Source organism: Hemicordylus capensis, chromosome 4 (assembly GCF_027244095.1).
Source record: "Hemicordylus capensis ecotype Gifberg chromosome 4, rHemCap1.1.pri, whole genome shotgun sequence".
In the NCBI taxonomy this organism is placed as follows: Eukaryota; Metazoa; Chordata; class Lepidosauria; order Squamata; family Cordylidae; genus Hemicordylus; species Hemicordylus capensis.
The window spans coordinates 47014713-47254254 of NC_069660.1; the positions used below are offsets into that span (position 1 = coordinate 47014713).

The following is a 239542-nucleotide window of genomic DNA, read 5'->3' on the forward strand; positions in this document are numbered from 1 at the left end:
AGCTGAGGCGTTTTGTTTTTTGTTTTTGTTACGGCATGGTGTCCATATTTCGGAGCATTCCACATTTTGGATGTCCGGATAAGGGATACTCAACCTGTATTGTGAAGTAGTTACAGTATTGTCATTTTTAACAACAATCCCCCCTCCCCATGTTGAAAATTAAAATATTGTAAAACCTTGCTAATATATCAAACAATTTTTTTACTGGAATTTAGGGGCTTGAGATAGGAAATATACCGCTCTGCATGCTTACAAATATACACATGCGGGCATTAAACACAGATTGTATCTGGTCTGAACAAAATGTCTGAATAAGGCTAGATTGTTTATTTGTATGCATGTACAGTTATTCACACATTATGTTCACTGCATGTACAGCAGTGCCCAACCTGTACTTTGCACTGGAGGAGACCAATGCCCAGGTTCACTTTTAAATGAATGCATGTACAGTCTTGCACACAAAATCAGGCACCCGCTCACATGTACAATGCAATGTATGAATAGTCAACGATGAATGGCCATCCGATGACTGAGATATTCAAATGCTCTCTCAATCACATGGGTGCTGTTCACAGATAAGCAGCTGGGAGAACATCTGAAGGCCATTTGCATTTATTGGCCTCTTAGTAGAAAAGCATTCTTTTGCTGGGATGGAGGTGGGGGAAAGAAGGTGACCTTGGCTTGGAAGGTCTGTTTGACCAGCAGAAAGGTGGAGTTGTAGCAAGAAATTTCTGTGCGGCATGTTGAGCACCAGGCCGGAGGAATGGGCTGCATTTATGATGAGGTGGTTACCATGGAGTTTTGAAGTGGTTAATGAAGCGAAGCATAATAAGACCCTGAAAGAAGCCACTGAAACGCTCCTAACAGATGGATTTTTAAAACACACCCTATAATATTCCACAGAAGTAAGCTCTACAATATCTAGCAGCCAATTGACAGGCAGTGGATTCAGGACAGACAAAAGAAAATACTTCTTCACACTCCACATAATTAATTCATGGAATTTACTGGCACATGTACTGAAGGTTATGGGTTTGACTACCTTTAAAGGGGGAATTGACAAATTCATGGAGGATAGATATGTGGATTCCTATTGGTCCTGATGGCTATATAGAACCTCCAAACTCCGAGGAAGTATACCTGAATACCACTTTCTAAGGAGCAACATAGGGAGGGAAATAAAGCCTTCATGCTTTCATTGCTGGCTTCCCATAAACCTGGCTGGTCACTATGGGAAATAGGATGCTGAATTAGATGGGCCTTTTGTCTGATGTAGATGTAATTTGTCTTATATTTTTATACTGACTAAAAGTATGTGTGTCTAGTATCTCTCCTGTAGAATATATGACATCGCCTTACTTCCTGAATCTGCTAGTGGGAGAGATCCACTCCTGGGATCATCACTCCTGCAACTTTAGTGACTGCATACATGGGAGAATCTCAGCAGATACTATTTCCCCCCAAAATTCAACACTATGACAAGAGAAACTGCACCTACCAAATGTTCCTCTTCCCTCTACTAGTTCTTCTTCAAGAGAAAATGCACAGGTTCCTTGTCTTCCAAGGAATTTGGCAACTCTGCAGTGTGATTGAAACTCCCAGGCCAAAGGACTTTTATGAACATATGCACCTGCCCTATCCTGAGTCAGGCCGGAGTCCATTTAGCTGAGGATTCTCCACACGGACTGGCAGCAGTCTTTGTTCCTTGTCACATCTCACAGCAGCTTCAGACTCTCTGACATCTCAAGATAGAGGCGCTCAGACTGTGGGAAGGCACCGCCAGGTAGACAATAGTAGAAGACAATGCTGGGCTAGGAAGACTGAGAGTCTGAGTAAAGGTAAACCAGCTTCATATGTTTCCTTCTAAAAATACAAAATTAAGGCATAGAGCATACAGTAAATTGGGAAGGGGTTTGCAGAATCCCGATTTGAAATATTAAAGGCAGCACAGTAGACATATAGTGCTACCTAGTATCAATCTGTCCCTGAGGTAAAATAACTTGTGCCATCAAGTCGGTGTTGACTCCTGACACCCACAGAGCCCTGTGGTTGTCTTTGGTAGAATACAGGAGGGATTTACCGTTGCCTCCTCCCACGCAGTATGAGCTGATGCCTTTCAGCATCTTCCTATATCACTGCTGCCCGATATAGGTGTTTCCCATAGTCTGGGAAACATATCAGCGGGAATTTGAACCGGCAACCTCTGGCTTGGTAGTCAAACCATTTCCCACTGAGCCATTAGGTGGCCCTGTCAGCTAGGTATTTTTGGAGCCTGGACCTAATGGGTCATTGGGCCCCTCCCTTGCAAAATAAGCATCCTAAACACCACACATGCACACACACACACCATGCTTTCACACAGCTTCCCATTGGCAAGGGCAGGCAGGAACAGGGAGACAGGCACAGACTGAGGCAGCAGCACACAGAGCGCTCTGCCTCAGCCAACTCCTCCCACCTGCCGAACAGCTGAAGGATCCACAGAACTTCTTGATCATTCATCACCTGGATGGCTTTAAGAGGGGTTTGGATAACTTCATGGAGGAGAGGTCCAAATGGCTACTAGTCAGGGGGCTGTGGGCCACCTCCAGTCTCAAAAGGCAGGATGGCTCTGAGAACCAGTTGCAGGGGAGTAATGGCAGGAGAGAGGGCATGCCCTCAACTCCTGCCTGTGGCTCCAGCAGCATCTGGTGGGCCACTGTGAGAAACAGGATGTTGGACTAGATGGGCCTTGGGCCTGATCCAGCAGGGCTGTTCTTATGTTCTTGTGTTCTCTTATGTTCTTATAACAAACCCACAGGTGTGGGCTAGAGTGCATTTGCAGGAGGGGGAAGACTACCCCCCAAGAAACCATACACCCTCTTTATCATTCACAACAAATCCACAGGTCTGGGCCAGACTACATATGGGGTTGTTTTTTTAAAAAAGACAACACAACCACCAATAGATTTTTGACCATTCACAAACCAACTGCAATACCTCAGCCAACTCCACAGGTGTGGGCTGGAGTGCAATGGGGTGGGGATACACAACCCCGCAAAGAATCCACACATCTTCTTGATCATTAATTTACCACAAATCCACACAACAGAAGTCCCTTGCTCCACAGTTCAAACACACACCTGGATCACAAACCAGCTTGGACATATTTGTATATTTGGTGCATTTGTAAGGAAATATTTTGAAGGCACAACACATGCCCTTTGCTTCACAGTTCTCATACAGACCTTCTGGACTACAAACCAACTTGAGTGTAGAGCATTTATTAAAAAATATTGGGTGTTTATTTGGATGTTTACAGTTAGCTCCATTTTCACTAAGTATGAAGTGCTCTATGGACAGAGAGAAATCTTTCTGGCAGCTTTACAGCAGTAGGAAAAAAATATTAAAAATAATCTAATTGACCAGTCTGATTCAAATTAAGAACACAAAGCTATCCCACCCTGCCCTACATTGTGCTCAGTATCAAAGTCCAATTCCAAGCCATTCCAGGAGACCTAAAGGGTGGGGCAAAAGTGGGTGTGTGCTTTACTCTTTTTTTATGAAGCCAGATTCCTCCACATGGGGTGGAATGATGGTACAAGGGGAGACTTTCGTTCCAGAAATATTTGTAATTTTCTGCCATGAAACAAGCCACTTTTAGGACTTTTTCGTTTTTCTAAAATTAAAAAAGAAATCTAATATCCACAAATGGAGTGATCTGCTTCAAATTAAATATACAAAGCCCACCCACCCTAACTTACATCTGTATCTGATATCAAAGCCCTATAGGAATTTGTTGATTCCATAAATACACAAGAGGGGGGAATAACCACAAAAAGGAAATCCCATACTTTCCATGGCTGGCTCTAAGGAGGCAGGCACAGGCTCAGGACACCAGGAGGGGGTGGTTGCAGGGTTGCGGGCAGGGCAGAGAGTGTGCACAGTACTCTCGTGGGCAGCTACCACTGGCCACTCTACCTCCTTTCTTCACTGCTACCTGCAGGCAGCCTGCCAGTCCACAGTGGAGAGCTTCAAGGAGGCTGGCAGAGAGGCCTCCAGAAGTCCCGCCTACCCACCAAAGAGCTGAAAGGTGGGGCGAACTGTAGCCAGCAGCCTACCCCAGCACATGGGGAGCCTTCAAATAGCAGGCAAACCTCCCAATGCTGCTGGCCTGCCCTATGCTGCCAGCATGCAGGGTGCAGAGGAAGCATCACAGAGCCCAAACCGGCTGCAGGGCAGGGAGGCAGGTGCACTGGGACCCTCCAGGAAAGAGAGGCCACGGATCTGTGCCCCAAGGTCCAGGCCTAATGGTGCCTCTGACCTGCCCCATGTTTGTCCAATAAGTATTGTGCTCTTAAGACTGCATAGTGATTAGCATTTACTGATGACGATGAGCATTACTATTCAAGTGCCTCATGTCTAGTTGTTCATAAAGTATTTCCCTCCGGCCCGAGCCCATTGTGGCTGGGGATGGTGGAAGCTGTAGTCCAACAACATCTGGGGACTCAAAGTGGGGACCCCTGGCACAGATGAACCTCAGCCCCCAAGCAGAGAATTCAGTGTGGTATATATACAGACATAACACTTAACTTAAACTTGAAGTAGAAACTTAAGTATGTAGTACACCGCTCTGGGCTCCTTGGAGGAAGAGCGGGATAGAAATGTAAAAATAACAACAACAACAACAACAACACCAAGAAGGGCTTTATATGACAGTATACAATGGATGGATTGGCTGGTATTTCCAGAAAACAAAAACGCCTCATCAGCATAAAGTGGATCACTCCATCATTGCTCTGCTTCTAGAATACCATGCTGTTGAAGCATCCAATACTGGGCCACTACAAAGATAGGCTAAATCATGAGTAACTAAAAATTGCAATTCAATTTCCTTTCTTTTTGGTGTTTAAGCATCTGCAACTGTAATCCAATGTACAGCTCTCTTTTGTGGCCTCCAGGTCTTAAAGGGGTTCTAGTAATTAAGAGCAACAATGAATATTCTGCAAGTGCACCCTCAGCACATAAACATTCAAGGACATCAGCATTGTTTTGAGGGAATGACACTCGCAGTTTGATAGTCCTCTGTGTTTATTACCAAGCAAGTTTCCTGAAAAATCTCAAATTGCAGCAAGGGCTTTTAAAAATGATAATGTATGCATCAAAGCTGATATCCTGCTTGGTGCTTTAATTAGGCTGTCTGATTTATATGGCAAAAGCCCTGGGATTTTTTTATTTTTAATTTTTTTTGTAAGCAACAATTTTTAATGCAGCAGCATTTTAATTTTTTGAAAACACCAATCTATCAGTCATATATAGTACCATTGTTTAAAGTCCTTCTCAGCATTATGTCTCTCTGAGTGGGTACACGTGTGTGTGTGTGTGTGTACACACATGTGTGCATGTGCGTATAAACACACACACACACACACACCACAGAATCTTCCACTCAGGTGCTTAAGTTCATCTATGCCAGGGCTCCCTTCCAGATGTTTTTGTACTACAACTCCCATCATGCCATATCACACAGGCCAATAGTCAGGGGTGATGGAGTTGTAGTCCGACATCTGCAGGAGGGCCAAAGGTGTGCAGCCCTGATCTATGCCCTCTCTAGAAACCCAGCTGTTACATAGGCTCCAAGTGTCCCTATTTACCAGGGACAGTTCTTAATTTCTAGAATCTGTCCCTGGTAAATCACTTCCCTAATTTGACCCTATTTTTGGCCCTAATTCCATCTCCCCACCAATGAGTTGCTAGAGTTGTCATTCTTCAGCTCCCTCCTCAGAGTTTCTAGAACAGGCCTGCTCAACTTAGGCCCCCAGCTGTTTTTGGACTACAATTCCCATAATCCCCAGCCCCAGTGGCCAACAGCTAGGGATTATGGGAGTTATAGGCCAACATCTGCAGGAAGGCTGAAGTTGGGTGGATGCATCATGTCTCTAGTGCCCGCCTGCATGTAAATGGATGTGTAACAGTACACAGCCTATAGTAGATGGTATGCAGTCTTCAGCAACGTGTAATAGTGGTTGGGGGGCTTGGGCAGATCCTTATTCCTGTATAAGAATTGCTTGTTCCGAAAATATGCCCTATTTTCATGTGTGAAATGTTGGAGGGAATAAATTTGGCTTGTCGGATTTGGTAACCTAGAAGTGTAAAAAAGTGCATGCAGAACACATTGTTACCTGCTTTGTGGCATGCTTATAGTCAGAACTGAACACCAGACATTCACAGGTATGTCCCTGTTTTCATAGGTGACATGTTGGAGGGTATGGTTTTAATGGGGCTACCTTGCAGGGCTGTAGCAAGGGGAGAGTGGGCCCATGTTCACATAGTGAACATGGGTGGTCTCCCCATTTGTGGTGGCAGTGTCATTGTGCAGTGTGCACACTCATACACATCCTCCACTCATTCCTCCCCCAGGCTGGGGCTCCCACTACCGGCCATCTGATGCCACCGCAGCCACCAGTCATCTCCTTCAGCTGCTTGCCCACTTCTGCCGATCCTCCTTCCATTGGCCAGGAGTACAGCCGGTGATAGGAGGATGGGCGAGGCAAGTGGCTGAAGGAGGCAACCAGTGGTGTGCAACGAGGTTCAATGTCAGATGTGTTTGATGTCAAACCGGTTCGGTTTGACCGTTTGGGGGTCGAACCAAACGCCACTGGGGGTTTGCGATTCTCCCCCCCCCCGTGAAAAATTTTTTTAAAAAAATCACTTACCCCCTCTGGGGGACTTCCTCGGGGGGGGGGGGTCCACGGGGGTTCCCCCTCCCCCTGGTAGCCTCCTTGCCACCCTAACCAGCTGTTTGGCCAGCTCTTTGGCACATTGGGCCTTCCCCCTCTGGCACGGCAGCCATTTTGGAAGTCGCTGGGCCTGCCCAATGGCCTGAGACCCATTGTGCAGGCGCAGCAGCCTCCAAAATGGCTGCCGTGCTGGAGGGGGAAGGCCCAAAAGGGCCGAAGAACTGGCCAAATGCCCAGTTAGGGTGGCAAGGAGGCAGGCAAAAGGAGGGGGAACCCCCGCAGACCCTACCACCACCTAGAGGAAGTCCCCCTGAGGGGATAAGTGATTTAAAAAGATTGGGGGGGTTCGTGAACCCCCCCCAGACTGAACCAAATGGGGTGGGGGGTTCTGAGGGGGTGCTGAACCGAACTGGCCCGGTCCAGTTCGGGTCTGGTTCAGACTCAAACCGAAACAGGCCAACTGGTTCCGTGCACACCCCTAGAGACAACTGTTGGTAGTGGCTCCAGGCGGCTGGCAGCGGCAGGAGCCCAGCCAGGGGGAGGGGGGAGCTTGGCAGCTCCGGACACAGAGTGTGATGAGGTCTTTGAACCCGTCCGCCCTATTACAACTCCGCCTGTGCGAACTTGGGCTCCATTGACTTGGGCTGCAAAACTAAACACACTTACTAGAAAGTAAATTCTAGTAAAGTCAAAGAGACTTAGTTCAGAGTAAGCATGATTGCACAGAAACCTTTGGCCATTGAGCAGGGTCAATTCCCTGTTTGAGCCAGTCCTATCGAATTCAGTGGAGCTTACTCCCAGATATGTGAGTATAGAATTGAACCCTCCCTGCCTCCCCCAGAAAAAGTCTTGCAGACACCCATGCTGGAGATGATGGCAGTTGTAGACCAACAACATCTGGGAGGCTGGATTTCAGGGTGGAAGTTGTGTGCAAAATTTAATGTCTACTTTGGTGTGAATCATCCACAGGGGCGTGTGTGTGTGTGTGTGTGTGTGTGTGTGTGTGTGTGTGTAATGTCTTTTGAAAATAAAGTATTTTATGCAGCTCAGCAAAAGCCTATGGTTCTAGATGGACCACAGATGCCACACTGTGGTACAAGTGAGTATGGTGCTTTTGATATCAGATAATCGCTTCAGGGTGTATCATTCTGTTGTTGAAGTTGCCTTTTAAAGTTTTATTCTCTTGTTGCTCTTAGTCTTTTTATTGTTGTTGCTTTAATGGGGTTTATTATATTTTGAATTCATGGTATGTTGCTATTTACTGTATCAAGGACTGCTAAGGTAACATCAGTCATCACCTGTTGTATTTGACCAAGCTTGCTACATCAACATGCACCTATACAATCATTCATCATGGGACATGGGACACTGGACAGGCCAATTGAGCTCCTCTGCTGCTCCATGTGAACTTAAAATGTACCTCATAATGCAATCCGACACATTGCTGGAGAAGGTAGGTGAACTGTCTTTCAGGGAAGTGTGTTATTAGTCTCTCTACTGAGAAACAGGGAGCTGCCTAATGGTGCAGTGGGGAGATGACTTGACTAGCAAGCCAGAGGTTGCCTGTTTGAATCCCCACTGGTATGGTTACCATATTATTTCTTGTTTGCACAGTCAGACAGGTGTTATTGACTGGTTTGTTTTATCCAGACATCGAGTCCTTCCCAAGGACCTGGGATGGCTGAATTTTATTGTCAATTGTTATAGATATTGTCGCAGAATACAGGCTGTTCCCAGTAAAGCTGCTTTTTGTAATTGGCTGATGGTGATTTCTGTCGCCCCTATGGTGTTGAGGTGCTCTTCAAGGTCTTTTGGAACTGCACCCAGGGCGCCAATGGCCACTGGGATTATTTTGGCCTTTTTCTGCCACAGCCTTTCAATTTCAATTTGTAGATCTTTGTATTTGGTGATTTTTTCCATTTCTTTTTCTTCTATTCTGCTATCCTCTGGTATTGCTATGTCGATTATTTTCACTTGTTTTTCTTTCTTCTCGACTACAGTTATATCTGGTATATTATTTATTATTATTATTATTATTATTATTATTATTATTATTATTATTATTAATCAAATTTGTATACCGCCCCAAACTTTCATCTCTGGGAGGTTTACAATACATAAAACCAGTTAAAAACATATACAAAAACTTTAAAACACTTTAACAATTTAAAAATAACCAGAGATTAATACCCCCAAATATTAGGAAGCTCGGGGGTCGCATTATGGGAAACACCTACTGTATATTGGGCAGCAGCAATATAGAAAGATGCTGAAAGGCATCATCTCATACCGCGCGGGAGGCGGCAATGGTAAACCCCTCCTGTATTCTACCAAAGACAACCCACAGGGCTCTGTGGTGGCCAGGAATCGACACCGACTCGACAGCACACGTTACCTTTACTGAGAAACTCCTGAGTTCCCCAGAATACCCTTTGAAAGCTGCTGTTCCAGAACCTTTCCTTTTCTACAATGGTGTTGTGACTTTTTTCTTGCATCTGAATGTTATCAGTCAGACTGCTTCCTGATCTAGTGCTTTAGCCATCTCCCTCCGAACCTGGAGAAGTATCCCTCCCTCCCTTGTGACACTCTTGGCTTGACATCTGCATAAATCGACACATCCTCCTTGTGTTTTTGAACCTCAGTTTCCCTGACACAGAGCAGGAGGTTCAGTCAAGACAGCACAGGTGCACTGCACAGCTGGGAGAGTGCGACTCTGAGTCAGAGACAAGGAAGTCACTGGAGCAAAAGCCCTGGGGTTCCTCCCTGCTGTGCACTTGACACTCGTATCTCCAGCAGAAGGTCCTGTTACGTCTCCTGAATAATGGATGAACCAGACCTTCCATCTGGGAGTGGCAGGAAGCAGTCTCCTTTTCCCCCATCTGTGTACCATAAGGGCAAAATGTCAACACAGGAGCTGTGGGGAAGGTTCCTGGCATACTTAATGCTGAAAGCAAGCTACTGTGCTCCAATCACTCTGGATGACTTGCTAAAGGATCATCAGTGGGACTGTGCAGAATTTCAGAGCTCAGGCCCAGCTGTAATTATGAATGCAGAATTTCAGTGTTTAGGCCCAGCTGGGTTAGGGAGGAAGAGGTGTTCACCCCTGGGCAAATCCAGTCACTGGATGGATCAGGGATGCAGATCCACCCATAAGCACTTGAGGAGTTATCCCCTCAGCAAACTTAATAACCCATCTCCCTCTCCTGCACACAAAAAAGGTGTCCTTTCTCTCTCCTCCAAACTAAATGACTTTCTCCTCAAACTTTCCTTCTATCTGCACCCCTGAGATGGGGGACAGTCTGACTTTCTAGTAGCCAAGGCAGAAATTCTTCTTCTTATTATTATTTTACATATTATACCCCGCTCTACCTCCAAGGAGCCCAGAGCGGTGTACTACATACTTAGGTTTCTTCTCACAACAACCCAGTGAAGTAGTTCAGGCTGATAGAGAAGTGACTGGCCCAGAGTCACCCAGCTAGTATCATGGCTGAATGGGGATTTGAACTCAGGTCTCCCCGGTCCTAGTCCAGCATTCTAGCCACTACACCACGCTGGCTCGAAGAGAAGTGTGGTGTGAAGGCTATCACAATAGGCCACTCATATTAACAGGAAGCAAAGAGGTGGGCCTTGTTCTGCTACAATCAACACCTCTATAGGTACAAAGAAAGGATAGTGCACAGAACATCCCAACCACAAGAAACTGCTTTCCATTGATGTGCAGAATAGTTGCAATTCAGCGAACAGCCCAAACAACCTTTGAACAGCCTCACCACAACCTTTCCTGTCTATGGATGTGTATGTATGTTGTGGGGGAGTTAGAAAAGCATTTTTTAAAAAAATTAGCAGAGTCCAACGAATATTTATGAGTACAGCAAGTTTATACGTCCGGTTAAGTGGACTGAGTAGATTCAGAATATGCTCAAGCAGCCATGCCCTTGTTTCAGCACACAACTGACTTGCAGTTCAGTCCATATGTGACATGCCATCGCAAAGCCACTGGCAGTGGGAGAGGCAGATCCAATGCTAAAAAACCCCCCATGTAAATCAAGAAATGTTCACTAAAGTGCCAAGAAGCCACGGCTTGCAATGCTTGTGTTTATTAAGCACAACACATTTCAGCCAATGACCTTCCTCAGGGGCAACTATTTACTTGAAATAGTTTACTTGAACTATTTACTATTTCTTTAAGCCTTAAGAGAGCTTAAATCCAGTGGCTTTAAGATACTGAACAACATTGTCAGCAGAGATCTCTTGTAAGGTTTTCAGATAAATAGATGCCCCTGAGGAAGCCTGTTGGCTGAAATGCATTGGGCTTAATAAACATTCACAAGCATTGTGAGACATTGCTTTTTGGCACATTCAGTGCTATACCTGTCGGATCACATTTGCTCATATGAACCTGCTGGGACCCTCCGTTCAGTATCTCAGGTTCTGCTCATGTCCCCACCACTAAAAGAGATTCCGTTGGCAGGGACTAGAGACAGGGTCTTTTCGGTTGTGGCCCCTCAGCTTTGGAATGTCCTCCCGGAGGAGCTTCATCATGCTCCTTCCCTCTTTGTTTAAAACAAACAAACAAACAATTAAAGGCACATTTTTAGAGATACTTTTAAATGTTTTATCTTCTGCTTATATGTGGTAGGTTTTTTTAGTTCTTAGCTTTTAGCTTTTAACATAACTTACTTTGAGATGTTTAAAATTTGCAACTTTTAGATGTGGTTTTACCTTGGTCTTTTGTTTGATTTCATTAATGTTTATTGTTTTATATTGTATCTATTTTATTGATGTTGTGAGCCTCTCCAAACAGTAGCATGCAGGGATGTGTGTGTCTGGGTATACGTATTTTAAATAAATAAATATAATACACCACACCAGTTTAAATCTGGTTGTGTAAATTGACCTCAGATTCAGCATGTGGTTCCATAGACTTCCTCTCTGGCTTCAAGACAAGTATCATGAAAGTCTCTGACACAAGATGACCTATTGACTGAGACAAACTTGCAAAACTTCCACTGGGAAAGAAAAGGGGACAGAGCACAACATAACTGCCTGCTTCTTCAAGACTCTTCTGCTGAAGTTCCTGATACTAGGCTATCCTAGAGCCAGACTAAATCACGATTCACATCATGCAGTTCAATTTTATTGTTCTTTATTTTTTTTAAAAAAAATCCACTATCTTTTATCCTGCAGCGAATTCCTGTAGAGCCTTGATCTTTTTTGTGGCCTCCAGGTTCTACAGGAATTCTAGTAATTAAGAGCAATCATGAATATTTAATAACCAGCAAAATTATCCCAAGCAAGTACTTGGGATAATTAAATTATTTATATTAAAGGATGTTGTGTTGAAGGAATGAGGCTAGCAGTTGATGATCCTCTGTATTTATTACCAAATTTCTTGAAAAATCACAAATTGCAACAAGGGCTTTGAAAGAATGTATTCAAACTGACATCCTGCTTGTTGCTTTAATTAGGCTGCATGTTTTGTTTAGTAAAAGCCCTGATGAGTTTTTAAAAATGCAATACTTTATGCTGATGGAATGCTTTAAGTTTTTGAAAATACCAGTTAAGGGACTTTTGAGCATTAGTTCATGCCCACAGCTAGTTCGTTTTAGAAAAGCAAACTAATTTTTATGGTTTTGCATGCTCAATATTTTAAAAGTATATCTCACACACACCCCTCTATTTGTAAGAAATAGAGTAGGTTGGCCATTTAAAAAATATACAATCTGAACTTTTCATTCTTGGTATATATCAGATTGGCCCTGCATCTCTCCCTCTCCCTCTCTCCCCCCCCCCCCACAAAATTTGTAATATATTAAAATATTTAATTGTTAAAATCTTGTTCTAATTAGAGGTGAAATAATAGGTAGGGAAGGACAAAATAGTCACAATTTAAGTTGAATGTGGAAATCTACATCTTATAATACAATCTTGACATTTTGAACATTTGCTGGGTTTCAGATTTTTCAAAATTTTATCTCTCTTGATGATTCGCACTAGAGCAGATATATAGCAATTAAAAACAAACAAAACATATTCTCAGGCAGCCCAGCAAACGAATACAATTCTACTAAAATAGCTCACAGATGCCACACTGTGGTACCAGTGGGGTATAGAAATTTATGATGAAAAATTCCAGTGGAACACATCACAAATGATAGGCCTGTGCAAAGTTGGATTGGGATTGGTCTTGGAATCGGAGGGGTTTGGAGAAAGTCCAAACCTAATCTTGCATGGCGAAGTTTGCATCAGACTTTTCTGACCCCCTTTGGGAAAAAAATCTGATCTTTCCAGAGCTCCAAGCAACGTCAAGAGTCTTCTCCTTCTCCTTCTCCTTCTCCTTCTCCTTCTCCTTCTCCTCCTCCTCCTCCTCCTCCTCCTCCTCCTCCTCCTCCTCTTCTTCTTCTTCACCATCTCCTGTCTTCTATCTGCCCACCTGCCTGTGTGACCCCCCCCCCCGCTTTTTAAAGAGTTTTGTAAAGGTTTTTGCCCATTGTGATTCCCAAGTGGTCAATTTTCAGGTTTCTCCTGTGATTCTCTGATGTTACATCACTTCCCCTTGGATTCTCTGATGTTATACGACTTCCCTTACGACTCTCTGGTGTTATGTTATTTTTCTAGATTCTATTTTTCTAGATTCTAGAAATCTTAGTCGCCCCCTCCTTAACTTGCTGAAAACTCAGCATGACCCACAGAGGTGCACCTAGGTAATTTTGGAGCCTTTTCGGACCTAAAGGCCTTTGGGTGGCCCCCTCGACAAGTTAAGCATCATTTTTTAACACATAGGTTCTTGAAGGCACAAACCACACCACTCAGGACAGTCTAAAGATTTGGGGCACTCCAGGGGGTGTGGAGGCCCTGGACTTTGGCCCCAAAATCCAAGGGTAAGAGCATCTCTTATGGCCCACATATGTTCAAGCATATATTTGCAGCCAGCAGATCCAGAGATGAGCCTTTAAAAAATAAATTCAGCATTGAGTTTGTTCTTCCAGTAGCTCTCCAGCCCTGGTTGCTCGGCTGAAGATCCTGAGTCCTGTAACCCATTCTTTGACAAGTGCCCAGGGACTCTAGCACTCAACGCAGCCCTTGTTGACCCGGGCAATTACCCATCTAAGAACATAAGAACAGCCCTGCTGGATCAGGTCCAAGGCCCATCTAGTCCAGCATCCTGTTTCGCACAGTGGCCCACCAGATGCCGCTGGAAGCCACAGACAGGAGTTGAGAGCGTGCCCTCTCACCTGCCATTTCTCCCCTGCAACTGGTACTCAGAGGCATCCTGCCTTTGAGGCTGGAGGTGGTCCACAGCCCTCCGACTAGTAGCTACTGATAGACCTATTATCTGGTATATAATTTGTTTTTCTGGTTCTTACCATGGTTGTGGGATTAGGCACATTTAGCCTGGCTTCTCAGCAGAGGCCTGTCTGGTTTGGGTGACCCTCCAGCATAGCCCTCTGCATCCTCGAAGCTCACAAGCCCCTCCACCTCATCAAGGTAGTGTGATGACTCCCATGGGGGTTGTGGAGGATTCTTCTGATGAAGACCCAGAGCAGGGGGAGCAGGCTGAAACTCTGGTTGACTCAACAGAGCCAGAGTTGACAGTTTTGCAGGCCCCTCTGCCTCCTTTCCTCCCTCCTCCTGAAGCCTCCGAGGCTGCTGAAGTCGAGGTGCATGGCCCAGATCCCCGACAGCGACACTTGGCCAGAGTACAGGCTCAGAGGGAGGAACGCCATAGGTCGGAGAGGCTGGTCAGAAGGAACAGGTGTCCCATCTATGACCCGGCTACATCTCCCTGACAAGGCCCAGCTGCAGTGATGGGTGGGGCACTCGGCACACTGCCTATTTAGAGCAGCCTGAAAGCTGGGTCTGTGCTGGAAACAACGTGCATGGTGACCAGCCCTACCGTGAGCAACCTTGGCCTAGAAATCTGGACCTGTTTGTTATTGTCTGACCCCATTCCATGTTTACCCCTGATCCCGTGGAATTCCTGTGTAGACTTCTGGCAAAGTTTATGACTCTCCGTTAATCCGTTCTCTGGTGTTGACTTCTGGCTACGTCTGACTTTCCGTCCCTGTCTGTTGGTTCTCCTTTCCTCTCTGGTGAAAAGAGTGGTTTCTGCAGCTGCTTGGCAGTCGGCCAAGGCAGGTCATTATAGGTAGTGCCCATCGGGAACTACCTTGGAAAGGGCCCGATAATTAAAGTATCAAATCCACTCAATAACATCTAGTAAACTGTGTGTAAATAGCATCATAAATAATAATAATAAGAAGAAGCAGAGAATCTCAGGAATCTGAATTTGCATCCAGTATCATACTCTACTTTTCCTGCAACCAATCATACCAGTAGTACTGCTCCATGCATACATTTTCTTGTTATTTTTGTCGTCTTTGTTGGAGATGTGACTCCATAGGCATAGACTCTCAACCCCCAATAACTCCTATTGTCTACTAGCGACATTAGGAGTACAGGCAGAGAGTGTAGTTTATTCAAATTCTCCTCTACAGAAATGTGCAGTTCCACTTCGTACCATGGATCCATTTTGGGCCCTTTGAATGTTGTAAAACAGAGGTAGGCGACCTAGGCTCTCCAGTTGTCGCTGAACTACAACTCTCATCATCCCCAGCCACATTGTGGCTGGGGATGATGAGAGTTGTGGTTCAGCGACAACTGGAGAGCCTAGGTCACCTACCCGTTCCAGAAAATTATGACATGTGTTATGGTGTCTCGGTTCTGATTTGGGAATATTCTTTCACTTTACTAAAATTCCAATTGCCACAAACACTTTTTGCATTGTTTAAACCAGGCTTCCCCAAACTGCGGCCCTCCAGATGTTGCTGAACTACAACTCCCAGCATCCCTACACACAATTTTATGTGGCTGGGTATGCTGGGAGTTGTAGTTCAGCAACATCTGGAGGGCCGCAGTTTGAGGAAGCCTGGTTTAAACTGAAGTGTATTCTGCAACACCACATAAAAACAGGCGCTGTAAGGTGAATATAGTCTTTTTATTGACTACTGTGAGTAGAACAAACTAAATACATCTGTAACAGTTTGGGTTCCTTTATACAGTACATTAAATAAGTTATGCACATAAAATAGGTAACAAAAATTCCTAGTATAGAATCAAATGACAAAAAAAGAAAAGGAAAGAAAACTGAATCCAAAAAGTCTTCCCATAGTAGAATTTCACATCTTTCAATTCCCTTTTTCAAAATCATTCAAAATCATGATGAGTGGTAGTATTTCAATTATGTACATTAGAGTTAATGTATTTTTCTCGTAATACACAGCAAGCCACTGTAGTTGCATGGAAAGTTATGGAAGACTGTATTTACACACAATTTAGCAAACTGCTGTCTCTCTCACACACAGTATTCTTTGGAGTTGATCATGTAGCGTTATCATTCTCTTCAAAGATTTAAGTGGCAATTGGGATTTGGAAGCTAGTGAATAGTTTCAGCTTTAATTAGCATCTCCCATATTTTCTGCAACACTGGGAATTTTGTGAACAGAGACCGATCTTGGTTGTTCCCTACAGCTCTAGACAATTAGCAATTCTGTTACGAACTCCTCTGTATGCCAGGTAAAGTTCTGCATTTGACACAGGTGGCCATTCAATCAGGATATTCTGATGAACTTCAAGATCTTGATCTTCTTCATCACTACTCAATACAAATTTAAGACTTTCCTCTTTGACAGTACATCACAATGGGATGGGTTTTGCATGCAATATTTCTGTTTCATTTTTTTTCTCCTCCATGCAGTCACATGAACACATAGAGACATGTAACATGTGGACTGGCAGTGGCAATATCAAAGGAACTCCAAGGATCTCTAAAGGACTGGGTATGACCCAAAAATGATTTGACTGCAATGGATTGGCTCAAATGTAATGCCAAATCATGGCATAGCGTGATGTGAACGAGCGTTGTGCTCAGGTATTCCTTCCTCTTTCGCCCAACTTGTGCTTGGATTTCCACTCACTCTTCCAATTTAGTAGCAAAACAGAATTTGCCATTTGCATCTGAACAAGGGAAACTATAGTTTTGCTGTTAAATCTAAAGTCAGAGAGAACATCAGAGCACAAGCCAAGGGCTCATTCACATGGTATGTCTAAACTGATTCAGTGTCCCTTTCTCAAATGTAAAGACTTGTTGGGTAGATGCAAAATTGGAAAGTGTGAACACATCTCTCATTGTCCTTTTTGGCAGGGCGGGGTCGGCCAAAAGCAACTGTGAAAAGTTGGTGTCTGCTTGTGTTCCTCTTTGCAGCTAATAGCAACTGTGAGCGAGGGGAGATTTGCAGCAGAGAATCACTGTGAGGGGAAAGGGTTCAGTACTTGTAGAGTTATGCTGTGGCTGGTATAGTTGATTTTAGCCTCTTTCTTAAGTTGTGGAAGTGCCCTTGATAAAGGGATTTTTATCCAAAATGTGTCTTGCCTATTAAAGATAGCAGCTGAGGGTCCTCTCCTGCTTTTTACTTGCTGATCCCTCTACCCTTCTTTTGCTTTAGCCCTCCACCATGGCACCATTCCAAGTCATAACTTTGAAGATAGCCTCCATCCCCCCACAACACCCCCCAACAACACCCCCCACCGACATTCGGAGCTGAATTCATGCCTCTCTGATATCACACTAAATTTGGGATGCCAAGTGAACTGGCATTCCAAAGCAAACAAATCCTGAAATGTTTTTGCATTACACTGTAACAACCCCCCTGAGGACTTGCACAATAATGCCATCCCTGCTAAGTTGCTCTATGTGGCTTTCCATAACTGTGATCTGATCATACTATTGTCTTTACATCCAACCCTGACATTAAATGGGAAGCTTGGCATACTCAAGATGGAGATGGAATATCACAACATGGTGGATTTAAAGTCTTTTAATGATTCCTTCTAGGGATACATTTTAAAATTCTGCAAAGGTAAAAGAGTTTGGTGGTTAAATATTCAACAGTACCCAGAAGTGTGGCCAAATGTTTCACTAAGGGGCCACACTGCTTCATTTTACTGAATGGATCCCTTAGCTAGAGACAGTTTCAAGTCATACACTGCTTAGAGAACCATTAGCTTTAGAAGTTTGCTAACATTAAATATTAAATATGAATGGATTTTTGTTTAGTTTAGCCAACGTGCTGTGAGAGAATAGGCTATAAATGACGTGTTGGAGTAATGCATGTGTGTATGTTAATTTATACATTGATAAACCTCAAACCACGTATTTAAAGCTAACAACTCCTATAGGGCATGGAAGTTTCTTTGGGATAGCAAAATAAATCAATTTGCTCAGTGAAAGGTGCAGCAGGTTGTTCTGCAAAATCTCTGCATGAAACATTTTAATCTGTTAAGACTCAAAGATCTCCTCCATAACTACATGGGTCACGTAAGATGATTGGCATTCATTGTAGGACATCATTTTAGATCCACCTTTTAGCAAACAGAAAATAGCATCCTTCTCCTTTGGCGTCTCCTTCCCCAAATGGATCCAGCTTGAGGGGAGGGAAAGAAAAATCAATAAATAGTCCTAGATGGAGGAAGAGGGGGAGGTGAAAAGACGCAGAGCAAATAGCCAAGCATCTACTTATATCTCATTTCACTTGATGCAGTTTTGCCTGGAAAAGGCAGTTTCTAATAATGGCCCACCTGCTCCATTCCTACAGCATGCAAAGCCCAGAGCAATTTAAAAAACCCCAGTTGTCCAGATTACACAGAGAAAGATTCAGAATACCAAGTTGAGAGAAGAGGCTGCCCAGACAGTTCTGCTATGAAGTACCTTTTAAGAAGCTCACCTAACTGTCCTGGATTCTCAACATGATATAACATGAGAGCATCCCCTTCAGAAACGTCAGACAGAAACAGACAGAGCACAGTCCTCAGGATTCCAGGGAACCTGCCGCTCCCAAACTCCAGGGAGACCATTCTGAGATCCCAATGCAGAAGGCTGACACAAGACTCCTAAAAATGATATATGATATGATGATATGGAAAATGCCCCATAAACATTAGCTGAGCGCCAACGTGCTGGAGTACAAACTTCCCACAATGTTTTGAGGCGTCCGATTTTCAATGTAGAAAACTAGGAAACTACGAAAATGTGCTGGGTGCAATTTCCCCTCTTAGAGTCCATTAGTGTCTATTGCTGTCACAGATGCCGGAGTGGAGGATCGTGAGGTGGTGGCTGACGTTTTCTCTAGAGCTGGACTTGGAATCCCGTCAGCAGCTTTGAGAGCGGCTGCTGCGGATCGCCCTGCTGGTAAGGAGACTGGCTTGACCTGGCTGTGTAGACCTTGCCCGCAGATTCGATGGTGTCTCTCCCAATCTTTGTGTTGGCAAAAGGAGCCGCAGTAGCGAGCAATGTTGCATCCACTGCACGTCTCGCTGGCTTTGCGACCACAGTTCCAGCAACTCTGGGAGAAGGAAAAGAAAAAGGAAGGAAGACTTTCTCTTAAATACAATCCCAGATGGACAGTTTTGCTATTGTCTATTGAAAGAGTACACAAGATATTGGCTGACATCCAGAGCTACGGTTCGAGGACACAAGGAGGATACTTTTAATGTATCTGGAGGCTTCCTCACTGCCGCTGTGCGGGGATGTGGCGGGGGAGTGATTTGGGGCCATCTTCTCTGCCTCCAGAAAGTCCTGGTGCCCTCCAGAACTATGCCCCAGAGGGCTGAGCAACCCTCAAGGACAAGAGGGTAAGGATGCTGGTGGCAGCCCATGTGTGGCCGCTGCCGTGGCCCCCTGGCTCCGCCACGCCCCTGGCTAGCCACGTGGCCCCCGTGGCCCCCTGGCTAGCCACGCCCCTGCATCTGACATCAGATGTGGGGGATGTGGTCTCCCACCCAAACGGGGCCATGCGGCCCCGTTTGGAAGGGAGATAGGGCCCCACTGTGTTGGGCAGCATGGGCTGCAGCGACTCTCCCTGCCTTAAAGGCAGGGAGAGCCATTCTGGCCGTACTGACAATGTAGCGTGGGATGATCTCTTCCCTAAATGAGGCCACGCAGCCCCGTTTGGGAGGGAGATCAATCCACCCCACTGCGTTGGCAGCGAGACCAAGAGCAGCTCTCCCTCCCTTTAAGGCAGGGAGAGTCACTCTGGCTGCACTGCACAATGCAGTGTGGGCCAATTTTAGCTCCAAATGGGGCCGCGTGGCCCCATTTGGGACCGAAATAATGCCCCCGCGTCTGACGTCAGATGGGTGTGTGTGTCTGGGGCCACTCTCACGGCCCCTGATTGGTGGCAGCCTGGGTTCTTTGAACCCATTTGCCCAATGGTGGCTCTGCCCCTGCTCAGGGACACATTTTCAGAAGGTACAGGACTTTCCCCAAAGGCAGAGGAGATGGCCCAAAACTGCTCTCCTTCCCATGTGCAGAGGGGAAGCCTCTGGCTGTGAGGACGCATTTCCCCCTGAATACTTGTGCTGTTGCCCTCGATGACAGCCACTGTTTAGATTTTCAGGGGCTGGTGATGAGGCCATTAAATCTTTACTTCAGGAACTGAATTTGCTGTATAATGAAGCAGAATGGCTTGCCAGACTCTACCAAATGGCAGCCTGCTTACAAGCCATTCCAGCTGAAACCATCACTGCAGAATGTCAAATGACACCACAACATTGTCAGCTGATATTTCTATAGGAAGAGCTTCCTAGCATTCCATGGAAGTCCTTTCTATCAAATGCCAGCAAGATTTCATAAGAAAGCAAATAGCCATACTGAAGGTTTGAATGGGCTACTTTGGAAAAGTGAAGATTTTATTTATTATTTACGTATTTATTTATAATAAGCCTATGTAGCATGTGAAAGCCTTTCAAGAGCATGGGTTCCAACTTGGAAATCAAACAGAACCACGACTTAGAGCATGTGACCGATTTGCAATGGCAAGAGGCCAAGGCTGGGTGGCAATGGTCCCTCTAATAGGGATTCCCATATGTTGTTGACTACAGCTCCCAGAATTCCCAGCTGCAATGGCTTTTGCTTGAGGATTATGGGAGTTGTAGTCAACAACATCTGGGAGTCCCTGTTGGAAGAAACACTGCTGGGTGGCTCCAGTGGCAGCTGGTCATTGATGCAGGGAAGAAGAATTAGCTTGCTACAGCTAAGTGTAGAAAAGTATGGGAGGGGTGGAGAAGAAGCGTTCTTCTGCAGTAAAGCTTCTCCTAAGCTTGCTTTCATCCTGCTGAATTTCACTGACTCTCAATGTGTCTGCAAATCCAACAGAGCAGAGGTGGGAATCTCTCTTTCAATGTCATTGCTGACGTCCCTTATGTAACTGTTTCCATGTAATGGAGGTCAGCCAGGGGCACAAAAATGGCAGTTCTCAAAGGCTGATGTGACGTCGCCGACAATAATTTACTTCCAGCAGGTTAGAGTGGTATCAAACTACCTGAATTAGTTCCAACTGGTCAAAGTAAATAGCAACTGGCGTTGGTTTAACCAGGACAAAACAATAAGTCCTGAAGAACTATGCAAGTGCTCTTCAAGACCTTTCCTTGGGAGATTTTTTCCACGCTCTCCCAAGACTTCCCATTCTCTTGACTCCTTACCTCTGTAGACTCCTCCTGCTCATTAATCACTAAAAAAGCATCCTCAGTAGCCTGGCGCTTTGCATCTGCGATGGTCTGCTCCATTCGGGCCCTCTCCGAGGCAATCATTTCAAATGCCTTTTGCTCTGCCTCTGCTACAGCTTTCTGGACCTCGGACATGGCCTGGCGTTTTACTTCATTCACAGCTTCTTCTGAAGGGAAACAAAAGCCTCATCAAACAGCTTCACATGGAGAGCAAAGTACAGCATGGAATAAAAGTCACCTGCAGCCCTGGGAGTAAAAATGTGTGGACTTTGCATATGTTTCAGCTTTGCATATGTTTCATTTTGTAAGAGTACTGAAAGGGAATGATGGATGATCAAACTCTACAGATGGTTTAACTCCCAGAGCCTCTGCTGCATACCTTATGAAAGGTCAACTGCACATTATTCTCCCATCACTGCAAGGATTCTCATACTTGGGTTCCCAGAAGTTGTTGGACTACAACTCCAACACATCCCCAGCTACAATGCCCCAAAGTAATTCAAGTTTGACTCGTCTGAAACCCCCTGCATGACTGTATCACTATATCCAAAGCTTCCTACAAGAAACTTGAAACAGTAGACATATACTTCTCTTGAGACTCTGGGGCTGAGCTTTAGCGGCAGCTCAAAAATTTCTTTGCATCTGATAAAGGTAAAGTGTGCCCTTGAGTTGGTGTCGAATCCTGGCGACCACAGAGCCCCGTGGTTGTTTTTGGTAGAATACAGGAGGGGTTTACCATTGCCATCTCCCATGCAGTGTGAGATGATGCCTTTCAGCACCTTCCTATGTCGCTGCTGCCCAATACAGGTGTTTCCCATAGTCTGGGAAACAAACCAGCGGGGATTCGAACCAGAAACCTCTTGCTCGCTAGGCAATACATTTCCCCACTGCGTCATTAACTGCCTTATTTGCATCTGATAGTAAGTGTCAAATGCTGCCCCCTCTTCCCCGCCCATTGGAACCCCGCAAGTGGCAGAAGTTGCCTTGGCTGCAGTTTGATTTTATGTTTGTATGCACGCACGCGCACACACATACACACACACCTCTGCCGTCTCCTATCCTGTGGCAGTGATAGCCACATACAGAGCATCTCCAGTACTCTACAGCCCTTTCCTCATTTCTTCTTCATCTCCCTTCTCATTATCAGTCCGGCAGCAAACAACAAAGGACGTAGAGGAGGACATGCATGTGCCTGGCAGTGGCAACAAGGATAGGGAGTAAAGAGGGAGACAGGCAAAGCAGCAGGTGACATCTTGGTGCCCCATTTACACTTCAATAACCTGCCACCTCACCTCATGGAAGGATCGCCCTTGCGTTGGCTATCCATCTAATTAAACTTATTTTGAGAGTTTTATCCTTTTAATGGCCTAGGCTGTCCATACAGACAAACCATGAATCCTATCTTGGGAGATCAAGCAAGATAGGCAGGATTCTCTAACATCAGTAGATGCCTGTAGTGTTACAAAATACCACTATTTATAGGTATAGGGATATTTATATATCGCTTTCCAACAAAAGCTCTCAGGGTGCTTTACACAGAAAAATAAATAACATGGTTCCTGGTCCCCAAAGGGCTTACAATACAAAACACAATCTTTCTACATATAGCCAGAAGGCTTAAAGCTACCAAATGTGCACTAGTTTCAAGTCACTTAGCAGCTGGAGTTAGAAGATATGCGCAAGACATGAACTGCTTGAAGGGGCTGGTTTAATTTTTCAAAAGAAGCCTGAGAGGGAGGAAGTAGACAGAATTATAAGTATGCAAGATCTCACCTTATCCTTACATCGGTCTTGTCAAGTCAGTAAGACTACCCAGAAAACATCACGTCTGGGTTTCTTACAACCAAACCAAAGAATCTAGTCATTATGCCATGTTGCAGATTAGAGTTAATGTTTATATTCACTTTAAAAGCACTATAGGTGACATTTTTAAAAAATTATTTTAATTTTTTCACATTTATATTCTGCTCTTCCTCCAAGGAGCCCAGAGCAGTATACTACATACTTAAGTTTCTTGTCACAACAACCCTGTGAAGTAGGTTAGGTTAGAGTCACCCAGCAAGTATCATGGCTGAACGGGAATTTGAACTCGGGTCTCCCCGGTCCTAGTCCAGCACTCTACCCACTACACCACTCTGGCTCACAAATTACCTACGTTTTATAAATCTACACACACACATTGTGGGCCCATATGCATCACCTTGATTTCTATAGAGCTGTCTTGTAGGGGTGTGCAATTCAATTTGCCATCAAATCTATTTGGGTCGAATTGGAGGGATTTGCAAACTTGTCCCTGAATCAAATCACCCTCAAAACAGAGGGCCTGATTCGGGGTCAAAGAGAATCACCTCCAATTTGACCCGAACTGATTTGCACCATTTGGATACCATTTCGAGGCCCATTTTGCTGGGGAAATGGGCCTCAAAATGGCACCTTTTCCTGGGGAGAGCTGGTCTACCAATTGGGGTTGGAAGCCCTCCATTCCAGACTTAGTGCATCAGCCTGCCTCAGAGGGCTGATCTACCCACTGATCCCAATGGGTAGACCAGGTCTTCCCAGGGAGAAAGTGCCATTTTGAGGTTCATTTTTCCAGCAAAACAGGCCTCAAAATGGTGCACAAATTACCCAAATCAATTTGGGTTATTCGGGGCTGATTCATTGAGGCAGCCAGTCAAGCCACTTGCTTGCAACAAATCAGTTCGGTGGGGTCTGCGATTCAATTCAGCCTTGAATCGAATCACAGATTTTGATTCATGCACACCCCTACTGGTTGGGAGTAACGTTTTATGAATGATAGCAACTTTAGCTATTTCCCTCCCTGAGGGAAAGGAAGTGGGGGGGAAAGATTGCCTACTCCAGAAGTAAAATGGTACATCGACTGCATGAATGTAGCTTCCTTATTGTTTGTTTGTTTGTTTATTTAATAAATTGGTATACCACCCACTATTGAAGACTCTAGGTGGTTTACAGCATAAAACAAACCACGAATTTAACAATTAAAACATAAAACATCTAATTAAAATATCTATAAAAGTACAGCTTATTTGACCTTGAAGCCTACTGCTAACTTAAATAAATTAGAAAAAAACATTACTTTAACACAATGGGTGGCTTTTAATAATACATGTACTCATAGGGAACTGCCTTATACCGAGTCAGACCATTGGTCCATCTTGCTCAGTATTGTCTACACAGACTGGCAGCGGCTTCTCCAAGGTTGCAGGCAGGAGTCTCCTTCTGCATGCAGATGCTCTTCCCAGAGCGGCTCGATCCCCTGAGGGGAATATCTTACAGTGCTCACATTTCTCCCATTCAAATGCAAACCAGAGCAGATTCTGCTTAGCGAAGGGGTCAATTCATGCTTGCTACCACAAGACCAGATCTCCTTCCTTATTCTTTAGGAAACTGTTCCAAACTACTGCTGCAACATTTGTCAGTAGCCAGATATCTTGCTGTAGCATATAACAGACAAAAAGGCGTAAAAATAACAAGGGCAATAAAAATATTATTCCTTATCATTACACAATAAGTGGGAACATCTGAAAGCTGTGGAGGAGGCTGGGGAGTGAGAGGGAAGGAGGTTCCATCCGTCTTGCCTCTTCCCCCATTCCTCAAAAAGGGTAGGTCAGAATCTCCTCCCTTCTCTTTGTCCCACTGCATCCTTCTGCTATGACTTGCCACCACTTGCCTAGGGGACCCCTAGGCTGAACATCTTTGTTATGAACCCCACCACTCACTGAGATCATCTGGAGAGGTCCGTCTGCATTTGCCACTGGCTCGTCTGGTGGCCACTCAGGGACGGGCCTTCTCCGTTGCTGCTCTGAGGCTTTGGAATGTGCTCTCTAGTGCAATAAGAGCCTCCCCATCTCTGACAATTTTTAAAAAGTTTTTAAAGATGCATCTGTTCACCTAGGCTTTTAACGGATTAATGTTGTTTTAGAATATTGTTTTTAAAAATTTATTTATTTATTTATTTATTTATATGCCGCCTTTCATTAAAAACAATCACAAGGCGGTTTACAAAAGTTAAAAAGTTTATATTGTTGTGTTTTAAATTTCTGGTTTTTGATTTTAACTAATGTTTTAATGTTGTTTTTATCTTGCTGTAAACCGCCCAGAGACGTAATTTTTGGGCGGTATAAAAATATGTTAAATAAATAAATAAATAAATAAATACATACATACATACATACATACATACATACATACATGCAGAATGTGGCAGTACCTGTAGGACCCTCTGCCACCCCTGTCTGTATGCAAGTGGCTCGTAGGAGATCCACTGGATGGAAAGATGCCAATGTTATCTGTCAGTCTGGCTCAGAAACTCCTAGGCCGAATGAGCAGGCAGTGATGGTTCTTGCTGGGTTCACGTGCCTGAAGCCCCTAGCTGGCTCTGGCAGCTATCACTCTCCAGGCAAGGCAATAAGAGCATATTTAGGAGTCTTTCCCACAACAACTTGTTGTGGACAAAGCTTTCCTTATGGCAAGAATTCCATGCATTTGCCTGGCAGTCCACTGAGCAGGGCCTCCCACACTTACCAGCTTTTTTCCATATCTCTTCAGTGACATAACCAGCTGCTCCTGACCGGCTACTGAACTCCCGCTGAGGATCTGTAGAAGGAAGGTTTGCAGCAGAAGTATTAGACACAGAAATATTCCTCCTCCCAAATGATGAGAACTGATATGCAGCATCTGTTCAGAAAGAGGTAGTACCACAAGAACAGAACAGAGTTAATTGTGAAAACCAAGCCAAGAGATTTCTGCTGTTAAGAGTGTTCACCAAATGGCAAGATGATAAATGGCCGCTTTTAATTTAGTGCCCTGCATAATTTATTGCACCACGTAACCCATTTCCAGCTTTTAATACTCCATCATCACAGGCTGCACACTTATAAATATCCTGTCAAGCATCTGTTTTGTCCTGCGGTCATGAACATTAATCCTTGCTGATGGCATTTCACATTTTACACATGGCCTTGTATTTCCAAGAATTTCAGACAACTGAAGTTCAAGCTGTACGTTAGGAAGGCAGTCATTTGAGAACTCAAAAATGGGAGCTTACACATGCAGATATACAATGACATGAAAGATGCAGCAAGAGGATTGTTGATTGATGCTGCTGCCTGCCAAATATGATGTTCTAACTGTGTTCAGTGGTCAGATGAGATGAATGCATACCTTCAGGATAAAAGTGATGAATTTCTGCCACCTAGACATACATTTACTTTATCCACTAATTTGGGGGATAAAGCATCTGTCAACGGGGTTGATAAAAATGGATGTTTTTAAAAAAATAAATAAAGATTGGAATTTTAAAATTTAATTGGATTTTTATTTAAATGGATATTTTAAAAATAAAAAACATAGTCAAAGATATCATCATGAATATTAATCATAATTATATTCTATGAGCATGTTAACAGCAGTATATGGGGATGAGAGATAACAGACCTGATCAGTCCTATTCTGCAGGTGGTGTACATGCAGTGTGCTCACGCGTGCACACACACACACACACTCACTCAAGTCCTTGCTCCCCACTCCCCCTCAAAAATGCAAAGACAAAGAAAATCAATGAATGAATAGAGGATGGGGGGTGAGAGATGGAGTAGATCTGAGCAAGGAGGAGGAGTCTGGATATAAATGCACAGGATGGGGAGGGGCAGGGAATAGAAAGTGAAACCAAAAGTGAATAAGAACACATTAAGTCAGTCCTGAGGAAATTTTTCTGAGTGTATCTTACATTGTAGAAGGGAAATACCTAACATGGCAGCAGGCCGTAAAGAGACCTGATACGGGAATATTTTAATGAAATTCCTGGACCTATAGGTAAGACAGGCACGCATGAACAATTGAAAACCTGCAACAACAAAATGCAAGGCCTGGTTGCCCGAATAAAGCAGCATTATGAGAAGTGTGTACCTATTATAGTGTGTACCTACCTTCTAAATATGAAACCTACATCTATCTCTAAATATGTATTAAGGTTATACTAGACAACAAGAATGTACTTTTAGAGAAAAAGATGATTAAACAGAATCTTCCTGACTAGTAATTTAAATCGTGATAGAAATCATTAAAATTGTGTCCTCCTATGAAGTGATTTAAATCATGAGTCATTTAAATAAGATCAACCCTGTCTATCAAGGCATCTCCTCACGAATAAATGACTAGTTCTTCCCCCGCATAAAGTGAGGCCAAAAGATCAAGCAATGGGAGAGGCAGCAGTGGCTGTGCCACAGTACTACACAGAGCACAAATGAGCACAGGATGCAATCAAAGGAATACAGTATCTACTCAGCCCAGGCGTGACCCATGGTGATGAGATTGTCTCTTCTTCAGACTCAGGTATGTATATCTGCCGCCTTAAAGGTAAAGTGTGCCCTCAAGTCGATTTTGACTCCTGGCGACCACAGAGCCCTGTGGTTTTCTTTGGTAGAATACAGGAGGGGTTGACCATTGCCTCCTCCCGTGCAGTATGAGATGATGCCTTTCAGCATCTTCCTATATTGCTGCTGCCCAATATAGGTGTTTCCCATAGTCTGGGAAACATACCAGCAGGGATTCGAACCGGCAGCCTCTGGCTTGCCAGTCAAGTCATTTCCCCCCTGCACCACAGGGGACAGTTTTTATGCACCTGTTCTGCACAAGTCCATGAGACCTGGCTTCCCTCCCCCATTGTTACGTACTCAAGAGTTCTCCTCCTTGCTTGGAAGCTTCTTTCTGTCTGAATGGCTTCCCTCTAGCAACTTTGATGAGGAATGAGAGGAACATAATAGAAGATTAAAGAATTACTAGTAAATAAAAACTTTAATTCTTCAAGCAACGATGCATGTTCCTGGCTGCTACTGCCTCCCTCAAATACATCTGATTTGTGTGTGAAGAAGCAAAAGAATTTCCCAGCCCAACCTTCTGTCCCATGTGTGGCTTTGCTTCCAATGTACTGCAGTATTTCTTGCTCACAGGAGGTAAAATTATGGCCTCTCGCCCTTCTGAAGGACAGGTGAAATGTCCTGGGTCCCACAGCCTACCACTGCTGATGGAGTCCGAGCTCCCAGGGCTAGTTTGTCTCACAATTAAGTCACTCCCTCCTTTCCGGGGCTCTGTGGTTTCACTGCACCGCCTCTTCCAGTAGTTGAGCTCCTCCCGATCAGCCTCCTGACAGCGACGGAGAACAGCCATCGAACGCCTGGTCTTCTCTACCATTTCCATGATGCAATTCAATGCCTGTGGAAGCGGGGGAGGAGTGTAAATGGGGGGGGGGGAAGACATTTGAAGATGCAGTCATAAACAGCTTCCCTGAACAGAAACTCAGAGCCAAATGACACTATCATCAAAACAACATGGGGTAGATTTTGCTAGATGGAGTCAATTCAAACTGCATGGGTAACAACTCAGTGCTCCCCTCTGAAAAAAATCCCAGCACTAAGGTGTTTGAGTGTCATTTGGTAACATTCTTAATGCTTTAACTCCCTTATATCTCTATTGTTTTTTGTTGTTGTTGTTGAGGATGGATGATATTGTGGCTTGGGTTTTATATATATTCTAGCCGACCCCACACAGAGCATCTGTGCGCTCTTTGGGGCCGGCAGTTACCTCTCCCCCCCCCCTTCTGCCCCAGTCTCCACTTCCAGGCCCAGCCGCCTCTGCTCCCCACCGCCACTTCTGCCCCCCCTTTCTCCCCCCCACTGGGCCATGCCTCCATGGCTGGGCTGGGCCCGCCGCTGCCTCTGTGGCCAGGCCTGCTGCTGCCGTGGCAAACAGTCCTCCTGGGTGAGCCTCAGTCAATCAGGCCAATCCACTGCCCAGCCAATCAGCTGGGCGCTGGGACGCACATTCAAAGGCAGACCAAGGAGAATTATTTTATACAAGCCGACCCCTGCACAGAGCATCTGTGCACTCTTTGGGGCCGGCTACCTCTCTCTTCACCGCCCCAGTCTCTGGCCGGGCCAAGTTCTGCAGCTCGGCCCGCCGCCGCCTCGCCTCCGCGGCTGGGCCAGACCCGCCGCCTCTCCTCCCCACCCCAGTCTCCGGCGGCATGCCGCCATGGGCGGGCCCACCGCCGGGCTGAGAGCCACCACCACCGCCACTGAGAGCCGCCGCCGCCATCTGTGGTGCCTGCCAACCCCCACCCCAGTATTGGGGCCCGCCGCGCTGCCGCCTCCTCACCCCTCAGCCTGTCCTCCCTGTCGCTGCCAGGCCGGCCCGCCAGCGGCCATGGCCACCGCCGTTCTCCTGGGTGCGCCTTACCCAATCAGGCGCCCCCGCAGCCCAGCCAATCAGCTGGGCTGCTGGGACGCACGTTCGAAATGCACACCCAGGAGAATTTTATTTTGATAGATAGATAGATAGATAGATAGATAGATAGATAGATAGATATAGATATAGATATAGATATAGATATAGATATAAACAAACTAGGAAGTCAAGAAAAAGAACTCTAGCTTAGCCTTCTCCCTAACATGCTATTTTTCTACGGGGTTGAGAAAAAAACAAAACAAAAACAGGGGAACACTGAAACATTCAGTCGATCACTTGAAGAGGTGCAGTCCAGCAAAAGCTGCTTTGTGAAAGTGATCATGAAGTTTGCCTCTCAATGGTGTGCTTCAAGACAGCTTCAAATTGTGTAGCAAAACATATCAGCTTCAGAGAAGACAGGATACATATTTTTCCTACACAAATATCTTATATAGAACAGGGGTTCTCAAACTTGGGCATCCAGATACCGTTGGACTTCAACTCCCATAATACCCAGGCACAACTGGCAATTACAGCTGGGTGCTTTCCAGATTATCCGCTCAACATCAGTAAAATGCTTTGGCGTGGGCAGAGCACATTGAAACCATAAATAAAGGCAGTTGTGTAAAGCCACCAGAAGGGGGCATAGTCTTGCGAAAATGCCACAACGGGGAAATACAGCTATTTATCTGTGCCACACATGCAATGTTATAGGACTATCGCGCAGCAATAAAATCCGAAGTAGGGCATCGGAAATGTGAACGGCACCTTGCTGTCAGTGCAGGGACTGCAGAATCACAACACGGGAAGTACGGAAGCACACATTGCAGATCCATAGTTACACTATTGTAAGGGTTAATCTGGAAAGCACCCTGGGGATTATGGGAGTTTATTTTATTTATCTGCTTTCTATACCACCTTTCATTAAAATAATCCCAAAGTGGTTGACAAAGTAATTAAAATAATGCACAATTAAAATACAAAAAAACCCACACAGATATTAAATATAAAAACAATATGTCTCTATTTAAAAGCTTAAAAACCTATATAAATCAGTAACATACAAAGCACAAAGCAGCAAAAACTGTACTCTCATATTAAAGCCTGGGTGAAGAGCCATGAGTTGAAGTCCAACATCTGGGGACTCAAGTTTGAGAACCCCTGATATAGCAAACGTCATATGTGAAGTGGGTCTGTTGATTTCAATGGGGCGCAATGCTTTTCTTTCTCTGGGTAGAATTATTGCATGGAAATAAGTTGCAGAATACATGCTGGGACATTTCATTGGCATGTGTTTTAAGATCAAGATATAAGTAAGTGATGCAAAAAACATCATTGACTTCTATCAGTTACTTTCTGTTTGTGCAAGGTACAGAATAAAGAGTATAATATATGGGACAAAGCTATCTAAAAATGGACACTGTCAGGTTTAAAATCTGACCACTCTGAATAATGTGAAATGCAGTTTAACTCAGTGTAATTTTTTTTAAAAACACATGGCAATTTTGCTGGTATTGTTTTGCCCTACCATAGCCATTTCATGTTCCCTTACTCGGTCTTGTGGTAGCAAGCATGACTTGTTCCCTTAGCTAAGCAGGGTCCACCCTGGTTGCATATGAATGGGGGACTTCATGTGTGAGCACTGTAAGATAATCCTCTTAGGGGATGGAGCCACTCTGGGAAGAGCAGAAGGTTTCAAGTTCCCTCCCTGGCTTCTACAAAATAGGGCTGAGAGAGATTCCTGCCTGCAACCTTGGAGAAGCCACTGCCAGTCTGTGAAGACAATTCTGAGCTAGAAAGACCAAAGGTCTGACTCAGTATATGGCAGCTTCCTATGTTCCTATCTAGTCTATTATATTAATTCTGATAGACATGCCTCTGTGAGGATGTGTCCCGGCAACCCAGCGGATTGGCTGGGCAGCGGAGGCGCCGGATAGGCTGGGCAGCTGTTGGCTGCGTAGGGAAGTAGCCGCTTGAGGAGGAAAGGAAAGGAAGGAAAGCGGGCAAGCAGAGAGGAGAACTGAACAGACTGGGGCAGAAGGGAGGAGGGAAGCTGCAGGGAGAGAAAGCAGCGGAGCCTGGCCGGGCAGAGACACAGAAACGGCTGGCTGCTTCAGAAGATGCTCGCTAGAGGGAGGGCCATGCAGGAAGGAGCCAGCTGAATGCTTGGCCACCTGACACTAGGGACTCAAGTAAGGAGAAGGCGGAAACGGCCAGAGAGGAAAACACAAGCAGCCTAGAAAGCGGCGGGGTGGGGGGGAAGCACGAATGAGAGAGAGAAAATGAGAGAGAAAGAGGGGGAAACGGAGGAGGGAGCAAGCTGGGGCAGAAGGCTTGGCGGGGAGGGGACTGGGGCAGAAGGCTGGGGGGAGAGGGGACTGGGGCTAAATGCTGGGGGGAGGGGACTGGGGCAGAAGATGGGGGGAGTGTACTGCGGAGGCAAGTGGCGGGCTGCGGAGCTGGTACTTGGCCCAGCGGCGGGCCTGCCAGGCGGCGGGCCCGGCCCGACCACGGGCCAGGCGGCAGCAGGCCCGTCCCGTCCACAGAAGCCAGGCGGCAGGCCATGGAGGCTAGAAAGCAGTGGTGGGCCCGGCTCGCCCGTGGAGGCAAGGTGCCCATGGGAGGCTGGGGCAGGAGGGAACCGGGCGGCGAAACTTCCCTGTTCGCTGCCCAGGAGGAGAAGCAGTGCGAGCGGGGCCCTTTTCGGCCACCCGCCACCTGGTAAGGCCTGTGGCAGCAGAGGTAAAGAACTCAGTGAGGGGAGGGGGAGGGCAAGAGAGAGTGGGGGAGGAGGGAGCGCAGGAGAGAGTGGGGCAGGAGGGGGAAGGAGGGCAGGAGAGAGTGGGGCAGGAGGGGGGGAAGCCAGCCCCAAAGAGCGCACAGATGCTCTCTGAGGGTCGGCTAGTATGTTTTGAATTCACATTAGTTAGTATTTTGAAGAATTATTCCAGGTGATTTTTTAAAAAACTGAATATCTGGGAATTCTAACATCACAGGTTGATCCAAAAAAGCATAAGAGCAGCAAAGGTTACACATGCATTGCTACACCTATGAGCAATGTCCACAAGGGTTATACAGGTATTGATCCACTCCTGGGTGCAATGTTTGCCTTCATGCACCAAGATCCATTAGCAAAAGGCTGTTTCTGCCTGTTTCTGTTTGCTGAATCAGGCATGCACACAGTGCTTTCCAGCCATTTAAAAATCAATAGTGTAGCACTGGGGACTTGGAGGACTGGTTTGAGCTTGCAGTTTTTTACCCAATATCACTATTCAGAAGCAAGCCATTTTCAAAGAGATTGCTGGGCAAAACCTTGCCCATTTCAGCTCTTGGGACTCACTTCCCTTGCAACTCATGCCAAGTGCCAGAGTGAAATCACACTCTCTGTAGGGAAGAGAAATGCAAACTTAGTAGGGAGCCTGCCAGAAGCACTTTGCCTGCTGAAATCCTGGCTGAATCCTACGGCTGTTACCAGATTCTTTAAAAGCAAATTATACAAGGTGATATAGAACGTGTCCATTTTTCAAAGTTTTTCTTGGGCATGTGGGGGGGGGGGGTGGACGGCAAACTGCGTGCAAAGAACCACTGATGAAGTGTCTTATTCCCAGTCAGACCATTGGTCCTTCTAGCCTTGTATTGCCTATTCTGATTGCAGAAACTCTCCAGGGTCTCACACAAAGTTCTTTCTTCAGCCCTTGAATCCTGAGTTTAAATGGCAGAAAATGAGCCTGAGATCTTGTGCATGCAAAGCATGTGTTCTACTTCTGAGCTACAGCCCCTTTCATGCTAGATGGTCAGACATGCATCTCTTTTAGGAAGCATAGGAACATAGGAAGCTGCCATATGCTGAGTCAGACCATTAGTCTATCTTGCTCAGTATTATCTTCATAGACTGGCAGCGGCTTCTCCAAGGTTGCAGGCAGGAATCTCTCTCAGCCCTATCTTGGAGAAGCCAGAGAGGGGACTTGAAACCTTCTGCTCTTCCCAGAGCAGCTTCATCCCCTGAGGGGAATCTCTTACAGTGCTCACACTTCTAGTCTCCCTTTCATATGCAACCAGGAAGGACCCTGCTTAGCTAAGGGGTCAAGTCATGCTTGCTACCACAAGACCAGCTCTCTTGCTATATGTTCATACATTGTCAGTATTGATCTGATCGTGTGGGGGTGCATAATGGGCTCTCAACACAGAAAGGCCTTTTTTAGCTGTACCCTTTTCATGCCAGTTCCTTACGTGATCCAGATGCTTCCATTCATCGGCCCATTCTCTCTCTGTTAAGCGATGGTCCACAAGCTCATCCTGATATCCTCCATTTAACCCTGTCACACATGGTGAGAAAAATGCTATGTTCAGACAAGAGTCTCGTGAAAGTCTGATGCAATACGAAAAAGGGTGTGTGTGTGTGTGTGTGTGTGTGTGTGTGTGTGTGTGTGTGTGTGTAAGTAAATGTTATTACTTGATAAACATATACTGGACTTTAGTGTGTTAAAAGGGTAGAAAATCCATGAGGCAGCTTTGCATGCATGCATGCTTCATTTTGAAGCTGATTATTATTTTATTATTTATTTGATTTCTATACAGCTGAGCTTCTGGCTGCCACCAGCAGTGAGATAGATCACCTCAGTGGGAAGGGAGAGAGGGAGGATGGGAAAGGGAGGAGGTACACGGGCTATTGTGAGATCAAGAGGCAGCCTCCCAGGAAACAGGAAGCAGCCTTGCAGGGTGTGGGGAATCCACAGGGTTGTTTAAGGATGGTAGCACCAAAGACGCTGTGGCTAGGCATGGCAAGGCTGATGACCTTGACTCTCAGTGAGGAGCCAAATTAAGGTGATGGCCCATCCTAGGAAGAGGATAAGGGTGCTTACAAACCCTTCTCCTACACACAAAGGCATGGGAACTGGGGTGATATGAGACACTCTGGGCGTGTCATTGTGATATATTCCTATTCAGTGTAAGCCGCTTTGGAAAGTTAGTTTGAAAAGCAAGGCATCAATCGCTTAAGTCAATACAGACTTGGGGTAACATGGCATCCTACTCAGCCTTCATCCCGAAGTGGCAGGTTCTGGCTTTTATAGCTAAGGGGATCCCTTTGAAAACACATGGGCGGTGTCTGAGTGTTGCTGAGGAGTGACGCTTCCTTACCTATGCTGTGTCTTTCCCGCAATTCCCTATGCTCCAGCATCTTGCTCGGGTCTCTGTACAGGTGGGATGTTGCAATGTCCTCCAGGGTGTAATGCTGGAGCGGGGGTGGCGTGGGGTGGAATTGCCCGGCTGGATTGATGAGGGGCAGCATGAGAGCTGGACTGTGTCGGGGCGCTGGGCTGATGGTGCACACCCTCTTGGCAGGAGGCTCCGGTGGGAGCGGGTCTCTCTCAAAGCTGTTTTCTTCCCTCCTGTAAGCAAGACAAGGAAGGAGAGCTCCCATTAGCAGTACGAAAGCAAATCCAGGAAGGCACCTGCATTAGCCTACCCCACTGAGAGGAGCACAGGCATTGTTCAAGCAGGGCAACAAGGAGCATTAGATGGAAAAGATCAGATGAACTCACTGAAAGGAGAGTAGAGCCAAACTAGACGCAACTTTAAACACAGTCATCTGGCCTGGATCAGGACAGAGGAACACAGGAAGCTGCCATGCACTGAACCAGACCACCAGTCCACCTAGCTAAGCATTGTCTACACCAGGCCTGCTCATCTTAGGCCACCCCAATTGTTTTTGAACTACGTCCCATAATCCCCAACCACAGTGGCCACTCGCCAGAGATTATGGGAGTTGTAGGCCAACATCTGCAGGAGGGACAAAGTTGAGCAGCCCTGGTCTGCCCTGACTGCCAGTGGCTTGCCAAGGTTTCGGGCAGGAGCCCATTCCAGCCCTACCTGGAGATGCCGAGGAGTGAACCAGGAGCCTTCTGCATGCAAGCAGGTGTTTTGCCACTGAGCTACAGCCCCATCCCCTAAGGGGAATATCTTACAGCAGACAGTGCTCACATGGAGTCAGCCACCCAAATGCAAACCAGGGCAGACCTTGCTTCGAACAATTGACGCTTGCTACCGCAAGACCAACTCTCCTCCCCAATGATGGGGATAAAGGATTAAGTCTCTCCCCACCCCCCAGCTGCTATTGACCAAAATCAAAAACCACACAAAAAGCCAAGCCACATCTATTTTGGCCCAAGCAGAGAGCAGATTGGCACATCCAGGTGGCACACTGACCCAAAGCGTGATAGCTCCAGCCCACCCAGCACTTCCTTTTCTAGTGCCTTTTAAATAGCTGCTCATGGCTCCAGTAAGGGTCTAGGCAAGCCCTAGATTCTAGATGAAACAGATATACTCAGTAATCGGCAACTCTTCCACAGACTTTGCATATACATTCAAACCGCCTTAGGGCAACTGTGCAATGTTGAATGGAGCTCTTTCAATTCAGCCACTGCCAGCCAATTGCAAGTCTCCTGCTCCTTTCGACAATTCCACTTTTTCTCCCTTGCTGTCCCATTTACATGGAACTCCTGCCCTTAACGTGTACTGTATGTGGTGCAGGGGCATAGGGACCACTGAGGGAGGGAGGACGGCCGTCCCTCAGCTGCCATGGTCAGAGTGTGTGTGCCAAGGAACCCCGTTGCCCTCTGCCAGGGCACCCCCTTGCCCCCTCCCGCACCCAGCCAGCAAACATAGTGCTCGCCAGCAGGGAGCACGAGGGCACCTCTCTCCTTTTCAGCTGTTCTTTCACTGAAACACTGGGTGGGGTGGGGAGGAAAGCCCAGCCAGCCAGCGCTTCAGTGCAACGCTGACTGGGGAGGATAGGTCTGAACGGACCCTCTTCTAGGCAGTGGCCACACCCCCTGCATCTGACATCAGACACAGGGGGCGTGGCCAGTACCGGCGATGGAGCCAGTGGAATCGCTGACTGCGGAAGCTCCGCAGGGGCCAACTGGCCCCATCCCTGGTACTGGCCACGCCCCCTGTGTCTGATATCAGATGTAGGGGGCGTGGCTTTGGGCATGCACGCTTTGTGTGCACACTTGACAGTTACAGGGGGCCGGGGAGCTGCCAGGAGGACTATGTCCTCTGGCCACCCAAGTGCTCCCTACGCCTTTGATGTGGTGCTACCTCTCCCCCCTCCTACAAGCAATGTGTTTCCAAGGGCTTCTAGAGTGCGAGCATACGACTTAAAGTACTGGTACTCTTGTGCAAAAGCCCCCGCAGCACAGAAAGATCCAGACTGACCACTGCAGATGTGGGCCAACACTAATAAAAAATTTCACAAACAACATCTTATGCTTTCTGGAAATATTTTACATGTCGGAGTAGCTTCCGAAATTCTTTCCTTCCAAATATCTCCCCAGACCTTTAGGTTCTGAATTACCAGATTTTGTTTGCAGAGCAACACTGCTGAGAAGTCAGCCACATGATTCTGTTTTTGATGCTGCCCATTGCTGCAGATGTGCAGCTTGCTGAGCTTACAGTTCACTTCCCCCCTCGACTGTTTACAGGTTACCAGTGTGCAGGAGCAGCTCTATGCACTGATTAAAACAATGTGCAAAAAGGAATTTCGCTGCAACTACACAAGCACATCAAGATCGCCTTGTTGCTTTGGGATTCAAAATCACTGCACAGATGTGTGCATGCATACTGGTCATCTATAAAGGGCGGGGGGTGGGGGGGGAGATGTGAGCTGAAAACAGTGCATGGGCCATAAATGTGAGAAATTCTCCAAGTTAAACTAGAAGACAGGTGGGGTGGAACATGGGGCAGAGCTAGCCCACAGAGCCACTGGAAGGAATGGAGGATGTCTGCTAACCCTTGTGGCAGAGATATGTGAGAAGGAAGTGTGGCACAGGCAAGTCACAAGCTCCCAGTAAGTGTCGGGAGGGGCTACCTACCCTGCAAGAAGACACGGAACAAGCTTCCATGAGAAGGCCTAAGGCCTGCCACAGATTGCTGTGCTCCAGTCATTGTCATGGTTACCTGTCGGGGCTCTGCCTCTTCCCGTTCCCGTTGACTTCCATCAAGAGCTCAGAGGAGTCTGCTGGGGATGCAGTGTTCGTATTCAACAGGATGTGCTCATGCTGGGCCAGGTATTGGGAAGGGGTTTGCTTGGCTGCCCGAGCGCAATGCAGCAGCTCCCTCTGCAGAAGTGGAAGGTTGGCCTGCAAAAACATAGGAACATAGGAAGCTGCCTTATACCAAATCAGACCATTGGTCTATCTAGCTCAGTACTGTCTACACAGACTGGCAGCGGCTTTTCCAAGGTTGTAGGCAGAAATCTCTCTCAGCCCTACCCTGGAGATGCTGCCAGGGAGGGAACTTGGAACCATCTGCTCTTCGCAGAGCGGCTCCATCCCCTGAGGGGGATATCTTACAGTGCTCAGACATCAAGTCTCCCTTTTATATGCAACCAGGGTGGACCCTGCTTAGCTAAGGGGACAAGTCATGCTTGCTACCACAAGACCAGCTCTCCTCTCTCAAAAAGCATGGGTGCCATTTTGATTCAGAAATGGCGGGGGATCCTATTGCTGCTGTCCATCTGATGATCCACAGCAGCAGCCTTTGTCAAAGCAGGAGTTCTCTTATGACAGAGACTCCACCCCACACCAAGGATTAAAAGAACAGGAGCCTCCTGAGGAGCAATGAGTCAACATTAATTGGAACCAGCTGATAGAGCCCACCCTTGTCCTAGGCTGAATCTGCTGTGATGCAAACAGGACTGCAGCTCCGGGCATACCATGTCTGGGAAGCAGGGGGTGCACTCTTCTGCAGGTCTACCGCAATATACAGAGGACCCCCCAGAGTGAACAGATAGCTAGGGGAGCAGGGGCCTGGTGTTCAATCTTGTCAGGTCCTCTGGAGACAGGAAATCTGCTTGGCTCCTACTCCTGCTTTCCTTCACAGCAGTTGGGGGAGAATGTATTTCTCCACCCCAAAACAGTATCTAAGATCTAGCTAAATGAGCAGAGAGACACCTTTTAAAGTGGTGATTCTCTTATATTTAGCAGGGGGAGAGCAACTGGCCCTATCCAACCCCAGCACAGCATCCCTCTAGTGGCTGTTGCTGGTATCTGTTTTATGTTTCTTTTTAGATTGTGAGCCCTTTGGGGACAGGGGACCATCTTATGTATTATTTATTTTTCTATGTAAACCACTTGGTTGAAGGGCAGTCTATAAATATTAGTAGTAGTAGTAGTAGCAGCAGCAGCAGCAGCAGCAGCTGTGGTCCCACATTAGAAACTAGCTGGATCAATAGACAAAGGAAAGGAGAGCCTATGTTGCAAAGTCCCCTACAAGAGCAGTGTTCCCTGTAACAGGGATTTCCAGATGTTGTTGACTACAACCTTCATTATCTCCAGCTGCAGTGGCCTTTGGCTGAGGATTATGGGAGTTGTACTCAATGAAATCTGGGAATCCCTGATACAGGGAACACAGTACAGTAGGCACACCAGGCTAAATAAGTACTGGGGGGGGGGGGGAGATTAGCCTCCCAACATTGTGATCAATCTAAATAGAGAAGCTGTGACTCTTACATGAGCTGAAATACTGCAGGAAAGAAGAAAGTATAGCAATCTACCTACTGGTCCAAGGGTTCTTGAGCTTTCCTTCACAAGGAAGGCTTGTCTTCATACTTTCAAAACCTCCCTAAAACGTCAGAGTCTTAAAGATAAAAGCCAAGCATAGCCCAAACCTAGATTTGCCACTCTTAAGAGGGTTGGGGGTGGGGTGGGGTTGTTTTGGTAAAATCGAGTTCTCAGTACCCAGGTGGGCACCTTGACCCTCCACTGCTGTTGCACATTATTCTCTCAGCCTACTTAAAAGGCTCCACAACTCCTAATCTTATGGAACAAAAAATTATGCCTTCATATTAGAGCACTGGAAAGAATGATCTTCCAGGCCAGACTGCAGGTCTTGAATATTTTTCATGTCCTCTGCAGCAGATGACTGTTCTGCTCCACAAAATTTTGGGTCAGAAAATGTTCAAGTGCCCTAAACCTACTATGTCTTTATTTAGCATGTTTATTTTGCTTATATTTAACAAACAAACAGCAACAACAAAAAAGGATGCCATATTAATTTTACATGCTGTATACTTGTAAAAGGTTTTTCCAATACCCCAAAGTGTTTTAATTGAAATATATGGTTGGGGGAAACCCCATTCAGAGCATCACACTGAAGCTCTGTTCATATGATCCAAACAAATCATGATTTGTTGGATCATGAACAAGAAAGGAATGAGCTCCCAAACTCCATGATATCTCTTCACCTCCAGCACAAAGTTGTGTTGGCAAAATCCTTGTTAGTTAAACCACAGCTCATGTGTTCTCTGAATGAGGGAGCCAGGGCTTAACTGTGCTTACAAACCAGAGAATTAAGACAATTTTAGGCTCAACCCTAATATCGGGGAAAATGTTTCAGCTCATAATGAAGTAAACCTGAAGGAGGATATGTATCAAGTACTAGGATATAGTTTTGCATATATCCTATGTTTTGCATAGAATATATGCAAAACATGTGCACTGTGATTCAGACATTAATGACTGCATTTATTCTAATAGATCTCTTTCTTTCCTGTGCTAAACAGATTTCAGGAAAAAGCTGGAAGAGTGTTTATACACTGAGTGTGGAAAAATGTGGAGGAGATCCCCAAGCATAGCAGAGGGTATGCAGTCTACTGCTGTTCTCACAGATCTTCGGTTTGGAGGAGAATTGCCTGCACAAATGGGGCTGCTGTGTATTCTGAAGGCAATATGATTGTGCATGCATCCTAGGGGAGCTCTTATAAAAATGATCCAATGTGGCATCCAGAGCACCCTCCTTACTGGGTCACAAGTTACTAGTCCCCACAAACATTAACCAATCACCTTCAAGAATGGAATCACAAATGGACGAAGAGGAAAATTAGTGGCCTCCTGAAGCTTGCAATGGAACTCCTCTATTGTCACCGTAGAATTCTGCATGGAGAGAAGAAATTCTCAGTAGCCTTCTTGGGATTAAACAGCCAGGATTAAATGCACACGCATCCCAGATATTCTATCAAGCAAAATACAATTAAGCTGAACTTCACAGAAGTCAAGGGAAAATTCATTCAAGGGTGAGACTTTCTCAAGCAATACATGCGGCAAAGAAGCTATTCTTTTCTGCCCGCATTGCAACCACAAGCTCATGTTCAGCAGAGTTGTTTAGGATTGTGAGAGGGCTAGTACATGCCCCTCCTTCCTTGAATCAGAATTTGGAACCACCAGTTACCTGCTGAGACATTTTAAATGTGTTTTTTGTGGATAAAATATCTAGTATTCAGGCTGACAGACTCAGACACCACGATTATTGCAGAATCTAATGAGGAAATGTCCGGCAACTCCTCTTATATGCTTATGCTGGATCGGTTTCAGTTTGTGACTCCTGATGATATGGATGAGTTGCTTGGAGTGGTGCAGCCTACCACCTGTTCTCTTGACCCTTGTCCGTCATGGCTTATACTATCTGGCAGGGGGTTGTTCTAGAGGACCTAGTAGATATTCTAATGCTTCTTGAAAGGAGGTCAGGATGCCTTCCTGTCATATGGAGGCAATTATTAGACCTCTTCCAAAGAAGCCTGCATTGGATCCCTCAGAGTTAAGCAACTTATAGGTCTGTCTCCAACTTTCCATGGCTGGGCAAGGTAACTGAGAGGGTGGTGGCCTCCAAGCTCCAGACAGTCTTGGAGGAAACTGATTATCTACACCCATTTCAAACCGCTTTTCATACGGTTCTGGATGGGGTCACACTTCCCCAGAAGGAACAGGTATGCAGCTTTTGGACCCAAACCTCTCCCTGGTGTCTCAGGTTGGTGCAGTGGCCAGGGGTGCTTTCTATCAGCTTTGGCTGATACGCCAGCTGTGTCTGTTTCTTGAGATGAACGACCTCAGTATAGTAGTACATATGCTGGTAACCTCCGGACTTGACTACTGCAATGCGCCTTATGTGAGGCTGCCTTTGTACTTAGTCTGGAAACTGCTGTTGGTACAAAATGCAGCAGCCAGGTTGGTCTCTGGGTTATCTCGGAAGACCATATAACTCATATTCATCACTGGTTGGAAAACTGTGTTCAAAGAATTTTCATAAATGGCTCTTCATCAAACTGGATAGAGATTTTGAGTGGTGTGCTGCAAGGCTCGTGTTGGGCCAAGTATTCTTCAGCATTTTTATCAATGAGTTAGATAAAGAGGTAGAGGGGATGTTTATAAAATTTGCAATGAAACAAAACTGGGAGGGAAAGAGAACATCTTAGAAGACAGAAATAAAATTCAAAACGAACTTGATAGAACAAAAAACTGGGTCAAAACTATTAAAATGAAATTCAACAGAGACAGCTGCACAGTCCTGTACTTAGAAATGAACAATGAACAAACAAATGCATAGGTATAAGAAAGGGGAAACATGGTTTGGCAACAGTAAGTGTGATTAGTATGAAATATTCTATCTGGATACTGTGTCTGGTTTTGGGTGCTGCACTGTAATGAGGATGTAGGCAAATGGGATTTTTTTTTAAAGGAGGGCAACAAAAATAGTCAGGTGTCCGGAAAACAACCCTATAAGAAAGAGGACCTGGATAAGAGAGACTGGGTCCCGACAGCATTCTTCAAGACCTGAAGGGCCATCACACAGAAGAGGGCAAAGACAATTGTTCTCAACTGCCTCAAAGGGCAGGGCCAGATACATTAGAAGACATTTCTTAATGGTGAGAGCAGTCTGACAATGGAACCAGTTATTTAGGGAGGTGGTGGGTTCTCCCTCCCTGGAGGCCTTCAGACAGAAGTTGGACGGTAAGGATGAGCACCAGCCTGTTTGGCGCTTCCTTTTTCAAGCATCAAACAGGCTCAAATGCTGGTGTTTGAGCTGGCTCAACAGGCAGTGAGGGGTACCTTTAAGATACAGGTAAGGAACTCCTTACCTGCTCGCCCCCTCCCTGCCACTTTCCCCCCGCTGGCACTTGTTTTAGAAGACTGGTCATATGTGCGCTGGCCATTTGCGTGCTCAGCATTGTGTTGCTGACTACACAAATGGCTGGCGCATGTACAGAGCTCCTTACCTGCATCTTAAAGGTATCCCTGCCTGCCCCGCAAGGGAGGGCACGAAAGTTCGTGTACATCCCTACTGGACAGCCACCTCTTGAGGATGCTATGCTCTAAATTTCTTGCCTCAAACAAGGCATTAGACCAGATGGCCTACAAGGCCAACTCTATGATTCTAGAGTTCATAGAATCATAGTTCTATGATCCAACTCTATGATTCTAGAAAATTATTAATTCATCATGCTCCAAACAAGCATCCCAGTTCTCGGAAAGAAGATAAGCTACAGAGATCCAGAAAAAACTAAAAATCAGGATGTTCAGAAGATCAAACATTATAAAGAGCTTGGGCATATCATTAGCTCCTTTAGAAGACATCAAACAATACTCTTCTGCTGACAAAACCATGGCATAAGAAGAAAAGAGTCATAACCAACTGCAGGAGCTTCCACTTCTCAATTATTTGATGTATTTATTCTGTTTATTAATACTCACCACTAATGCTAAAACAAGGGTTCGAACCTTCTCCCCAATTTCTGGTGAAATGTCATTGCCAAACTGCTGGAGGGTGGTAAGGAAGCGTTTCAGCTTGCTGAGCTGACGAGCCCCACAGGTAGCTGGGAGCTGCTGATTGGTCAAGGAAGACGAAGATGATGAGGCAGGCCCATTGCTGAATCTCTGAGGAGGTGATGGTGCTCCATTCAGCGTTGGAGGAGAATGGTTCATTCCATTGGGTACTGCATTGCCAAAGAAATGCAAAAAAAACAATGAATAGGTAAGCTTTATACTGTCAAAACACAGCTGTGTTACTACTGTTGGGAAGAGAATGAAGGAGTCTGCATGTCTACTTTTACCGCATAGGAAAATTTTAAAAAACAGTTATGTTTTAAAACTCTCCCTTTTCATTCTCTTCAGGATATCTGTACTACAGGCTGGAAGACCACAGTAAATTTATAGGACGGGGGTGGGGGGTGCCAGAGGTGGGGAGCAGGTCAACTACACAGCTCACACACACACACACACGGCAGCCACCCCTCGGCTGTGTGGCAGCTTTGATTTAAAAAAATACAGCACGTAGGTCAGCCGCGGCGGGCAGGAGGCCCCCTAGCCATTTGGAGGCCATGGACCAGGGCCCCAAGATCAGGTGGCTAGAGCGCCTCCAGTGAGGAGTAGCAGAACTTCCCTCTCCACATCAGTGTCTCTACCATGGGTACATCTTGGATCTTCACACTTGCTGCAGTTGGGTGAGTTGGCACAGAAGGCCAACAATTATTTTAAAAGAGGCTGAAGAAGAGGTTCCACTGGGCAAAAAATGCCTTTATAGACACAATAGAGCTCTTCTCACAATGAGTGAGTTCGCAGGCAGACAGCAGGGAAGGCGGGTTTAACTTACCTTCCCTGCAGACCATCTCCTCTGAGCAACAGCTCCCGGGGCCGGGGTGCTGGGATGTGCCTCTGTGTGCCGCCCTCCCCCCAGAGCTCCAATAATTGACTGCGCGAGTGCGTAGTGCATTATTGGGATCCCTAATAATGGGGAGCTGCAGCTGCTGACACACGATTTTAAAAATGAGGTTAAGGGAGCTCTCACTTCCCTTAACCTCATTTTAGAGGTAAGCTATTTAGGCAGGTTGGCCGCTGTGTAGCTGCCGTGATAGGGCCCGATCCTGGTGGTTCACACGAGCATGCAAATCCGTGCTGGGCTCCTTCAGCCCGGTTTTGCATGCTTGTGTGATTAGCCTCAGTGGATCCATTAAAAACATTTTAGGAGGTTCTTCCCAACCTACCCACCAAGCTAATTGGTAAGTAATTGCTGACTAAGCTAATGAAAATGTCAGGTTGATTTAATTAGGTAACACACTTTACATTCACCCCTCCTGGCTTGGAAAAATAGCCCCTCGTTTCTATACTGTCCAATTCAGAATGAAAGAGCTTGGGAAGAATTCTTCAGAATTAAGTTTCTTTTCCTTATACCCAAAGTAGAGAGGCTCATTAGGGGAACCAATGAAATGAAAGAGTTACAGTAACAAGTTGGATTCAAACATGCCATAGCCTTACATGCAGCAGGGGTAAATGAGACAGGTCGGGGTCCGCCGGAGTTGACAGGTGGCAGTGGCGGCATACTGGATGGAGAAGATCTCGACTGTATCTTGACTTCCACAGGGGATCCTGGCATCACTGGCACCCTCTTCTCACTAGCAACTGAAATGGAAAGCAGAAGAAAACATTTTAAGTATTATTTATTCATGCATATGTACCCCAGCATTCAGCCAAGACTGCCTCCCAAAGGGGCTTACAAAAACAAAATCCACACAAAAGTACATATGTTGGCGGAAGAAAGCAGTCTCTTCTGGCCCCTGACAGTACACTCTGGGTTCCAGGCTCATCCCTGCAGAGGGAGGGAGAGGAAGGAGTTCTGAGTGTACTCAGAGGCCAGCTTTGATGGCAAAGATTCCAATTGACAGAAGCAACCCTTCTGGGCCGGTTCAAACAACATGAACAGGAAAGAGCATGTATGCAGTCCACATTTAAAGACCATACAGATAAACAGCCCCCGCATGCAATTAAGGGACACACAAGGGCACCAGGATGTCTGTTGAGGATGTCATTACAGGTGTGCTCTCAGCACATCCCTTCTTGTTCACATGTATCATATCATTCTTATCATTTGACCCCCACCCCCCAAGTTGATCTACATAAATATAGATTATTAGTTCTACTTAAAATTGCTATACCGAAGACACCGAGGTCAACGATATGAAACAAAAGGAAGAACACATTCTGGATAGCGATGACACTTCACTGTTCAAAGCATTTCACATTCATACCAGTGAACCTTACAATCACCCTATAAAGGAGGTCAGTATCACCTCCATATTGCAGATGGAGAGGCGGTGCAGTTTGGCCTAAGGCCCTCCAGGTGAGTTCATGGTAGAGGTGGTGAGATCTGAACTGAGGACTTCCTGGGTCACAGTCACTTCACAACATTCGCTCTTTAGATCTTCATTGCATACATACCCTTGATATTCATATGTGGAGATCAAAACAATGACAAACTAGTTTTGGACATTCATTGTATAGAAGAGCTACATCCTTTATTTCTGCATTAACACCTGAATTTTCTACAGCCTGCCAGAGGAAAGCAGGCCGCTATCAACTTTATATAGCTACATGGCACTTGGAAACGAGGAGCTTCAGACATATGAGATGCAGGGGGAACAGGAAGCACAGGAGATGTGCCCTTTCAGTTCTCCCACATGGAGTCTGCAAACAAACAAGGACTTCTGCATCCTGCCACATGGTCAAAGGTGCCTGCTGTCTGTGCATTGGACGCTTCTGTATCTTACTGCAGAAGGAGATAAAGTAGTTGCCCATTGAATAGTACAAACAATTGCACAGAATACAAAGTTGCAGTTACTCGTGCTTCCATTTCTCCCTGCATCTGGAGCTCTTCTAAATAAAGCAACTGAAATTATAGCTGGAATTTCCTGGGAGACCGGAAGAGTCTACCTCAGATTTCTTCATATTGCCCAACTCTTGTTTAATGCCTGTTTTCAAAGAATGGGCCCTTTGGCACATATCAACTGCCAAAAGGCATTACAAAAGGCAAGTGATGTCACATGTGACATTAGTGGATATTCCACAAAGAGCACCTTCTCAAGGTACTCTTTGCAATTGCCTAGTATAACATAGCAGGTGTGTGGCTATATAGCATACATGTAAGAGCAGCTTGAAGTGTATGTAACATGCCCCAGTGTTGCCTTCAACATATAGCAAAAAAGGCAATCCACTGCATAGCAAACACACAACTGGAATCATGTCATGTCCTTCATGGTACAGCTGATGCTTAGGTCCAGTAATAGAGTTAGAAAAGGTAAAGATAAAGTGTGCCATCGAGTCGGTGTCGACTCCTGGCGACCACAGAGCCCTGCGGTTGTCTTTGGTAGAATACAGGAGGAGTTTACCAATGCCATCTCCTACGCAGTATGAGATGATGCCTTTCAGCATCTTCCTGTATCGCTGCTGCCCAATATAGGTGTTCCCCATAGTCTGGGAAACATACCAATAGGTGAAAAGACAGAGCTGCCAACAGAGTTTGATTCCTTGATGATGATGCTTCCTTGATGAGCTATCTGTAAGCATCATTTTCCAGGAACCATCGTAGGCCACTGTACAAATAAAAGATACCGGGATGGGGCTACAGGGCAGAAGTACAGAATCTGCTTTGCATGCAGAATGTCCCAGGTTCAATCACTGGCATAAGGTTTCCTATTTTTCTATGCAAAACAACATTTTCTTGCAAGTTTTCATACCTGCTACTGCATCTTAGACGTTAAAACAAACAACAGAAAGACAGATTCCTGCAGCATAAATAAAAGGAACAAACATACGCTTCCCATCCACAGGGTTTACGGTTTTAAAACTGGTTTCTTTGAACTGCCTCGTGAACCTGTTACCATGTGACGCCGATAACTGAATGCAGCAACTTTAATGGACAGTAGCCCTCAAGTGCATCTGGGGACCTAGGCTGAGAACACCCCATGCGCTAATGCACTGAAAAGGGGCGCTCCTTCCTTTGCGGCTTTGCAAATAATGGGTTTTGGTGTCTGTTATATGACAACACCTTAATGAGAGACGGTTGTCACCGATACCGTCACTGGAGAGAACCCAAAACAAGTTCTCTCTTGCCTTGCTATCCCTTCTGTTTTTCTATATGGAAATTAAGTGAGCCAATTGTGGCACAGTGCATGACTGGAAGAAACAGGTGCTTGAGATTTCCGCAGGGGCTTTCAGGTGAAGGACGGCAGAGCTCAGTACTGTGGGTGGAAGGGCTGTGTGCTAGTTCAATTCCTCACATGTTTTTGCACACTAGCACTTTTTCCTTCCCCGGGGTGAACAGACTGCCAACGGAAGTTGCAAAGCAGCATTTTTTTAATCATTGTAATTCAGTGAAAACCTGTAGCTCCCATTTTGATTGTCTGGGAGCATTTTGTTCTGCACACCTACTAACTCTGATCAGATCAGAGCCATTTACCTCATGTAGCACCCAAAGTGTGATAGTCTTGATAAATGCCATGTTAACTTTACTACAAGGAAGAATGCTCCAGCTACATCACCTATTTGTTCATGTTGCTAGTTCAAAGATCCTCAGGTGAGGTCATGCTCTGGATATCCTGGCCTTCTGATGCTAGGCTGATAATTGCAAAGATCACACCCTTCCTTTGGAATTCCCTATAAGGCCAATTCTATAGGAGACTTTTGAAGACATGGCAAGCTTCTTTTTCTATCAGGCCTTTGAATTCAAAAATGATTTTTCTACCCCAAAAGAGGTATAGACAGGGTGCACATTTTGGGTCAAGAATCCAGATCTCTGTTTAAGATGACAGAGAAAAGATTTATTTTGCCCTCATAGATAACTCACTTAATTCTATGTTCCCCTCCCCAAACATGAACTAAGAATGCAATTCTGTCTCTGTGTTCACTGTTTTATAGATGTCTTAGGTATAATTATAAATTCTACTATATTAATAAGCAGTACAGAATTTGAGATGTTTCTTGTCTTGTCTCTGAAATTCATCATGCTTCTTAAATCCTTCATTCTAATTACTGCTGCATAAGAACAGCATTGTTAGAGCAAACTAAATTCCATCTAGTCCCACATTCTGTCTCCTATGGAGCCAACCAGATGCTTTGGGAAGTTTGCAAACAGGGTACTGTGCAGCATCATGCACACAGTGGAATGTAACATTTGCCCAGTCACACAAGAGCGCTGTTGCACTAACTGCAAGACTTGTGTAAACACAGTTGCACAATTAACGGTACAGTATTGTTTCCAATGGCCATCAATTGTACAACAGCATTTGTGCAACTCTTGCATTTAGCACAACAGCTCAAATGTTATGTTCCCTCACATACATAACGCTGCGCTGTATGTCAGCCACCATCTCTGATCGAGGCTCCATTTAGCCACTGATAGACTTCTTCCTCATGAATTTATTGATTTTTAATTTGTAATAATTTGTAACGTTTATATACGGCTGCTTTTCAAAAAGATTGCTCTCCAAGTGGTTTATATAGTAAAACCGGGCTACAAACAAAACATCTGAATGCCAATGTTTTCACGGCATTTCCATCCGAACTCTTCCTTGAGTTTCATCAGGCAGATAATATCACATTGGCCTGCACCCATATCTTGCAGTACTGATGTCTATAAGTTAATTATGGCACAGTGGAGTTACACTATGACTCTTACGGATGTTGCAATTAGCATCATCAATACAGATTCCAAGTCTGAATTTCAGCAGCTGCGAAGCAACAGCAAAGTGCCAATCTGCTGGATGGGGTGGGGGTGGGAGCAAAAGAGACATGGGAAATCTTTCTCTGAATGCTTACTGAGTATGCAACAGCTTCTTTGTACTGAAGCTGTAATTTCTACTACAAGAAAAATGTAATCAGATATTTTGTTCCTCTTCTTTTCCCCATAGCCCCATACTGCTCTCTTAGCTACCATGTATTTCTTGCATGAAAGAGGATTTCAGAGGTTACGGAAAGAGAAGCAGCTTATTCTTGACAGGAGAGAGAATCTGGAGTCGTCTTCCATCTAACTTTTGAGCAGGCATTTCCACATGCCTGCTGGTGGGCTGTACTGAATTCCAGCATTATGCCAAGCGCTGAAGGTTGCAACATGTCTAACTGCTAAGATCTCCGCCGGGCCTTTTGGCACCCATCACTGGAAAAGCAGGTGGTCTAAGAGGAGGGCTCCCTTTGGGGTTTCACACTCTGTGCACAACATGCAGAAGTGAAAGACAACTGTCAGTTCCTTCCATTCCTAGTTGTCTCCCCCTTTAACAAAAGGAGGGGGGGAGATAAGATAGGACCCAGATGGATGTGTTAGAAACCTGTCAATATGTTTATGAAGGGCATGCTAGAGCACAGTCACAGATTGCTTGTGAAATAAACGAGACAGGCCTTCATTCTTTTTATTTATCTTATTTTTAGTTAACAAGTGGTCAGTGTGCTACTGAAAGAGATGTGGACCATATATTTTGGGCCACAACATTATAAAAAGGTGTGCCCACAACAGAGACTTGCAACAGGTTTGTCAGCACTACGGATCAGAGCTCTCCTCTTTTCTGTGCTGTTGCAGTGAAAAGTTGGACCTTTTTATATTGGCAGGTGCTGTTCCTTTATCTTGCAATTACCTTTACTTGTAGGCCAGCTCCCCCCACTCCCCCAGCTCACCTTTCCTGGGTAAGGTTCAGGTTGCATTGCCTAAAGCAGCCCTGCACAACATCAGACCCAGGGGCCAGATCTGGACCGCGGGGACATTTGTGAAGGCCCAGGCAGCCAGCAAGAGCGGGAGCCCCAAAATGAGGCATTTGTGCGGGGCTAGCACAGTCAGGTGCGCACTGTCTGAGCAAGGACAGGGCTTATTTTCTTGTCACTATCCTTGGTTCAGATTGTGGGTCCGTGGCAGGAGGGAAGGAGCCACAACAATCTAGTAATTACTTTAATATTTATAATTAATTTTACTCCAATAATCAATGCACTGAAAATTGACTTCGGCCCCCACATACATCGTCATGGTTGTTTCTGGCCCACTGGGACGTTTGAGTTGTGCACCCCTGGCCTAAAGCAATCTGGCAAAATAAGCCCATGTGAGTTTTTGGCCCAGGGGAGAGAGAGAGAGAGAGATCCTGATCACATGTACCCACATAAGTCACTTACAACTTACATGAAGGAATAATTTTTGATCAGCTTTTCTACCTGGTCACCTGGAAGCAACTCTTACTCACCAGAGGCATCCAGGCAAGTGGCTCTTTAGCAGTCCAGCCTAAAGTGAGCTGGCACAGATCCAGCAAAAAGCTGATCTTAGACCTTCGCTTGAGGATACTTTCAGCACGTGATCATCTGCTCCTGTGCTTGCTTTTAATTTAGAAAGCAGCCATGGAGGAGTGTCTCATACTGACAGGGATTGTGTGGTGTGGGGAGGAGGGAATGTTAACCTTTTGGCTCCATCATGAGCTTGATCTGGATCAAGCGATACCTCAGCTTTCATTTCCTCTGAGAGGAAAGTGCCCATTGGCACCAATGAAACTTTCCCTTCTGGAATAGCAACCACGGGGGTTGGGTGTAACCTGACTTGAATGAGGAAGGCCTGGCATACCTTATGGTCACTCTTGGCTTCTAGATAAAAAACCAGCCCCCCCCCCGCCCAAAACCAGCTCACGTTAGGTCCATCAAAAACGATGACTGGAATGACAGGTAACGGTTCTGTAGGTCACCTTTCTCCCTCTCCAGTTATGTTTATCTCCTTTCCCTCCCACCTTTATTTCTCTTTTTATAATGTAAGGAAGGTCCTGCTGGATTGGTCCAAAGGTTTCATGGCATGGCAAACTAGGGTGTACCTGGGAAGCCTGCAACTATCCCCTCCTGTTGGTGTCCCCCAGCACTTGGTGTTCAAGGGCATGCCCCCTCTGATCCTGATGGAAATATACAGCTATCAATTCTGGTTTTATTATCTGTAAACCGCATTGAGACATTTGTATGAGGTAGTATATAAATGTAATAAATAAATAAATAACCAAGGCTAGAGCCATTACTTAACTTACTTACTTATTTGATTTCTATACTGCCCTTCCAAAAATGGCTGAGGGCGGATTACACAGAGATAGCCCAATCACCCATGAACGTTTAAAAACCATCTAGATTAGTGACCATCACCACATCCAGTGAGTGCGAATTCCATGGTTTAACTGTACGTTGTGTTCCTGTCTTTGGGCCACTTCTGTTCCTCCTCTACACTTGTTTTGAAAACGGTGGTTTGGAGTGTTAGTGATAGAGTTTCTTATATGACTAGCATATATTAGTGGTCAACATGAACATTGTGAAAAGGAAAGCAGGTACAGTAGTACAGGTGGACCTTGCTATACACATTACCGCTATTCATGATTCCATATATCCACGGTCCAAAAACAGGCACCTGACCTCTGCATACACAGGTACAGAAAGGGTTAATACCTGCAGATCCGCAGTTCCTAGATGGGCAGAAGTGTCCACGGAGGGCATTTCTGGCCATCATTTTGTTTAAAGGAGACATTGTGTGCCCCTTCTGTTGGAAAAGGGGGGATTTCCCCCCCTGCAATTTTCCACAGAAGATTGGCCAAATTGATGTTGGGGGGGGGGCATTGCTAGACAGATGGAGACCTGTTGAAAATCATATGGAACTTTATTTCCATTATTTTCACTGTTTTCCAGATTTTTCCCCCCAGCGCAGGAACCTAATTCTGATTAAACCCCTGATTCCCATTGCCCCAATGCCTTGCTATCCATCCTTTCATTACCCAAACTGAGGGAACAGAACCTCCATGGATAACTGAATACACCTGTAGTGTAAAACACAGAAAACGAAATGTTGCTGGCTGCTTCCCATTCCAGCAACATGACCCTCTATTTAAAACAATAGCTCACAGTCAGCGCAGTGAAATGCAGGCAGTTCAGCAGACCCTGCACTGCTGTGGGTGTCTCTAACATTGCTAGTCTCACTGGGCAGCGATCACTGTGCCTTTAAACTGCACAAGCCCACTTCTTTGGAAACAACCAAGGTCAGAAACTGTGATCCAACACAGTTGAAGCCTTTATGAGGCTCAAGTGGCCTCTGTGGCTCAGAGCACCTTTTATCAGCTTCGGCTGATACGCCAACTGCGATCTTACGTGGACAGAGATAGCTCGGCCACAGTTACTCACACTCTGGTAACCTCACGCTTGGATTACTGCAATGCATTGTATGTGGGGCTGCCTTTGAAAACAGTCTGGAAACCACAGCTGGTACAAAATAGGGCTGCAGACATTTTGATCTCATTATGCCAGCGCTTCATCAGCTGCACAGGCTCCCAGTCCATTTCCAGGTCCAATTCAAAGTGCTAGTTTTAACCTTTATAGCCCTAAATGGCTTGGGACTTGGTTACCTGAGAGAGTGTGCCTTGCCCCATATGTCCCTACCGGTACCTTAAGATCTTCTTTGGAGGCCCCCCTCTGAGTCTCCCTGCCAAAAAAAGGTGAGGTGGGTGGCTACCAGGGAGAGGGTCTTTTCGGTGGTTGCACCCTGTTTATGGAATAGCCTCCTCAGTGAGGTTTGCCTGGCTACAACACTTGGTTCTTTTAGACGCCAAGTAAAGACCTTTTTGTTCACTCAGACCTTTTAAATTCAGGTTTTTAAATTAGGGTTTTCAGATTTGTTCTGATTTTTAACTAATTTTAAAATGAGTTTTTAAGCTGTTTTGTATTGTATTTTGTATTTTCTTTTTACCTTTTCTTTTCTCTTCTTTGGTCTGTTATGATTTAACATGTTATGTGTTTTTATTGCATGCTTTAATCCTCTGTGGTGAGCCACCCAGATAACAATTTGTTATGGGGCAGCTAAATAATAATAATAATAATATAATTTGTTTGTATGAACAAAGTGCAGAAATACAATCCAGTTCAGAAACAGTAGTTTTAACAATGGAGGTTCTTGTACTTAATGCCAAAACTGAATCTTGTTCTTTCTGGAAGTTCTCTAAGAGCAGTAGTATAATGGAGGGGTGGGGTATAAACATTTTAAACAAATAAATCAATACTTGAAAGTGGAATCCCCAAACTGACTAACAGCACTTCCCAGAAATTAAGGATTTAGAAATTTAAAGAGTCAATTGTTTCCCATTTGGATGTATAATATATTCATATCATATTTAGGGTTCCAGTGCTGTAGGATATGGTGATAACTTTTGCAGGATGTATATGCACACGTACTTTCATCTTAACAATAAATTTCTTGCCTTCAAAGAAAGTAGACACCTATAAAAGCTCATAGCTTAATACATTTTTGTTGCTGCTACTGGATTCATAGGAACATAGGAAACTGCCATATACTGAGTCAGACCATTGGTCTATCTAGCTCAGTATTATCTTCACAGACTGGCAGTGGCTTCTCCAGCGTTGCAGGCAGGAATCTCTCTCAGCCCTATCTTGGAGAAGCCAGGGAGGGAACTTGAAACCTTCTGCTCTTCCCAGAGTGGCTTCATCCCCTGAGGGGAATATCTTGCAGTGCTCACACATCAAGTCTCCCATTCATATGCAACCAGGGCAGACCCTGCTTAGCTAAGGGGACAAGTCATGCTTGCTACCACAAGACCAGCTCTCCTCTAGACTGCTCTAGTCCATATTCTGTGGACTGCTACACATCTAACTAGGGTCCATACAACCCTGGACATCTTCTGAGAAGACTGCAAGACCTATTTATGGGCAAACCTTGAACAGCAAGAGGTGTGTAAGAGTTTTGTGAAAGGACAGTCTTGTTTTTAAAATACTGTATTGACCTGAATCAAAGACTAGTTTTTCAAAGTTCTTTAATGTTAGAAATCAGGGCAGCATCTTACATTCAGAGTCCTCTTCCTTTCATGTAAATACAATAAACTTGTAATTTGGGGCGGGGGGGAGTCATCTTAGATTCAGAGTAATCTTCTATTCAGGTAAATATGGGCATATGTCATTATATATTCCAGGATCACCATTTTAAGTGACAGCTTCTGTGAGCTTTTGAGAAGAGAGAATTAAATCACATTTGCAAAGTATCCTTTGATAAGTTTCATAAGCAATGACATATAAAATAGCCCCCTTTCCAAAATGAAGATATTCTTGCAATCACCTTCCCAGTATATCTCCTTCAAGTGTCATATTTGTATCACTTCCTACATTAAGGACGGGTAAGCCTTTGAAACAAGCAGGTTTTAGAATTTCATCAAAGTACACTGCTAACCCCTAGTTTCCTGGAACATAATCAAATCAGAGGCTTCGTTTCTCATCATTGGCTAGTACAGACTGGTCCAATGTTGCTGATTAAATCCTTTTCAGAAACATAGATGCTGGTGCCATTTCCCAAGCAATGCCTGCTGGGCACAGACTGAGCAGCATGTTTATAGCATGCAGCTTTTGCCACCAAACTGCCAAATCGCAACATCTGATTACATGTGCTAGCTCTGCTCCCAAGTTTACCCTGCTGACTATTCACTTCAGTGCCTTTATGAAGAAGTACATGGGAATATAAGTCCACCACATGGTTGGGATGAAAGCAGTAAATTCTTGAACCCAGGACATGACTGGAAAGAAATCCATACCCAAAACTGAGTCTCGTTGGCAACACCATCCATGGCCCCTTGCTCCTCATTGCCATGTTACAATGCTGCAGTGACAGTAGAAGCCGGAATTCCTGTTGGGATTGAGGTTCTAGACAGTGACCCCTTGGGTTTACTCCCCTGCCTGTCAACAGCCTCTTGTTTCGAGTCAAGGCCTATGTCTATTTCTGCCCCATCCCCCCTTAGAACTTCCCTTCCAGTGTTCCCTCTAACAGATATCCCCAAATGTTGTTTACAACTCCCAGAATCCTCAGCTGCAATGGCTTTTGCTTGAGGATTATGGGAGTTGTAGTCAACATCTGGAAATCCCTGTTAGAGGGAACACTGTTCCCTTCCCTAGTTCCATGTACTGACTACCCATCGTTTCCTCTGGTTCCTGCTTTTCAGGTCTGTTTTGTCTCCCTTCAGCCATCCTAGCTCCATGTTTTCACACCCCTACTGTGGAAAAGGCCTGAGATAGGCATATGGGTGCTAAGTTTCTCTTATGGTGTCCAGTGACTAACCATGTGCTGGTTTGGAAGAAAAGGCAAACTTGCGCTCACTGGAACAACCATTTTGACAGGCACTGTAATCTGAATTTGAAGGAGGCATTCCTGTGCTTGCCAGACACCCACAGTTTCCCTGCACCAAGTCACCCTACACCAGACGGACTTTCCCCTGCAGGATTTCAAACAGGTGTTTGCAAACATGTGCCACAGGGAGGAGATTCACTGGAGGAGGAGAGGTGGAGTAGTGGAAATGTCAAGCAAGCAAAGAGTTAGGCACCCTTTTCACCACATTTCTCCACTCCCAATTGGTCTCATCCCAAAGCAGCTTTTCTTGCACACACAAAAGCATTTGTGTGCAACATGTAATTTGACTCCCATTCTAAATATAGTACAACAAAAAGGTTTGGATCTGTACATTAGGGGTACCTTGAATGTTTTGTTTTTAAATCAGAAATTTCTTGAGGGTTAAGAAATGCAGTGGATGCACAGACCAGCAAGTCCAGAACAAAAGAATGATGAATATTTAACTGTTCTCAGCAAAAGGTCTGGGAGCCACTGCAGTGGAAGAGAAGCAATTTAAAAATAGGTCAAGAAAAATCCTCTTCCTAATGATCAGTCACACTAAACAAATCGTGGTTTAGGGTCATGAAAATGATTGCCCCGAAGCACAGGAAGGACAGTCTAGATTACTTACTTGATCTCCCTTGGGACCCAGCTGATTCCACCATAAAGAGGACTCCTTACAATCTGCTTGTGCTTCCCAGGTACCCCGTGTACTGTTTGTTTTAATACAGCTAAAAGCAGCATCACAGTAGCTGGATGAGATAATGTAAATATGATTTGTCACCTCCACAGCCTGGGTAAACGCTTATTTTGAACAACATGCTTATCTGCTTCATCTGCTCACCATCTGTTTTCAGTCTCTATCAAGCTAATATTTTTCACATTGGAAACCAAGAAGAAAAGGGAGGGAGAAAATCCTCTTGTTTGTTTTCTGATTCTTTCTAGTTGAGAACATCCTATCTCATCCTCTCTCTAGCTCATAGGTTTTGCTTCTGCCCATTTATCAGACACCTTTACCTCTGCCCAAGTGCATGGAGAGCTTCAGCTGAAAGGGATGCTTACATGGTATCAATACCAAGGCTTCCTCTAGGGCAGTGTTCCCTGTAGCAGGGATTCCCACATCATGTTGCTGACTACAACTCCTATTATACACAGCTGCCACTGCCTTTGGCGGGGGATTATGTAAGTTGTAGACCACAACATCTGAGAATCCCTGTTACAGGCAACACTGCTCTAGGGTGGGTCTATCCTCCGGAAACTCTTTCCACATCAACCTGCCTCTGGAGGAAACTGCACATTATAAAAAGGTTCTGGGACACACAATCCTAGGGCACATGCTCAGGCCACACAGGACACTGGCCAAGCCTGCTGGTTCTCCCAGTTGCCCTATGCAAACACAGAAATGCAGGCAGCACGCTCAACGCTTTTGAGGCTTGCAAATGGCAGGGAAAGATCAGCTGTAGTCACACTGGAGCTCTTCTCACGGTTGGTAAGAAGAGCTCCGGTGCAGTCTGCAGGGAGAGCGGATTACACTCACACGCCCTGCAGACGATCCTCTCTTCTTTTTCTGAAGCTCCGAGGGTCGAGGTACAGGGAAGCACTGCCACGTCCCTCCGCGCCCCCCCCCCCGAGCTTATTAATGTACCGTGTGAGTGCACGGTGTATTATTGGGACCCCACCCACACCCCAAGCGTGCCAGCTGTGATTGCAAGCAGCCACGGCTGACACACGAGCAGAAAAATGAGGTTAAGGGAGCGCTCACTGCCTTAACCTCATTTTTAAGGGAGGCTACTTGGGCGAGTTTTCTGCCGTGATCGGGCTGGATCCCGGTGGTTCACACGTGCATGCAAAACTGACCCGGGCTCTCTTAGCCCAGTTTTGCACGCATGAGTGCATAGCCGCGCTGTCTTTCATGGAAGGCTGGCCACCACTGAGGAAACCCCAAGACTTTGCTACAGACCTGCAACGTTCCTTGGACCACATATTCTATGGAACAGTTTGTTGCAACCTGCTTGGTTCAGAAAGTCCTTTCACGTATAAGTTTACTGTACGATCAGCAGAAAATAGTTCAGCTAGAAGAGGAGAGGAGAGCTGGTCTTGTGGGAGCAAGCATGACTTGTCCCCTTAGCTAAGCAGGGTCCGCCCTGGTTGCATATGAAAGGGAGACTAGAAGTGTGAGCACTGTAAGATATTCCCCTGAGGGGATGGAGCCGCTCTGGGAAGAGCAGAAGGTTTCAAGTTCCCTCCCTGGCTTCTCCAAGATAAGGCTGAGAGAGATTCCTGCCTGCAATCTTGGAGAAGCTGCTGCCAGTCTGTGAAGACAATACTGAGCTAGATAGACCAATGGTCTGACCCAGTATATGGCAGTTTCCTATGTTCCTAAAAGAACTGCTCTTCAAGCACATGGAGACAAAGCTACCACAAGGGGGCAAAAGAACAAGGAAAATGCAGGAGTAGCCAAAGTAGAAAAGGGTAGGGAGATTATAGCCAGCCGCCGCCACCACCCCAGTAAGCTAACGTGAATACGCCATCCAGGGCCAATTCAGGGTGGAAGAAACAAGCTCTCTGTAAAATAATAATAATGCAGTATACATGGTGACTTAATGACGATGACTGAATCTGCCAAAAGAATATATTTGTGAGGAACAATGATCCACAGGCCGCAGCCCATCCAGGGATTCAAGGAACCTTTCATGAGAACTATTTTCATTGCTCCCATCACTTCCTCAGTGTAGCCTGCTCCTGCTTCCCCTCTTCAGCTGCAGCCTCATAGTAATCTAGAAGCCTCTCCTAATAAGGGGATGGGGGGGATCACAGCAAGCACCCCCTCACCCTTAAGTTCACAAATCATGGCCATTTTCCCACCCTTCCACAGCACACATATAATGTGAGAGAGAGAGAGAGAGAGAGAGAGAGAGAGAGAGAGAGAGAGAGAGAGAGAGAGAGAGAGAGAACACAATTATATTATATACCTTACATACATGATTATAACTTCTGGTCGTTTTGGAACCTTTGCCCCTAAAGAACTGTAGCTCTGGATACCATGCAACAGCTACAAGTTGTTCTGCCTCTATTCTTGGATTCCCGCCCCCCCCCCCCCACTTTAAAATGGTTAACCAAATGGTTAATGCAGAAAACCTTCAGTCCACAAACGGTCTCAAAATAGCTCTCTTCACAAATAATGGTTACTCACATCTTCCAAATAAGGATCATATAAAACACATTCAAGAGCCACTGTCCTATTTCCTTGAGTGCTGTGAATGTGTATACAAAACACTCAAGGAAAGAAATGAGTGACCTAAACATTTAGAGAAGTGGACGCCAGAGCACAGATAGAAATCTATCTCTTGGAGTTTTGATTCTGCAGGATGCCGTGGGAGTGGAAGGGATTTAACACCTCTTGTGAGCTCTCAGCAGCTTGCAGGATTGGACTCCTGAAGCATAGGCCAGATACTAGATAATTCAAAAATAAATACATGCTTCTCCCACACACAGCTGTTTCATTTCATGTTCCGTTCAATTCAGAAGTGAAACTTAAGTATAAAAGATTGATACAGCAGAGTATTACACAAACAGTTTAGAAAACATGCAATATGCACAACACATGTGCTGTACTGATTTTTCTTGCAGGATGCACAGTTTTGATTGCCTTATCTTACATGCAGCTGATTTTAAGCTTAGCACTACACCTATTGTTAAAAGGCTATCAGGTTAATGGCCTAAAAATTATGGATTCTCTTCTCCCATTGCCGTCACACATTTCATTTAAATAATTACATCAGCTTCTGCTGGCTTCCCGCGTGCACAGAGCAGGGTGCAGTGGAAGCAGACCCCAGGGGGCTAGCCCAGAGTGTGTGTTCAGTCTCAACACAAACCCTGGTCCCTGGTGCACAAGTTTAGCATTCAACAACTTCCATGGTTTAAGATTTCCAGCACACTGGATTGATCCCTCAAGCAGATCAATGCTATGGTGGTTAAAACTATTCTACGCATTCTAGTGGGCTTACTGATTGATAGAGGGGAACAAAAATGTGGCTAGAATTCTCACATGAATATTGGATCCAGGAGATCTAGACAAGGTTATAGCTCCAGAAGGGATGCATGGAGAACTTCTACACATGCTTTCAAGGCCCACTCTCTCCCTGTATCAATGTAAAACCAAACCTCCACCAACGCGCACGTACACACACACAAATCCGAGATTTTCAAACTTCCAGTGCACCACAATTAGCTGTGATCTGAGGAAAAGACAGTTAAAGCCCCCACAAACCCTTACAAATAATCTGCATGCACCTAGGAGGGGCTCTTTGAATTTTGGCCCATCCACTTTTCAGGTTGGGAAAATACTACAAAATGTTGACCTCTGCCAAGTCTTCCTGTCATCAGCCATTTCTCTTTGAACCTGAAATTAATTTCATTAAGCTCAGCAATTTCTGATTAAGCAAGTCAGGGTATAACAAGTACAGGCATACCTCGATACCCACAAATCCAGCATCCATGGTTTCATGTATCCATGGTCATGCAGCTGACACTTGAACACGGAATATGGCAGGTGGGGGGGAGCTGGAGGTCAAATTCATGTATCCGTGGGCTGGGGGGTGGCTGGAAATGACCTCGGAGGTTATTTCCACCTGACATTTTGAGCACAGGTGCCATTTTATGGCTCATTCTGGTTTTTTTAAGAACACATTTCCCCCACAAATAAACCCAGAATAATAGCAAAATTTGGACTTCTCTGAGGCATTGCTGGCGGCCCATGGAGCACGGTAGGGCATTTTACTTCAAGGTTTTTGTCTGTTTTTCTAAAGATTTTCAGGCCTCCGGGAACCTAACCCCTGCAATCCCATAGACCTTGGTATCTGAGGTATTCTCATGGAATGGAACCCCTGCGGATAATGAGGTCCACCTGTAACTTGTTAAGGCCCCGTGCTTGGGATTCAACAGGATCTAGCAAAATGACCTTGGCGATTACACAGCACAAATAGTGGTGCGCACGGAACCATGCGGCGCAGTCCGGCACTGAGGGGGGGGTCTACCTTTAAGGGCGGGGGGGTAGAACATACCCCTCCCGCCGCTCTTCCCCCTCCCGTGCTGCATTTTAGATTGAAGTCCTCCCTGCCGCCCCTGCCCCCGTCGTTGCCCAGAAGTCGCAGTAATATGAGCACGCATGCATGCGTTGTGGTGCGCGCGCGCCAGCGATAAACACGCGCACGTCGCAACACACGCATGCATGCTCGTATTACTGCAACTTCCAGGCAACGACGGGGGCAGGGGTGGCAAGGAGGAATGCTGCTGCCCCAAAAACTTCAATCTAAAATGCAGCGCCGGAGGAGGAAGAGCGGCGGGAGGGGTACGTTCTACCCCCCCCCCCGCCCTTAAAGGTAGACCCCCCCCTCAGTGCAGGACCGGTTCAGAGACCTCCAACATGGCCTCCGAACCGGTTCGTGCACATCCCTAAGCACAAAGGGCTGAGACTTGAGGATGGAGAATTACCTCTGGTGGTACCAACCATATTCCATCAAGAACATTAACAGGATGCTCACTGTTTACATATCGCTATCCAAACTAGTTGGGAGGGCAGTCTTGAGAGTTGTTTCTCCTGCCTTATGCGGACTTCTAAACAGCCATTTACATGATCATCCGTGACAAGCAGAGTCCCATCACAACAGGGCCCGCAAGTTTTTGAAAACAAAGAGAATTGGCCTTTTCCTCCTTTCAGGCTGTCAACATCCCTCAATTTTTCAGCATGATTCTGGGTAGGTAGCATAGCAAGAATGGGTATGGGGTGCCTAGTAAAAGGTGTGGACTTGTTTTGGAAGGCTGTTCTTAAATCACAGTTCATGAGAACTGCAGAGGTTTTAAAGCAGAACAAGAAATCCCTTCTCCAACTGAGCATTATTTTCTAAGTGTCCTTTTTCAAGTAGTCTTTCCTGTCTGCCTAGCCCAGGGGTAGCCAATCTGAGGTTCTCCATCTGCTGTTGGACAGCAACTCCCATCATCCCCTGCCACAATCAACTGCAGCAAGAGTGGATGGGAGTTAAAATCCCACACCAGTGGAAAGCCTTAGGTTGAATACCCCTGGGCTAGCAGATGGCATCAGTGGCTGACTAGAACAGTCTGGGATATAAATGCTAAACATAAATAAAACACTATGAGGTCATTCACACAATCGAAAACTGTGTTCTACCCAGGTTTGGGATCGGTGTTTACTCCCAATTTTTGATTATGTGGAAGCAAGGTTAGAGGAAAACCTGGGTAGCTTTTTCTCCTACCTTGCTTCCACATAATCACTTTTAACCAGGTTTTCCTCTAACCTTGCTTCCACACAATCAAAAATTGGGAGTACACACAGATCCCAAACCTGGGTAGAACACAGTTTTCAATTGTGTGAATGACCTCTATGGCTATTCTCATGATCAGCAGAAACCAGGCTAAGGGAGCCCAGCCTGGTTTCTTCTGGTTGTGAGAAACGCGTTGCAGCAAGCCTGCTTACAGAGCCATCCCTTTAAATGAGGTTAATGGAGCGAAAGCTCTGTTAACCTCATTCAGTTGACTGTGCAGGTACACGGGGGGGGGGTGTCCCAGGAATTCACCGTGCACTTGTGCGGTGCATCACGGGGGGGGGGGCAATTCCTGGAGCTGCCGAGCGAGCAGCAAGTGGGTGTGGGAGCACTGGAGCCAAGCCGCCACTCGTCTGGGCGGGTGATCCACCCGCCTGAGGGGTAAGTGATTGTCTGCGGGGAGAGCGGGTTGATATAGCTTGCCACAATATAGCTTGCCTTTTTATTATTATAATTATTATTTTAATTAATTATTGGTTTTGTTGTTCACCACCTAGAGTCTTTGGAGGAGGTGCTATATAAGAAGATATAAATAAATTAAATAAATAAATAAGGTTAAACAAACCAAGATTTGGTGATCACCTGTAGCACCAATGCAGGTTTGTTAAATAAGCATTAATTGAAATAAACCATGGTTCCGTATGGTGTCTGAACCTGCCCAATGAAAGTGGCATAACAATGTGTGAAGAATGCCTAGTTGTCTCTTATTTGGGGAGAAAAGTTTTTTTAAAGGTTTTTTAAAAAAACTTATTGCCTCACAATCCTATCTTTCCTTTTTTCATAAGGATAGCAGTCTCCATCTGCAATGTTCTCAGATGCTGAAAGCAGTCAGTAAACAAACCAGCCTCTTGGTTATTACACTGGGATTTCTGCAGTGACAGAAAGATGGAACATCTCCGAGACCTTTCACACTCTAGAAGAGCATATTTCAACTTCCCACTAAGAATAATTTTTTTTTAAAAAGTCATCCAAAAAGTTAAATTTTGACAAGATCCCACAGAAGACACATAGTCTAATGGTCTCTTTCCCCTAACCATATGGCCCTATTGTCTGTTAACTGCACATTTATTACCACAAATTCTACAAAACATTAACATATGTTGAAAGAGAGCCTGCAAATTATTTTTCCATAAATATTGAGCTTAATCATTTATTCTGGAGTATGGACTAAGAGTTCTCTTGGTTCTGAATTTGGGAGTCTTTGGTGCGGAACATTTCTGTGCTCCAAAGCATCAATTCAAAATAGAGTTATGCCTCCTCAGCTCTTAAGTTTTAAAGGCCATGTATGTACAATGAAATATTTTACACTCATATCAATAAAAGATGACTTTAAAATTCCTGTAAATTCTGAATATCTATGAGGAGCAAAATAATGTTCAAATTACACACTTTTTAAAAGAAGAACACTCTTTGCTTAGTTATCATAGCATTCATACAGCGCTTTCCCAAAGTTCATGTTGTTTTATGTAAGTTCTTGGTAACTTTTACAACAGCCCTGCAAGTTATGCAAGTGCTATCCCCCTACTGAAGATGGCAGTGGGAGGGGAGCTGAGAAAATCATGACTGACGTGCATTTCCTAGCTCCAACCGCCTTTTCACAATGGCTGTGCAGGAGCACGTGGGGTGGTGCATGAGCATCATGAGGAGCTTTTGGAGTCCTTCTGGAGCGCTTGCTGTGCAGGCGCATCACCCATCAGTGTGAATACCCTGGATCACATCAAGGATCAGGCATTTCCTAGCTCTCTGTTCAGTATCATAGCCACTACACCACATGCAACTAACTCTTATAGTGAACAACAGGACATACCAAGGTCATTTCCATGACCACTCGTGCTGGGGCAAGCTGGTGGGGGTGTCACTATTTACCTTCCCCCACACAGTCCTCGCCACTCCTGGGCTCTGCCAGGCTACATGCCACATGTCCAGAACTTGAGCGATCCCAGAGCGGACCGGGGGGGGTGGGCGCAGCAGGCTGTGTCCTCCCATAAGAATGCCAAAAAAGACCAGGAAAGAAAGCTTATACAGTAATAAAGTAAAGTTGTGCCGTCGAGTCGGTGTCGACTCCTGCCGACCAGAGAGCCCTGCAGTTATCTTTGGTAGAATACAGGAGGGTTTTACCATTGCCTCCTCCTGCACAGTATGAGATGATGGCTTTCAGCATCTTCCTATCTCGCTGCTGCCCGATATAGGTGTTTCCCATAGTCTGGGGAACATATACCAGTGGGGATTCGAACCAGCAACCTCTTGCTCCCTTGGCAAGTCACTTCCAAAAACTAGACCCTGGAGGGATTCCCCACTGCCGGGCTGCTCCTTCCGCCACACAACCCACAATTCACTTGTGGCATATAAAGAGTTTGCAACTGACCAAACTGTCAGCCATCTCAGTCCTAAGCATGTTTATTGTGGACCAAGTGCCACAGCATTCAGCGAAACTAATGTGGAAGTAGGCACAGTTAGGGCTGTAGTTTCAGACTGTTAACTCTACAAAACAAGATTTTAAACACATTTTGAACATGGCAGAAGGCTTGTTAATATTAACCAACCACACTTAAAAGTGTTTACTGGAGTTAAAAGAAGACAGGAGTTTACAATACAGGCACAAAGGTTCCATACACAGAGGAAAACATTCGTTCAAGCAATGTCTCTTGCTTTGCCACTCTCTAAATATTCCTGCAACAATTTAAACTATTTCACAGCAGCAATGGAGCCTAGAACTAACTTTCCAGATGTGAACATCTGTTTCTCATTTGCCTCCACCAAGAAAACATGAGGAAGATTAACGACTCCAAGTCCAGCACTGCCCAGACATAACAAGTAAACCTAAGAATACTCTGGAGCGACAGTTGCTATTACTGAGTCTCTTACAAACTTTATAAACACAGTGACTTTCCTGCCATCTTCCCAAGTTCAGATGCAACATCTACACAAGTGTGCACATAAACAGACAAACATACATGCATATGCATGTACAGAAGGAAAAAACTCACAAATCTTCACATGGATACACTTGTCTATTTATTACCTAACAAATGCTTAGGATTCATGGAGAGCAGGGTAGCAAGTGTACTACCATACCACCTAGAAACCCGAAATTTGGTACAGTCCAAGATGCATGATTGTTTTATTGCTGCTTCTGTGTGTTTTTATCCATGTAGTTTTCTGTATTTGTATATTATATATTTTAATATCAGATTGTTTTTATATTTTTAGCTAAATACTTTGAATTCATTTTTATTATGTGTTTTAACTTTTGTAAACTGCCTTGTGATTGTTTTGATTGAAGGCGGTATATAAATCTAACAATAAATAAATAAAATAAGATGCCTTGAATTGCTAGAAGCATCTGTATAGGGAAGGGGGCACATGAAATGAAGCTCATATAGATATGTTCTGACTCCCTATAAAGCAACTTCTATGTCCATAAGCTCCGGCACCCGAACCTGTGATCGCCATACTGGCACAGCAGTGCATATGACTGGGAAGAGAAACAAGGGAGGAGAGCTGGTCTTGTGGTACTGAGCATGAATTGTCCTCTTTGCTAATCAAGGTCTACCTTGGTTTACATTTGGATGGGTGACTACATGTCAGCACTGTAAGATATCCCCTTTAGGGCAGGGCTGCTCAACTTGGGCCTCCCAGCTGTTTTTGAACTATAACTCCCATAATCCCCAGCCACAATGGCCAATAGCCAGGGATTATGAGAGCTGAAGGCTAATATCTGCTGGAGGACTGAAGTTGACCAGCCCAACCTTAGGGGATGAGCCCATAGCTCAGTGGAACAGCATCTCTATGCTTGATGCAGAAGGTCCCAGGTTGACTTCCTGGAATCTCTAGTTAGAGGTTAGAGAGACTCCTGCCTATAACCTTGGAGAACTGCGGCTAATCAGTGCAGACAATACTGAACTAGATGGACCAATAGTATGATTTGTTATAAGGCAGTTTCCTATGGCCCTATGTTCCTGAATGACCATTTTCCATACAATGGAAACAGTGCGTCATTATACCAACCATCTCATATTGCACAAGATGAGATTCCACCAGGACATTCAGTACAGAGAGAATACACTGTCTGACATACTGTGCAGTGTCCTGTGGGCATTGTTAGCACTGCAGGAGCTGCTGTGTGCTCATTACAGAAACGTTCACAAAGTTGCACGACTGACAGAGTGGTGCGGCCATTATTTCCAGTTAAAAAATGGCACCACTCTGGTCTCACAATTCCGACTTTTGTGCAACTGCACAAACACTGCTGTTATGAGCACACCGTGCTGATAAACACCTGCGAGACACTGCACAGCATATCAGCCACTGTACTGAAGGGACAAATAGTTTTACGGTACGTGCTAATTTAATGCAGTGTGTGGGAAGTGCCTATATGTTAAAAATAATGTCATAAGCAGTCAGTCACCATCAAAATGGTCCAGGATTATTAAGTACAGAGAAAGATATGTTTTTACCAATTGCAGAGGATAAAAATAAATGCTTACTCCTATAAACTTCTGTAGAGATTACAGTAAATGAACAAAGAACGCTTTGTATATATTTACAGCTGAACTCCATGCACAGACTGACTGACTTACATATTTCATGCAAAGCACATGTTGTTCTTGATAACTTCATGCCATGCATAGGTATGTTTCTTTTAAAACACAATTCATGTCTTTTCTGCTTCAAATGCTTCTTTCAGAACTATTATGTTCTCATGTAGCAGAAGTGTTTCCAAAATGAAACATTATACAGATCTCACAATATGTTTTTCCTTCAATGTTCTTTTCACTTTATTATCTGAAGTTGCTGCCTGACATCCAGAGTAACTCTGCATGTGTACTACAACAGTGTGTCCATTTTCGCCCATCTGCCCATCCCTCTGAAACCTCACAAAAACATGTCCCTAAAGTTCACACGATCTTCAAGGTCATATTTTCAGGAGGCACAGTGGGCTGCAGAGGGAAGGGGAGATCAGAAAAATCTCTCCTGTTTTGTAGCGCACACATAGCATTACTCTGGATGTCACCCATTGGTTTCAAAAACAAAATTGAGAAAGAATACTAGGCAGATGACAAAGCAGCTTTTGCTTTTATGAAGTAATTGGGGTCGGATGATGCCTGTGTTTCCCTCTCGATTGTTCTGCTAAATTTAACAGCCCCAGGTCTAGGGAAGCAGACATCCAATTCGTCTCAGCTATCCTTAGAGTCTCTCTGAAACTATTATCAGCCCCCAAATTGCCACCACTCCTTCAGTTTTGACAGCTACTTTGTCTTCAAGTAAGCAACCTTGCTTAATGTTGTTATACATACTCAGGTACAGCTAAACAGAAATCTCTTAATTTCACAATTACCATATTTATCTGAATCAAAGACTAGTCCTCCTCCCAAGTTCTTTGATATTAGAAATCGGGGCGTGGGGGCTTAAATTCAGAGTCCTGCTAATTTGGGTAAATACAGGTGTAGCTCATATTTAACCTCTGTTTTTAAGCAGGTTGTCTTAAATTCAGAGTCATCTTCTATTCAGGTATCCACCCCTCACCCCCACTTCCAAACTGATATTATCATGGGGGTATGTGTAATCTACAAGACTACAGGTTGGGACTGTGCTTTTACATAGCAAGGCTCTATTCTGCTTACCAATCAGATGTGTTTTAATTGTTATAGCAACTACATTCACACTTGTTCAGGAAATCTATGGGTTACAAAATGGGGAAGTTCTTCCCTCAGTAATTTAAGCTGTTATTTAAATCAGCTATTTTAATCACCCTGGTCCTGATCCAGAAGAAGATTAGCATGCTAACATCACATTGAAATCATTAGCAGGGCTCAGGAAATCTACTAGTTTACTAGTGAAAAATGATGCCTGGCGAGTAATGTACCAACCAACTTGAGTAAAATACTTTGTCTGGCTGGTGAACTGAACTGACATTTCTTGACAATTATTAGGACAAATTGGTTGTATATTGATTTGACTTCCATTTCAACCAATCTTCTCTGGATTGGGCTCACTGTCTAGGGCTTCATACTGCCTTCCTGCTTTATCACTTTAACCTGACACAGTTGTGCTTCCTTAACATTTTGTTGCTTTCCTCCAAAAGGACTGAATCAGCACCAAACACAGATCCCAAAGCAGCATCAGTGTCTGTGTAGTGAAATTCCCTATAGTCTCAATTATGGCAGCCAAATTTCACATTCAAAAAGCTACTTTCATCCCCCAAGGAGTAGTAGCCTTTTAAGAAAATTCGACACTTTGTTTCTCCAGTGTATAAAAATCTGACTGGATCTACTAATCATAAAAAGTAACAGCAAGTTTTTAGAAAGCATGATATGGGGCATGAAAAAAGTCTTTCAAATCACAATACAGACGAATCTCTTTTAAAGCATGTTTGATTTTGCTCACTTAGGATTACGTTTATGGTTGTGATGCTCGAAGAACTGGCCCTCCAAACTGATTAACGCCAGCTTTGCTGAACACAGTCTCAAGTAAAGGAAGCCATGAAAAATGAAAACCATTTCTGCAGACAGTGTCCAGATCTACCTTTGGTTCTCTTGGGCAAATACATTTCTTAGCCCAACGTATCCCCTGCCCTCTGCCAAGGCTATTACAATGACAAAATGTGGGGAAGGGGGGGCTGAATTATGTGCATGCAGGAAGGGTAGGATAAAAAAGTAGTTAATAAATAATACAACTGATAATAAGCGACTTTGATATATTGCTTCACAGTTCAATGATGCTATTATTCCTATTTTACAGACATAGTAGGAGGAACCTAAGAGACAGAAACTTCCAAGTTTAGTAAGATCAGTCCAAGATTTGGGAGGTATCCTTGTCCATCACCCAATACACTGCTTAATTCATTTCACATCCCTCTCCAGATACTGCCTTAGTCTCAGCAACTGAGGACTTGTAAAGCAATTGCCCTTCTGGGTGCCGCCTGCCATCTGCAGCCAAAATCTGGGCAGGCAGAAGAAGGATTGGAGAAGTAGCTACATATGGATGTAAAGTTTCAAATAGGTTTCCATGGCTTTCTCCAAGCACAGGCCATGGGAGGGGTCAAAACTATTTCATCATCTGTAAGCAGAGCTTAATAAAGCTCTTGCCTCACATGTATGTAGCAAGCATGCCCAAGAGGCTTAATTAAAACATACTTATAAAAAGTATTTTATAACCTTTTCCCAGATATGTAGGTGGTCCTCCCCTAGGCAAGGTCATGTCTCTAGCCACAGATAGTCACTCTAATCCAGCAATCCTTTCCATGTGTGAAAACTTGGAAATTTAGAACACTCCCACATCCAGTACTGTTTCTCCATTCACTTCAAAAGGTGGGAGCAAAATGTGCAAAGGAACATACATGTGTGGATTGACTTTCTCCACTGAAATGATCACAAGAGGTCCATGTCCACATCTGAGACTGCATAGTTCACTGGATTAGACAGTAGACATTATTAAAACCCAATGCTCCAGACATTGATGTATTGAGCCCAGAATACATTACTGTATTCTGTATACACACAGAATATTGTATACACAGAGATACTGTATACACACAGATACAGTATCACCTGGCAGCCAGGATCCAATTAGATCAGTCAGCACAAAAAGAACATTATAGAGGGACAAAAAGAACCTATCTATCTATTCTTTCTCTCTCTCTCTCGCTCTCTCTCTCTCTCTCTCACACACACACACACACACACACACACAGACACACAGGAACATAGGAAACTGCCATATACTGAGTCAGACCATTGGTCTGTCTAGCTCAGTATTGTCTTCACAGACTGGCAGAGGCTTCTCCAAGGTTGCAGGCAGGAATCTCTCTCAGCCCTGTCTTAGAGAAGCCAGGGAGGGAACTTCTGCTCTTCCCAGAGCGGCTTCATCCCCTGAGGGGAATATCTTGCAGTGCTCACACATCAAGTCTCCCATTCATATGCAACCAGGGCAGACCCTGCTTAGCTAAGGGGACAAGTCATGCTTGCTACCACAAGACCAGCTCTCCTCTCCTCTGGGTGGGGGGAGCAACCAAAACAATCCAGACTGGGAATCGAGCATCTTCCCTTTGAGAAAAGAACCGGGGGTTTTAGTTTAGAAAGGAGACAAGGAGAAGCATGACAGAGGTTTATAAAATCATGTACAGTGCAGAGAAAGTTATGTCTTTCCTCTTTCTCCCATAACATTAGAACTCAGAGCAGTGTTCCCTGTAACAGGGATTCCCAGATCTTGATTACAATTCCCATAAACCTCAGTCAAAGGCCACTGTAGATGAGGATGCTGGGAGTTGTAGCCAACAACATCTGGAAACCCTTGTTTCAGGGAACACTGACCCAGGGCAACCCAATGAAAAAGAGTGGATTACTCCATGCAGGGGAGCAACAACAGGAGAGGGGGCAAGTCCTCACCTCTTGCCTGTAGGCTCCCCAGAGGCATCTGATGGGCCACGGTGTGGAACAGGATACTGGACTAAATAGGCTTTGGGCCTGATCCAGCAGAGCTGTTCTTATTCGCAGAAGGTTCAAGACAGTCAAAGGGAAGTACTTCTTCACATAGTGGAGCTAACTGGGCAAAGAGACACTTTCAAAAGTGTCATCTTATACAGCAGGAGGATAGCAACTGTCCCTATTCAAAGGGTCCTTTGAGGCATTATCTTATGCAGCAGAAGGATAGCAATTGTCCTTATTCATAATGTCCCTCTAGTGGTCACTGTGGATATCTCCCTTGTGTCTCATTTCAGACCGTGAGCCCTTTTGATATGGGGAACATTTTCCTACCCATTTTGCTTTGTAAACTGCTTTGTAAACCTTTTGGTTACATATATAAATATCCTAAACTACTATCATCATCACGACCACCACCACCATCATCATTACTGTATGTATTCACTGCCACAAAATGTGGTTATGGCCAGTAGCCTAGATAGTTTTAAAATGGAATTAGGTAAATAGATCTTCTAAACATTCTATCAATGGTCACTAGTCACAATGGTTCTGTGCTACCTCCAGGTTCAGAGACATTTGAATACCAGTTGCTGGAAAGCAACAGTGGGAAAGGAATATTTGCTTACATGTTCTGCTTCCAGGTTTTCCAGAAACACCTGGTTGGCCAGTATGGGAGACAGGATACTGGAGTAGACAGACTTTTGGTCTGATCCAGCAGGACTCTTCTTATCTTCTCATGTTAAAGACAGAGGAGAAGGGGGAGGGGGAGGAAAGATGTGAGTGCTTGGTGGAAGTACACCAGTTCATAAAAATGAAATATAGGAGACCCTTGAATAGTGCGTGGGCAACATTCCACAGAAGTACCACTGAAGTTAAAACCATGATATTCAAGGCTTAATCCTAACCTGGAAAATTGAGTTATGTTCTTGGGAGTTCCTGAGAACAGGATGGGCTACTTATTTGCTTGAACTTTTAAATCCCCAACTCTGTGAATGAGCAGCCTTCACTGCTTCACAAGTGAGAAGGGGTTGGGAACAGAGTTCTTTCTAATTTTCTTGATCTGTGTGTGGAATGAGTTTTGTTCTGGGTGGCAGTATCAAGGTAGTGTGTGCGCACATGAATTCAGAGTCAGGCTTTCCTGATTCAACCCAAGCAGGATCTAAAATTAACTGAGCGGACATTAAAAAAAACTTGTTAGCGTATGAACGTGCGCACGCCTTAGAGGGAACACTGGTTGGGAATAAGCAGTCCATGCCACTTTTCAGCTGAGAAGCAGTGCAGGCTGCTTATATATGGTACACAAATTTATTCATGGGGATAGTTTTGGACATTTGTAGGCTTGGGGGGATTAAAAGTTAAAGGGGTTTCCCTTTAAATTTTTAATCCCATCCAGAAAACCCTATGAAAGACCAAAACTACCCCTGCAGTAATTAAAATCTGTGTACCAGAAAGTTGCCTAAGATTAAAATTAAAGAAGCTAAACACAAAATATTCAAGGGTCTCCTGTTCAAACCAGTGTAGAAAGCCTGCTACCCTAGGCCAACAGTAAGTGAGCTCTTAAAGTACAGACACACAGGGACGATGAGACAAGTGCCTCCATTAGATACAGGGACTAAGAAGTGTATAGTTCTTTTTGGGGGGTGCTACCCAAAGCCTCAGAGGTGTTCTCAGAACAAACACATAGGAACATAGGAAGCTGCCATATACTGAGTCAGACCCTTGGTCTATCTAGCTCAGTATTGTCTTCACAGACTGGCAGCGGCTTCTCCAAGGTTGCAGGCAGGAATCTCTCTCAGCCCTATCTTGGAGAAGCCAGAGAGGAAACTTGGTCCTTCTGCTCTTCCCAGAGCAGCTCCATCCCCTAAGGGGAATATCTTACAGTGCTCACACTTCTAGTCTCCCTTTCATATGCAACCAGGGCAGACCCTGCTTAGCTAAGGGGACAAGTCATGCTTGCTACCACAAGACCAGCTCTCCTCACACATACACACGAAAACAAAAGCACAACACAATTATACAATGCACAACCGTTGAGCAAGTCAGTTTTAATTAACCAGAGAATGTGCAGTGCAGAAACTGACAGGTACAACTGCTGACCTGGGATGAGAAATAAGCTGCCCCGCAAGGTCAGGTTTCCCTGACAAGAACCAGCAGAGAGTCACTAAACATAAAGGAAAGTTAATGCTCTTTGAAACAATCTCAGATGTAAAGCAGAGTCCTTCAGGCAATCCTGTCTCCAGGATACTGACTGAGCCACCAGGGAGAACTCCTTAACTGAGAGTTATTTTCAATGGGGGTGGGGGGGTGGGAAGGGGAGGGTAATTGTCCAAAGTGAGATGGAAGACACTCCACAGAAAATAATATGCACCCAGAAAAGGCTCTAGGGCAGAGATTCTTTCTGAAAAAGCATCTCAGATCCCAAACCATCCCAAGTTAAATGAATAAAAGTCGATTTTTGCCAGTCACCCTAACCTCACAACTGGGAGCAGATATTTGCATCCAGTAAAGTTGCAGCCCATCATTATTGACCTTTTCTGACCAGTCAAGATACTTGTACTGAGCCAAAGTCATCTTAATGAGAGCTGCTTCTCTGAAGAATATTTAGAATATCTTTGGAAAGCGAGAGACAGTTTCAACATTGATTTGATAATAAGCGAGAGTAGGTGTTATCAGTTCACCAACATAAGCAACACCTTACAAGCCATCTACAATATGAATACAAAATATGACAAAAATTAACATATTTCCAAATCTCTGACTATACACTGACCCTTGCCAACAGTATACATCTCATCACATGTGTCATTTTGGCTTTCACCTTTTAAAGGTGTCCCACTTCCCTGTAGGGATGTGCAGATTCATGGTTAAAGCGATTCGATTCGGGTTGATCAGAGTGATTCAACCTCAAATCAAATCGCCATTGATTTCAATGATGCTTTTAAAGTTGAATCAAATCCACCCTGATTCGAATTGAATTGATGGTTTGCATCGCCATGTTGTTTGCCTCTCTGTGCCTATCTGTCTCTCCCACCCCCCACCCTTTAGCAATACCAACTGCTATTTTATTTAAAATAGTACCAGGACTAACTGACTTAACTAGGTGCTGTGGAACCCCCCCCCCCTTTCTTTCCCTTACCCGCTGGCTCCCCTCCCGCCCCCCAGCTTTTTGTTTTCCAGTTGTTTGGGGTGGTTGGGTGCCCACCCTATACTGCCCAGCTACCATCCCTCCAGCTGTTGAGTGCCAGTGAGTGCAGCTTGGCCCGACTGCCTATAGCTGTAGGTCAGAGACTCCAGTTGAAGACAAGCAAAAGGAGAAGACCTCGGACTGGCGAGCCCTCCCAACTCCCCCCACCACACACACACACACACACGAAGACTGGCAAAAAGGAGAAGACTTCAGACTGGTGAGGCCTCTCAATTCTCTAACTCTCTCTCTACACACACACACCCTTAGTTTGGGGTAGAGAATCTTGGGTAGGTACTAAGACCGTCAGGAGAGTTGGGAGGGTGACTTAAGAGAGGCCACATCCTAATCCCCTTCCCCCCTCCCCTTAGACTCATCCTATTGTTGCTGGTTGCTCTCCCCCCACCCCAAATAAAACCTGCTCTTAATTTAGGGGGATTTAATTGTTCCAGCTGGGGTGTGTGTGTAAGAGAGAGAGAGAGAGAGAAAGCGCGCACGCATTTCAGTACTATAGCACTGGGCGTGTGTCTCACAGCATAAATATAGACCACCCCCTGACCCCACACCCCTTTCTTAGAGAAATCACTCCCACCCCCAACATTAGAGTTAGTGCTTCAATTAAAACATCCCAAAGATGTCTGGGAGGGTGTGAGGAAGATCCAGGAGCAGACTGCCAGGGAGATGGGAGGATGATGCTTGTAGCAGTGAGAGGCAGCAACAGGGGCCCACTCCTCACGTCACCCCACCCCTGCTTCTTCGGCTGTGAGCAAGCTCACCTATTTGGATGAAACTGCAGTGCAGCTGGTGGCTTTGGTCAAGCAGGAGGGAGGGAGGGCACTGTCAGTGAAGATGCTCTTCCCATGGCAGCTGTGGAGAAAGTGCAGACTGCTTCAGCTGCTAGCCCAGCCAGATTGGTCTCGCCATCCTCTCCAGTTCCCCTTAGCAGCGTGAGCCCCAAGCCTGAGACTGAGGAGGAGCAGGAGGAAATCATCACGCTTCCTGTTCCTGTACCTTCTAAGCCTCGGAATGAGGGTGGTGGTGGTGTCCCCGAGAAGGATCCAGCAGCCCGACCACCACTAGCAGTCATGGGCTGACAAGAATGGTGTGGGATCACTTTGAGCTCTGCCTTAGTGACCCTACACATGCTGTCTGCACCCACTGCAGGGCTCAACAAGCATTCACATGCTAGCCCAACACTAGGATGTGTCACAGTCTGCCCGTTATTGCTGCTGACACACTCAGAAATGCATACACCCATCCCACTGCAAGGTATGGGTCAGCAGGGACAAGGACCCCAAGCACCTTGGGAAGATGGTGATGCTGTTGGACCTGCGACAGCGTCACCCAGGGGTCCTGCTCCTGCTGGCAGCAATAGGCCTGGTGGACCCCTCAGCTAGCAGCAGCAAGGCAGCTGCTCCTGCTCCCAAGCAGGAGATGTTGATTGCGCATGTGGGTGCAGTTGCTGGGCGAGTGGTCCGATCGCCCAAAATCACATCTCACTACCATTAGGGAGATGATGGCCTTGGGCAATCTGCCATTCCACATGGTAGAGAATGTTGGCTTCTTCCGACTGCTCCAGTTGCTTGACCCCGACTACAAGATCCCCTCATGCACCACCCCTCATGGTGCCCTCCCTGTACCAGGCATGTTGGGGCTGCTGTGTGCAGCAGGGCCCATCACAGTGTGCACTTCACTGTGGATCTGTGGACCAGATGTAGTGGGCTGCACACTGGTGGGGGCAGGAGAGAGTAGGGGGGCTCTGCTGGTGGGCTGTGCTATGGATACAGACCACACATCAGATGAGCTGTCAGCCATGGAACTGCAGGTGGATGCTCAACTGGAGGTGGATAGGATGGCCCTATCCATCCCCAGCATAGCATTCTTCCAGTGGCTGTTACTGGTGTCCATCTAATGTTTCTTTTATAGATTATGAGCGCTTTGGGGACAAGGGACCATTTATTTATATCTATTTAAACCACTTTGGGAACTTTGTTGAAAAGCAGTATATAAATATCCATTGCATTTGTATTTGGCTTTCCGGGGAGCCAGCGTGGTGTAGTGGTTAGAGTGCTGGACTAGGACCAGGGAGACCCGAGTTCAAATCCCCATTCAGCCATGATACTTGCTGGATGACTCAAGGCAGTCACTTCTCTCTCAGCCTAACCTACTTCACAGGGTGAAACCTAAGTATGTAGTACACTGCTCTGGGCTCCTTAAAGAAAGAGAGGGATATAAATGTAAAATAAATAAATAAATAAACCCTTCAGGAATCCTTCAGAAGTCCAAGGCTGCTGACAGCTCATCTGATGTGTGGTCTGTATCCATAGCACAGCCCACTAGCAGAGCCCCCCCACCACTAGCAGGTAGTGCCTGTTCTTGTGCAGCCAGTATTAAACCCTCTGTTTCTTTCTTCAAGTAACCTTTCTTAAGCCATTGCCAGGTCTTGGTGATGTCTGATTTTCCACTTATATTGTGCAAATATTGACCATGCAGGGGCTTATTTTTCCATTTTTCTGCTCGGTTCTTGACTTGTTCTTTCTTGTAGGCCTGCTTTCTTTCATTGGTGTTGAATAGTTTCGTGTTATTGACCATTTTAAGTGCATCTTCTTCACTGTCCTTGATATATTCTTCAAGACCTCTTTTCTCCTCCTCTACTGTTGGATGGACTTGCAGCATTCCTCTTCCACCTGAGCTGCGAGGGAGGTATAGCCTATTGACATCACTGTGGGGGTGCAGAGCATGATTGATGGTCATGATTTTCCTGGTCTTACGATCCAGCATCTCTAGCTCTGCCTGGGTCCAGTCTATTATTCCTGCAGTGTACCTGATAACAGGTATAGCCCAGGTGTTTATGGCTTGTATGGTGTTCCCGCCATTGAGTTTGGACTTGAGGATTTTTCTTACTACTACTACTACTACTACTACTACTACTTATTATTATTATTATTATTATTATTAAAGTTTTCCCACTAGAAGCACAGACACACATGCACCCCACACAACCCCAACCATGACTGATGATGAGGTGGACTGGTGCCCTGACATGTCAGCCAGGCAGCCTGTCAGTCAGGGTCCAGACAATCTAAGGCTAGGGTACACTGTTATCCAGATACACACAGCATACATGGATACACGCCACTGGAGTTCTTCTCTAAGAAGGTTTGGTGTGTCCCCCCCCCCCACTCTCCCTGCTGTGCTTAGTGCTGTTCCTAACCATCAGGAGAGGCAAGGAGGTTTGATTTTGTGCTTTTCTTTTTCTCAGTGTTACATGTTTTGTTGCACAATTTCTATATTGATCCATAATAACAATAGTTATCAATATAAATAAGCTTATACTGAAAACTTAGCACTGCTTTGGTCAAGGTTTGAGAACTAAACAGAATCAAGCAGGCCAGAAATGCTTCTGGAAACTGTTTTTCACTTTGTGCTTGGTACTAGGAAGTGTGGTATAGGGCTAGAGTTAAGCAACCAGTCGTGTGCCATTGAAATGAGGTACTTGTGGGAGAAAAAGCTGATGATGACAACAACACAAAAAGGACAAGGGATGGAAAAACAGGAGTCCATAATATTCTGTGGGCAGGGGTACCAGTCAATGGTGCCAGTAAACAAGCACATATATGGGCATGATTCTGCGAAGTTGAAAAAAATGTCAGTCATGTGAAGACTTAATACTCTATGAGATGTGTAAGTGCAGGGTGGCACTACTTACTATGTTTGGGCGTGGAGGAGGGGGGGACCCTGTTTTCAGCAAATTGGAGAACATATAAAGTGATTGTATTACATTGGTTCTAGGTCTGACTAGATCTCCCAGTTAGTCCTCACCAGCTGGTCGAGCTACCTTGCTTCTATGAGCAAGATGGTAGCAAGATCAAATAAAGCCTTGTAGAACTTTCTTACTTGAGGAGGGGTTCCTTGGAACAGCTTGCCAAGGCCTCAATCACTACCTGAGATCCATCAGGAGTAGAACACCTAGACAAACCCAACTTTTCGAAGTATTCCATTCAAATAGACAAGGCCAAGTCTATCTGAACTGTTCCTCACAAGTAATTGGATTAAATTCCTTTCACTGGCAACTCCTGAACCCTAACATAAGCACTGAGGATAATGCTGTGCTATTGCTTGCTGCAATACCGATCTGCTTTTGGTGGATTTCAAATTGACAAAGGCAGAACATGGGTGCCTGCCTTCCTTGAGCTGTGGTTTGGTGGTCTGTTTGTGAGATGGTGTTCTGGCAAGAAATGGACCGTGGCAGCTTAGCTCTGTGTGTCTATTTCTTGGTGAGTGCTGTGATGAGCCCCATATCTGGACTTAAGAGTAACTTGTGCTTCACTTACTGCTCTGCAATCTGCAAGGTGAACTCACTCAGTCAAAATGTGGCTAAAGAGGTTGCTGTAGTTGAGCTTATGGCTATGCTTGCTGGCTGCTAAGGGTGCTGCTGTTCTGTACAGTTGCTGCAAGTAAGGAGAGTCATAATTGTCTGTGAGAGAGCAAATTATGCCAATGATGTTACTGCAGTGTAGGCACTGTGGCTGGCAGTGGATTCTGGGTCAGTGTGATTCTTTTGGGGGCATTTTGGACTGTCTTTGAAATGCAGGTTCTCATTCTGTGTTGGGAGGGACACCTTGTGAGTATGCTGTGCAGCAGCTTGTTTCGCCCTTAATGAATAATGAGGACCCAAAACACCACACTATCCCCCATGGGTGGCTGCTAGGAGCACCACAGCATGTTGGGTGATGGGGCATGATGGGTGCTACTAGGGGTGTGCACAAAACCAGTTTTGCCGGTTCGGCTCGAATCCAGAGTGAATTGGAATTGAGCTGACCCAGTCTGGTTTTGCTCCCAGTCAAACCAGACCCAGTTCAAGTGCGAACCGAGCCGGTCTGACTGGCTCAGAGCTCTGCTGGTAAAGGAGATCCTGGTGAGGATTCCCCTTTATCAGGTAAGGGGTAGGGGGCTGTCCTAAGGGTAGAGGGGCTGGAGGAAAGTATATAGGTACTTACAAGTGCTGCCGCCAGAAGCCAGGGCGAGGGATGGACCACACCCCAGCCAGCCTCCCCCAGAGTAGGCAGGGCTGCCAGTGGCCTGGTTTGTGCTTCCATGCATACGCAGAGTTAATGAAATAACCTCCATGATGCATGGAGGCTTAAACCAGCCTACGCCTGCCCTGCCTACTCTGAGGGAGGCCAAAGGGGGTGGGAGGGAACCACCATCATGCCCCACTCGGCAGCCACTGGCAGCACTTGTAAGTACCTATTTATTTCCCTCGCACCCCCCTTAGAGAACGCCTTCTTTCACATGATCCTCACCGCACGTTAAGGTCATCTGGGGAGGTCCATCTCCAGTTACCACCAGTTCGTTTGGTGGCGACTCAGAGGCGGGCCTTCTCTGTAGCTGCTCCTGGGCTGTGGAATGCACTCCCAGCAGAAATTCGTAATCTTAATTCTTTACTGTCCTTCAAGAGAGCCCTTAAAACCCATCTGTTTGGCCTGGCCTTTCAGGGTTCTTAATTAGTTTTAATTGTTTTAATGTTAACCTGGTTTTCAGGGTTTTAATTGTTTTGATAGTATAATTGTTTTTTAAGATGTTTTTAAATTGGTGTTTATATTTGTATTTCTGTTTTAAGTGTTTTTAATGATTTCTGTTTTTTAATTGTAAACCGCCCTGAGCCAGCTCGGAAGGGCGGTATAAAAATCTAATCAAATCAAATCAATCAATCAATAATACCCTTAGGACAGACACTAGATTCCCCTTTACCAGTAGAGTTCCAAAACAGCCTAGTTCACACACCCGTAGATGCTGCCCACCACGGAATCCACAGAGCAAATAGGGCAATCAGGTGACTTTTTATGATTTTTTGAATTTTATCTGGGTCATTTCAGGTCATTGCCCAATTCACCCAGAAAAAATTCAATGTGGGGAAAGCTGGTTTTCTATTGGTTTTCTCATAGGACTGGTCTATGGTAGACCAGCTCTCTGTAGAAAAGCAGTGCAATTTCGAGGACTGTTTCCCCCGAGGCGAGCTGGTCTACCTGTTGGGTTTAATGGGTAGACCAGTTCTCTGTGGTAAATGTGAATCAATGCGATGATTTGCAAATCTGATAGTCGAATCAGCTGGCCAACGCTGGCTGCATTAACAATTCTATTTGTTTTGAGATCAAATTGAATTGCAAAATCCAATTCATGCACATCTCTATTTCCCTCCACTGGATTTGCAACACCTTGTCTATGTTTCAAAATCAAGAGAGATGACACTTTATGCAGAATTTTCCTCACAATAAGGAAAACCCGGAAAGACAGGATGTACAGTTCCACAAATCAATTTAAAATATCAGGGTCAGAAAATATATTTTAAAAGCTGCAGCCACAGGTGTTACGTTATAAAAAGACTCATTTTTCAACATGTTGTCAATGATAGAGACAGTAAATCCTTCATGAGGCAGAGTCGTATCTGTGCTTGAGCACAGGTGAACCTTCACACAATTACTTAGGACTAAAAGTCTTTCAATTACATTCACTAAGCCATTAAGCAAATTGGGTCTGCCCAGGAGAAGATGTAACTGGCAAGACAAGAAAGAGACCCTTTAGAGATAGATCATATAATACATCCATGAATTATGCAGGGCAGATGTTGAAAACTATTTTCCTGTTCAAAGCTTGACTGTGTTCAATAGTAACAGACATTATAAAACTATTTTAAACAAGAGGGACCTCACTACAGCCATCTCCAATTTATCCAGTGTCTTCTGCACTGCAGAATTATGAGCATCAGACCGCCAACCCACCTCCAGGAAACAGGGGTATCTTTGTAATTTACCACACACACCCCAGAATATTTGATACTAGATTCAAACACTTTGCAAAGGCAATCTGAAAGAAAAATATACACCATAATATAATCAACGCCTCTTCTCAAATATACAGAATAGGCAAGTGGAGCAGAGATGAGCGGTTAAAATTATTATATGTTTAACAAACAGAGCATTCAACACCATTCTGAGAACTTTGAAATATAAGGCTGAGCAGGAAAGATATAGTGAGTCTACTCAACAAGCCTGTGAGCAAATGCAACTACACATACAATTGAGCCCAATCCTATGTAGTGTTGAGCTGGGAGATAAGCATGCTGGATTGAGGGCAAGGGCAACTAATCCTAGTATGTCACAGTTGTGTGACAGTGGGCTGGTAAAACCAGCAGACTCCAGATGCTGCATCTATGACACAGTGTGTGCCAATGCTACTGCATTAGCAAATCCCAGATGTGGTATAGCAGTAGCACACAAAACCATCATGTGGCAAACAAATACACAAGGTGGCCAGAAAAACAAACTGATTAAATTACAGGGATCCACAGATTTCGTTCACTAGCCAGCCAACATTTGTGGTTGCCACCAGTCCCTTCTCTTCCACTAAAAATCCTTTTCTGGCACACAGGCAGATCCACTTAGGAGAGAAGTGGGTCTTCTGTCATTTCTACTGGGATATGAAGATGGTAAGGAACAGTGGGAACATCTCCTACTGCTCAGAAAGGATTCCAGTTGTTTCTTACCTTCTCAAAAATGGCAGTAGAAATGAGACCTCTGATAAGGAGATCTGTGCGGTGCTGGGTGTCCTGCTTGCCAAAGGGATGGAGAAACTTGCCACCGGTGACTGGATTTGAAGATGCTTGCTCAGCTATACAATATCAAGTAGGTTTCTTGGCCATCATGTACCCAGTTATACTGGCACAAACCTTACGTGCATGAACAGGGATATGAAGGTTTCATACTAAGACTTCAATGCACAGGCAACAGAAGACAAGGCAGTACCTGTTCTGATGCTAACTATTGTGTACCATGCTATACAACTGTCATATTTAAGAGCAAGGGAAGGAGAGTTAGAAGGACAACTTTAGTCTACACAGTGGATTTCGGGGAGAGATTTGAAAGATGTCACACAGAGCAGGTGTGGGGGGGGTGTGTGTGAGGCAAGTTATGTATAAAACCAACGTTGTGGCAAAGGTCCATTTACTTAGTACAGTTGTGACATACAGGCTACTTTAAATATTTTAAATATATGTTCCGTTATCTTGAGGATGATAATCATTATCATGAGGCTTCACCATTATCATGAGGATTTACCTTGCCAGTACCAAAGTAAAATAAAAAAGGCAGGGGAAGAGGGATGTTCCTGAAGCAGCATGATTGAGAACTGCCTGATACCCTCTCTTTCAACTCCCACAATCCCTGGCTATTGGCCACTGTGCCTAGGAATTATGGGAGTTGTAGTCTAAAAACAGATGGGGGGGGGCATGTTTTAGATGATTCCAATACAGCCATTTGGCATCAAGTAATATTTAGTAATATTTGTGCATGGTAGTGGATAGAGCTCAGGGCTTGTTTTTTTTTTTAGGAAAAACACAAACACACACAAAATAAGCAAGTATTTCACAAGAAATTCCAAAATTTGTAATGGAGGAAGTTTCAAGAAGGGGTGAGATAACTAAGGTTGAAGAGTTGTAAACAAGCTTGTTTACAACAGTTTATAATTGGTAAATTATAAACTCAAACATTGCATCTCCGGTGCCAATATTCTGCAAAGCCCACTGAAGAGAGCACAAAAAACCCAAGTAGAATATACTTTTGAGTGCTCTTGCCCCGTAAACACCACTAGAAGTGAAGATGCTGGTGATGGGTAACCCCAGATAAGACTTGCACTTCCTGTGCTTCACATTACACGTCTCCTCTGCAGCATGATGCTCAAGTTCCAGATGTGTGATCTCACTTACATGTTACTCAAGAAGTGGGAAAACAGACCCTGAAGTCACTCGCCCGTCCTTTTTTGCCACTTGTTTGCAACATCTAAAGTCACCCTGGGTTAACTCCAAAAAATGAAATAAGTGATGGTTCAAGTCTTCCAAAGCCCATATTAGCTAAATAATTGTGTCAGCAGCTGGAAGCAAACCACTTTCTTGATCACCACCAGCTGGGAGGTTTGTCCCACTAATTTGTAAACACAGCAGGAAAAATCAATTCTGTCCCACCCACATGCACATTCACCACCAGCAACCAGAACTCCGAATCTGCTTTCTGATGGAGATGCAGGTGAGAAGCTATTTTGCTCAGTCATTTTTACAGAAAAGTAAAGTTGGGGTGACGGAAGGAAAGAAAAGCCTGAAGTGCAGGGAAGTTCAATGCCCAGGAGCAAACAGTAAAGTTTAAGGAAACTCTCACACACACACACACACACACACACCTCTCTCTCTCTCACACACACACACACACACACACACACACCTCTCAGTTAAAAGACAGCACAAGTCAAGATCAGAAACTTTTAGTTCTCACAAGTTCACCAGAGAGGCTAGCTTTAACCCACACTCCAAAGAGGCTGTCAGAGAGAAAGAGGGAACCAGAACAAAGGTCTGCTGGACACTGGCGGGAAACCAAAGCATTATTCCTCAAGACCCCTGCAAGTTGGGGGCAGGAATTAGTAGTATTTTGCAGACTGGCTAAACGGAGGAATTATAGGATTACCCAAGTTTACAAGTAGGTTAGTGCCACTCATAGAGCAGAATGCCTACATTTTAGCTCTCAGCCAGGTTAACCACCAGGCAACACTGTTATATTAATATTATGTTGCTGTTCAAAATGCAAACTGCCATGTTTAAGTGGCCACTAGACTGTATAATATGTACTTAAGCACAGCACACAGGAAGTTGGTTGCTAAGTGCTATAGTTATGAGAAAATCGAGGATGTGTCTGATTTTATGTGATCATTTTGAAATACAGTACTAGCCTTGAACAACATAATGGCTGCATTTTACATGAACCTAATCAACTTGCTCCTTCCAGCTACTCAGCATGCAGAATGCTTGTGTTTGAATCTTGCAGTAATTGGTGTCCATTTTCTCCACAGGAGTCTGCCACCCAAGGTATAGTTTGTTTGTGCACATACACAAAACACACACACACCCTCTATCTTTGCCAGCCAAATTAGAAAATAGCTAAAACTAACCTTTTCAATAATATCCTGCATTATAATAAGACTCAACAAGGAGACTATTTCCCTATGAAACTCCTATAAACACTGCGATACCACAATATTTTAGAACATAAAGTAGTCCAAGTTGTCTTTTGCAAGGGTGCTTTCTTACCTCCTTCCAGAGGATGTTCACCCATTTTTGCTCCTCTATGAAACAGCTATTCCTATCCCATATGGCATACCGTATAACATTAGTTGTGATAAAGGCTGTTTTCATACTGGACCATGTCCTGCATGGAACCACTCTCGGTACAGAAAATGTGTATACCACATGTTGCGAGGCATGTTAGGACGCCGATGTACATTAGGTATAACTAATATTTGGTCTTTGTGATTCACAAACAACTTAAACTGCAATTTGTAAACTACTTGCCCTGGTGTTACACTTACACTGAATTATGAGCTTTTAAAGCAATAAAGGCTTAAGTAGCCTTTATAGCTTTAAATGCTCTGTTCTAGCTTAGAGGGGGAACTCTCTGAAGGGCCAGGTCAGACGATACAATTCCTGCCCATGCGATTAGGAAGGGGACCCTCCAAAAGCGCACCTGTCAGGATGTCCTCCACAGATGTCCCAACAGGCATGCTTTTGGCACACACCCTTCCTAATTGCGTGGGCAGGGCAGGGACTGAATCATCCAAACCAGCTCATAATGAAGATCATTTGTCAACACATCAGCCCTCACAATAGTTACACAGAAGTAAAGCAGGAGTTTTTCCACCTTTTCAAACAGTGCTTATGGGTGGGATGTGGATTTTATTCAGAATCACTTCAAAGGATGCAGCACAGGATATAGAAAAGGTAGCATCTCCTGGTAGCTGCATGCTGCAAAAGAGCCACAGCCATTCAGCAGCTCCTTGCAGCTTGTACACATAGCTTACTTTTAAAGAGAGAGAGAGAGAGAGAAGGTACTCCCACATTATATTCTAAGATATAGATACCGACTTAAAACGTGAGAAGTGGTCCTTGGTGATATGACTACAGATTTATTTATTTATATTTTTATGCCGCCTCCTATGTATATCTCTAGAATTAGAATTAGGGAGAATTAGAATTAGGGAGTAGCAGGCAGTGGTGGAGCTATAATTGAGCACACTGGTTCAAAGAACACGCACCCTCCTGCCTCCGGGACTGCCTTGATGCTCTCTAGGGCTGCCTCACTTGCCTCCCCCACCTGCTGGCTAGCCACTTCTGGGGCTGCCACGTGTGTATCTGGCATGGGGAAGGGGAGAGAGAGCAAGCGCATGCGCGCACCCTGAGAGAAGCAGCAGGAGCATGGAAGGCTCCTGCAGTGCACAGGGTTCCCCTTCTCCCCATGTGGACTCTCCATCCCCAGCAACGCACTCCTGCCCATCCCCAGAGGCACATCATGTGGCGCCTGGGGCAGCAGGGAGCAGCTGCCACTGCTACTAGCAGGAGGAATGTTGCATGCAACAGTGTAGGGTACAAACCACTGCTGCCAGAAAGGGGGCACTGTCCATGAGAACACAGGTTGCCTATGCCCTGCCTATGCCACTGGTGGCAGGGATTCTAGATTAATAAGCAGATTAAAGTGAAGACATCTTGCATATGATGGCAAATCTTCCTTGCTTGTGAATAAGCAAGCTTTGACTAGCTTATCATTTGAAGCTAAAATTCCATCTTTCTATTTCCCACTGACTGCAGTAGAGCTAGAAAACATCATTGCAGAGTAAACGCGGCCAGTACGGTTTGCTTTCTTTGGCTCCTGTCATTTTTTAAAAAAATTAAGTAGAACTGTACAAGACAGGAGCTGCTCACTAATCTATATTTCAAAGAGCCCATTCATTCGGAACATTTCTGGGCTGCTTTTCAGTTTGGAGGCTCAAGAACCCTATTCCCTCTGTTCTTCCCTTGTTTGTGCAAACCAGTATTTATTTGCCCAGTTTTGGTAACAGTTTGCTCACATGGAGAGAGGAAATCTTAATATGCCTGACAAGGAGGGAGGGAGAAGACAGGAACAGGAATGTTACATCTGAAACAACTCATGAGTTAAAGGCTACTTTTAATAGAAAATCATGAACAATTGGTTGTGGGGCAGTATCTGATTTTGGGAAGGCAAGCATTACAAACAACAGATAAATTCATGTGCTGCATTTATTCTTGGGGGCTTCCTAATAGACTCACCAACTGGTACTTCATCATGGGTCTAGGATTTAAGATACACAATTCTGTGTCTCATCAGTATCACCCACTGTGCACTACCTAGGTGACCTTGTGCTCTGTTTCTGCTCTCTGAGCTCTGCCTGTTCTTAATTTCTCAAAATTATGAATATTTATCACTGCACTAATTAAATAGCATGGGCATTTTCATGGATAAATACTGGTCTGCCCAGTAACTATAAGTTATTTTCTTTACATCTAGAAACTTCTGAGCACTTAAGTCTTGCAAGTCAGGAATTGACAAATCCCAGGCACCAGGGAGCCATGGCACCAAGAAATTTAACTATGGCACTTAGAATAGAATATTCAGAGGTAGCATTATTTTTAAAAAGCTTTGTTTGTCCCAGGCAGCCCTCTTTATGTTTATTTATTATTTATTATTAAAACTTTTATACCGCCCTTCCAAAAGGCTCAGGGTGGTTTACATTAAAACACCATTAAAATTAATTAATAATTAAACAAAAATTATAAAACATAAAACAATGATTAGCAATTAAAAACATAATAGCAATAGCACTTACATTTATATACCGCTTTATAGCCGGAGCTCTCTAAGCGGTTTACAATGATTTAGCATATTGCCCCCAACATTCTGGGTACTCATTTTACCGACCTCGGAAGGATGGAAGGCTGAGTCAACCTTGAGCCCCTGGTCAGGATCGAACTTGTAAACCTGGTTACAGGGCGGCAGTTTTACCACTGTGCCACCAGGGGCTCCATAAAACAATTAAATAATCAAAACAATTTAAAAACAAGTTTTAAAAAGCTGAGAAAGCCTGGTTGAAGAGATGTGTTTTCAGGTGTTTTCTGAAAATTGCCAGAGATGGGGAGGATTGTATCTCAGCAGGGAGCGCATTCCACAATCTTGGGGCAGCAGCTGAGAAGACCCATCTCTGTGTAGCCACCAAACGAGTTGGTGGCAACTGGAGACGGACCTCCTCAAGTGACCTCAGCGGCCGGTGGGGCTCATAGCGAAGAAGATGCTCTCTTAAATGTTACAGGTATGTCAATTGTAAAGGAGATAAAGAGAAGCCAATTTACTCTTCTGGCCACAATGCCCATCACTACATCTGGTAATTTTGTCAAGTGTTGTCTGACGCCTAATTTGGGGGGCTGGCTCCCTGATGCAAAATTTTTTTGTCAAGGCCTGAAGTAAGTTTTCTGGTTTAGCACCTGTGTACAAAGAAATCTATTCATTTCAGATCTGCCAAAAGGAACACAATTCTGTAGTGCAAGAGCATGGTCAAGAGGCATACAATACAGCAACCTTGCCAAACCAGGTTTAAGCCTGGTTTGTGAGCAGATGGGAGATCACCTGGGAACCCTATACATTTAGCTCTAGGGAAGAAAGGCAAGATACATAAAGTAAAGGACAACTGACTACCTAGTGAAATGTTTTTGAAATCTCCCCTTAGGTAGGTAGAATAAAAGCTCTATTTTCGGCAAACCAATATATTGTAATGTACTAGTGTGTATTATTTCTTCAGGAAATAAATGAACTACAACATGAACTATTTATCATTTATTTAAATCAGTCTTTCTAGAACAACTTAGATAAGGATTTAAATAATTTAAGTAAATCATTTTTACTCCAACTACTGTTTTTAGTACTCTTCTAGCTTAGGGTAAATTGACCTATCAGGTGAGGCTTTATGTGGTCCCTTCCCTGATGTGCTGGTTTACAATAAGGTAAGGAACATTTTACATGGTGAAGTATTCAAAAATAAGATACTCCAGCTGCAGTCTGCAGTCCAGAATTCTGTCTCATTCTATCGGCTTCGGCTGATACGCCAGCTGCGTCCATTTCTTGAAATGAACAACCTCAAATCAGTGGTACATATGCTGGTAAGCTCCAGACTTGACTTCTGCAATGCGCTCTATGTGGGGCTGCCTTTGTACGTAGTCCGGAAACTTCAGTTGGTACAGAATGCGGCAGCCAGGTTGGTTTCTGGGTCATCTCAGAGAGACCACATTACTCCTTTGCTGATAGAGCTACACTGGCTGCCAATAGGTTTCCAGGCAAAATACAAGGTGCTGGTTATAATCTATAAAACCCTAAACAGCTTGGGCCCTAGGTATTTAAGAGAAGGTTGTCCTCATTATGAGCCCCACTGCCCATTGAGGTTGTCTAGAGAGGTCTGTCTCCAGTTGCCGCCAGCTTGCCTGGTGGCGACACAGGGGCTAGCCTTCTCAGTTGATGCCCCAAGATTGTGGAATGCACTCCCTACTGAAATACGATCCTCCCCATCTCTGACCATTTTAAAAAAGCATTTGAAAACCCACCTCTTCACCCAAGCTTTTTCAGCTTTTAAAATAGTTTAGGTTTTAATTTGTGTTTGATTTTAAATTGTTTTAAGTTTTTGTGTATGTTTTTAACTTGTTTTTATGTTATTGTTAACCGCCCAGAGATGGAAGTTTGGGGCAGTGTACAAATCTGATGAATGAATGAATCAATCAATCAATCAATCAATCAATCAATCAATCAATCAATTCTACATAATGTGTAGATCAGCTTTGAGGGAGTGCAGAGAAGCATTCTTGGTTGCTGTGTTCCAAATAGAGCCCTTCCACCGAAGATGCACAGACATCTATAAAGGAACATCTTTAAGAATGGTGCTAGACTATCCGCTTGAATTTTTTTTGAGGGTTAGAATCAAATCAACACAGTATGAAGACTCAAAAGACAAATCTGGTCACAATACCATTATTTTAATGGGGTTAATACTTTTAAAATGTGTCATCAGCCTCAAATGTGGAACAGACCTCCCTCCCTCCCCTGACCTCTCTCTCTCTCTCTCTCTCACTCTATCTGTCTATCTACCTACAGAAGCCACCTAATGGCGCAGCGGGGAAATGACCTGAACAGCAAGCCCGAAGTTGCCTGTTCAAATCCCCGCTGGTATGTTTCCCAGAATATGGGAAGCACCTATATCGGACAGCAGCAATACAGAAAGATGCTGAAAGGCACCATTTCATACTGCGCAGGAGATGGCAATGGGAAATTCCCCCTGTATTCTACCAAAGAAAAACCACAGGGCACTGTGGTCACCAGGAGTCGACACTGACTCGACTCGAAATGCACACACACCAATTAACTGTAAGTATTTAGAAAACTGGGGAAAAAATATTTCATGGCAAGTTGAATAGTTAGGGGACTAGAAGGACCAGATCAGGCAACAGCTAGTGGACTAGCTATTGAAGAAATTAAGTTGATTAGTAACAGAACAAGATGTGTATGCTATTACTATGCTAGTAAACCCCAATACCACATAATTTCCTTGTTCATGTTGTAAATTGCCCTGTAGGGGGTGAGCTGTTCTTTAGGTTTCAATGAAAAAATCAAGATCTTTTTCATATAGATAGATAGATTAGATAGATAGAGCGAGATACACACACATATCCCCACCCCACCGGCCTCAAACCCTTGAAACAAATTGAACATTATATGGCATTTAAGCAATACTGCTGTTAAATCATAACTTCAATCTTGAGGGGAGCTCTGACATAATCTATGGGAAGATTGTGCTAGATTCTGTAGGATGCTGTTCTCCTACAAAATCCCCACAAACTGCTTCTACATGTGTTTCCCATTCATTTCCACAGGGCATGTTTAAGAGAACTTCTGGGCAATTTGTATCCTTCATTTATAAAGGTTCTGACCAAAAGAAAACCTGTATTCTTCCACATTTCAAAACAGTCCTCTTGCCTGACTATATCTTGGGGCGGGGGGGGGGATGTATATAAGGCTGCTCAACAGAAAACTTCTTTAAGAAGATGGTTATATTCCTTAATGAGTAGCACAAAGAAGTTACCACTTTTTCCTCATCCAGTTCAGTGGTTCAACTATGTAAGAAGTTCACTGACTAAATATTTTCCACTGAAGATCATATAAACGCTGGCAGAGGCTTTCCAGTGAGCGAGATGCCTCATATTTGGCTATTTCAGAGCACTCGCATACTAGCCAATGTTTACTGTGCATTTGGGAAGCGTGGGGAAGGGGAAAAGGAAGAGGGGTGGGGAGGAAGAGGGTGTAATTAGCTTCACTTGTAAAATGTTCACCATAGTTGTAATGCTGACCGATGGGAAGCCTATGGGGGTGTCTAATAGATGTCAGGATATTGTTCTTTGCAGATAATAAAGTGTGTGCATTTCGGGGTGGGGGGCCCCCCTGAAATCGGTAAGTGGATACCACTTCTCACCACAAGCCCATATGGAAGTAATCAAGCACAAGGGTGGCAGCTGGGGCCAATAACAGTCACCTGCAGTGGAGGGACACAGGGGCTTGGGATTGGTTTTTAATGCTAATTTCCCCTCAAAACAATGAGCTAGAAAGAGCAGAGTAGCAGAGACCGGATGAATAGAGACCCGCTAGAACAATAGCTGCACCTGGTGTTAGGAGCAGAGGAACAGAGCTGGCACGCGTCAACAGCGCAGGACACATCTGTTACCCTCACAAAGTCGCCCATCCCCCCTCCTTCTCCACCAGCCTGTGTAAGCCATACGAGGTCTTTAAACGTTCACAGCTTGCTGTGCAGCAACAAGTTTGAGTTCTTTCAAAGCCCTCCTACTCCCGTCTCCGCCTTGCTTAGAATGAGCTGGATGACAGAAAGCTAGCACAGTCCACCCACACAGAACAGGGCAACGGTTAAAAGTGAAAGTTGGATTACGTTAATGAAGAGCCTCCAGTCTGCAGATCAGTCACTTCTGTGGCGTTCAGAACATGCATTTCAGTATCTCACAGGTCTCGTCTCGTCTCACTGTCTCCCCCTTTAGCCAAGCAACAGTGTGACATAGCTACTGACAAGACTAACAGAAACTTAGGTCTTGGTATCGATTAAGCCACCTAATGGCGCAGCAGGGAAGTGACTTGCCTAGGAAGCAAGGGGCTGCTGGTTCAAATCCCTGGTATGTTTCCCAGACTACAGGAAACATCTGTATTGGGCAGCAGCGATATAGGAAGATGCTGAAAGGCATCGTCTCATGCTGCGTGGGAGATGGCAGTGGTAAACCCCTCCTGTACTCTACCAAAGAAAACCACAGGGCTCTGTGGTCGCCAGGAGTCGACACCAACTCAACGGCACACTTTACCTTTATAGAGTAATATACTGAATGAGTGGGAGGCGTCTTTTTAGTTTTTTAGGTTGACTTCATATCTGTGAAGATGTCACTGTGATATACCTGTTGAACTATCACTAACTTGTAAATAGGCCGAAAGACTACTGTAAAGAACATGAAACCTAATAGCTTCCATTTATTTAGGATGTCACAACTCTGACACATCAGTATAACATGAGTCGTGGAGTGGAGAGAAATTTAATGAATAAGCAACAATATATACATGTTGGCTTCTATACAAAAAAGTTTGAAATCTCTTCACCTGCAAATCCATGTTGCACCCACAAAATTATCAGATCTTGGCATTCTACAATGCTACTACTTTGTTAAGACAGAAATGGGGACTACTGTAAGGATGTGCACAAACTGCAGTTCAATCCATGATTCGAGCACATTTTGGGCAGGGGGAATGGGAACTGTAAGAAAAAGGAGAGCAGGTCCTTACCTGTCTGCTGCCCCATGCAGCTTCCTGCTGGGGAAGTGCATGTCCCTAGAAGCCATCAGCACACACACAGCGTCTGCACATGCTTGGGTGCCATTTGCATGGTCAGCAACACCATGCTGACCATGCAAATGGCACCCATGTGTGTGCAGATGCCATGTGCTTCTAGGCATGTGCGCTGCCCCAGCAGGAAGCTACATGGGGTGGCACAGAACAGGCAAGAACCTGCTCTCCTTTTTCTTAAAACTCCCAGTCCCCTTGCATGAAAAGTGCTCAAACCACAGTTTGTGCACATCCCTAGTTTTGAGATTCGGCTCATAAACGCATACCCATAACCTCCATCTGCTAGTATCTCAAAAACAATAAGTCAGACTGGACAACATCCGTCCCTGTTCCAGCCCATATCCATTGTGGGGTTGAGGGCACACCGTCCCTCCTTGCTCACTTGGTCAATTGCTCACCTGCCCTGCCTCTAGTATCACAGGACATCCACAGGAGGGTGTAAAGGACAGCCAGTATGTGTAAAATCCAATGCACATAGGCCCAGATTGTGTGACTAGTTACTGGATTCTGGAATACTGAGAGTGGGAAAACAAGTTGCTTTCTCACTACCACTATTAGTAGAAGCCGGATCAGGGACAGGTATAATCCAAGCTGGCCCAGTAGATAAATTTGCTTCTGTGGACAGGCCAAAGCTTTATGAAAATTCCTTTTGCAGTTTGCTTTTGGAACACACTGCAACTAACCTCTGAGAAACAAGGAGATATCACAACTTGTTAAAGAGATGTTGTGACCAAGCCCAGAAAAGCTAGGTCTAAAATCTAGCCACTCCTCCCCCCCGCCCGCCCCATTACTTTTTATTCAGCTTTATATGAACCAATAAAATTTGGGAAAGTTTTTTTAAAAAAATAAAACTATTTATTTATTTATAAATTTATTTTTTTAGTATATAAACATTCTACTTTTGCCACGTTAGGCCCAAAGACTCAGAAGATACAGATACTTTACAAATTATTATTATCTATTGGAGAAAGAATAATGAGAGAGCACAAACATAAGTATTCTGCTCCATTCAGGAAGGTGGTGCAACCCAAAACACATCACCTTCTTTAATCCATAGGCAGAGCCAGCCTTAGCATGAAGCAATGCAAAGCAATATTATTATTTATTATTATTATTATTTTGATTTCTATACCGCCCTTCCAAAAATAGCTCAGGGCAGTTTACAAAGAGAAATAACAAATAAATAAGATGGCTCCCAAAGGGCTCACATTCTAAAACGAAACATAAGATAGACACCAGCAACAGTCACTGGAAGTACTGTGCAGGGGGTTGATAGGGCCAGTTACTCTCCCCCTGCTAAATAAAGAGAATAACCACGGTAAAAGGTGCCTCTTTGCCCAGTTAGCAGGGCTTCAAGCAGCACATATGGGGAGGGTCCATAGCTCCATGGAAGAGCACCTGTTTTGCATGGAGGAGACCCCTGGTTCCATCCCTGGAATCTCCAAGTAGGTCTGGGGAAGACCTCTGTCTGAAAAGCTGGAGATCCACTACTAGTCAATGTAGACCAGGCCTGCTCAGTTTAAGCCCCCAACTGTTTTTGAATGACAACTCCCATAATCCCCAACCACACTGGCCGATAGCCAGGGATTATGGGAATTGTAGGCCAACATCTGCAGGAGGGCCAAAGTTGAGCAGTCCTGGTGTAGATAATACTGAACTAGACGGACAAACAGTCTGATTCAGTATAAAACAACTATAATATATAGTTGTTATATATATTATCTATAATATATAATATATAAATAATATATTCATATAGTATAAAACAGTATAAACCACCCAGAGACTTACGTTTGGGGTGGTATACAAATATATTAAACAAACAAACAAACTTCATACATTCAGAAGGGATACTGTTTTCTGCCCTCCAATTTCCACCACTTATGTTATTCAGGAAATGAGCTCCAGTTGGAAGCGAAGGATTCATTTTTACATTTGAAATATCTACGGCTGGCACTGTCCCTAAGAAACATACCCAGCAATTACATCATCTTCTAAAAGCAGTGATGTTCATACAAAAAGTGTTAAACATTATTATAGTTCTAAGAACTGAATCAAGACTGGAGAAGAAAGAAACTTCAAAATCTTAAAAGCTAACATCAAAATTTTACGCACCAGGTCGTAAGAGGGTTGGAAACTTTCCAGCCATGTGCTGTGATTTCAATCACTCTTATCCTGAAAGCTATGACAACTGCATGTCTTTCCACCTCTTATCAGTTTGCACACCCCAGACAGGAAATTCATGGATTAGTTTTTCTGAAGTAAATGGGCCATGTTTTACTATATACTAGAGCTTGCTTTACTCTTATATGGACTGCAAAATAAAGCTCTGAAGCCAGAGCTTTGATAATAAATAAATAAAAATAAATATGCAAAATAAAGCTCTGAAGCCAGAAGTTATTAAACTTCGCCACAGTAAACCTCCATAGGTCAAAAATTGTTTGCACTGCTTTCAAGGCTGGTTCCTTTCATATGGTCATGTTCATGTTTTTCAGAGTCATGGAGCAAATATTACAGAGTTTGCCACTGCCTGTGGTATAACACATTCATTTTTTTGTGTGTGCCACCATAGTGCCTGGTTAAATCAGTGTGGCAGGTTTTCATAGCATTTTAAGCTGTAACCTAGAAAAATTGAAGTTAGCCCCAGAAGTAGGACTAGCACTGCTGCAAAAGATGTATACATATTGGTCTAGAGTGTGACTGTTCCCTATTACTGCAAGTGGCACTTACTGTTTATTGCCATGATTAGTAACAAACTCTTCCTACCCCACACTTGCCCCATGTTCAGAGCAGTTTTGGAAGTGTTTTTGAGAATTTTTTTTTAAAAGGTTTTGAACCTGAAAGGGCAGATAGCTTCTCTCGCTTTCTGCCCACTACAATGCAAGGTTCTCTCCTCAACTTCATAATGCCTCCCCCACCTCCAATTCTGCCTTTTAAATATTTTATTTACAAATATATCTGGCTTGTAGCAGTTTTGCTTAGTCCAATAAAAGACAGAGGTCCAACAGTAGAGCAAATCAAGGTACATGGAACCCTCCAGGAACAGAACATACACTGGAAGACCACCTATTGTGGCCACAAAACTTTACTGACCATGTTCTGAAAATTGTTCTTTTTGCTTGGGATATTTGCATGTGTGTGTTACCACTGAGAAACAAGCAGCACTGCACATTGCCTAGATCTGGAAACTATTTCTCAGCAGAACACTTTTTTTTTTTTTAAGCATAATATGAGGTGAGATGGAGGATAGGAATGCAGGTACAGAGTCATTTGTTTGTATCAGCACTAGTGTTCCCTTTAACTGCGATTCCAGACGTTGTTGACTACAACTTCCATAATCCCCAACCAGAAGGCCATTGTAGCTGGGGATTCTGGGAGTTGTAGTCAACAACATCTGGGAATCGCAGTTAGAGGGAACACTGATCAACACAAATGTAATAATAACGACACTTGCTCAACCAAAAATTGTTTTTGAGTTCAGGAAAGAAAACATGGTGTAGAATGTAAGCATAGAAACTGTTGTAACACAAATGTGTCTCAGATTGGCATATTAAACAGTGAGCAGTAGGACAAACTGATACCGCAATTTATCATTCTGCTAAGGAAAGCCCCATAATTTTGCCTGAGCAAAATGCTTGTAAGCATACAACAGGGAACAATTTAGCCTCAGCCTAGGAGTCCCAAGAGACACTTTTCTACCTACGAACCTTTCAAGTGTGAACTCTTAGTTCTAGGGTGAAGTATTTCATGGCAGCCCTGAATGAAGAAAAATGGAAGGGCAGTGGGTTAGGATTTCAGTCCTACACACAGAAATAATCCAGTGCTTTGGGGTGATTGAGAAGTATGTGCTTGCTGGGTTCTCAAAATGGAATCCAAGGTTCAGTAGGGACCCATGCCATGCTGAAGGATACACATTGACAGAGAAGAGAATGCACATTGCTGCACACACAAGAGTTAAATTTTGGTAATATTAACTACTGCTTTTGACAATCTAACCCCTCCACCCTCCCCTGACATAATATAAGCAAAACAACTTGAATAAAAGAAGTGAAGGTATTAAGATAATCATCCTGGAGTTCACTCCTTAATTATTTCCTGTTACAATATGTCAGTCAATATATATTTTCATATAAAGATGAGATTGAGATAGAGAGATGCACGAAAATGACCTCTTCTCATAGCAGAAAGTATTTGACATCAACAACAAAAAATCAATCTGCTTTTCCATTTCCCATTTGCCTATGAAATACTGAAAGCTAACTTCCCTTCCAAGGGTTAAAAATAATAATCAACCATTAATAATCAACTACAACATTTGCACTGCTTGCCACAGAGAACAGAAAAAGTGCTTGCTATTTTTCTCGCCGCAAAATCCATGTAGCAAATCAGCTCATCTAATGAAGTTTTGACACGGCAGAGGCACTGCAGTCAAACTGAGGGCGGTTAGAGAGAGGGGAGGGAGATGTAGCAAAGTACTGCATCTGTTAACATTTTTATCTTGTGCACGAGTGCGCACTCAGAGAGAGCTATGTCAAGAAAATTGTTATTCCTGGTGCCATTTCAGCCGCAAAACATTGAAACTGATTTTTTTTTTTTAAGCAAACAGACAGACATCAACAGCCTCATTTAAACAAATATTTAGAGGAGTTTGCTTACCGTGTGCGTCCAAACAACAACCCAACTGCTGTCGAAAGACACCCAATTTCCTTTAAAAATGAATTAAAAGGGGGTCTTCTTTTGCAGCTCTTAATCTTCAAGCCGAGTCTGCGACCAACCTTCCTTCTCTTTTCATTAGCTGGACATGTGTCAGCTCCCTCACATCTGCGATTTCTCACTGACTAGAGCCGCCTGTCCAATTCCAGAGAAACACAGATGGATCCCAGATGGGAAGGTCCTGCCAAACAGACCAGCTTTTACCTTGCCAGAATACCCAGATACGAGCGTGCACACACACAAACCCTCCCTTCTCTCTCTTCAGCTCTCCTCTGCCTCCCCCGTTGCTTGCTCTCTCTGTTACCAGGGCTGTTTGCCAGCTGATGTCACCGAGTACACACCTACCAGTGGCTTTCAGCTAGTCTGACATTAACATGTTAAAGACATGTAATTTGTTTATGGCCAACAATAGGAGCGCTTTCGCTATCGTGTGGCTAAAACTAGCTAAGGTCTCTCAAGAGGAAGAGCTTCAAAGGCTAGGACACTATTGCATATGCAATAGGACTGACCTTTCCAGAAGTCCTCTTATCTTCCCCAACCCTGCTCATCCCAACCCACTTTTCTGCTTCTGGGGCTTTTTCCTATGGAGAATGCCTTCTGGAAAACACTCACAAGCAAACAACAAAAACAATTTGTGGCACCTAAAAGGCTAACATATATTGCAACATGTGCTTCTATGACCACCAAACACACACAGATATCCAGTCAAATGAGCATAGAACCCAATCAGCATGGGTGTGTCTCACTCCTGATTAGAGGCCACCTGTAATGAATGGGCATAGCAAGGTGTATAGTGTAAAACAAGAGGATGGGCAGAAAGTAGATCACGTAGATCTCTGGGTGATTTGCAATAGATTAAGGATATCTGACTCCCAATGGTTTAACGACAGCAACTGGAAAGCTTTCATCCCCTACCCCTGAAATCAGGCTGCTGATATTGAAAACAAAGTCCTGTGCTGAACATGAGCTCAGAGGCACCTTGTTCCTTAATTCTAAGTGTATTATTCTGCCCCCAGTTCAAGCCATGACTTTGCAACTGGCTCCATAACTCTCTATAAAAACACAAAGTAGATCCCACAACCTTGAATTGAAGTGTGTCCAAACATCTAATGAGAAAAAAGTATCTTCTGTGGTACACTAAGCGCAATTAGTGAAGAGAGTGTCCAGGTTCCAAATTTTTCAAAGAAAGAAAATCTCTCTGTTCTGAAGGGATACGAGACAGACTCCTGCTCACCTAGGTAACTATTTCATGTACTGTATCTGTCAAAGTGGCCTCTGGCCCATGAAAGCATAAGCCACAGTATGTATTTCTTTATCATTAAAGTGTTGAGTTTTATTCCAATAGGCTAATCTGGTTGACCCCTCCAAAACTCTACCAGCAGCCTGTAACACTGAAGAAAAGCTGCATCTTAGCTTCCCAGTTTTTAAAAACTGGATATTGGAGGAACTGTCTGGCAAATTAGCACATTAATTTTTTGAAGTCTTTCAAGAGCACATAAATCTTTCCTATAAACTGCCTCCGATATCTTGGCCACAAAGTTTGCATCACTACAAATGTGGCATGTGTTAGCAATTAGAAAGCAGCCCAAAAACTTGGGGGGGCGGGAGTTCCGATATTGCAGGAGTTCAAAACTGGATCTGAACTCCCCATCACAGGAACTGTACTTTCATAAAGCAAGCACTGGAGAAATATTTCTGGAAAATGTATAACTTGGTGGAACAGGATGTACACTGTGGGGTAGGAGACATTGCTGACCAAAGAAGAAGAAACAGACCCACTGATTTCAGTCATCCAAGTGTAGCTCACAGCCCCTTAGCATCACAACTCAGACAGCTCTGTATTGATGAAAGAGAGCTTTTTACTAAGGTTCTTGAACTCTCTCAACTAAGTGAAGCATGAATTAGGAAGCTTTGGGGCAGAAGTTGTGGGTGTGCACTCGATGCAAAGAGCTCCTGGCTCTCAGGGAACAAGTTCATTCCTGTGAAGCCAAGGTGGCTGACCTGAAGACGCTCAGGGAGGCAGAGAGATATGTGGATGAGACCCTCAGGGCTGCGATAGAAGCATCCCACTCCCAAGCCAACAGCTCCTCTGCTGTCATGGAGAATGAAGGTCTCAGGGAAGGAGGACAGTCTGAGGAAGAGGGAAATGCTCCCTTTGAAGGGACCCCTTCCTTGGGTGATGCACTCATATCCTCCTGCACAGAGGATACTCCTCCGGGGGGTGGGGGGACTCTTAGTAGTGGGTGATTCGATCATCAGGGGCATAGAGAGATGGGTTTGTGACCTGCATATAAACCACACAGTGACTTGCCTGCCTGGTGCTAAGGTTGCGGATGTCACGCAGCATCTAGATAGGCAGTTAAGCAGAGTCGGGGAGGAGTCAGATGTCATGGTGCACATTGGCACTAACAATGTTGGGAAATGCATTTGGGAGGTCCTGGAAGCCAAATTTAGGCTGCTAGTTAGCATACAGAAGTACAGACCCCCCCATAGTAGCATCCTCTGGAGTGTTCCATGTGCAAGGCCAGGGAAACAGGCAGAGCTGAGGGATCTCAATGCGTAATTGAGGCGGTGGTACTGGGAGGAGGGATCTAGATTTATTAGGCACTGGTATATATTTTGGGGTAAGCAAAGCCTATACAAAAGGGATGGGCTCTTCTTGAACCAAGGTGGAACCAGACTGCTGGGGTTTAAAATTAAAAAAAAAGGTTGCTGAACAGCTTTTAAAATAATGCCTGGGGGATGCCGACAGGAACTGGGTGGTTCAGAAAAAAGAAAAGAAAAACCCTTAAGGTGCAAAGATGCAAACCTTTCAGATAAACCAGAAGGGGATGGAATAGAACCAAGAGCAGAACAGATGGGAAAACATGGCAGCTGGTCAAAAAGGTCAAATGACAGAGAGATAGCATGTGCCAACACCAGGTAAGACACTAGTCATATAGGTGTTTCATATACCAATGCCAGAAGCCTCTGAGCCAAGATGAGCAAGCAGGAGTGCTTGGCTGCTAATGAAAACAAAGATATAGTGGGCATAATGGAAACCTAGTACAATGGTGAGAACCAGTGGGACACTCTTATTCCTGGATACAAATGCTACTGAAAGGATGGGGGGGGGCAGGGGGAGAGAGAGAGAGGCAGATTGGAGGTGGAGTAGCACCATATATTAAGGAAGGGATAGAATCCAACCCGCTAGAAAACCCAGGAGGACCAGAGTCCTCCACAGAATCATAATGGGTAACAATACAAGGACTGAAAGGAAATGTGTTCCTAGGATCGTGCTATCACCCTCTGAATCAAGATGCTAAGAGTGACCTGGAGTTGGACAAGACTCCAGAGAGAAGTCAGAGAAGCATCAAAGAGAAACAGAGCTGTAATGGGTGACTTCAATTACCCTCATCAGCTGCAGTGGCGCAGCGGGGAAGCAGCTTGCCTAGGGAGCAAGAGGTTGTTAGTTCAAATCCCCGCCGGTGTGCTTCGCAGATTGTGCCTAGTAAATATATATTTGTAGTCACCTATATCGGGCAGCAGCGATATTGGAAGGTGCTGGAGGCTCACTTCAGTGACAAAGGCATCATCTCATACTGTGTGGGAGAAAGGCAATGTAAATCACTCCTGTATTCTACCAAGAAAACCACATGGCTCTGTGGTCGCCAGGAATCAACACCAACTTGACTGCACAATCTTTCCTTTCCAATTACCCTCACATAGAGGGACTGACACAAAGAGGCCAAATTTCTAGACATGCTAAATGACCATGATTTTGCCAAGGGAGCAAGAGGTTGCTGGTTCGAATCCCCACTGGTATGTTTCCCAGACCATGGGAAACACCTATATCGGGCAGCACCAATATAGGAAGATGCTGAATGGCATCATCTCATACGGCGCGGGAGATGGCAAAGGTAGACCCCTCCTATAGTCTACCTAAGACAACCACAGGGCTCTCTGGTCACCAGGAGTTGACAGCAACTCGACGGCACAACTTTACTTTAGAACTTGTTTAAATCTGAGATATGACTTTTCCATGTGACAATTCGTGAGAATAAGGGAGCACAAAAGATATCTCAAAGGAGATAAATTATCCTTAAGTTCTGCTTCTAAGAAGTACACAAGAAAGTTGTTCTACATGCTGGCCTTTTTATATCTGCTATTCTTAATCAGTTTTTCTGCCAGCCAAGATACACCATATGTTAATATATTTTAGGCTGCACTCTCCTAAATATGCATACTTAAACAAATAAAAAAGGTCCACTCCCATGTAAACATGGACAGAGTCAGGCTGCTAGTCTTTACTGTCTCAGAACATAGCTAGTATCACAAACCTTAATGTCATTTACTCACACCAGAGAGTTCATCAATATCATATAACAGTACTATAGACAATGTAGCAGATTAGACAATGGAACTAATTACAGTTCTGCCCCAGCATCTTAATCTGTCATCTACTGATGGAGTCTGTCAGCCAGCAGAGGGAGCCCAGATCACAAGAGCAGGTCACTCAGCTGATACCCTCTACAGAAGCACATTTGCTGTAGTTAGTATATTTGCTGAAAAGATAGCTTTGCCTGCTTGAAACTATGGGTTCCCCATTCCTGAATTGATTCAATGTGGTGTCTGCACCACAGAGCATGAATGATTGTGTCACCTAAAATGGGTAATGCAATGATACCAAATAGCTTGCCCCTCTTAAAACCTGTGGGCTGCTGGATTAAGAGCACAAACTGTATAAAGTTAAGTTGTGCCGCCAAGTCGGTTCAACTCTTGGCGACCACAGAGCCCTGTAGTTGTCTTTGGAAGAACACAGGAGGGGTTTACCATTGCCATCTCCCGCGCAGTGTGAGATGATGCCTTTCAGCATCTTCCTGTATCGCTGCTGCCCAATATAGGTCTGGGAAACATACCAGCGGGGATTTGAACCAGCAGCCTCTTGCTCCCTAGGCAAGTTACTTCTCCGCTGCATCATTAGGTGGCTTGCAAGCTGTATAGAGTATAAATATAGCAGGTGCAACAAAATACCACAGGTGACATGTAGCAAGTGGACTCTAGGTTGCTCACCTCAATACATTTGATGATTTGGGAAGCTGAGTTATCTTTCTTTCTATACTGAAGAGATAAAGCTGTCTCATATTGGGTTAGATCACTGGTTCATCTAGTTCAGTGACTGGCAGTGGCTTTCCAGAGTTTCAAAGAGGAGTCTCACCCAGCCCTACCTGGGGATGCCAAGGATTGAACCCAAGACCTTCTGCATGCAAAGCACATGCTCTATTACTAAGCTATGGACCCTACCCAACATTCAAAAACAGCACATGACTCCTTAGAAGCTGGACAGAAAACATGAGTTTAAATTGTGAATATTTGTATGGTAAGAACAGTTCGCCTGGTGGTCTAAAGATATGAAGCCAATATCATCAGTCTGTGATTGGTCCTGACTGTCATCTCTTCAGGTAATTACTCAACAACAAAACCTAGGATAAGAGACAAGGCTGGCCATCATGTTACCCAATGGATTCCTGCCTAATAGTTGCATCTTCAAGCTAAAGGTAAAGTGTGCTGTCAAGTCGATTTTGACTCCTGGCACCCACAGAGCCCTGTGGTTTTCTTTTGGTAGAATACAGGAGACGGTTACCATTGTCTCCTCCTACGCAATATGAGAGGATGCCTTTGAACATCTTCATACATCACTGCTGCTTGATATAGGTACCAGTGGAGACCTGAACCGGCAAACTTCTGCTTGTTAGTCAAGCATTTCCCTACTGTGCCATTAGGTGGCTATCTTCAAGCTATTCCTCCTAAAAGAACTATTACAAACAGTAAGATCCCATCAAAGAAAAGGATTTAGGAAATGTATGCCCAGAAAGCTTAACTAGAACAAGAAGTCTGGAACTTTTTTTTTTTTAAGCAAGCAGGCAAATCAGCTTGGAGGGACAGCAGCCGTCGCCACGGATTTTGCAATCCAGACAGCAGCAAACCTACGGAAAGGAATAATAGTGCTTGAAATAATCTGAGATATTGCTTGAAGCTGGTTTTACTTTCTTCTCATAAATTTCCATGCAACAAACTAAGAAAACCAAAGTCTGGGCACAGAAGACTATTCATACCTGCATCCTTGATGCGGTTTCAGGGAAACAGCAAGGAAATCTGGAAAAGTATGTTGAGTTTTAATATTATTTTTTTTGCCAATCACGGTCCATTTCCAGAGTTAGCGCCGAAGCTGAATTTGTGTTAACGGCTGTTAACTATCACAACACAATACAGACTTCTTTGCTTTTTCTAGCTTTTACTCTGGAAAGAGATCCTTGACCACTGGTGGCTATCAAATGTTTGGTTCGTCTGTGAGGACCTTTTAGGAAACCAAATGCACTCGTTTATTGGACCCGATCCCAGCAGTATGCTCAGCCAGTGCTGGCCCCTCATTCACCCAGGCTCTGAACAGAAGAAACTACACGCAGATCAGGAAAGGCCATGGATTTACCATGTCAACATACGAGGAAGAAGAAGAAAGCAGATTGTGTGACTTTGGGACACAGAACCATCTTCTTAAAAAAATTTCTTTGTAAAACCGCTTTGAGAACGTTTAGTGAAAAGCGGTATATAAATATTTAGTTAGTTAGTTATTTGAAATATTTATACCCCGCCCCTCCAGTGCACTACGGCTTGGGGCGGCTCCCAACAATAAGACAGACACAAGATACAATAAAAGTAATAAAATTAACTAAATTAAACAAACAGACAAAAAGGTTGTCAGATTAAAAACCACAAATCATTATTAGGTTCAAATTAAAACTGAAAATTATAAAAAGCTGCAGAACATTCATCATAGTAGTAGAAATCGTACCTATTTCTACTTCCAATCTCCTGGTTTAGAGCTAAATACTGGACATATGGGAAACCCCACTGCAGAAGTAACAATTTCCAGATGGGTAGCAGTTATTTTTACCGCAACAGACCGATACTAAGAGTCCTGTGGCACTAAAAAGACCAACACGTTTATTTTAGCATAAGCTTATATACTAGAGCCCACTCATCAGTGCATGAAGTGTTATTCTCAGTTGGCAGGTACATATACACATAGCGATAGAGACAGAAGACTCTTTTTGAAATGTAAACAGTGGGGTCAAAGGGCTAAGGAGTGCAAGGGTACCGTCAGAGACCATTTTCATGCAAAGCTTCAGTGTAAGAGATAAGTACACTGAGGAAACAGTACAGCAGTGATAGTAGATAAAGCAGACTTCCTGGTTTTGAAAGTTCATTAACACATGTAGTGACAATATTTTATTTATTTACTTACTTACATTTCTAGCCCGCCCTATACCCAAAGGTCTCAAAGCGGGTTACAATAAAACCAATATAAAACATAATTCAAATTCAGCATCATAAAATCAAAAATACAGTTAAAAATACAGTGCCTGAGAGGGGAAGGACCACTACATCTCTAGTTAAAGGCCAGGGTAAAGAGGTGTGTCTTCACCATTCTCCTGAATGTACACACTGTTGGAGTTTGGCGCACCTCAGAGGGAAGGGCATTCCACAGCCTAGGGGCCACCACAGAGAAAGCCATCGCACATGCCCTTTCATGGCTGACAACGGTGGCACTACCAAGAGGGCCTCTCCTACAGATCTTAACTGACGGGCAGGACTATATGGGAGAAGGCATTCCTTCAGGTATTTGTCAGGGCTTTATAAGTCAGTGTTAAAACCATGAATCGGGCTTCGTGGCAAACTGGCAACCAGTGCAGTTCCTTTAAGACCGATGTGATGTGCATCCTGATAGAAGTGCCCATTAGAAGTCTTGTTGCTGCATTCTGCACTAGTTGCAGCCTCTGAACCATCTTCAGGGGCAGCCCCATATAAAGAAGATTACAATAATCCAGTCTGAAAGTTACCAGAGCATGGATCACTGTGACCAGCCTACCTCTATCCAGAAAGGGCTGTAGCTGGCAGACAAACCTAAGCTGAAAATAGGTACTCCTGGCCACCACTGCCACCTGGGCCTCTAGCGACAGCAATGAGTCGAGGAGTACCCCCAAGCTACGCACCTGTTCCTTCTGGGGTACTACCACCCCACCCAAGAATAGGATATCTCCTCACTTCATGGACTCGAGAGCTCCTGACACACAGTGCCTCCAACATCTGAATTTAGTTTCAATTTATTGGTCCACATCCAGCTAATTACCACCTCCAGGCAACGGTCAAGCACCTCAACCACCTCTCCTGATTGAGAAGGAATAGAGAGATAGAGCTGGGCATGAGCAGCATACCGATGGCACCTCACTCCAAACTCCTGATGACCTCTCCCAGCGGCTTCATATAGATGTTAAAAAGCATACGGGATAAAATCGAGCCTGAGGATTTTAGCCCGAGAACCCTAACCCTAACCCACAGGTCAACTCCCAGGAGGCTGAACAAAATTCCCCCATGGCAACTCTTTGATATCGACCCTGGAGATAGGGGCAAAACCACCACAATGCAGTCCCTCCAACCGCCAGTTCCTGAAGCCTTTCCAAAAGGATACCATGGTCAACTGTATCAAAAGCCGCCAAGAGATCAAGGAGAACCAGCAGGGTAGCACTGCCCCTCTCCCGGTAAAGATCATCAACCAGGGCGACCAAGGCCATTTTGGTGCCGTGAGCAGGCCTGAAGCCAGACTGGAAGAAATTCAAATAATCAGCTTCCTCCAAGCATGCCTGAGGCTGAGTCGCCACCGCCTTCTCCAGTACCTTGCCAAGGAAGGGTATATTAGCAACCGGGCGATAGTTACGCAAAACTTCCAGGTCTAGGGAGAATCTTTTAAGGAGGGGCTGTGCCACCGCCTCTTTAAGGGCCGGCAGAACAACCCCCTCCCGCAACGAGGCATTAACCACTCCCACGACGCACCCAGCTGTAGCCCTATGACTAGCTCTTATCAGCCATGATGGGCAAGGATCCAGGAGACACGTGGTTGGCCGGACGTCTACAGAGCAGCCTGTCCACATCCTCAGACTGCAACAAGTGAAACTAATCCATAGTAACTGAACCAAACAGTTCTCTGGACATCTGCAACAGACGATCCTGAGATGTGGCCTCAAATCCCATGCAGATCTGTATGATTTTATCCTCAAAGTGCCTCGCGAATTTATCACAGCAGGCCTCGGAGGGCACAATACCATCCTTTTTCCAGCCTGATGTCACTAGGCCATCACCACTTGGAAAAGCTCTGCTGTACGGCTACTCGAGGATGCAAAAATGGCAGATAAAAAGTTCTTTTTCGCCACCATGACCGCTACATGGTAGGCACGATAATATGCTCTAACCTGTGCTCGATCAGACTCGCATTGGGAAACACACCACCTGCACTCTAGCTGTCAGCCCTCCTGTTTCACTACCCGGAGTTCTGTGGCAGACCAGGGTGCTCTACAGGTCCCATAAGAACATCAAGGACATTTGAGAGTGATCGTGTCAATGGCCCTAGTCATCTTAGAATTCCATAGAGACCAGAGCATCAGCAGGACCACCACCCATGCCAACTGGTAATTCCCCCAGAGCAGGCCATCTCAATGCGTCCCTCATCCCTATGGAGGGGAACCACCACTGTGAGTCCAAATCTTACCAGCAAATGATCCGTCCATGACAACAGGTTCACCACCAACCCACCTATCAACAGATTCCCACCAACCTACTCCATATCAAAGCATGATTCCTAAACTGGTGGACCCAATCCTCTGCATGACAGCACCAAATGCCTATGCAAAAGGAACAGGGGGTGACTATGTAAAACTTAACTGCAGGAGAGAAAACATAGCAAGTGACATCCAATATCCAATAGAAAAGCATTGTTCTTAAACTGGTGAGTCCAGTCCTGAGAATGATGGAACCAAGTGGGTATGGTGTAGAGTGGTGTAGAGTAGGTTTCTTATGTAAAGATAAATGTATGATAATTACACACAGGAGATGACATCCAGACTAAATTACTCAGGCATAGTCTCACTGAAACTAGACATGATTAACTTAACCCATTAATTTCAATGGGACTACTCATGAGTATTTTAGTCTGGACGTCAGCCAATGACAATTTAAATCAGCAATGACTGATAACTATGCAGCCTCACTGAAATAAGTCACTTATATGAACGTAGTGAGATAGGAAATTATGATCTTTGTTTAATTGCAGAAGAACAGAATCAACTCTCCTGATAAATTCTAATTCATAAGTTTCATGCTCAAATCTTCTTTCGAAGTTCCTTTCTTGTAAAATGGCAACATTCAGGTCAGCAGCAAGATCCCAAGAGACCGATATGTTCCTCCACTAGTTTCTGAATGTTGCCATTTTTTGTCAGATGTGTGTCCTCTTATTATCTTGCATAAAGACTCACCCATTTGTCCTATGCAGACTGCGGAAGGGCATTGCTGGCAGTCAATATAATACATTATACTGGAGAATGAATAAATGAATGTACCCCTGAAAGCATAATTAACATTATTTGGTCTTTTGATAATGTTGCTTGAGTATTATTAATATTATTATTATCATTATCATCATCATTTATTCAATTTCTATACCGCCCTTCCAAAAATGGCTCAGGGTGGTTTACACAGAGAAATAACAAACAAATAAGATGCCATCCTATCCCCAAACGGCTCACAATCTAAAAAGAAACATAAGATAGACACCAGCAACAGTCACTGGAGGTACTGTACTGGGGGTGGATAGGGCCAGTTACTCTCCCCTGCTAAATAAAGAGAATCGCCATGTTAAAAGGTGCCTCTTTGCCAAGTTAGCAGGAGTAGAGTAGAGATGTGTATGAACTGAGGATCGTGCACTGGGTCAGCAGCGAGCGGGATCTTTAAAATAAGATGAGAGCAGATCCTTACCTTCTCTCCGCCACCACATGCAGGTTCCTGCTGCTACGTTCAAAAATGGCACCCAAGAAAATGTTGGTAGTGTATCCAGGCCTCTACCTTACAATTTTGTTTTCTCTTGCACGCTCTGTATGTGTACACACAACTGAAGATAACACTTTATACGTCTGATGAAATGCACCCTAGTCCATGAAAGCAGGTGTTAAATGTGCTAGTCTAGTGGTTCCTAACCTGGGGACTTCAGATATTGCTGAATTACTATTCCCATCAGCTCCAGCTACAATGTATTGTGGCTGGGGATGATGGGGGTTGTAATTTAGCAACACCTGGAAGCCCCCCCACCCCCGGTGGGGAATCACTGTGCTAGTCTTTACTCTTTAGGGTTCTTAAAAGAGCCTTTGCTATTTTTTCCAAACGGTGACAACCTTAGGGGCTGAGAGGAGAGCTGGTCTTGTGGTAGCAAACATGACTTGTCCCCTTAGCTAAGCAGGGTCTGCCCTGGTTGCATATAAATGGGAGACTAGAAGTGTGAGCACTGTAAGATATTCCCCTCAGGGGATGGAGCTGCTCTGGGAAGAGCAGAAGGTTCCAGGTTCTCTCCCTGGCTTCTCCAAGATAGGGCTGAGAGAGAATTCTGTATTGTACTGTACTGTAGCCCTACACAGTATTTGAACACAAGACAATTCATGCTACCAGTGGCATGGATCACCTTATCTTATGAATGCTGCCCTCAACAGCTCAATATTGTCTTCACTTAATAGCAACCGATTTTCAGGGTCATGGGCAGGCATTCTTTCCTAGCCCTAAAACCAGAGGTCCTTTCCAACAAAAGGTGTGAAGGACTAAACAGACCTTTAAAACATTCAGGCATGCTTATTATGGTAATGCCCACAAGCAAGGATGGCCAAGCAGCGAATGCTCTCAGGATATCTTGCAGCAGCAGGTGGCGGGGGGAGGGGAGGAACTACTTCCTGAACTATTGTTTGCACCAATTTGATAGTATGATCTAATTTAAAATATCTTGAATTAAATCTTTAAGATATGTATTTCCCATTTTTCTGTCCAAACAGGGCCCCATGCAAGATAGCTGTCTAGTTTTCTAAAACATCAATTAAATCAACTAAAAAGTACACAATTAACAAACCGTGATAGCCAAGAAGATTATGACAACGATGACATGTAAGTTCAAAAACTTACTTCAGAATGTGCTGTGAAATAGTAGAGTGAACTATGTGTGTAAAACCAAAAAATGAGGGAGTAGACCCACAGGAACGAATTCTGAAGCATAGGTGCTGCTACCAAAGAAGCCCCATCTCATGTGGCCACCCACCATACCTCAAACGGGAGGACGATGACGCAAAACAGGGTCCCTGAAGAAGACATAAGCAGGTACATTCATTTTGTCTGACCTGAACACAAAGACATTTTCATAAGGATCACTTAACTTCTACAAACAGAAACTGAAATTTAAATTCTGATTTTATAACTATAGCTTCACATTCCAGTCATGTACTCCTCCTCTGTCATCAGGTCAGATACATTTACAGCATTACTTCTCAAATTCACTGCAGCAACACCCAAGCACATATCAAAGTGCCGGGCCTGAAATAATATTGTATACACTTCAGAGCAGCAGAACATATAGCCAGGCAAGTTTTCTGTGGAAGCACAGGGTTCACAACAGGAAGTGAGACATTTTGTGGACAGTAAGCCTTATGGTTTGGAAAGGCAGCTTATTTCCTAGTATTGCATAGTTTCTTTCCACTTCTAATGTTACTTTTTGCAGACTCAGTTTTCCCATTCTAACCCAACCTACTTTTGTTTCACAAGAGGAAAGGCTTTAACCTCCCAGTCAGGGGTGGAGACGTTCGGGAGGGGCTCCTACAGATAGTGACTACAAAACAGCAATTTGCAACGCATGACAATAGAGGGTTCATCCTTTTTGGAACTGTCTCTTTCCTCAAAGAAAAACCACTCTGAGTCTTTGGCCTAATAATTGCTTGCATGAGATAGCTGCTTCTTATTTAACAGATGCATAATTTTAAACTGCTTGTGTAAGGCATAAAGGGTTTGCTCCATCAGTTAGAAATGCAGTAACCTCAGTTTGAAACTCTTAAATTTTTAACTTTGACCTTATATACACTTTTCACACAACACAACAAAAAGCACTTGAGATCAGTGTTCCCTCTAACAGGGATTCCCAGATGCTGTTGACTACAACTCCCAGCATCCCCAGTCACAACAGCCTTTACGTGGGGATTATAGGAGTTGTAGTCAACAGCATCTGGGAATCCATTAGAGGGAACACTGCTTGAGATTCTATTTAGAAACTTTATATACCATTTTTCAACCAAAGTTCCCAAAGCAGTTTATATAGCAAAAGAATGAGATGCTTTTCTGTTCCAAACGGGCTCACATTCTAAAAAGAAACACAAGGGATACACCAACAACCACCACTGGAAAGGACACTGTGCTGGGATGAAAAGGGAAGGCCAGTTCCTCCCCTCCTAACTGTGGTAAACCCCTCCTACCAAAGACAACCACAGGGCTCTGTGGTAGCCAGGAGTCAACACTGACTTGGACGGCACACTTTACCTTTAAGTGTAAAAGTGCCTCCACTTTTCCAAGGTGCCACTTTACCAAATTAGCAGAGTTCTTTGTAACATATGTAAATGCTATTACTGCAAGATATAATACAGAAGAGAAACTGAATGTAGCTTCATCAGGGCAGATTATATTTTCTACAGACAGATTTAAGTACAAACCAATTTAAGCTATATATGCAAGAGCCCCAATAAATAGGGTTTTAATAAATAAGACTGTGCAGGACATCATATTAATTAATATCGAGTTTAAGTAGCTCTTCCATACACTGTATTTACATAAGCATCTTCCTTGTAGGCAAAATTCTATTTTGTTGCAGGAAGCACTGGAACCTTTCCCTCCTATTCTCTTCTTTCTCCATATTATGACTAACTTTAGGGTTATATACACCCCCCTGTGAGTATGCGCATACACACATTTGCCCTTCCTCAAAGCCAACCATCACCAGTTTGCTCCCATTGTCATCTGGTCCACTGGATTATTAGATTCAGAAGGAGAGGGGGAAGCAGCTGGAGTTGGAAAAAAGACAGACCTTTTGTGCCTGCCCTGGCATTCCAACCTCTCCTCTCTTGGCTCCACGAAGTCTGATTTAGCAGCAGTGCTGGGACCTATTAGTTTACGAAAGGACCAGCACGCCCACCCAAGCACCGATGACTGCAAGGGGGCTCTTCTTACACCATCACCATGTGCCTTTCATTCCGCTTTAGAGGAGCCTGAGAGGTTGTGGTTTTCACTTAGACAGGAAACCAATCAAAAACCAGAATGGCCAGGGGAGAAGAGAGCAGAGGTCAGAAGAAGAATTACAGGATCTCCTCCAGACTGTGGGGCTGGCACAGGAGATATTAATTCATGTGCAATTTATTGGAAGGGTTTGGCACGTCACTATCCATTAGCCTAGTTCAATGTAAACTAAACGTCGGCTTTGCATTTTGTTCTTTCTGCTTTGCCCTAATTCACCTCTCTCTCCTGTTTATAGACCTGTGGACCAGCCAGCATCATTCTCAGAGTCTCTCTTTACTCTTTCTCACTACCCATCTCTTTTTACTCTTTTCTCACTATCCATCCTCCTGCTCCTTGCCCCTTAGAAAGTAATTGCTAGTGAGTATATTTCCAACTACCTCTTTAATTTTTCCCTTCCTGTTCCAATACTTACTTCCAGCTTTGTCCGTTTACTCTTTTAAAACCCCAGCCAAATATCAAGTGGAAATTATATGTTCACGGAGCCCTACATAACACCAGTGCCTAACAATCTGCAAAGCTAGCATTCCAAGCACAGAGGAGTGATTCAGTGCAAATCTTTTTATAAATGTCCAGTTAGGACAATCATATAAGAACTGCAAACCTGATCCATGGCAATATCACTCTGGAGAAAATACCTGCTTAAGACCTTCATGCCTGCATTCCTAGATTCAACTGGACAGTTTGGAACCTTCCTCTCGCTCCTCTTCCCCTTGGTGTTTTTGGCATCATCTTCTCTTTCACTCATTATTCTACCATCATTACCAAAATACAGGGATTCCTTTAGTTCTGTTCTGGAGCTACTAATGAAAATATACAAATACCACCTCTGGTCTACACACCTGAATATGTCTTGTTTTAAATTCTATTCCATGTCTAGCACATCCCCCCATTAAACCCTGAACATTACAGCTCTAAGGGGGCAACCAGGAGCTTCTGAAAATTCTTTGCATCTTCCCCAAATCATCATAGTACTTAACGTTCCATGCATAAGGGGTAAACCAGTTAAAATCAGCTATGTTTCTAGTGCCAGCAAAGATGTATAAAAACAGACTTTTTCCTTATTTTAGTAATGTCAGAGAACACTCAGAGTAGACATCTCTCCCCCTCTTCTTTCATCTGCATGCAAAAAAAAAAGTCTAATCCTGGTTTTATGGCAAGCCATAGCTTGTTGGGTTTAGATAGAACTGCAAACTATGGTTTGCCACAAACAGGAAACTTTCAATGTCCTCCACTTGCGAGCACAGGAAGGAGAGGTAGGAGCATGCAAGCTTGAGGTTTGCGCCTGCACGTTTTCTAACATCAAACTATGCTTTGTCATTATGTCTGAATAAGGCATTTGTGTCCTTTTCTTTGTAACTAGAGAATCCACAGGTACACAACCCAGAGTGACACAGGCCTGCTCCCTAACATGAATTCTAGTAGGAGAGAAAGGTTAAACTATTTATAGGTATAACTTGCATATTTACCACTGCAGCCCCTGGTGGCGCAGTGGTAAAAAACTGCCGTCCTGTAACCAGAAGGTTACAAGTTCGATCCTGACCAGGGGCTCAAGGTTGACTCAGCCTTCCATCCTTCCGAGGTCGGTAAAATGAGTACCCAGAATGTTGGGGGCAATATGCTAAATCATTGTAAACCGCTTAGAGAGCTCCGGCTATAAAGCAGTATAGAGATGTAAGTGCTATTGCTATTTAAAATGGTTTTTTTAAAAAAAATTTAATAGTTACTACTGAATAATGCATGTCTCCTTGGGGAAAAATTGTAACCATGTATTTTTTTAGGATTATCAATCTTCATTCTGATTCAATTTTTTTTAAATGAAACCATTTGTAAAGCTACTTCCCCTAAAGAGAAGCAGTTGGCTTAAAATGTATTATGAATAATTTTTTTACAACATTTATCTAGGTTTCTTAACTATGGCTTGGTTAAGGGAAATCTAGTTAGTGTTAACCAAGGTTAACTTCAATGCTGTCATATCTCTTAACTATGGTGAAGATGTGGTGACTGGAGTGAGAAACTGCAACATGGAGAATTTCAGAGAGCACAGACAATCCCAAGATCTATCCCCAAACCACAGTTAAGAGATTGGGTCTGTTAGATCAGTACCATTCAAAACGGAAGTGAATTAGTGCTGACACTGTGACTAAATGTGTGTGTTCATTCAGCATTATGAAGGTATGCATGAAGTTATCCTAATCCAGTTTCTCTCGGCCCTGAAGATTAAGAACAGCTACGGAAGTAAAATTCTTAGGCAATTTTTTGTGTTTGTTGCCTACAAAAGTTCATACTATCAAAAATTTATATCCCATCTTCTCTCTTCAAATGCCCAAATCAGCAAAAAACCATATTTAAAGCCACCAACAGTGATACAAATTGATCAAACAACTAATCAAAGCTAAACAGCAGCCAACAACACAGAAAGAGCATAAATCTACTAACAAATTAAATGCTCCACAGAATACAAATGTTCCAATAATTTGTGAAATACTGGCAGAGGGGAAGCTGATCAGATCCGGTATGGCAGGGAGTTCCACAGGTCAGACTTTTACGGTGCCCCATGATTGTCTGCCATCTTATCTGCAACAGACTACTGTAGCTACTCTTCTGGAGTATGTGGTGACATACTCCAGGCTCTGCATCTAAATCTATGACCCATACACTAACTTGCACAGTATGTTAGAATATTTTCCTTTGATAAGAAAATTCAAGAAGCAGAGTTTTCACTGAAAGAAAAATGAACACTCAGCGGGGACATGAGAATCAACAAATCAACATTATAAGCAGTTATTAATAGACAATGTTCCTGTGCAAACAGGATACAAATTAAACAAATTAGTAACATGTTTGCAAGAGGATTAACTTTAGTCTTACAATTTAGCTCTGCAGCAACTATCACACAATAAGTGTAATTTCCTCCTTAATAGATACTTTGAACAAACGCTAAAACTGAAAATTGTTTACCAAGATAACACTATCAGTTAAAATGGATAAGACTTGGCAACACGGGTTCATATCTCAAATGTATAAACAAAAAACATACAGAAGGTTCTAGTAAGAACTAATATGCCTACTTTCCTTTCACTATCCCTACAACTGTAGAAAACTTGGTCCAAATCAGTTCCCACTTGCACTTAAACGTTCACATGTCTGCCATCTTGAGTTGGGGTGGATGACATCATTAAAAGTGATGCCCTTGAGGTGTCTCTACACCTGCAGCAAATTTGGTTCAAATAGGATAGGCAGTTCACAAGTTAGCCCACATGTACCTCAAATGTTCACACGTCTGCCATCTTGAGTCGGGGTGGATAACATCACAACCACAACATTGAAGTGTCCAGTGTTCTCTACTTGTTTTCATCTCTATGTGGAATGAGCTTTGTTCTGGGTGGCAGAATCAAGGCAGTGTGTGCCTTCCTGATTTAAGTGGGGCCTTCCTGATTCAACCTGAGCGGGATCTAAAATTAAGTGAGCAGACATCAAAAAATGTGTGAACACACACACACACACACACACACACCTACCTTAGAGCAAGGCTGCTCAACTGCGGCCCTCCTGCAGATGTTGGCCTACAAATCCCATAATCCCTGGCTACTGGCCACTGTGGCTGGGGATTATGGGATTTGTAGTCCAAAAACAGCCAGGGGGCCTAACTTGAGCAGGCCAGCCTTAGAGGGAACACTGGAGGTGTCCCTGTGGGTCACTCACTACAACTGTGCCAAATATGGTTCAAATCAGTTCATACTGGATCTGTTTTTTTCGACTGTATAGGAGGTTGGTGATCTGAAAGTGAGGGATATGTCATCTATACCCTTGTCATGATCAGATCACTTCCTTCTGAGGTTTAGTGTATTAGCGGCTACACCTCTCTGCAAAGGTGGGAGACCTATAAAAATGATCCACCCCCTGGACTCTGATGGATTCCTGAGGACTCTGGGGGATTTTCCAGCTGATATGGCAAGTGCTCTTGTCGAAGCTCTAGTTGCTCTCTGGAATGGAGAAATGACTTGGGCAGTTGACACAATCGCTTCCAAGTGCCCTCTCCCACAAAGCAGAGCCCATGCAGCACCGTGGTATACAGCTGAGCTGAGGCAAAAAAAGCAAGCTGGGAGACAGCTGGAATGTAAGTGGAGGAAAACACGAGGTGAGTCTGAGCAAACACAGGTTAGAGCTCTTTATCAAGCTGACTCTGTGGCAGAGTCGAACAGAAGGAACACTATTTTTCGTCCTCCATTACTTCCTCTCAATGTCGTCCAGTGGGGCTCTTCCAGGTGGTACGGGGCCTCTTGAAATCTGGCCCTAGGAAGAATGTATTAGAACCCTCAGTAGCACGTTGTGATGCATTTGCACAGCACTTTGAGAGTAAAGTCGCTCACATTTGCCATGAGTTGGACACTACAGCTGATGCAGGATCATTGGGAAGGTGCCCAGAGTAAAATCTGGTCTAGTTTTGCTGAAGGAGTTTCAATTATTGGTGCCCAAGAATGTGGACCAGGTGTTTAATCAAGTTTGGTTGACCACGTGCATGCTTGACCATTGCCCTTTATGGCCTATTAAATCTAGTAAGGAGGAAACTTCTAGCTAGGTCCAGCAGGTTCTAAACACCTCACTGAGAGAGGGAGTGGTCCCAGCTCCACTGAAGAAAACTACTATTCGACTACTCCTAAAGAAACCCAGTCTGGACCAAGAAGATGTAAACAACAATGGCCCTGTGGCCAATATTCCCTTCCTGGGCAAGGTGCTTGAGTGTGTAGTGGCTGACAAGCTCCAGATACTCTTGCAATAAGAAGACTATCTAGCTCCTTTTCAATCAGGCTTCAAGCCTGGCTTTGGAACAGAAACTGCTTTGGTCACCCTGTGGGATGACCTGTGCAGAAGGGGGGGGGTGCAACCCTGTTAATTCTCTTGGATTTCTCAGCAGCTTTTGATACCATTGATGATGGTATCCTTTTGGATAGGTGAGCTGGGTTCAGTGTGGGAGGCACTGTTTGGAGGTGGTTTCACTCCTAGCTCAAAGCCTGTTCCCAAAAGATGGTGCTAGGGGGATTACTGCTCAGCCCTTTGGCATTTATGCTGTGTGGTTCTGCAGGGTTCCATTCTTTCCCATATGCTGTTCAACATCTATATGAAAATGCTGGGAGAGGTCATCCGGAGATTTGGCCTGAGGTGTCATCAATATGCAGATGGCACTCAGCTGGATCTCTCTTTTACATCAGACACAGGTGAGGTGTGACTGGACTGTGGTGACTGGCTTGAATCCATGCTTGGCTGCAGTAATGGACTGGATGAGAGTGAATAAGCCGAGACTCAATCCAGACAAGATAGAGGTTTTGCTGGTCGGTGGTTCCTCTGCCCAAGTGAACGAATGCCTGTTCTAGATAGGGTTGCACTCCCCCTGAAAGACCAGGTTCACAGCTTGGGGTGCTCATTGATCCAGCACTGTCACGAGAGGCTCAAGTGGTCTCTGTGGCTCAGAATGCCTTTTATCAGCTTCAACTGATATGCCAACTGCAACTTACCTGGACAGAAATAGCTTGGCCACAGTTATTCATGCTCTGGTAACCTCTCACTTGAATTACTGCAATGTGTTGTATGCAGAACTGCCTTTGAAAATGGTCCGAAAACTGCAGCGGGTACAAAATAGGGCTGCATAATTATTAACTGGGACTAGACATTTTGAGCCTCTTAAACCAGTGCTTCATTAGCTGCACCAGATCCCAGTCAGTTTCCAGGCCCAATTCAAGGTGTTTAACCTTTAAAGCCCTAAATGGCTTGAGACCGGGTTACCTGAGAAAGCACCTTGCCCCTTGTGTCCCAACCTAATCCTTAAGATCTTCTTTGGAGGCCCTCCTTCAGGTGCCTCTGCCAAACAAGCTGAGGTGGGTAGCTACTAGGGAGAGGGCCTTTTCGGTGGTTGCACCCCATTTATGGAATAGCCTTCCTAGTGAGGTTTGCCTGGCTTCATCACTTTGCTCTTTCAGATGCCAGATAAAGACCTTTTTGTTGACTCAGGCATTTTAAATTTAAATTTTAAAAAAATTGATCTGAGGTTTTTTTCATTGTGTTTTGCATTTTCTCTCTCCCACCCACCCCTTTCTTTTGGTTTGCTATGATTTAATGAGTGTTTTTATATCGAGTTTTAATGTTGCGTTGTAAGCTGCCCAGAGAACAATTTGTTATGGGGCAGCTAACAAATAAAGTTGTTTATTATTATTAGTCAGTCCACAAGTTAGCCCACTTGCACCTCAAAAGTTTACATGTCCATCATCTTGAATTGGGGTAGATGACATCACAAACTATATCATTGAGGTATCCCTACAACTTTACCCAATTAAATTCATATTGGTCCAGGCATTGCAAAGTTGATAGCAAGGGACACAGATGGACATGCACACGGAATGCCGGGTGATCTCATAAGCCTACTGGAAAGTAGGCTAAAAATGATTCTCTAAAGCTCTGGCTTGATTTATACCATATTGCCACTGAAAGCTACATTCAGCGACTAAAGGTCCCTGAATTAGAAGTCTAACTTGGCAAGAATGGTCCCTTTAATCTCAATGTGATCATATAGTAACTAGAATGGAGACTACAGCACAAGTAGAAGAATTAAAGGAGGATTAATTATTATTCCAAAGCAAGTATCTAAGCAACAGCTCCAATTTCTTCGCAGTCTAATCCTGATGATATGACAATACAGCACTTTAAAAAAAATTAAAGTTTCTCTACTTCATTATGATTCTTTGAAAAGTAAAGTTATCACATGTGCTCAGGTAAAAGGATTTACCGTCCACGTTTGTTCCCTCTTTAGGTCTATTTCATCTTGGTGAGACACAGCCTATTTGAGGCCTTTTCTAAACTGTTATCAGCTACATTTCACCTACCATGCTGAATGTCTCCACCTGCTTCCACAGATGTTGCTGCTGCAGTAAGATAAACACCTGGTCTTTCACATCCATACAGAGAGGATCTAAACAGCAGATTAGAGCTAACACAAGTCCAATCAGCTTTGGCCTAATTAATGGGCTATCAGCACTCAGAGGATAAACATTGCTTCAATAATTAACATTCTGGTTGTTTTGAGGAATCCTCAGTTGAAACCTGGCACCTCAGAGTTCTGTTTAACAAAGGAATGTATGTGCACTGGGTTAGCCACATCTGAGCAACAAAGTGACACAAAATCAATGCTACAAATCACCCTTAAGCCAAGTTTAATACATATCAGTGAGGGAATGCCACTACAGTGCTTGCAGGATCAACTTGGAAATCGTCAGTTCCTTTTGAGCTAATGCAATCAGCCTTTGAAGATGGAAGTTGTGATCTTGACACAAGTTACAAAGACAGGACAGGACTGAGGAGCCTTCAATAGGAACGTGATATGACCTTTTTCACTGCAAAACCTAAGTTGTGAGACACTTTCTCCAAACCAGACCCCCCATGCCTTCGTACGTTCGTACGTGGCAAATTAACAGAGAGGCATAACAGGCATGTGCCTACAGCAGCAAAGTTTTAGGAGCGGCAAATTTTGCCACTCCTCAAATTTTGCCGCCCCTCTATGGGCAGTGGCGGCTGCAGCAAGGGTGGGGGGTGAGGAGAAAGTCCCACCCCCTTTACCATTTTTTTTATATAAAAAAAATACTGCTGCATGGCAGCAGCCACAGTGGCTACAGGGAGGGAGACAAGCGCAAAGTCCCCCCTCTTACCTTTGAAAATGCCACTGCACAGCAGGATGGGGAGCAGCAAGCTCCTTCCAGCTCCCCTGCTCCTCCCTAGTGACTGCATGGGCCTCTCTGGTGTGCAGCCCGTTTTTGACCTTCCTCCGCATGTGACTACACCCCATCCTGCTACCAGCAGGGGCGTTCTTTAGAGGGCAAAAGGGGGGATTCTCCCCTCTCCGCGCATCCACTGAGGCCACCGCCGCACAGCAACTTTTTTTTTTAAGGTAAGAGGGCAGCAAAAGCCTTTTGGCTATGGGTGGCAAAAAGCTTAACCCGCCTCTGTGTTCAAGGTAACATATGTGGAGTACTTTGAATTCTCTAAATGCTCTACACAAATGCCAAATATTAGTATTCAATATCTTCAATGTCTTTTTCTCCTCTCTTGAATTTAACACTTTTCTGGCAACAAATTAAATTTACTACAGTGCACATTATGTTTTGTTAATTATCCTGCTGATGACAATGATTATTGGGTTTTAAACAGGGGCTCAGCTCTGCGATGCCCGTCAGGGTACTACTTAGGGATGTGACAGTCCAGAACAAAACCTGAGAAATTCAGAGAACTACTCTCTCTCTTTTTTAAAAAGTGTAAGTGTGTGTGTGTGTTTCCATTTTTGCCCGAAGCCAGAGTTAGCGTTGGCATTGTGTTAGCACTGGGGTGGGGGGGAGGGGAGAGGGGCTTTTAGAATGTTGAAGGAAATGTTGAAGGAAGCATGGCTTTTAAAAGATCCATGATTTCTTTGGATCTAGGAGCCAGCCAAAAAATTCAAGAGACAGACAATGGACTCCTTACAAAAGGTAGTGATAGTCTAATTTTTCAGCACTTACGTTAGTGATGGACATGTGTGTGGTGTGTGTAATGAGACATATACAGATATTATCGTATAACTCCACCTCTGAATATCCTTGTCCAGGTTCCATGGCTCCCTAGTGCCTGGTATATGTCAAGCTCTGTTTTAAAATACTGATTTTAAATTGCTACCAAGTATATAATATGAAGGAATTTTATGAAAGGCACCAAAAAATATTAGATAATTACAATCCTGTATAACACGGCAGTACAACCTCAGCCAGCCCCCCTGCAGATGTTAGCCTAGAACTTCCATCATCCCTGACTATTGGCCATTTGGCTGGGGATGATGGGAGTTATAGTCCAAAACCAGTGGAGGGCCAAAGCTGTGCAGCCCAGCTTTGTAATAGAGAGCTATATATAACTCTCAAATCCCAGATGTATTTCAACTTTTGCCCCTCGCAGGACACACTTAACTTTACTAGAGGAACAGACAGACCTAAGCCCTTCTTTGCTTGCAAATTATTGCCTCCTTTCCACTTGGATTTGGAGAGTGGTGGATATACTATCCTGATTTGGCCCCTCTTCATCTTGGGAGATATTCTCTCACCTCAAAGAACTGTAACATTATGCTTCTCCCCCAAGCAGACAGGGCAATAGGCTGGCTGTTTCACAGTTGGAGGGTGAAAGTTAAAAGCCAAAAGGAGGCAAATGCCTCAAAAGGCTCGTGAAGAAATTCACAAGGAAGTTAAAAATGTTTATTGGGTAGTTCGGAATATGCTTCATCCTGGTTCCATCCTGTCCTCCCTTGACACCAAGATCCATACAAGAAAGGACACAAACTGCATCTTACAGGTCGATCTCTAACACTACATATATTTGTAAATATTGTTTAATATACTTACGACATTTAGCTGTTGTTGTTTTTAGTTCTTCTGTGCTAACAATGCTGGATATAGTTCATGTTGTGTATTTAAAAAATGAAGCAAGTCTGATACAAAAATAAGTAAAGGTAAAGTGTGCCGTCGAGTCGGTGTTGACTCCTGGTGACCACAGTGCCCTGTGATTGTCTTTGGTAGAATACAGGAGGAGTTTACCATTGCCATCTCCCGTGCAGGATAAGATTATGCCCGATATAGGTGTTTCCCATAGTCTGGGAAACATTCTGTGGTTTTTTCCCCTCATGGCTTTAAACTTCCCAGAAATTTTACATCTCTAGCTCTACTAGGATGCCCCCAGTACCTAAGGCCTGTTCTGTCTTGGGACAAAAATGGGCGGCAGCCTGAATATCACACTGAGGATCCTGTCTCTCGCCAGTTTTAAATAACTTTGTCCAAGATAAAATGGACAAAGCACTCAGGAAGACTGAAAGGGAACAAAGACCACCTCCATTTCTACCAACACCCATGACTTCAGTTTTTAGCATGTTAATAAGCGTTTTTTTGGGGACTGTAACAGGCATGTAAAGAGCCATTCACTTAGTTGCCTGTGGTGAGTAAATGTTTCCTCCACAGAATAAAACTTCAGGAGAGTTGTTCTTTTCAGTTACAATTAAATAATACAAGTATAGGCAGGTTAGCAATGGGTTTTTGGGTACAATGGGTTTTGTGGTCTCATCTGCAAGCCCCATACCATTCTCAGACATCATGAAATTGGCCCCAATATGCCTTAGACTGTTCCAAAACGAAAGCTGGAGAGCTCTGCCTTAAGGAGCAAGGAGTGCCCAGTCTCAACTGCCTAATCATCCCCGCTATTGCAACCAAGACTGCCAACTGTGGCAGGGACACCTGTCTGATAGGAAATGGACTAAAACCAACCATTCATTTCACACAGGCCAGCAAACAGCTGTCAGATGGTAATAACTTCATCAATGCCAACCTGGACTGCAGCTGATCTAGTGACCCTGAAGTGAAAGGCTCCATATGCCATTCCTAATCTGCTATAAGCCATTTAGCTTTTGCAAATAATTAGTCGCGCTTTTTCCCATTTCTTGTCAGAAAGGTAATTTAAATACAGCTGAAAAAAAGTATTCGATCAAGTGCAACAATCTATCAATTAATTCATTAATACAGAACAGCAGCACAGCCCTAATTAAAAGGCATTGCCCCCAAAGGGAGGCAGATCTACATCAGTGCCCTGGTAGAAGGAGAGTGGGGATTGATGCTGATGGCATTACAGTTAACAAGCTCTATACACCTTGATAGCACCTAAGTTAAACTAGGATGCTTGAAACCTTGAGAAACACAACAAGCTAAAGAAAGCAGGCTTGCAGAAGCCTTTTCATCTACTAAACACATTTTAAAATGCATTGTTCTTCTATCAAGGTATAGTTGTTTTTGTCCAGCATAGATGATTTTATGAAGCAGCCACAACTTTTTTTTTTTTTTAAAGGAACAGGGAGAACACAAATTTGTAGTAACTTGAATTGTTATGGTGACACGTTAAAAGGCAACATCCACAAAATTTACATTCCCTGGACAATGAAGATGTATACACACACCTGGTTTCAATCCTATTAACACAATTTGGACCTATGTCTTTCTGTGCAGCCACGAAATTTCAAAACTGTTAATTACAACATACTGAATTTACCCTGGGAATACTAATAAGTAGAAGATTGTCATGTGTGAATGCAGCCGATTACCATTGTTTGCCTGTCTCAATGCACTTCCAGTCTCTCTGTACGAAACAGTGAATTCTGCATGGCCTTGCTACAGACTTTAAAACTGGCACATGCTGAGCATGTTAGCCTGTATGTCAGAAGAACATGTGGCAGCCCCAGGTGGCCTTAGGCAAAAGCTGCCTGCCTACAAAGAAGTTCAACAGCTTGATCTCATCTTCCTCCCCACAGTTCCCCACAAAAGATGGTTAGGATTTAGCTACATTAATGCTAATGTATCAGCACCTCCAGGGGAAACAGGGGAGGGGAAGTGAGGGGAGGAACCTTTGACTAGTTCCATAGGAAGTCTGGGGCTTTCAGAGCCAGAAGACTTGAACACAAATATTAAAACTTTATTTGGTATAGGTCTACGGATTATTCTGCCTTGGCAGTGTAATACAATTATACAACCACCATCAAATAAAAAGATTTTTAAAATGCTGTTATCTATTTCTGCTAACTGAGCTAAGAGGCACTTTTTAAAGTGGCGATTCTCTTATATTTAGCAGGGGGAGAACAACAGTCCCTATCCAACCCCAACACAGCATCCTTCCAGTGGCTGTTGCTGGTGTTTTGTTTTAGATTGTGAGCCCTTTGGGGACAGGGAAACATCTTATTTACTCGATCTTTCTATACAAACCACTTTGAGAACTTTGGTTGAAAAGCGGTATATAAATAGTAGTAGTACTAGTAGTTCTTCTGCAAGCCTAACAATGGATTCCTATAATGAGAAGGGAAAAGATTTCTCTCTCAAGTGTTTTCCCCCTCTCAGACTACATACAGGTTGGAACTGAGAATCTCCTCCAGAATAAAGACTGCATTTCTGCACACACCTACCTGGGAGTAAGCCTCACTGGACGCAATAAGACTTACTTCTGAGCAGACACAGCTAGGATTACACACCAATACCCTCCCTAATGGAAAGGGCAGCAGTTTGAGCAGAATGAAAGGCAAGGTTTCACTATATCAAACTTGAGACGGTCATGAAGGTCAGAGGTCCAAATGTTTTGGCTGGCCTTGCTAGCCAGCCAAATATCTGTAATCATCAGGATCTTGCCCACCCCTAGGGAGAGGCACAGAGTCTTGTCCATGACCTCATACCATGACTTTCTACAAGGTCAGGGACAATTTCTCTGCTCCTTTAGGAACTCAGGGGTCTATCATTGGTCCATCTAGCTCAGTATTGTCTACACAGACTGGCAGCAGCTTCTTCAAGGTTGCAGGCAGCAGTCTCTCTCAGCCCCATCTTGGAGAAGCCAGGGAGGGAACTTGGGACCTTCTGCATGCAAGCATGCAGATGCTCTTTCCAGAGCGGCCCCATCCCCTAAGGGGAATATCTCATAGTACTCCCACATGTAGTCTCCCATTTAAATGCAAAACCAGGGTGGATCCTGCTTAGCAAAGGGGACAATTCATGCTTGCTACCACAAGACCAGATCTCCCCCTTTCCTGAGCTTCAGGTTTGAAGCTGGAGATGGGGAGCAAGTATCCAAGTGCCTCTCTGACACCAGCATAGCTGTGAGGACAGTCCTCACCCCCTCCTCATATCCAAGACTGAGAAGGAGACTCATCACACTTGCCAAAGGCAGATGGAATACTTGCCATCATGGGCATCATTGGAAACTCCTGCTGAAGGATGCTGAAGCTAAGTAGGGATGTGCAAGGACCAGTCCGGAGGTCATTATAGAGGCCTCAGAATCGGTTCGAACTTGGGCCGGTCCGGCAGCCCAGTGGCGGGGTGTGTGTGTGTGTCTCCCTTTAAGGACGAGGGGGTTGCAGTTACCCCTCCCGCCACTCCCCCCACCGGCGCTCTGTTTTAGCGAAAAGTTTTTGGGGTGGCAGTGTTCCTCCCTGCCCCCGTTATTGTCCGGAAATACCGGAAGTAACAAGTGTGTGTGCATTCACCACCACGGGCACACTCGTCACATGCTGCATGCGCACATAACGCACACAGCGTGTGACGGGCGGGGCGGGTGCGCGCGCGCAGGGTGGTGGGCATGCACGTACTCATTACTTCTGGTATTTCCAGACAATAGTGGGGGCAGGGGTGGCAGGGAGGAATGCTGCCGCCCAAAAAAACCTTTCGCTAAAACAGAGCGCCGGCGGGGGGAAAGTGGCGGGAGGGGTAAATGCAACCCCCCGCCCTTAAAGGGAGACCCCCCACTGGCACCAGACCTCACCTGGATGGGAAGAGAACCATACATAAGCTGCCAGTATGGGTGCCACCCACAATGCCAGGTCACACAATATGATCAGGGCACAGTTTCTGCCAAAAATGGGCAACGCTACATCTGCTGATGTAACCTGGAGTAGCAAACTCTATCCACACTGTATGTATGACACACTTGCATCATGCAGCACCATTAGCACCACTAAGATGCTGCCTGAATTACGATTTTTGGACAAATAACCTCTCACAGCTCCCCATAGGAGCCCTAAATGCCCTTGCTAGGCACTTTTTAAATACTCATGCCCAATACCCAATAAATGTCAAAAACACATCTTTTAAAAAGTTAATTCAATGGCAAGAAGTAATCAACACACAAATGCTATGGAGTTCAGAGGTAATGATAACATTTCTGTTTTGCTGCAAGCAACCCCCTAACATAATTGTTTGCTGGTGGAAAATCATAAAATACATTTCAGACATGAGTCAGCACTTGGAACTATTTCCAAATACAATATCTCATTTAAGGCCCAGCCAGAAACAAAGATTTTAATGCTGAAAATTAAACATAAATTAGCACTTTACATAGTGAGGACAGCTCAAATTAGAATTGTTTCTGATTAGAAGCGTGATACGTTTGGATCCAAGTTGCCTCCAAAATCCTCTATTATCAAACACCAACAATGGATCTAACCTCTCAAGTATTAAACAATCCATGCTAACAAATCTAACCACAGCACTCCCGCATGAGTTAGGGTGTACAGGATGGCTGGCAAGAACAAAGCAAACTTCTACAGGAAGCCAGCCAGATAAAGAGTGCATTCCAATTTGCCCTTCCGTATAACTTACAGAGAGGGGCGGAAGCTACCCTGGGGGTCTCTCCACCTGGCCGTGCCATGAGGTGAGAGCCTGGGGGCTGCGGTTATTTCCAGCATAGATGTGCGATTTCCCCCAGTGCGCTTTTACCAACTGTTCAGATAAAATGTGCATCAGAGAATCTGCCAAGCATCTCTACACCTTTAAATGGCCCTATTTATTCTGGTGGGACAAAGAGATGAATGAGAAACATTATTATTATTATTATTATTATTATTATTATTATTATTATTATTATTTATTTTAAGAGAGGTGCCCTACAAGGCATGCAGGGGCCAACAATGACGCAGGCATTGCCTGTTTTCTCTAACAATCCACACGAAAGTTTGTGAGGATTTGTTTGTCAGATTCTAAACGTTATGTAAAAGGCTCAGGGGTTGTCTTTTACATTTCCCTTGTGGCCTGTGTGCAGTCCACTTGTAAAAAAAAAGTGGTGGCACAATCTGGTGAATGAATACACGTACAGTGCACAAAGATCTTTTTGCTTAGGACAAATTTGCTGTTCAACACATGGCCCAACTCTCACACAATAAATTAACTGTTTGGCAGCCCTTGAGCTATTGATGGAGCCAAACCAATTAGAGCTTTAATGTGATCCCAATTTCCTTTTTCTGAGAATAAGAGGAAAGGAGGGGAGGAAAGAGGGGTGGTCGCAGCTAAGTAAGTAAATCCCCTCTCGCTTTATAAATCCTTGCCAATCATCCTAGATAAACCTGTCACCCACAGCTCTCAGATCTGCATTCACACTCCGAAACTCAAAGAGGAGGTGATCACACATGGTGTTCAGTGCGTCTGACTACTGACATGTGTTTTCCATAGCTTCAGAATTCAATCATTTTAAAAATATTTACTAAGCTTTGTCTCTAATCAAAGAAGCATGGCCAGAGATAAAGCAAGCTTAGTAGAAGTTACTGTTCCTGTCTTTGCACAAGTTACTGTTTCAAAGCTCAGAATGCCAGAAAAGCCAGTGATGTCACCAGAAAAACTCCCTACCCTGGAGAGTCTTATGGTCCAGTCAAGGATTAAAATAGACGGGACCAAGACCCCTTAAGCCCCAATCCTCCGAGTCATATTTGAGAAGATGCAAGAACAGAAAAGAAACTCACAAAGCCACATATCTTCAAGAGTGATGTAACAATAAAGAAAGATGGGAAGATCTCTTATATTCTACTCTTCCTTTGGAAAGATCAGCATGACTTAAAATGAGCCTTGCAGTAGTTTCCATTCAGGAACTAAATATCCACCCCCCTCATTTAATGTTAACAATGCTACAGCGTTAGGCACTTCCAGATCATTCTCTTGGCCTTGTGAAGCTTTCCTCTTGAGCAAGAATGAATTGAGGAGCTTAGAAAAATGAGACCGCTAGTTACTACATACTCAACAGAGCTAACCTCTTTCCTCTGCAGTGGAGTCAAGGCTCCTAGGTCTGGATTAAAACTAGGATTCTTGGCAGGGGCGTAACTATAATAGGGCAAGGGGAGACAGTTGTCTGGGGGCCCCCTGCCTTGGGGGGGCCCCCAGAGGCAAGTCACATGACTGACTCCCCCAGCCACACACCCGCCCGGGCTTCCTTCAGTTGTATTCATCCTCCGAAATTGATGTGAGTGTTAAGACCTGGAGCTACCAGAACAGCATGTCTTTCTCTAGTACCAGTAAATGACTTGCATAGTCCACGATTTACAAAATCTCTTTAAAAATAATTTAGGGTGATATTATTTTGTGGCACATAGGACTGTGTGTGTGTGTGTGCTTTTTGTTACTACTATTCTGAGCTTCAGTGGGGGGGGGGAGGCATTTTAAAATCTTGTCTCTGGGCCCACTCCAACCTTGCTACGCCCGATTCCTGGAGTTACTTCAAGCGCATCCAAGGGCTTAGGTGTATGCCCACTGGGATTTTTAGTTCTTTCTTCTTTAAGCAGCAGACACCCATGCTGTACCACAATCTTATTTTGAAAGTCCTCTCTGGCCCAAAAATGGCTTGCCTTATGATATGGGAGCCCAGAAACAAACAAGCCCAAGGCCACTTAGCTACACAAAACTAACTGCACTGTTTCTTTAGATCCCAGCCTAACACCTGCTTATTAAATGGAGGTTCCAAAACTCTCAAGGCTATATGCAAGAAGAAACTAGAACAGGCTGTTTCCAACAGAGCGATCTCTTGGCCAGTATGGGGAAACAGAGGCTATCAAAGCTGAGGTGGCAACCCTCCCTTCCCAACTGCAACCACAGAACGACCTAAGGGCCATCTTGCTCTGAGGGGACGGGAGAAAAAAGAAGCGACAAAGCCTAAAGGGCTCAGCTTGTGAATATCTAAACATGTGGCTTGCTTGATGCATGGTTTTTTATTGAAGTCTATGTAAACTGATTTGGGAGATCTGCCTGAAAAGTGGTATATAGATGCCATAAATTAGATTTAAAGTTTTAATATTGGATTTTAAATGTTTTCAATGATTTTAATAGTTAATTGATTTAATGTGTTAAATGATTTTAATTGTAAACCACCCAGACACGCAGGTTTTGGGCGGTATAGACACACTGTACATGTGTTGAATATAGCATGAGAACTTGGCTAATTTAATCTCAATACCTTGTGTATTCAATCATGAATACACAACATATTCAGAATGGCTAGATCAAGAGAAACAGCTTCTCCTATGAGATCAGCTCCCACTGATCAGCAAGACCCAAGGGGTGAGGCCACTCCTAAGAAACAATGGGTTATATTAAAAAAAAATGGTAATCCTACCCAATTCCCACTGAAATTAATGGGACTTGTTAGTTACTACTAACTCGTCTTCATTTATTCCAACGGTGCTTAGTCAAGATTCACTTTGTTTGTACACAATCCCATGAACAGAAGAGAAAGGGAAAGAATGACAAACAAATTGTTTTTATGGTTGGAAGGGGCATTGTTTGTTCATAAAATAAACCCAAAGTTAGGATGTCTCTATAACCTGGTATTTAGACCAGCAACAGGGGACCTTCATCGTGTTGTTACAAATGAATAAAATGTTAGGTACTCTTACTGAAACTGGCCCTGGGGTGTTTGGTCAGCATCCCCACTGTGTGTGGGCTTGTGTGGGGAATTAGCTGTTAAAGGGGTCAGCTTCACCAGTTTCAATTTGTGTGCAAACGTTTGGACTCAAGAAATGACTAGACTCAAGACAAGGATATAGTTTCAAAATTAAAGGAAGAATTTATTAAACTTAAAGGGGGATACAGGAAGAGAATGGTATGATTAAATCGATAAAAATACATTATTAAGCAACTCAACTATAGCAAGGCCTTTCTAACTTTAAAGAGCAGTAAAGTATGTTTCTAAATAAACCAGCTACAATGAGGCATTTTAGCTTAAGGTCTAATTGTGTAAGTTTCCCAGGCAGGCAAGAGAAAGAGGCTAAGAGAGGGGGAAGGGGAAAGTTTGAAAAGAAGTTATAGATTGGGATCCTGAGAGCCGGACAACCACTATACTGTACCCAGTGGTGGTCCATGAATGCGCCACGGGGGGGTGGGAGTGGCGGGAGACACCTTTAAGAGTAAATGAATTCGGTGCTTACCTCCGCTCCTGCCGCACCTGAACGCAGTTCGGCGAAGCAGCGATTCCCTGCCTCTGCGGCAGGGAATCGCCTCCACCACTCACCTGGTTTCCACAGAGCCAAGCCCCCACCAGCAGCCAGGTGAGTGGCAGAGGTGATTCCCCACCACAGGGGCTGCTGGGTGGCACGCTGCTGCACCGAACAGCATTCAGGTGCGGCAGGAGCAGAGGTAAGCATCAAATTCATTTACTCTTAAAAATGTGCCTCCCGCTGCCCCCCCCCCAGTGGCGCGTTCACGGACCGCCACTGACTCTACCTGTCTCTAAGCAAACAGGGTTTCAAGCAGCTGGAGACTCATGTCCTTTGGGGACAGAAAGGTGTAGAGCAGGAGGGTTGTAAGGATTAGTATAAGGAGTTATGCCCATGTGAATGGCTCCTCCATGGGTCCAGCTTCCTACGCCTACTAGGTAAGCTGGGTGGATTGGACAAGGACCAATCTAGGTAGTGATTTCAAGCTCTTTTGAGGTAGCAAGGGAACATAGGGAATGCTCATTGGGGTCCCAAGTATAGCATACGAGGGAAATTGAAGATGGTTTGCTGAAGCGTCTGATGCAGTCCCAAGTGGGAGGCACAAGGGAGCATGCTGTTGCAGTGGAGTCCCAAGTGTAATACACGAGGAAGCACATGGGGTCATGAAACTGGAGATGCTTATATCGCAATGTGCCTTGAGGACACATGCCTATTGTCATGCTTTGCTGAATAGAAGGGCCTGGACAGACCTGTTCAGAATGCATTGCAAACAGGACTTGTCCCCTTAGCTAAGCAAGGTCTGCCCTGGTTGCATAGGAATGGGAGACTTGATGTGTGAGCACTGTAAGATATTCCCCTTAGGGGATGGAGCCTCTCTGGGAAGAGCATCTAGGTTCCAAGTTCCCTTCCTGGCAGCATCTCCAAGATAGGGCTGAGAGATTCCTGCCTGAAACCTTGGAGAAGACACTGCCAGTCTGTGTGTAGACAATACTGAGCTAGATGGACCTATAGTCCGACTCAATATATGGCAGCTTCCTGTGTTCTTTCCTGGGTGTAACAATGGGGGCGTGCCTTTTGCAAGTACATCACAAACAGCAAGGCTGTTTGTGATGAAAATCAGAGTATGCAGGTGCATGATAGAATATCTGACAATGGGGGCAATATCTAACAATGGGGGCCGCCTCTCGAGTATGGGAATCGGAGGCAATGCGTTGCAGTGGTTCCGGTCCTTTCTTGAGGGGAGGGTCCAGAAGGTGGTGCTGGGGGACTACTGCTCGGCTCTGTGGCCGTTGGCCTGTGGGGTCCCGCAGGGTTCGGTCTTGTCCCCCATGCTGTTTAACATCTACATGAAGCCGCTGGGAGAGGTCATCCGGGGATTTGGACTGAGTTGTCAGCAATATGCGGATGACACTCAGCTCTATCTCTCCTTGTCATCTGATCCTAGGGAGGCGGTGGATGTCCTGAACCGGGGACTGGAGGCCGTGATGGGTTGGATGTGGGCTAACAAACTGAAATTGAATCCGGATAAGACGGAGGTGCTGTTGGTCAGTAGGAGAGCCAATCGGGATGTGGAGATTTTACCAGTTCTGGATGGGGTTGCACTCCCCTTGAAGGAACAAGTACGCAGCTTGGGGGTACTACTGGACCCGGCTCTGCTTTTGGAAGCTCAGGTGGAGGCGGTGGCCAGGGGTGCCTTTGCACGGCTTCGGCTGGTGCGCCAGCTGCGTCCCTTTCTCGAGAAGGCAGATCTGGCCACAGTTACCCACGCCTTAGTCACGTCGCGGCTGGATTACTGTAACGCGCTCTACGTGGGGCTGCCCTTGAAGAATATCCGGAAACTGCAGCTAGTGCAAAACGCGGCAGCGAGGGTGTTATCCAGAGCTGCCCGTTGGGAACATATCACCCCCATTTTGAAAGAACTGCACTGGCTACCGGTTCGTTTCCGGGTCCAATTCAAGGTGCTGGTTTTGACCTTTAAAGCCCTAAACGGTTTGGGCCCAGGGTATTTGAGGGACCGCCTGCTCCCAAGGGTTGCTGCCCGCTTGACGAGGACATCTGAGGGGGCCCTGCTCCGGGTGCCGACAATGAGAGAGGCCCGGCTGTCGTGCACTCGGGACAGGGCCTTCTCTGTTGCTGCCCCCAGACTCTGGAATGCTCTCCCAGTGGTCATTCGCTCCTCCGACTCCATCATGGCTTTTAGAAAGCTTGTAAAGACTTGGCTTTTTACCCAGGCTTTTACATAATCGTTTTTACTGCTGCTTCTGGGTGTTTTTATTTCTTGTATTGTTTTATGCCTGTTTTTATATGTTTTTATACTCTTAGCATGTTGTTTTTATTGTGTTTTTATTGTATGTTTTTAACTTTTGTAAACCGCCTTGGGGCTATATTTTAACGAAAGGCGGTATAAAAATGCAAAAATAAATAAATAAATAAATAAAATCTGTGTCAGGAGGGGCTCTCCAAGAATCCTATCAATAATTTCAATGGATGCACCTCTAAGCCATGTCACTGACTCATCTACTTTGTGATGGGAGAAAAGTACTTCACCGTCTTATCTACTCTCGCCCTTCTTGGCAAGATCAGTTAGTTAGCAAGTTATGTTATCTCCCATGAAAGGAGGGGAGTCAAGTGGTTCACTCCAACAACAGGGTATCCTTGAAAGTTAACTTGATGTAGTTAACTCTCGAGTCTACTTAGATGGTCCTCCCATCTGGGGAAAGAGGGTGCGTCTTATCCCTGTTCCAAATTGCGTTGTTTGCAGCCAAATCTAGGGGCGACTAGCCCATCACAAACTGTGCACTATAAACTGAGAATTCACATTGCAGTGCAGCTCCTGAGCATATACAAAGTGTAATCTCCAAGCCTGGGGATGCAATCCAACAGGGAGCCTCCTGAGAGCCGGGTAGAATAATAAATATGAAAAATTTAAACTGCCAGTTAGAAATCAGCTCTGACACACAGTGAGATAAACTTATGATGGCAGTGAGTGGGGTGCCAGCTTCCAAAGACAGGGCAACTATGCATCATGCCTCTTCTGAATATTCCACTCCAGAGAGTACATCTTCAAAACGTGGTGGAGCAATTCACACAACCTGGCGGGCGGAAGGCATCTCAAACCCCTTACCTTCCCTGCAGACGATCATCCTATGCTTGGTGGGAGTGCAGAGTGCACTCCCAACAAGCAAGTGTCAAAAGTTCCCTGTCCCCAAAGGCCTCACAATCTAAAAAGAAACCTAAGGTAGAAACCAGAAACAGCCACCGGAGAGATGTGCTGAGGTTGTACACAGCCAGTTGCTCTCCCCTTGCTAAATGTAAGAGCTCCGGGGGTCGGGGGGAGAAGCGGGCCAACTGGCCCGCCAGCCAGAAACTGCGGGCAGGGGGGAGAAGTGGGCCAGGCAGGCCGGTGGAGATGCAGATGCTCTGCGCCCGACCCAGCTAGCTTTACTAAATGTTCCAAGAGATTCAGAATCCAATTGTGTGTGAAATAGGAGTAAGTGTATTAAAACCAATGAATGTACATTATAGCAGCACTGGCACCAGCACATCAAGCATCAGAGCTGGGTGTATTTAAGAGCCCTCTTGGATCAGGAAACCTGAAATGAGTTTCAAAAGAACCTCAAGTATTCCCAATTTTTAATGCACATGTCCATTCACTGCATCACTCCAGCTTAAACTATTAATGTCTAACACTGGCCCCAAGGCTAAAGCTATAGATGCACCTAATACAACTGGCTTAAAAGGGGCTACATCAACATACGTGTTTTCAGGGTCAAGGCTGACTAAAAAACATCTTGCCATTCTTCCGCAGTACACATCGATCCAAGAGGATAATTTGTTCCATCAAATGCAAAGAATTTATTCAAACCAGAAATTATTAACACATCAAAGTCCATGCTTTATAGCACTGGAGTGACAGGAGAACGATTGTGCCTCTTTCCCAAAAATTAAATGTATAGCTGTATTTTGCCTCTTTCTCAAAATTTAAAATGTATAATTGTATTTTGTCCAGGCTACATATTTTTTGTGCAATGAAGACTTAATTAAACATTGTATAACGTGAGTAATGAAACCTCAAGCAACACATACTGACCCTCACAATCACATCTGGAACCTTTCAGGGTGAGGGAGCAGCAAAAGGTAGAGCAATTAAGAGAGAAGGAACAGCAGCACGAGGTGCTCCATGCTTTCCCAATCCACTATTTACAGAGAAACACTAAAAGAGAGAGCACACTGTATGGTCACCAGAGGGAAGTCACTTACTACTTTGCACTAGCCAGATCTCATCTGACATACTGTGCCCAGTTAAGGGTGCTGTACTTTAAGAAAGGCTGAAGACAAATTGGAACTGGTTCAGAGAAGGGCAATGAAGATAGTCAGGGGTCTGGAAAACAAGCCCTATGGCAAAAGGTTGAAGGAACTGGGTAGGTTTAGCCTGGGGCAATGGTCCCTCTAATTTTTTTCATCACTGTGCAGAATGAGTTTTGTTCTGGGTGGCAATATCAAGGCACTGTGTGCACACATGCATTCAGAGTGAGGACTTCCTAATTCAACCTGAATGGGATCAAAAATTAACTGAGCGGACATTAGAAAACTTGTGAGCACACACACACATGCACGCCTTAGAGGGAACAGAAGCCTGAGGGGTACATGACAGAACTCAATACCTGGAGGGCTGTCACACAAGAGAGGGCAAAGATTTGTATTCTACTACCCCCAGAGGGCAGGGCTAGATTGAACGGGCTTACTTTAGTTAAGGACAGTTTCCAGTTGCATTACTTTAGTTAAGGACGGTTTTCAGTTGCATTAGGAGAAACTTCTTAGTTTGACAACAGAACACTTGGGAGGTGGGGACTCCCCCTTACTGGAGGCCTCTAAGCAGATGGTAGTCATCTGATGGGAATAGTTAGCTCTGGATTTCCTGCACTGAGTGGGGCAGGTTGCACTCAGGGCTGCTCAACTTCCGCCCCCTGCAGATGTTGGCCTACAACTCCCATAATCCCTGGCTACTGGCTACTGTGGCTGGGGTTTATGGGAGTTGTAGTCCAAAAACAGCTGGAGGGCCAAAGTTGAGCAGGCCTGCACTAGATGATCCACCAAGCCTCCAACTCTATGATTCTATGTCAATGAAAATAAGCTTGCCATGAAGAGTAACCTCCATCACATTACAAGTTCCCAATCCCTCATTCTGCCTTGCTAGAAGGTGCTGTAGAGAAGGCCTTGACAGATTTTCTCTGGATCTAGGAGCAAGCCCAAAACACCAAGGAGCCAGACAATGGATGCTTGACAAAATCAGTGCTATCACTTAGTGATGGACACTGTGCGGGGATAGGGAGGGTAAGTGTTTTTGTTGTTCTTGTTGTTTCTGCTCTGTACTTTATGGTCCTGTTGTGTATGTTTTTTAAGCTTTGAATTAAATTTGTATTTTTATATTCCAATTTAATATTTTTATTGTGTAATTGTTGTATAGTCATATTGTTTTAAATGTTTTGTAAACCGCCTTGATATTATTTTAATGAATAAAAATAAAAATTTAACAATAAATACAAAAATAAAATATTCCCAAATGTGGGTCTCTCTTATGGCCTGCTGCCAGACAGGCATTTGTTTCCCTTCTACACCGGAGGAGAGACTCAGAAAATGTTTCCTCAGGACTGCATGAATGTGTTCTGTTCACTTTTGGTTTCACTTTCTATTCCCCTCTCCTCTCCTGTGCAGTTATATCCAGACTCCTCCTGTTTCCTCAGATCTAGTCCATTCTCCCAAATCCTCCATTTATTGACTTTTTTGTCTTTGCACTATTAGAGAGGGCGCCCACCTGCACAATAGAACTGATCAGGTCTGTTATCTCTCATCCCCATATACTGCTGTTAACAAGTTCATAAAATATAATTAGAAGTTATGATTAATATTCATAGAAATTATTATTAATATGATATCTTTGACCTAGTTCTTTATGAATTTTTAAAAACCTGGTTTAAATTGTAAAAATTCAATTTAAATTTTAAAATCCGATTTTTTTTAAATCATCAATTTTTATCAGCACTGCTGTCGTTGTTGTTATTATTTTACATTTTTTATCCCGCTCTTCCTCCAAGGAGCCCAGAGCGGTGTACTACATACTTAGGTTTCTCCTCACAACAACCCTGTGAAGTAGATTAGGCTGAGAGAGAAGTGACTGGCCCAGAGTCTCATAGCAGTGCTGATGTCCTCTCTTGCACTTCTCCAATCTTTTCTGAGAACCATGATGCAAGTCTTACCAATTTAACATGGTAGATATGGTGTTTCTAGTTTATGACCCTACCACTCTGATGTGCATATTAAATTTGCCTTCATAAGCAACATAGGAACATAGGAAACTGCCATATATTGAGTCAGACCATTGGTCTATCTAGTGCAGTATTATCTTCACAGACTGGCAGTGGCTTCTCCAAGGTTGCAGGCAGGAGTCTCTCTCAGCCCTGTCTTGGAGAAGCCAGGGAGGGAACTTGAAACCTTCTGCTCTTCCCAGAGCGGCTTCATCCCCTGAGGGGAATATCTTGCAGTGCTCACACATCAAGTCTCTCATTCATATGCAACCAGGGCAGACCCTGCTTAGCTAGGGGGACAAGACATGCTTGCTACCACAAGACCAGCTCTCCTCTCCTAATTCAGCTTAAGTGCTGCAACTTTTGGAGAGGTCTTGGTAGTTTCCAAGTACCAAAGTTTCACATGGACTTTTTCAAAAAGCTTCTAGCCCTTGTGATTTTGGAGCTTATACAGCTTGGGAAACGTCATTCAGAAGCCGGATCGTGGGGCACCTCCCTTTAAACATTAGGGCTTCCCCAGCCACTTTAAAGCGGAGAGCAAGTCCATACCTGCAACCACGCTGATCATGAAAATGGCCAGCACCTGTGTGCTGAGACCATGTGGGTGCCGGCATCAGGCACAGCTGGGAGATGCACTGTTGGCACATAATTAATCCTGAGAGGAGTAAGACGATTTGAGCAATTGGAGGAGGAGCTATGGGCCTGCTCTCCTCCACTTCAAAGGGCTGGGGAACAATGTTCCCTCTAACAGGGAAGGATTCCCAGATGTTGTTGACTACAATTCCCAAAATCCCCAGCTGCAATGGCTTTTGCTTGGGGATTCTGGGAGTTGTAGTCAACGACATCTGGGAATCCCTGTTAGAGGGAACACTGCTGGGGAAGCCTTGTTTTTAAAGGGAGGTGCCCTGCAATACAGCTTCTGAACTGAGTTTTGGCACATCCTATATATCACACACACACTCTAATGTGTTGGACATTTTTATTATTCTTTTGTATACAGACCACATCTTTTTCAAATCAGCGAGTACAGTCCAACAATACATATAATTATACAACACTTAATTAATGTAGGGAATTCACCACCACAAGATCTAGCAAAAACTACTAGCTTAGGACACTTTTTAGAAGTATTGGCCAAAGTTGATATATCTGTCCTCCAGCAAGGCCATTCCTTCATTACCAGGAGCTCTCTGACGGCACTCACAAATTAGCTAAACTAATCCCACGATAACTTAGTTTCCTGGAACAAGCAGGTAGTTTGGGAATCAGAGGGCTGCATCACGCTTTGTGAACTCTGGTGCCCCTAAAATGATAAAGAAGTTAAGTCATCCTATTTCACTGTATTTGCCTGCCTTGCTCAACAATTAACAGGACAGCTCCCCAACCTTGGAGAAAACCACCATGGGGGGGGGTCGGTCAAATAATCCTCAAATGCAGTTATAAAGAACAAATAACTCTTTTTCAAGTTGTAGTGCTTGAGCTAAGCAGAGACATTTCATGTCAATTCCCTTCAACAAAGGGCACAGTTAGATCCCAACAGTGGAATCTGATGGATCTAAACTGCAAATTTCTCATTCAACTGGCAGACTAACAAAGATTGCACAACCATCAAAAAGAGAGACTTCTTTCAAATTCCTATTCACTGCCACCGGATCTTTTTCAAAGGACATGTTTCTTATGCTCATTCTGAGCCTAGGGGCAATATATTTTAAGGTGCCAACAATATTACATGAATATTCACAGTAGATGAATATACATCCCCTAAGGAGGGGGAATCACTTGTGAACTTTCTTACTTTCCTCAATTGCAGACTTTGGTGAGGACGTTTGCATAATTGTTCCTAATTACAATGAAAAGGCTATCAGAAATAGGCTTCTAAATGAGCCATAGTACTGTAATTGATAGGAACATAGGAAGCTGCCATATAGATGAACCATTGGTCCATCTATTATTTTGTTGTTGTTGTTGTTGTTATTACTATTATTAATTCAATTTCTATACCGCCCTTCCAAAAATGGCTCAGGGCGGTTTACATAGAGAAATAATAAATAAGATGGATCCCTGTCCCCAAAGGGCTCACAATCTAAACAAAACATAAGATAGACACCAGCAACAGTCACTGGAGGTACTGTGCTGGGGGTGGATAGGTCCAATTACTCTCCCCCTGCGAAATAAAGAGAACCACCATATTAAAAGGTGCCTCTTTACCAGGTTAGCAGGGGTTAACTAGCTCAGTATTGTCTACTGCACAGACTGGCAGCAGCTTCTCCAAGGTTGCAGGCAGGAATCTCTCTCAGCCCTGTCTTGGAGAAGCCAGAGAGGGAACTTGAAACCTTCTGCTCTTCCCAGAGCAGCTCCATCCCACTCTGGGGAATATCTTACAGTGCTCACACTTCTAGTCTCCCATTCATATGCAACCAGGGCAGACCCTGCTTAGCTAAGAGGACAAGTCATGCTTACTACCACCTCTCCTCTCCTCTAAACTGATAGGAGGCTGGACTTTGATGAAAGGGACCCAGCTCCAAATTTCTGCTCAGCTGTAAAGACAACTGGGTGACCTTAGAAAGTCACTAGCTCTCTAGTTTCACAATCGTCCTACCTCACAGGACTACTGTGAAACTAAAACAATAATATGTTTTACATTTACATTTCACATTTACATTATTACATTTATATCCCACTCTTCCTCCAAGGAGCCCAGAGCGGTGTACTACTTACTTAAGTTTCTCCTCACAACAGCCCTGTGAAGTAGGTTAGGCTGAGAGAGAAGTGACTGGCCCAGAGTCACCCAGCAAGTATCATGGCTGAATGGGGATTTGAACTTGGGTCTCTCCGGTCCTAGTCCAGCACTCTAACCAAGACACCACGCTGGCTCCAGTCCCCCAAAGAATACAAAAGAAATTTAATAAAGTGTCACATTAAAGCATGTGATCCACAACATTTCCCCTACCTCTCAAGGAACTATGGGAGGTGCAGATATAATGCTAGTTCCCCAGTGATCACAGTTCACAAAACCCCTGCCCCAAAGCTGGTCAGCTCACCAAGAATCTAAGGGATTATGTAGGTCAGCTAATGCTTGCCTGTCTTCTTGCTGCACACGAGCTATTGGGGGGTACATTTTTTAAAAAGAAAAGAAAGCTGGGGAATGGGCACTCACAGAAAACATTTATGTGGTTTTCAGAGCAGACTCGAAGCCATCAACTAGGATCAAACCCACAGTCTAAGTTCACTATCTTGTCTCCAACAAAAACAAACATGAGAGGAAATCAGAACTCAGGAGTGCAAAAATGTGGCATAATCAGCTCCTATAAAAGCTCCACACCACTCACCCATGAAAAAAGATGACATTATTGCAAAAATATTTATATTTGTATCCCATCCATCTCCCAAGGAATGATATATATCCCACCCATCCCCATCTTATCCTCACAACAGCCTTGTGAAAGAATGACTGGCCCAAGCTTACCCAGGTAGGGAGCTTCATCACTGAGTGAAAGTTGAACCTGAGTCTCCCCAGTTCTAAACTGATGCTCCAACCCAGGGCTGAACAACTTCAGCCCCCCAGCTGTTACTGGACTACAACTCCCATCATCCTCAGCCACACTGGTCAACAGTCAGGGATGGTGAGAGCTGTCGTCCAATCTCTGCAGGAGGTCTGAAATTGTGCAGCCCTGCTTTAATCATTACACCACACTGGCTCTCAAAAGAAATAAAACTATTAGAGAAAGTGCATGTGGAAAATGTAGAGGCAAAGCAAAAAGGTAGCTGAATCCAAGTGGATGTGCAGGGAAGGGAATTATCTGGGATGTTGTGTGATAAGTGGCCACCACCAACCGCTCCAAAAAGCAAATGTGCTGTTAGAAGGCATTCCTCTCTTTTTGGCAACCTCCACTGCTCCTTTGCCCTTCACTACTGTGCTTTGAATTATACACATGCTCATCCTACACAGAACAAAGGGGAAATGGTGCATTTATTTTTACTGTATGAGTCAAAACATTGAACAAACTGGGGGGGGGGGAGGGGAATACGATGGAGGAACAAGCCACAACAGAAATAGGAATGCTATGGTGGATGTTGGGATGGGATAAGCAGCAAAGTAGTGAGAAACAGATGTGGTTTGACTGAACTGAAAATAAGTTGCAGATAGCAAAGCTGTAGTGTTTTGAACTTTCTGGAATGCAGGATGAACATGTGTATAAGAACTTCCAGAGGGGGCAGCTGTGCTAGATGGTGACAGGGAAAACCAACAAAGAAGCGAGTGGCCCCATAAAGACTAACAGGGTTGTTATGGAAGAAGATTTCATGGACTAAAGCCCACTTCATCAAATCTATCCTCAGCTGGCAGATTGAACATACTCAAACCCAAGTATAAAGTTTATAAACTACGGGGACAAATGGTTAGGCAATGCAAGAGGAAAAAGCCCTATTCAGACATTATTTTGTACCTGCATCCAGATGTCTGTACACATGTACATGTTTTTGTGTGAGTGACTGTTCCTGCATCCATTTTAAAAGGGAACCTGGCTACAGATGTCTCAAATGCACTGTACAGACAAGAAATGTACTACTGTACATGTAAAGTGTGCTGTCAAGTTGCTTTCGACTCCTGGCAACCACAGAGCGATGTAGTTGTCTTTGGTAGAATATAAGAGGGGTTTCCCATTGCCTCCTCCCGTGCAGTATGAGATGTCAGAGATGATGCCTTTCGGCATCTTCCTATATCACTGCTGCCCGATATAGGTGTTTCCCATAGTCTGCTGTACCTGCGCTCAACTCAAAGTGTTACTAACTGTGCCTCCATACAGATTTGTACTTGTATACAAAGACTGTACAAGTGTTGAACATGATGTGTTAATAGGACTACAATCTATCCCAATTCTGTGTAAAAATGAAAGGTATACAAGGTAAGCACAGTGACTATTCTGTATTACTATTACAAGTAATAGTAATACTATACTATATCATTAGTATAGTAATACTATACTTTATTACTATTCACAATAGCAATACAGGTGATAACAGTCTTCCTGATCTTGCCATACTAGCTTAACACCAATAATATGAGAAGGAAACCACTATCCTGACTGAGGCCTAAAAAAAGAGATCAAGTTTTCTGATATACAGTATTCTAGTTCAGCAGTTTCATGCTTAGTTGGTACAGAAAGAACCATAATGAAAGGCAAAGGATAATGGGGAAGTCCTGAAAGATATGGATGCACGTCATTTGGACCCAATCGCATGGAGTAACCTAAAATAAAATGTTGTAACATAGTAATGGCCTGAAACACTCAGGAGGACCCTATCCCTTCCCTTATTTTCAGCTGCAGCTGGCAAAGTATGGGATGTGGTGATGGCTACCAGATTGGATGGCTTTAAAAGGGGCTTAGACAAATTCATGGTGGACAGGTCTATCAATGGCTACTAGTCTGGTGGCTGTGGGCCATCTCCGCCCTCAGAGGCATGATGCCTCTCAATATCAGTTGCAGGGGAGCAACTGCACGAGAGAGGGCGTGCACATACCTCTTGCCTGTGGGCTCACCAGAGGCATCTGGTGGGCCACTGTGTGAAACAGGATGCTGGACTAGATGGGCCTTGGGCCTGATCCAGCAGGAAATGTAAAGCATGGAGGAAAGCTAGAGGCTCTCTCCTAGCTCAAGGCTGCAAACAACTTCAGCCCTCCTGCAAATGTTGGACTACAATTCCCATAATCCATGCCTCTTGGCCATGGTGGCTGGGGATGATGGGAGTTGCAGTCCAAAAGCAGTTGGAGGACCAAAGTTGTGCAGCAATGTCCTAGTTTCACCAGTGTAATACAATGACTCTGTACCACTGGGAGGGAGGTTGGGAGAAGAACTTCAGGACAGCAATAGGAAAGGAATTTATGACAGTATGGGGATGAACTGTCCCTCAATGCAACAGTTATTAGGACCCGGTCAAAAGAGATCTGCTGAATTTTGGAGTTATTTGAAACTTGCACAAGATCCCCAAGAACACAAAAACTGGATCTTGCAAGCCATAGTAAAACCAAAAAGCTAAAGAACTCTTTATAAGCGGCCTATTCTTTTCATACATTGATTCTTTTTTATTTCAATTAAGTTCTTGAGGTGCTCTGTTGTGCAAAAAAAAAAAAGTACATCACAGAAAGTCACTAAAAACCAATCATTGTGGAAATATTTTTCTTTGGCTTAAACCACATAAACAAAACAGATTTCCTTGTATGTGTGCTCCTACTACTCAGATTCAAAGCCTGTGTTGAAACATGCCACAGAACTTTCCTTCCCTCTCCACACCACATACACACGATTTTTGCATGGGCAAAGACTTTTTACAATGCCAGTTCTCCCAATTATACTATCATAACTTCAGCTAACTACTTTGCTACTGTTGGGTCTGTGAACAGTTCCACCAAAGTGTGGAGAACATGAGGCAAACCACAAAACACAGGAAGAGATGCTGGGCTGTCCAATAACTCCCTTGCAACAAATAGGGATGTATGGAGGAAGGTGAATTTGGAAGCAATACATGTTTTCGTCCAGGAGAACCAAAGTTACTCTGAATCCAAGAAGGGTCCACACAGCGTGTAAAGGCTACTATTCTAAACATCATTTACTGTACTTCTATAATGCCTAACAAAGAGAACTCCAAAAGATTTTCAGTAAACCACCTAGAGATTACAGTACAGAAATGCAATGCAATCAATCACTGAAAAGAGATCCACAGTGTAAACAAAACATCTCTCCTTGTATGTGTGCACTGTACGTACTATAGAAATGCAATCAATCAATCCTTGCTTGCTATGAAGGACGTCCCAATGAACAACATAACTCACCTCCAAGTAAGCATGCTTAGGATCACTTTGCATGGTTAGTTCCCCCTGGGCTACATAGAACCACCAATAGATTTTCTAGAAATAATAAAATTTGACCCAGCACCCAACATCCTCTACAGAACGCTTCTCTGGTGGCAGTAGCATTTCCAGTAGCAGTTAGTTCCAAAGCTAAATGAGGGGGTTAGTCATCATACAAATCAACTTTCCATTAAATTTTTATTTTGTAAAGTTGTTGATCCCAGAAAAACAAGCATCCTTTAACCTTGCCCAATGCATTAAGAGCCACTCTTTCAATGTTTTAACCAGTCCAGGAAAAGAACGGAAGCAGACTTCTCAAACATGGTTGAATGCTTTTATTTTAGGACACAAGTCACAGTGTCCTAAATGCCAGTCTACTAATTCCTTCCTGATCCCCATTCCTGTCATGGCACAGGTCATATATACAAACAACCAAAAATACATACAATCTAAGCAAGCTAGAGAAAGAGATAAAACTAAAAGGACTTTCAATGAAAGCACTGGTTCCAAATCCCAGCTGGGGGGGGGGGTCAAAAGACCAAGTGAAGGAGGAGAAAAGGAATATGTACAATGTGAATAAGGAAAGTAAAAGAAGCCCAAGGTTAAGAACACCAGGGAGGATCCAAAAAGGAATAGGGAAGAGTCCTAGGGCTTGTGAAAGATAACGGAGCCTGGTGCAAGAGAACAGAGAGAACTGCAGATCTGAAACAAACCGGATTCTATAAGGGAATGTGGGATTCATTATAGCAAAAGGGAAGCTGCAGGCGATCTGTATAGGTACAGGGGACGTAATGCACGGGAAAGGAGACGGGGAGTGGAAAGACATTAAAAAACGGGGCAGGGGAGCCGTGCTTGGGAAACAAGATGGGTATCTATAACGGGAGTTGCAGTCAAAAGAAAACGGGATAGAAGGGGCGATAGAGGATCGCTGAAGGGGCGCCCGGATCGGCGTAGGAGGGAAATGGGAAGAACAGATGGTGAGAAAGAGGAAGCAGAAGCGGAGCGGGATGGAGATCGGAGAGAAAAGCGCGCAGTGCGGGGCTTGTCAGGAGGGAGCAGGGTCCGCCAGGAGGGCGAGAAGCGAGATCTCCAGCCTCCATCCCACAGCACGTCTACTCAGAAGCAGAGTCCCACCGAGCCCAGCGCGGCGGGCTGCAACTCCTACCCGCACTTTCTTGGGAGGAAGCCCCACTGAACTCACTGGGACTCTTTTCTGAGTGAACACGCACAGGATCGGGCTGTCCAGGCGCAGGGAGAGCAGCGGCTAGGAGCGGGCCATGGGGAAGGGAGGCAGCTGAGCCGGCAGTATGGAAAGGAGAGAGGATTAAGACAGGGGTAGCTTACACTGGGAGGCTCCTGGGATGCCCACCATCGCCAAGCTGGGACCGACGACGGCTTCCCTTTGTTCCGTCCTCCTCGCCAGACACGACGGGTAGGACAAGAGCGCAGGCAGGCGACGCCGCGCTAGGCCCCTGCCGCGGCCCCGCCCCCTCGCCTCCAGGCCCACCCCGGCGGATGACGTCACATTGCCTCCTCTTCCCGCCCCGCCTCCGGCTCCACACCCTCCGCCCGTTCTAGCGGAGCTTGCTCTGAAGGTCTCTCGTGTCAGGGTGCCTGAGGCGGGCAATGGGGGTCTGTCTGCTCTGGGAAGTTTTCCGCTACTTTCGTAGGAAGGCAGTGCTTGTGGCAGAATGCGGACTACTGGAATAAGTGCCAATAAAGACCATTTTAATTAACTGATTGATTAAAATATATTTTAATGTGTTATAAATAAACAAATTCAATGGGGCTTGAATAAAATTTGCAGGAGCATCAGAAACTTCCGGTTGAATCCGGTAAACGGGGTGGCAGGGTGGTACACTGCTGCCCTGATGGACTTCAGAAAAAAGCAGAGGGTATCTAGGGAAAATAGCACCTAGGGCAAGCACTGTAATTGCGCCCCCTGTCCAAACATCTGACACCCAAATTTCAGATAACTTTACCATAATATCAGGTGAAAAATACAAGTCAAGCTCGTTAATCTTTTAATATTTCAAAAACTATTTAGCAGTGGACATAGACAGACCAAAAATGCTGGAAAACTACAAATGTCAGTATGCTGGAGCTCATGAAATACCCAAATACTATGTGGAGCTGTACTTGGAAAACTAAACAGAAGTGCCTGTCTAATTCTCTACTATGAACATAAGAACAGCCCTGCTGGATCAGGCCCAAGGCCCACCTAGTCCAGCATCCTGTTTCGCACAGTGGCCCACCAGATGCCACTGGAAGCCACAGACAGGAGTTGAGACAGGAGCCCTCTCTCCTGCCATTACTCCCCTGCAACTGGTGCTCAGAGGCATCCTGCCCTTGAGACTGGAGATGGCCCACAGCCCTCCGACTAGTAGCCATTGATAGACCTCTCCTCCATGAAGTCATCCAAACCCCTCTTAAAGCCATCCAGGTTGTTGGCTGTCACCACATCCTGTGGCAGAGAGTTCCACATTGTATGCATTGTAGCATCACTATTACATAGGTTTTAAAAATAAATGGAGAATTTGACTTTTCCCAGATACTCTGAAAATAATTAAAGGATATGCAGAGTAAGTAAACTGTGTCACTGCTTGGAATATATTCTAGTATTTCAGAAAGATAGTTAAAATGAGAGAAAGAGCAAGAAACTTTCAGTGGGCCTTAATACTAAGGATTTAACACTGATTCAAAGACAAACTCACCATCAAGTGGTGCCCAGGGCACGTGCCCTGCCTGCCCCACCCTAGATACGCCCCTGGAAAAAAGGAGCACTGGTGGGGGAAGAGCAGAGGGAAGGGTAAGTGCACCTTCCCCCACTCTTAAAGCAGCACCCCCTGCCATCGAACTGGCTGCCTTTCCATTTCAGAGGCCCATAAAGGGCCTCCAAACCAGTTCTGTGCACATCCCTAGTTAGGACTACCATCCAGTGCACACTTACTCCCAAGCCTCACCAAATATAGTCACTGAATATAGAATATGTGTAAAAAAGAAAGAAAGAAAAATAAAAAATAAATAAATAAATACAACACTGCCTCCTTTGATTAGACATAAAAGGGCAAAAGAGTCAAGTGCACACACAAGAGCTGGTCTTGTGGTAAGGTAAAGTGTGCCATCAAGTCTATTTCGACTCCTGGAGTCCAGAGAGCCCTGTGGTTGTCTTTGGTAGAATACAGGAGAGGTTTACCATTGTCTCCTCCCACTCAGTATGAGATGATGCCTTTCAGCATCTTCCCTGATATAGGTGTTTTCCATAGTCTGGGAAACCTACCAGCAGGGATTCGAACCGGCAACTTTCTGCTTGTTAGTAAAGCATTTCCCTGCTGCGCCACTTAAAGTGGTCAGTAGCAAGCATGAATTGTTGCCTTTGCTAAGCAGGGTCTGCCCTGGTTTGCATCAGAGTGGGAGACATGCATGAGCACTGTCAAATATTGGGGCCGCTCTGGGAAGAGCACCTGCGTACTTGCATGCAGAAGATTCCAAGTTCCCTCCCTGACATCTCCAGGGCTGAGATAGACACCTGCCTGCCTGCAACCTTGGAGAAGCCAATGCCAGGCTGTGTAGACAATACTGAGCTAGATGGACTGATGATCTGACTGGGTAGAAGGCAGCTTATTATATTCCTATGAGGCAAATCACAAAATGCTTTCCTCTTGCTTCTTGCAAACTCAGCCTAGCAGTGCTGCATGTGCAATCCAAATCCTGTCTCCCAGCCTGAGTCTGGTGCACATTTTGGTTGGGACATGAGGGTGGTAGTTCTTTGTGGCAAACCAATCCCTATGGGAAAGGTCCCACAGCAGTGTGGTGTAGTGGTCAGAGTGCTGGACTAGGACCGGGAAGACCCGGGTTCAAATCCCCATCCAGCCATGAGACGTGCTGGGTGACTCTGGGCCAGTCACTTCTCTCTCTGCCTAACCTACTTCACAGGGTTGTTGTGAGGAGAAACTCTGGGCTCCTTGGAGGAAGAGCAGGATATGAAATGTAAAAAAATGTAAACAGGCCTATAGCTGATCTAAAAGATAAGGAGTCACCAAAAAAATGTAGGGGGCAGACAGCTTGCTGCCTGAAGTACTGATACTTATTTGTTTAAAAATGGGAAAGGCCAAATAAAAGCTGGGGGCTGTGCCCTTCCTAGCCACACCACCCCCGCAGTTATGGACCTGCCCTGCAAACAGCCACTTTAGGGGCAACTAACTCCTGGGTGCAGGATTGGGGGTGGAAAATAGTGGCATTATAAAGATATGCACACAGCACACATAAGCAGGCATCTGGATTTTATTTTATTTTATTATCTTGCTTTGTAATCATAGGCAACAAAGTGTCTTATAGAGTTATTAAGAATGTTTTTACCTGGTAACAGTTTTTGTAAAAAATATTTTTAGCCTTCTGTTATTGTGTTTAATATAACTACCAGCTGTTTTGAGAATTGGTTTACATAATTAATGCAAATAATTTGCCATGGCAGTTATACTCATGGTCTGTTTCAGACAGAACCAGTGACTAAAGTGCCATGACTAACACTGTTTACATTAAGCTCGGCTGGAAAGCTAGTTGGCTAAGAGACTGAATTAGGAAGTAGGGAATCCCAGCTTCAGTGAATTTAAGGATGGCCTTAGGCAAATCATTATCTCCCAACTTCAGCCCCTTGTTTGCAATATCAAGATAATAATACTGACCATTCTTTCAGGATTGCTGTGAGTCAGAATTCACAAGATAAGGTGCATAAAGCACTGGACAATGATAATTATTGCAACAATAAAGATCTGCAGCTACCTAATGGTTTCTAACTTGCCGTAACATGCCTGAGGAAGAATTACTGCTCCCGCTAGTCTGGATGCCTGAACAAGAATTCTGAGTACCTTTAAGATTTGCAAACTTTCTCCCCAAGCAGAAGGAGCTTCAATGGAAAAGGACACTGTCCTGAAATCTATGTTTAACATGCTAAATTAAGTATTTCCCCCCCTCCCCCAGAATATGTGTAGAGTAGCTCTCCCTAACCACTGCCTGCCCTGATACTAGGTAAAGTCTGGTGCACATCTTTACACAAGTCTGGTGTTAAAGGTAAAGTGTGCCATCAAATCGGTGTCGTGTCGATTCCTGGTGACCACAGAGCCCTCTGGTTTTCTTTGATAGAATACAGGAAGGATTTACCATTGCCTCCTCCCACGCAGTATGAGATGATGCCTTTTGGCATTTTCCTATATCGCTGTTGCCCAAAATAGGTGTTTCCCATAGTCTGGGAAACGTACCAGCAGGGATTCGAACCAGCAACTGCTGGCTTGATAGTCAAGCCATTTTCCCGCTGCGCCATTAGGTGTCTTCCTGCACCATGAAATCAAATCATTCAGAAGGTGGGTTCTGAGCAGGCCTGGGCATTTTGAAATGAACTTTTGGAGTGTCACCTTATTTTTAATCTCTTGGTTAACAGAATAACAGCTATATTATTATCTAGTTCAGGACTGCACAACTTCAGCCTTACTGCTACTGTTGGACTTCAGCTCCCATCATCCCCTGCAACAGCGGCCAATAGTCAAGGATGATGGGAGTCCAATAAAAGCTGGAGGGCCAAGGTTGTGCAGCCCTGGTCTAGTTCAAATGTGTTGGACTCGTATATGCTACTTAGGAGCAGAGTCTCCCAAAGAACATATCAGGACACCATATGGGTGCTGATCTCTTCCAGGCACAAATGCAGAATTGTTAGCTATAGGATGAGGATACTTTACAAAAGTCACAATAATGGCTCTCAAGGCTTTAGAAAAAACACCCAAAGAACCTCAAGAGCGGCTCACAAAAATGTCAATTAACCCCCCTTCAAGTGTCACATCCACAAATGATTGTACTTCACAACTGCACCTTCGCTCTGGAAACAATTCGCACACCTGGTCCATTGTAGGGCTTGCAAAGATTCATAACTCATAATCTTAACAGGCAAGGTAAGTAGGTTAATCTCGGCAATGATTGCTCTCTAGGGAGAGCAAGAAGCCAAGCGACAAAAGGGGAGGAGCAGATCTCTGTTGAGACAAATGTCCCTTAAATATAGGGGTGAAAAGGTTCTGAGGGCTCCTGCCGAGTGGCAGACCCACCGTTCTGCTTCTTTTATTGCTGGAAGAGTGCATCTGTTCAGAACTGCCCAGGAGGAGGGAAGGTAGTTTGCTAGTAAAAATAAGGCCAAATAGAAACATTTCCAGATCTCTCAAAATAAACTAACACATGCACCATTATTAACTTTTATACACTGACTGCAACCAGAATCTAAAATCCAGCCTTTTCCCAGCCCGCTTGGGTACATTTAGCCATATTCAGGTGGTCAAGAATCTGCATGACCAGAATCACTGCACTGAACACAAATAAGAATCTCTGTCACAGAAGCCAGATGCTCATGATGCTGTGACAATAGCATGTCTTTTCAAGGGTCTGTCTTTAGCCTTCATGGCTGAATAGAAGTGCTGTCTGGACAGTTTTCTACTGTAACTCTTAAATGTCAATATGTGTCGAGACATTGTCTCTTCCAGAAATTACTCTACATCTTCCTGATGTAGATGGAATGATGGAAGACTACAACTTCCATCATTCCCAGCCACAGAGGCCAAGGGAGTTGTAATCCCACATCTGGAGACCAAAGGCTGAGAATTCCTGCTGCAAATCTTTCATGATCAATATCTATATCTGTATATGTATCTATACACACTTATTTTTCCCAGTGTTCCATGTAGCCCACTTCATGTTCCATGTACAGTAGCCCACATTACAATGATCCTTCTTCCTCAGTGTGGGCAACCTAAATTTCCCAAATTCTGCAAAAATGCCACTCAACCAGGACAAAGCATGCTTACTAAATATATGGATGCAGAGAGGCTGACATCCATACAGTCTCTCACAAGCAGAACTACTGGTATCAGGGGATGCAGAGGGGCACCAGTTTCATGTTATCCCTAAAAGGGGTCAAGATGACTTCCTAGGAGAGAACATGTATATGAGGGCAGGTAAAGGGTCCTGGAGTTTATTTGGCCCACTGTGACACAGGATGTTATTGCAATGGCAGATCTCAGCAAAGCAGTCCAGGAAGCTCCAACACACTCCTGCCCCCTTGTTGGCTTGCTGGCTGGGGATTAGCCCTCTTATTTGTTTACTACATTTTTTGTCTTATGAGAGGACCAGTCCACCAGGAAGGACCAGAGGCTCCGTGAGCTTTGGGTTTCCATATGACTGCACTCTCATGAAGTAGGCCATCAAACTATAGGGGGCCCTGATGATGTAGGCTCCTAGTATTTCTGCTTAACAATCAAACTCATACTCCAGGCCTTCCACTCTCCGCTCAACTCTTACAGACATCCAAGGGGTCCAGGACACTCCATGTGTCCGGGTGTTTCTGGGTGGGCAAAGTTGGGTAACATCAAGGATGGCTCCAGTCCAGGGGTGTAGCTATAATTGAACAAAAGGGTTCAAAGAACACGGGCCCCAGCTCCTGAGGGCCCTCCAGTCCATCCATCCCTATTTTCTTCATTGTCTCCCTCACTCTGGGGGGCCACCCGAGAGAGGGATGAACACGGGCCCCCTCTCCCCTAGCTACACCCCTGCTCCAGTCCTAGTACACATTCAAAACTCCAGGGCTGGGACCGGCATTGCAGCATATGTAGCTTGGCCACCACAGGGAATCCCAGGTGAGGGGAACCACTGTTTTCAGTTATCTATGCCAAGCCTGGTGGCTGTACTGGGGAATAATAAAAGCTTCTGTTGTATTAGCCACATTTTAAGATCTTAAAAGGCACATTTCATTGCCTTCAGTGTGACCTACCACTGATTTAATAAAATAGGGTATTCAAGGTCATTATTCCAAAACACTCGGATATAATCAATATCAGTCTTATCAATGTATTTAAGTTTCTGATAGAGTGAGGCTACAGGCTTAGGGTTAGGGTTAATGTTCCAAATCTAATAATAAAGATGGAATTTCAGAAGCTGCACTTGTATCAGGACCAAAGATCCATGACAATAAATGCTTTAGCTGGATAAACTGCCAGCTAGCATTTGAAAGTATATCAAACTCAACTCGCAAAGTTTCAAAGGATTTAAAAGCAGCTTCAGAAGATATCAACTGATCTAATGTAATAATGTTGCAGGAAGCCCAGTTATCCCAATAAAAATACTTACAAGCATTCTTCAAACTGGGATTCACCCACAATGTAAGCTTTCTGTGCTGAAAAGGATCAAAACTATGTCTAGAACCCAGGATTTTACATATATGTCTTGCAACTTCAACCACCGGTAATGACCCAGATCCATGAACAAATAATGAACCAAGCACCTGACAATATTTCAATGGGGTCAAATAATGACTCTCAAGCTGTGCCCAAGCTGAAGCTGAGACTTAAGACTAATTGTTCCAGCCTAAAATTGAAGTTAAAATAAATGCCCAATGATAAGCCTGAAAATGGGTAGATTATCTAGACCCATTTCAAACTGCCTTTCAGGCGGGCTATGGGGTGGAGACTGCCTTGGTCGGCCTGATGGATGGTCTCCAATTAGGAACTGACAGAGGAAGTGTGACTCTGTTGGTCCTTTTGGATCTCTCGGCGGCTTTCGATACTATCGACCATAGTATCCTTCCGGAACGTTTGTGAGTGTTGGGGGTGGGAGGTATTGTTTTACAGTGGTTCCGCTCCTATCTCTTGGACAGATTCCAGATGGTGTTGATTGGAGATTGTTGCTCCTCAGAATCTGAGCTTAAGTATAGTGTCCCTCAAGGCTCTGTACTTTCTCCAATGCTCTTTAACATCTACATGAAACCGCTGGGAGAGATCATCAGGGGATTTGGATCGGGGTGTTATCAGTATGCTAATGACACCCAGATCTACTTCTCCATGTCAACTTCTTCAGGAGATGGCATAACTTCCCTAAATGCTTGCCTGGAAGCAGTAATGGGCTGGATGAAGGAGAATAAAATGAAACAAAATCCAGATAAGATGGAGGTACTTATTGTGCAGGGTCAGAACTCTAGAGATGATTTTGATCTCCCTGTTGTAGATGGGGTCACATTTCCACCGAAGGAACAGGTTTGCAGTACTTCTGGATCCACACTTCTCCCTGGTATCTCAGGTTGAGGTGGTGGCCAGAGGGGCATTCTATCAGCTTCAGCTGATACACCAGCTGCATCCATTTCTTGAGATGAACAACCTCAAAACAGTGGTACATATGTTGGTAACCTCCAGACTTGATTTCTGCAATGTGCTCTATGTGGGGCTGCCTTTGTACGCAGTCCAGAAGCTTCAGTTGGTACAGAATGTGGCGGCCAGGTTGGTCTCTGGGTCATCTCGGAGAGACCACATCACTCCTTTGTTGATAGAGTTACACTGGCTGCCAATACGTTTCCGGGCAAAATACAAAGTGCTAGTTATAACTTATAAAACCCTAAATGGCTTAGGCCCTGGGTATCTAAGAGAACGTCTTCTTCATTATGAGCCCCACCACCCACTGAGGTCGTCCAGAGAGATCCGTCTCCAGTTGCCGCCAGCTCAGCTGGTGGCCACACGGGGAAGGGCTTTCTCGGTTGCTGCCCTGAGACTGTAGGATGCAATCCCTACTGAGATACGATCCTCCTCATCTGTGACAATTTTTAGAAAGCATTTCAAAACCCACCTCTTCACCCAAGCTTTTTCAGTTCTTTAAAATTTAATTTAATTTGTGGATGATTTTTAAATTGTTAAGTTGTTTTTTAAGTTTTTGTATATATTTTAACTTGTTTTATGCTATTGTTAACTGCCCAGAGATGAAAGTTTGGGGTGGTGTACAAATGTGAGAAATAAATAAATGTGTGAAATTAAATCTGCCTTTTTCAATAGATAGTTGAAGTTTACAGAGAGAAAATCTGGGTGGGTGTCCTTGCCATAAGTCATTTACTAATTTATAAACTTGCTTAAAATATGAAGGTAAAAGAACTGGAAGGTCTCTTAAAATATATATGAATCGTGCATTCTCCATTCCAAGCTAAAAGCCCCATCTGGAAATGCTCTAGGAACTTGAACTCTGTTCTTATCTATGAATGTAACCTCTTTTTGTACCAAAGGTAAAGAATGCCTTTGCAAAGGCAAGTTTTTACAAACAATCCATATTAAGATTTAGGCAATCAACAATGAGAGACATTCCATGGTTTACACTTTCTCTTACAAGCATTTGAAATTAACACTATACAACAGAACCATACAAGCAATATTGCATTGAATTTACCAGCAGTTATTAAACAATCAGAAAAAATTAAATGATATAGATTAGAAAATACAACCAAAATAGAAGTCCATCTGAATTAAAGTTCACTAAAATAATTGTGCCACTTAACATTCATATTACACCACCATTTTACTGCAACTGCTTTAGCTGTGGCACAAAACTTAGCAACTCTTTCTGTATAATCTACATTAGCATCAGAAAGCAAATATGTGAGATAAAACTCTAATCTGGCTTGCGGGGGCGCGTGTACAAAATAGAGCTAATAAGCTTGTAACGCATATTGTGCTAAAAAGAGCAGTGTTACATTACATGACCCACAGTCTCCATGCCCCTCGCCCCACTTTTTGCAGGTGCAGATACAATCTTCATAAAGGGTACCCTGAAATCTGCTCTGCAGGAGGGCATATGGGAGAACATTGAATTGTGCCTGAGTGAACCCTCTTTGGAATTTCAGGACCAGTAATTTAGAAAGATATCCCACTTAAATCCAGACCTTAAATTCCCATCATAAAAACATTCAGGAACCAAACTTGGGTGCCTCTGTACCCCTTTATCCCAAATGCATGGCTTTATCATATCCACATGATAATAACACATTGGGCATAAAACCAAGAAACAGCTTTTTATTCAGGGCCCTCTTGCAGGATGACTGAATCTAGATTAAAGGATTGAATCTAGATTAAAATCAGTCTAGATTAAAGGGGGCAGGCCTGACAGGGAGAAACATAAATTTAAGCCACGAATTAACCAACACCAGGCATTTTATACCGAGTCAGGCCATTGGTCCATCTGTCTCAGTACCTGAGACTTTCTGCAAGCAAAGCAGATGCACTATCACTGAGGTATGACCCCAGCCCCTAATCAGTCCTTTCTCTTGATATCTGTCCAGATGGTACTGAACTCCCTGTAGAGCACCAGTTGGGAAGAAATTGCTCCCTGACAAACTTTTCCAAAGTTCCAGTATGCAGAAATATAGTCCACATGTATCACTGGGGCAATCAGCCCAATATAGTAGATAGAAAGCAGGGGGAAACCAGCAAGCCAAGCTGTCCAGGGTTTAAAGTAGCTCTCCCAGGAGCTACTGGCACCAATGGCAGCCTGGGGCAAATCACAATCACAAGGACCCCAATTTGGATCAAGACCATGGCAGGGGCAAAGGATTAAAGCTCTTCTTCCCCCCACTCTATGCTTCCAATCTGGATTGCCCCCTTCCCATGATTGCTGTTTACACTGAAACAAACACCAGGAGCAACAATGTGATTAAGATCACATTTTGTTTAGTCCTAAGTCAAAATAATAACTAACTAGCTTAACCTGCACAGAGCATCTGAGTGTTAGTACTTGATTGCTCCCCTCACCCGCTGCCATAGCTCCCCTCACCTCTCCACCCTCATCTGAGCCACACTCCTGCTCTTCCTCCTCCATCCCATTGCTTCCATCCCACTCACTCTTCTTGGTCATGGCTGCAGCATTGCTGACACCTATTGGCCAAGCTGCAGCCTCCTATCCCCAGATACCTCCCCACCCTCACCCGAGACCCGCTCCTGCTCCTCCCCACAGGAGCAGCAGCAGCGGTTGACCAGGCCCTTCCTTGTTGCCATGGCGGCTCATTCCCCTCAGGCTGCTGACAGTCTCAGACCCATCCCTCGCCCTTCCTGCTTTCTCTATTCCCCTCCCTTATTTTTCTTTCTCCTCCACTTGCTCTTCCCCTCTGTCTTTCTTCCCTCCCTCCCTCCCTTCTTTCTCTCTCTCTCTCTCTCTCTCTCTCTCTCTCCCTTCCTGAGTTAACATATCTTGTTCATCTTGTTTCCTAATCTAATTCACACAACAGCAGCCTCCTTCTCCTGAAGGGGCTCTTCTTCCCTCATGACCCCTCTCTTCGTAGACCCCTGCCCACTATCCTTTTATATATAGATAGATTCCTCTCCTCTACAATCAAGAACATCTTCTGACCAGTAGCAGTTGCATTCCAACTGACTTTAAACATCACAGGCTCCTCCTTCCTATCTGCATATGGAATCCCCACTGCCCAATCACCATGGTGCTTCTGCTCTCATAGGCTCCCCCTCCCTATCTGCATATGGAATCTCCACTGCCCAATCAGGTACCTCTGCTCGCGAACTCTCTCGAGAGCTGCCATGCACGGGATCAGTCACGGGTACGCCTTAGAGAATTATATCTATAGACAGTGATCATATACGTTTCTCAGATTCTCAGAACATTTTGTTCCATGTTGCCAAAAGCCTGTGGAATGTAATATCCTATTTTGAAAAATTGTTGCTTTCATACATTAAATTATTACAAACCAATCATTCCTCTGATTAATTGTGCATCACAGGAGAGGTGACTCCATTTATTACTACATTTTGGCCTAAAAAAATGAAGACTGATATGTTTTTATAACACAGCATACCAAGTGCACTTATCCATAAGGATTTTTGACACTGATCTTTCTGAAACCAAACACCCTGGACCTAGGTGGTGGGCTGGGCTTTGGCACTAAGAGGATTGATGGAAAGATGACTCCCTTTGGACAAGACATGACTGATTTCACTTAGGATACAACAAGCTGAATCTCAAAGTCCAGCATGTTAACAAAGTCTGATGACCGTAGTCTCTACCTGTACTTGGAGGTCATCTCTGCACCAGGAAGATAACCACCCCTGAGTCATATTACAGTTTACCAATCAGTAGCCTCCAGGTACACATCATCATCAAATTTGCAGACAGACAGGTTTATCTGTTTTGTTCAAAAAGCAGCCTCCTCCGTCCCAGTGCTTTGCAAGCCTTTGCATTTCTCATTTTCAGAGCGGCATTAACCTATCTCGATGCCTAACCTAGCAGACTGCCTGCCATCTGCCATCAGCAAAACAACATACAGTTAAATGTTAAATACACAGCAATGCCATGTGACACCCAGAAAAAGGCAATGGCTTAAAGCTATATGGGCTTTGTTACGTAAACAGCATCCTGAAATTAGTATTTGCTTTTTGAAAAGTAAATAGACATTCTGAGCATTCTGCCTAGCAGATGCTAGGAACAACAGTTATTTCCTTGGGGAAAATTTGCTTGATGACCCGAGGGGAACTGAAGTCCCTCTGCTCTCCAGATTAGGGTCCAGAGACAGTTTGTTTCATTAATCAATGATCGCTTTATACATTTTCGCCATCTTTGCCTGCCGGCTGAGACTTCCACAGAGTGACAGGGAGTGAAGCTAAAGAATCATCCAGTGAGCAAAGGTTAAAATGGTAAATATGCCAGCAAATGAATGGGCAGGAAAATAGGCACCCTTCCTCATTTGCAAAGTGTCACTCACATGCAAACATATATTCAAACATATATCCAATAAGCATATCTTCAATGAACTTATCTAAAAAGTGTATTTGCTTGTTTCTCTTACCAAGTAATGTGATCCCATGAGTGTTTTTTTCCTGTAATTCCAGCAAAGTTATTTCTGAAGATGAAACTGAAGAATAATAGAATTGTAACCCAACCCAAAATTTAAAAATGCAACTAGTGGCATTTAGTCGTCTTTGCACCAGTATTCCAGTAGAAAAATGTGCCAGCTTTTTTTTAAAAAAAATCCAGTATAAGTGGTGGGCAATAGAAGAAATAGGTTGGCATTGATCAATAGCTTGCTCTTTGCTCACTTAGCAGGGTGCTAGCCCTGCTAACTGAGCAAAAAGAAACTTTTAAAAGTGGAGATTCTCTTATGTTTAGCAGCAGGAGAGCGACTGTTGCTATCTGGCCCCAGCACAGCATCCTTCCAGTGGCTGTTGCTGGTGTCCACCTTGTGTTTCTTTTTAGTCTGTGAGCCCTTTTGGAATAAGCAACCAGCTTATTGTTTATTTTCTGCGTATATGGCTTTCAGAACCTTTGTTGGAAAAGGGTATATAAATATTCATCAGTGCCATCATAGTAGTAGTACTAATGATATGCACAGTTGTCATGGAGCACTGAGTGGTGTGCATTAATGGACATCGTATCCTGGACAGGTGAAGTTCTTTAAAAGAAGATACAGCCACACATCAGGTATGTGGCTTAGCACTGATGCAAGTAAGTCCTAAATGCATTACCATTTCTGCATTTAGAATGCACATAACTGGCTCCTGCAGAGTCTCCTCTTCATCTATTTCATCTTATTAACCCCTGCTTTCTTGGCAAAGAGGCACCTTTTAACATGGTGATAATTCTCTTTCTTTAGCAGGGGGAGAGTAACTGGCCCTATCCAATCATAAGGACATAAGAACAGCCCCGCTGGATCAGGCCCAAGGCCCATCTAGTCCAGCATCCTGTTTCACACAGTAGCCCACCAGATGCTGCTGGAAGCCACAGGCAGGAGTTGAGGGCATGCCCTCTCTCCTGCTGTTACTCCTTTGCAACTGGCAATCCCAGCACAGTACCTCCAGTGACTGTTGCTGGTGTCTATCTTATGTTTCTTTTTAGATTGTGAGCCATTTGGGGACAGGGTTCCATCTTATTTGTTTGTTATTCCTGTGTAAACCGCCCTGAGACATTTTTGGAAGGGCAGTATAGAAATGAAATGAATATTACTATTACTATTATTTATTTATTTATTTATTTGCACAGTCAGACAGGTGTTATTGACTGGTTTGTTTTATCCAGACATCGAGTCCTTCCCAAGGACCTGGGATGGCTGAATTTTATTATCAATGTTGTTACTGTTATTATAGATATCGTCACAGAATATAGGCTGTTCCCAGTAAAGTTGCTTTCTGTAATTGGCCGATGGTGATTTCTGTGGCCCCTATGGTGTTGAGGTGCTCTTCAAGTTGTTTTGGAATTGCACCTAGGGAGCCAATTAGCACTGGGATTATTTTGGTCTTTTTCTGCCACAGCCTTTCAATTACAATTTGTAGATCTTTGTATTTGGTGATTGTTTCTATTTCTATTTCTTCTATTCTGCTATCCCCTGGTATTGCTATGTCGATTATTTTGACTTGTTTTTCTTTCTTCTCAACTACAGTTATATCTGGTGTATTGTGTGGCAGATGTTTGTCTGTTTGTAGTTGGAAGTCCCATAATATTTATGCATCTTCATTTTCTAAAACTTTTTCAGTTTTGTGGTCCCACCAATGTTTGGCTACCGGTAGCTTGTATTTTTTGCAGATGTTCCAGTGTATCATCCCTGCTACCTTGTCATGCCTTTGTTTGTAGTCAGTCTGTGTGATCTTTTTACAACAGCTGATTAGGTGGTCCACTGTTTCATCTGCTTCTTTACAAAGGTGGTTATTATTATTATTATTATTATTATTATTATTATTATTATTATTAATAATGTGCTGGGTCATATTGTGCCTCCGCTTTGCATTTCTGGTGTTGGTGGCTACCCCTGTAGTGGCAATGGTGCCACCCCTTCCTATAGTCCTGGCACAATGTTTGGTTTTGGCTTGCAGTGGTTGCACAATGTTGCCAAATGCCTTAAAACAGCTCAAGAGCACTCTCAACACACACTGTTTCAACTGTTTCCAATGAAAGTAGCACAGTGGAAATGCCCACATGCTGTTTTAAGGAGTCTCACAGCAGCCCAGGACTGGCTTTTATGTCTGCTTCCTAACACTGAGGCTCCGCTGTGCAGAATGTCATCCTGTTGAATTCAGGATGCACTCAAGGTTACTGGGACAAATAATAATTTTTGAATAATTCCTCACCAAAAAACCAAGGTATGGGGTTCTGACACATAGACCTGAAATGGCACACCATAGATCTGATGTTCAGTGATACAACATTACACATATGAGAGTATAATATGAAAACTATAATTCCAGTAAATAATCATTTGTAAATGGTACAGATAGATATATAGGACTGTGACAATGTAAAACATGAATAATTACCAGATGGTGCATTTTAGATTTTTCTAGTGGACCAACACAGCCATGTATGGTTTTTCCATTCATGGTTATTGTCATTGTAATTTGTTCAGATGTTGGACATTTTAAGAGGAAAAGACTCAGTCTGAGTCTGAGTGCATAAAGTTTACTATGTGCTTTCAGTTTCTTGGGAGTTGAAAACTGAAATAGAAACAGAAGAATCCCATCTGTCTAGTTTGGGTGACTTGCTTTGGTCACTAGATTCATGACTGCTGCTTACATCTCATTCTTTTATTTTTTTAAAAAAACAATTCCTTTTCTCACTCTTGGCTCAACTTCCTTGACCAATCAGAGCCTCTCTGAGCTGATTTAGACCTTGGGATTAACTGGGAGGGATTCCAGCGTGTAATTGGCCATTTTCAGCTCTTTATTGGATTCCAAAGCTTCTTTTAAAACGAGAGAGAAGAAATCAGAAACGGGAGTAAAAAGATTCGGTAACAACTGAAGCATCAAACAGCTTCTTAGGGGCAAAGAGTGGTTTATGTCAGGCTTAGGAAAAGTATGCATCTTACATGGATTAAATAGACCTGGCTTGATTCCAAAGGCTGGTGTCACATGATGTTTAATCCATCAATACAGGACATGGTGAACTCATGAGCAACCTCCTCCTCCTCTCCTAGAGACCTGCCCGCTCCCCCTCCCGCCCCCCCAGTGCTTTGCCCTTGGCTGCGGGGCTGCCACCTGCTCTCTCAGTCCCACCACACAGCTGCTGGTTTAGAATAACAAATTAACACCCACTTGCAAAGACCATTACCTATGAGGCATAACAAAGTAAACCTATTAACCTGGGACAGTCTGTCAGCTGGGAGTCTGAGAGGAAATAGAAGGCTTCATGAAATAGGCAATGCCGACCATCCTACTATATAAAAAATACATCCTGAAGTTGTGTGTACTTAAGTCTACAAAGTAAAGAGACAAATGCTGAATGAAATAATGTCAAACTTATGCCCCTGCTGTGCAAAAGTAGGTGGGTGGTGCTATGTTTTGAATGGGGGATGCTAAAAGGAGGAGTCTTTTAGTTTAGTTGTTTCATTGGTTAAGAACGCCTGCCCTATCAGATTCCACCCAGGTTCCAACTTCTTTAAGCCACCTAATGGTACAGCGGGGAAATGACTTGCCTAGCAAGCCAGAGGTTGCCGGTTTGAATCCCCGCTGGTATGTTTCCCAGAATATATTGAACAGCAGCGATATAGGAAGATGCTGAAAGGCATCATCTCATACTGCGTGGGAGATGGCAATGGTATATCCCTCCTGCATTCTACCAAAGACAACCACAGGGCTCTGTGGGCGCCTAGAGTCGACACCGACTCGACGGCACACGTTACCTTTACCAACTTGTTTAATTTCAAGAGTTAGCAACTCTGACTGCAACCAGATATAATCATGAGTATACCTTAGTATAAAGTAGGGTGAAGCAGACTGCTTCAGACAGCGGATTGTGAGCCAGTTCTCAGGGGCGGAAAGACACCCCACCACCACCACCACCACAAAGATCATGGCCTGCAGAGGACAGAAGACAAAATTGCCCCCCACACTGCTTTTCCTCTTCCCCTCCCAATAAAAAAGGAAGGAGCGGAGAGCCAGTCTTGTGGTAGTGAACAGGAACGGCCCTCTTTGCTAAGCAGAGTTGACCTTGGTTTGCATTTGCTTTGCATGCAGAAGGTCCCAGGTTCAATCCCTGGCATCTCCAGGTAGGGCTTGAATTGGGAAGGACTCCTGCCTGAAGCCTTGGAGAGTTGCTTCCAGTCAGTGCAGACAATACTGAGCTAGATAGACCCTGGGTCTGACTCAATGGAAGGCAGTTCTCTATGTTCCCATGAAGGAGGAGAGATCTGGAAGAAGAAAGGAACTGAGGGTGATTTGAAAAGAAAAAAGAGAAGGGGTAGGAAAGGAGGAGATGCCTTTGGTTGCTCTGCTTCAGGCAGCAAAATGTCATGGGCTGACACTGCGAAGACAGTACCTTTTATTTTAATTATGAAATACGGAGCAGGAAAACTTCCTGTCTTGTTAATCTTCTTAGTGCCTAATGGTCATTATAAAGAAAGATTGTGCCGTCGAGTCGGTGTCGACTCCTGGCGACCACAGAGCCATGTGGCTTTCTTGGTAGAACACAGGAGTGTTTTACCATTGCCTTTCTCCTACGCAGTATGAGATGATGCCTTTGCCCATTATAGCCCCTTGTTATTCAGTGCAACTGTTTCAATGTTCCCAGCAGGGATGGCAAACAGAACAATGACACTATGCATTATATTCCCACAAATCAACTTCCACTCACCCTGCTTTTATTTTTAGACTTATACTTGCTCTTGCAATTTGCTGCTTATCAAAGCAAACTTTCCCACAAACTCATATTTTTAAGGATCGGCGACACAATGATTGACATCCTGACAAATGGCGTCCTTGCACAAAGACATTCTGCTCCGTATGTCGGGAGCTTGTGTTCTAGAATAGCGTTGTACTAGCTAAGAACATAGCACAATGGCCGGGCGGAGAAAGGTTTCACAGAGTTTTTCCTGGGGGGACAAAGACTTGGGCCATGCACACGGCTTCACACGCTGGCTCCCTCTGGCTCATTCTCTCATTCCCCACACCGGAGCTCCAGCCACCACCTCTGCTTCCCACGGCTGAAACAAGGTGACTGACGTGTTGTATCTCCTTCCTTCCTTCCTTCCTTCTTCCTGCCTTCCTTCCCTCCCTCCTGCAGGAAGTCGGGTGGAGATGCAAAGCCAGCCCCCTGGAAGTGGAGTGAACCTCACTGCCTGCCCACCTGCCTGCCTGGCTCACTGGCTGGAGTGCCCAGTGTATGACCAAGACCCCACCATTGCTGCCGGCCCTCCTAGGGCTCCTTTTCAAAGACAGGCTAGATGCCTTGGATCTCAATCCAGGTGGGGGCAAATGCCCCCTTGCCCCCTTACCCATGTGTAGCACAATAACGTTGTGCAAAGGAAGGAGCATCTGTTTGAAATTAATAATCATAAAAATAAATAAATAAATAAATGATAAACTCTATTTGTTAGCCGCCCCATAACAAATTGTTCTCAGATTAGGTCTTATGCTTTAGCAGATGCTAAACATCTGCACAACATTGTCGCTCAAGGCTGTTCCACATCATCACTCTCCTGCTTAACTGAGCAAAAAGGTACCTTTTTGAAGTGGTGGTTCTCGTCATTGAGCAGGGGGAAAGCAATTGGACCTATCCAACCCCAACACAGCATCCCTCCAGTGGCTGTTGCTGATTTTTATCTTACATTTTCTTTTTAGATTGTGAGCCTTTTGGGGACAGGGAGCCATCTTTATTTATTTATTTTTATTTATTTATGTAAACCGTTTTGGGAACCTTTGTTGAAAAGCAGTATATAAATATTTGGTGTTGTTGTAGTAGTAACATTTCACATCTATGCAGTGCAACACCTTTGCACATCATTATACAATAACTGTTGCACAAGTCTCATTTGCACAACCCCTGCTAACTCGGCAAAGAGGCACCTTTTACCGTGGTGCTTCTCTTTATTTAGCAGGGGGAGAGTAACTGGCCCTATTCACCCCAGCACAGTACCTCCAGTGACTGTTGCTGGTGTCTCTCTTATGTTTCTTTTTAGATTGTGAGCCCTTTCGGGACAGGGATCCATCTTATTTATTTATTTTTTCTTTGTGTAAACGGCCCTGAACCATTTTTGGAAGGGCGGTATAGAAAATGAATGAATGAATGAACTTTTAGTGCCACTAAACACACACACACAATCAGGCCCAAGGCCCATCTAGTCCAGCATCTTGTTTCACACAGTGGCCCACCAGATGCCGCTGGAAACCACAGGCAGGAGTTGAGGGCATGCCCTCTCTCCTGCTGTTACTCCCCTGCAACTGGTACTCAGAGGCATCCTGTTCCTGCCTGAGGCTGGAGGTGGCCTATAGCCCTCCAACTAGTAGCCAATGATAGACCTCTCCTCCATGAAGTTATCCAAACCCCTCCTAAAGCCATCCAGGTTGTTGTCTGTGACACACACACACACACACACACTCTCTCTCTCTCTCTCTCTCTCTCTCTATCTATCTATCTATCTATCTATATCTATATCTATATCATCTATATCTATACTTCTCCTACCACCAGCAGCTATACAATATAAGGGAGCACCCCAACTTCATGCAGCTCTGTAACCTTTGTGCACAAGTGCAACTTTCTTCATTGCACAAGCACACCATTAATCAGGATGTCAACCAATGTCCATAATAAACTTTCTCTGCAGAGAAAGGGCAGGGTTCTCAAAATAAAAATTATGAACAGTCCATAAAAGTGATGAACAGGAGGTAACTTTACAGGTGATAAAATGATTATGCTTTCTGTAGATCCTTGCTTGAGCATCCTAATGGCAAAGGTATTGCTACAGCTATAGAAAAGGCACTCCGGAAGCATGCATGCCAGCCCAGCAAACAGAATGATGTAAAAGCTGCCTTGGATGCCAGATACATGAAGAGACTTGTTTCAGCTGGAGTGGAATTCCCTTGACATGCTTGAAGTTCCTCTGTTCCTGTGTCAGAAGACAAGGCAGACTGATCTGGTTCAGGAATTGGCTGAAACATAGCTTTTCTATTTGCAAATCGGCTCTTGTTGCAAATCAGGAAGATGTTTGCTAACAAATCTTCCCTCCTAAATTCACCAAGTTCTTGTTCATCTTCTAAAAGGTATGTAGTTAAGTATATCTCTTAATATGTCTTGCATAGACATGTCTTAAAAAACCCCAAACCATGGCTACAACATAGGCAATTAATTAAGCAGGAGGCGGGAGTTGAACATTACCTGTGAATCTGACTGTTTCACTTAGCACAAGGTTTCCAACCAGGGGTACTCAGATGTTGTTAGACCATAACTCCCATCATCCCCAACCACCATGGCCAAACACATGGGTGGGGTGGGGTGGTAAGACATCACAATGGTAGGCTCCCTCCCAGTGTGTGGTAGGCTCCTCCCAGGCTACTCAACTCCATTAGAACATATGTAGTGAGACCCAAACACATCAGGGCTCCCTACAGTCATTCTAAGGAATGAGCAGAAGTTGCCCCAGAACTTGTCATATCTATGCCACCCTTCTCCAAGTGGTTTCATTGTACCCTAATCAATGTGTTCTGAATCAATAGAAAGTGGTTAGCTCGTCTCAGGCATTAGAAGGTACACAAGGGGTGGGTCCAAGTATGAGAAGTCATTGGCCAAATTCGGCATGTAGCCTGGAACTATGGGTCCATTGGACCCGCGGTTTCACGTCCACTGTCCTCCCACTCTCCTGTCCAAATTAAGACATTCAGGAGAGCTGCTTCTCTGCAGTCAGTGACAAAAATAGGGCAGCAGAGAAACAGGGCAGGAGAGAAACAGACTGCAGAGAAACAGGGCAGTTGGCTGTGAGGGTTTCCTTCTTGACAGAAGAACAGCCCGCACAGCCAATCGGACCGGAGTTGAGGGAGGATCTTCTTCTCTCAACTCCAGTTCCAAGGCCAACTCCAGTTTCAGTGGTTCTGAATTCAGATGTACCACAGGCTGCTGCTGGGAACTTCGGGTTGAGGAGACAGAACTTTATTCAACCCGAGGATTCAGATTGGTGTCCCAGTCTTGAACCCTCTGTTTCATCGCCCCACCTGACTGCAATTACCCACATTTGGATGTAACGTCCATGGGACAACAGGCCTTTTCAACTGCAGTTCTGTGTTATGTACGAATGTGGCCAATGTGTCAACTAGATGAGCCCCCTGGTTTGTGACAGTGGCCAGCAGAGAGAAAGACAGGGGTAGGCAGATCATAGTCTACTGGTGGACAATTTCTGATGGACCACCTGGTGCCTATCGGTTACTAGAGCCAGCATGGTATAGTGGTTAGAGTGCTGGACTAGAACCAGGGAGACCCAAGTTCAAATCCCCATTCAGCCATGATACTTGCTGGGTGACTGGGCCAGTCACTTCTCTCTCAACCTAACCTACTTCACAGGGTTATTGTGAGGAGATACTTAATTATGTAGTAATTAAGCTACTGGTGGCGCAGTGAGCCCCTGGTGGCGCAGTGGTAAAACTGCCGCCCTGTAACCAGAAGGTTACAAGTTTGATCCTGACCAGGGGCTCAAGGTTGACTCAGCCTTCCATCCTTCCGAGGTCGGTAAAATGAGTACCCAGAAATGTTGGGGGCAATATGCTAAATCATTGTAAACCGCTTAGAGAGCTCCGGCTATAGAGCGGTATATAAATGTAAGTGCTATTGCTATTGCTATTGCTATTGCTAGTACACCGCTCTGGAGGTGTACTACTTCCTGGAGGAAGAGCGGGATATAAAATGTAAAAGTAATAATACTGTTATTTTTTGTAAAAAATAAAAATAAATTGCTAACTAGGTAGGCCTTGGTCTCAGCCAGCAAGGTTCCTCTTCTGTTCTGAAATCAGAATGCACACACAGAATAACTTAAGCACACAGTTTAGTTACTCTTTCACTGTTAAGACATTCGTCCTGACTACGCACCCTTGTTTTGTAAATTTAAAACACATCAGTGGATCACAAGGATTCTATTTCTGAAGCTAATTTCCTTATTGGGCAAATAATTTCCAGGAATGTAAGTGTACCACATTTGTGGCAGAAGACCTCCTTTGCATGTAGAAGGTCTCAGATTCAGTCCTCAGTATGTCCAAATAACAGACAGGAGGACTAGGAAACACCTCAGTCTGAGACCCTGGAGTACATAAATAAGGTCAGTGAGAATGGATAATACTAGTGCAGATGGACTCATGGTCTGACTCAATATGGCAGCTCCTTCACTGTTGTCACTGTAAGTTGGAAGTTGCTGTATTGAATGGGAAATCTAAGTCAAATCGCATTTCCTGCTTTAATAATATGATATATTGGGGCATCCTGACTGGTGCTTTCCATATGCAGTTCCTAGGGAATTCCCTGGTTATGGTTCACAGAAGGGCTACACAGTTGTGCTGCACTCTGCACCGTGTTGCATGTCTTGTGTATAAAGTTCCTTTCACTTTTGTTGCCTTGTTGGTGTGACTAGGTCAGGGCTGCTCAACTTTGGCCCTCCTGCAGATGTTGGCCTACAACTTTCATAATCCCTGGCTTTCGGCCACTGTCGCTGGGGATTATGGGAGTTGTAGTCCAAAAACAGCTAGGGGGCCAAAGTTGAGCAGGCCTGGACTAGGTTGTGCTAGTCAGTGCAAGGCTAGGCAACCTTGGCTGTCCAGCTGTTACTGAACTTCAACTCCCATCATCCCCAGCTACAATTTATTGTGACTGGGGATGGTGGGAGTTGTAGTTTAGCAACAGCTGGTAGAAAAATGCAGCAGTGATCCATAAATTCAGACTGCCCAGTGAAATTGCTCAGAGGTAACATAGGATCGAAGCAGTAGCAGCTCATCCTAATGGACCATCGGGGTATCAAAGGGGGCACAGCTGCCTCTGTTTCCAGTCAGTTTGGGTGGCTCTTCTCTCTCCTGCCCCACCGGAGATCCATGGCTCACACTGCCTGCAGACTAGCCATTTGTCAGGTAGAGCTGTGAAGACCACACAGCTCCACCTGATGAATGGCCAGCCTGTAGGCAGCACAGCTCTCAGGTGGGGTGGGAGAGAGAGGAGCCACCCAAACTGATGGGAAGCAGAGGCAGCTGCCCCTCTTTTGGTACCCCCACCCCAGCTCTCCCCAGCTCCTTAGGATGTGCCACTACTGGCTGGAAGTCTAAGTCAGTACAGTCAGAAGGTGTAACATTAAGCACCCCATTTCCTTTGTTGCTGGACATTCTAGAGGTGGCATAAATCACACTTTGAAACGGCAAGGTAGTGAGTTAGCTGGTGTCAGAGCCATCAACACAAATGGATGGTGTAACAAGGTACAGACTAATTAAATCAATGCCATTTTAACAACTTGGGAGTCTCTGCATTTCCCCCCTTAGCCTGCTTTTCCTGAGGCCATGATCATCTGCCCATGTGGAAATAGTTTCTGATGTTTGGGTAATTAAATTATTTTTCCTTTCAACTCTTAGTTGCTACTTCATAACTCAGATGAGATTGGAAAGATTAGATAGTAGGGATACTTCGGCATCCTTTCTTTATACCACAGAGTTTTGCCAAGTAGATTTTGGTACATTCTTCTAAACTAATATATAATTTCTGTTTTAGATTCTCTCTCTCTCTCTCTCTCTCTCCTCGTCCTTCCTTCCACATTTTTACTCTAGTAGATCTTAATGACAGACACCAAGATAAGAGTTCAGATGACATGGACTTTGTATGTGAACTTGAGATGTTGTATTTGTTGGGCTTTGTGATTATTTCGCAAAGCACCATGGAAGCTACCACTCCAGGTACAGATTGCAGATTTTATTTGTTGCAGCTATTTAAGTAACACGCATGGAGATCACTGTAGATTCTAAGTTACTTAACCAGTTTATTGGTGAAGTATATTTGGAATAGGAAAGACCTGTCCTATCTATCAGCTACATAATGGATAGGTAGGGAGAGAGAGATGTTTCCATCTTCTCTCTAGGAGGAAAGGAAGAGGACAGACTCAATATAGGAAGTACCTGAGAAGTCAAAGCAGGGGTCATAGAGCAGAGGCAAGCAGGGACAGGTAAGGAAACCCTCACTAACTACCTCTACTCCCAGTGGCCCTAGTGGTCATTAGGATAGTTGGTGCAAAAGGTCAGTGCACTGGCACTCCATCTCCAACAGTATTTAGCATTCTCAGGAGTTGGGGGGGCCTTCGAACCCATCCACTCAATTATAGTTATACCCCTGGTAGGCACAAAAGTTCAGTATAATTAGGGGTATGTTTTTGTGGGTGGAGCATCTTTTCTGACTCTTGTCAATTGGTTATACAGTCCAAGATCCAGACTTTTCCTTCTGGAAGGGACAGAATGAGCTCAGATGAACTCAAGGGCTGGCTGATGATGAAGACCTTTGGCTGATTTGCAAAGACCTTTGGCTGATTTGCAGCGCCTTGGTTCTTCTTTGGTTCCTGACCAGTCTGCAGTCTGTTTAGGATCATTCCAGCCACTTCTTCCACACAGCATATAAATGCGAATGGTTTGTTTGTTTATTGTTTATTATTAACTTGTCATCTTGCTTTGGATTCGAAACAATGCTCTCTACTCCAGAAATGGAAGAATCAGGGTGGAAGGATACAAATAGAATATAACCATATTCCACAACACAACTGATAATTGATACATGGTGGTTCTCTGCTGTTCTTAATTGCCCAGAAGTTGCCCACATTTTCTGGTTTCCTGTGCAGGAAATTTGCCTGGTACACAGGAACATTGTTTGCATCCAGATAATTCCGAGGAATTCAAAACCTTCTGGCAGACAGATGAAGCCGAGCTATAAAATGAACCTACTGTTGCTGTTGCGCTTTGCTGTCACTGGACAGCTTTGTGCCACTTCAACATTTATCTGGTGTACACTGCAGTCAAAAGGAACTTACAGCCACTGTACGTGTATACACACACACACACACACACACACACACACACACACACACCCCAAAGAGGACAAAACATGTGACTGGCTATAAGTGCAGGGGTGTGACGCCCGAGAGCTATGAGTTGGAATGGGTTCAGAGGAAATTAGATTAAGGGGGAAGGGCCTAGCCCTCTAGACAAATATCCCGGCCCATTTTAACAACCAGGAACAGCTCCTATAAAACGTGTGCCCCTTCCTGCCGCCGACCCTCTCCTTGAAAAGCACACACATTGAGCTGGAGTCTTGGTGTTGTGTGATTATTGCAACTACCATGTGGCAAGCTGGTTATCTGAGACTTGTACCATATGTCAGCTGTCATGTACCAAACCTTCCTGGAAATGCTGTATTGATCACCTATGCATCCACCGCCCTAAGCTTTTAAAGAGACATCAGCTTTCATCAGCCTCTTTGAGTCATACTTTACCACCGGGACTATACTGTATGTAGTCTGCAAAAATAAAATGAAGTAACATTCGGTGTCAAGGAAAATGGAAGACTACACACTATAAATTGTGAAACTGAATACATAGGCATATAGGAACATCCCTGCTAGATCCAGCCAAATGCCCCTCTGGGCCAGCATCCTGATTCACATATAGGGACCAACCAGATGCTTCTAGGAAGCACAGCAGCAGGAAGTCATGACGGCAAAAGTTCTCTCCCATTCTGCCTCCTCCACTGCTTGCCATACTGTACTGCTGGCCATGCTGCCAATGGCTATACCCCATTATGCTGGCCATTCCTCTGATGCAGACTCCAGTGCCAAGGGGCTGGGCCAGCCTGCCAGCTCCACCCCACCTCCTTCCCATGATATGTTTCCCTTCTCCTGCCACTGAGCTCACAGGGATGGATGGGGTGAAGACCCCATCCAGAACCCGCGTGCTCAGAGGCTACAGTGGCGGGATAAGGCACATAATGCATTGCCTTCCCCTTCTCCCTTCTCATGCTGCTGTGGCTTCTGTACACATGGAATTGGTGGAGTTTCAACTCCATCTGTCCACGCATGCTCAGAAGCTGCAGTGGCACAAGGCGGGTTGCCCCGGGTACCTTGAACCCTGAATACTTTAGGGAACATCTGCTCCCAGCTGAAGCTGACTAGATTGGCTGGGAGGGCTCTGCTCCACATGCTGACCCCTGCTGAGTCCTGTTTGTTGAGCACATGGGACAGGACCTTCTCAGTGGTTGCCCCGGGCTGCGGAACTCACTCTCAACAGAGATCCACATAGCTCCCTCTCTCCTAGCCTTTAGGAGGAAAATGGACTGCCCTTTTTATTCAGACTTTTGGCCAATGTCCCTTGCCCTTTTAAATTTTTTGTTGCATTTGTTATTTATTTATTTATTTATTTATTTATTTATTTATTTATTTATTTATTTATTTAACACATTTGTATACTGCCCAAAACGCAAGTCTCTTTTTGCTGAATTGTTATTATCTTGTTCTCTGTGTGTGTGTGTGTGTGTGTGTGTGTAAACAATTAATAAAATAGATAGATAGATAGATAGATAGATAGATAGATAGATAGATAGATAGATAGAAACATAGGAAGCTTTATAATGTACCCCACCAAATGGCGCGTGAACAAAGCACCGACTGGGAGTGGCAGTAGGGCAGCGTGTACCACTAGTGACTACGGACGTGGGGCAAGTGAGGGTGGATGAGCGTCTGATAGCCCCTCAGCTGTGTGGGGGAAAGTGGGGGGTGAGCCTCTGGTGGCCTCCAGAAGTGCTCGGGGCAGTGTCAACCTGAGGATGCTCATCTCCTTGTGCTCCCTGATAGTCACGACACATGCTTGTTTTTTAATTACATTTCATTACATTTCTATCCCGATCTTCCTCCGAGGAGCTCAGAGCATGCTTATTTTTATCCTCACAACAACCCTGTGAGGTAGGTTAGGCTGAGAGGTACATGACTGGCCCAGAGCCACCCAGTGAGTTTCATGGTTGAATGGGGATTTGAACTCGGGTCTTCTCGGTCCTAGTCCAACACTCTAACCATTACACTATGCTACACTGAGAGCAGTGGTGGCCAGTCAGGGCAGAGCGGGGTATGTGTGAGTGTGGAAAATGAGCCACAGCTGCGGCTGCTCCACACTCCCCTTACCCACTTCTTGCCCAACCCGGGTGCCTCCTTCCCTTTCGCCTCGCCCTGCTGTGACTTGAAAGCTGAAAGGGCCACCGCTGCTGAGAAGCAGGCAACACTCTAAATTGGGGGATTGCTCAAGGCTGTCTTCTGAGCTCAAGTGCTGAGTGGAGACACCCCAGCCCAGTGCTCTAACCACTGTACCACACATTACCCTCTTTTTTTGCAACTAGATGCCTGCAACGTATTGTCTTTAAAAACAACAAAACAACAACAGGAAGTAAGAGGAAGTTTTCATTCTGGATGAGATGAAAGAAAGAAACGAAGCAGCCTCATCTTCCTTGCTGCTCTAACCATCTCCCAAACTGCATTACAGGCTGGAGTCATGCAAACTGAACAAATGGCTACTTCAGGTACCATCTGGCCGCTGACAGTCTGGCAGCAGAGTGCAATGGCTCTCATGCTGACAACAGCCTCGGCACGACAGTCTGAATTAGAGCAGCTTGGAAAACATACACGCCAGGAGGACCAAGGAAAAGATGAGAATGTGTGCCGCTTCGTGTTGGTGGAGGATTCTGGGGCAGGGAAAGTCAAAAGGCAGCAGAATGCTTTAGATTATCCTCCACGACAAATTAAAAATGAGGCTTTTATGCAGAGGTTGATGTCTCCTGCGAAAAGATGCTGCAGGGTACTGATTGCACTCCATACACATCTCTCGATTATTCAGGCTAAATTCAGGGACAAAGTAGTTCGTTAGGTGCACACTTGTAGTCAGCGGACTGATCTAGATGGTGCTGAAGTGTGGACGGCCGCCAGACACCCATTTCCCAAGCAAAGTCCAGCCTGAACCAGAAGCCTTCCGGTGGAGGAGAGCCAACAGCCAGCCTGGGTGGGCGGAGTCACTCTTTTACCTAGAACCCTTCCAGCCTGTGGAGATTAGGGATGTGCACAAGCTGGTTCGGCACCTCCTTTGGGAAGCACTGAAACGGTTCGGGCGCTTGCAGCCGAACCGGTTCAGCAGGGCAAGAAGCGGTTCCCTTAAGGAGCAGGCACTGTTGCAGCCTGCACAGGCGGTGTTGGCACGCTCATGGCCACCACGTGTGCCATCGCCACATGTAGAGGCTACAGGGAACAGCACTGCAGCCACGTGCGGCCTTTGCTTGAGTGAGCACCGTGCCTAGAAAAGCGTTGGGGCATCAGCAGAGCAGATAAGGACTTGCTTACCTGCTTCTTAAGGGAACCATTTCCTGCCCTGCTGACGTCTGCACAAGCCGTTCGTGCACATCCCTACTGGAGATACTCCAGCCAGTAGCTCCAGCGGCAGGCAGCTCACCACTGATGCAGCTCCAGCCCATTCAGCACCAATACAGCTGCAATTACTGTCTGAGCTACAGGCAGCTTCCTCAAAGGGGCACAGGCTCCAAAGTCAGGCCTGGATGGGCCCTCCATGCAGGAAAAGAAGGGCAGCAGAGAAAGTGAGCAAGTCAAAGCCAGGAACCAGGACTGATCAGGTTCACACAGCAAGCCATAGGTTGGGGCAGAGCAAAAGACTGAGCCCGGCAGAAAGATCGGAAGACAGGGTTCAAGCAGTACGCCAGAGGTCAGGAATAGAGTCAAAGTTCAGAGAAACCAAGCCAGAGAGCCCAACACAACACAACAGGGCTAAGGAGACCTTGAAAATCAGGCAAGGCTTGCTTCAGAAAGAAAGCTACTTATACCTTTCCTGTTATAAAGTGGGGTCAGTGGCTGATCTCATAGGATGGGCCCAGAGACTCTAAAGCCAGCTGCAAATGCAACAGATTGCCTCAAGGGGCAGCAACATGCAGAGTTAGAACCTGACACAATCCTGCCTTATTTCATTTATAATTTTATTAGCCTACTTTCCAGTAGGCCTATGAGATCATCTGACATCCTGTGTGTCCGTGTGTGTGTGTGTGTTTGTGTGTGTGTCCCATCAACTTCGCAACACCTGGACCAATATGAACCCAATCGGGTACAGCTGTAGGGACACAAAGGGACACCTCACTGGCATAGTTTGTGATGATGTCATCCACCCTGATTCAAGATGGCGGATGCATAAATGTTCGAGGCACAAATTGGCTAACTTGTGAACCGCCTAACCGATTTGAACCAAATTTGCTACAGCTGTAGGGACATATAGGGATGTCTCAATGGTGTAGTTCGTGATGATGTCATCCACCCCAATCCAAAATGGCAGATGTGTGAACTTTTGAGGCACAAGTGCACTGTCTAACTGATTTGAACCAAATTTGGTACAGTTGTAGTGAGTGACACTCAGGGACACCTCAGTGGTGTAGTTTGTAATGATATCATCCACCCCAATTTAAGTTGGCGGACATGTAAACATTTGAGGCACAAGAGGTCTAACTTGTGGACCTCGAGTTGAACCAAATTTAGTTCAAATTTGAACCAAATTTAGTTCAAAGGAAAGTAGGCAGATTAGTTCTTACTTGAACAACTTATTTATTTCTATTTTTCAAATTTGTAGAATGGCCTAACTTCTGTCTCTGGGCAGTTTACAAGAGCCACAGTACAGTTAAAAGCCTTGGGTGAAAAAACCCAGACTTTAGATACTTTTAAAAAGTTGTCAGAGGCTCTTATTTCAGGAGGGAACGCATTCCACAGTCTCAGGGCAGCAACAAAGAAGGCCCATCCCTGCATAGCCACCAGGCGAGCTGGTGGCAACTACAGATGAACCTCTCCAGATGATCTCAATGGGTGGTGGGGCTCTTGGCAAAGAAGATGTTCTCTTGAATACCCAGGGCCTAAGCTGTTTGTGGCTTTATAGGTTATAACCAGAACCTTGTATTTTGCCCAGAAATTTATTGGGAGTCAGTGTAGTTCTTTTAATATAGAAGTAATATGGTCTCTTCGAGATGACCTAAAGACCAACCTGGCTGTCACATTTTATTAGTTTCTGGGCTACATACAAAGGCAGCTCCACATAGAGTGCATTGCAGTAGTCAAGTCTGGAGGTTACCAGCAGATGTACCACTGTTCTGAGGTTGTTTATCTCACTAAATGGACACAGCTGGTGTATCAGCCAAAGCCGATAGAAAGCACCTGTGGTCACCACCTCAACCAGGGACACAGGGAAAGGTTTGGATCCAGAACTACCCCCAGACTGTGTACCTGTTCCTTCTGGGGAAGTGTGACCCCATCCAGAAGCAGCAGATAAAAAGTTCTCCCAAGTTCCGACTGCACACAATAAATACCTTATCTGGAATCAGTCTCAGTTTGTTATCCCTCTCATCCAGTCATCACCACCTCCAGACAGGCATTTAGGGAGGTTATGCCTTCTCCCAATGAGGCTGACATGGAGAAATAGATTTGGGTGTCATCAGCATCCTGATAACACCCTGCAACAAATCTCCTGATGATCTCTCCCAGTGGTTTCATGTAAATGTTAAAAAGCACTAGTATGGCACCCTGGGGGACACCATATAAAAGTTCAGATTTTGAAGAACAACAGTCTCCAAGTGACACCATCTGGAATCTGCCCAAGAGGTAGGAGCAGAACCACTGCAAAGCAGTGCCTCCCACCCCCAACCCACTCAGAAGCTTCAGACGGATACTATGGATGATAGTATCAAAAGCCGCCAAAAGATCCAAAAGGACCAATAGAGTCACACGCCCTCTGTCAATTCCTAATTGGAGATAATTTATCATGCCAACCAAGGCAGTCGCCACCCCATAGCCTACCCGAAAGCCAGTTTGAAATGGGTCAAGATAATCAGTTTTCTCCAAAACTGTCTGGAGCTGGGAGGCCACCACCCTCTCAATCACCTTGCCCTGCCACGGAAGGTTGGAGACAGACCTATAGTTGCTTAATACTGAGGGGTCCAATGCAGGCTTCTTCGGAAGAGGTCTAATGATTGCCTCCTCAAGGAACTCCTGCCATAGCTCTTAAATCAATATAAGAACATAAGGACAGCCCTGCTGGATCAGGCCCAAGGCCCATCTAGTCCAGCATCCTGTTTCACACAATGGCCCACCACATGCCACTGGAAGCCTACAGGCAGGAGTTGAGGACATGCCCTCTCTCCTGCTGTTACTCCCCTGCAACTGGTACTCGGAGGCATCCTGCCTTTGAGGCTAGAGGTGGCCTATAGCCCTCTGACTTGTAGCCATTAATAGACCTCTCCTCCATGAAGTTATCCAAACCCCTCTTAAGCCATCCAAGTTGTTGGCTGTCACCACATCTTGTGGCAGAGAATTCCACAAGTTGATTAGGCATTGTGTGAAAAAATACTTCCGCTTGTTTGTCCTAAATTTCCTGGCAATCAATTTCATGGGATGACCCCTCGTTGTAGTGTTATGTGAGTGGGGGAAGAATTTCTTTCTATCCACTTTCTCCACATCATTCATGATTTTATAGACCTCTATCATGTCTCCCCAGAGTCATCCTTTTTCTAAACTAAATAGCCCCAAGTGTTGTAGCCTTGCCTCATAAGAAAGGTACTCCAGGCCCTGATCATCTGGGTTGCCCTCTTCTACACATTTTCCAGTTCTACAATGTCCTTCTTTAGATGTGGTGATCAGAATTGTATGCAGTCTTCCAGGTGTGGCAGCACCATAGATTTGTATATGGGCATTATAATATTAGTTTTATTTTCAATCCCCTTCCTAATGATCTCCAGCATGGAACTGGCCTTTTTCACAGCTGCCACACATTGAGTCTACACTTTCAACGAGCTGTCCACCATGACCCCAAGATCCTTCTCCTGGTCAGTCACCAAGAGCTCAGATCCCACCAGCATATACTTGAAGTTGGGGTTTTTTGTCCCAGTGTGCATCACTTTACACTTGCCAACACTGAACCGCATTTGCCATTTTGTCGCCCACTCCCCCAGTTTGGAGAGATCCTTTTGGAGCTCCTCACAATCAGTTTTGGATTTCACTAGCCGAAAGAGTTTAGTATCATCTGTAAATCTGGCCACCTTGCTGCTTACCCCTACTTCTAGATCATTTATAAATAAATTAAAAAGCACCGGTCTCAGTACAGATCCCTGGGGGACCCTACTTCTTACTTCCCTCTATTGTGAAAACTCTCCATTTATCCCTACCCTCTGTTTTCTGCTTTTCAACCAGTTAACAATCTACACATTTACTTGCGCCCTTATCCCATGACTGCTAAGTTTTCTCATGAGTCTTTGATAAGGAACCTTGTCGAAAGCCTTTTGGAAGTCCAGGTATATGTCAACTGGATTACCTTTATCCACACACTTGTTGACACTCTCAAAGAACTCCAAAAAGTTTGTGAGGCAAGATTCCCCTTTGCAGAAGCCATGCTGATTCACTCCCAGCAGGGCCTGTTGTTCTATGTGCTTTACAATTTTATCCTTGAGGATGCTTTCCATCAATTTGTCTGGAACAGACATTAAGCTAACTGACCCGTAATTTCCCGGATCGCCCCTGGATCCCTTTTTGAAAATTGGTGTTACATTTGCTACTTTCCAGTCCTCCTGTACAGAGCCTGATTGCAGGGATAAATTATATATTTTAGCAAGGAGGTCGGCAGTTTCACATTTGAGTTCTTTGAGGACTCTTGGATGGATGCTATCCATCCTGCCATCCACCCTGCCATCCACTCTACTGGTTTTCAGTTTTTCCAGACAGTTTAGAACATCATCTCTTGTCACTACTATCTGATTCAATACAACAATATCTGTTGTATTGTTTTATGCCTGTTTTTATATGTTTTTAGACTTTTAGCATGATGTTTTTATTGTGTTTTTATTGTATGTTTTTAACTTTTGTAAACCGCCTTGGGGTTATCTTTTAACGAAAGGCGGTATAAAAATGCAAAAATAAATAAATAAATAAATAAAAATTCAGTTCTCTAGCCTCCATCCCCAAAAAGCCTGGTTCAGGAACAGGTATATGCTCAGTATCCTCTCCCGTGCAGACAGACACAAAGAATTCATTTAGCTTCTCTGCAACCTCCAGATCCTCCTTAATAATACCTTCCACTCCCTCATTAATGGTCCAATCACCTCCCTAGCAGTTTTCCTGCATCTGCATATATGTGGAATGGTTACAGAAAGATGCACTCAGCAGTCACTACACATAGATATTTTATGGCTGAACTGGGTTTACTATGGCTTAAATTAAATTTGACTTCAGACAAAGTGGTTAGTTAGCTATACATTTTTAGTCATCGGACTGATCTAGATGGTGCTAAAGTGCTCAGACAGCGATGGATACAGTCGTGCAGTTTTTAAAACTATACTAGACTGCAAGCTCCTTGTGGGCAGGGACCTGTCTTTGTGCTTATTAAAACCCATAAATCACCATGTACACAAATGGTGCGGTAATAATAATCTCTCCCTAGTTTGGTCCACTGGTCTTCATATACACACAAGAAAAATATAGATCTATATGCAAAACAAAGTAAGCATCACAAATAACAAAATTAAATGCTTATTTGTAATCCAGAGAAAATGAAAAACAAAGCCCTGAAAGCCACAGCTGTTGAAATAAATATATATATATATAAGAGCACAATCAGGACTACAGGCAAAGGTATGTTAATGGTAGCAGAATAAAGCTTCTTCAAATGTACAGGACCTCCAAGTCATCTTTCTCAAGCCTTTTGGTTTGACGAAGAGCTGGCCTTGGGGTAGCAGCTTGAATTGTTCCTTTTGCTAAGCAGGGTCTGTCCTGGGTTGCATTTGAATGGGAGCCTACATGTGAGAGCACTGTAAGATATTCCCCTTAGGGGTTGGGACTGCTCTGAGAACAGCATTTCCATGCATGCATGCAGAAGGTTCCAAGTTCCCTCCCTGACATCTCCAAGATAGGGCTGAGAGAGATTCCTGCCTGCAACCTTGGAGAAGCCACTGCCAATCTGTGTAGACAATACTGAGCTAGATGGATCAATGGTCTGACTTGGCAGAAGGCATCTTCCTATGTTTGATAGGGTGAGGTCATTTCCTCCATTATAAAGAGAGAATTGGCAGAACCAGTTCCAGTTCCGCAAATTCCTTGATTAAAGTATGAGAATAGTCACTATGACCCACTTCATGGTGTTGATTGGCAGGGCCAGCTCATCTAGCACACACCTTATACACTCCCGAACAGGGGACATTAGTAAACCCTCAGGGTCGCTCCCTCACTGAGAGTGAAGCTAGCCTCTTTTTCACCATTACATATTTTTCTATCTGCACAGCACAGAAGTTTGTGTCCGGAATCAAGATATCAGTCACTGCGTGGATTTGGGGTAGCACTTCCCAGACCACGGAGAGCTGCATTTGTTGCTTGCTTGCCAGAGTGGTTAGAGTGCTGGACTAGGACCAGGGAGACCCGAGTTCAAATCCCCATTCAGCCATGATACTTGCTGGGTAACTCTGGGCTAGTCACTTCTCTCTCAGCCTAACCTACTTCACAGGGTTGTTGTGAGGAGAAACTTAACTGTGTATTGGGCTCCTTGGAGGAAGAGCGGAATATAAATGTAAAAAAATAAAATTAAAATTAAAATAAATAAATAGCCATTATGGCACTTCAGAAAGAGCACGGGCACACATATGCTATGTTGCTGGCGCTGCATGGAACCCAGGGCTGCTGGCACTTGCCTATGCCAAAGCATGAGTGGATACCCTAAATGGATACCCCTGCTAACTGAGCAGAGAGATACACCTTTTAAAGAGGCGATTCTCTTATATTTAGCAGGGGGAGAGCAACTGGCCTTATCCAACCCCAGGCCAGTACACTATCCCTCCAGTGGCTGTTGCTGGTTTCTGCCTTGTGTTTATTTTTAGATTGTTAGCCCTATGGTGACAGGGGACCATCTTATTTATGTATTATTTATTTTTCTATGAAAACTGCTTTGAGAACTTTGGTTGAAGACCGGTATATCAATATTGGTCATAGTAGTAATAGTAGTACTCTGGATAAAAATGAACCCCCTAAGAAATAAAACAGCAGGCAGAGAAGCAGGGGCACAGCAAGGTTGAAGCGGACTCTGGGACAAGAAGTGGAGATGGCCCTCCTGAGCCCCTGCCCCATCTTCTTCTCCCTCCCCCTCGCCTGCCCCATGCCTTTACTGCGGAAGAACTATTTAGACTTAGTGGGAAATAAGACCTTCTCAGCATGCACTCTCTCTTGCTCCTATGCTCTGATCAGGAGCCTGTAGCTTGCCTGACAGTTGCGGGGGGGGGGGGAGAGGAGAGGAGAGCAAAGAGCGGGCTGTTTCCCAGCCAGAGCCCCCCTCCTTCATGGGCAGTGGTGGCACCAGATAACAAATTAAGGGTGGGCACAGAGGGGGCAAAGTGCATTTATGGGTGGGCGGGTTGTGTCACACGTATTAGATTTCTGAAACAGAATGGGGGCAGTGATGGGCAAGGCACTTTTCTGGGGGCCATTTGCCACCCCATGAGGCTGTGCCTCAAACTCTGTGAAAAGTTACTACTCCGTATGGCATCACCGGTCAACCTGTGAAGGTCAAAACCATTGACCTTCCATTGACCTTGATTGGGGTGTGGAGTAGCAAGCTATTGCCGAGTACACAGTCAGGATAAATTCAACCCCACTACAGCTAACCCATTCATCCGATTTTATCCCTGCAAGATGAACCAGAGCTAGCGTTAACTTTGCCCAGAGCGATATGCCTGGAGCTACAATGCAAGCTGTTGGATAGAGTCTGTTATTGGGAACTTGAGAAACAGGGGACATTCTTTAGTACCTATGGGGTTCTGATCTGTAATAAATATGTTTCCTCTACATATGACTGAGATAATTACTGTTAAGCCATTTGAACACTAAGAAGTATTTTGGAAATGAGGAACAATAATAGCAGCAACAAAAACATCCCTTCAATTAAGAAGCATCTGGTAGCTTTATACACAGCACAGCACAGAGTGATTCTTGAGATCACGGGGTATAGGGTATATAATTAGACATAAGAGAAGTGGCAGTGTCCATTGGGATCCTAATCTTGTATGATTCACATTTGTTTTCAGTCCAGAGGGTGTACCAATTGCCATGTTCTCCACCCTTTTAAAACTTGGCGTGCTAAGACTCCTCAGGCTCTCAGAGGAAGCTTATGGCTCAAGAAAGCATCTGGCATTTACTTGCTGTTCTGAGAAACAGTTAAACATCATTCCTCTAGCAAAGAGCCAGAGAATATCTGGATAAAATAACAGTTCAGCTTTCCTCCCCCCACCCCACCCCCTGCCCCAAATGGTTTAATTCCTAATCCCATAAAACTCACGTATACCAAACTGGTAATTTGGCTCGTGTCTGGGAAGAGGTGTAGTTCATATTTGCTTTGAGAGTCTCTTGGTTATTATTTTTTGCAGACTGATCCTTAACGTTTGATCCCCTGTACAATTTTACCAAAACATTCAGCTCTGTTAATTGCAAGATGCGTCCTACTGTATGAAATACAGTAACAGATTGAGGTTGAATAAAGATGAGAGGGAGGTTTCCCTCCCCCTTTTCCCCCCTTCCAGCAACAACCAAGTCGGAAATGATTTCCTGACAAACAGTGAGGCTTATTGTCTATTCTCATCTATAAACTACTCCACACCAACCATCTGATATCCATTATTACCATTGCAAACAACCACTAACTCCCCAGCTGGTCAGCTCTATCTCAACACTGCAGTAACCATTCAAGGCTGCCATATGGTACAAGAGTTTCCCGAGCTGGGTTGTCACTCAGCTTTATATGTTTTTGAATCCATTTCCTTCTGGGGATTTTTTCGCATATAATGTGGAGAGTTGTTTTTCCTGAAAGCTGAAGATCTGGTTTGATAAAATAGAAGACAGAGCTAAAGCTTAAGACCAGCCTTCAAACAACAAACAACAACAACAACAGACTGTCTGTTTCTAGATTATTTCAGCGCTATATTTCTAGCTGTGAAGGCTTCTCACCTTGGAGAGTTTGCTTGTGGCCCGTTCTAAGATGGATGCTAGAAAACGTTATTTCAGTGCTGCTGAACAATTTGGTATTAGCAGGGACTATAAGGCAGGGAGAGTCAGTCACCTCAGGTGCAGGTACAAGGAGGGTGCAGGGTGAAGCAAACATCAACCCCTTGCCACCCTGGACACCACCCTATGGGTCTCCCTGGTGGCAGCACTAGCATTGCCCTTTGGTGTCCACTGGCACTGTCCTTCCTCACCCCACTGAAAAATGCTATTCATTACCCCCTCCTAACCCCACTGGGGTACATCTCTTCTTTCCCCTCTACCCCATACTGACACAAGATAGGAACACCTCCACTGCTACTGCCCAACTTGGAGACATAGCTGGAGAGTGCTTGCGTGCAGGAGAGGAGAGCTGGTTTGTGGCCTACTAAGCAGGGTCTGGTCTGGTTTGCATTTGGATGGGTGATGGCAGGTGAGCACTGTCTGCTTTAAGATATTCCCTCAAGGGAAAGGAACTGCAGCTCAGTGGTAGAGCATCTGCTTGCATGCAGAAGGTCCCAGGTTCATTCACTGGCATCTCCAGGTAGGGCTGGGTGAGACTCCTGCCTGAAAGCTTGGAGAACTGCTGCCAGTCAGTGAACCAGGGGGACCAATGATCTGACTGGGTATAAGGCAGCTTCCCATTTTCCTATGCCAACACTGCTGCCTGCCTTAGCAGCATGACCTGAGAATGACAGATGGGGGTGGAAATATCATAGTCCTTTGCCTCAAGCAGCAATATATCTTGAACTGCCCCTGATTATTAGGCTGTTTCCCAGCATTCCTGCTAAGAGGAGAGCTGGTCTTGATTTGTCCCCTTTGCTAAGCAGGGTCTGTCCTGCATGGGAATGGGAGACTAAATGTGTGAGCACTGTAAGATATTCCCCTCAGAGTGTGGGGCCACTCTGGAAAGAGCATCTGCATGCTTGCATGTAGAAGATCCCAAGTTCCCTCCCTGGCATCTCCAAGATAGGTCTGAGAGAGACTTCTGCCTGTAACCTCAGAAAAGCTGTTGCCAGTCTGTGTAGACAATACTGAGCTAGATGGACCAGTGGTCTGACTTGGTATAAGGCAGCTTCCTATGTTCCTTTGATTAGCACCTTCTTGATACTGACTCAGCGCCATGTTTCCTGTTTCTAGGGTTCGACAAGGATAATTCCCAGGACCCTAACATTCTATTAACTTCAGGGTTCCAAACAGCAGGGGAGTCTAGCATGCTGTCTAGAGTGCTCTTCATGGAAATTATGGGCTATGCAACAAACCCTTAGGGGATGGGGCCGCTCTGGGAAGAGCACCTCCATGCAGAAGTTTCCAAGTTCCCTCCTTGGCATTTCCAAGGTAGGGCTGAGAGATATTCCTACCTGTAACCTTGGAGAAGCCGCTGCCAGTCTGTGAAGAAAATACTGAGCTAGATGGGCCAATGGTCTGACTCGGTATATGGGCAGCTTCCTGTGTTCCAATGTTCCAAAGATAGCCCCTCAAAACAGAAGTCACATTTTATGCAGGGCAGGTCTATCCTTGGATATTAGCCCTGGCAGCCGAATAAAATCTCCAGGAAAGAGGTACTTCCTATTGCAATGCAGGAGTTTGAAGCGACTACTACTGAAATATAATCTTGCACATCGCTCATACCAATTCTGCTTGTCCACATAGACCAGCAATAATTGCACTGGCTATCAGCCTTTTTCTTACTAGCTTACTTATTATCAAAATGTATAACCGCATTTCTAAAAACAACATTTTTATTAAAGGCAATGTATACAGACATCACTGCAACCATAATAGAAGCACAGTATATAATGCAACTTAAACATTCTAAAATTCTTTTATTTTAACAAATTCAAGATCACTCTTCTAATACCGAATGTCTGGTGAAATAAAACAAAGCAAAATAAAACAATAAGTTTTGTCAAGTTCATCCAAGTCTTATCATCAAAACTTGGATGATTATCATCTTGAGTCATTTTTGGAAGGGCGGTATATAAATCAAATCAACCAACCAACCAAAACCAACCAAACCTTCAGTTCTTTCTAAAGTCCAAGGAAAGATGGACACAGGCAAAAATTCCCTTTAAAAAGTGAATTCCAGAAATTTGGCACAACCACCATGATCTTCATCTAAGCCAGGGGCTCTCAAAGTTAGGCCAGAGATGCTGCTGGACTACAACTCTCATCATGTAAAATCATCATCATCATCATCATCCCAAAGGCCTGGGAATGATGGGAGTTGTAGTCCAACAATAGCTGGGGGACCCAGCTGGGAACCCTTGACCTAAACAAATGTTTTTGAAAAATCTGGCCAACTTATATTCATTTCACATTTACTTGGATGATTATTATATTTGAAGCAGCCTCATGCAGTGCCAGGCCACTGGTCCAGCTCGTCTGCTGCTGTTAACTCTTTGGCAGCAGCTCACCCAGCTATAACGCAGAGATCTTTCCCAGACGTGCTAACACATTTTTGTTTAATTGGGTTTGCCGGTGTTTGAACCGGGGCCCTTTTGCATGAAAAGCACGGACTCTACTAAGCTATGGCCTCTCCCCAGATCACTGAATTTCTGAATCATAGAACTTTATTATTTACTATAATGCACTAGCATTTTCAGGTATAAGTACTGTGTCAGCTATAGTATGTATTATGAACAATTATATCCTTTTGATGCCTTGTTTTTATAAATATTATCATATTAGTATAAAAGTAAAGGTAAAAGGTAAAGTGTGCTGTCAAGTCAATTTCGACTCCTGGCACCCACAGAGTCCTGTGGTTTTCTTTTGGTAGAATACAGGAGGGGTTTGCCATTGCCTCCTCCTGCGCAGTATGAGGTGATGCCTTTCAGCATCTTCCTAAATCGCTGCTGCCCGATATAGTACCAGTGGGGATTCAAACTGGTAACCTTCTGCTTGATAGTCAAGCATTTCCCCACTGCACCATTAGGTGGGTAGTAAAAAAGTATGTGGTTGCTGAGAGCCGACTGACTTGACAGCACTTAATCAATCAATCAATCAAAGTAGTACTCATAATATTTATAATATGAGTTATGCAATTATAATATGAGGTTGCAATGAATCAAGTCTGGGTTTCGGCCTATGACAACAATGCTATTGCTGGAAACTCTCTTAAGTTTGGGGACTTACGAGCCTCATGGATATGCAGGGTGATTTCTGATGTACCCACATATTATCTGCCTTTATTTCATCTCATGTCACCTGTATGTTGGGGAAGCAGCTGGACGTTAAATGCATTCTGTTTATCCCATTCCTTAGACAGCTTCATGTAGGATGCTGCTGCTGCCAGCTGTCTGAACAGAACCCTCCCCCCTTAAGATGCACAGCTTGTATCCCTGTGGTGGAATGCAGTATACATGAAGCTAGAAGGGCTTTAGAAAAGTCCAAACTTCTTTCCTACCATCTGGATCCAATGCCTTCGTTGTAACTAAGAACAGCAAAAAAATCATCAATCACAGTGGCCAGCTAATGCCCAACATACTATAGCAGCAATAGGAATGTCTCCATCCAAGATACATTGCAAATCTGGCCCACATACCTTTTGCTTCCCAGAGAGGTAGCCCACCTTGCAAAGAACTGAATAATCCGATACTACTATGGGAATGCAAATTATACAATTAAAACAGTATATGTTGTTTCATTGTTACAAAGTCTTTCAATCTTGCAAAAGGTGCTTCAGTACATAATGTAACAAAATGATTGTGGTGATAGAACAATGCACAATGATAGATCATAATAATTTTTTGTATATTTCTGAAGTGATCATGGTAAATGTCCAGAAATAATGCCTTGTCCAATTGTAATGGCTGAATACACAATGATGAGTTCCACACAATTGAATGGCTATGAAGCTTACCTATTCACCTTACCTATTAGCGGCATAGCTTCAGATGCCAGTTTTATCATAGGTATCAGTACTCCTGGGGAAATAGATGTATGAGCATGCATGTACTCTGACAGCCATTAGTGTCTGTACATTACCTTCAATCTCTAACACAATTGTTCAATATTTCCTTCCTTCCTTCCTTTCCTTCCCTCCCCTCCCCTCGCAACACCTATCTCCTTGAGCTTTCGAGCCAGGATAAAGTAAGATCACATAATTTCTTGCTGTATATATTGTTTGTATATATTGCAGGGAGGGAAGCATTGCCTCTTCTGTGCTGGACCACAGATATTTCAGCTTGATCCCACCAGTGGACAAATAGCAGTGGACACCATCTTTTTTCTCCCTCCATCACTTTTAGCAATAATGTGCACATTTTCTAGCCTGCCAGGAGATACAGCAGAATATGATGGCTGGTTCGCCAGTATTTCCAAATATCAGTCAACACAAAAGGTGAGATCTAATCTAGTCTAAGGACAAACTAGATCCATCATTCTGGTTTTTCGCCATAAGCAAAAGTAAAGCAGCCACAGATTGGAACTGAACTATATGAAGAAATATGGAGCTGGGTCCCAATTCAAATCATGTGTATATGCAGGGGAGGGGGATGCATGTGTGGGGAGTATGAGGCTTGCAAGGGGATAGATTAGGAGGCATAGCTCCTATCTAAATCCCAGGAAGACCCAGTTTCAAGGCTATCTGAGGCTGAGTAGAAATTTAGACTGAGTTTGGAAAGTGCTCCTCTTCATGGCTTTACACTGTGAGCATTATGAATGTGGCAGAGAAGTCATCTGGATAATGGAAGCACTCAAAATTTAACAGGTGCTAATTAGCCAGGCCTGCTGAAGATGAAGAGGTGAGCCAGGTGCACAGATTTCAGAGTGAGATGTTGCAGAAATACCAGCTGTAAGCACAGCAGGCTTCAGGAGCTGCCTTCAAGAAGAATCTATTTACCAACAAATTCTTCTTGTGGTAAAAAGTGAATTCATCCTTGCTCGGATCAAAATGGCCAGGAAACCATGCTTTTCTCCACAAATCCTTAAATCTGTGGTGGAGATTTCAGTTATCAGAAACGACTGAGGAGTCTAAAGGTTTGGCTGTGCAACCTGTTTGATAAGCTCAGAGTCACCATGTTGCCCCAGGGAACAAAGTATTCAGACTAGGTGCTTTATCAAATAAATGTCCTACTTGGAGACCTATATGAGGCCTGCTTATATATGAGGGAAAGGAGTTCCCAGTTGCGGGGGAGTAACAGCAGGAGAGAGGGCATGCCCTCAACTCTTGCCTGTGGCTTCCAGCGGCACCTGGTGGGCCACTGTGCGAAACAGGATGCTGGACTAGATGGGGCTTGGGCCTGATCCAGCAGGGCTGTTCTTATGTTCTTATGAGATGGAGGCAAAGAAGAGGAAAAGAAAGGATGCCAGGAAGCCAAAGGACTTCAAACAGCTTTTTGAGGATTCTTGACTTCCTCGTTATTCTGTGCACTCTTACAGATGTCAGTAGTGACTTTGCTGTAAACAGTTTAAGGAGATCAGTTATTGCCATGGACTTGTAATATTATTTGTTACTAGCTGACCCCGCACAGAGCATCTGTGCAGTTGTGTATTGAGCCTGTGACATCCCCCGCAGCTCACTCTCCCCCCCCGCAGCTCGCTCGCTTGCTCGCTCTCCCTCCCACACATATCGCTCGCTCGCTCTCCCCCCGCAGCTCGCTCGCTCGCTCTCCCCCCGCAGCTCGCTCGCTCGCTCTCCTCCGCCCCACAGCTTGCTTGCTTGCTATCCCCACCCCCCCCGCAGCTCTCCCCATTGGGCGGGCCAGGGCCAGGCCATCCCACCACTACCTCCCACCTTCTCTTCCCCGCTGGTAGGGCTTTGCCCGCCATCTGCCCACCTCCCCACCACCGCCATCATTTCTCCCCACCACCGCCTCCTCTTCCTGGCCGGCAGGGCTTTGCCTGCCGTACACCCACCTCTTCTGGCCAGAGGGGCTTCGCCTGCCAGCCCTCCACCTCTGCATCCTGACCGCCGCCATTATTTCTCTCCGCTTCAATGCAGGAACTCTTGCACGCTCTAGAGCATCTGCGCATTAGTACTTGATCGCTCCCCTCACCTCAGAGATCTCCCCACCCTCACCTGAGCCGCACTCCTGCTCCTCCTCTATCCCATTGCTTCTATCCCCCTCACTCTTCTTGGTTGTGGCTGCAGCCTTGTTGCTGCCTATTGGCCAAGCTGCAGCCCCCTATCCCCAGAGACCTCCCCACCCTCACCTGAGCCCCGCTCCTGCTCCTCCCTTCAGGAGCAGCAGCAGTGGTTGACAGGGCCATTCCTTTAGGGGTGTGTCCGAACTGGTCTGGAGGCCATTCTAAAGGCCTCCAAACTTCCAGACCGGTTCGGACTTGGCTGGCCCGGGTCCGGGTGTGGGGGGGGTCCCCCTGTAAGGGTGGGGAGGGCTTGCTTACCCCTCCCACCTCTTTGCCCCTGCCAGAGGCTGTATAGTATCTAATAAATGGGGCGCTGGAAACCAGCCGCCCCCGCCGGCCCCCCCCCCCACGAGCAGATTAGGGGCAAAAGCTGGTAAGGTACTGCCGCCGTCCCTGCCGCCATCCCGCCTCCCCGAGTGCTCACCGCATTGTTTCTTAGAAAAGAGAGGAGCCCGCCGAACAGAGTTCCTCTCTTGGCAAAGTCTGTGAAGCAACTGAGGCCTGGAGGCCCGGTCTACCCGGCCTCGTCCCGCTGGGTAGACCGGGCCTCCGATCGCCGGAGGCCCGGTCTACCCAGCGGGACGAGGCCGGGTAGACCGGGCCTCTGGCGGAAGTTTAGACGTCGTAGCGTGCGCGCGCCCCAGGCCTCAGTTGCTTCACAGACTTTGCCAAGAGAGGAGCTCTGTTCGGCGGGCTCCTCTCTTTTCTAAGAAACAATGCGGTGAGCACTCGGGGGGGGGGGCGGGGGGAGGGGGAGGGGGAGGGGTGGGGGGGCGGGACGGCGGCAGGGACGGCGGCAGTACCTTACCAGCTTTTGCCCCTAATCCGCTCCCGGGGGGCGGGGTGGTGGGGGCGGCTGGTTTCCAGCGCCCCATTTATTAGATACTATACGGCCTCTGGCGGGGGCAAAGAGGCGGGAGGGGTAAGCAAGCCCTCCCCGCCCTAAACGAAAGGCCCCCCTTCGGTGCTGGTCTGGACTGCTCCGGACCATGCACATCCCTACATTCCTTGCTGCTGCCACCACCATGGCCGCTTGTTCCCCTCAGGCCGCTGACAGGCCCAGGCCCATCCCTTGCCTGCCTGCCTCCCTCCCTCTTACAATGGCCTCAGTGGCCCCAAAGAGCAGCAGTGTTTGCCTGGACCCTTCCTTGCTGCCAGTGCCGCCATGGCCACTCATTCCCCTCAGGCTGCTGACAGGCTCAGGCCCATCCCTTGCCCTTCCTTCTGTCTCTCTTCCCCTTCCCTTTTTTTTTTTCTCTTTCTCTCGCCTCCACTCGCTCTTCTCCACTCTTCCTTCCCCCTCCCTTCATGCTTTTTCTTCCTCCCTCCCTGAGTTAACAGATTTTGTTCATTTACACAACGGCATCCTCCTTCTCCTGAAGGGGCTCTTTCCTCCCTCAGGACCTGTCTTTTTGCAGACCCCTGCCTGCTATCCTTTTATATCAGGAACATCTTCCAACCAGTAACAGTTGTATTCCAACTGACCTTAACCATCACAGGCCCCTCCTCCTTGTCTGCATAGGGAATCCCCACTGCCCAATCAGGTGCTACAAGAAATAAGTATACAGATAGTTCATTATTACACTTAGCACTACATACTAGAGATGTATGTGGTAACATGAGGCAGAAAATAATTATTGTTGTACTAATGTCTGTGCTGCTACTGATTTTCTATGTGCATTTCTTATAACTACCTGGGACACAAGTATATAGTTGCACATACCATTGGGTTTAAACTATCTCATTGCTGATGTATAGTTACTGCATTGGCTATGCATGTAACATGAGTAATGTTTATTTTACTGAGAAAAAAATGGCCATTGTGGTTATTATAAAACTGCTTCCAAACATTCCTCTGCCCTAAATGCATGGGACATGACAAGTGCAGCCACAAAAAAAGTTTGAAATGTTCAAAATTAAGTTGCTTCCTTATCCAGAAAATTCCACATTCCTGGTTTCTGCATTCATTATATACCAGGTCATTTGTAAGAAATCAGTCTCTTTTTTCCCAGGCATTTATCTCATTCTTGTTCTGGTCATAATCCCCTGTCTGTGACATCAGAGTTGGTTGCCATAGGAATGATTAATTTGTCACAAAGGATTAGCCAATTGACTTGGATAAAAGGAAGAACAGACAGGCTCTTTTTCTGAAGAGTATATGATGTCATGCAAAGACTCCTGGTAAGAATAAATGGGGCAGATGGGAAATAACTCCCTCGAAACTTATCTTCTCAAAGTCTATCTTACCAGATATGACAAAGCATAGCTTTGAAGCAAATCTAGAATGTTCTGTTTATACATTCCATCTACTTCTGTTGTTCTCTTCTGCCTCAGCTCTTTTCTCTAGGCCATAGAAGTTCAAGACCCCACTTCCTGCCATAGTGCAGAAGAAATGTCTTTGTTATCAAACTGGCTCCAGATGTGAGTTATCCAAAAGTATGTTTAGGTTTCAGATGTATGGAGACTGGAACTATGCTGGAGATTGTGTCAGGATTGGTTTTTGTAGCCCAACTATAACTAAGAGCTGTGTTACAGAATCCTCTTGTTGAAAAGATGTGCTGGATAAAGTATAGAAAAGGCCAAGCTGGATTATCAAAGAGACAGAGCATCTTCTATATGATGAAAGGCCTTTTTTGTTTTTTGTTCATAATTTAAGAAAATTAATGAAGCAGTGTCTTGGGGACCCCTGCTTCTGAAGAGCCCCGAATTAGATTTGATGCTTGGGGGCATCTCAACTTGCTTCAGGCCAATTTGAAAGGGTTGCTTCAACTGGGCTGGAACTTTTCAAGCTACTGTCAGCAAGCGAACATATTATACCAATCCTGATCCGACTGTACTGATCGCCACTTGCTTCCAAGCTCTAATGGCCTGGGACCAGGTTACTGAAGGGCTGACTTCACCATATAAGACTGCCCAAGCCCTGAAACTGGCTACAGGTACTCTGCTTTCTGACTTGCTTTTAGCAGATGCTCCATTAGTGAGTACCAGGAGCAGGGGCTTTTCCATGGTGGCACCAGAACAGTGGAACTTCCTCACCAGGAAGGTCAGATTGGCTCCCTCTCTGCTCATTTTTAAAAGGATGCTGAAGACCATTTATTTACGTACTTACTTAATATTTATTCGATTTACATACCACCCTTCCAAAAATGGCTCAAAAAAAGCATTTTACTTGCTGGAATGAGTCGATGTTTGTCCAGTTACTTATACTAGTATTTTATTGTGCTAAAGTGCTTTTGTGGCTTCCCCCATTTATTGTAAGCCATTTTGGGAACAGATGTTTAAAAGCAGAGTATAACTATATTCCATTTAAACACACACACACACACACACACACACACTCTTTTACACCACACTAGCTTAGCCAGTCCATGTCAGAGGCTTCAGTGCCATGAGCAGAATGATAAAATGATTCACTCTCGAATAACTAGAACTGGCCGTTACCCTATGATATTGAACAGCACTAATATAGGTATATAGAAATGGGGGGAATGAAATAATTCTGCAATGAACACGCAATTAACGTTTGGAACTCATTGGTACAAAACGTTAGCCCTGAGCAGATGTTCAAACAGGGTGCACATGAATGTGTAGAAGAGAATCACATCTGCTGATCCTGCCACTGACCCCCTCCACACACTCATCAGAACATGTGCACAGCGGCCTACATATGCACATCAACTCTGAATGTATAATCTGTACTCCTCTGGAAAAAATGGAGGCTACACATTTATGTTCAGTGCCTACTTGACATGGGGTTGGCTGTGTGGTCTGTGTTCAGGTCTCTGTGCACAAGTTCTAATGAATGTGTGGTGGCCAAACCCTTGCCCACTCTGTCCATCCTGCTCTCTCCTCTTTCACCCCCACCCACCACCCCTGCTCTGTCCATCAGGTCTGTCATCTCTTCCTTCTCCTTCCACCCAGTCCAGCACCCTGTTGCATCTTCCCTCTCCTTTCCACTTAACTCATCCAGCAGCACAACCTGGAGCCACCCTCACCCCTCCATTCCCTCCTCAGCAACCTTACCTGGCTTTTGAAAAACCATGGAAGGGAGCAGAGGGAAGGAGTGATTTGAGCCAGTGATTAGAGTGATGGCCAAGAGCACTGAGACATTCTAGGCCAGCACTTTACTGACCTCATCACGTTACCTTCTGTTCCCTTCACCGACTTCTGGCTCTTCACATAGTGGGAACAGATATGGCAAGAAGAGGAGGAGGAGGAGGAGGAGGAGGAGGAGGAGGAGGAGGAGGAGGAGGAGACAGTTTGTTCTCTTGGAGAACTTTTGCTGAGTGGTGGTTGTGCCACCAGTCAGCAAGGAGCTGGTCCCTTGGCAACAAGCAGCAGAGGGAGGCAGGTGAGGTGGCAGGATGGTGGTTGAGCCCCTGCTCAGTCTGCCCCCCTCTCTCCAACTGTTGCCTGAAACAAGGCAGCATTGATAGAGTCTGAACCCCTCAAAACAACACTCTCAGAACCTGAGCCCCTCGGGGAGTTGGCTCCTCCCCTTCCACCACCCGGCTTGATATCTTCACATCAGCAAGGGTGACAGGTGAGGCTTGATTAGCTGAAGAAGAGAAGTGCCAGACTCCAGGCCACAGAGCTCCTTTTTCAGACAGCTGTTCTCCAGGTGGGGTGGATGGAGCCCAGCAGGGGGAGACAAAGCTCAGAAGTCTTTCAGAGTACAGACCAGCTCTGGCTATTGTTGGATCAAGGTATGACCAATGGACCTGTCTTTGGTGCTATCCCAACCAGCCAAATCTTGCTGCCAGATTTCATGGGCTCTGCACTGTGAGACGGGACTGGGCATATACCTTCTGGGTCTTTTTAAAATTTGTGCACACACATTTTTGTATTTTTGCTAGAGGCAAAAGTGTAAAGCTATTCTCTTAAATTCAGTTTTCACTCACACAAGCATTGAAATACTGTAGATGGAAATTAACCTATTCTTAAAACACTTCATCATAAAACTGCTGTAAGCATTTAACCCTAAAACATTAATTTTAAAAAGGCACGTGAATAAAAATATAATAACCAAATTATGCTGGTGTATGCATCTCCTTGAAATGTACTCCCCTTCCCCTTAACAACATGATCTCTCAGTGAGGAGGATCACAATCACATTACTGATGATTCAGTTGCTTGTGAGGGTGAAGCCCCCCAACAGATGGAAGATGGAGGCCTGGAACAGGTTGAGTCCAGCTGACCCTGCTGCCAGTTAAATCTGCCACTACTGACTTTCTCCACAAAAAGAAATACATACAGGGCAAGAGTATGCTTCCGGAAAAGATGCTCCTCCTCCTCTCCTCTTCCTCCTCCTTCTCCTCCTCCTCCTCCAATATTGCCTTCTGTTTCTATTTCAGAACAAGGTTGCTAGATAAAAATAAAAGCCATCTTAGAGCTACAGTATGCGTTCTAATGAATTTTGGTAGATATATGGTCTTCTGAAAAGAACAACATGCATTATTGACTATAGAATTGGATTGCTATGAAAAAAGGTCCAAAATACTCAAAACTAAGAAGCAAAAAATGAATGACTGAAAAAGATGAAATGTATGAAAATTACATAAACAAACAGAAGATTTTAAAAAATTACATCATAATAACACTACCAAAAAGTAAATAAATGCAAATTGCCCAGAACTATCGGTTCCTCAGATATAGTTGACACAATAATAGGTTACTTTAGGACTGATTGAAATGTATGATCCCTTTCACACAATCATATGGGGGTGGTTTGTGGGAGAGTAAAGAACTCTTACCCTGGTAGCCAATGATGAGCAGACCCTCTGTCTGGATCTTCAAACTCAACATCCACATGATCCAGGTAGGCAGCAGTGGTCTCCATTACTCAAATTGGGGGCTTGGTCCTTCGAGGATCAAAAGTGCTATCCCAGAATTCATTGTACTACCAGGAGATGGGCAACCTTCATCACATCATCAGCTGGCCACTGACTGGCCACAAAAGTGTAAGAGGCAGGACCAGCCCTACTGAAGATATTGCTAGCAAAGAATCATAGAGTGTGCTTTGAAGAGTGGCACATCCACAGATGCCAGTCCCTGTTGCCACAGTGCTCTATTACAATCATGGCTGCTGCTTCCTGAAACGTGCTAGCAAAGGCAAATGCACCCAGAGGACTAAAACATAGTGGTTAGAGTGCTCACTTTTAGTCCTACCTGGGTAAAGAATGGGGTAGAGGATCTGGGTTACCCAGATTTGAGCAAACTGGGTAGGAGGGATTCCTGTGGGTTCACACAAAGATGAATCCCTAGCTACACTGCCTCCTCCCCTCTTTTTCCTCATCATGAGAATGTGCTCAATGTCTTGTTATCTTAATGGGGAGTTGCAGCAGAAAACACATATTTTGGTTCATCCACACTAGTTTCCAATATTCTTGTGGAATGTTCTTGTGGAAAGATGCTTGTTGCTACCTTTAAGAATCTAAATGGTCCAGACCCCGCATAGGCTGGGAAATGTCTTTGTCTATATAATTGATTACACACATATACAACCTTCAGATTTGCAAGTCAGACGTGAAGCAAGTTCTACTTATTTATTGACATATGAACTGCTGGGGCAAGAGACAGACTTTCTCCATAATGGAACTCAGCTAACCCTTCATAATTCTTTGCTTAATGAGAACTGTTTGGCCCCATTTAATTATTACCAGAAAATTACACACAAAAAAGGAATGAGATGGTTCCCTGTCCCCCAAGGACTCTATAAATAATACAAGGTAGACACCAGCAATGGCCACTGGAAGGATGATACGCTGGTGCTGGAGAGGAAAAGTCGTTCTCCTTCTGCTAAATATAATAGAGTCACCACTTTAAAAGGTTCTTCTTTGCTCAAGTTAGCAGGGGTGCTTTAGAAGCACTGCAGTGGTGAAACTAGCCTGCCCACTACATTCCACTCTAACCAGACTGGATTCAGTCTGGTGCTGTGGTGCTGTCCATTCTGAACCTATACCACCTACTGAAAAATCCAGGTTAGCTTAGTCCCCCAGGCTGCACCCTTGCTGAGGCATGAGATTCCCTTAGGGTTTAAAAACTTTCAGTGCTGTAGTGGTGTCCTGTTGGCAGAGAACAATTGGTGGCACCATCCCACAAGCTTTATCTGTGCACAGAGAAGGATCAGCAGTGGTAAAAAGCTCTTTTCAGCAATGACTGCCTAGGAATTGGTCCCAAACAACCATGATTAGGTGTCCAAGAGACTCCCCTTGATCAGCATCAATGTGCAATTTCTTCCCTCCAACTTCCCTCAGGACAGCTGCAATCCCATGAACACTTACTTCAGAGTCAGCCCCATTGAACACAGTGGGACTTACTTCTGAGTAAACATGTTTAGGGTTCTACTAGGCTCTCTAGGGTTGTCAGCCCTCCAGGACTAGCTCAGAATCTCCAGGAACTCGCACCAATCTCCAGTTGACTATGGAAAGCAATTCTGGAGATTTTAATGGTTTGACATTGCGGGAAATATGGGGGTGGGGGTTTGGTCAGGAGTTTCAGTCAACAGTGTTAGCAACCGGATGTCTCTCTCCCCACTGACCCAGACAGTCTTCTGATCTATATGTCTCATGGACCTGTCCATGGTACTGACCTGACCCTTTCTGCCAACCCTCATGGGCTCTGTGCCACAGACTACAGGCTGGGGACAAGGTCCAGCTTGCGTCTGGCCTTTCCTTTCTGAGAAGAGCTGTGTCCTCTGCAGCCATTGCCATCAGGCTGCAGCAGAGGCAGTGAGATCCCTCCATCAGCCTGGACAGGACCCACTACCATCTGTCCCCTCACCTCCGAGAACTCCTTTTTTTTAAGAAACTAAGAAAACTTAAGAAACTATTTTTTAAAAAACAACTTTAAAAATATTTTTAAAGAACTATTTTTAAAAATACATTTAAAAAAAAAAGTCTTGTTGCACCATGTTGACAAGATTATTTTTAAAAATGCTGTAAGCCCTTCTCAGCCCTGGGTATAGAGTGGACTCTCTCTCTCTCTCTCTCTCTCTCTCTCTCTCTCTCTCTCTCTCTCTCTCTCACACACACACACACACACACACACACACACACACACACACAGAGTGATTTTGCTGTTGCAGGTGTTGCGACAGTAGGAATCAGTTTGGCTCCAACAGACTCCTATTTGAACAGATCTCCTGGTGTAGCTGTCACTGCCACCTTCATCCATCACCACTTCACATTGGCCTCTCGCCATGAGCTCATCTTACTGCTGCTTCCCCAGCCTTCTGCTTCCTGAGTCGTTGCATGAGGGTCCAAACAAAGCTGGCCTCAGTGACTGGCTCCCTTCTGCTCGCTGACAATGGGCTACTTACACTCCTCCCATGTGACTGCCTTGGCAGCCTGGAGGCTCCTGAAGACTGTGGGGAGATGGCTTTGGCTTTACTATCATGCCCAACAACAGGATTTCTCAGATCACTGCACTGTAGAAGACAACTTAAAACTGCATTCCTAAGGGCGATTTCTGATGTTAAACCATTTTGGGAATCTGTGATCAAATACAAGTGGGAATATTTCAGTACTCACCAGCAGCGGGCACATGTATTTCTCAGAATTACCTTCAAACTTTTCAACATTTTTCACATGACATCTGAGAATTGCAGGCAACCAGACAGATTTCTCTTGTAGGTGAAAAGTGCACAGCCAGCGTATTTCGAATGAAAAGAAGTTGCAGGAGCATTTCTGTCATTTATACAACCTGGATGGCAGCATAAATGTCGAGTCAAGTGCATGGGCGGCCCTTTCCTGAAGCAAAGTAAGGCAGTTGCCTCAGGCAGCAGATTATTGGAGTGTCAGCAGGGTGGCAAGACCCACCCACCCCACTGCCATCACAGCAATTCTTCAGGACTGATCTGACCCCTCAAAGCTTTGCAAGGAATGCCTCTCCTCGCATTCCTTGCAAAGCTTGCAACAAACTTGAGGAGGAGGAAGAGGAGGAGGAGGAGGCTGGCAACATTTCCTTCTCTGCATCACTTCCAATGCTTGCAAAGGTTGACTTTGAAAAGGAGCTGGCCCCCACCAGGGTCATGGAGCAAGGCACCATTTTAGCACCTTGTCTCAGGCACCACAATAGCTTGGCCAACCCCACTGGAGGTCTGCGTTTGTCACATACTGTATATTTTTCTCTCATTGAAGCGATCACACTAAGAAAATAGACATGCATAGAAGAGCACATTTATATATTATGACTGCTTATTCCCGCACACCCTACTAGTGATGTGTATGGAACCGGTTCGGAGGCCCTTTATGGGCCTCTGAACCAGTTCGAATGGCCTGCATTTCCACCAGTTCGAAGGCGAGGGTTGATTTTAAGGGTGGGGGAGGGTGCACGTACCCCTCCCTCTGCTTTCTCCCTGCCAGAACTCCATTTGCAAAGGGTCTGTCGGGGAGGCAGCGTACCTCACTGCCACCTCATTGCCTTGTTGGACCCTATGGACCTACTGACGCGCCTGTGTGCTTTGGGTACTTCTGCTGACGTAGGGTCTGATGAGGCAACAGGGTGGCAGGGAGGTAGGCTGCTGTCCCGACGGACTTTGCAAACAGAGTGCCGTGTGGGGGGAGTGGAGGGAGGAGTAACTGCACCCTCCCCCACCCTTAACATCACCCCCCCACCCTTCAAACCTCCTCCGCCCAGTTCTGTGCACATCCCTACCCCGTACACACACACACAAACACACACACACACCGGATCAGATTGCCAACTGTTTTATAGCTGCTTCCCTCACAAATGCCAAGTAATCTTATATAGATTTAATTAAGAGTGTATTCAGAAACCACTCCATTTTCTCCTTCTCCTTTCCCTCTCTTTTCCTGTCTGATTCCACTCCACACACACCCAAATCAAAACATAAAATATACTGGAGAGAATACAACACCAACCCTCCAGGGCTGGCCTGCATTACCTAGGAACCAGCATCAATCTCTTGGAAAATTGGAAACACAATTATGGAGATTTTAATGGCTTGATATTATAAAAACTATTGGGAAAGTAGTCTGAGAAAAAGAATCTCCAGCAATAGTTTCAATGTGTGCTGGATCAGACTAAGTTTCTCAATGCTGATTTTTGTTAGGAAGTATCATAGAATTAATATTCATTCTAGAATAGTATATTTTCCTTGTGTCTTTTTTGTTTGTAGATTATGAGCCCTTTGGGGACAAGAAAACATAATTTTAGTTCCCCTCCCCCATGTAAACCACTTTGAAAACTTTTTGTTGGAAGGCAATATATATTCTAAAACTAACTAAACTAATCATTTGCCTTTGGACCACTTCAGCACAATCTCTCTCTCTTCCCACCCATCCCCTTTCATGGCCTATGCATGGAACAGAAGATGGGGGGGCGGGGGTGTACTGGTGAAATTGGTATGTGTGGAGGGACTTTAGCACAGTATTACAGCCCCCTGCTTTAAAAATGTAATTAGTTTTACAGAATGTTACAATTATGCAACTAAAACACAAGATATACAAAAGAAATGAAGTAACAGTGAAACTGATTACGAGGCAATATCTATATCATAGAGGGTGCCAATGCAGTTCATCAAGCTAAGGGAATTTAAGGTTTTATAGATGTCCTAATATGACCACATCAAGTGGCAATGATAAATCTCTGTCTCTCCATAGCACTAGGCTGGGTGAAGTTAGCCATGAACTTTGATGGAGTCAATAGCCCAGGGTCTCCTGCTGCTCCCAGGGTCTCCTGCTCCCAGGGGCTACCTTCAATAGCAAGGCAGATTGGAGGAAGGGGGAGGCTGCATTAGACTGCTGGGGTTAATATCATTTTCATAGTGGGCAGAGGGTCTCAAACAAACAAGGGACCATTGACCAGATGGGGAGATGTGTCTGCTTAATCATGTGATCCAGGCCCCTATTAATCACTACAAAGGCGGGTTGCCTTCCTAGCAGCTGGCCCCGAGAAAGAGGTTAAAGAGACACGTGTCGGGGCAAAGTACAGAGGAAGAAAGGTGGCAGGGTGACCAGACCCTTTGTCTCAGGGGTCATTTGCCATCTGACTAGAGAGCAGGTGGGGAGAAAGCTGTTTCGTGTGTGATTCTCTAACTCCAGAAGATACCTAGAAGCTACCAGAGCTTGGCAGAGATTTGGGAAGGGCAAGATTCAATCAAGGCTTTGAAAAGAAAGGGGTGGGGAGCAGACAGCCTCCAGGGATGTGGGAATGTCTGGACAATCATGTACAAGGAAGGAGCTGCTTTTGTTGTCCAGGCAGACAATGAATAAATTTGGGTTAAAAAGTTGATTCGGCCCTATTATGCAAACGCAGAATGTCAGTGTCCTGCTCCAGCCTACACTGCGAAGAGGGCTTATACCAAACAAGGGCACCCAGAAGGGAGGAGGGGGAGGGAATCAATCACAACCAAATGGTTCTATTCCTATGAAGGATTAAGCTCCGTCTTGGCTGCCCCAAGGCGAGTGGGAAAAGATGACAGTATTTATTCTGATTAGGCACTAGTACAATCCTTCAAGCTGATCATACTTTTAGAAAGAGATAGGCCCTTGCCAGATGAGACAGTTCTTTGACGTGCAGCCAAAGAGGTTGCTAAATAAATAAATAACCAAGCTCTAGGAGATATTACAGGGAGAGTGAGTTTGTAACTTTGCTTCAAATCATGCAGAAGCCTCCGTGTTTAAAGGTCTCACACACAAGGCAACATTTACAATGGATACTGTTAAAAAATACTCATGTTAAAGAGAGCTCCAAACCTTCATATTAGCCTTTCATCACAGAAAAGTATTAATTACCTTTATAGCATTCAATTCTGAGAGCACTTTAAAGTGTTGGTCTTGTTTGCCCATATTCTGAGTGATGGGGAAAGTCTTTCAAGAAAATTACAACAGAATTCCCATTTAACTGGGGCATGGCCCTGCAGTTGTCTGATACTATGATTAACACAGTTTGGGCATCTTTGTGCTAATAGCAACTGTAGCAGCCAGATGCAGATTAAGAAGAAGCTCTTTACAAGGTTGATCATAGCAAACTTAGGGATCTTAGCAACATTTGAGACCCTAAAGTCTTCCTAAAAGATACATTGAAGCCCCTTGCTCACTGAGCAAAGAGGCACTTTTCAAAGTGGTGCCTTCCTTAAGTTTAGCAGTGGGAGAGCAACTGTCCCTATCCAATCCCAACACAGCATCTCTCCACTGGTTGTTGCTAGTGTGTACCTTAAGTTTCTTTTTAGATTGTGAGCCTTTTGTGGGGCAGGGAACAATTTGATTTCTTTTCCTCCAAAGTCACTTTGAGGACTTCTGTTGAAAAACAGTATATAAATATTTGCAATAATAAAACAAGTTGTTCTAGTAAGAACTAAACAGCCTACTTTCCTTTCACTGTTTCTACAACTGGACTAAATTTGGTGCAAATCGAGGTCCACAAGTTAGATCTCTTGTGCCTCAAATGTTCATGTGTCTGCCATCTTGAATCGGGGTGGGTGTCATCATTACAAACAGCACCATTGAGGTGTCCCTGTGTGTCACTCACTACAGCTGTTCCAAATTGGGTTCAAAACAGTTAGACTATCCACAAGTTAGTGCACTTGTGCCTCCAAAGTTTACATGTCCACTATCTTTAATTGGTGTGGGTGGCATCATCACAAATCTGGTCGTTGAGGTGTCTCTATGTGTCCCTACAGCTGTAGCAAATTTGGTTCAAATTGGTTATGTGGTTCACAAGTTAGCTCACTTGTACTTCAAAAGTTTATGGTTCTGCCATCTTGAATCAGGGTGGATGACATCATCACAAACTATATCACCAAGATGTCCCTGTGTGTCACTCACTACAACTGTACCTAATTTGGTTCAAATCAGTCAGACAGTCCACAAGTTAGCCCACTTGGGCCTCAAACGTTCATGCATCTGCCATCTTGGATTGGGGTGGTTGACATCATCACAAACTATGCCATTTGGGCTTCCCTATGTGTCCCTACAGCTGCAGCAAATTTGGATCAAAACGGTTAAGTGGTTAACAAGTTAGCCCACTTGTGCCTCAAAAGTTTACGCATCCACCATCTTGGTTTGGGGTGGGTGACATCATCACAAACTATCCCGTTGAGGTGTCCCTATGTGTCACTCACTGCAACTGTCCCTAATTTGGTTTAAATTGGTTGGGCAGTCCACAAATTAGCCTGCTTGCGCCTCAGATGGTCACGCGGCCACCATCTTGAATTGGAGTGCATGACATCATCACACACCACGTCATTTGGGCATCCCTATGTGTCCTTACATCTGTAGCAAATTTGGTTCAAATCAGTTAGACTGTCCACAAGTTAGTGCACTTGTGCTTCAAAAGTCTACATGTCCGCCATCTTGGATCATGGTGAATGACATCATCACAAACTATGCCATTGAGGTGTCCCTATGTGTCTCTACAACTGTACCCAATTTGGTTCATATTGGTCCAAGCGTTGCAAAGTTGATGGGGGGTGGGGACACACAGACACACACATGGATACACACACATGGATACACATGGATACACACATGGATATACACATGGATACACACATGGATACACAGACACACTCACAGAATGCTGGGTAATCTCATAAGCCTACTGGAAGGTAGGCTAATGACAATAATAGTACTTCATTTCCACACTTCCCTCCTCCAACCTCCAAATTGTCCTGTAGCTAGTGCATAAAGGCTAAACTCAACTCTCAGGACATTCTTGGCAGCCAGGATAGTGCACATATAAAATAAATGGGCATGGAAGAGTATGGGGGCAGAAAAGCAGGTCAAGGGTGTGTGACTGGGAGAAAGGAGGTATGCTTCCACTCATTGGCCTCCACTATAGCAGCAGGGAGTTCATGGGCTGAGTTGACCTGCTACTGTGGTGACTACGCATCCTTCCAGGCAGTGGTTTATTCTAACATAACCACTGATTCTTATGGGTGACTTTGCAGGGATTTCAGACCCCATTCTCCACATCCCATGACTTCATAATGCATCTGGTTACATATGGGAAGCTGGTTACATATGGGAAGGCTCACTCCCAAGGGTACGGCCCCTCACCTCCGCACTTGAGTGCACTTTGTGTTGGGATTTTTGTGTATATACATTTTCTTTGTTCTTGCCACTGACGTCTGTGTGTCTGTGTATAGGCTTGTGGTCGAGTTTAGAATGTTTGTGTCAACCATCCATTCTGTAGATGGGTCAGTTTGTATTTCTTACTGAATGCTTGAGACTGTTATTTTTCTGTTAGGATGATCTTTCACTCAGAGTAGGACTGTTGTTTGTGATCTGGTAATGGTTTAGAGTGGCGACTCTAAGGGTATGAGAAGCATTTATGGTCATGCAGAGCAGCCTACCGCGAGTGCAGCTTGAAGTTGTGCCCATGCCATGCAGAGCTTCCCATGCAGCAAGGGGGAGTCAATTTTAACCATGTGCTCTTGCTTCTAGAATGCCCTCTGTCACCTGAAAATATTCCCTGAGGGCCGCAAATTGCCAAAGTTTGTTCCCACCCTCCACCCCACTGCATGCACAGGCCCAGCACAGCTAAGAAAGCTCTCAGTCATGAGGGCATGGCTTCTAGCCACAGACCTGGTGGACTGATTTGGATGTCAACCATTGTTCCCATTCTGACTGCCATCATTGTGGGGATTCAAATGAAAAAAAGCCAAATAGGAAATGGTGGTTTCAACAGCGCAATGGATACATGTTTACTCAGAAGTAAGTTCCACTAAGTTGAATGGGGTTTACTCCCAGTGCACATAGGATTTCAGCTAAGTCATTAATAGGTATGTGCACAAAACCACCTGGCCTGGTTCGGTTCGGGTTTGAAACGAACTCGAACCACACCAGGCCAGTTTGGTTTTAGCCCCCTACGAACCTCCCCCGCCCAGTTTGGTTCAAATGTTTGATGAACATTTTTTTAAAAAATATTTTCTTTTTAACTTACCCCTTCTGGAGGGGCTTCTCCAAGGTGGCAGGGTGGAGGTGTCCACGGAGGTTCCTCCTCCACCCACCGCCCTTCCTTCTATTAGAAATTGCCTGGTTCGGGCATCTTCGGCCCTTTCCGGGCCTATTCCCTGGCACAGAGGCCATTTTGGAGGCCACCAGTCATGACCCAGGCACGCAGGGTCTCACTTGCACAGGCACAATGGCTTCCAAAATGGCCACCATGCCAGAGAATTGTGACTGGTGTTAAGAAAACCAGAAGACACTGGGGAAAAAAAATCAAACATGATTTCTTCCATTCCAAGCTCCACAGAAATCTCAGAAGTGGGGAAGGGGTGAGGGAAATGCTGCAGAAGTTCAGTAAACTGGAAGTGCAGTAAGTTAGAAATGTGCAACAGTCAGAACAACAACAAAAGCTAATTTAGAAAGTAGTGTAAGAGTGGCTAGCTTTAGACCCCTCAGCTGTGATTCCACATGCAGTTCATTGTGCAAACCCATGGAAGCTAGTGCAAAAAGGCCTTCTGCGATAGTTTCCTTTGGTTGCCAACTCTCTGGAACTGGCCCGGCACCTCTGGCAACTGACATTAATCTCAGCGACTATTAAAACGAATCCTGGAGATTAAAATGGCTGAATATCGGGGGTGGGGGGGTGGGTTGTGGGGGGAAATCTCCAGAGTTTGTTTCAGTCAGAACTGGCAGCCCTAGTAGCAACACATAGTCAGGCCAAGCTTACCATGAAGCAGGCCACAGGGAGCGGATTGTGGGCCAGTGTTTGGGTGTCATGGCAGGGCAGCCTGCTCAGCAGCCACCCCATGGATGGCTTGCAGGGGAAGGAAGGCAAAATGGCCCCACACTACTCCTCTTCTTCCCTTCCTAACAGAAAAAGAAGGCAGCGGGGGAGAGGTTTCAAAGAAAGGAAGAAATTGGGGTGCAATTTAAATAGAAGAAACAATAAAGGGGAGGGGATAACCGAGTGTATTTGGTGCTCTGCTTCAGGCAGCATAATGGCCTGGGCTTGCACTGCCCACAGAGATAGGGCATTGGTTCCTCTGCAAGCTAAGTCGGTCTTAGTTTGGAAATGTACTAGACTGAGCACAAACAGACTTGAAGCTGTAGCCTCCAGGCCCCTTGGTTAAGCACCCCCATGGAGGTACCTCACAGAGAAGGCTGCCTACAGGAGGAAGGAGGCAGAGAAAGGCAAAGGATGGGACAGAGAGTCCCTCTTTCCCAATCCCTCCACAACATCCTACTTCCCTTGAATTAAAGAGACTCTCGTCCATTTCACAGATGATGTCCTACACTCGTATGAGTGTACAGTGTACACAGGAACAGATCTGTTCACAGGCACAATTATTCACATGCTATCAGGGATGTAACTATAACTGAGTGGATGGGTTCAATGAAACCGGGGCCCCCAGCTATACCCCTTCCTATTTTCTTAATTATCTCTGTCACTCCAAGGGAGAGGGGCAAATACAGGCCCCCTCTCCTCTAGCTACGCCTCTGCATGTGATGTTGAATGCAGGTACAGCAGTACACATCCTATCTGTAGCATGAATGAGAGGGGTGGGGTCTGCAACCTGGTTCCCTTTTAAAATAAATCCAGGGACAATCATTCACAAAAAAAAGTGTACATTCATACCACATAATAAGGCCATTCACACAATCCCTGCTGGGGCATGCTGTGCGGCTGCAGGGGAAAGCAGGGTTTCACCTACCTTCCCCCCAGATGACCGTCTGCTGAATCTTCGGTGCACTTCCATGCGCCCAGACAATTCATGCTGCTCCATGAAGCACAGATTCAGTCGCGGAGCCAGGCCAGCAGCGGCCTATATCCGTGGCAGCCCCACTTGACCCGTTCCCTATGTCTGACGTCAGACACGGGGGTTAGCCATGCCAGACATGGGGGCATGGTCTGGCTCCTAACCAGAGCTGCGTTTGCAGCGTGGTCAGGAGTGGCTCTCCCTGCCTTAAAGGCAGGGAAAGCCTCTCCTGACCAGAGCTGCGATCACAGAGCTGGCCTTCTAAGTCCCGAACGGGGCCTCGCAGCCCTGAGGGAGAGCTGCTCCTGGCCGTGCTGCAAATGCAGCGCTGGCCATTTAACTCCCAAACAGGGCTGTGTAGCCCCACTCGGGAGCTAAACCAGCCCCCCTGCATATGATGTCAGATGCAGGGGGCATGTTGGGGCTGCAAGGCACAGCCCCTGAGGGGTGGCCCAGGTTCTTTGAACCCAGTCGCCCAATAGTAGCTACACCCCTGTGCGGATTGTTCAAGGCAGAAACCCATTTCCCTGGCCTCTGGATATCCCTCAATGCACCTTGCAATGCATGCAGTGCATTGTGGGAAAAACCCATGCGATGAGTGCTCTAGGCACCCATCTCTGTGTGAGCTTGGTCTGCTAGCAGTCCAAGCACACACATGATCCCTGCACTAGGGTTAAGGGCACACTCATGCCCTTAACCTTGGCTAAAGACGGGCTTCAAAGTGGGGTCAGACGGGTGAGCAGTGTCAGGATCCGTGCAGATCCCAGCACTGCACATGAGCAGCCTAACCCAGGCTGGGCTGCCCTAGCCTGGGGTAGGCTGCTCATGAGAACAGCCTTAATATCTGAATAGGGCTTCTAAAATCCTCAAATGTAAACCAGCTGTGTGCACTGAGTTTTTCTCCTTTTACTTCTCCTGCTACTGAACAAGGCATAGCAACACTGTTATGAACTGAAAAAGACAAAAAGATGAATTTATGTATTTATATGTGTGAGGAAACCCCAGGAATGGAGGCAGAGGGTCCGGGAGTTTGGGCTGCCGCCAGGAACAGAGCAAAGCCCCATGCGGCTTCACTTACCCCAGGAACTGGAGGCGACTGCAATACACCTGCCCATGGCTTCCTGAACTGGCCCTTGCAGGGAGCTAGGAAGGTTAGCCTGGTGCCCAGCGAGGCCTCAGAAGGCCTAGAGAAGGTCTCACGAGGACCCATGGAGCTCTTGCAAGATTTTGAGCCGGGATCTCAGATGGGGCTTAGATCTCATGAGAATTGTCCTCAATGTCAGGGGCTTTATCAGAATCAGCTGGCCCGTGATGAAGGGCCAGACCTTGAGGAGGGCACAGAGGAGCAGGAGCCCTATCATTCCAGCTGGTGCAGGAGGCAGTACCCTTGAAAGGGGACCTTTGAATGTAACAAACCCCTGGTATAGGACAGAGTTCCTGCCACGTGCATTCTCTGAAGATTCACTGATTTAGGAAGCCCCTTTCCGGGAGCAAAAGCTCCTGAACAGGAGGGGAGGTATGACAATAAGGATCTTACACAGGTAGTTTTTTCACATATTGTTTTTGGAAACATAGGAATCCCACATGCCCATCCCTTTGCTTCAAGGTTGCCAGTCCCCCAGGATTGGCCTGGAGTCCGCTGAAATCAGCATCAATCTCCACCTGACTATGGAAAGCAATTCTGGAGATGCTAATGGCTTGATATTGGAAAGAAATATAGGGAAATATATTGGGGAAAACCTCTAGAAATAATTTCAGTCAGAGTGGCAATCCTATTTGCTTGCCCTGAAGTAAGAGCTTGTATTTCATCCAGACGAAACTGCATTTTAAAAGTCATTTCCCTCATGGAACGGAATAAACGCCACCTTCCAAATGCAAGGTGTAACCTTCCTGGAGCCCTGACTGTGCAAATAGAAGCCTACTGCTGGTGCACAGGTAGTGCCTCATTATCTGGACTGAGCCTTGACTTTCAGTGCCTGCAAATCTCTCCTGAGCAAAGACAGCAGTGGGCTAATTTCAATTAGCTGCTCTGTGCCATATGAATTCTATTAATATCAAAGTAATGAGGTAATTACTGTGATTTGAAGAAATTACTAGGGAATTGATTTGGATAGAATCTAGTGAACGGCAAATGAAAACATCTGTTTTTAAAGGAACAAAAGAATATTTTGAGAGGGCCCCCGCCCACACACACACACACTATCTTTAAAAAAAAAAAATGTGTTCGGACTTTCTGGTATTATTTCCACACAGAGTGGCACGTACCAAGTGAGGATGAATAATACTTTGGGAGAAGTTACATAATGTCCTGCACTTTTGTGCCTGGCTAGGACCCATTGACAAGGCCCTGGGATGGTGGCAAGGTTGTATCAGCTCCTTGTTCTGAAGAAAGCAAAACAATCTGAACTTTGATCCCATCATTGTGGTACTGATTGCTTCACCCTGGTCCTAGCCCACATGGTGCCCCAGGCAAAAGGATCCTCATGCTGCTCCTCACGCAACCTGCTCCTGGTGCCGTGGACAGAAGCCTCACCCTTCACACTGACATCAGGCCCATCTCCTTGGCTGGCACCACCCCTCCCCCATACCAAGATGGCCTCTCACAGCCCAAGCTTGATTTTAGACAGGTAGCAGCAATCCAAGGTTTCAGGCAGGAGTAGGGTTGCTCACAGTCCTGGATTATCTGGGACGTCCCGTATTTCCGCGCGGAGGGGGGAGTGGTCATCCCATCTGGGACACCATTTCCCGTGTATTTTGGCTCTGTCACATGCACCGCCGAGGAAGCTGGTAAGCAATGGGGCAGCTGCTAGCAAGGGGGCGTTGCTGCTCCCATGGCCATCTCCCGCTGCCCGTGACCAGGGGAAGCAGTGAAGCACCATGCTGGCAGGTGAGGAAGACTGGTGGCATGTGTGGAAGGGCTCCCCTCTCCTGGAACTGGTGCTGCTGCCTGCTTTTCCTCTGCCCTGCCCCTGCTAGGGCTCCCGGTTCCCCAGCGGAAGCTGCCCTCTGAGCAACATGGCTGGCGAGGGCTCTGAGGCTGACGCTTGCCCGCTAGAGGCTGAAGAGCAGAGACGGGGGGGGGGGGGCTGGAGCACAGAAAGGAAGCGGGGAGAGTGCCTGCAGAAAATATGGCCCCTCCCCTGAGATGGCCCCATCCCGAGATCCCCCACCCACCCAATTTGTATCCTGTATTGTGTCCCAGAATATTGGCAACCCTCGGTAGGAACACAGGAACACAGGAAGCTGCCATATACTGAGTCAGACCACTGGTCTATCTAGCTCAGTATTGTCTTCACAGACTGGCAGTGGCTTCTCCAAGGTTGCAGGCAGAAGTCTCTCTCAGCCCTCTCTTGGAGATTGCAGGGAGAGAACTTGGAACCTTCTGCATTTCCCAGAGTGGCTCCATCCCCTAAGGGGAATATCTTACAGTGCTCACACTTCTAGTCTCCCTTTCATATGCAACCAGGGCAGACCCTTCTTAGTTAAGGGGACAAGTCATGCTTGCTACCACAACACCAGCTCTCCTCTCTGGGAGTCTTTCCCAGTCCCCCCTGGTGGTACCAGAGATTGAACCTTGGACCTTCTGAATCCAAAGCAGATGTTCTACCACTGATGTATGCCCCCAAGCCATCCCAAGGGAATAAACTCTGCTTTGATATCTGGTTTTCACAAAAAGTGGTAACATTTATTGCTCCCTTTGGGAATGTGTCGTGCATAGCCAGAACTCTTATTATGGATGTGGTCCAGACTCAGTATACAACCTAAAGGCAATTTCACAGATTACACAGAACCAACCAAAGTTTATCAGTGAGTATACACTCGACAGGTTAACGTACCTATGCAATGCACATCTTTGTCACATTCACCTGTTATATTTTTAGGCCAACTTAAAGCATCTCAGGTGTACCTATAAAAATGTAAAGATGTATAAAAAGTGGGCTTCTTACATTTCTTCAATAAAGTGGCCACCCTTTTTCCTGATGGAGCCAGTAAGCAGAAATTCAACAGATGCAGCTTTTTCCCAGCATGGAAGATCAAAGCTACACCTGTGGAATATATATATGTTCTATTGTTAGGCCGAGAACTTTCAAGAGAAAAACAGTTGGCCACAATATTCCTGCCCTTACTGTCCATCAGAAATATCTGTATTGACTGGCAATTACCAGAGGGAGTTTGACATTAGTGAATAATGGGTTTTTAAAAATGTTATTTATGTTTAATTGGAACCAGTTGGAGTAAAAGACTTTCAGATTGCTTCCACTGCTTCTTTATTTATGGAGTTCTTTGTTGATGACTGGGAAAAGATGCCCATGCATCTTTACCAAGGTTGGCCTGAAAAATAAGATTGTGCTCACGGCAGATTGCACTATTAACATACAGGAGGGTTTTTTGTTTATTTGTTTTTATTATTATTTCTTGTTTGCACAGTCAGACAGGTGTTATTGACTGGTTTGTTTTATCCAGACATCGAGTCCTTCCCAAGGACCTGGGATGGCTGAATTTTATTGTCAATGGTTATAGTTATCGTCTCAGAATAGAGGCTGTTCCCAGTAAAGCTGCTTTTTGTAATTGGCTGATGGTGATTTCTGTGGCCCCTATGGTGTTGAGGTGCTCTTCAAGGTCTTTTGGAACTGCACCCAGGGCGCCAATTACCACTGGGATGATTTTGGTCTTTTTCTGCAACAGCCTTTCAATTTCAATTTGTAGATCTTTGTATTTTGTGATTTTTTTCTATTTCTTTTTCTTCTATTCTGCTATCCCCTGGTATTGCTATGTCGATTACTACAAGACCAGCTCTCCTCCTCGCTTTTGGGCATGAAGGTTTTTAAAGCCTTTAAACCAGGCTTAGTGCTCATGTGTCAGTGCCACATGGCTCCATGTGACACCTACACCGGAGTAGCCTTCCGGCCAGTGCTGGGAGAATCCCCATTATGCACCACACTCTTATGCAGAGCATTATAGGATTCCGGAGGCTGGGAAGATGCATCCCAGCCCCCGACCCTCCACTCTTTTGGCAGTAGCCGGCAATCATATGGGTGGGCAATCTGACCACTCAGGAAGGAGCCCTCACTTGTCTGCTGGGAAGGTAAGCATTTTAAGGTTTCCACCCCGTAGATCGGAACCCTTTCTCACTGATCATGTGAAAGGTCTCTCTGTTAGCTGGTGGAAAGATAAATGGCATTTCCCATGCTCATTATATCATAAAGAAAAGGTTGTGCCGTTGACTCCTGGTGACCACAGAGCCCTGTGGTTTTCTTGGTAGAATACAGGAGGGGTTTACCACTGCCATTTCCCGTGCAGTATGAGATGATGCCTCTCAGCACCTTCCTATATCGCTGCTGCCCAATAGAGGAGTTTCCCATATTCTGGGAAGCACACAAGCAGGGATTCGAACCAACAGCATCCTGCTCAGAAAGTTACTTTCCTGCTGCTGCGCCATTAGGTGGCTCCATTATCTCATCAAACAGTTGAATTACAAGGGGCCCCAACAGTTCATCTACTCTGGGGTTACCAAGTTTTCAACTAGTCACTGTAGCTGTGCCTGGCTGTGCCTGTCAGTGTAGCTCAGTGTGCGGACATTAGCCAGTGACTGGCTCGCCCCAGCCTCAGGACCACGGAAGCTCCCACCATCACAGATCAGGAGCTTCCCTGTCCAGACAAATCCCACTCTAAGTGTGAGTGGTGGGAGCAGGGTGCACCCCTTGAGGGTGACTAACAGGTCGAGATGGGGCTTCTGACCCATTTGCACCGCTGTACATGGCTACAGCAGTGCTTTAGGAATATGTCGGAAGAGGGCTAATGTTTAAAGATGCACTTGCTGCTTTCTGGTCAGTGAGCTGCTATGATGGACACAAGTACAGGCCATGGCATATTTTTCTGGTCAGTTGGCACCCTAGCAGCTTGTTGTACACATGCTGAAGGAGCAGGAGTCCCGCCAGAAAAGACTAGGCAACTTTGGTTTCCATTGCCAGAGTCAAACAACTTGTGTGTAAAACAAGTTGGGGCAGCCCCTCCCCCTCCTTCCCAGGGGTACGGAAAGACCAGCGTGCCCTGAGAGGAAGGCAAGGAAGGAGGCACGCAGGCCAGGGCTCTTGTCCTCCGCTTTTGAAAAGTCCAACAGCCTGAGATAACATTTTATTAATCTATTATTTGCTTCTTTTAATATCGTAAACCGCTTTGGGTGCCTTTGTCAAGGTATAAAAATGTAGTAAATAAATAATGATAATAACCACTGTGAGAAAGAGTGTGACCAATGCCAAGGAAGATGGGGCACCCAAACCTTTAGTGCAGAATTTAAGCAAAGGTAGCACTTCCAATTCCTATATTGCAGGTCATACCTGCTGACATCATCTCTTTCTGGCACTGTTAAGGGAACAGGAGCCCTCCCCTTCTCTGCATCTGCTTACCCTAACTGCCTCCCATCCCACACAATTCAAATTGCCCTGCCACAGCATAGAGTGAGCTAGCAAGGTGGGGGTTTGCAGTCATGTTCTCAGCTGCCATAAAGTCTTTTAATTCTTTGGAATTCTGTCCAGGGGCGTAGCTAGGGGATAGGGGGCCCGTGTTCATCCCTCTCTCTGGTGGCCCTCCAGATTGAGGGAGATAATGAAGAAAATAGGGAGGGATGGACCTGGAGGGCTCTCAGGAGCTGGGGGCCCGTGTTCTTTGAACCCTTTCACTCAATTATAGCTACGCCCCTGAGTCTGTCCTACATGTTCTCTTCAGCAATTGTATCATAAGCTCAGGGAAACATTGAGAGACCGTGTGAGGGCTTTATTCGGTGTTGTAGAGGGTTCTATGCAGCCTAATGCATACAATATGGCCATGAATTATACTGGAGGAATAGGTGCCTTCCTATCGATCTCAAACATGAATTTTATACTCTTCACTTATTTAATAGTTCTCTGCTGGCCTCTACTGGCAGCCTTAAAGTGTGTGTCTATTGTCTTTTCCAAGGCATCAGTTACACTAACGGTGAGCAAATGGGTCACGGGTCAGGTTTACTATGGCTGCATACCACATACTCATGGTGATCCTGATTAAAGAGTTAACTAGGATTGCTGAGCCCTGCAGAGCTGATTGTGAGAAACCAGAATTTCCAGGCAATCCTGGTCAAATCACTGTGGTTAAACCACATCCTGGTTATCTATTCTGGTTAAATGTGGTTTAACCACAGCAGTTTGACAAAGATTATCTGAAAATTCTGGGTTCTCACAATCAGTTCTGTAAAGCTCAGCAATCCTGGTTAACTCTTTAATGAGAATCACTATGTGTGTGAAAGGAGCCGATATGAGACAGGCCCACACTGCAGTACATATGCCACCCTCTACGTCTAGTTTTGCTTCTGCTCTGCTACAGAGTCAGGGAAAGAAACAAACAGCAGCAGTACAGCGTGGGAGAGGTAGTTCAGAGGCCTGACTACCATTCCAGCAGCCAGGCCCATGGACCCTCCTGCTCCTGTCCAAGAATGTCACATGCTCTTGTCACATGTTCTCAATTAGTTTCCAGGCTCAGTTTAAGCTGCTGGTGGTGGTGGTTGTTGTTTTGTTTTGTTTTGAGTTCTAAACAGGATCACTTTCTCCTGTATGAACCTGCCTGAATGTTAAGATATCAGTTGGGCAATGTTCCTCCTTTAGAGGCTAATTTGGCAGCAACACAGGACAGAGCCTTTTTAGTGGTGGCGCCTAGACTGTGGAACCCCCTCCCTCTGGAGACTCATATGGCCCTATTAGCCACTTGGAGAAACCTTTTAACAGTAACAGAAGTTTGACAATGGAACTAGTGACCTGCGGAGTGGGTTCACCATTACTGGAGGTCTTCAAATAGAAACTGGACAGCCATCTATTAGATATTCTCTGGATTTTCTGGATCCAGCAGGGTGCTGGATTAGATTAAGCACCACTCCAGCTATATCGTTCTATACATCCATAACAGAAGGACATGGTCACATCTATTGAATCTACTCTCAGTGAACAGTCTAAGTCAGAACAGATGCAAGTTACTTTATCTTGTTCACAACATGCAATGCAAATTGGTCATAGTGAGCTACCAAACATACTTCTCAACTATCCTGAGGACCAGATGGTATTAATCCCCTCACAACCCAGAAATGCTTCTCTGACTGACACTGAGTGGATCCAGTGGTGGGAGAAAAGTAAGATTTGCTTTGCTGCCATCACTGCCTAGCCGAGATTCAGTCACATTTGTTCTGAGTCTTCCTCCACCATCTGCTCTAGTCAATGGCTAGTTTGACTACATACCGAGGATGACAGGACTCCTGTAAATTTGACAATGATTCAATTAAAGAAAAAACCTTTGGTTTAGAGGATAATTATGGATGAGGCAGCTCCAAACGAGCTCCAAAAAAATGAAGAATTTTAAAAAGTGCACCATCTTATCTCACAATGCAGCAGGTAGTGAGAAAAGCTGCATCTCCCAAAATACAGTCGTCTTTAAGATTATTCAAGGTATGGGACTGTTGTCCTAATTATTATGAGCAATACAAAGCAATACAATGCAAGGTAAGGGTATTTTATTTCATTCGTCTTCTTAAAATTTCACTGATACTCTACTGTTTTATCAATTTGAGAGAGAAACTTACCCATCTCCTTAAGAAAAATAAGAGAATAGGTGTGCTTACACACTCATTTGAATTTAGTGAATTCGTGCGTGATGGATGTATTCTAGTGTGGGTTACCAACATTTGTGTGATTGTATGAACTCATGCCAAGGTGGGAATCTCAAGCCATAAACCAACTTGGCATGAGTTCTCACAATCTCTTCAATGCTGCCAATCCACATTAAGCCTAGATTTGAACAATTGTGTGAACAAGCTCAATAACTCTTTGTTGGGCCCTCCTGCTGTCTCCCAAGAAACCCAGACACTTACTGGGCAGAGCAGCAGCAAAAGGGGAAGCCGCGGAGTGTCCGGTTCCATCGAGAGCTGGCGGTGCCCTCCCCCAGACAACGGAGGGAGCAAGGAGGCTGGGGAACCGGCCTCCCAGGGTTGGGCCAACATGGCCCTATAGGACGTCGTCTGGTGGTGATGAGGAGGGGACTGCCCCCGCCCTTCTGCTACAGCGCTTCATGATGGTGTTGGAAGCAGGGGTGGGCCTAGTGTTAAATAAAGGTGGGGCCTTTATTCTTAATAAATTTGAAATTAAATGTTTAGTTCTCCAAAATTTGAGGAGTGGGACTTCATTCTCATATCTATAACCCGATTTGGATCCAGGCAATGGTCTGAAGGCATGTGAGACAATGAAGCTATTCTCATGAGCAGCCTAACCCAGGCTAGGGAAGCCCAGCTTCCTCCCCGCCTAACCCTACTTTTTGCCCCAGCCTTTAGCCATGGTTAAGGGTGTGAACACGCCCTGAACCCCAGTGGAGGGGTCGTGTACACCGTACACCAAGCAAGGTGGTAAGAGTGCCCGCCTGAGGAAGGATCCCTCAGTGTACTGCGCTTCTGGTGCAGTGCATTGAGGGTGGTTCCCTGTTCTGCCGCTTGGCACTGCCCCGATTGTGTGTCAGGTGAGAGCAGATCCTGAATGTGGATGGAGATCATGTGCAGGAAGGCCAGCCCTCTGCCCTGCCAGCAAAAATGGTTATGTACATGACTTTGACATGGTTACTGAAGCTAAGCAGGTCTGGATCTGCACTTCAGTACAGATCCAGTACTTGAATGGGAGACCACCATCAGTGCTTGAATGGGAGGCCACCAGAAAACCCCATGCTGTGCTGAACTGCAACATAAAAGAAAACAAGATACAGGAGAATCTGTTTTTATTCTTTATTTTTCCTACAAGGAAGTCACTTGCATCTTTTCCTACTCTAAACATGGTGAAAAGAAAACAGTGATCTCTAAAGGGATTAGCTGGCTCCAGTTTTGACATCAGCAAATCAAATAGTGTTCATGCCAGTAATAAGATAAGGAGCTTTCCAATGTAATAATCTAGAAAACATTAATTCTTTCCCACAGAGGTTATGACATTTCTCACGTTCTGACTGGTAGCTGTAAAGGGTAATTAGGCCCAACAGCTATCTCAAGACAGGAAGAGGGAAAGCACCAATTACACATGTGTGATTAGCTTTGTAAATAAAGCTAAACAGAAATTTACCAAGTCTCTGGATGATTTGACTATAGCATGAATGCCAAAAACATTTGCCAAGGCCTCAGTCCAATGCCGAGTTAAGCACACTTCAGTCATAGAAAGATGCCCTGCTTCATACTTGGAAACCCTTCAACTGGGTGTGTGTGTGTGTTGTGTGTGTGTGTGTGTGTGTGTGTGTGTGTGTATTTTTATCTTCTTTGCATGTGTATGTTCACCGAAAATGTAAAGCAACATTCTCTTAGCAATTGCAAAATAACCCAGTTACCGTGATTGGACCCAGATTGGAATTATCTGATATGGTATTGAAGATATCGGGGGAAATATCAGAATGTATATTGGAATATTGCAGCACAAAATGGCAGCAGAAATACAGAATGGAGTCTGGATCCCACGCCCGTTACTTGTAAAAAATTAAAAACTAATTGATCGGCTGATTTATTTGAAATTAAATACACAGAGTCCTGCCGTCCTCTGCTATGTGTGTGCCAAATTTCAGAGCTCTCTGTCCAGCCCTCCCACCACCAACAACGTTTTAAAATTCCTCTATAGACTTCTATGGGGATTTTTAACAATAGTTATCAGATTTCTGGCTGGAAATCCAATACTAATATTCTGCCGGGTCAAAAGACCCAATATCGATATCTATTGGATCTGATCCAATATGATATTTCTGATTGTGCACAGGCCTAGTTAATACATATCACAGTGTCCTGCTCTCCTCTTTGTCCAGGCAGTCACAGACAGAACCCTGATTTCTGGACAATGGTGATGCTGCTGGGGTACTTACACACATGGCATCTGTTGTATAGGCAACATCAAATAATCCTGCTGTGTCTTTATTCTGTCTCTGTCATGAACTCTGAACAAGGTGAGTCTGCAGGGAGGCAAGATGAGCTGTCAAGGTGAGTCTGCAGCTCATTTTTCATACCCCACCCCACTCCACCCCAACCAGCCACCACAAGGAGGGAAAACCCTATGACTCAGATCCTGGGTTACACACCCACACCCACACCAGGAGCAGGACAACACCTCCATCACAACTTGAGGACACAGTCCTGCCATTGTCCTTAAACTCAGAGGAGTCCCTTGAGAACCTGACAGTGTAATAGATCCAGCACTTAAGAAATCAGGCAAGGCCCTTTAAGAAACAGATCCTTCCTTAAGGAAAGGAGGGTCAATACACTCTGCCTAGGCAGCAGCCATAAAGACTGGCCGTCTGTTCAAAGAAGCTACTGGAGCAACGTTCCTTGTATGTTGCCATACCCAGCTCTTGCATTCCTGCTCAGAGCTAGCTAGCTGAGGTTCTCACTCCTTTACCTATAGAGCTATCTTAGGCTGTGTAACTCCTAGATCCCTGCCTTGGAGGAGACCCCAGATCAGCTGAGAACAGAACACTCTATCAGGATGATGATATGATAATTCATAGGGAGGGGAGTTCAGTTCTTCATGGAACCTCCCAAATCTAAACAGCATAGATGGATGCATCCATCAAGTTTGATGACTTAATTTTTGAAGGAACTTTCTGTTGGGATATGCAACAGCTGTAGCTTAGCTTGCTGTATAATTTGCATGTCATCTAGTATAAAGCCAGAGGAGGCACCATAGTTTCCTCTGTATTGGTTGGGCTAGCTAGGAGTTTCTATTATTCTCTTTCCTGTTCCTGTTTTGGTCTTTGTGTATGAATCGGCAAGTTTTGCACCGACCTTTTACTGCCTTTTGTCTACCAAATAAAGTTCACTTTAAAACCTGTTTTAAAACTGTTTACTCTGTACCCAACAAAGACAAAACACATGCTGCAACACTTCCCAGCCCCTCTGGTGGCACAATAGTATGCCCTGCTGCACAGTTTGAGTCTCATTGCTAATATATTTGTGTACAAAGATGGTATTTTGGATATTTACATATATTAGTTTGGCATTACCACTCTGCTGTCTGCCACTGGATCAAATTTGTTTGTTTGTTTGTTTGTTTGTTTGTTTGTTTGTTTGTTTGTTTTTGATACAAATGTCATTGTACCTCTCTTCAATGAATGACAGATATTGCTAATCAGGAAAAAATTTTATCCTCATCAATATCCTCAGCAGCTCAAGTGGAGTCATTTTCAGCATTGGTTCCACATCTGTAAAAGGTCCCCCCCCCAGTCTTTTACAGATGAGGAACCAATGCCACAGTGTGTTGTGTACATTAGTGAAACAGAGACATAAATAGCGTCCTCTCTTGTTTATAATATGTGCATCCTATTCTTTCTCCATGGAGTTTGGGAGGTATACAGGGAATTGCGCAGCAGGGAAATGACTTGACTAGCAAGCCAGAGGTTGCCGGTTCGAATCTCTGCTGGTGAAACACCTATATTGGACAGCAGCGATATAGGAAGATGCTGAAAGGCATCATCTGATACTGCACGGGAAATGGCAATGGTAAACTCCTCCTGTATTCTATCAAAGAAAAACCATAGGACTCTGTGGTTGCCAGGAGTCAACACCAACTCAATGGCACACTTTACTTTACCTTTTACACACACTCTCTCTCTCTCTCTCTCTCCAATAAATCTATGAGGTATGATTGCAGCAGTAGCCCAGTGATCAGGGGCGTATCTAGGGTAGAGCAGGCAGGGCACCTGCCCCGGGCGCCACTTGAAGGGGGCGCCATTTTTAAAAATGAAATTTTTTTAAAAAAATTGGCCACTGAAAACAAAATGGCCACTGTTCATGCTCAAATAGGCCTCAGAGAGGCCATTTGAGCATGCACAGCTCATGCATGTATCTGGGAAAAGTCAAATTCTCCATTTATTTTTAAAACTTATGTAATAGTGATGCTGAAATGCATAGTAGAGAATTAGACAGGCACTTCTATTTAGTTTTCCAAGTACACCTCCACATAGTCTTTGGGTATTTCATAAGCCCCAGCATACTGAAATTTGGAGTTGCCCAGCATTTTTTGGTCTGGCTACATCCACTGCTAGATAGTTTTTGAAATATTAAAAGATTAACAAGCTTGACTTGTATTTTTCAGCTGATATTATGGTAAAGCTGTCTGAAAGATGGGTGTCAGATGTTTGGACAGGGGGTGCAATTTCAGTGCTTGCCCTAGGCGCTATTTTCCCCAGATACGCCTCAGCCAGTGATTTTCATTGTGGAGTGGGGAAATTAATCTAGGCTTCCCTGGTCTGACCTCAGCACTCTATCCATTGTACCGCATGGGCTCCTCTTAAAAATGCTTGAGGCTAAAATGAGTGTTACAATGCCCCAAAAGTAAACATAATCATAAGCATGTGCCAGAGGACTACTATGGGGAAATATAATGCATTATATATTTTTTTCTATACCTGATCAGAGTTCTACTACCATCAGCTATAATGAATTACATAGGTACAGAATAAATACTGATATTATTGTGTAATTAATAATAAAGTCTGTACTCTGCTAAGCATTGTGCATTGAACCAGCAGAGGGCGCCTCAAGGCCACAAGGACATTTTTCTTCAGGGGTTGTCAAAAGCTTTCAAACCCGAACACACTCAAAATATTTTGTCACAAATATCCGAATAGATAAAGATCCATTCTTTGCAAATTGTGCTTGCCTCTGAACAATAATTATACCTTTCTGAAGATAATGCCAATACTCTAAGGATTTTTTCCCATAGTTTCCCCAAGCACTGTCATTGGTTAGTCTCATAAAATATCCTGAGAATTACAGAGGAGTGGAGGTGTAATATTCAAAGAGGGAAGAAATCCTCAAGCAAATATTTTGCTGGTCAGTTTTTCTGATACATGCAATTGTTCACCATCATGCACTTTCCCCACTGTTCCATTCTTCTGTCAAAGGATTTATTTTATTTTATTTTATTTTATTTTATTTTATTTTATTTGAAACATTTGATATACCGCCCACTCCAAAGACTCTGGGCGGTGTACAAAAACATGCAAAACAAGAGAGCATTAAAATTACATTCTTGGGGGGGGGGGGATAGGTAAACTACAGGGTAAAAGCCTGGCGAAAAAGAAAAGTCTTCAACAGAGATTTAAAAATTGACAAGGAAGGAGCTAAACAAATCTGCAGGGGAAGGGAATTCCAGAGAAGTGGAGCAGCAACCGAGAAGGCCCTTTCATGGGTCCTAGCACCCCGAACCTCTTAGAATTTGGGGACCGATAAAAGGGCCATCTTAGCAGATCTGACCAGACGGGGTGTAACTGGATGGGAGAGGCGGGTCTGTAGATAAACAGGTGCCAAATCACGCAAGGCTTTGAAGGTCAAAACCAGGACCTTAAATTGAACTCGGTAGCATATAGGCAACCAGTGCAATGACTACAGGAGAGGTGTTACCCTGTCATATTTTCTGGCACCCATAAGTAAACAAGCCGCTGCATTCTGGACCCGTTGTAGCTTTCCGATCATCCTCAAAGGTAACCCTAGATAGAGGGCGTTACAATAATCTAGGCAGGAGATAACAAGGGCATGGGTCACTGTCATTAATGCTTGCTGATCAAGGTAAGGGCGTAATTGACGAATCAGATGGAGCTGGGCAAAGGCAATTCTGGCTGCAGCCTCCACCTGCTGTTCAAGCAGGAGGTGCGAGTCCAAAAAGACTCCCAAATCACGTACAAGCTCCTTCGGGGGCAGCGCCACCCCATCTAAAACAAGGTTCACATCCGGCTGTTGGCTGTTACAAGGACTGAATAAAAAGAGTAGTTCAGTCTTGGTGGGATTCAGTCTGAGCTTATTTTGATTCATCCAGACCTTAACAGCTTCCAGGCATCAAATAAGCACAGAAACAGCATCTCCAAAATGGTCTGGGATGGCAATATACAGCTGAGTATCATCAGTGTATTGATGAAATCTCACCCCAAACTGGGAAATGACCTGACCCAGCGGCTCCATATAGATGTTAAAGGGCACAGGGGCAAGAACTGAACCCTGGGGAACTCCATAAAGGATTGGCCATGGGTCAGAGCATCTGTCCTCAATGCATACCGACTGGACACGCCCGCTAAGGTAAGAACGGGACCACTGTAAGACAGTGCCCCCGATACCCAACCCACACAGGTGGTCAAGGAGGATAGCATGATCGATAGTGTCAAAAGCCACTGAGAGATCTAAAAGGACCAAGAGAGGGACACTACCCTCATCAAGGTCCCGAAGAAGGTCATCTACCAGAGCGAGCAATGCTGTCTCTGTGCTATGCCAAGGCCTGAAACCCGACTGATAAGAATTAAGATAACCAGTTTCCTCTAAGACTCTCTCAAGCTGGGCACATACAACCCTCTCTAACACCTTCGCTACAAAAGGGAGGTTGGAGATCGGCCTATAGTTGTCAAGAACCTCAGGGTCAAGGGAGGGTTTCTTCAAATGAGGGCGAACTATCGCCTCTTTAATGGCTGCTGGTACGAAACCCTCACATAGCAAAGAACCAACCAACTCCCGTAGTCAAGAATTAACATTCTCACCAGCGGTTCTAACCAGCCAGGAGGGACAAGGGTCCAAGCAACATGTTGCCGCACCCATACCCGAGAGAATCGTGTCCATATCCTCGACCAACTCAAAGGTTTCCCATATAACATCACAGGGCAGAATCTCCTCTATCTGATCAGATCCTACAGAAGTAGAGTCCAACACTAGCCGAAGACGGGTGACTTTATCAGCAAAGAATTGAGCAAATTGATCACAGCGGCCAGATTGAACATCTACCGGCTCCTCTCTCCTAAGAAGGGAGAGGGTAATCCGAAATAAGGCCGCTGGATGAGAGTCAGCTGATGCAATAAGAGCGGAGAAATAGTGGGGTTTTGCCACTCTTATTGTCCTAGAATATTCCCAAATATGAGCAAGTAGTCGCATTCGGTCGTCTTTGGTACCAGTTTTCCTCCAACGGCGTTCCAAGCATCTTTTGGTCTGTTTCATCCCCCTCAGCTCCGCAGAGAACCAAGGGAGCCGGGATCCATGAACCGTGAGAGGACGCTTGGGAGCAATTTCATCTGCCCTCGTGGCCTCTATGTTCCAAGATTCCACAAGCTGTGATGGAGAAACACCTACCAGATTGCAAGGAATGTCCCCAAGAGCCTCCTGAAATCTGACAGGATCCATGAGTTGCCTGGGGTGGACCATCCATGTTGTAGTGCTGTCCTGGTAGAGACAGGGGGCCACTGCAATCTGCATATTAATCAGAAAGTGATCGGACCATGGCAGGGGAGAGATGACAATATTTTCCATGACCAGATCTGCCTGCCATTGCCTTGAAAGATAAACCAAGTCCAAGGTATGTCCACCCACATGAGTCGGACCCGAAATGATCTGAGACAAGCCCATGGTAACCATAGAGCTCATGAACTCCTGAACCATAGAACTCCCATCAGGAGCTGGAAGATTGAAATCCCCCAGAACCATAAGTCTAGGGGTCATATCACCAGGCCTGATACCAAATCAAGGAGCTCAGAAAGGGCAGCAGATGGACAACGAGGAGGTCGATAAACGAGGAGAAGCCCAAGTTTGTCACATCGACCCAGACTTACAGAAAGACATTCGCACCCCATCACCTGTGAGATAGGGCCCCTGATCAACATAAGATCATCTTTAAAAATCACTGTGACACTGCCCCCCCCCCCGACCGTGACCTCGGGGATGATGAAACACAGAGAAGCCAGGTGGACACATCTCAGTGAAGTCTCAGTGATGCAGGCCAAATCTGCCTGTTCATCTAAAAGGAGATCAAAGATGGAAGAAGATTTATTACAGACAGATCTGGCATTAAACAACAGCATCCTGAGACCATGGGTGGCTATGATCTGACCACTAGGACCGGAAGGAGAGGAGGAGGGGACAAAGGAGAGAGCCCGCCTTAAGTGGTAAGGATGAAAATCACCCTTAGAATGAAAATCATTTTTATTATTATTGTATTCAACACATGGCTGTGGAAAATGTAATGTCTGTATTGTATCTGAATTGACTTTTTGTTAGTCTGGGAGGGAGGGAGAGGGAGGGAGGGAGGGAGGGTGAGCTGCAGGGGAAAGATGTAAAAAGAAAATTTTGCTTGAGAAATCAATTTTGAGAAGGACATGAAGGAGGAGGAGATATCAGGAGAGGAAAGTATCAGTGGTCTTCCTGTGCAGTCAGTCAGGGGCGTGGCAAGGTTGGGGTGAGCCTTGGGACAAAAATGTGAAAACCGGCCCCTGCTTCCCCATCTCCTTCTTCAGAGAGGTGGGAGGGACAGCGTGAAGAGCAAGTTGTGGCTCAGCTGGCAGGCACATTCTCCCTCAGAGGCCCAGGGCCATTTGTTCCCACCCAACACTGGTCTGATTATAGCTCAGTTCTCAAACAAAAGTCTACCGATGTGTACAAATGTGTTGATGTTGGAGTATTTAGTTAGTCAGGTCAGTCACTGGGCCAGAAATTCACACCTTGTGCTAGCTTCACGATATCACCACCAAATCAAAATGGCCACCCAAACCGAGCCTGCTGGTGGACTCTTCTTAGCTGTCCTGGATAATTTGTAATTACAGCTGATGGGAAACCCAGTAGGCAGAGAATGGGATGCTCTGTGATAAAATAGTGTAACATGTGTGTAAATTCATTGACTGCAGGGGCACCAGCACTGAAGAAGACCTAGAATAGGTCAAAATGTGTCCAGGAAATAACCTCTTATTTTGTACATATTGGGCAAACTTCAAGTTTTCATCTTAGCAAATAACATCACTTTTCACATTGTGTAAACTTCAGATCTTATTCTGATAAGGACTTTTTTGTAGATTGGCAAATTTCAGGTCTTAAACAATTAAGAAACAATCACTGATATTGTATACAAAATTTTGAAGATATATTTTTGACATTTTATGTCTTTTGAAAGGTTGTATTAGATTATATTTACATTTTCAGTTTGAATAAATATTTCTGTAAATTTAGTATTTAATATACTTATGTACTGGTTTTGAAAGTTTGCCCACTAAATACACCAACATGCAGTTGTCAAGGAAATCACAGCTCAGTTACCCAGAAAACATTCAGAATCTTGGCTGGCCCAGCACATGATGATGATACGAATACAACAAGTATTTATATACTGGTTTTCAACAAAAGTTCAAATAACATAGATAATAAATAAATAAAATAGAATGGCTCCCTGTCTCCAAAGGTCGCACAATCTAAAAAAGAAACATAAGATAGATCCCAGCAACAGCCACTGGAGGGATGCTGTGCTGGGGATGGATAGGGGCAGTTGCTCTCCCCCTGCTAAATAAAGAGAATCACCAGTTTAAAAGGGAAGCCTCTTTTGTTCAGTTAGCAGGGGGTAATTATCTTCACTCACATAGGAAGCTGCCTTATACTGATGAAGGAAAATTACACTATCCCCTTTTACCTTGTTTTATCTACATAACCCCTAAAGGTTACAAGTTTCTGTACCCTGCCGTTACAAGGCCCCTTTTCCTGGAAACAATACTCTGTCCCTCCTGACTAGAGATAAGCACCTGTTGACCATCCCTTGCCCTGCCTGACTAGAGATAAGCACAGCTAAAGCTGATTGGTGCATTATTGCTAGTTTCTGCCTTGTAATTGGTTCACCTCAGAGGCGTAACTATAGGGGGGCAGGGGGGGGCACGTGCCCCGGGTGCCATCTTTTCTGGTCACGTGGGGGGCGCCGCCATGACAAAAAATATTTTATTATTATTTATTATTTTTTGTTAATACAAATGTTTCCTGCTCAGTGCAGCAGCGCTGCAGCAGTAAAGGAGCGCGTCGGCGCCCCTCCCCCACAAGCGGTCCCTTCTGCGCCGCGCGCCCCCCCCCCCATTGCTTTGCTGGCGCCTGGCAGCCAGTCAGTGGCCTGGCTTGGCGGCAGCGGGCGCTTGTGAGGAAAAACCTAAGTATAATGTAGTATGTTGGGGGGCGGGGGGGCGCAATTTCAGTGCTTGCCCCGGGCGCCGTTTTCCCTAGTTACGCCTCTGGTTCACCTTATCTACCAATGGCTAAGCTTTATTTTGCTTGTACTAGTATGATTGGTGTATAACATGAAACTTTGGCTTCTGATATGTTCTGTACTCAACCCTATAGACTGTATGTAAAGAGTATAAAAGACTCTTGCCAAAGGCCTGAGGGTGTGCTCATTTCTTGAAAGAGAGATACCTGGCATGTCTTGATCAATAAAAACTTGGACCTGATGAATGGTGATGGTCTCTGCTCATTAAATGAACCCAGAATTCCTGGAATTTCTCTGTCAATACCAAGTCAGACCATTGGTCCAGGTCACTCAGTATTGTCTACACTGACTGGCAGCATGTCTCCAAGGTTTCAGGCAAGAGTCTTTCCCAGCCCTACCTGGAGATGCCAGAAAAGTGAACCTGAGTCCTTCTGCATGCAAAGCAGATGTTCTACCCCTGAGCTATGGCACCATCTCCATTCACAAGACCCAGTTCAATGCTAAGAAAATGGCAACTGACTTCACCATACCAAACTAATCATATGAATCAGCCCTAATGCATAGGAGGAGGAGCATATAGCTCCACTCTGAGAAGGAATGACCGGTCTCTCAAGGCACGAAACCCTCTCAAAAGCTTTGCATGTTCTCTCTGAATTCCTGCCCATTGAGAACATTATTCCACTCTCTGATCACAAACCCTTTATTGTGCTTCAGTAGTAGTTAATTTAATTAATGTAACTGGGGGGGGGGAATCTAACTCTCCTTCTATAAATAGACTCATGGGCTTTTGAAGAAAGCTCCTCCTCTATGCCTGCAGCCTTGGAAAGAAACAAGTTACTAATGTAAGCCAGAAGGTGATGCCTATGGTTGAGGCAGACTTGTTTACAGTTGGGTAGTGAAGAGGAGAGGAGATGCTGAGAGTGACACATGCCTAAAATGGGAACAAGTCAAGCAATGATGAACATTTTGAAAAGCTGTAAATAGCCACAACATTTACTTGGGCACTAAATGGCTGTGCTCTAACTTATGTCAGGGCCAGTCCTTTGATGAGGCAAGGTGAGGTGGTTGCCTCAGGCAGTGGGTATGGGAGAGCAGCAGGCACCAGGGGCATAGCTACTAGGGATGTGCAAACTGGCTCGAATTCAAGCCGGTTCGCTCGCCCCCGTATCGCCCTGCCTTGAAACAAAACAAACCAGGTTCAGCTCAAACTTGAGCTGAAACCCCCAGCCAGTCTGTGATCCAGACCATGCAGATGGCCAGTGCACATGTGTGGTAGCCTCCAAAATGACCACCACCAGCACAAAAAGGCCCAGAACCGGCCAAAGACAGCCCAAAATGGCCCAAGCTGAGCCGAATTGAGACCAGGGGTAAGCAAATGGGGGGAGGGGAAACTGCCAGAGACCCTCCCACGGCCACAGCAGCATGCCCCCCCCCCCAGCGGCGGGGAGTTCTTGGTTTGTTTTTTTAAAAAAAATTCATTAGAACCCCTGGAATGGCTCGAATTCGAGCTGAACCGGGGGGAGGTCTGTTCGGGAGGACAAAACCAAACATGCCTGGTTCTGTTTGAGTCTGGTTCAGACTTGAACCGCACTGGACATATGGTTCCATGCACACCCCTAGTATCTACTCGAGAGTAAGGGAGGACAAATGTCCCCAGGCTCCAGAAGGAGGGCCCCTCACGGGCTAGGCAACAGCTTGCTCTTTGCTTTCCCCTTCCCACCTCCCTGTTTCTGAGCCAGGAAAGTAAGTGTGTGTGTGTGTGTGTGTGTGTGTGTGTGTGTGTGTGTGAGAGAGAGAGAGAGAGAGAGAGAGAGAGAGAGAGAGAGAGAGAGAGAGAGAGAGAGCGCCTGCATGCATGGGAAGCATGTGATAATAGTTGCACAGGAGTGAGAGAAAGGGTGTGCCAAGAATGTTTTGTTTTCCACCACGTCCTTACAGTTCTTCTGCAGCAAAGACATGGGTGGAAGGGTATCTTTGGCAGGGAGCCCTGGTGGGAGGGGTCCAGAAGCCCATCTTTACTTTGTGTCCCAGGACCCACTCCAATCTTGCTACTCTTCTGGTGGGCACCCCCTCACTTTACTGCCTGCTGTTTCCTTCCCTCTCTCCTTACCCTACATTTGGCTTCTTGCCTCAGGTTCTCAAAGGCCTTGGGCTGTCCCTGATTAATAGCCCACATTTACTCTGTGGAGCACACGGTAGGACACATGGGATTTCCTGGTGATCTCTCATCCAGACACTGACCAGATTCAGACCTGCTTAACTTCAGCAAGGTTGCTCTATCGTGAACTCAGACTATGCCCTAGGCCAGTGGTTCCCAACCTCAGTTCCTCCAGATGTTGCTGAACTACAACTCCCATCACCCCCAGCTACAATTTATTGTGGCTGGAGATGCTGGGAGTTGTAGTTCAGCAGCATCCGGAGGAACCAGGTTGGGAGCCACTGCCCTAGGCAAAGGTGAGCTTTGCCACAAGCAGAAATACCTAATACACCTACATAAAACAGAGAGAGCACTGCGGGGAGATATAGCCTATGGAGGAAAGCTGAATTTGTGGACTGACAGATTTGTCCACCTTTGGCCCCTGCACTTAAGTGGGGCTTTGAAAAGTAACTGTTGTATGCTGTGCTATGCAAATATACCAGCAGCTCTCTCTTGCATTGCTTGAACCTTTGGCCTCTCTTTGCAAGTACACACACACAACCACGTTATCCATCTGATGAAGGGAGCCCTGGTTCATGACGGCTTATGCCATAACAGATATTTGTCAGTTTTTAAGGTACCATAAGACTCGTTGTTGTCTGTTCCTGTGCATTTGTTGGCAGTCTTGACATCTGAACACTTTTTCATTTGTACAGAGATATGCATCCACTTCTCAGAATTAGCATGGCAGAACAATTTAATGATACTGAGCAGGGCGAAGGGTAGGAATAATAACGTATGACAAGCACTTCAGCAGAGTCAGTGAGATCTCATTGGAGGGCAAAAGAGCTCTGCGTTTATATGGATAGATGGAGCTTAATAAAATGTCACTGCCAGGGAGTCAGTACAATCTTTTAGCTAGATAGAAGATGCACAGCGAGAGGAAGGAGGGGAGGAGAACACTTCTCTTAGCACAATGTGCTTTCCAGAGCACCACTAGCTGCCCTTCCTTCTCAGCAGGCTTCTTAAGTACTTGCAGAGAAAGATAAGAAAATAAGCCCGCCTCCACCGTATGCCGTTAAAAAGAAGGATTGATTTGTATGTATCTTCCCCATCTCTCCCCCTCGATGTTATATATAGTCCTGGCAAAACTTGTCACTATGTAGAATGGGAGCACCTTCCAATAAGGCATTAAGCAATGTGACCGCCATCTCTTGCAGGCTCTTCCTCCCAGGGTCATAGCAAGGTTGGAATGGGCCCAGAGACAAGATTTTAAAATGCTCCCCGCCACCCCACCCCACCCCGAAGCTCAGCTCATGAAGTAAAGAAATCTTAAATGAGGCTGTTGGCTTTCCATAAGGCATGTCAGACTGAAATGTTCCGTCGGGTGTTCGGTCGCTGAGATAACTGGTTGGAGAGTGATCTTGTAATCCATGGTTACTATGTCATGTGGAATGAGTACTGTATGGGGTTGGGGTTAGGATGTTATGTAAGATCCTAAATTATTTTTTAAAAGGTTTTGTAAATTGTGGACAATGCAGGTCATTTAATGGTACTAGAGAAAGACTTGCTGTTCTGGTAGCTCCAGGTCTTAACACTCACATCAATTTCAGGGGATGAATACAACTGAAGGAAGCCCGGGCAGGTGCGCAGCTGGGGGAGTCAGTCATGTGACTTGCCTCTGGGGAGGCAAGGTAGTGGGCCCCCAGACAACTGTCTCCCCTTGCCCTATTATAGTTATGCCCCTGCTTCCTCCAAAGTGATAGCTAAGACAGGCCTCGATCTGCTTGAGCAGGACAAGGACCATTTCACTCATTTGTCAATGGCAAACCTGAGCTTGCCACTCAGGGTACAAGCAATGGCCTGTTGAAGCCAATACTGGCTCCCTAATGAGCATACATGTGCAATACTTGCATTTGCAAACCCAGGCTTGACACATTCAGACTTTACATTTGTGGGGAGGTATCCAGAAAGATGTACACCTAGTAGTACGTAGTTTGGTGATTGCTTGTAGGAGTATAGCAGTTTCTAAGTGTGCAAAGCACTTCACATGGGTTATCTTGACCTAATTCTTGACCTATAAAGCAGGGCTCTCAAACTTGAGTCTGTGGTGTTTTTGGTTAATCCATTCCTTGATCCTTTTGAATGAGGCTTTAGTTACTTGTATTCCAGTCTTGGAGTAGAGGCGGGGCTAACAAACAGCCAGCAGCAAGAGCACTGAAGGCAGACTTCACTTGTCTCTCGGTAAATAAGATCTAACTCATTAAACCATTATTATTCCGAATTCAACTCCACTCTCTTGTCCTTGCATACCACAACACTTTCCTCTGGATTCTACAGGGTTCTCAGATGTTGTTGGACTCCAGCACCCAACCACAATGGCTTTGGGTCTGGAGACCCAAGTTTGAGAACCCCTGCTGTAAAATAAAGGGGCAGTTCACATGATCAACATTAGAGTAGGAGACGCCTCCTACCCTAATTTGGGAGCTCTATGCACTCCCGATTTTTGATCACGTGTCAGTTAAAAACAAATATGGAAGTGGTGGGCTTAATTGTAAGCTAAGCCCCAGCTAAGGAGGACAATTTTTCTTTCCACTTCATTCTGAGTCTGGGGAATCTGGGTAGGGTGTGCTTGTCCTACCCAGATGGGACTTAGCTTGCAATCAAGCTCTCCACCTCTGACTTTGTTAACTGACACATGGTAAAAAAATTGGGAGTTTATATTGCTTCTGAATTAGGCTTCTCCTACCCTAATGTTGGATGTGTGAACTGCCCCTAAGTCTTATTGCCCTATATTGCAGCTGGACGACCTGAGGTGGACGGGACATGGCTTCCCTAAGGAATTCATGACATCAAGATTCCAAATGGGGGAAGCCCATTGCCCTCCCCTCATTAAACATTGCCTCCCAACAAGCTGCTATTTGTCCCAAAGGGAGATTTGCAAATAGCCACTTCAGGGGCAAAAAAGCAGCTTCGAGGTATAATTCTTCAACAGGACAATAGCATGCGGGGGGGGCCCGGACCTTTCCCTCCCTGCACGCCACAGTTCCAATCACAATTTGCGTCCCCTGCTCCCCATTATTATTGTTTGAAAGAAGAGGTTTTTCAGTTAGAAGCAAATATCTTAAAAGTGTGTTTGCATGCACCTCTAATTTGACCTTAAGGTTTGTCATTCAGTGGATCATCTACCAGTCTACAAGGCAGTCCTTAAATCAAGAGTCAAGATCACACTACCATGAATTCAAGCTGGTAGAGTTAGGGTTTATCCACAGAATTGGTTCAAAGCACCCCGATTTCATTTATTTATTTAGCATATTTATATACCACCCCGAACTCACGTCTCTGGGCAGTTTACAATAGAACACAGATTAAAACAAAAATGAAAACATTAAAATGTTTTATATACATACGTTTATATATAAACGTCTATTTTATAGAAGTTTCGACGTATATACGTGAACACGTCTGTTCTTTGTTGCAATTCCCTCTTTGTATGCTTTAATTTACACAATAAAAAAGGTCTGGATAGAAACATTGAAACAAAGCCAAATTATAGTTTTTGTGGTCCAGTTCTGCAGGTTCCAATTCAAAGGCAATAGAACACTATCCATCTTGCTGTAGTTATTATGGGGAGCCATAACTGTTACCAAAGCTGCCCCAGAGCACTGGCTAGATGCTCCAGCTGTTCCTTTGGCTTAGAGTGGGGAAATTAGCTCAATGTGGGGAGAAGTTTGGCTTCAGTATCAATTTGAGCAAGTTTTGATGTTTTGGAAAAGATGAGGAGGCAGAAATACAGTTCAATAAGTTTTATTAAAAGTATATGGGGGTACAGAATGCAAAGATTTAGTTAGGCAAGGCAATAAATCTTAGTGGATATTCTAAGCAAGAATGTGGCTTGCAATAATTTAGCTTAAGGGTCTAATTAAGGATCGATTGGCTTGGCTCTGGAGCTTGACCAGAAGGCCTGCCATAGAAAGTGCTTGAAGGTGGGGAGGAAAGGAAAAGGAGGAGGTGAGGCAACTCAGAAAATCAAGGGGTTAGTTTACCTATCCTTGGTCCGGTGGTGCGTTTGTTGCACTTGTAGGTTTCCTCGCAGGGAACGGGCAGAAAGGCGGGAAGGAAAGGGAGACTAATAAAAACTACCACTAGTTTTGAGAGTCCATGGATAGTAAATCCAAGCAGATTCTGAGGCCATGTGCTTTGGCCAGAGGTAGATATACCTTGAAACGGGCCCTGAGGCAGTTTCCATTCCATTTTGATTTACTCAGAGAGTGGCAGATTCCAAGCAAGACAAAGACATCTATTGCCACTCAAACCTAGTCACTCTGAGGGTATCTTGCTCAGCAGAGGCAAGGGTAAAGTTCTGTGAATGTGTTGGTTGTGTTGAACAGAACTGCTGGGCTGACTATTTTAAGGACAGGATGTCTCCCTTCAGGTGTCTAGATTATACACCTCCGGTTTTGGTGCACACATTTCCCTGAGTCCTTGCGAGCTACAGTTTTGATTTAGAAAGGGTTGGGAAACACAGCAATTATCTGTGTGCCTTTTGAGGAGTGCTCCACCGTTATCTCCCATGAAAAGGAGGATTCCTTTTTTGATTAATACACCTTTTTGAAATGGGGTCTGCTCTTGCCTATTGCTTTTTCTTCGAAGTCCTATCAAATCTTTGCTACTCTGACCTTGGGGTGCATTGCCCCATGCTTTGCTCATGCCAGGTGTGAGTCTTGCCAAACATAGGTAGGTGAAAAGTTCACTATGCTCCCATAGTCTGGGGCTATATAGCCTTCCAAAGTGATAGAGAGGTGCTCTCTGGGCTACCCCAAAATTGAGCTGTCTGGTAACACAGCTCAGTGACCTTTGTATAAAGGAGGTCCCAGGTTCACTCTGTAGTTTCTCCAACAACACCAGTCTCAAGCACCGGGGCTGGAAAAGGTTTCTACTTGATCTTGAAGAACTGCTGCTCATCAAAGCAGACAAAACTGGATGAGATGAGCTAACAGTCTCACTCAGTATAAGGCAGTCCCATATAATCATTTGTGTCAAAAGGTGGTACAGCTACCCATTCTTCATCCTCCCCTGAATCTGTGAAATGGGGGCATGTTCTATTACTACTGTGAACCAAACTCCTACTTCAACAAAACTTCTCAAAGTGGTTTACAAAGAAAAATAAAGTAATACATAAACAAGATGGTCCCCTGTCCACAAAGGGCTCACATTCTAAAAAGACACATAAGGCAACAGCCATTGGAGGGATGCTGTGCTAGGGCTGGATAGGGCAAGTTGCTCTCCCACTCCTAAATATAAGAGAATCGCCACTTTTAAAAGTGTCTCTTTGCTCAGGTATCAGGGGTTCTGTAAACCACATGCCATTGCCCATGATACCATATGGCAGATTATGCTGAGCAGAAGAAAAGCTAACAGTGCATCCCCGCAATTTTCACATACTTCCCCCCACTCCTAGACCTTATACTTCAAGGATCACCCTTAAGGAACTCACTGGATCCTGGAGGAGAATGAAAGGTGAAATCCCATTCATTATTCTTTATTTATCTTTGCAGAGGCTCAAACAGATTGCTTCTATTTGCAGAATGTCAGAATGACAGTCTAAGAACACTGATACAACCTTTTGGAGAAAACAGCTAAAGCTCTAAGAGCAATATAGGAACATACATGGATTACTTGGGGGTAAAGGCAAGACATCTTAATGTTGAATATAAATCCCTAATAGCAGGGGAGTAGCTAGGAGAGAGGAGGCCCGTGTTCACCTCTCTCCCCAGAGGCAGCTTGGAGGGAGGGAGATAATGAAGAAAGTAGAGATGAAATAGGGATGGAACTGGGGGAGCCCCTAGAATCTGGGGGGGTGTATTCTTTGAACCCATCTGCTCAATTATAGATGTACCCCTAATAAGCAACTAGTTTTGTCCTCTCTTTTACATTTGTTTTAATCTCATGCTGGTCGCTGACCGAAATAAAGAGATTGATGGTAGCAACTAGTTTTATTGGAGGGCCATTTTGTGGAGGGAATGGTGGGTCAGGGTCTTCTCTTGTCCCTTGAATGAGGACTGCTGGTTAGTCCTGTGGCCATAGACACACCACTCCCTACACATACATTCTCTTACCTCTGGTTTGGCAACAGGGGGATTAGATAACAGCGTCGGGGTTGGGGGGGCTGGGTTTAGCCTTGGATCTTCCAGTTGCTGATCAATACCGTGTTGTCAAACTTTGACTATGAAATCTAAGCCACACATCCCTTCATATAGAGTTCCCTGACAGGGCACTAAATGTAGGCCTTCAGTAGCGTTTCACCCTGACAGGGCACTAAATGTAGGCCTTCAGTAGCATTTCATTAAGGGAAGAAAGGCATCTTAATTATTTATTACGTATTTATTTAAAATATTTATTCCCCACCCCTCCAGTGCACTATTGTTCAAGGCGGCTCACAACAATAAGATAGACACAGATACAGTACAAGTAATAAGATTAACTAAATGTTTAAAACTGCAAAAAAAAAATCTTAATGCAACAGTACACATAAGAAGCTTCTTAGAGTCAGATCCTCAGTTTATCCAGCTTAGTATTTTCTACACCAAGTTGCAGTGTGTCTCTAGGACTTCAGACGCTTTCCCAGCCCTACCTGGGGATGCCAGGTAGGACCTGGGACCTTCTGCATGCCAAGTATGTGCTCTACCATTGAGTGCTGTACCCCTGTGCCTGACCAAATGCCATTCAATTTACTTGTAAGTTGCTCAAATGACAATTTGCAGGGGTGCCCCATGCAATTGCAGTGCTGGAGGTAAGAAATACTGCCTTGCCCCATCATCCTGGGAAGGGCTAATGCCTTTTCAAAACAGACTCCTGCAAGCTTTGAAAGTGGCACAGGATGGGGAGGAGAGAAGGTTGCCAGCAGGGCTGTGAGAAGGTTGTGCTTCTTGCAACTTTGCAAAGAGTGTGAGGAGAGGCATTCTCTGCAAAACTTGCTAGGGTCTTGCAAAGAGCTGAATTGATAGTGGTGGGGATCTTGCTATCCTGTTGGCAACCAGTAATCTGCTGCCTAAGGCAACTGCCTTACCTTGCCTCATGAAAGGGCCGCCCCTGACTATCTGCAATTGTTCACATAGGTGGGCAAAAGTCATGGAAGTGATCCTCAGTTCTCATGGTTTTTTAAAAAGCTCAAGTCAGTAGTAATTATTTTGAACAAGTGGCTTCAGTGCAACAAGGCCAGTTTATGTGATCATCTGCAAACAACAGCTTAAACACATACTAGCCTGATTCATACCATCGTTGCAATCTAGGTTTAACGTGGGATATGACATTAGCATGATTGTGTGAACCTATGCCAAGGTGGTTTATGGCCCAAGAGTCCCACCTTGGCATGGATTTACACTGTCACACTAATGTTGGTAACCCACATTAAAGCTAGATTTGAACAAGTGAGTGAATCAGGTCATTATTTCTTTGTTCTAGAGTAAATGAAAATCAATTCCCTGCAGTAGCCATTCCAACAAGAGAATTTGAAAGCTGCATTCATTCCTTTACACTCAGCGGTTTTTTCCTTATTGCTCCCCAGCTGGTTGCTCAAGATGTCATTTTACTGGCTACCCAAAATGAATTCTGAGAAATACACAGGGCAGGATCTTCCAGAAGAAAAAGAGGTGTCAAGACCTGTTAACTAGGCAAAGAGGCAACTTTTTAGCGTGGTGATGCTCTTTGTTTAGCAGGGGGAGAGTAACTGGCCCTTTCCAGCCACAGCACAGTACCTCCAGTGATTGTTGCTGGTGTCTATCTTATATTGCTTTTTAGATTGTGAGCCCTTTGGGGACAGGGATCCATCTTATTTATTATTATTCTCTAGGTAAACCGCTTTGAAAACCTTTTTGTTGAAAAGCGGTATATAAATATTTGTTGTTGTCCATGGGAATAAAAATCACTTAAAGGTGATCTTCATATATCAAAATTATGTACAGTAATCCCTCGACCTACGAACTACTCGACATCCGATGTTTTCGAGTTACGAGCGACAAAAAAGACCGGAAGTAGTTGCCGGTTTAGATTCAGTTTACTCAACCTACGAATTTTTAGATGCGGTTTCCTCGACTTACGAATGTTTCCAGACTTCCGTGGTGCGCACTTCGACTAACGAAAATTTCAACCTCCGAACGTGCGTTCGGAATGGATTAAATACGTAAGTCGAGGGACCACTGTATTCCGTTTATTGGACATTATAAGGCATTATTCTAAATGTGAGCATTGGTATGTGTTTGCTGACCGCCTTCTGCTATAAACACGTGAATGATGGTATTTGTAAAAAAGAGGCTTCTTTTAATGCATTGACAGTAAGTCTAAAATCCCCATGGTATTAAAACTTTGCAGTTATCTAAGCCCTTTTGAAATGTCTCTTGCTGACACCTGAGTGGAGGGAAAGAGAAGTTGCAGAACTAGATTTTCAAAGAAGATCATGGTTCAGGCGTTCAAGTGATCATCTTTACCAAAGGCAACATTTCAAAACCACTTTGTGCACATTTCAGTGTTTCAGTTTCCACCAGCTATTTTGGTACCCCTAGTCTTACACTTACACACACACACACACACACACACACACGTGAAAAGCAAGCTGACAATGTCTGTACTGCAGTGCTGAATCAAAAGAGGATGGATGAAAAGCAGAACCTCATTGACTTGCAAAACAAAGCTTCTCCCCCACCCCCATTTTTTTATTTAATATTTTTCAACTTAACACAACAGAAATAAAATAGACAATTACAAACATCAACATAGCAAAAACCTCACCCATGACAGAAATGCCTCAATAAAGACATCAAAAACATTTTAGCAAATATTAAAAGCATGCAATACAAATTATACATTATAATGTACAATTTGTATTACATGCTTATATAACAAAAGCTGCATGCCTTCATTACCGTATAATGTATTGTTAAAATATTACAATATAAATTTATTTTTCATATTTTTGGTGCTATATAATTGTTCCTATATTTATCTATATAATTTTAATCTGGCATCCAATGTTCACAGGAGAAACACCAATTGACTGCCTCTTATCATTTTGAAAATGCAGTCATTTATACATGTGACTAAATTACACCCTGAAGATTTCGATTGTTTGCAGGTATGATCTGGTATGTACCACAGAGGAATCTCTATCACAAGACAACATGGATGTGTAATTTCAGGACCAAATTAGATGTGATGTCAGAGACATGTGAATGCATCTCTTGGTGGCTTTTTGATGTTGCTGTTGTTAAAATGAATTGCAGGGAGACCTATCTGAACCTCTGCTGGATCAGAGTCACAGAGCAGAGGAAGCACTTAGGGCTTCCCTTCTCTGAAATCAAGAAAAAGAGCAAAGACGCATACATGATAGTTTTCCGTGTATGTACATCCTGTGTTGTATTCAGGAACAGTGATGTAACTGTGTATTATCCCCTTACACACAGTATAGTCCAATCTCTCTTCTTCCCTTGGACTAGGATGGGGTGGGCATACTTGGCCCTCCAGTTGAACTACAACTCCCCTAACCCCCAGCCAAATTGTGGCTGGGGATTATGGGAGTTGCAGTTCAAGAATTGCTGGAGGGCCAGGTCTGCATACCACTGGACTAGGAGAAGCCCTGTGCAAGCTTTTGTGAGGAGACCTGCCAGAGAATGACATATTAACCTTCATAAGCATTATTAATCTAAAACACTACCTGATTAAGGTTGGTTTCACAGCCACGATCCACCGCTGCAGGGGTGATGAACCTATTAGGATGGTCCGTCAAAAAAGGCTGCTGGACCCAGTAGCATTCCAAAAAGCCTTGGAGGGTTTCCAAGTTGGTGCGGCCGGTGATTCTGTTGATGCCCTGGTGGGAACTCACCAGGGCAGTAGACGTGATTGCTCCTAAGCGTCCCTTCTGACCTGCTTTTAAAATAGCACCTTGGTATACTGAGGAGTCGCGGGGGCTGAAGCGGCTGGGTAGGCAACTGGAACGCAAGTGGAGGAGAACTTGGCTTGAATCTGACAGGACGCAGCATCGGACCCATCTGGAGGCTTATGCGGTAGCAGTGCGTGTGACAAAAATGAGATTTTGGTCCGCACACATTGCATCCGTGGATTTGCATTCAGCAGAACTATCCCGGGTTGTGAGGAGTTTGATTTCTGCTCCTTCTGCTTTAAACCAGTCCTCGGAAACATTCTGTTGTGACACTTTTAAAGGGTTATTTGTGGACAAAATTTCCTGTATCTGGGGTGACTTGGACACCACTACTTCTGCAGGATCTATGAAGGAGGCGTCCAGCAATCCCTCTTGCAGTATTAGGTTTCAATCTGTGACTCCTGAGGATGTGGACAAGCTACTTGGAGTGGTGCGACCTACCACTTGTTCTTTGGATCCTTGCCTGACTTGGTTGCTTCTATCTAGCAGGGAGATTGTTGGAGGTGGTCTGGTTAATATCATAAATGCATTGATGAGGGAGCGTAGGGTGCCTTCTTGTTTGAAGGAGACAATGGTTAGACTACTTCTTAGGAAGCCTTCCCTGGACCCCTTAGCGATGGATAGTTATAGGCCAGTCTTCAATCTCCCTTGGTCAGGCAATGTGATTGAGAGGTTGGTGGCCAACCAGCTCCAGGCAGTCTTGGAGGAAACCGATTATCCAGACCCATTTCAAACTGCATTTGAAGCTGGCTACAGGGTTGAAATAGCCTTGGTCCACCTGACATTTACTGGGGAATCAATAGAGGGAGTGTGACTCTGCTGGTTCTTTTGGATCTCTCGGCAGTGACCATGGTATCCTTCTGGATCAACTGTTGGAGTTCGGGATAGGGTGGTCTGCTTTGCAGTGGTTCCGCTCCTATCTCTTGGGTAGATTCTGGATGATGGAGCTTGGTGACAGCTGCTCCTCAAAACAGGAGCTGTTCTATGGAGTCCCTCAGGGCTCTATTTTGTCACCAATGCTTTTTAATATCTACATGAAACTGCTGGGCAAGGTCATCAGGAGATTTGGTTCTGGGAGTTATCAGTATGCTGATGACACCCAAATCTACTTCTCCTTTTCATCTTCATCATCAGGAAATGGCATTCATTCCCTAAATGCCTGCCTACAGGCAGTAATGGGCTGGATGAGAGATAACAAATTGAAACTGAATCCAAGCAAGACAGAGGTGCTCATTGTACAGAATCTGAGAGATGAGTTAGATCTTACTGCACTGGATGGGGTTGCACTTCCCTGGAAGGAGCAGGTATGCAGCTTACGAGTACTCCTGGACCTAGGCCTCACTCTGGTTTCTCAGGTGGAGGCTATGGCCAGGAGTGCTTTCTATCAGCTTCGGCTGATTAGACAGCTGCATCCATTCCTTGAAGAGGACGACCTCAAAACAATAGTGTCTCAGCTGGTAACCTCCGGGCATGACTATTGCAATGTACTCTATATGGGGCTGCCTTTGTACATAGTTCATTAACTTCAGTTAGTTCAAAATGCGGCAGCCAGATTGGTCTCTGGGGCAACCCCGAGAGACCACATTATGCCTGTTTTGAAACAGTTGTACAGGCTGCGATATGTTTCCGGGCAAAATACAAAGTGCTGGTTATTACCTTTAAAGCCCTGAACGGCTTAGGTCTTGGTTACCTTAGAGAGCACCTTCTTCTGCATGATCCCCACTGCATGTTAAGGTAATCTGAGGAGGTCTGTCTCCAGCTACCTCTGGTATGTCTGGTAGCAACTCAGAGGTGGGCCTTCTCTGTAGCTGCTCCTGGGCTGTGGAATGCACTCCCAGCAGAAATCCCTAATCTGAATTCATTATTGGCTTTCAGGATAGCCCTTAAGGCCTGTCTGTTTGGCCTTGCCTTCCAGGGTTTTTATTATTATTATTTATTTGATTTCTATACCACCCTTCCAAAAATGGCTCAAGGCAGTTTACACAGAGAAATAATAAATATATAAGATGGATCCCTGTCCCCAAAGGGTTCACAATCTAAAAAGCAACATCAGATAGACACCAGCAACGGTCACTGGAGGTACTGTGCTGGGGGTGGATAGGGCCAGTTACTCTCCCCCTGCTAAATAAAGAGAATCACCATGTTAAAAGATGCCTCTTTGCCAAGTTAGCAGGGGACTAACCTGTCACATAAATAAATAAATAACCTTGCAAATAAAACAGTTAAGAAGATACCAACTCCTGTATTCAATAGTCAAAGTTCAACAAACATCATCTGCCCCGGTCACGCTTGTTTCAAAAACATTCAGTGTTTTTCTCCCCAGCACTGTTTCACTGGGGTTGTCCTTAGTTGTGTACATTACTGATTCAACAATCCATGAGCAAAGTAGACAGGTGAGGAAGGAGCTGACGAGGAGAGCACTTAAGGTAAATGCTCCCCAAAACCATTTTGTCCAGAGTCTAGAGTTACCTTACAGCACAATAATAGCAAATAGCTCTATAGCTCATGTTCTGCTGTGACAATAAATCTGTCACCACTTTGGCAAGCAATTGGAAGTGCTGGAAGGAAAAGAAGCATGTTAGCAGGCAAAAGCCATTAGAAAGCTAGTATGGAGCTTATTATATGCAAACATCTCAAGATTCCATAAAGTAGACATGTATGGAGATGTTTGGTAGAATGTGATCCATGAGAGCACTTTGTGAATGGATACGACCCCTAGACCCAAGGTATAAGTGGAACTCTGGCATTACATTTGTATTCCTCACTTCTTCAGGATCCGTATTCAACTTTATGTTCAATATTTGTTTATTATTATTTATTTGTCATATTACTTTACTGTAAAGAAGGACCTTGCTATATGCAGTACCACTGTTCGCAATTCCACGTATCCGTGGTTCAAAAATAGGCTTCTGACCTCCGCATATGTGGGTACGGGAAGGGTTAATACCCACATAACTGTGGTTCCTAGGTGGATGGAAGTGAACTTCAAGGTAATTTACAGCCACCATTTTGTTTAAAGGGGCTATTCTGTGGCTCTTCTGTTGAATTTTGTCCTGTGGTTATTTATTATTATCTATCTATATATATTTCTCCTAGGTGTGACTGGGGAAAATGCGTCCCGGCAGCCCAGCTGATTGGCTGGGCTGCAGAGGCGCCTGATTGGCTGGCACACCAAGGAGGAGGAGAATTGGCCGGCCCACGCTGGCAGGCCTGGCCTGGCGACCGGTGGTGGCCGCAGACTCTAGCGAGCGAGAGAGGCGCACGGGGAGGGGGAGACAGAGCGAGCGAGAGAGGCGCGCGGGGAGGGGGAGACAGAGCGAGCGAGAGAGGCGCGCGGGGAGGGGGAGACAGAGCGAGCGAGAGAGGCGCGCGGGGAGGGGGAGACAGAGCGAGCGAGAGAGGCGCGCGGGGAGGGGGAGACAGAGCGAGCGAGAGAGGCGCGCGGGGAGGGGGAGACAGAGCGAGCGAGAGAGGCGCGCGGGGAGGGGGAGACAGAGCGAGCGAGAGAGGCGCGCGGGGAGGGGGAGACAGAGCGAGTGAGAGAGGCGCATGGGGAGGGGGAGACAGAGCGAGCGAGAGAGGCGCGGGGGGAGAGACAGAGCGAGCGAGAGAGGAGTGCGGGGGGAGAGACAGAGCGAGCGAGAGAGGCGCGCGGGGGAGAGAAAGAGCGAGCGAGAGAGGCACGCGGGGGAGAGACAGAGCGAGCGAGAGAGGCGCGCGGGGGGGAGACAGAGCGAGAGAGAGAGGTGCGCGGGGAGGGGAGACAAAGCGAGTGAGAGAGGCGCGTGGGGGGAGAGACAGAGCGAGCGAGAGAGGCGCGCGGGGAAGGGGAGACAGAGCGAGCGAGAGAGGCGCGCGGGGAAGGGGAGACAGAGCGAGCGAGAGAGGCACGGGGGAGAGACAGCGCGAGCGAGAGAGGCACGGGGGGAGAGACAGCGCGAGCGAGAGAGGCACGGGGGAGAGACAGCGCGTGCGAGAGAGGCGCGGGGGGAGAGACAGCGCGTGCGAGAGAGGTGCGGGGGGAGAGACAGCGCGTGCGAGAGAGGCGCGGGGGAGAGACAGCGCGTGCGAGAGAGGCGCGGGGGAGAGACAGCGTGTGCGAGAGAGGCGCGGGGGGAGAGACAGCGTGTGCGAGAGAAGCGGTGTGGGGGGGGCAGAGCAAGCACAAGAGCTGTTGTGGGGGGGACAGAGCGAGTGAGAGAGCTGTGGGAGGACCAGCCAAACAAATTCTCCCAAAAAGGAAGTGAACTACCACACAGATGCTCTGTGCGGGTGCAGCTAGTTATTATTACTGCAGAAAATTGGCTAAATTGACAGGTGGGGGGGCATTGATGGACAGATGGAGGGCATTGCCGGGACAGATGGAGCCCCACAAATCACAGTACACCACTTTCTTGCCATTATTAATGCTGGTTCCCCCCCCCCCATTTTCTGTTGTTTTTCAGACATTTCCCCCCTAGTGCAGGAAACTAACATCCTGATTCCCATTGCCCCAATGCCTCGTTATTGGCAGTTTTGTTACCCAAGGAAATCTGTTACCCATGGATAACAGGGTAGACCCTGTATCTTTAGGTGGTGTACACCATTTAAACCAAATATAAAACAGAGTAAAAACAATTAAAACAATTCCACAGAATAAAAAGCTATAACAATTCCATAGGATAAAAACCAATTAAACAGTTTAAAATTATTTTTAGTTAAAAGCCTGAGAAACAGATGTGTCTTGAGGGTCTTTCTAAAAGCAATCAGAGATGGATGCTCTTATTTTGACAGCGAGCATATTCCAAAGTCCCGGAGCAGCCACAGAGAAGGCCTGGTTCTGAGTTGCCACCAAACAAGATGGTGGCAACTATAATCAGACCTCCCCAGATGATCTTAATAGGTGGCTGGGTTCATGACAAAGAAGGCGTTCTTTTAAGTGCCCTTTTAAGTGCCATTGAGGGCTTTATAGGCACTTTACCAGCACTTTGTATTTCGCTCGGAAACATATTGGCAGCCAGTGCAGTTCTTTCAGAATCCGTGTTATGGTTCATTCGAGTTGTCCCAGAGACCAGTCCGGCTGCCACATTCTGTACCAATTGTAGTTTCCGAACTACGTACAAAGGCAGCCCCATGCAGACTGCATTATTGTAGTCGAGCCTGGAGGTTACCAGCATATGTGCCACTGTTTTAAGGTCATTCACCTCCAACAATGGGTGTAACTGACATATCAGCCGAAGTTGATAAAAAACACACTCCTGGCCACTGCCTCAACGTGAGAAACCAGAGAGAGTTTGAGATCAAGGAGCACTCCCAAGCTAGGGGCATAGCTAGGGGAGAGAGGGCCCATGTTTGCCCCTCTCTCCAGAGGCCCCTTGGAGTGAGGGAGATAATGTAGGGAGGGGTGGAGCTAGGGGGCCCTCAGGAGTCAGGGGGAGGCAGGTTCTTTGAACCCATCCACTCAATTATAGCTACACCCCTGACCCAAGCTACGTACCTGATCTTTCAGGGGGAGTGTAACCCCATTCAGAACAGGCATTCTCTTGGGTCCTGATGCCCCACCTCCTGTTTGTTATCCCTAATCCAGCCCATTACCGCCTCCAGGTGGGAAGTATGCCATTTCCTGATGAAGTTGATGTGTTCACTCATACACCCCCATTAAAAAAAAAAATCTGGATAAGCCTAAAGACCATCAGTTGCTGATGTGTCCTGAATGTGTACCTAATATTAGAGAATAACCTCCAGCAGTTGGGGCTTATGCTTATTTCATTGGATTAATCATTTAAAACAGTGAAGCCAGCTTTCATACTCTATTACCATACAGAACAACTTTTGCTAGTATATTCTGAGCCCTGTAATGGATATCATTTGGTCCACAGTTTGTACAGCACACTGAAGAATATACAGATCTGTGTGAATTCTTAGAAATAATAATAATTTTAAAAAAGCATGTCATAGATGGTGTGGGAAAGTACACTTTAAAGACCAAAGATTCTTCAGTGGGGTGTGCTAACCTCAGGACCTCATGGAAGCTGCTGGCTCTGGCCACTTGTTTGCTACCAAACAGTAGGGAGCTACTTTTATGGTTAGTAATATAAAACAAGTGCACCTATTTTCATCTGACAAATGTTGGGAGGGCCAGGCACTTGCTTCCAGCAGTGCACCCAAGGGAGGAAACAGAAGGATTAAATTTCCTTCTGGTGGGGAAGCGATATGCAGTGACTTGGAACTAGAGGCATACTCTGGAGCCACCAATGTGGGGTTTGCCACCTTTCCCTCACCACAGGACTCCTGTGCCTTTAACTACTCAGGAAGGAAGAAATTCGACAGGTACAGTCTTTCCCCACATGGAGAGGCAATGTGTGGAAATCTGTTACATTTCAGCCTCCCATGGTACCACCCCCCACTCCCATGGTACATTCCCCAGTAAAACTGGTACCCCCACTCCTGAGGTGTGACTGTGTTGCTTAGTAGCAACTGATATTGTGACCCATTTCCAGAGCCTAATAAAGCTGGGGGCATGGGTGTAACTATGATTAGAGCATGATAGAACTATGATTTTCAGGAGCTAAACTAAGGCTGGCGCTGCATTCGCCATGCAGCCAGGAGCAGCTCTTCCCTGCCAAGGTAGGGAAGAGCCGATCCTGGCTGCACGGCAAACGCAACGCCAGCCTCAGTAGCAGCTCCTTAAGGAGTTAAAAGGCTGGCGCTGGGAAAGCAGCGCCAGCCTTAGTTTAGCTCCCAAAGCCTCAAGGCTCCGTTCGGGAGCCAGACTATGCTCCCCACGTCCGATGTGGGGGCAGGGTCAGTGGGGCCGCCACTGCGGCCGCACATGAGCCACCAGCAGTCAGGCTCTTGTTGGAAATTCTCTGTGGTGAGAGAATCCCTTTCTCATTATAGCAGAGTGCACAGAGGCACAACACACAGCGGATTTAGTTAGGCCTGCGTATGTGCTGAGAGTAAAGTAACTTGGAGCCAACTCATAGTTTCAAATCAATATAAAAGGCATTTATTAAGGAACTCCATTCTAGAGAAGAAAGTGAGGAGTTAGGATCTCTAATCTATCTATCTAACTGGATGCAGATGGATTCTGCATCCTCTCTGCACATATGGTGCAGGGAGAGAGGCGTGCCATGTTGCAAGGTAGGCGGGCAGGTAGGAAGAGAGAGAAGGAGGAAGGAAGTTGAATCCCCTGAAATTAGCAATCTACATTTCAAAGGGATAGCATCAGAGCAGTGGAGAAGTGAT

General features: G+C 45.0%; 1 protein-coding gene across 5 annotated transcripts; it reads right to left on the minus strand.

Moving 5' to 3' along the window:
• Positions 1 to 15695: 15695 nt before the first annotated feature.
• CBFA2T2 (CBFA2/RUNX1 partner transcriptional co-repressor 2) lies at positions 15696 to 142347 on the minus strand. Of its 5 annotated transcripts, none has more exons than XM_053246043.1 (11): positions 142193 to 142347; positions 44606 to 44749; positions 43046 to 43287; positions 40364 to 40453; positions 37479 to 37660; positions 34659 to 34909; positions 33750 to 33835; positions 28313 to 28508; positions 25821 to 25892; positions 21255 to 21445; positions 15696 to 19117 (listed from the first exon to the last, which is right to left on the minus strand). In XM_053246043.1, the coding sequence occupies exons 1-11, from the start codon at positions 142218 to 142220 to the stop codon at positions 18827 to 18829; spliced, it is 1773 nt and encodes a 590-aa protein (XP_053102018.1). In that variant the 5' UTR covers positions 142221 to 142347; the 3' UTR covers positions 15696 to 18826. The 5 variants fall into 5 exon arrangements, with proteins under 5 accessions (XP_053102018.1, XP_053102020.1, XP_053102019.1 ...); XM_053246045.1 differs by having other exon boundaries at positions 142218 to 142326; XM_053246044.1 differs by lacking the exon at positions 142193 to 142347 and adding an exon at positions 95695 to 96045.
• Between the last annotated feature and the right edge of the window lie 97195 nt (positions 142348 to 239542).

Bases quoted from the DNA above. Each gene is read 5' to 3' on its own strand.
- CBFA2T2 (XM_053246041.1), bottom strand. From the start codon at position 55,936: ATGGTGGAATCAGCTGGGTCCCAAGGGAGATCAA. The intron at 43,288-44,605 runs GTAAGGCTATGG...TTGGCAATGCAG, and splicing joins CTCATTTACCCCTGCTGCAT to TACCCAATGGAATGAACCAT. The intron at 37,661-40,363 runs GTGATTGGTTAA...ATGTTTTTGCAG, and splicing joins TTGTGATTCCATTCTTGAAG to GCCAACCTTCCACTTCTGCA.